Genomic DNA, 226756 nt, shown 5'->3' with positions numbered 1-226756 from the left:
AGTCAGAGTTACACAGAGAGGAGAGGCAGAGAGTGAAGTTTTCCATCCGATGGTTCACTCTCCAGATGGCCCCAACGGCCAGAGCTGCGCCGATCCGACTAGGTTTAGATTTTCATACCATAGGTTGCTTTGAGGCAAATTAACATTTGGACTGGACTTTGTATACGTATCTTAGGTTTCCAACTTTTAAGTTGTTTTTGTTTTCTTGTGTTCTCTTTCTGGCGACAAGATCATAAACCTCTCTCCTCCAGCCTACCGCTTTGCAGCCAGGACTCGATATATAATGACTGGCAGCAAAAAGTAATAAAACACAAAACACTAAAACCAACAGCAAATTAGAACATATTCACAAACAAGGTAGGCAAACTACGAATGATCTTTTAAAAACTCGATTTTCCTAATAAAAAAAAATAGTACCAGTAGGTATTGTTGTAATATAGAAAAAAAGAAAAACGTTTTCAGTAACTGACTTTTCTCTGTAGAAGCCAATTCCTGAACCCTTACTCTACACTTGTTAGTCCAGCTTCTTAATCGCAGAAATACGTGAGAGAATAGGCTACCTAAACACTGCACTAAGGAATGGGAGACCCTTTTTTTAAAGACTTCACGCTCGTTTGTATCCGCCAATAATTGGTCGGTTTAGTATTTGCATAGTCAAACAGCCCTCAGGTACACACGGGCCTTAAAAGCAAAGTCACTAAGGCCTCCCAGCAGAAGTTTACCGCGTGGGCGCCGCCGCACACGTAGCAGAGACACGCACTCCTCCCCTGGTTCTCGCGCCGCACCCTCGGGGGGCGGGAACATAGACCGGAAGGGGCGGGGCCAGGCCCGGGAGCCAAAAGGCGTTCGGGGAAGCTCTGCTTCCTTTTCTGCCCTGACGCTGAGGGTGACGGAAGTTGTCAGCCATGCTGGCGTGGCGGCGGCAGAGTTTGGGGGCCCATCGCGGATCTGTTCGAGGTGAGAGCCCTGGCAGTGTTAGTTCCTGCCCTTCTTTGTGTTGGGTTTTGCTGCCCTATGGGTGCTAGCGCGGCGCTTTCCTTCCGGCGGGCCGGTCCCGGGAGGCGGCTCTTCCCCGCGCCGCGCCCGCGAGCTTTCCCTCCGCGCCATCTGCGCCCTCCAGGGTTGTTAGTAATTGCTTTCGAGTCTTAACTGACTGTTGTGTAGCAGACGCCAGTTCTGACTGCCTTCACCCCAGGAAATGAGTAAAGAGCCTAGTATGACTCAAGGGAGCCCGAGGCGCCTGGAAGGAAGGGCGGGTGGCTTCTTGCTCCGCCCGCGTCCTCGCCGGATGCCTTTTGTGTGCCCCGCGGAGTTGTGTGTGCAGCTTTGGCGGTTTCGCGTTCCTGAATAGGCCACTTAATTTTCTTTAACAAGGAAGCATGCTTTTTTTAAGGGTTAGTGATAAACTTTTCGCTGTTAAGACGACTCTTAACTAAGCGCGCTTTGGGAGTGGTTTTGAAGTTAAGCAGCGCTGCTGTCGTTGCGTCGGAACTGGCTGGCATTTGTGCTGGGCTCCTGCGTTGTAAGTAGGCTTTAAGGAGGAGGTATTGATGTGGGAGAACAAATTGTCGAGCGTAGAAGACCCTCGGGCTGTAAATACCTGCCTGCGTACGTGTAGAAGCTTGCATTTATTAGATGTCTGTCTGAACATAACCAAAAAACTGGGGCACAGAAAAGAGGCCGTTATTAAGAAATGAATAGCTCGTCAGTGAAAGTTGGTATACTCATGGTTTTTTTTCCCCAAATTTAAAATATATTGCTTCATCTGGAACAATTTAAACTGTAAACAGGATAAATGGGATAGCTTAAGATAGGTTATTTGATACCATCAGTTCTTATTTTTGAGGTGTTGAATCCTTTCATTGCTAAGTGTTGGGATTTTTGAATTTTAAAAAAGTTAACAATTTCAAAAGCTGAGAGGCAGAAATGTGCTATCCACTGGTTCTGTCCACAAATGACTAACAGCCTGGCTGCAGCCAGGAATTCTAGGAGGCCTCAAATGTGGGACGCACATACTTGAGCCATCCGCTGCCTACTTGGGTGGTTGTCCATTAAGAGCTGAAATGCAAAACATAACGTGGACTTGAACCCAGTCACTCCAATATGGGATGCAGGTGTCCCAAGCTACGTGTCAACTGCTGTGCCAAACATCTGCCCCATTAATTTCCACACTAAGCCTAATAAGTACTAACACTTCAGTGAAACATGAAAGCAAAATGATAAATTGTTTTGCAAGGTGCAGTATAGTAGATCTTAATAAATCATTTCTGTTAGCTGTCATGTTCCAAGATTTATCCCTTGAGGTTCTAGAAGACAATGGGCATGTCATTTGCATGAGTTAATGCTACAGGACTGTGCAGACATTCTAGATTTCTCATTGTGATGTTTTAGTTGTATGTTTATGTACTTGTCTGTATACCTAACCTTTAACCAATCTAATAGCTCATCTTTGTCAAGCTCTGAGATGGAAGAACAGTGGTGTTTACTCATAAGGACCATTGTGATTTTAAATCAGTGCTGCCACACAACAGAGATGTGATAAAATATTATTCCTCCAGCTTGGAAAGAAGCTCAGTTTATGAAATTAGTGTCTAATCAAAGGGACCAACACATAATCAAATCATTACAGATATTTAATGTTTGGCTTTGTGCATTTTGACTCACAGAAAGAATTGTTAGAATCTTGTAATACATTTGTTTTCACAGACGATATATTAAAAAGTGGATTGGGAGTTAGGTTGCAGGTGTGGTTGTGTTTGTGGCTTCTTACTGGACCATTGCTACATATAAGATGCCAAACAAATGGCAGTGAAATGAGAATTTACCGTGAAATATTTAATTTCTAGGTGCTGCAAAGCCTGTGTGTTTTGAAGATGTATGAAGGATGTAACAGGCATTTCCCACACCCATCATAGAAGATGGCTGCAAATAAACTAGTAGGACGCACCTGAATGTGCTGAAGTACTAAGAGTTCATGTCAAGGTATGTGACTTTCTCTCTGGTATTGCTACTGAAGGGCAGTACCCAAATTGCTCAATAAAATCTTGACTTAGGTCAGTGTATTTGCTGGCACAATGATGACTTAAATTACTTTTGCCGTTTACCCAGCTGAGGGTTTCTTTGAAGAAATTTCTTCAAGACTGAGATGCCAGTTATCTATATTTTGTCAGTTACTGAAATGTAATGAAAGTTGTTTTTAATGGGTGAAATATTTCTTTTCAGCATATCGAGAGCTGCAGGCGAACATTCGGCTCCTTAGGCTGTGGTGTTTAAAAATATTTCATTGCCTCAAGTAAGTAATTATGACTTGATAAGCAACCACTTGCTATTGATAGTCCATACGTTTCTACTAAACTATTGAAGGATAGGGCCAAAGATTTTATTTATTTTGAAAGACAGAATTACAGAGAAATAGACACAGATATTCCATTCCCTGGTTCACTCCCCAAGTAGCTAAAACTGTTTGCCCAGGTGCATTAACAGGAAGCTAATTTGGAAGTGGCGTGGTCAGGACTTAAACCAGGGCTCATACTAGGATGCTGGCATCACAAATAGTGGTTTAACCTGCTGCGCCACAACCCCATTTCTGGCCAGTTCTTTTTGCAGTTGCCTTTGAGTGTTGAGTTCCATTGCCTTTGTGCAACATTTTTTGAGGGGCACTTAGGGATATTGAAGTTTCCCCCTCAGAGCTCCCATCTGCTGGTTCACTTCCTAAATGATTAGATTGTCTGGGTTGGGTACGCACTTGAGAGTCTGGAACTCAGTGCAAGGTTCCCAGGTTAGTGGGTGGGACCCAAGATTTTGAGTTTGAGTATGAGATGATTTTCACTGCTTGTTTCTGATTGGGTTTTTTGTTTCCTTTTTGGAGGTGTGGCATGCAACAGTTCTGAAGGAAAAGTGAAGAACTGATCAAGAAAACATGAACAGAGACGAATGATGAAAATTCACACTATAGTAAATGATGTAGACAAACACATATTTCTAATTGCTGAGCAATAAAGTGCTTGAATGATGCATTTTGATAGTCACCAAGGAGACTTTTTTTACATTAAGGATATAATGCTGGGCCGGCGCCGCGGCTCACTAAGCTAATCCTCCGCCTTGCGGCGCCGGCACACCGGGTTCTAGTCCCGGTTGGGGCGCCGGATTCTGTCCCGGTTGCCGCTCTTCCAGGCCAGCTCTCTGCTGTGGCCAGGGAGTGCAGTGGAGGATGGCCCAAGTGCTTGGGCCCTGCACCCCATGGGAGACCAGGAAAAAGCACCTGGCTCCTGGCTCCTGCCATCGGATCAGCGCGGTGCGCCCGCCGCAGCGCGCCCGCCGCGGCGGCCATTGGAGGGTGAACCAACGGCAAAGGAAGACCTTTCTCTCTGTCTCTCTCTCTCACTGTCCACTCTGCCTGTCAAAAAAAAAAAAGGATATAATGCTGTTGGCAGCTGTGAGTTCACTTGTGGGTGCTGAGTCTCACTGAGTTAGGCAGCTGGGGAGACAAATGACTGCACTGTATTGCCATTCATGAAAAACAGGTGATTGGAATCTCTTCCTTACATTGGAGCTCCTTCTGTGCTTAGTAATCAAATTCCCCATTATAGTAACAGTCCACCTTTTTGTGACTTACTGATTTTATTTTCAATTTAATTCTTCATTTGACATATCTTTGTGAACAAAATAATATGCCACATTACAGAAAGTGGGGATTAGGCAGACTGGTCTTTCCAGGACTAAAGCTTAGACAGTAGAGTTCTAAAACAACTGAATTCCTTCAGGAGTTACAACTTAAGTTTAGCTAAATCTGTATGGAGTCCTAAGTTGAAAAGTTCTTGTGCCCTCCCTATAAAGCCAGAAATGTTTTGAGATATAATATATCCAAAAGCACAGAATAAAGGTCTTAACAATACAGGATTATAATATACAAAAATATATTTGGTGAATACTGCCTTTTAATAATAGTGAATGACTTCTCAAGATCCTGTGGAGAGAGCTGTCTGGGTAAGAAAGCTATTCTGAAATAAAAAGCTAAAAATAAGGAAGCTCTGTGAATACCAATGTTAAAAGAAACAATACATGGTACTACCCCAGCTAATAAGCTAGCAGATTTTGTAATGTCTTGCTTTTCTGTAAATATTAAGTTTTGAAAAATGAGAACTGAGGTAGATATGTTTTGATGGTATGGGCTTGGAAGTTTTTCCTTTCCCTTTGGAACCTTGTAACCTAACAATTACCGTTGAAGAGCCAATTTACAAATTTACTTACACAGAATATATAGATAATTGATGGGCTCCTTGATTCCATCTAAATTTTTAAACATAACTTGGTTGTTAAATAAGAGATTTCCAAAGTTTTTTTGACTCCATATTTATGGCTTCTAAAACTACATACTTACCAGTAGTAATAAAGGCTTTAAATTTGAAGCTTCAGGTTATAAATTACTTAAAAGGAGGCATTGTGGCATTTAAGTTGCCCTTAGGACACATCCCATATCAGTGCTGGTTGAAGACCTGGGTAGTTTGGGATCTAGCTCCCTGCTAATGTGCCTTGGAAGGCAGCAGGTGATGATGGTCTGAGTACGTGGGTCCCTGCCACCCACATGGGAGTTCTGGGCTCCTGGTTGTGGCCTGGCTATTATGGCCATGTGGGGAGTGAACCAGCAGATAGAAGATGTTTGTCTCCTTTTCTGTCACTGCCTATAAATAAATCTTAAAACATTACTTTTCAGTTTGGCAAGTTCACCAGTATAAGAAAAAATGGTTTAAATTAAGTTTGTAGAAAATGTTATTGCCATCTTGTGACAAATAGAGTGAACTACCTAAGTTATTTTTTATGTTGCAACATTATTTTTTGTCTTAATCACCAGTGTATTGATCTTACCAAAAGCGGTTTTTAAATTTTTGTTTTTTATTGGAGCTAGATAAAGCTTCCACCTGCTGGAATTACGCCCACAATGGTGAGGAGTGGGAACTCAGTCCAGGTCTCCTATGTAGGTAGCAGACATCCAACCACTTGAACCATCACCTGATGGCCACTGCCAGGGTATATCCTCATGGGCCAAAGCTGAATATCAAACCCAGGTACTCTGGGATGCCCCTAGCAACTTTGTCACTGAATTGTCCACATTGTTCCTCTATTTTAAAATTTGATGGGTTTTAGAGATTAGAAATAGCATCTCATTAGCAATTAGTCTTGAGGGAACTATATTTTACTTTGGACAATGAGCGAGAGAGACAGAGAGAAAGGTCTTCCTTCCATTGGTTCACCCTCCAATGGCCGCTGCTGCCAGCGCATCACGCTGATCCAAAGCCAGGAGCCAGGTGCTTTCTCCTGGTCTCCCATGCGGGTGCAGGGCCCAAGGACCTGGGCCATCCTCCACTGCACTCCCGGGCCACAGCAGAGAGCTGAACTGGAAGAGGGGCAACCGGGACTAGAACCCCGTGTGCCGGCGCCCCAGGTGGAGGATTCGCCTATTGAGCCGCGACGCCAGCCTATTTTACATTTTTGAATATGGAATTCTAATACTATCCTGTAATAACTGAAGCATTATTTTAAAAACTGCTTAAATAGGAGTGAAGAAAAAAATATGTCCTCGAATTCCTTATTCATCACTAGAGAAAACAGCTGTCCCAGGTCCGTATGTGGCAATAAACTGTTGGAGCTGCTGTTGGCACTGGGTCAGGTAGCGATCCCTTTGCTCTAAATATTCTTCGTTAAACAGATCAAATGGAAATAGTGCATTTGGAGCAACACAAAATATGGAGGTCCCTAAATGAAGCAGAAAATTAGTGTAACTAAATACTTCTAAGCACGAAATCACATTTTCAACCAAAATGCTTGAGTAAAAAGTTTAAAAATCAAGTTCTGACCTAATAGAGTATCTGAGTAATCATTTATTTAAATCTGACTTGTTTTTTTGGAACTCAAGATGATGACCTTGAATAACCCTTCTGTCAAAGGACAATCAATGCCTTCTCACATGCTCTGGATCCTAGCCCTTCTCACCTTTTTCTAGGACTTCACTCCTTTGAACTTCTCTTGATAGTATCATTAGTCTACTCACAACTTAAGCTAATATCCATATTTTGCCTCATTTCATAGTCCAACATCTCAAAACTTGTTTCTGCTGTCTCCATCTCCTCATCTACGCTACCCCTATTCCCAGTCCACTGAAATAGCTCTGATCATGGCCACCTACAACCTCTGGATTCCCAAATCATTTTATAGAGACTAAGTAGGATATGACCACTCTGTTACCTTGGAACCACTCCTTTCTTGGCTTCTATTAATAACACCTTTGATGTTCCAGTTACTGCTGCTTCTCTGTTAGTTCCTTCTGCTTAACCTATCCCATTTCTAAATATTGGAGTAATTTTTATTTTCAATTCATTTGAAAGGCAAAGAGATCTTACATCCACTGGTTCACTCTACAAATGCCCTCAACAGCCAGGGCTGTGTCAGGCTTTAATCCAGGAGTAGGGAGCTCCATCTGGGTCTCCTATATGGGTGGTAGAGACACAAGTATTTGAGCCATCACTTGCTGTCTTCCTGCATTAACAAGAAGCTGAATCAGGCACTCTGCTATGGGATGCAGGTGTCTAGCTGTGCAAAGGCCTGCCCCTAAATATTGAAATTCTTTGACAGTCTTAGAGCTCTATCTAATCTCACAGTGATTTCATCCACTGCTTTGCATGTTGTCTATGCTGTTGATTCCTAAATTAGATTTTAGGTTAGTACTCTAAGCTTTATAGTTTCTTTTACTTATTGATATGTCTCTAAGATTTCTCAATATTTCTGTAATTTGATTTTTCTCCCAAGCCTTTTCACTCTTCCTGATCTTAGTAAATGGCATCATCACTCACTCAAGGCAGAAAGCTAGGAGATTCCCTCAGTTCCTGCTCTTCCTCCCAATCCCTGCCAACAACTCTTAAATTTAATTCATGACCCCAGTCTATTGGGTTTTTGCGTCCAAAGTTCTAGTCAAAGTTCCCACTAACTTCCTGTACTATAATGAAAATTTTCTAACTGATCTCTCTTTCCACTCTTAAACCCTCCAATCCATTCTCCATACGAACTCCAGAGATATTTCAAAAATACAATTGATCACATCACTGCTGTGCTTAAAACTTAATGCAATCCCAGTTTTCAGCTGTGTTCTGTGAGGCCCTGCAGGATCTTTCCCTACTTTCCAGCCTAACTAGTACCAGTGTCTTTGTTTTTTAAAGGTTTTATTTATTTGAGAGATAGAATTATAGACAGAGAGAGGGAGGAACACAGAAAAAGGTCTAACATCTGCTGGTTCTCTCCTTAAATGGCTGCAACAGCTAGAGTTGGGCTGATCCGGAGCCAGGAGCTTCTTCCAGGTCTTCCACATGGGTTCAGGGTCCCAAGTACTTGGGCCATCTTCCACTGCTTTCCCAGGCCATAAGCAGAGCTGGATAGGAATAGGAGCAGCCAGGACACAAACCGGGGCCCATAGAGGATGCCAGCGCTGCAGGCAGAGGCTTAGCCCACTATGCTACAGTGCCAGCCCCTCTTTCCATTTCTTATAAGCACTTGTATAGGTGGTTTCCTTCTACCTAGACTCCCCTTGGTGGGATAATTTTCTTGCTTTGTTTAATAGTTAAGGAACTCCGGCCGGCGCCGCGGCTCACTAGGCTAATCCTCCGCCTAGCGGCGCCGGCACACCGGGTTCTAGTCCCGGTCGGGGCGCCGGATTCTGTCCCGGTTGCCCCTCTTCCAGGCCAGCCCTCTGCTGTGGCCAGGGAGTGCAGTGGAGGATGGCCCAGGTGCTTGGGCCCTGCACCCCATGGGAGACCAGGAAAAGCACCTGGCTCCTGGCTCCTGGCTCCTGCCATCGGATCAGCGCGGTGCGCCGGCCGCAGCGCGCCGGCCACGGCAGCCATTGGAGGGTGAACCAACGGCAAAAGGAAGACCTTTCTCTCTGTCTCTCTCTCTCACTGTCCACTCTGCCTGTCAAAAAAAAAAAAAAAAAAAAAGTTAAGGAACTCCTAATATTGTTTTGCATAAGACATAAAAACTAACATACCTAAAAATTCATTATGAAAATAAAAGTGGGGCCGGCACGGCAGCTCACTAGGCTAATCCTCCGCCTTGCGGCGGCACACCCAGGTTCTAGTCCTGGTCGGGGCGCCGGATTCTGTCCCGGTTGCCCCTCTTCCAGGCCAGCTCTCTGCTGTGGCCAAGGAGTGCAGTGGAGGATGGCCCAAGTGCTTGGGCCCTGCACCCCATGGGAGAGCAGGATAAGTACCTGGCTCCTGCCATCGGATCAGCGCGGTGCCCCGGCCACAGCGCGCCAGCAGTGGCGGCCATTGGAGGGTGAACCAACGGCAAAGGAAGACCTTTCTCTCTCTCTCTCTCACTGTCCACTGTGCCTGTCAAAAAAAAAAACAAAAAAGTAAGGGGGAAAAAGTCTTCATTGTTTTATTTCCCTCAAATGCTTTCTTAGGTGCTTCAAGAAAGTCTTGAGAAAATAGGGACCAAGTGAAAAATACTCATATTCAACCATAGGAGTATTAGTATTATAATAACCATAGTTTTTCAATTCAAAGGCATTTTTGTCTTAATCCAGTTGTGTCTTAACAGTTGATAGCATGTCCTAATAAAGTTGGCAGCATTTTTCCTTTATGGTGTATAAAATAATGTTTCAGATTTGATAAAATATGGTCTTAGTTAAAGAGTAAGAGAAGAATGTAAAGATAATAAAAAATTTATATACTCTGCCTAATTACTGTTTTGTATTGGTTGGGAACAAGTGTTTTTCTCTTCTGGTATACAAAACTAATTCAGGGTAATTAACCTTTTCAGTATATCATCAGTCTCAAAGACATACTACATAAAACTTAAAATCCATCTCCCTGGGAAAAAGGTATAAGGCATACACATAAAAATTTGTAAACAATTTAGGGATTCACAAGCACCTAGGACTCCATGGATCCCAGGTTAAGAATGGTTGGTTTTATTTTTAAAAAATTATTTGAGAGGCAGAAAGAGACAGTACTTATTTGCTGGCTCACTCCCAAATACCTGCAAAAACCAGGGTTAGGCCTGGCCAAAGCTGGGAGCACGGCACTTAATCTGGGCCTCCCACATGAACGCTAGAGACTCAACTACTTAAGTCATCACTGCATATTCTAGAAGGAAGATAAAATCATTTCATATATTATATTAAATACTTTTCCCCCCAGAACTCTAAGCAATGCAAAAGTTCAAATATAAAAATAATAATACATAATAAGGAAATGTCAGATGATGACACTACCTAGAAACAATTAGTAAATATTCAACTTTAGATAGGCCTTATGAACAGAGATATATTATTTAAAATAATATTTACAGGTTGGCATTTGGCCTGGTGATTAAAGATGCTGATTAAGATTCCTATATCGTGGGGCCGGCGCTGTGGTATAGTAGGTAAAAGCCACTGCCTGCAGTGTCGGCATCCCATATGGGTGCCAGTTTGAGTCCTGGCTGCTCCACTTCCAATCCAGCTCTTTGCTATGGCCTGGGAAGCAGTAGAAGATGGCCCAAGTCCTTAGGCTCCTGACCCAGAGGAAGCTCCTGGCTCCTGGCTTCTGATCGGTGCAGCTCTGGCCATTGCAGCCAATTGAGGAGTGAACCAGCAGATGGAAGACCTCTCACACACACTCTTTCTCTCTCCTTTCTCTGTTTAACTCTTTCAAATAAATAAATAAATCTTTAAAAGAAATTCCTCCATCCCATAATGAAGTGCCTGAGTTCAATGCTCAACTTCACTCCTGACTCCAATACTCAACTTCATTCCTGACTCCAGATTCCTAGTAATGCAGATCCTTGGAGGCAATAGTAATGGCTGAAGTGGTTGGGTTCCTTTCCCAAAATGGGGGACCTAGATTGAGTTCCTGGCTCATAGCTTTCCATTGGGTCACTGTGGACGCTTGGGGAATGAACCAGAGGATGGAGCTCTCTTGTTTCTCTGCATCTCAAAAAATTATTTAAATATATGTAATATTTTAATTTCATGGACTAAGAATATTTAAGTTTTGAGACCATTAATAATTGAATACATTACCGTATTTCAATGTGAGAGATGTTTCAAATAATAAGGCTGCAATTAGCACATCTTCTTTGAGCACTTTATTCCTTAAGTTCAGTCGAGCATGTGCTTCAGATAGGGAAACTCTAAAAAGGAAAATTGGTGCCAATCAAAATGTGTTATATTACAAAAATAATATGTATTTTGGCAGGAACAGTTAATACATATGTGAACCTTAGCCACAGCTTAAAGATTAGCATTTTCTTTTTAAAAAATGTTGGGTTTCAAAGTATTTTTTCCTGCCCACTTAAAACAGACTGTTAGAGAATAAGCAAGGTTCTTGACTTAGTATTAACAGTTGGTTTCTATCCTGGCTTCTAGTAAACATTCCACACCCCATCCGAAGTTCTATTGAATTAAATAGACTGTTGGGAACCTATCTCTTATAGATACATCTTCAATATTTTTTGAAGTCTCCATAGAATCCTACAGTTTCCATGTCAGAAAGGATCTTAGAGTTTAAAAGTTTAAACTCCCATCAGATAACTGAATTTCCTTTAGAATACCCCATGTTATTCATTATCCAGTCTCTTCTGAACCTCTCCTGGTAGTGACTGCTTCATGAGGCATTCTGTTTCTATTTATTTTTAATTTTTTCATAATAATAAGTAGTAGAAACAGTTTCACAAACACCATTTTTATGCATGAAAGAAAGTTTTTTTGTTTTGTTTTTTTGTTTGTTTGTTTTTTTAATTTGAGAGGCAGAGTTACAGAGAAAGAGAAAGACAGAGAAGAAGCTCCTGGCTCCTGGCTTCAGTCTTGCCCAGCCTTGGTCAATGTAGCCATTTGGAGAGTGGACCAGTGGATGGAAGATCTCTCTCTCTCTCTCCTTCTCTCCTCTGTAACTCTGCCTTTCAAATAAACAAATAAATCTTTAAAAAAGAGATAGAGAGATATTATCTCTGAGAGGTGGAATAGGTCAGAATGGCTGAGGTAAGAAAATACTTTACTCATCATTTTAGAGGTTTTATAATGTCCGTACTTTCTTTTATAATAAAAATGAATTATTTTTAAACTTTTTAAGGAGCAATAATAGATGGACTATTAAAATATTTTAAAGTACAAGAAACAATATACTTAAGAATTCTTGTTAGGTTCAACTACAAAATATCTAGAATATAAATCCTTTGTATTTGACATCGGTGTACTTTTCTCAGACACAACTCATAATTAGATCTAATATAATTAATTCAGTGAAAAAAATGTGTAAGTTCAAAAGAAGTAACAATATAGCAATCAGAATTGTTAAACCACCTTAAATTCTTTTGGAACAGGGTAAAATTTTTTAAAAGATTTATTTATTTATTCAAAAGGCAGAATTATAGAGAGGCAGAGGCAGAAAGAGAACCGCTCCATCCACTGGTTCACTTCTCAAATGACCTCAACACCCAGGGCTGGGCCAGACTGAAACCAGGAGCTTCTTCCAGGTCTCCCACTCAGAGGCAGGAGCCCAAGGACTTGGGCCATGTTCTACTGCTTTCCCAGGCCATAGCAGAGAGCTGGATCTGAAGTAGAGCAGTTGGGTCTCCAGCCAGCATCTATGTGGGATGCCAGCACTGCAGGCAGTGGCTTTACCTGCTGTGCCACAGTGCCGGCCCCAGAACTAGGTAAATTATAAACCAACCAACTAGCGATCTAACAAAAAAGCATGTAAAATCAGTAAGTTAATTAAACATATCACTTAAAAGTTAATACAAGCTTTAAAATCTTGAAATTTAATACCTACAAATATCTTAATGCAGATGCTGACAGTTTTGATCCATATACAGAATCTGTTCTGATTCTGCGACTTGCTAGGTAATAGCCATGAATCATTCTTTCTGCTTCCAAGCTGAATTCTACATTCAAATTCTTTGCAAAAGCCAGTAGCTAAATTAAAAGTGAGAAAAATTTAAGAGATTCAAGATGTTTTATAGTGTACATATAACAAAAATCCAATGTATATTGCAATTTTACTTTTTAAAGTTTGAGTATTTTATTTACATAAAAATTAAATTAATATCTAAGGCCATCCCCAAATCACTGAGCACTTTAAATCATGGTCTTATAATTGTAAAGAAAATTAAACTTTATCCAGAATAATCTCCCTCTCAGTGCACAAATGTTCTTGCAGGTTTACCTCCCCCAGAAGTTCATTTCCCTTTGAATGGCTTTAATTTTTTAAATTTCTTTATAACTTCCTTTCATTGCCCCATCCCCTTTTACTTCCCTTCCTTCCTTTTAAAGAACACTTATCATTTGTAATGAATGAGACACTATAAGGGACCCCCTTCTACATCTGTCAACATTACACTGGATCCCAGTCCCCACCTACGGAGTTGGGACTGTTCTACCCATATCCAAGACACAATACAATTTGAAACATAACAGGTGTTCAATATATGGTTACTACTTGTATTCTTCAAAGACTTGCTGCTAGGAAGGGGGGCCTTGGAAATTCACTGAGATTTGGATGGAGCATAATTCTTCAATACAATGATTATCAATTTTCTCTTGAGTTTTATGCTTTTTTTTTTTTTGTGAATCTGTTCCTCAAGCCTTTATTCCATGCCGTTATTTCCAGATTTCTTGCTATCCTAGTTGTTTACTTTTTCAACTCTGAACTAAAAGGAGAAATTAACTATAATGTTGATATTAGCTATAATATTTTTTAAAAAGTATATTGACATATTCTGGAATGAATATGTCCTATCTTCTTTATCTTTCTTGTACTCTGCAATTCTCTCCAGGCCTCCAGAACCAGATATTAACACTATTTACATCAGTTTCCTTCTCTGTTTTTTCCTATAGTGACATGATGATTTGCCACCTATATTCCCTTTAGGAAAGGACTTGCTGCCTGAGCTACTGGGAGTGCTGTCAGTAGTGGATTCTAGTTATCAGCCCCTTTAGGGATTGCCTCCATACAGCTGTGGGCAAACTTCTGTTAGTAGGATTTTAGTTATAAATACTTGAGTACCTTTGACAGCCTTGAAAAACACTACATTGTAATCTGCTCTCAGGTTCTCTGCACATGCGTACATGTTTTCAAAATGTCAGGACACTGAAATGGGTTAGTGAAGCATGCTAGATATTCTCCGAAGTCAGAACTCTGAAGGCATTCTTAAAAGGAACTCTCTTTCAATGTGTAAATAACTAACTGTACAGCCTATCATAATTTTCTATAAAAATATTCTTCTTTTGTTTTCTTTTCATTGATGTTATTTAAGCTATGGTTATTAGAATAGTGGTACAAAGAAAAAGTCAATATTTAATACAAATTTCCTTATACAGTTTATTTAATTATAATTCTAAATTATTTCTATACAATGTCATTAAAAGGGTTAAAAAACTGGAAGCTAGCTGGAATAAAAGAATCCTAAATAAAAAAAAAGTGCACGTTCAAAGGAATTTCTTTTTTTTTTTTTTTCTTTTGACAAGCAGAGTTAGACAGTGAGAGAGAGAGACAGAGAAAAAGGTCTTCCTTAGGCCGGCGCCGTGGCTCAATAGGCTAATCCTCCACCTTGCGGCGCCGGCACACCGGGTTCTAGTCCCGGTCGGGGCGTCGGATTCTGTCCCGGTTGCCCCTCTTCCAGGCCAGCTCTCTGCTATGGCCAGGGAGTGCAGTGGAGGATGGCCCAGGTGCTTGGGCCCTGCACCCCATGGGAGACCAGGAAAAGCACCTGGCTCCTGGCTCCTGCCATCGGATCAGCGCGGTGCGCCGGCCCCGGCGGCCATTGGAGGGTGAACCAACGGCAAAAGGAAGACCTTTCTCTCTCTGTCTCTCTCTCTCACTGTCCACTCTGCCTGTCAAAAAAAAAAAAAAAAAAAAAAAAAAGGTCTTCCTTCCATTGGTTCACCCCCGAAATGGCCACCACGGCCGCTGATCCGAAGCCAGGAGCCAGGTGCTTCTTCCTGGTCTCCCATGCGGGTGCAGGGCCCAAGCACTTAAGCCATCCTCCACTGCCTTCCTGGGCCATAGCAGAGCTGGACTGGAAGAGGAGCAACCGGAACAGAACCCGGCGCCCCAACCAGGACTAGAACCAGGAGTACCGGTACTGCAGGTAGAGGATTAACCTAGTGAGCCACGGTGCTGGCCCAGGAATTTCTTTTTTTTTTTTTTTGACAGGCAGAGTGGACAGTGAGAGAGAGACAGACAGAGAGAAAGGTCTTCCTTTTGCCGTTGGTTCACCCTCCAATGGCCGCCGGGGCCGGCGCACCGCGCTGATCCGATGGCAGGAGCCAGGAGCCAGGTGCTTTTCCTGGTCTCCCATGGGGTGCAGGGCCCAAGCACCTGGGCCATCCTCCACTGCACTCCCTGGCCATAGCAGAGAGCTGGCCTGGAAGAGGGGCAACCGGGACAGAATCCGACGCCCCGACCGGGACTAGAACCCGGTGTGCCGGCGCCGCAAGGTGGAGGATTAGCCTATTGAGCCACGGCGCCAGCCTGGAATTTCTTTTTCAATTGGGAAACATTAGCACAAGCATTCTGGTTAATCATTTTATCTACCTTTTACCTTTTCAAAATCTTCAGTTGTGAACTGTTTAGAAGCTACATAAAGCAACCCTTCAGGATCAATGGCTTTCTTTAAAGTATGTTGCACGGTAGGCAAAAGTGGATGGCAAGAAGATGATTCACTGCAGTTAATTAATAATCCAAATGCCTCTACCAGGTTAGCTGGAATCAAACTGCAATCCTACATCAAACCAAAAAGGTAATAGGCAAGCAGAAAACTCTGACATTTTAATAACTTAGACATAATTAATTATAAATCAATCATATGTATAATTTGTTATGTAAATAATTATTAATCATTATTTAAGACAATTTCTGAGTAAACTGGGAACTTTGTGGTGATTGACTTTTTTAAACAGCCTCTTTACTGAGCATTTTTATTCATTATTCATTAAAGATTCTCTTACTACCTATTTAAGTAGTTTCTACTGAGCAGAAACCTGATTGATGACTAAAAACATAAAATTTTTAAACTACTAGGTCATAACTTATTTGTAGTACCTGGTAAAGTATGTGAATGAGTTAATAATAAAACCATTAAGAAGGTAGATTAAAATCTGTGACAAATTCCCTGAACAACAATTTAACAATAAAATGTATGTATTCCTTACCATCTGACCAATTAGAGTATTGGTTTTCTGTGCATTTCTTCTTAAAGATGAATCCATATCAACAAAAGACCAAAAACTGCACTGTACTGGAAAGGTCATTTGTTGATCAATATCATCCCCAAACTTCTTCCCTGGGATGTATACTCTAATGCTTCTGCTCTCCAGAACTGTCAGAAGACATTATCCATATGTTATTTCAGTTCATTTCGGCCTATAACTCTGTACATCAATAACAAATAGTACTGTATAGAATTTTACTGCCTAAATTTCTATAGTGAAGACACAAGTAAATTTGATTGCTTCGAAAGACACAATTAAACTATAGTATCTTTCAGAAAAGAACAAGACAAGAAAAATATTTGAATGTTTACATGTCCCATGATCTGATGAGAACCAGCAGTCTAAAGCACATAGCTGGAATTGTGATTAGGCATCTGGATGGAACAGGCAGTGGGCTAGGAGATTGGTTGTATAGTACAGGCTTACAAGGGAGACTGAAATTAAGAATGTACTTTCATGTGTTAGCAAAATGAAACAAAGTTGGCCACATATGTAGGAATAAGAGAAGACAAGACAGGAATATGAACTACAATGACTGAGGGAAATGTATCTCACATTCAACATATTCAAAATCAACTCATTATTCAACTCTTCCCCAACCCCCATATCTCTATGTTCATTATTCACAATTGGTGGCATCATGATCCATCCACCTAAAAGCCAAAATGTAGAAACATCCTATTCTTTCTTTCACCTCTTTCTCATGGGTCATAGGATCAATGTATATTTTATATGGGGCCAGTGTTGTGGTGTAAAAGGTTAAGCCACTGTTTGCAACACTAGCATTCCATATTGGAGTATTGTTTCAAGTCCCAGCAACTCTACTTCTGATCCAGTTTCCTGCTAATGCACCTGGAAAGGCAGAAGAAGATGGCTCAAGTACTTGGGCCCCTGTCACCCATATGGGAGACCAGAATGGAGTTACAAGCTCCTGGCTTCAGCATGTTCAGATCTGGCTGTTAAAGCTATTTGGGGAGTGAACCAGTGGATGGAAGATCGATCTCTCTATCCCTCCCTCCCTCTTTTCTTTATCTGTCTTTCAAATAAATAAATACTTTAAAAGAAGATGCATGCATATTTAACTTCATAATAAAGAAACTGCCAGGGAAGTTTGCAAAATGGCTGTATCATTTTATACTTCCACAAACAATATATGAAAATCCTAGATGTTCCACCTCATCAACACTACTTTTTTATTGTAAGTATTCTTAATTTTTGTCATTCTAGTAGGCAGCTCCCATTACCTAATTTATGGAGCCCTGTGTAAAATGAAAATCTGGGCTCTTGTTCAAAAATTCAGAAAAATTCTTCTATGAAAAGTGCTAATATACAAAGCCTTTCCCTTTAAGCATATTACTTATAAAATGTAATTTTACCTATAAAATGTTTTAGAGATGATATGGTGAAATTGGACTCCCTATTCATTACTGATGAGAATGTACAATGGTGTGGCCACTGTGGAAAACGTGATTCTCAATAAGTTAAACAGTTACCATGAGGCCCAGGAATTCCACTTGTAGGTATATACCCAAAAAAGTTGAATACAGGGATTCAAATAGATACTTGTGTATCAGTGCTCATAGGAACACTATTCACAACAACCAAATAGTGGAAACAACACAAGCTTCTACCCACAGATGAAAGAATATTTTAAAAAGTATGACTGGGTATTTGGCCTAGTGGTTGACATGCCCTCATCCAATATTGAAATGCTTGAGTTTGATGCCCACCTGTAGCTCCTGACTCCAGCTTCCAGCTGACTGTAGACCCTGGGAGGCAGTGATGACGACTCAAGTGAACTGGGTTCCTGCCACCCACATGGGAGACCTGGATTCAGTTCCTAGTTCCCAGTTCCCAGTTTAGGCCTCAGACCCATCTGGTCATTACAGACATTTCAGGAGTGAACCAGAGGATGGGAGCTCTTTCTTCCAGTCTTTCTGGTCTCAAATTTAAATTTAAAGGCAGAATGACAGGAGAAAGGAGAGAGGAGAGAGGAGAAAGAAGAGAGAGAGAGAGAGAGAGAGAGAGAGAGAGGCACAGAGAGAGAGAGAGAGAGACACAGAGAGAAAGACATCTTCCATCCATTGGTTCAACTCCCCAAATGGCCGCAATGGCCAGAATGCACTTCAATATGGGAGGTTGCCATTGCAGGCAGCAACCGAACCACAATGCTGGGTCCTCCCCCAAACAAAAGTTTTAAGTGGTATCATATAATAGAATATTATTCAGCCATAAAAATTAGTTGTTCTATTAATAGACAAATTACAGAGATGGAAAGTAGAACAGAGGTTACAAGGGGCTAGAGGGAGGGGAAAGAAGGGACTTATTGTTTCACAGGTACACAGTTTCTGTTTCGGATGATGAAACAGTTCTTGAAATGGACAGTGATGCTTATACAATATTGTTATGCTTTTAATGCCATTGGGTTGTACAATTAAAAATGGTTAAAATGGTAAACTTCATGCACAATTTATCTCCCTCTCAAAAAAAGAAATTAAGTACTGATACATGCTACAACATGGGGGAACTCAAAAACATTATGCTAAGTGAAAGAAGCCAATCAAGAAGATCACATATTGTATTCCATGTATATGACATTTATATGATTCTGTTTAGATGAAGTAGGATTTATTTATTTATTCATTTATTTATTTATATGGAATGTCCAGCTAGGTAAATTTATTTGAAATATCCAGAATAGGTGAATCTATACAGACAGAAAGCAATTAGTGGTTGCCAGGGACTACAGGCGTAGGTGTGTGAGGAAAGGTCAGGATTGGGAGGTGACTGCTAATGGGTAAGGGATTTACTTTTGGTGTGGTAAAAATACTGTAATATTAGCTAGTAGTATATGGTTGCAAAACTCTATGAATATTCTCAAAAGCACTGAACTGTATGCACAATTTAAGTGGGTTAACTGTATGATGTGTGAATACCAATAAAGCTGTTAAAAATGTAATAGAAATAATTGCTATTCTAGGTGCCCAATGGGATGCTCGCACTGCACGTGGTGGCTTTACCCACTATGCCACATTGCCGGCCCCGCAATGGCAAATATGTGAGAATTTACCCTATATGTGGAAGCACTAGTAATTCATAAATGCACACTCTAACCAGAACAGTGAAGATACTGCATAAAACTTATTTCATGGCTTGACATACACACATTTCACCAATAGTTTCTATCCTCAGCTAATGGATAAGTAAGAAAGATCTTGTCCTGTGGGCTGCCCTATCTTTCCCTTTGCTCCTATATCATTTTCAGTATAAGTGGTTGGCAAATAAAGAGATATAACCAGGTAAGAAAGGATGCTAAAGGGGTTTGTTGGTCATCTATGTTTTTTTTGTTTGTTTGTTTTAAGACAGGCAGAATTAGACAGTGAGAGAGAGAGACAGAGAGAAAGGTCTTCCTTCCATTGGTTCACCCCCGAAATGGTCGCTACGGCCAGCACGCTGCGCTGATCCAAAGCCAGGAGCTAATGCTTCCTCCTGGTCTCCCATGCAGGTGCAGGGCCCAAGGACCTGGGCCATCTTCCACTGCCTTCCCGGGCCACAGCAGAGAGCTGGACTGGAAGAGGGGCAACCGGGACAGGACCAACGCCCCAACCAGGACTAGAACCGGGGTGCCGGTGCCGCAGGTGGAGGATTAGCCTAGTGAGCCATGGCACCGGCCGGTCATTTATGTTTCTTAAAACACCATTGCTGCTATAACTAGTACTCAAACAGTATTTTACACTTTGTGTTTCTGTGTGGGTGCAAACTGTTGAAATCTTTAATATATGCTAAATTGATCTTCTGTATATAAAGATAATTGAAAATGAATCTTGGCTGGTGCTGCGGCTCAATAGGCTAATCCTCTGCCTGCGGCGCCAGCACACTGGGTTCTAGTCCCGGTCAGGGCGCAAGATGCTGTCCCAGTTGCTCCTCTTCCAGTCCAGCTCTCTGCTATGGCCCGGGAATGCAGTGGAGGATGGCCCAAGTCCTTGGGCCCTGCACCCCATGGGAGACCAGGAGAAGCACCTGGCTCCTGCCTTCGGATCAGCGTGATGCGCTGGCCACAGCGCGCCGGTCGTGGCGGCCATTGGAGGGTGAACCAACGGCAAAAGGAAGACCTTTCTCTTTGTCTCTCTCTCACTGTCCACTCTGCCTGTCAAAAAAAAAAAAAAAAAAAAAAAAAAAAGAAAGAAAAAAAAAGAAAAAGAAAATGAATCTTGATGTGAATGGAAGGGGAGAGGGAGCGGGAGAGGAGAGGGTTGCGGGTGGGAGGGAAGTTATGGGGGGTGAAAAGCCACTGTAATTCATAAGCTGTACTTTGGAAATTATATTCATTAAATAAAAGTTAAAAAAATTTTAAAAAACACCATTTCTTTCTTTCTGCATTAGAAGTGTTTGGTTCAGGGGCTGGTGCTGTGGCATAGCAGGTAAAGCTTGCCTGCAACACTGGCATCCCATATGGGTACTGGTTGGAGTCCCAGCTGCTCCACATCCAATCTAGCTCCTTACTGGGGTGCCTGGGAAAGCAGCAGAGGATGGCCCAATTCCTTGGGCCCCTGTACTCACATGGGAGACCCAGAGGAGGCCTTGTTGTGGCCATTTGGGAAGTGAACTAGCAGATGGAAGGTTTCTCTCTGTGACTCCTCTCTCTAACTCTGCCTTTAAATAAGTAAATAATTTTTTTAAAGTGTTTGGTTCAAAAGGAAGGCATGGCCTTTTGGGACTATTGGCCTCCCCTCTTACACAGTTGATGACCTTTTGATACAGAATATGAGCACTGAATTGCAATACACACACCATGCATGGCAGTCCAACAAAATTCAAAGTGAATCCAAATTCAGTGTGTTATGGAAGCAACACAGTGGTCATAAATATTTTAGGAATAGAGCAGCAAGACTGGTAAACACATGTATGCATGTGTCTCTTCTGGTCACTTTCAATCTCCATTTTCTCACTGCACTTCCTTAAAAAATAGATAAATTCAAAGATAAAATTATGGGCCAGGTGCTTGGCCTAACACTTAAGACACCAGGTTGGGATGCCCACGTGCCATATCAGAGTCTGACTCTGCTTCCAATTTCAGCTTTCTGTTAATGCACAGCCTGGAAGGAAGCAAATGTTGGCTCAATTACTTGGGTCCCTGACACTCTCATGAGAGACCTGAAATGAATTTCTGGCTCCTACCTTCAGCTTGGCCCAGCCCCATCCATTGCAGTCTTGGACATTTAGAGAGTGAACAGGCAGATGGGAGCTCTAGCTCTCTCAGTCTCTCTGCCTCTCAAATAAAATAGATAGGGAGAAGGGATATACTATGTGCAGTGAGCATTCTTGTACATTCGTGTCAAGAAGGCAAGGAAAGCCTTGATGGCTCTTTTCCTAGTCCACAGCTGTCCATATCCTTATTTGCTACAAATGTGACCAACCATCATTTCCCTAATACTCAGATCACACACACATATTTCAAGAAAAGCAAAAACAAAACCAAAAATTACAGGCCAGTATCTTTCAAGAACATAAAAGCAAAAATCCCCAACAAAATAATAGCAAATCAAATATAACATGTATAAAAAATAACTATACACCATGATCAAATAGAATTTATCCCATGTATGCAAGGCTGGTTCAATGTTAAAAAAAATCAATATAATACATCACGTAACAGGCTGAAGGAGAAAATCATATGATCATATTAGTAGAAACAGAAAAAGCATGTGACAAAACCCAATGCTCATTCATGATGATTAAAAAAACTCATCAGATTAGGAATAGAGGAGAACTTCCTCAACTTGATAAAGCACATCTACAAAAAAAAAAAAATGTATAGCTAATATTCTTAATGGTGGGAATCTCAAAGCTTTCTTAATAAGATTAGGAACAAGGCAAGATGTCACCTCTCACTAATGGTTTTCAGCATTGAACTAGAAGTCCTAGTTAATGTAATCGATAAAGAAAGGAAATAAATCTAACCTAATTAAAAACTCTCATGTTAGCACAACAGAAAACAAGGCTAAAATAAATTCTTGTTTTTATTAACAAAATTGAAATGAGAAATAGCATTCAATGTAATTTTTCAATTCCTAAACACATACAATACAATCTTAACTGTAAACTCCTTGACTCAGATGAAAGTATAGGTTAAACAGATGAAAGTTAATTTGAAAAAAATGTTGTTTACCTGATTGAAGCTGTTCAAGTTTATCTTTTTTGTGCGAAGCCAAGTCTCCTATAAAGCAAATACCACCTTTAGCTAGCAAAGCACTGCCAGCTTGAATGCTAACTGCTCCAGTTCCATATTTATTCCTGGATAGAGTAGGAAAGATTTCAGTAGAGGCTAGATGGCGTATACCACGGGGAACAAGGTTTATGCTAAAATTCAAAAGCCTAGGGAAAAATAATGTTATTCATTATTATTATTTAATGTTTTATTTTCAGAAGCCATAATATGTTAGCAGGTAGAAAACAAATAAATTTTTAAAAGATGCTACAATTCTGTTTATTTATCATTTATATATTTATTTGAGGTAAAGATATTTACACAGATAAAAAGAGCTCCCATTCATTGGTTCATTCCCCAAATGCCCCCTATAGCCAGGTCTGGACCTGATTGAATTTGGGAGCCAGTAACTATCAATCCAGGTTTCCTTGGTGGTAGGAACCTAGCTATATGATTAGTTATTGCTGCTTCCTAGGGTCTGTATTAGTAGAAGGCTGGAATCAGGAGCTGGAACTGACACTCCAACCCCGTACTCCAACATGGGATGTGGGTGCCCTAATTGACATCTTTATTGCTATGCCAAATGCCCACCCCCAATTAAATTTACTTTGATTCAATATTTATTGAGTACCTGTGATATGCCAGCTATGTGTTAAGGATAAAAACATACTTTGTGACTTCAAAAAGTTTGTGGAAAAATGGAATGAAAAGATTATTTTAGTGAAAAAACATTGAAACCTATGCATGTCTTTTCATGTGTTTTCCATGAACTTTTTGAAGACCCCAAATATATGAAACATAGTCCTTAACTTGGAAAGCTCACAATCTAGAGAGATTAAAAAAAAAAAAAAAAAAAAAACAACAAACAAAAAAAACCTAAACCACAATGTGATAAGTACTACAAAAATGTCTTGAGAACGTTCATAAAGGAGTATAGCTTTCCTGGAAAGGAGTCAGAAAACTACAGAGAGATGATATTTGAATAGGGTCTTCCTCTTTCTATAATTGGTTCATTTTGCTTTTTCAGAATTTTGGCACTGGATTTTCCAATATCCCATCCTGACTATCCCTGTTGCCTCTGTATCATGGCAACTCTTGATGCATCCTTTTGGTTTCTAATGTCTGTCTCATTATTTTTTGAATTCAAATTCTAAGAAAGGAATATGAATCTTATTTTAGCTTTCAAATCTTCACCACAGAAATCATAGCTTGCTAGTGCAATCAACTATAATGAGCAGACACAGATACACAATGCAAAGGCTGATGAGGTAGTATCTCTGAGATGTAGATAGTTAAATGCTACAAAATGTGACTAGTATATGTACCATTCCAAAGAACTCAATAGCTTGAAGATACATAAAGTGAGGGTATGATATGTAGAAAGAAACTTTTTACAAGCCTACATAGGAATGATTCTCAACCCTATCCTGCATTACTATCACCTGGGGAGCTTTTAACACATTCCAGCAAAAATCCCCATGGCAAATCATTTAAATTCAAATGTCTAGGAATGGGAAATAATCACAAATATGTTTTAAAACTTCTCCCAGGGCTGGCGCCGTGGCTCACTAGGCTAATCCTCCGCCGGCACACCGAGTTCTAGTCCCGGTCGGGGCGCCGGATTCTGTCCCGGTTGCCCCTCTTCCAGGCCAGCTCTCTGCTGTGGCCCGGGAGTGCAGTGGAGGATGGCCCAAGTGCTTGGGCCCTGCACCCCATGGGAGACCAGGAGAAGTACCTGGCTCCTGCCATCGGATCAGTGCGGTGCGCCGGCTGCAGCACGCCAGCCGCGGCGGCCATTGGAGGGTGAACCAACGGCAAAAGGAAGACCTTTCTCTCTGTCTCTCTCTCTCTCACTGTCCACTCTGCCTGTCCAAAAAAAAAAAAAAAAAAAAAAAAAAAAATCGTATTTCTATGTTTGTAGAGAACAAATGAAAATGAAATTAAGAAAACACAGGGCCTTGGGGCCAGCATTGTGGCACATAGCAGGTGAAGCTGTCACTTGTTATGCCAGCATCCCATATCAGAAACTTTAGAAGAAAATTTTCTATTTTTAATTGTTTTAAAATATGTATTTATTATTTGAATGATAAATAATAGGGAAAAAGGAACACAGAGAGAGAAAGATCTTCCATCTACTGATTCACTCCTCAAATGGCCACAACATCCAGGGCTGGGCCAGATTGAAGTAGAAGCCCAGAATTCCATCCAAATTTCCCATGTGGATGGTAGGGGCCCAAGCACTAGAGACATTTTCCACTGCTTTCCCAGGCACATTGCAGGGAGCTAGATCAGAAACAGAGCAGTATGGATTTGAACCAGCACTTAGATATGGGATGCCAGTGTTGCAGGCAGCAACTTAACCCGAGGATCCACAACACCTGCCCCAAGAAGGAAACTTTAAAAAAAATCTTTATGCCCTTGTGGCAGGCATAGATTTCTAAAACAGAACCCAAGGCAGGGCATTTGGCTCAGGTGTCACAGTGTTTCATGGGATGCCTGTATCACATATGGGAGTCCCTGGATTTGAGTCCTAGCTCTGCTTCTGATTCAGCTTCCTCCTAGTGTGCACACTGGGAAGCAGCCAGTGATGGCTGAAAGTACTTGGGTCCCTGACCCCTTAAGGTAGGCCTGGATTAGGTTCTGTGCTCCAGACTTTACCTTGGTCCAGTCCTAGCTGTTGGGATTATTTGGGGAGTGAAAGTGTGGATGGAAGCTATCTTTACCTTTCAAATAAAATGAAAATAAAGAAATAACAAATAAGTAAAAATAAAATAATAAATAATAATGTAAATAATAAATAAAATTAAATAATAAAAAATAAAATAAAAATAAAAAACCAGAACCCTGAAAACAATGATCATAAAAGAACTTAATAAATTGAACTTCATCAAAACTAAAAGAATCTGTTCATCAAAGATAACTTTAGGGAAAAAAATTTATCACTTTTTTAAAAAGATTTATTTATTTTTATTTGAAAGAGTTACATAGAGAGAGAGAGAGAAAGGTCTTCTATCCGCTGGTTCACTCCCCAATTGGCTGCAACATCAGGAGCTGTGCCAATTCGAAGCCAGGAGCCAGGAGCCAGGAGCTTCTTTCAGGTCTCCCATTTGGGTGCAGGGGCCCAAGGACTTGAGACATCTACTACTTTCCCAGGCCATAGCAGAAAGCTGGATTGGAAGTGGAGCAGCCAGGACTTGAACTGGTATCCATATGGGATTCCAGCACTGCAGGTGGCGGCTTTATCCGCTACGCCACAGTACCAACCTCAGGAAAAAATTTTTTTGAAGATTTATTTATTCGAAAGGCAAAGTCACACAGAGAGAGGGAGAGGGAGAGGGAGAAGGAGAGAGAGGGAGAAGGAAAGAGAGAGAGAGAGAGAGAGAGAGAGAGAGAGAGAGAGAATCTTTCATCTGTTGGTTCATTCCCCAAATGGTCACAATGGCCAGGACTGGGTCAGACAGAAGCCAGGAGCCAGGAGCTTCTTCTTTTTTTTTTTTTTTTTTTTTTTTGACAGGCAGAGTGGACAGTGAAGAGAGACAGAGAGAAAGGTCTTCCTTTGCCGTTGGTTCACCCTCCAATGGCCACCACGGCCAGCGCGCTGCGGCTGGCGCACTGCGCTGATCCGATGGCAGGAGCCAGGTACTTATCCTGGTCTCCCATGGGGTGCAGGGCCCAAGCACTTGGGCCATCCTCCACTGCACTCCCGGGCCACAGCAGAGAGCTGGCCTGGAAGAGGGGCAACTGGGACAGAATCCGGCGCCCTGACCGGGACTAGAACCCGGTGTGCCAGCGCCGCAAGGTGGAGGATTAGCCTATTGAGCTGCGGCGCCAGCCTGGGAGCTTCTTCTTGTGGGTGCAGGGGCCCATGCACTTGGACCATCCTCCACTGCTTTTGCCAGTGCATTAGCAGGGAGCTGGATCAGAAGTGTTGCAGTCAGGATTCAAACTGACACCCATATGGGATGCCTGTGTTGTAGGCAGTGGCTTTACCCACTATGCCACAATGCCGGCCCCAAGAAAAATATTTTTTAAAAATATTTTGACTGGGATAAAAATTTTATAATACACATATGTGACAAAGAACATGTATTCTGAACAATCCAACTAAAAAATGAGTGTCTTCATAAAAGAAGATATACAATAAACACACAAAAAAGGCTTAAACCAGTGCTCATCAGATAAATGCAAAGCAGAATCATGTTATATTGGGGCCGCCGCTGTGGCGTAGTGGGTAAAGCTGCCACCTGCAGGGCCAACATCTCATATGGGCACCATCTTGAGTCCCGACTGCTTCACTTTCAATCCAGCTCTCTACTATGGCCTGGGAAAGCAGTGGAAGATGGCCCAAGTGCTTGGGCCCTTGCACCCATATGGGAGACTGGAAGAAGTTCCTGGCTCCTGGCTTTGGATCGGCTCAGCTCCAGCCATCTGGGGAGTGAACCAGCAGAGCAATGGAAGACCTCTTTCTCTCTGCCTCTCATTCTCTCTCTGTGTAACTCAGACTTTAAAATAAATAAATAAATCCTAAAAAAAAAAAAAAAAAAAAAAAAGAACCACATTATACCATTTCTCATCCACTAGAATGACTAAAATGAAAGACCAAAAACAACAAATATTGGTCAGGACCGGAACTAGTAGAACTCATATCTACCTTACAATCAACTCCTAGGTATTTACCCAAAATAATGAAAATATATGCCTACAAAAAGGCTTATATAAGTATGTTTATGGGGCTGGTGCCCTGGCACAGTGGGTTAAAGCCTGCAGCACTGACATCCCATATGGGTGCCAGTTTAAGTCCTGGCTGCTCCTCTTCCGATCCAGCTCTCTTCTATGGCCTGGGAAAGCAGTGGAAGATGGCTCAACTCCCTGGGCCCCTGCACCCACATGGGAGACCTGGAGGAAGCTTCTGGCTTCTGGTTTCGGATCAGCTCAGCTCTGGCTGTTTCAGTCACTTGGAGAGTGAACCAGCAGAATGGATGATTTCTCTCTCTCTCTCTCTCTCTCTCTCTCTCTCTGGCTGTACTTCTCTCTGTAACTCTGTCTTTCAAATAAATAAAATAAATCTTTAAAAGAAAATAAAAGAATGTTTATGGCCTGTGATTGTGGCATAGCAGGTTAAGCCACTGCCTACAATGCAGGATACCATATGGGTGCTAGTTGGAGTCCCAGCTGCCCTGCTTCCGATGCAGCTCCGGGCTAATGTGCCTGGGAAAGCAGCAGGTGACCCAAGTCTTTGGGCTCCTGAGCCCAGGTGGGAGACTGGGATGAAGCTCCTAGTTCCTGGCTCCTTGCTTTTGCCTGTTCCAGCCCCATGTGTTGCAGCCATCTGGGGAGTAGACCAGCAAATGGAAGATCACTTGCTCCCTCTCTTTCTGTAACATTGCCTTTCAAATAAATAAAATAAATCTTAAAAAAAAAAAAAGAATGTTCATGGAAGTTTTTTAAATAACTGTCAAAACATGCAAAATCCAAATGGCCATCAGTTAAGAGGATGGATAAACAAATATTGACACTCATATCATGAGAAATTCCTCATCAGTCAAAACAATGAACTACTGATGCACACAAATGGAATAATTTCAAAAACATTATGTTGAGCGAAAGATAACTAGACCCCCAAAAATGCACTACATTATTCTATTTATATTAAGTTCAAGATCAGGAAAATTAATCTACTGGGACGCAAATCGCCTGTGGAGATAGTACTGACTAGAAGAGGGAAATTTCTGGAGTGATGGAAATTTTCTGTTTTTTAGTGTGGTGGTGATTACAGGAATGTATGCATTTGTCAAGGCTCATTGACTGGGGCCGGCACTGTGGCATAGTAGGCTAAGCCTCTGTCTGTGGTGCTGGTTTGTGTCCCCAGCAGTTTGTTTTCTGATCCAGCTCTCTGCTAATGTGCTTGGGAAAGCAGTAGAAGATGGCCCAAGTGCTTAGGCCCAGAAGAAGCTCCTGGCTCCTGGCTTCAGATAGGCCCAGTTCCGATTGTTGCGGCCATTTGGGGAATGAACCAGTGGATAGAAGACCTTTCTCTCTGTCTCTTCCTCTCTTTATCTGTAACTCTACCTCTCAAGTAAATAAATAAAATCTTAAAATAAAAAAAAAAAACCTCATTGATTATTTTGAATGAGAAACAAAAACCAAATCTGTCATACAGCCCCAAATACCATAACAAAAGTCAAAAGGTTAATGATGAACAGGAAAAGACAAGCGCCTTGATTTTCAACAAGCATCACAAATCAATAAGAAATATGTGAATATTGCAATAAAAAATGAATAATGATCATGAAGAGGAGGTTCATAGAAAAATAATATAAGGTTTTAATAAGCCCTTAATGATGCCAAAAGTTTTTCCAATTAATGAAATGGAAATTAAAATCAAACAGCATTTTCCACCCATCAGATGGCAAAATGTAAAAGTTTGGGGCTGGTGCTTGGTGTAGTAGGTTAAGTATCCACCTGTGGCACCGACATCTCATATGGACACTGATTTAAGTTCCGGTTGTTCCACTTCTTATCCATTTCCCTGGATGACCTGGGAGGGCAATGGAAGATAGCCCAAGAGCTTTAGCTCCTACATCAGTGTAGGAGACCCTGAAGAAGCTCCTGGCTCCTGGCTTTAGATCAGCCCAGCTTCAGCCATCATGGCCATTTGGGGAGTGAACCAGCAGATGGAAGATCTCTCTCTTTCTGTCTGTAACTCTGTCTCCCAGGTAAATAAATAAATCTTTTTTTAAAAAATGTGAAAGTTTGAAATTACCCAGAGTTGGTGTGGTTGTGAGGAAACAAACACTTCATTCTCCATTAGTAAGAAGAATAAATTGGTGCAATCTCTAGCATTAGCCACCATATTTACCCTGTCAGTGGCAATTTAATTTTGGCAAAACATCTATTCAATTAAATTCATGTCAATTTGACTTTTCTTTAAAAATTTTAAATTTATCTTATAAATTTATTTTTGACATAATTCTATATAATATGAGCACTTAACTTTTTTTTTTATAAAAGGGTACTTATAATTGGGGAGCCCCAAAATGCTGAGAAACTTATTCCACGATTAGGATGATGTCCCCACCAACTGTGGCACTTTTGAAAGCCTTATTTGGGTATACTGAATCAATGTTATTGAATGGAATTTTGTAAAAAAAATGAAAACTGACTTACCTGTCTATAATTAATGTATCACTTGTTATAATTAAAATATCCAGACAATCTTGTTCCTTGTTTCGATCACTTGTCTGTACTAGACTCATCAACAAACAGAGTTTGAGCAAATTATAAGTCCCAGGAGGAACAATTTGTGTTGCAAAGATATTTGCAAGTATTGCTGTAAACTTCCAGCATGAGCTAGAAGTCAAGGAGAGGAGACATCTGAAGTTGTCACTAACTCCTGAGGGAACTGAAAGCAAATATTAAAATCTATATTATAAAGAGTTTTAAAGACAAAACAAAAAAACACGTTTTAAACTTTTTTGTTTTTATTATTTTTAAGATTTATTTATTTAAAAGGCTGAGTGATAGAGAGATAGGAAGAAACAGAGAGAGAGAGCGAGAGAGCGAGAGAGAGAGAGAGAGAGAGTTTCCATCCACTGCTTCACTCCCTAAATGATGGCAACAGTCTGGGCTGGACTAGGCTGATGCCAGGACCCTGGAACTCCATTTGGGTTCCCCACGTGGGTGACAGGAGTCCAAGGACTTGAGCCACCTTCTTCGGCTTTCCAAGGTGCATTAGCAGGGAGCTGGATCAGAAGGAAAGCAGCCGGGACTCCAACAGGAACTCTAATAAGGGATGTCAGCATTGCAAGCAGTAGTTTAACCTGTTGCATCACAATGCCGATCCCAGAATTTTTTGAATCTAAAATATTTTTTGTGGCAAGCGTTTGGGGCAGTGGTCAAGTTGCTGCCTGGGACGCTTGCATCCCATATTAGAGTCCTTGGGTTCGAATTCTGGCTCTGCTTCCCATCCAGCTTTCTGCTATTATGCACCATTGGTAGCAGGTAATGGCTCAAGTAGTTCGGTCCTTATAACTCATGCAGGAGACCTAGATTGGTTCCAGGCTTCTGGCTTTGGCCTGGCCTAGCCGCAGCTCTTGTAGGCATTTGTGGAGTAAGCCAGCAGATGAAAAAAATCACTTTCTCTTTTTGCATTTCAGATAAATAAATAATAAATTTCTTTTATTAAATTTCTTAAATCTTTTATTAAATTTTATAAAAATATTTAATTAAATTTATTAAATAATAAATTTCTTAAATCTCTTTTTGCATTTCAGATAAAAATAATGAATTTGGGGCTGGTGCTGTGGTGTTGCAGGTAAAGCCACTGCCTACAGTGCTGGCATCCCATATAGGCACCGGTTTGGGTCCTGGCTGCTGCTCTTCTGATCCAGCTCCCTGCTAATGTGCCTGGGAAATCAGTAGAAGATGGCCCGAGTCCTTGGGCCCCTACACCCATGTGAGAGACCCAGAAGAAGCTCCAGGCTCCTGGCTTCGGATCAGCCCATCTCTGGCTGTTGTGGCCATCTGGGAAGTGAACCAGCAGATGGAAGATTGCTCTCTCCTCTGCCTCTGCCTCTCTGTAACTCTGCCTTTCAAATAAATCAATAAATCATTAAAAAAAAAGTTAAAAAAAATTAGTAAATTTTAAAATGATCAGTTTGTAGCTCTTTTAATGATACCATATTCAACTTTTTTTTTTTTTTTAAGATTTATTTATTTATTTATTTGAAAGGCAGAGTTACACAGAGGTAGAGGCAGAGGCAGAGAGAAAAAGATCTTCCATCTGTTGGTTCACTCCCCAAATGGCCGCACTGGCCAGAGCTGGGCCAATCTGACTAATCTCTAACTCTTAGCACCTGAAATATTTTGCTCATTGTTAATTATAAAACTGCAAAAACCAAGGTTTAGAGTGGGTGTTTGATGTAGTGGTTAAGACAGTACAAGAAATGCCTGCATCATGGGTCCAAGTCCCAGCTCTGCATTTGATTCCAGCTTCCTGCTAATCTGCATCTTGGAAGGTAGCAGATGATGACTCAAGTGGTTGACTCCCTGCCACCCATGTAGGAGAGCAGTACCAAGTTTCCAGCTCCTGGCTTTGGTCTGGCCCAGCCCTGGGTGTTGTAGGTATTTGGAGAGTGAACTAGTGGATGGAAGATATGCCTTTTGAATAAAATAAATAAATATTTTTTAAAAGCTTATCTCACAGTTGGCAAGTTTCTACAATGTCATCTTATTTAATTTCCTTCTTGGCACTTAATGTCTGCGCTTGTTTTATTGGTTGGCATACATGTTTGCTGACTGTCTACCAGATAATTTAAGAGTAGGAACTTTGTCCTGTTCACAACTATATTCCTAGTGCTTACAAGAGTGCCCAGCACTTAGGCAAACAATATTTATTTGCTGAACAAACATTTAAATCTAAATATTTGTTAATTTACAATACTAACATTCTCCTTACCTTTTGGATTGCAAAAAGTGATGCTATTTGCTTCTATACACACAGCAGTTTGTGAGGTTTTTACACAGGTTGGGATTCCAATAATTTTATACTCATTTCCTATATTCATTTTGTTCACTAATTCATCTAAAATTATTAAACACAGAAGAAAATATATATTCACTAAATGAAACTTACACACAATTGTATTATTCAAAGATACAGAACCACTAACAATTCAGTAGTTCACTTAGTAATGAATTATTCACTTTTGATTAGTATACTGCACATATATAGCAGCACTCTTAATGTAAATTGAGGTAATTTTTATTGCTGATAAATTTTGATACTTATTAGGAATTAATTTCAAAATACTTGTGACATATCAGCTAGATATTCTAGTACAATAGTGACTTTTGACAACAGTAAAAAATCATTCTATATAAGATGAAACATCTTTGCATTAAATGACAATTAATGTTAATAAAAATGACTTATAAACAATATTTTTCAGGAAGAAAATAATTTTGAAAAGTATCATTCATTGTCTACAATATCTGGTACCTACAAACACACACAAGATGTAATTATATAGTATAAAATAGATACCCTTACCTCCACATTATATACAAAGAAATCAAGAGGCTAAGTCACTTTCACAGAGCTAAATAACAGTAAGCAGCAAAACAAAAATTTACATCTATTTCCCCCTGCCTCCAAACTCTCCCCTCTTCTTTACCCTTGCCCTGGGCAGCATGTGAGCCCAGGTGATAAGAAATAATTTGAATCTAGCAATTACTATGTGCCAGACACTTTTATATAGTAACTCATTGAGTCACAGCAACTCAATAGGGTAGGTTCTCCTGTTAGAAAAAGACTGAACCTTATTCACATGTTCACAGTTCTGAATTCTCAATGAAGACTCATTCCCTATGTGACGTGTTGATAATGACTTCCTCTGTCACAGAATTCTCATTGGTACTTACCCAGGCAGTTCTCAACAGTTAATTATATGTAATGCTCATTCATTTAATTAACAAGTATCTATTGAGTTTTTCCTATGTGTGGTAAAGAAACAAAGTCCTTACTGTCAAGAAGCTTATGTTCTAAAACAATAACCCCAATGTTTACGTGAGACACACATAACAGATAATGGGACATTAAGATGACTCTGATCCTGGGACTTAGCATAATGCTTGGGACTTGGCAAATGCTAATATTTTTTAAGTGAATGCTGTATGTCTGAATGAATAATTGACACATTAGCTGAATGACTCTACAAAAATACTCAAGAATAAGAAGAGTTGTGAATACTAAGCTATGGAAGTACCATTTATAATATAAAAGCACAAATAAGACAGGCCCATGTTTTATAGCAGTTTGTTTTGAGTTCAAAGAGAACTTACCTCTTAGGAAAATTGTAAGAGATTGAAACCTAAATGGCTGGTTGTTGGAAAATCCTTGAAAAGCATGAAGTGCCTTTGTGGCAATTATTTCAACTATCTGTTTATCTTTAGACAGGGAATAAAAAAGAATTAGTTATTAGAATATGTATTCAATTTAATTTCCATATTAAAATAGCAGGCACTGGGCAGGTATTTGGTGCAGCAGGTAAGATGTTGCTTAAGATGTCACATCCTTGGCTGGCACCATGGCTCACTAGGCTAATCCTCTGCCTACAGTGCCAGCACACCGGGTTCTAGTCCCAGTTGGAGCGCCGGATTCTGTCCCGGTTGCTCCTCTTCCAGTCCAGCTCTCTGCTGTGGCCTGGGAGTGCAGTGAAGGATGGCCCAGGTCCTTGGGCCCTGTACCTGCATAGGTAGACCAGGAGGAAGCACCTGGCAACGTGCTGCCCCATAGCAGTCACTTGGGGGGTGAACCAATGGAAAACCTTTCTCTCTGTCTCTCTCTCTCTCACTGTTTAACTCTGCCTGTCAAAAAAATAATAATAAATAAAAACAGATGCCACATCCTATATCAGAGTGTGTAGGATTAAGTCCTGGTTCTGCTTCCAATACCAACTTCCTGCTAATGCACAGGGTAGGAGGCAACAGATAAGTACTTAGATCCTTGTTAACCATGTAGGGGACCTAGATTGAGTTCCAGGCTCCTAGCTTCATTCTGGCCCCGTCCTGGCTGTTGTGGGCATTTGGAGAGTGAACCAGCAGATGGAAGATCTCTGTCTCTGTCTGTCTTTCTGTGTCTGTCTCTCTACCTTTCAAATAAATGAAAATAAAATTAAAAAAAAATCAGACACTCTCTTAAAATTTTAATTACAAAATGTAATTGAATTTTTACCACCAAGTACTCTAAATTTTCTGTCTTCTTGAAGTGAAGAGGCACATAGATCACACAAAAAGTCATTTCTTATTGTAGCAGATTCTGTAGCACCAGGCACATGCACTCTTATATACTGGAATCCTGAAAACAAAACAAAACAAAAACAACGGTGGTCAGCTAAATTTGTTTTCAGATTTAACTATTTTCCATCATTTAATATGAATCCAATTCAAAGTATGTATTTTGCTTTTGGGCTCAGAGTAATTCAATTAACATTTATTGCATGACTTGCTAAATACTGTGCTAAGAAGCTGGTGGATACATAATCTCTCTATATGTGGCTATGGGAAACCTAAGTTCAGAACATTCATAGAGAAGAGAGGTGAGCCATCTAACCCAATGAGAGATGAGGATAGATAAATGGAAAAGAACCCGGAAAAGGACTGAAATGAAGTTAAGTCAAAGGGTTTGATCGAGGAAACAGTGTTGAACAGTCATGAAGCAATGTGTGAGAAGACCAAGTATTTGGCAATATAGGAGTACTATTTAAGTTGGAGGTGGGAACAGAGGAAAAGAAAGCATTTCAAGTTTATTCAAAGTAAAGTTGCAAACATTAGATGTCAAATTTTATTCCATTCTTTCTAATCTGTTTCATAAGTAAGTACAAATATAACAGCAATAAATAATAGATTCATGATATTTTTTATTTTATATTTTAATATTTACCTTTTGAAAGAGGGCAAGCTTCATCTGAACAAAGAAATCTTGCACCTTGTGTGTACTTGGTTACTGTCGTCATTGCAATCACAATTCCTTGCATCATATAATATCTCTGAGATGTATAATCAAGTGGAAACTCACAAAGATCAAGACCATAACTTGGCAGAGGAGGTAAATGTGTTAATTTCAGCACTATATTAATCTAATGAGAACATAAAAATGGTATTAACAGAAATCGTAGCTCCAATTGGACTTGTGTTACAAGGTAGTAAGTAGATTGTAGAACAACTCAAGTAATTGATACATTAGTGTTGTTAGGAATCGTAATTTTAAGTATAATTGAAAATGAGTATAAAATTAAAGAAGTAAAAATCTTATATGCTAACATTTTAACTGATAATACCATTATAAACATTTTTCACTAAAGCATGCATTTCCTGGTCATTTCCAGTAAAAACACTTAAAAAACAATGGTCTTATAGTATTTAACACTCTTGGCACCCAGATCATGCTTTCTTTTTTTTTTATTTTTTTTTTTATTTTTGACAGGCAGAGTGGACAGTGAGAGAGAGAGACAGAGAGAGAAAGGTCTTCCTTTTGCCGTTGGTTCACCCTCCAATGGCCGCCGCTGCAGCCGGCGCACCGCGCTGATCCGATGGCAGGAGCCAGGATCCAGGTGCTTTTCCTGGTCTCCCATGGGGTGCAGGGCCCAAGCACCTGGGCCATCCTCCACTGCACTCCCTGGCCATAGCAGAGAGCTGGCCTGGAAGAGGGGCAACCGGGACAGAATCCGGCGCCCCGACCGGGACTAGAACCCGGTGTGCCGGCGCCGCAAGGTGGAGGATTAGCCTATTGAGCCACGGCGCCGGCCAGATCATGCTTTCTAAATATTAATCATGAAAAGGGACCAGGGATCTTTTGGGGGGAAATAGCTCATTCCAGATCAGGTACAGAAAATTGGACCCTGAGGAGCATCTTCTGCCAGATATCAAGGGAGCTATTACAAATGAATGCAAAGGAAAAAAAGAAAAAAGAAAAATTAATGACATCGTTTGTCATAAGGACACAAGAGCAAACTTGAAGGGGCTCCCAATGATCAAAGGCAGAATAATGTAAGAATCAAAAAGAATGACAGAGATTCATTGAAATGTATGAGATATATTAAGAAGTTCATGAGTTTTTTTCATATTTAAAAACAGGAAAAACAAAAAAATGGTCATTGCAACCTGCTAGATTTCAATTTATTATTCTTTGAAAATTAATAAAGGAAAAAAATCAAACATTTATCCTGTCTTTGCTGTACAAATTATATTTCAGAGTTACCGAACTGGTGAAACTTTTCTTTCATAGAATATTTCAGCTAATAAATTCAGAAAGGATGCCAAATTAGGAGTGGAAAATCACAATTTTGCAGCTCTACTGGAATAAAAGATTATAAGCAGTGAATATCAATGGTTGCTAAAACCACTATGTGAAAGTTAATGGGAAACTGTATAATGAAAAGATCAGAAAGACATCATTTTAATCCACTGATCAGTTGTGACATTGCTGAAGTATGACAACAATAATTATATACTTCAGACATAGTGTAATATAGAATACATGACACTAATTATGATGTATTCTTATCAAAATGAGATCAATCTGAATCTAAAAAGTCTTTTAGAAATATATGACATAGGGGAAAATTAAACAGCATCACAAGAAAGCCACCAGACGAATTCAGATTATGTAGTATTTTATAGAGAAATTAACTAGTTTAAAAAGTCACTGGAATAAAAAAGAGGGGAGAGGGAATGGTTCTATGTTGAAAGAAGTAAGTGAGATATAAGAACTAATTAAAATGTTATAGACCTTATTTTGATCCTGACTTGAACCAACCAATTGTAAGTTATAGCCCTATCTAAATACTAATGGAGTTTATGGAATCAAAAGGCTCCCATAGCCTTGGCAGCTCATGATAAGTTTTATGATCCCTGGCATCATAAATAAGAGTGTCAATTGTTAAATCAACAAGAGTCACTGTGCCCATGTAGGACCTCTGTCCTTAATGTGTTGTACTATGAGAATAAACAGTGAAACTTGTCTTCAAACAGTACTTTATACTTTGTGTGTCTGTGTGGGTGCAAACTGTTGAAATATTTACTTAGTATAGAGTTGGTCTTTTGTATATGAAGATAACTGAAAATGAATTTTAATGAAGAATGGAATGGGAGAGGGAGTAGGAGGTGGGACGAGAGTGGGGGTGGGAGGGCAGGTATGGGGGGAAGAACCGCTATATTCCTAAAGCTGTACCTATGAAATTTGTATTTATTAAATAAGAGCTTTTTTTAAAAAAAAAAACAATTGTAAGACATATTTGAGGCATCTGAGAAAATTTAAATATGGATTGGATATTAGTTTCCTTCATTCCAAGGAATTTTGTTAATTTTGTAAAGGGTGATGATGGCACTGTGATTGAGAAATATGTCCATAATTTTTAGAGGTTATTACTGAAGTATGTAGAGTAAAATAATAACATGTTTGGTGTTTGCTTTAAGATATTTCAGAAAAACATTGATAATGCAACTATGGCAAACTATTTTAACACTGACTTTATCTGAGTGATAGATACATGGAGGTTCACTGTATTATTCTCTTTGAGTATGCTCAAAATGTTTTGTTTGGTTTGTTTATTTATTTATTTATTTTGACAGGCAGAGTTAGACAGTGAGAGAGAGAGAGAGAGAGAGACAGAGAGAAAGGTCTTCCTTCGTCGGTTCACCCCCCAAATGGCTGTTACAGCCGGCGCGCTGCGCCGATCCAAAGCTAGGAGCCAGGTGCTTCTCCTGGTCTCCCAAGCGGGTGCAGGGCCCAAGCACTTGGACCATCCTCCACTGCCGTCCCAGGCCACAGCAGGCAGCTGGACTGGAAGAGGAGCAACCGGGACAGAACTGGTGCCCCGACTGGGACTAGAACCCGGGGTGCTGGCGCTGCAGGCAGAGGATTAGCCTAGTGAGCCACGGCACTGGCCCGAAATGTTTTATTTTAAAAATGTTTAATGTTATAAGTGATAATATTGGAAATAAAGATGCATATATAATACATCCCATTGAACTTTTGGAAAAATGTGTTATTATTTTTAATAAGTGGAAAAAATGATTATAAGAATACTGTTTACAAGTCATCTTGAAAATTTGTACCTAAGTTTTCTTTGCTAAACTTACTTGAGTTTCAGTCTGTAATTGTCCAATTAATGAGAGAGTCTTAACAGCAATAAAACAGACCTGTGATTTCAAACAAACAAAACTGTTACCAAACATCGAGACAGAGAGACAGAGATCTTCCATCTGATGGCTCACTCCCCAAATACCTGTAACAGCCCAGGCTGGGCCAGGTTGAAGCCTGGAGCCAGGAATGCCATCTAGGTCTCATGGGTGGCAGGGACCTAAATACTTGGGCTATCATTTGTTGCTTCCGAGTTGTATTAGCAGGAAGCTGGATGGGAAGAGGGGGGTGCCAGGACTCCAACTGGCACTCCAATATGCGATGCTCCAAGTGGTGGATTAACCTGCTATGACAAAATGCTTGCCCCTTTCTTTAACTTACTGATTGAAAAATTTGAGCAGCTTTCAAAGGCTGGTGTAAAATGTTATTTCCAAGCTCAGCATCTAATTCAACAACATCAGAGGGATTTATTAAAATATTAAAACGATAGACAGCATAACTTTGTTTTGAATCTGTAAAAATATAGAAAGGTAAAAGTCAGGATAGTTTTATGTAGGAATTCTATTTGAAAGTTTCTAAAAGAAAGTCACTTTTACTGAACATACCATTGTAATGCTTGCAATCATCTATAAACTTTTGGAGACCTCCACTTCTGTCAAGGTAGATGAGGGCTGCCTCCTTCAATTTTAGATTTGACATTTTCTCCTAGTTAATGATTCTTCTCTATTACTAACTGATAAACAATTGTTGGTAAAAAGTCCAGATGGTAAAACTCATAGAAAGGATGAGAAAATCTAAAAATAAAATAAAATAAATTTTACTTTACAAACTATTAAAACTGAGAGTGAAATAAAGCTAAGCAAAATTTCCAAGTTCAAAAAAAAACTTATACCCAAAGGGAATCAAAATTTTGTTTCCTTTTGCCAAATAACATTTTTATCTACACTTGGTTATAAGATCTTGGACAAAATTATGAATTTAAGAACAAGAGCTTTAAATGTCTCTTTACAGAGAAGATCTTCCAAAGAATGTTTGTTGAAATAAACAATATGGGACAATGAAGTTCCTTTACAGATGTTGTTTAAAATATAAAGTGGTTAAATGTTAGTTCGTAAATCAGTCTAAGTGAGAAAATATAGTAGAGAGAATACTAACCTGGGAAATTTGAGGATTTGATTCTAGAACCATCATTTCCTGGTGGTTAAGGGGAAATCATTAGGCCTCTCTCTTGGATCAGTATCTACCTGAAGGAAATGAAGAGTTGTACTAGATAATTAAAACCCCTTACAGTTTTGAATCTTGTGACAGTGACTCACATAAAACATTAAACTGTAGGAATGAGTAGAGAGTGGACTATATAAAAATCAATTAAAGACAGCAAATACTAATGGACACAATATATACCAGTAACTGAATATGTGCTAGAAATAAAATGATTAAGATTGGACCTTGCTTTTCAAGAAGGTGCCAACTTAGAGAAGTCAGAAATAATGACTGACACATTTATTCAGTCATTACCAAATACTTTTTTCACATCTACTAGTTGTTTTATGCCACGTTGTTCTAGGTATTTGGGATATAAAAATGAATACTATGTGGTTGCTATCCTTCAGAAAGAGGACAGTGGAGTGAGATATGTAAGCAATTATGCAGTGTTAAGTACTGTAACAGAAATAATATATAGGCAAAAGGAAGCTGCAACATATATGAAATAGTTCACCAAATTTCGGTCAGCCTTGCAAATGAGTCAAATTTTCTAGGTTTTATGATATTTTGATAGAAGGATCATAGAGAATAGGTCGATTCTATTTAAAAGATGATATTTGGTAGATAGATAGTTCATCTAATTGGATGAGAGATGAAGATGAGGAGAAGGTTTTCCAGAGATGGGGTTGATTTTCCCACCCATTATCAGTCCTGCATTATTTGGTCCCCATCTCTTCTACCTGGAGTTCAGGCTACTTTTGAAAGAAAAGTGAGACTGGCCTTCTTGCTGTTATATAGGGATGGAATTTCAATTTATTTCTTCAAGGCTACAAATAGAATGCTTGTAAAGTGCATGTTGTCTTCAGGACATCTCATCTCTGAAACTTCATTAGAACATTGGGTTTGGGGGCTTTAAAAGAAGCTATTGATAATGAGATGGTTGGGCGAGGCCAGATTAGTTTTTTTTTTTTTTTTTTAAGAATTTACTTAGAGAGTCAGAGTCTTCCATCCACTGGTTCACTCCTCAAATAAATGCTGGCACCTGCCAAAGCTGCAGCAAGGAACCAGGACCTCCATCCAGGTCTCCTACACCACATGGCAGGGACTCAAGTACTTGAGCCATCACTTTGCTGACTCCCAGGGTGTGGATTAGCAGGAAGCTGGATTGGAAGCAGAGGCAGACTCCATCTCAGGCACTCTTATGTGGGAGGTGGGTGCCTCAACGGGTCGCTGGGCTACAGCACCCACTGCCGTCAATGGAAGGTTTCGAAGTCCCTCGTGATAACTAAGTAATGGGAAACAATCTGTGTTTTTCAAAGTAGGAGGGAAACATGGCCAGGTTTTTTACTTCGGAAATCTCTGTCTTCCCACCAGTGTGGAAAACGGGTTGAAATAGGAGAAGAGTGGATAACCAGTTTCTACCTTTTGCAATTTAAAAGATGGATGGCCCAATCTAGAGCATTAGGAATGAAACAGAATGGGGAAGATGGATTCTAGAATTTCAAAGATTTCACACTGGACCCGTACAATGTGAGAAACAGTCCCAAAGTAAATGGGTTCGTAGCAGGAATGTGAGAGGATGTGACGCTTCCACGGAAATACGAATCCAGAAATAGGCGTAGGGAAATAAGGAAAGTTGGAGATATCCCGAGTTTGACAGGCCCTGGGGATACCCAGAGAGATAGCAGGAGGGCGTCGTGATCAGGGCCTGGGCTTCAGTGGCGTCAGAACAGCTGGGGTTAAAATCGGGGCGTCGTCGTGTAAAGTGAGGTGCTGGGAGCGAGTGCGTTTCAAGGAAGAGCTCGAAAAGAAAAGGCATAGAAGCCCACGGAAAAGCATTTAAAAACGAACGGGGATAAAATTCTAATTCTCTGTCTTCCCGCCGTCTAAAGAACCTCAGCGCTGGTTCACGTGGAACAGAGGCCCGTCCTGTCTCCCCTCTACCTGCCCAAGGGTAAACGGGTGAGGGGACGCCGCCGCGGGAAAAACACCTCACAGCTAGGGGGAGCAAGGCGAATCCGGCCTGGCACGGTGGGATCCAGGGCCCCTCCACCTCCAGGAGACCCAGCCCCGCAGCTATTTGTACCCACCCGGGCACCCCCCGGAGCGCCTCCCCGCCACGCGCCAACGCTCGCGCCGCCAAGCCGGCCCTAGCACGCATGTGCGCTCCTCCGACCGTTGACGGCGCGCGCGGCCTGCCGGGACCCAGCCCGCCCCATCCCCCACCGCTCTGATTTACTGATGCTTGCGCACTTATTGCGGGCCAAAAAAGAGACAGGGCGACCTTTGTTTTCCATATCGCAGACCAAAGGGTTGTTAAAAAACCTTTAAAACGATGCAAAATGGAGGGCCACTTTGGAAAACATTGCAGTACGCCCTCAAGGACTAAACAGTTAATGTAGAACACACACTGTACCATGTACAGATGCCCACCGAAGAGAAGCGAAAATAGGTCCACACCGAAACTAAGAAAGGAACAGTCCCAAAGTGGACACCTGTATCTGATGGAGTAGTGGCTAACTTGGTGTAGCCATACAATGGAATATTGGGCCATAAAAAAGGAATTAAGAAATAATACGTGCAACAAGGATGAACCTCGAAAACTGGATAATCCTAGCTCCACGTGCCATTCAGCTTCCTGCTAATACACACCCTGGAAGGCGGCAGGTGGTGACTCAAGTAGTTGGTTACTTGCATCTCACACGGCAGACCTTGATTGGGTTCCAGGTTCCTGGCTTTGGCCTGGCACAGCCCTGGCTGTTTTAAGGCATTTGGGGAATGAACTAGCCAATGGAAGCTCTCTCTCTCTCCCCTTCTGTCCCTTTGTAACTCTTTCAGATAAATAAAGCTTTAGTACAATGGATGGGAGTTGTGGTACAGCAGGCTAAGCTGCTGCTTGGAATGCCCTGATTCTGTATCAGGAATGTTTGGGATTAACTCCGGCCTCCATTTCCTTTCCAGCTTCTTGCTAATGGACACCCTGGGAGGAAGCAGATGGTGATACAAGCACTTGGATTCACACCACCCACTTGGTGAGACCTGGAATTCCTGACTCCTGGCTTTGGCATGGCCCAGGCCCGGTTGCTCTGCCTTTCAAGTAAATTTTAACAATTAAAGTTAAATATGGTAGAATTGAACTTAAAACCTCAAGTATTTAGTGTATCACTGCACACTGCAAACGCTCCAAAAATGATAGTGGCATTGAGTCAAATTTTAATTGCTTATAGCTACTTACTGCTACTTTGTTGTGAATATTTACAGTACTTTTAAAGAAAATCTGGACATAGAGAGAGATTTCTAGGGGTAGGTTGAGAATCTAAGTATATATGTAATATATAAACAAGGACATGTGATGCAACAAGTATTTTCCTTACCTACACAGACCATTTGTTGGTTGGATTCAGAGATGAACACTTTTTCTTTTTTTTTTTTTTTTTGACAGGCAGAGTGGACAGTGAGAGAGAGAGAGAGAGAGAGAGAAAGGTCTTCCTTTGCCGTTGGTTCACCCTCCAATGGCCGCTGCGGCTGGCGTGCTGCGGCTGGCGCACCGCGCTGATCCGATGGCAGGAGCCAGGTACTTATCCTGGTTTCCCATGGGGTTCAGGGCCCAAGCACTTGGGCCATCCTCCACTGCACTCCCTGGCCACAGCAGAGAGCTGGTCTGGAAGAGGGGCAACCAGGACAGAATCCGGCGCCCCGACTAGGACTAGAACCTGGTGTGCTGGCGCCACAAGGCGGAGGATTAGCCTAGTGAGCCGCGGCACCGGCTTTTGAATTTTATTTATTGATTTGAGAGGTAGAGTTACACACAGAGAGAGGGAGAGACAGAGAGAAAGGTTTTCCATCTGCTGGTTCAGATGAACACTTCCAAAAATTTGAATGGTAAGAGAGGGAAAATCACCCATGTGTCCAGATGTCCACAACCACTGAGACCAAGCCAAGAGCCAGGAACTCAATTTCTATCTGTGAATCCTTTTGATCAAGCTATGTAACATATCCCTCTTCCCCCATTAACCTCATTAACACACAAAGCTTGGCATATCCCATTGAGGTCCTGAAGCGACCTGAAACTCACTTACATACACTTTAGGGTTTGTATTGCTATATTCTGAATGTGCCCCCACAAAATTTTTATGTTGTAACCTAATCTCCAATGTGACACTATTGAGAGGCAGAGCATTTGGGAGGGGATTGCAACTACAGATCTTTGGAAGACACTCTCCACAGGGCTACTTTGCCCCTTCTACCAGGCAACACAAAATAATGACTTGCTCTCTGCTGGTTTGACATGGCAAATTGTTATAGTGATTAATATAGTGATAAAATTTTAGAATATTTAAGCATCCATTCAAATGTACCACTACTGCAATTATATCACAATACTGTTTGTTGGCTCTCATAAATTTTTTAAATTAAAAAATTTGGCATATTAAAATTCGTACATAAGGAGAACCTGCTGCCAGCATCTACACCATCTAACATTTATCCACCAGGTGCATCAAACAAATCTTAGTACCATGATGTCTACATTGTACCCTCTGCAGTATGGGCAAGCCTTCATTTAGATCCTTCTGTTCATTTTGCTAAAAGCCATGAACTGGTTCTACTCTTTAAAGGGTACACATTTTACTAAAAGACTTAGGCTGAGATGAAAATACAAACTTGAAACCTGGAAGAAATTTTGTTTCCTGAATTATATGCATCAGCCTATGAAAATCTGCTAATTTATATGTGTCTAAATGTTTTCTGTTGAAAGTTTATACTTCATCACACATGTAACTTATTTTGTAATGATTATATAACCATCACCAATTTTAACTTCAAAAAATTACAGGCATTAGATGATCATTCACCTTTTCTGCTAATTTTATTAGACTTATGGATTTGTATTTCTTATGATCCAAAAACATCAAAATTCTGTTTTTAGTTGGTTCTTAAAAATATACAATATTGCACTTTAATTTTTGGCAGTTCAATTACAGAGTGGCTAAGTAAAAAAAAAAAAAACATAGAAGAAACTACAGTTTTTATTTTGCTTTATAATAACCATAGAATCTTGTGTAAAAGCAGAACTTACAGTAGTGTCAAATAAACCAAATATTTACAGTGCAGATATTAAAGTCTTACCTCCTAAGGAAGATTCAGTGTATTGAATGTAAATATTATCAATCTAATAAAAGCACATCCCTCCCCCCCAATTCTGCTGAGCCTTTTTAAGCCAAAGGGTATTGGTGGGAAATGCTTTGGCGATTTCTTTCTCAAGAGAATACCTGAAATGGATGATTGTTTTTGACAAATCTAAACTGGGTCACTCAACTCTTTCATAACAATGTTTCCCACAAGACTTCAAAATCCTCTCCGCTAACTAAGAATTTCAAGTCTTGCATTTCTTTTTAGTTTTTCTGTAGTTATTCCTTTATTATTTTAAGTGCACAGATCAGTTGATATGATTTTAAGGTTGGTTTCTATCCTTGGTCTAAGATACATAAGATATTGAAAATGCATCTGAAATATTTTTAACTTTCGTTACATTATAGCAAAACCTTATTTATTTACAATGACCCAGAGTAGGTAAACACTCTCGAAAGCTCAGTATCTTTTTTCCCCTTCTTACTTAATTAGAAAATAGCTTTGAGACAGCTATTTGCAAAAGCAAATACCAAGATTTACTTAACAGTATATTAAACACTCAAGATCAAACAGAACATAAATAGAATATATTTTGCAATATAAATACATGACATAGAGACATTCATTTTTGGCACCACCTAAAAAAAATTCAGCAGTTCTTTATTACCTTTCAGATCTTTGGAAATACTTAAAATTTCTAACCACTAAACTCTTCTCCTCTAGAGGAGAAATAATTCACAAATTTTGAATTGGTATTTCCAAAGCAAATGACTGACTTCATTTTGTTACTTCTTAAAATGATCTGGGGAATGAACAGTGTAACCAGCAGCCGATGTGTTAACTATGCTTTTATACTTTAATCCTGGCAACAATCAGTTATTTCAAATTGATTTATCATGGAAAGATATGGTTTCTTTAAAACAACCATGTACCATTGCATAGTTCTCATAGCAGAGAGTTATAAGGTATTAATATATGTTAACTGAACTGAAACAGACTGCGGAAAAACAGTCTGCCTTGGGTAGATGTTAGTGTAAACTCAGAGGGAAAAAAAACAGTCAATAGCAAAAAAGTTTTCTTTAAAAATAGGTTAATGCTAAGAATAAAAGTTTTTTTAAAATTTCTGTTCAAAAATAAGCTTAATAAACAATACAAATTTTAATTCAAAACGTAGCTCTTTGAAATGCCCTATTTTCTTGCATACAGCAGAAAATACACTTTTCATAGTTTCAACATTACACGTAAAAATGAGGCACTAGTTATACATATTTGAATATATGCACACAACAAGGAGTTTCAGTCCCATCCATAGGCTTATATTTGCTCAATGCTTTTGAATGGCAAACTGTTCACAAAAACAGGTCTTCTGAAGGAGGTGCGTAAGAGAAACCAACGAATGCATCATCTGCCTCCAAGACACTGGCGTTCACTATAGAATAGTCAGAAGACACACACACGGAATACGGAACTGTTTCTTCTGTAAATGCTGTGTCGAAGTTCCTGATATCATCGGGTCCAGCCTAAAACATCAGAAGTATAGTGTTATTCACTGTGCCTTTCCTTTCAGTAGCTTAGTCCTTCATCAAAACTCCCCTATGAACGCTTATACCTTTTTCACATTGAGTTTGTGGGGTCTTCCCACTTTACTTTTTGGAAACATTTTTGTTTTTCCTCTCTGGACTTCTATGATTTCTCCTTCTAACAGTTAAGGTTCTTGCTGGGTCAGGGAGGGGAAGATAAGGGTGAGGACGATTAGCCTAACAGAGTCCTCAGCTATGTTCAATTAAATCTGAGGCATCTGGAACTAGGCCCCTTCCTCTCTACCCATCACTGGATGTTCAGAAAAGTGGGTTCCATTTGGTTTTCAGAGAAGCACTTTCCATTTGAGCTCCCATAAATGCCTACCCACTACATTTCTCCTTAGTGAAGCATTTTAAAGAAGGAATGAAGGGTTATAAATAAAATTGTGAAAGATGATTCTTTCTGTGCTATGGAGAGGGTCGTGAAGCATTTGGCTAGGATACCTTTAAGCTCTGAAGGCCCAAGGGGAACAGGTATATGGGAAATCAAGTACAGAAGTTGCTTAGGCTCGAAGGCTGTGTTTCTTACCAGCCTCTGCCTGGGGTCCAGACCTACTCTCAGATAGGACTTCTGAATGACCCACCTAGAACATGGCCAGGCCACTCCCAACTGCAGCTCCACACCACACCCTACCCTCCCTCTTCAGGGCAAGCCTGCACCTTACACACCAAGCTTGCAAACTTTTCTGACAACCATTTCTAGGGCAAGTTCTACTCACACTGGCTACCTTACATTTGTGTAATAATTTCATAGTGTACACATTGCTTAACACATCAAATAATATTAATTTAACAACTGATAAAGACAGTCTTACCTTAGGGGTTATTTTCTGGGAACCTCTAATTTGGAATGTCAGTAAGCCTGCTCCCATCAATCAATCAACTCTATTTCTATAGTTTTCTAAACCTGAGTTAACAGTAGACTTTTATATGTAATAAACAAAAATTGTTCAACTATGCACTGAGGCCACAGAACTGAGAACTACTAACTGTGCAGAATAGTCACAATTTCAAAGAAGCAGCAAAAATCCTTGAAGAAGTTATATCCTAAAAGCTATCAAAATGCAAACAGCAAAGAAGTAAAAGCTATTCTGAAGAAAAATCCATTCTGAAGCATTTCTGGAAGTAAGGATAGAAACCTGGACACACCCAACATAAAGAAGGCTTCTAGAATAATTCAGAGGATGTCAGGGAATGTTGCAGGGAAGTCGTGTCAATATGGATTCTTTTGGAGAAACGTGTTTTATATCTGTATTTCTGAAGTGACCCACTAAAAAGCAAATCTTGCAGAAACTATCAAAAACTACTCATTTGTGAGTTTTATAGCAAGTGTGAAATAGTCTAATGTCTTCTCTGTCATATTAACAGCTGAGAGAATAAAAGGAAGGCACCAATGCCAGTTAAAATGAACTAAATAGGCCAGTATTGTGGTGTAATGGGTGAGGACACTGATTGCGACCCTGGCATTTCATTTTGGGGTGCTGGTTTGAGTCCTGGCTATTTGGATTCCAATCTAATTTCCTGCTAATGTGTCTGGGAAGGCAATGGATGATGGCACAAGTACTTAAGTCCCTGCCGCCCATGTGTGATACCAGGATGGAGTTCCTGGCTTCTAGCTTTGGCCTTGCCCAGATCTGACTGTTGCAGTCATTTGAAGAATCAATCAGTGGATGAGAGGCCTCTCTGTGTGTTTCCCTCTCGGCATTTCATATAAATAAATCTTTTCCAAAAATGAATTAAATATTTATCAGCATAACTTCAGTTATGTAGATTAAAACTAAGACTTCAAAATGCCTTTTATCCATTATTTATAGGTAAATACACTGATGTGAGTCCTTTATGATGCAGACTACTTGGCACATGTAATTAAAAACTTCATGCAATCTATTGGATTTTGGAAAGACTCCTACTGACTGCTAGAAACATTCACCGTTGAAACACTGAAGCTTAGTACGGTCAGTAACCCAATTCTTCCTTTTTCCAGTAACTAGTCTGACTGAAAATATAAAACACCAGGGAGTGGGCTGTAGCCTAGTGGTTAAATCTACTTCACTCATGGAGTACCAGAGCTCAACCACCTCTAGCTTCCTGACTCCAGCTTCCTGCCAATGCAGAACCTGAGAGACAGCAGTGATGACTCAAGTAATCAGGTTTCTACTCCCACATGGGAGAACTGGCTAGCATTCCTAACTCCTGACTCTGGTCCTGGCCCACTTCTGGCTGTTGTGGACATTTTGGGGATAAATCAGTGGATGGGAGCACTCTATTTATCCCTCAAATACATAATTAAATACCACCACCAAGAAGCAATAAGCAGATTGGAAATCAATTAATTTATTTTCCTCACAGAAAGATAAAGTATCAAAGGCAATTTCTGTCAGTTGCTTTGTTGCCATACTGCAATCATAAATTATTATGAAAGAGTGTTAATTGTTAAAGGAACAACAGAAATCACTGTGCACTTATTCCCCATATAGGACTTCCGTCCCTAATGAGTTTACTATGAGAACTGCCTGCAAATTTTGTTCCCAAACAGTACTCTATATGTTGTGTGTTCATGGGTGCAAACTGTTGAAGTCTATGCTTAGTATGGAGTTGGTCCTCTGTATATAAAGTCAAACTAAAAATGAACCGTAATGAAGAAGGATATCGGAGGGGGAGGTGGGTAGGGTGGGCGTTTGGTGGGGGGAAAGAACCAGTGTATTCCTAAAGTTGTATCTGTGAAAAAATGATTTTATTAAATAAAAAATTATTGAGACATGTCTTTTTTAACCTTATGTTACCGTATTTCAAATCAACCAACACATTTACTATATAACACTAAACGTATTTAATCATTCTCCTCTTTCTGCATTTGTGTCTTTAATTAGTTTTCTTGAAGACACAGCCCATGTACTACTTATTTATATTTCTCAACTAAGTGACCAATAAATAATTAACTCACAAATCTCCGAAGGGAAGAAAAAGGGAACCAGGTTCCCTACTACAGGCTAAGCATCCCTATCTGAAAATCTGAAATGCTCCAAAGTTTGAAACTAAGCCCTGACATGACACCACAAATGGAAAATTCAACATCTGACCTCACGTGACAGGTTGCAGTTAAAACACAGGTACAGTGAAAACACTGTAAGATTACCTTCAGGCTTTGTGTGTAAGCTGTGTATTAAACATAAGTGAATTTCATATTTGATTTTAGTTCCATCCCCAAGATATCTATCTATCTACAAATATTCTAAATCCAAAAAAATCCAAAATCCAAAACATTTCTGATCCCAAGCATTTTGGATAAGGGATATTCAACCTGGAGCAATCTGGGAAAGATATCATCCCTAATGGAGCTAACTTCTAAAACTGTCACTTCTGGATGTGCTACATGAATAAAATAAGTCAATCTACAAATATGTCTGAGATGTAACACTGACTTTGGAATCATGTACAGATTGATTCCTGGTTCTGGTACCTTTCATCCAGCTATGTGACTTCTCTGAGCGTCTATTTCTTCATTTGTAAAACATAGATAATAAGAGCAATAGTACACTGGTAGCTTATATGATGAATAAGTTATATACTGTAAGGCATATAAAACATACATGCCTGTACACAGGAAACTACCAAAGCAACTATTATGATATTTTTCTTTTTTTTAAAAAAAGATTTTATTAATTTATTTGACAGGTAGAGTTACAGACAGTGAGAGGTAGAGACAGCGAGAGAAGTCTTCCTTCCATTGTTTCACTCCCCAAATGGCCGCAACGGGCGGAGCTACGCCAATCCGAAGCCAGCAGCCAGGAGCCAGGAGCCAGGAGCCAGGAGCCAGGAGCTTCTTCCTGGTCTCATACGCGGGTACAGGGGCCCAAGGACTTGGGGCCATCTTCTACTGTTTTCCCAGGCCACAGCAGAGCTGGATCGGAAGAGGAGCAGCCGGGACTAGAACTGGCGCCCATATGGGATGCCGGCACCACAGGTGGGGAGGATTAACCAAGTGAGCCACAGCGCTGGCCCCCATAATTATTATTTTTCAAAGACTTATTTATTTATTTGGAAAGTAGAGTGACAAGAGATCTTTCATCTGCTGGTTCACTCTCCAAACAGCTATCAAAGCCAAGGCTGAGTGAGGCTGAATTCAAGAGTCAGAAACTCCATCGGAGTCTCCCATAGGGGTGTCAGGGGACCAAGTACTTGAGCCATCATCCGCTGCCTTTCCAGGCACAATAGCAGGAAGCTGGATTAGAAGCAGAGCAGGCTGGACTTGAACTGGCACTCTGATACTGGGACGCTGGTACTGCAAGCAGTAGCCTGACTGCTGTGCCACACACCAGCCCCTCTAGGACAATCACTGACCTCCTAATTTCTTTTCTTTTCTTTTTTTTGGACAGGCAGAGTGGACAGTGAGAGAGAGAGAGAGAAAGAGAGGAAGGTCTTCTTTTGCCGTTGGTTCACCCTCCAATGGCCGCTGCGGCTGGCGCAGCACGCTGATCCGAAGCCAGGAGCCAGGTGCTTCTCCTGCTCTCCCATGCGGGTGCAGGGCCCAAGGACTTGGGCCATCCTCCACTGCACTCCTGGGCCATAGCAGAGAGCTGGACTGGAAGAGGGGCAACCGGGACAGAATCCAGTGCCCCGACTGGGACTAGAACCTGGGGTGCCGGGGCTGCAGGTGGAGGATTAGCCTATTGAGCCGCAGCACTGGCCATGACCTTCTAATTTCTTTACTGTTATGTATTTGTTTACAAACTTTTCCAACACTGTTAATACTATAAAGTATGTTCTTTGATGTAACATTTTGCTTTAAAAATTGTATTTAGATGAAACAGTTCCATAAGTAGATTTAATAAATCCATCTAACACGAACATTTTTTACAATACTATCTTAATGTTTTCCAAAAAGGACATAATAGTTTATATTACCATTAAAAATGTTTGCCTATTTCTTGTTTTATATCAATCTAGAAAAAACTATGCAATATTAAAATGTTTATTGACTTAATATAAAAAGGATACCTAGTAGTTATTTCAATGTGTATATTTTTAACTTCCTGAGCTCATTCTGTTTGCATATTCAAAAGAAACACTTCATAATGACTGTGCAAGATGGTATTTCCATCAACTTCATCTAACTTATTGGGCATTTTGTACTTAATAGTTGGAACCTGACAACCCTGAGTGACACATTTCATAAATATTTAGGCAATGGATCCATTTCACTCAAGTTAGATCTTAACATTTCCAAAATTACAGTAAAATAAATTAATTCCCTGTTTCCCTATTTTAGTCTGATGTGGATACATGCTTACCACATTAGGATTGAATGGTGGTGGAATCTTCTTTTGTACCAGGTCAGTCCAGCTGAGTGATTCAAAAAAAGGATGGTTCTGAATTTCAAGCTGGAATACATTTAAAAAAATTTCTTTTACTAATGCTGAAGATATATTAAGTAGTCACTGAGAGATTTTATAAAGCTAAACCATTGCTGCTTTGCTACTTAGTATTCTTTCTAGACTTATATTTGTGTCCTCTATGGGCAGAACACTGGGAACACTGCCAGCAGAGTCTAAGTAACAACTACTTGGGACAACCTACTTCAGTTTAAGTTATATCCTCTCCACAGGGCTTCCTCACAGGTAAAAGGGGGTTAATGTTTCTGCCCTAAATACTTCACAGGCTGCTTTAAGGATCAGCATAAAATATGGAAATAAAGTGCTGTGAAAAGAAGAAAGCAACTCACAGGTACAAAGAATTATTCTTACCTGAGCCCAGGAAGTAAAGTCACATAGTTTTAGACAGTGAGACAGAGACAAAATCAAAGTGTTGAGCTCTTCTACCAAGGGAAAAAACAAAAAACAAAACTATTCCACCCTTGACTGGTACTCTCAAAGTTGGCACAATACTGATTCTAGCTTCATTTTTTTCCCAGCGAGGTGCCATGGGAGTGTATAAAGTGAGGTCCAGCCTAGTTCTGTGGGTTAAAAAAATACTTCATAGAGAAATTGCTCAACAAATTAGCCAGAAAAAAAAATGTCAGGAGAATGTTCCAGGCAAAACAGAGACCTTAAGATGATAAAGAGGTTACTATGGGCAAGAAAGAGAGAGTTGAATATGGCTGCAGCGTAGCAAAGGAAGATAATGTCACCTAAGAGGAAGCTGAGAGCTAATCAGGCCACCTCATAATGAGACTGCATTACAAATTTTAGATTTGGGGCTGGTGCTGTGGTGTAATAGGTAAAGCCACCTCCTGCAGTGCTAGAATCCCATATGGTACTGATTTGAGTCCTGGCTGCTCATCTTTAAATCCAGCTCTCTGCTATGGCCTGGGAAAGTAGCAGAAGATGACCAAAGTCCTTGGGCCCCAGTACCCACATGGGAGAGCCAGAAGAAGCTCCTGGCTTTCAGTCGGCCCAGCTCCAGCTATTGTGGCCATCTGGGAGTGAACTAGTGGATGGAAGACCTCTCTCTCTCTCTGTGCCTCTACCTCTCTGTATCTCTGCCTTTTAAATAAATAAATTTAAAAAAAATTAGATTTTATTCTAGCTTATGGGAAGCCATCAAGAGTTGTTTTTTCTTTAAAGATTTATTTATTTATTTGGAAGGCAGAGAGAGAGAGAGAGAGAGAGAGAGAGAGAGAGGCAGAGACAGATATCTTTCATCCACTGGTTCATTCCCCAAATGGCTGCAGCAGCTGGAGTTGGGCTGATCTAAAGCCAGGACCCAGGAGCTTCTTCCAGGACTCCCATGCAGGTGCAGGGGCTCAAAGACTTGAGCCATTTTCCACTGTTTTCCCAGGCCACAGTAGTTGAATCGGCGCCCATATGGGATGTCGGCTTTACCTGCTACACCATAACACTGGCCCCCATCAAGGAATTTTAAATACAAGAATGTCACAAATGGTATTTTGTTTTGTTAAAGATCACCTGACTATGCAGTCAAGACCTGATAAAGGAAAAATAGCTAACACTATGGCCAAATTAAAGATGATAACTGCCAGGAAAGAGTAGTTGCAACGAGGCTAAGAAAATGTGTCTGGATAGAGGAAAGAGTGAGGTGACAAATATAGCAGGTGGACCTACTTTTGAATACGGGAGAATAAGCAAAAAAGAATAGTAATGAATGCCTCTCAGATATGGACTTGACCTGATTAGCCAGATGAAAGTGATGTTCTTTAATATGAAAGGGAGCACAGGAGGAAGACAGCAGGAATTCATTTTGAACACGCTGTGTTTGAGGTACAAAGGCCAACGGCAGCACAAAGATGTTGTGTATGTCTAGATATCAGAGAGATCTGGAAGTGAAGACATACAGACAAGTAAAGCCATGGGACTAAATGAGATTGTCATGAGAGTACAGTAGAAGAGGGTTTTGAGACAACCCCAGGCATGCCACACTTAATAGGCTGGAGAAGAGGGACTTGTGTAGGGCATTATGCAGGGAGCAGAAATATAGAAAGTTAAGTATGAGATCAATGTGGGCTCTTGTGGAAGCCCAGGAAATGGGAGAATTGCAACTTTAAATCCTGCTCAGAGAGTAAGCTGAAGAATAGAAGTATACAGTCATTCTAGCAGCTCCTTTGTGGCAGAGTCAGAAATGAAAAGAGACTATGAAAAGCAAATTGAGTACAGAAAACTTTCGACAAAGTTTGGTTAGGAAGAGAAGACAGAGGAGTACCTTGCAGGAGAGTAGGGTTGGAGATTTTTTGTTTTAAGAGACTTGATGCTATTTACTTGTTGATTGGAAAGAACCATGGTAAGAGGGAGCAGCTATCGTGCTGAAAAAAAGCATGCAGAGGATTCCTAGCAAGAGGCTGCGATCCAGGGCATAGGTGGATATGAACTTCTTCCACTACTGTAAGAAGGAACAACAGGTGCAGGTGTAAACAGATCTTCAAATAAGATAGAACAAAGCTGGTGACAGTACTGCTCTGATGGCTCCATTTTCCCTATAAAATAGAAAGCAAGACCATCTGCTGATGTAAAGAAGAAGGAGGGGGAGGAGGAGGAGGAAGAATCTGGAAGTTTGGAGAGACGACCTGAAATGGATAACATCAAGATTAAGAGAATAAACTGAACAGAGAAAGACAGCAGCAGTGATGCAGACAGTGATGAAGCCCAGAGAAGGTTCCTGACCACGATGTGACAGTGCTTCCGAAATGCCCAGGGGCTAAGCACTGTTCAGCAGCCCCAGAGATGACAGGTGGGTTGTTCTAGGGTTTCAGCTCCCACCACTGAATTCAATAAGAGGACCAAAAGACAAGTAGGTGTGAAGTGTTAGCAAGACTGATTGAAACAATGAACAGGAACCTGTTGACAGAGTTACCCAGTAAACTGGAGATTAGGAAGGGTGGGGAAGCAGCAGCAGAAGAGTCTATTACTCACAGGTCAAGTTCAAGATTGATAAACAGCCTTCAAACCTTTCTCAGAAAGGAATTTAAAAGGTCATGTTCCTCAGTAATTTGTCAATTTACTATCATTAATACTAGTAACTGCACTAGCAAATTAATTAACCTGATTTGAAACAAACCTGCCAATTTCAACATTATCTCAAGAAAGTGTAACTAAATTCTCAAAAAAAAAAAGCTATTTAATGTTAGTTCAAGAAAAACAGGATTGCTTCATGCAGACAACAGACACTTAAAATTATTTTTTAAGGAAACAATTACAAGTTTAGGTAGCCTCAAACCCTAACAAAAACCTTATCAGGTTGTTAGTCTCTATTATAAGTCCATGAAAATACTAGTATTATTTAGCAATCAAAATTAAAAGTCTGCAAAAAATGTAGGTAGTTAAAAACATGTATTACACATTTTTTATAAAGAAGGGAGGGGAAGAGAAATTAACCAAATCAAATAACTGAATGTGAAAGCTTGACATAGAGAATGAAGGAGATCAAATTACTATGAAAATCAGAAAATCATGCAGGTGTTAAGTGCTTTGAACAATGCATAATTCTGTATACATACAAGTGCCAACACTGGGGACAAGCAAGCTACTTTTCAATGGTACTATTCCCTAACAGCTACATTCATTCCATTAATTACCACATAAAAACAGGGATTTATTTCCAAATTCTAAATAAGCTCAAGTAAAGTAGAACTGAGAAATATGTTACATACGAAGTCTTCTTTGGCACCAAGTCGATTTTGCCTGTTTTTTTCTAGGAGTTCTTCCAGAATGGACCAAGCTGTGAGGCTCACCCCTGGCCTCAAACTTAGGGGCTTGTGAAGAATATTATCATACATTTCAGCAACATCTCGGCAATAAAAAGGAGGCTGGAGGAAAAAAAGCAAGATGAAGAAATTTAGTGGTAATTAAATTGTACTAAAGTGGGGCTAAAATAGTTGAATTTGGCCTTCACTTGCAGAGAACACTGGGTTTGGACAGCACAGAAACACAATAGGCCTCCTCAGGTATGTGGACATCTGCAGTGCAGCCTCCCAGCAGAGATTCTAAAATCCAGCATAATACACAGCTTAAAGTTCACTGAGTGAATTAGGGTGGGTGTGTTCAAGAGCACCTTGTAGACACAGCTGTCACGCTGTGTACAACCTGGGGCCTGGCACTGTGGCACCATGGGTTAAGCCAGCAGCCTATATCAGAGTGTCAGTTGGAGTCCTGGCTGATAGGAGTGGACATCTGGCGAACTGGTCAGGATGCCACTGGGATGCTTGAATCTCATATTGGTATGACTGGGTTCAAAGCCTTGCTCTGCTCCCAATTCCAGCTTTCTGCTAACTTGTATCCTGGGAGACAACAGGTGACAATAGCTGATGTACTTAGCTTCCTGCTGCTCATGTGGGACACCTAGATTGGGCCACACACTTGCAATTGCAAGAATTTGGGGTGTGAACCAGCAGAGATTTTTCTCTCTGCCTCTCAGAAAACTGAAGTGAAAAAAGAAATTTAAAGTACTGTTTAGTATAATAGAGAAATAATGATGTCAACTTAAAACACTAATAATAAAATGAAAAGTCATTATTTTATTGTATATTCCTTATGCAGTGTTGATTTTCCTTAACTGGGCTATTATTGCTCTATGAATGTTATCTAAGTGTCCACAAAATTATTAGAAGAGCAAGAAAACCAAATCAATGATATCACGGGAAGAGTTAAGATAATAATGGAAGAGTAGAAACACGTACCAATCCATACAACATTTCATAAAGGACAGCGCCCAGGCACCACCAATCTACAGTGTTGTCATATGGCTGTTTCCTGATTACTTCGGGTGCGAGATACTAGGGAAAAGAATGAAATATTAGAGCAAGTCAAGAAACAGCTCAGCCTGTTGGAGTAACTGAGAAAATGAATACATTCTAGGTTTTTCTACCACACTAAGAACATATTAGCCGGCACCGTGGCTCACTAGGCTAATCCTCCGCCTTGCGGCGCCGGCACACCGGGTTCTAGTCCCAGTCGGGGCGCCGGATTCTGTCCCGGTTGCCCCTCTTCCAGGCCAGTTCTCTGCTGTGGCCAGGGAGTGCAGTGGAGGATGGCCCAAGTGCTTGGGCCCTGCACCCCATGGGAGACCAGGAGCAAGCACCTGGCTCCTGGCTTCGGATCAGCGCGGTGCACCGGCCACAGCGCGCCGGTGGTGGCGGCCATTGGAGGGTGAACCAACGGCAAAGGAAGACCTTTCTCTCTGTCTCTCTCTCTCACTGTCCACTCTGTCAAAAAAAAAAAAAAAAAAAAAAAAAAAATTACCCAGATTATCACTGGGTAGGGTGTTCTCATTTTATAACACTGGTTCTTAGGCAGTGTCAAGTGGGACATTTTTCAAGAGAGTCATTTTCAAGCACTTTCCCCAGAAACTGTGATGCATTTAAAACAGAAGACAGCAAATGCAGAATCTATCTTGAGTATGTAATGTATGTATCTGGAGAGAGTCTTTCAGAAGATTATTTTAGAAGCTCATCTGGTCTTTATTCATAATGGTTTTCCCTGATGAAAGAATTCTTAAATTTTTTTTTTTTTTATTTCTTTACTTTAAAGGCAGAAAGACAGCAACAGAGAAAGCTTCCATCTGCTGGTTTACTCTCTAAGCACCAACAATAGCTGGGGCTGGCCAGGCTAAAGCCAGGAGCCCAGAACTTAATCTGGGTCTGCCACACAAGTATCAGGAACACAAGTTCTCAGGGCAAGTACCTGGGCCATCATTGCTACCTCCCAGGGTACACACTGGCAGGAAGCTGGAGTTTAAGTGGAGATGCAACTGGAATCCAGGCACTCCGACATAAGATCCAGGAGTCCCACGCAGCAAGCCAACCACCACCCCAGTAGTCTGCTCTGATGAAAGGATTCTTGATGTGGCAACTGTAATTCATTTTTCCCTCTTCTCAATAAAAGGAAAACACTGAATTGCATTCCTATTTAGAATTATAATATCAGTTCTTTAATATATTCTTTTGAAAACTTGTGGAAGTTGTTAGATGACTATTGCAATTTCCCACATGCAAGTTGTGAATTTGAATTTTAGATCCAAAAATATATAACCTCTTCCCACGTGAAACACATGTAAGGAAAGAATTCCCTAAGCTTTAAAAAATGTGATTTAAAGAGAAGGCAATAGAAATAAAAAGCGCTTAATGGTTTTTGATCATATTTAGGTGATTAAAAAAAAAAGCTACAGGATTTAAGACTCAGTTAACTATTAAATCAATATACATTTAAAGTTAATTAAAAATGAATCTTAGTGGAGAATGTGACTGGGAATGGGAAAGGAAGGAGTGTGGATGGGAGGGCGGGTATGGTGGGAAGAATCACTATATCCCTAAAGTTGTATTTATGAAATGCATGAAGTTTGTATTCCTTAAATAAAAGGTTTCTTTGGGGTAAAAAATAAAATATTAAAAAAATCAATATACATTCACAAAAAGAGGTTTCTTACAGAGAAACCTAAGAGCTATGATTAGACTAGATAGAAAAAAGGAAGAAAAAAAAAACCATATTTCAAGGAGCTGGTGTTGTGGTAAGCAGTTGTATCCCATGAGTGCTGGTCTGACTCCCAGCTTTTCCATTTCTGATCTGGCTTCCTGCTGATGCACCTGGGAGGGTGGCAGAAGATGACTCAACTACTTGGGCCCCTACTACCAATGTGGAAGAACAGGAGGGAGTTCCTGGCTCCTGGCTTCAACCTAGCCCAGACCTGGCTGTGGTAGCCATCTGGGAAAGGAACCAGTGACTGGAAGATCTATTTCTCTCTGTCTCTCTGCTGCTCTGCCTTTCAAATAACTAACTCAATAAATCTTTAAAAATATATGTATTCCAAGGTGAATATTTCACCTTGTATTTGTATTTATTATTATATATGTGCTGTGTACCTGTAGTATACAAACTGTGTATGTATTTAAGGGGTTCCATGTGTTCTGTATCTGTGGATTCAATCACAGGTTGGTTGAATAGAAAGAAAATATTTTTTAAAAATTGCGTCTGTATTAAATGTGTACAGACTTTTTTCTTCTTCCTAAACAATTCATTTCAGTAACTATTTACAAAGTACTGACATTGCATTAGGTAGTATAAGTAATCTAGGAATGATTTTTAAAGCAATGAAAGAATGTGCGTAGGCAAACATCATTTTATGTAAGAGACTTTTGGTATTGGGGGTCCTGGAACCAATTCTCATGAATACCAAGGGATGACTGCAATTGTTACTTATAGATACATTTAATGATTTTCTGATATTAATTAGAAGGCTCATAAAAACAATTATCATACTTTTCCAATGTTGTATAAAAGGACTTAAAAAATCTCATGGAAAAATGGAATTAAGATAATGTGAATTTTCCTGAAACTCCCTCATATTTGGAACTACCCTAGGATAATGATGAAACATTCCATGATATTTAAGATCACTATAAATATACTGAAAATGAGGACAGCTTGCAACAAATTAAATGTGTGTGTGAAGTAGAAAAATAAGGCTTTTACATAAATTTTAAGGATTATTGTCACAAAAAGAAAGATACATTTCTGCTAGCTAACATTATACAAATGAGATGTTCCAATTAAATTTTTATTTGTGATTTTCCCCTCACACCCACTGCTTTATTTTCTTCTGTTATTCACTTATTTTTTATTACAAAATATTCCAAATCCATAGGAAAATATAATAAAAATCAATAAGCTACCCTTCAGATATAGACAATGTTAATATTTCCACCATATTTGGGAACAGGAGTTTCACTTTAAAATGCCTGGGTCCCATACTGGAGAGCCTGGGTTTGATTCCCAGCTATGACTCCTCACTCCCGCTTCCTGAAAATGCAGACCCAGAGAGATGGCAGTGATAGCTCAGGTAAGTGGGTCCCTTCCACCTTCATGGAAGACCTGGATTATGTTCCTGGCTCTCGCCCCAAATTAGTTTAGGCCAGTGCAGGCATTTGGGGATTGAACCAACAGATAAGCACTCTCTCCCTCCCTCTCTCAAATTCAAAAAAAAAAAAAAAATACAGTATGCAGTCGTGCAAGTATCATCACAATCAAATTAAAGCATTTTCACTGATTCATGATTTCTTAAAGGATTAGCAATATAAGCAAATGTTGAAAGAATTCTGGCGTAAACTTAACGTAAAAAAACAAATCAATATAATTTATCTTTGTTAAGATACTCAAAAGGGTCTTTGGGATCTTCAGATCAGTTAAAAATACTAATTATCAGTAAACACTGAATGTTTAGAAGGGATGATTATTTGTATTTCCAACTGGTTGGAAGTGAAAGTGACAGTTTCTATGCTACTTTCCTTATTTCAAATATACATATATATATGTATATATATATATATGCAATTTGTGATAAGTGTTTGCATTTTACAAATAATTATGTAATGAAAAAAAAGGCATGTTTCTTACCTCTGGTGTCCCACAGAATGTTGTGGTGGTATCAGAAATAGCAATTCCTTCTTTACAAAGCCCAAAATCTGTTAAGACAACATGTCCCTGACAAATACAGGGGCAGTAAGAGAAAAGAATGCATAAACAAAAGTTGACAATTTTTAAAGCCTCTTTTATTCTTAAATAATTTTAGACCCACAAAAATTTGCAAAAATAGTAGAATTCTGTTTGCTCATTATCCAACTTCCCTCAATGCTGACAATTTTATATAACCATAGTACAGTATCAAATAGGAAACTTACATTAGTATGACACTGTTAACTAGACTACCAAATTCATTCGGTTTTCTCTATTTATATGTGTGTGCATAGCACTATGCAACACAGGTATATGGACTCATGTAACCCAACCAAGACAGCTGTTCCATCTCAAAGGAACTGCCTCATGCTACCCTTACCTTTGTGTTATGTCCTTGCCCCCTCTCCCCTTGCAACCGCTTAGCTGTTCTTCCTCTCTAGTTCTGTCATTTTCAGAATGTTATATTAATGGAATCAAACAGTGTGGAACCTCAGAGACTGATTTTTTGCCACTAAGCAAAAGAGCAACAACAAACTGAGTAACAGTTGATTTTTAAAAGATAATACTTACTACTGAATCCAAAAGAATATTTTCTGGTTTCAAGTCCCTATCAAATTAAAAGGGGGAAAAAAGTACAAATAAATATTAATTGAGATAAAACATCAAAAAACATTTTCTACAAGTGATATTTTAAGATGTTACCTGTACACTATTTTGATGGAGTGCAAATAACCCAATGCACTGGCAATTTCAGCAGCATAAAACCTTGCCCTGTGTTCCGGAAAGGACCGTTCTCTTTGTAAGTGAAAAAACAGCTATAAAATTGGGGGAGAAGAAAAGAATGGTTGGCTCATTCATACAAAGGGTCAAACAATATAATCTATAAATAGAAAAGCAGGAACTGCTTTTGTTACTTTGAGATTGAGGTAAAAATGCACTAACATACAGAACTGTTGATCTCTGTAGTCCATGCCCTCCATCCAATAGTCATCCACTCTAACCAAGTGTCTTAATTCCTTACTTATCTCCCACACTCCACACTCATCACTGTGGCAACATCCTTATTGCAGGCAAATGCTCTAGAAAAGATTATCAGGTTCCAGTGATCTTGATATTGCCAAGTAATTACCTTACTGGGTCTTTCTGGATTGCTTTTTCATTAAAAAAAATACTACTCAGAGATTGAAAACAGTATCTAGCAAAACAAATATAATCCATAGATATAATCCACTTGAGCCAAATACTATTCTTGGAAAAATCTGAATTTTTCTTGAGCCAGTATCGTGGCACAATGGGTTAAGCTATGGCCTGTGACACCAGCATCCTGTAAGGGTGCCAGTTTGAGTCCTGATTGCTCTACTTCTAATTCAGCTCCCCACTAATGGCCTGGGAAAATCAGTGGAAGATGATCCAAGTACTTGGGCTCCTGCCACCCATGTGGGAGACCCAGAAGAAGTTCCTAGCTTCAGCGTGGCCTAGCTCTGGCTGTTGTAGCCTTTTGTGGAGTGAACCAGAGGATAAAAGAGCTCCCTCTCCATCTGTCCCTCTCTCCTTAACTCTACTTTTCAATAAATAAATAAATCTTGTTGATTGCTTTAAAGATTTATTTATTTGATAGGCAGAGAGAGAAGGAAAGATAGGCAAAGAGAACAATCTTCCATCTGCTGATTCAAGCCACAATGGCTGGGGTCAGGCCAGGCCGAAGCCAGGAGCTTGGAGCTTCTTCCGGGTTTCCCACACGGGCGCAGTGGCCCAAGCACTTGGGCCATCTTCCACTGCTTTCCCAGGCCATCAGCAGGGAGCTGGATTGGAAGAGGAGCAGCCAGACTTGAACTGGCCCCCATATGGGATGCCGGCGCCACATGTGGAGGCTTAGTCTACTATGCCATAGTACCAGCCCCTCCAGTTCATTTCTTATACTTTCTTTTCTTTTTTTTAAAGAAAACTTTCCATCTTCCACTGCTTTCCCAGGCAAGCCATAGCAGAGAGCTGGATCGGAAGAGGAGCAGCCGGGACTAGAACTGGCACCCATATGGGATGGGCACTTCAGGCCAGGGCTTTAACCCACTGCCTCACAGTGCCGGCCCCTACACTTTCTAATTCTTTATTTCTTATGGCCTGTTCTTAGCCAATGGGTTGCTTCCATTGTCTGGGGGAAGTCTGCACTAACTAGGTCCTTTGGCTCTTCTGTCTTGGAGACTTCCACCTCTGATCCTTTCTTGGCTCTACATGCTGCAGAGATGACACATTTTGCCTTTGGTTCACTGTTATTCTTTCTCTTGATACTCTTCAAACCTTATTTATTCCAATGATTTTAGCCACCATCTCTGTTTGTAGAGGAAATATGGTCACAACCAGAGACAAAGCAAGAAAAGCCGACCCCTGACACTAACCTTGAAAAGTGGCTGCTCCCAATTATCTGGTGAAGCAGCTGTGTGAGGTTACCTTGTCTAGGGAAGGAAGATGTCCTAAGTTCTGCTTCTGTTACTCCAGTCATAAGTCTGTCCTATAAATCTGACCCAGATACCGCTTTTATAAACATACTGGACCCACCGTCAGTTCAAAGTGTGGTCCTGAATCACACAGGCAACAATTTAAACTCACCAATGCTGTAACGGCTAAGGTATGATGCTGATGAACCTATAAATATTGTTAAGAAATGGGATTGTTGCTCAGTTCTCAGGAAATGATTCCAGCTGAGCCCGATCGCGTTAATAAACTGCTCTGCATCCCCCACTGTCTCTGATGTCTGTTTGAATGAAGGGAGTTTTCCCACCCCAGGTTTCTGTAACATGTTGATGTCTCCCACATGGAGATTCCCAGCCCAGATTTCTGCTTGGAGCTTCTACTGCAAAGAACGCCTATCGCCTGCGGCTCTTTTTGAAATATTTCACAAGGCAACAAATTCAACTCCTCTAAAAGAGAGCCCTGGTCTTCTCTTATAGACTTACTGCTGCTACTGCTACTGTATTCTCTCCAGCCCTCAGAGCCATGGGAAGCAAAAGTATCAAAGACGCAGGTTGTAAAGTTCATCAGACTTTGGTTCAAATTTACAATTCATTTAACCTCTCTTATTCTCAAAGATCATAAAAAGAAATCTCTTAGCCTTTTCTGAAAAGGTGGTAAAGTTATAACAGATCTTAACAGAGATAACTGAGGCTGACCCAGGCTTCATCTAAACTGCTCCTTACCCTCAGCCCCTGCAGCCAGTGAATGAATATATAAATTGTGGAAAACTTCCTCCTTTTTAGTCCTGCCACTGTTTCTATTAGCTATGGCCTAAACTACTAAAATACCCCATTTATTCGTCTCCTGATCACACCAGTCCAACATACTACTAACAGAAACAACCTAAAACAAACATTTGACCACATCACTAACAGGTAACACTGATTGCTCACTAAATTAAAAAGCATTAGACTAATGACTTTATACGCTTATTTAATCCACCCCAACAACTGGAGGTAGAGGATTAATGCAGAAGCTGTAGTTCACCAGCTCTTACCTGCCTGGTATCATAATCTTACTCGTTTAGTACTCTATTTTGTTCCAAAATAGATATGAAGAAATATACAAAATAAGTAACATGTGTCAAAGTGAGATTCTAAGTATAAACATTTGAGGAAATAATAACAACAGGGAACACATGATGAAACCATCGGCCTCTTTCTATCCTTCTCATCTTTATTGCTTGTCGACCTATCCCCCACTCAACTCCTCCCCACCCATCTCTGCTGCTTATTTTATTTCCTTCTTTCTTCCTTACCTAGTGTATCTTCTAGATAACAAGCCAACCTCTTTCCACCTGTGCTGCTCAGTCTATGTCTATGAGCAGCCACCACGCAAAAAGGCTCAAAAGCAAAGTTCTAAAAAAATAGCATGAAAAACCACAGGTAAAGCAGGAAACTTACAAGAGGATCTCATCTGCAGTTAGAAGCCTCACATGGAAATTTCAAAGACACAGGGTGGAACTGAAGGATGGGCTTTGCTGTAGAGATATCTGGGGTAAATCCAGGGCTTGACACAAGAGGTCAAGAAAGTAACTTAACCTCTCTAATCCTCAATTTCCTCATCTTTAAAAGGGGTATTAGAGTGTTTATCTTAAAGTTATGATGAGTAATTGAAATAATGCATGTAAAATAGCTGTGAAGAGCCAGGCTCTTGAATAATTTCTCATCAGTGTTAGCACTAAGGCACACACAACATAAAACAACTTCAAGGCAGGAACAATGTGAAGTAACTACATCCCTGAATCAGGGTGCCCAAGGGACTTATTATCTTGACTCCATACTGAAGAGGCTGAAGGGACTTTTGTCACAGATCTCTGGAGCTGAACAATGATTCTTTCACAACCTTCCTTCAAAATGATCTAGGTCTGATCATCTTTCAGGTTTTCAGAATAGAAGCTGATCTTCCTTCTAGTTCCCTGGTTCCCTGGTTAAATGTACTGCAGTAAAGCTGAAACCCTCATTTCTTCCTTCTCCTTTGCTCTGAGACTGGCTGGGGGGTGGGGGAGTGAGGGCAGGGATCACTTATGTCTATGAGTCATATTAATGTGACTAATTTTGAGAGGTATTCATTTGTCAAAGATAAAACGAACTGGAAAGGTGTGAGGGTTGGGAAGCAGAGGAACACAGGTGATTAGCTAGCTGCCTAGCTCCTGCAGACTACCTGAGTTCAATTCCTGCCTCCAGTACTTACTAATCATATGACTTTGAAAGCTCCTCTGAGCCTCTACTTCTTTGTCTTATAAAATAATGTTGTTATGAAGATAAAATAAAAACATGTACAAACAACCATGAGTAATACTTGATACAGATTAGCTATTACTGTAATTATCATAATAATGGCATTTTCCAAAGTACATTTCAATATTCCTCTGCATCAAGAGTTTTGGAAATTATCAATGGATTTAGTTCAAACAAAAAAAGAGGACTGTGTGGTTAGAAAAAAACCCTTTTAAGAAATTTTGGCTTTGGTCCAGTGTTGTGGCATAATGGGTTAAGCTGCCACCTAAGATGATAGTATCCCATATGGACACCGGTTCAAATCCTAGCTGCTCTACTTCTGATCCAGCTCTCTGCTAACAGCCTGGGAAAAGCAGCAGAAGGTGACTCAAGTGCTTGGGCCACTGCCACCTACATGGGAGATCTGGATGAGGCTCTAGGTTCCTGGTGTTGGCCTGAGCCAGCCCTGGCCATTGCAGCCATCTGGGGAGGAAACCAGCAGATGCAATCAATCTCTCTCTCTGTACCTCTTTCAAATAAATAATTAAATCTTTAAAAAAAATAAAAAGGAAAGAAAAGAAAAGAGAAACACTAGCTTTGACTAAGGCAGAACCTCTCCAGTTTTTAACCTACTCCAAGGGGGGTATAACATGAAACATTTCCTAAACTGACTTCAACACAGAGCGCTTTATGAAGAGGATCATCTCAGCTGACTGTAAGTTTGCGTATTTTAGAAAATGATGGATGGAGCAATATTTATATGCAACTGTTGAAACAATAATTATCTACATTACAAATCACATTTTATTGTTTCAGTACATAGCTCGGTTGACAAACCTATCAGTGAATTCTGTAGCATCATCCCAAGGTTCTTTTATGAAACGTTGAAAGTACACTATTAGCTTAAGTGTACACACCTTGCATGGTACTCAGTATCTTGAATAACGTTCTTACTGATCAAATACAGCTGTTGATAATGCACTGTCCTACAGCTTATAAGAAAAAGAAAACCTTAACTTCACGCTATTTTTTCTCTTATCAAGATTTGAAAACCAATTAAAAAACTCACCTCCCCTCCATTAATAAAATCCAGAACAAAATAAAGCTTTTCAGTTGTCTGGAAGGAATAATGTAATCCAACCAAAAATGGATGCTTCACATTTTTCAAGAGCACATTACGTTCAGCCATAATATGCTTTTGCTGGAAAAAAAGATAAAGGATCATCTGTATTATACACCAGAAAACAATTCTGTTAATTGAGAAAACAGGCTTAGAAGAAACAACAAGCACTTTGTTTTACCTCTTTTCTGTTGAGAACTATTTTTTTCTGTAATACCTTGACAGCATAAAATTTTCCATCCAGTTTTCGTTTTGCAAGAAGAACCTGTAACAGTTAAAGATTATGCATATTATTAGAAATTTCAATATTTTAGTAATTCACTTGTCAATAAACAAAATATTCTTAAATTTTATAAAAAGTTAAGTCTACCAGGAACCTACATATATTGTTTTGGAAACTGAGAACTAGGGAAGTTATTTCTACAATTCTACTTTTCCTTAAATATTTTAATTTAATAAAGGACATTATTTCAATAACATGATAATTTTTGAGATTTTTGCTAAAGTGACAAAGTCTACTATGTGTGAGTCTGTGTGTGTGTGTGTGTGTGTGTGTGTATACACACATGTGCTGCAGCCTTGCATATCAAGGGGCGCCCTTAAATATTGAGGCTATAAACTTACTGGCTATACAAAAAAGGAGACAGAGAAAGGGTGTTTATGTGTTCAAACACACTATTGTTTTATATTTAGTTTTCTCTCACAGGTCGTAAAATCAGTAATGTTCAGAGAAAGCTGCACTATGTATATATCGGCTGGGTTGCATGAAAACACTTTTTAAGAATTGGAAGAAACCTAGAGGGTCTTGCCCCAGAAAAAAGCAGACATATTCAAGATGTTGCAAAATACTGTAGCAGATACAAGACTGCTCACGATGCAAGGTGTGGAACCACTAGATGATTTTTACCAACTCCTCACAGATTCTGGATTTAAATGTGAAGTTTCTAAAAGATAATGCTCTTGTTTTGATGATAGACTTTCTCCAGCATCCCCAAAGACTGAGCATCTCGATAGAAGGGTCCATTTCCACCTTTGTTCAATATATATTTGCTAAGTGAGTAAACACACTTGGATATAACTGTATGGTTACAGTTTCTGGTCCCAAGGACTCAAAATAAACAATGGATACCAAGTTATGAATATAACAAAACATAATTAAACTCATGTTCATTTTTAGTACAGATTAAAGTATAATGGGAGAAAAGCACTTAAATATATTTCATGATTATCGTAATAATCAATGGTGCTTTCCCTGGTAACCCTGGCCCTGAGTGATTCTCCTTCCTTGGCATGACTCATTGTCAAGTTATGTGACTCCTCTGACACAGGATCACACTCAGCACGGTCTTCACACATTCCTTTCCTTCTCCAACTGTTATTCACACAGATGCTCATTTTAATCTTTCCAGCCTCAGCTTAAATAGCACATCTTCACAGAAGTGACCCCTGACCAACTCATATCGAGATTTCTCCCACTTCTCACTACCAGTTGTATTGTCATGTCACCCTATTCTTCCTTTCCTTCAAGTCCAATTATTATTTGTAAGTATTTACCTGATTGCATTTCTAAAAAAATTTTTACTAAATTATTTTCATTTTACTTGAGAGAGAAACAGAAATGGAAAGACAGATGGAGAAAAACCTCCCATCTACTAGTTCACTCCCCCCAAATGCCCTTAACTGTCAGGACTGGGCCAGGCCAAAGCCAGGAGACTGGAATTCAATCTGGAGCTTTCCTGTGGGTTGCAGGGACCCAAGCACTTGCGCCATCATCTGATGCTTCCCAGGGTGTGCATTTGCAGGAAGATGGATAAGACATAGAGGAGCGGGGACTGAAATCAGGCATTCTGTGATCCAAGATGCAGGTGTTCTAAGGAGTGATCTAACTGCTTAACCAATCGCCCACCCCAACTGCATTATTTTAAAGGACTGTTTCCCCCATTAGGCTGTAAATATCACAAAGGTAATAACCACAGGCCACAGGGCTACTTGGCACACTTGTTAAACAATGAATTCTATTTCAGAATTTGAGTAGATGTCTTATTTCCCTAACTATCCTGTTAGTATTTTGACAATAGGGAAAGTACTCCACACCCTGCATATGAAAAAGGCCAGTGGTTCACACATATAAAACATGTATTTCCTTAAGTACTTCCTTATTGAGAAACAAAAACATTCTTACCTTGCCAAAGCTGCCTTTCCCAATAACTTTTAAAAAATCAAAGTCAGTCGGCTTAGCACTAAAATAAATTAACAAGGACAATAATCAGTCTCCTAAAATGAGAAAAATGGTAACTTCTCAACATTTCTTAACACTTTATTCTTTAACAAGTGAAAGTTGGGTATAAAATATTTAAGGATGATGAATCCTAGCTTTCACACTGGTAGAATCTCACCTTTACTATGTAATAGTAGTAATACCAACAGTCTAAATAAAGCATTTTATAAGTTTAAGCCTTCTTAAGTTTTTAAGAAAGACTTCAATAACTTCTTTGGGAGATAAGAATGGAGACATAACTCCATAGAGATATACCTATATACTAGTATATAGTTTTGTATTTAAACAGTATCTATCTAAATCAACTTTATTAACTATGAATCTCATCAGCATTATTCATCAGGAAACTAAGAAATCAGCAATACATCCCTAGAGTTCTCTAGCATCTGGTGATTCTTCTAAAAAATCACCAGTTAGAACATTGGTAACTATGCTAAGAAAATTTTCTGAACAAAAATGTCATCCTCCGTTTTAAATCCAAATCATTTATTGTACATTAAAGGTGAAAGTCCTCTTGGCTTGCTCTCATGGATGGTGACACAATGTGTGGGAAACGGAACAGCCAGGAGAAGCCTATTTTATTTACATTAACCTATCAGGTGAAAACAGCTCAGACCCCACAAGCACAAGCAGGAGGAAGTGGAGCCGAAGCACCCAGCATTGCCTACAACAAGTCCTGATCACACAAGGGAAAAGGGAAATGATTTCACCTAGGATTTGAGAATTCCTTCATTTCATTATGAAAAGAAAGTCAATTCAAACGTGACAGTGCCATTACAGATTAAATAACCAGCAAAGATTAGTGAGATAAACATAACTAAATATGGACGTTTTTCTTCTTCAGAAACCTGCTATTTGGACTATTTTTTCTTTAATGATATGATGAGGCAATGGATTAACTTTTTCATAAGATACACCAGTGAAAAACATGCAAATCCCTCAAATACGGCGAATAGGCTAACTGCAGCCTCAGTGTCAACTGCTGCAGATGAACCTAATGAAAACAGTTGCGTTTGTGCTGCCATTTCATTCAATGCTATAAATGACAGAAAAAAAATGCTCCAAACCAAACTGCCTCTTCCAGTTACCATCACATTTCCTTCCAGCTGTCTAACTCACTGTCTATACTGTTTACTAGGTCCTCTTGTGAATCCTTTCCTATCATACCACCAGAATTACTCAGGTGACCAATCAATCACATCAAATCCAGCGGTCAATTTGCAATTTTCACCTCCGAGCCGCGTCAGCCAACACTAACAGAGTTAGTCACCCCCATCGCATTCCGACAGTTTCTCTTCCTGACATCACATCACGGTGTTCTTGGTTTTTCTCCCTATCTTCCTGACCATTCTCTCAGCTTCATAACCAGGTCTTCCTTGACCTCCTGATGCTGAAGCGTTCCTGGACCACTGTGTCTATTATTCATTTTCCAAGAACAACAGGGTAGAGAGAGCACGGTGTCCCAGGATAAAATAATAATTTAGAATGAACCCAACAGGCCTGTAAGTACAAGTAGGATGGCAACACCACACTCCTCCAACCTCAGCTCACGGCAGACACTGGTAACATTTGAGCACTCCTCAAACCGAGCCAAGGAGCAGCCTTAGAACCACTGGCACTCCAGGCATCCACTTCCAGGGAACTGCTGGGGTTGAAACGTGTGATGAAGTCCCCTTGCCTCACCTCATCCCTTTATTGCTCAGACCTTGCTCCTCAAAATGCTTCCCTTGTGCTCAAATAAACATGGGAATGTGGGAAATACTGGATAAACAGTCTTACAGCCTTTTACACAGTACTATGTGGCATGACCCCTCTGCAGCAAGCTGGATAGCAATGAGGGTACACCAAAAATTCTGATCAGCAGGAGGCTGTCCAGTACCCTGTGAGGATGCTCCTGCCCAGAGTCCCTCTCCGACTTATGGCCCCTTGGGAAACGTGGTTACTAACATTTCTATACACACAAACATACCACCAGAAATGTGACAATGGCAACACAGAACAATCCAATTAACAATCTGTGAATTAAGAACTCCTGAGGATTCTACCAAACCAACGAAAAGCGAGCACAGTGAATGAGTCAACACACAACAGTACTATATTCACTCTAACTATAGTTCTGGCCTCCAGTACAGCTGGTATAATTATGTGGATATACACATTCTCTTCTGAAAATGTAGTTAGAGGATTGTTTTAAACAAATTAAACCTACTGAGGATTTCCAGACGGTCCCAGGTTGATGTTCGGTGAGGTAGAGTGTAGCTATACAGATGGGGTAAAAAAAAAAAAGTGTCAAAGAATGTTTTGAAATAAAATCACAAAACTGTACCACAGACACTGACATTTGGTGCACTGTTACATTAAAGAAACCTAAGGTCTTAATTATTTGTAAATGTATTTTATTTGAAAATATATATAATCAATACAAGCTTAATTATTTATCATGTTAACTTTCTTTACTTTTTTTTAAATTATTTTGAGAGGCAGAGTTACAGACAGTGAGAGGGAGAGACAGAGAAAGGTCTTCCCTCCGCTGGTTTACTCTCCAAATGGCCGCCATGGCCAGAACTGCGCTGATCTGAAGCCAGGAGCCAGGGGCCAGTCTCCCACGTGGATGCAGGGGCCCAAGGACTTGGGCCATCCTCCACTGCTTTCCCAGGCCACAGCAGAGAGCTGGATTGGAAGAGGAGCAGCCGGGACTAGAACCGGCGCCCATATGGGATGCCAGCACCGCAGGCAGAGGATTAACCTACTGCGCCACAGCGCTGGCCCTATCATGTTAACTTTCAAGAGCAATTTTAAGGACAAAGGCAAGCCAGGAATCAAGCTCTACATTGGCAAGTAAATGAAACAAATTGGAGAAAGCTCCTTTGAAGAGGTGGGTATCAAAACCACAATTTATAAGGGATCATTTTTACCTTTCAAAAACTGGTGAAAACAGCTTTTTGTTTTAAATAGCTTAATAAAGACAGAAACTGATATGCTGATGATTATAATGATTGCAGATGCTGGATTTTCAGTTTTGATTTGATGGTAAATTTATTTCTTTGTTTTTTTTTGTTTATAGGAGAAATTTATTTGAGGGTAAATTTATCTCTAAAGTAAATACATTCAATAGTGCTTTTCTTTCTAATTCCAGCCTTGCGACAGGATCAAAATTTTAGAGAGGTTTTTCACTTTGCAACAGTTAACACAGTACATTTAATTCCTGGTGTTAACTTAGAAGTGAATCTTTATCCACCAAGTAAACCATAAAAGCAATTTAACAAAAAAAAAAAAAAAAAAAACTAGCTTACTAATAATTAGCTAGAAATTAAAATCCCAAAAGATTCATCTAGTGTTCTTATCAGAGGGAGGAAAATTTTTTCTAAAAGCCAAGTATAAGAGAACTAAGCTTCACATAAATTCAACTTGAAATTCTTCATATATTCTGAAAATTTCAGTTCTAAGTGTCTCAAATATGTATACTTTTTTAACACAGCCCTAAAAGATTATATTCATATAAGCTATAAATAGGAAAAAGTTCTTACACATTTAATTTTTTAATCAAATTTGAATTGAAGACCTATATAATATATATATGCACACATAAGTTTATTTCACTTAGAATCTTCAGGAGACAAAATATTTTAAAAAATAAACAGCAGGGGCCAGCGCTGTGGCACAGCGGGTTAAAGCCCTGGCCTGAGGCGCTGGCATCCTATAGGGGCGCCTGTTCTAGTCCCAGCTGCTCTTCTTCCAAACCAGCTCTCTGCTGTGTCCTGGGAGAGCAGTGGAGGACTGCCCAGGTCCTCGGGTCCCTGCACCCACATGGGAGACCTGGAGGAGGCTCCTGGCTCCTGGCTCCAGGTTGGCGAAGTTCGACTGTTGCAGCCATCTGGGGAATGAACCAGTGGATGGAAGCCCTTTCTCTCTGTCTCTACCTCTCTCTGCAGCTCTCTCTCTCAAATAAATAAAATAAATCTTTAACAAAAAAATAAACAGCAAACACTCACATTTTTCAGAAGTTCTGAAGTATACGTTTCTTATAAAGACAACATTGATACAAGCTTTTTAAGTTACAATTTAAATGTATTTCCTACTGATACCTTTATATGAAAAATCTTCATGTAATAAATTTTCTGTCCAGAAAACAGAAATATGTGAAACCATTAACAGTCTAGTACAAGACTAAAAGAATAATAATCTGGTTCATTAAATGATATTTTCCTTGTTGCAGTATAACAAAAGAGTAAGCTTTCTTAATTGAATATTACAGTGTTCCATAGAATCCTATAATATAATTCAAACTAAGTCACAGTTTCAATACATTTATTCTTTTAGTGAATGTGCAGATAGCTGGATAAATTTTCTACCGAATGAACTTTTCTTACTTAGATAAAGACAGACAACTAAATAAGTATGGATTAAAAAGCATTCACAATTTGTTCTCCATTTAATGTTAACATGTAGTTACATTTTTATTATTTGGCAATGATTTTCTTAATGGAACACATTACTGAAATGATAAGAATTATTAGGAGACATATAATTAGACAATTTTTCACTGGATTTACTATTTTAAAAGGTGACATCTGCTCCCTAAATTGTGGGTGAGGTATAATCTATAAACAGAATGAACACTAATGGAGATCACAGGTTTCTTAACGTTTGGCTTCTACTTTTCTATTTACAAGTAACTGGGTAGATCAGATGCCCTCTAAGATACTTTCCGGCTATGTCCTTTATTTAGTTATCCATTTTAAAGTTCTTAAAAAATTGTTTAAACTGTAAAACAAAGTATGTCTCCTTTTTCTAAAAGGATTCATTTCGTCAGTATTTTAAATGGCAAGAGGTCCTAGTTCAAGTTTCAGACATTGTGGGTGAAAACACACGCAAAACTCCAATGTAAAGCCAACAGTGGCAGAACAGAAGGCAAACTCAAGAATCTCTCACACTGGCTTGTTCTGCAAAGCCAGATGTCTTCTGTAACAAACACAGGGCATTCTTCAAATGGCCAAAACCTACCACACTCTCCCAAGAGTAGCAAGCAAAACATGGAAAATCAGGGTCACACAGATATCACTGTTTTTGTTTGTTTGTTTGTTTGTTTTGACAGGCAGAGTGGACAGTGAGAGAGACAGAAAGATCTTCCTTTTTCCGTTGGTTCACCCTGCAAGGGCCGCTGCGGCCAGAGCACTGCGCTGATCTGAAGCCAGGAGCCAGGTGCTTCTCCTGGTCTCCCATGCGGGTGCAGGGCCCAAAGACCTGGGCCATCCTCCACTGCACTCCTGGCCCACAGCAGAGAGCTGGACTGGAAGAGGGGCAACCGGGACAGAATCCGGCGCCCCGACCGGGACTAGAACTTGGGGTGCTGGCGCAGCAGGCGGAGGATTAGCCTATTGAGCTGTGGCGCCGGCCAGATATCACTGTTTAAAATCCTTGAATAGCTGAATCTTTTCAATTAAAATACATACTCACAGTTGGAAAATATAGAAAGTTTTATGAAACATTTTTTAATCCATAACCTTAATTACACATAATTTTGAGAATACTAAATTTCTTTCTTTTTTTTTTTTTTTTTTTGACAGGCAGAGTGGACAGTGAGAGAGAGAGAGAGAGAGAGAGAGAGAAAGGTCTTCCTTTTGCCGTTGGTTCACCCTCCAATGGCCGCTGCGGCCGGCGTGCTATAGCCGGCGCATTGCGCTGATCCGAAGCCAGGTGCCAGGTGCTTCTCCTGGTCTCTCATGGGGTTCAGGGCCCAAGCACCTGGGCCATCCTCCACTGCACTCCCGGGCCACAGCAGAGAGCTGGCCTGGAAGAGGGGCAACCGGGACAGAATCCGGCGCCCCGACCGGGACTAGAACCCGGTGTGCCGGCACTGCAAGGCGGAGGATTAGCCTATTGAGCCACGGCGCCAGCCGAGAATACTAAATTTCATTTAGCATTTGCCTATCCTTTTAAAACTGACAGTAATGGGGCCAGTGCTAATGACATAGTAGGTTAAGCATCTGCCTGCAGTACCGGTGGGCACAGGTTCGAGTCCCGGCTGCCCATTTCTGATCCAGCTCCCTGCTGATGGCCAGGGAAAACAGTAGAAGACAGCCTGGAAGAAGCTCCTGGCTCCTGGATTTGGATTGGCCCAGCTCTGGCCATTGCAGCCATAAAGAGAGTGAACTGGAGGATGGAAGACCTCTCTGTCTCTCCTTCTCCCTGTCTGTAACCCTGCTTCTCAAGTAAATAAATCTTCAAAAAGTAAATAAATAAAACTGACAGTAATTCGTACACATAAATTGTTACATACTGGTTTCACTTTACAGTATGTCAAAGCTTAAAAATTTTTTTTATTTTTTATTTTTTTTTTTGAAAGGCAGAGTTAGAGAGAGAGAGAGATCTCCAATCTGCTAGCTCACTTCCAAATGGCTGCAGCAGCCAGGGCTGGGCCAGGCGGAAGCCGGAAGCTGGAAGCCAGGAGCCAGGAGCTTCATCCAGTCTATCGTGTGGGTGCAGGGGCCCAATGCCCAATCACTTAGGCATCTTCTGCTGCTTTCCCAGGCACATCAGCAGGGAGCTGGTTCAGAAGTGGAACAGCTAAGACCTGAATTGGCGCTACATGTGGCGGCTTACTCCACTGAGCCACAGCACCATCCCCAAAGCTTAAACCATTATCTTCAGGGACAGTCATTTAGCCCAGCAGTTAAGAAGTTGGCTGGGATGCTGGCATCCCTTATCAGCATACCTGGGGTTGAGTTTTGGCTCTGCTCCTGACTCCAGCGTCTTGTTAATATACACTCTGGGAGGCAGCAGGTGCTGGTTGATTTCTATCACCCACATGGGAGACCTGAACTGGGATAATGACTCCTGGTTTTGGCCTGGCCCTAGCTGTTATAGGCATTTGAAGAGTGAATTACGAGATGGGAGTTGTGTGTATACATGTGTGTGTCAAAGAAAAAAAATATTATCTTCAAAAACACTTTAACATGCATTATGTATAAAGACAAGCATTATTTGACTAATATTTAGGTGGATTATATTTTTTAAATTATAGACACACCAAAATAAACATGGTTTTTTTAATGTGTGAGGATTATTTCATTTGCCCCATTCTTAACTGATACCTTTTTATTTTTTATGTAATTGCTAAATTGCTTTCCAAGAGTTGCATACAATTGACACCAATAATGCCTAAGGGTACTCACTGTTCCTGTATTACCAGTCCTGTAGCATTTTACTTACTTTAAATTTTTGTTAACTTGATAGAGAAATAAAAATATCTCCCTTAAAATTTATATTTGCTATTAGTATCAAGGTTAAATAATTTCCAATAAGCTTTTTTTAAACTAAGATTTTTTCATGTCCCTTTTTCTTCTATCTCCTTAAATATTTTTTAAAAGGTTATTTATTTGAAAGTCAGAGTTACCCAGATAGAGAAGGAGAGGCAGAGAGAGAGAGCGAGCGAGCGAGCGTAAGAGAGAGAGAGAGTCTTCCATCTGCTGGTTCATTCTCCAATTGGCCGCAACAGCTGGAGCTGTGCCGTTCTGAAGCCATGAATCAACAGCTTCTTCTGGGTCTCCCATGTGGGTGCAGGGGCCCAAGCACTTGGGTCATCTTGTACTGCTTTCCCAGGCCATATCTGAGAGCCGGATTGGAAGTGGAGCAGCTAGGACTTGAACCAGCACCTGTATGGAATGCCAGCAATACAGGCGGCAGCCTTACCTGCTACACTAGAGTGCCAGCCCCATCCTTAAATATTTTTTTAAAATGCATCTGTATGAGATTTTTATAGAGACACTATTTCTTCTCATGCCCTATTTATTACCAGTGTTGTTTTGCTTCTGACCTGCTACAAAGACATAAAATAAAAATATTCCCTTATGCCGTCCTAGGAACCACTATGTCATAGATGTCGAAGTGAAATCTGTTCTCTTAACTGAGAACCCTCTCGGGGCATCAGAGAAGGAAAATTACTTTCCAGTCATAACAAAAAATAAATAGGCCTATTTGCCAAATGAAGATTTCATTTCTGGGACAGTAAAGTTCCAACTTACTTTCAATTCACAAAAATAAAACATGTATCAAAATTAAAAGACATATAAAGAAAAAATGTTCCTCAGATCAATATCTTGGTTTTTTTGTATGTATTTAATAATAGGTAAAATTAATTCTGAATGATAAAGGTATTACCATGTTTATATAATACTTATAATTAATATATAATACTTTGAGTTAAATTATAATTTGTTTCCCACACAACTTTCTAAGGTAAAGGCTAGAAATACTTTCATAATAAGGAACGAGATTGTTTTATTTTCTATAATAATGTAGTTTTTTTAAAAAAGACATTTATTTATTTGAAGGGAGAGTTATAGAGAAGCAGAGAGAGAGACTCATTCTTACATCTGCTGGTTCACTCCCTAGATGGCCACAATGGCCAGAGCTAGGCCCATACAAAGCCAGGAGCTAGGAGCTTCTTCTGGGTCTCCCACATGGGTGTACAGGCCCAAGCACTTGGGCCTTCTTCTACTGCTTTCCTAGTCCAGCCATAGCAGAGAGCTGGATTGGAAGTAGAACAGCTAGGACTTGAACAGGCACCCGTAAGGGATGCCAGCATTGCAGAAGGAGGCTTGGCCTCCTTTGCCACAACATGGACTCCAACAATGTAGTTTTAAAATTAAGACTCTCTTATTTTTTATTAGGTACACATATGATTGCAGACACACATGGGATCTTCAAAAAGTTCACAGAGGTATGGGTGTTTGGTGGAGAAGTTAAGACACCACTTGGGGACCGGCACTTCAAATCATAGTGCCTGGATTCAAGTCCTAGCTCTGTTCCTGATTCCAGCTTCCTGCTAATGTGCACCCTGGGAGAGAGTGAAGATGACTCAAGTGGTTGAGCCCCTGCTACCCACGTGGGAGACCTAGACTGAATTCTAGCACCTGGCTTCTGTTTAGCCCAACCCTCACTGCCACAAAGTATAAGGGAGTGAACCTGTGGACAGAAGCTCTCTACCACTCTCTGTATCTCTAATAAATAGAAGAAACAAAATAAGTAAAAAGTTCATAGAAAATGTGTATCACAGAAAACTATGTATGGATTTCAAAACTCTCTGAACCAGATAACTTATTTTTTAATTCAATTTTTCCATGAACTTTTTGAAGTACCCACATATACGCAAAAATAAAAGCACATCATGGCCGGCGCTGCGGCTCACTAGGCTAATCCTCCGCCTAGCGGTGCCGGCACACCGGGTTCTAGTCCCGGTCGGGGCGCCGGATTCTGTCCCGGTTGCCCCTCTTCCAGGCCAGCCCTCTGCTGTGGCCAGGGAGTGCAGTGGAGGATGGCCCAGGTGCTTGGGCCCTGCACCCCATGGGAGACCAGGAAAAGCACCTGGCTCCTGGCTCCTGCCATCGGATCAGCGCGGTGCGCCGGCCGCAGCGCGCCAGCCGCGGCGGCCATTGGAGGGTGAACCAACGGCAAAGGAAGACCTTTCTCTCTGTCTCTCTCTCTCACTGTCCACTCTGCCTGTCAAAAAAAAAAAAATAAAAAAAAAAAAAATAAAAAAAAAAAAAATAAAAGCACATCTTAGAAGCATGTCACATAGGCTGACTGCTCTAACAGCGTCGAAGAAGAGGATTGTATCCGGGTTGAAAAGGCCTGTCCTGCTAGCTGAAATTCAAAACAATAGCTTCAAGACTGCAATGATGAGAAAGATATATAATGATCAAAAAACAAGAAAGTGATATATTACTGTATATACTATATGTTTATAATTTGATCACAATTTTTAAAAGTATTCATTTATTTTCATTTTATTTGTAAGGCAGAGAGGGAAATCTTCAATATGATGGTTCATTCCCCAAATGCCCATAAAAGCCAAAGCTGGGCCATGCCAAAGCCAGGAGCCTGGAGCTCACTGGGGTCTCCCAAATGGGTTGGTATGGTCCCAAGTAATTCGGTTACCACCTGCTGCCTCCCAGGATACACACTAGCAGGAGGCTGGATTGGAAGCAGAGGCAGGACTCAAACCCAGGAACTCCAATATAAATTGCAGGCATTCCAGATGGCATCTTAACAATTGCGCCAAATGCCTACCCCACAATTTGGCAATTTTCAAAACTTTAAATATTAAGAGAAGATTAGAAAGAAAATCATTAAAATCTTCAAAATTGCTAGATCTGAATGGTAATAATATAAATAATACTTTTTTTATTACCTGCTATTCTCAAAATTCCACCTGATTAATCTGTATCAATTTTTTATTATAAAAAATACTCATTCTATGAATTTTGTAAGAAATGATGATCAGTAAAAGATGTACACATTGGGACGGTGCCGCGGCTCACTAGGCTAATCCTCTGCCTTGCGGCGCCGGCACACCGGGTTCTAGTCCCGGTTGGGGCGTCGGATTCTGTCCTGGTTGCCCCTCTTCCAGGCCAGCTCTCTGCTGTGTCCCGGAGTGCAGTGGAGGATGGCCCAAGTGCTTAGGCCCTGCACCCCATGGGAGACCAGGAGAAGTACCTGGCTCCTGCCATCAGATCAGCGCGGTGCGCTGGCTGCAGTGCGCCAGCCGCGGCGGCCATTGGAGGGTGAACCAACGGCAAGGCAAAGGAAGACCTTTCTCTCTGTCTCTCTCACTGTCCACTCTTCCTGTCAAAAAAAAAAAAAAAAAAAAAAAAAAAAAAAAAAAAAAAAGATGTACACATTTTTTTCCATTGTTTTCATGTATTCTAAAAGGAAGAAAATCTACTTTTGGTGAAATCATCCTATTTAAATAGTAAATGCTGTTCTAAAGTTACCACTAATTTCATCTCTGGGGAGTGGTATTTATTCTGCCAAAAAAAAAAAATTCCTCTTACTACCTTCTGAGTATTTCTTTCATCCTCATCTTCAGATGGATCTGACTGATGCTTCGGACTGTCCATTAGAAGGAATGCTCTGACATCTGGACTGAAAACAAAAATCAACTTTATTATGACTTTGAATGCGTCTCTATAGCCTTCTCCCTTTTAAAATGAAAATCAATATAGAAATATATGAGCACTTGTATTGATAAAACTAAACAAAATAAGGAAATTAATTAATTTTTTAAACATAGGAAACTACTCAGAATATAGGCAACTATATATAAACAGGCAATTCATATAAGAGTAAACTCAAAGAGTAATAAGCAAATTAGTAAACTTCACTAATACCTAGAAAAATACAAATAAAATGATGAGATACCATTTTATGTCTATTAACTGGCAAAAGTTAGAAAATATATGTTGATGTGACTGTAGGGGAAGAGACATCCTCATGTATGACTGGTGAGAATGTAGAATGTGGCAACTTTTCTGAAAAGCAATCTGGCAATACTTGGCGAAATTATGTATGTATTATATGTATGTGTAAGCAAGCTTTCCCTGCACCCAGAAATTCTGCTTCAAGGGAAAACCATGCACTGTACAGGTCCACTGAAAGGCAAGTAACCAGATGCCCAGTGCAGCATTCTTTACACTGTAAACAAGAAACAAAATATGTATCGCAAGGGATTTACCATCAGGGAAATGAGTAAGTCAACCACGGGAACTGCCTATTGAGAGTATTAGTCAGCAGCTGGCTGAAAACCAGAAACTATAGCACAGCACCATTTTATGTCTACATACCTAATTTTACATCTAAATATGTAAATTATATTATAAATTATTAAATACTCAGATGCAAAGTACAGTCTAAAATCTCCAAAGTTAGATATCCAAGGAGATAAATACATACACACATACATGTATATAAATGTATTAAAGTAGGTTTCAACAGTGGAGCTGAACAAATGAGTGCAGAAAACAAAGAGAAAAAATGATCAAAAATTAAAGAGGAGCTGGGGCTGGCGCTGTGGTGCAGTGGCCTTGCCTGAACCGCAGGCATCCCATATGGGCACCAGTTCTAGTTCTAGCTGCTCCTCTTCTGATACAGCTCTCTGCTATGGCCTGGGAAAGCAGCAGAAGATGGCCCAAGTCCTTGGGCCCCTGCACCAGCATGGAAGACCTGGAAGAAGCTCCTGGCTCCTGGCTTTGGATTGGCACAGCTCCAGCTGTTGCAGCCATCTGAGGAGCAAACCAGCAGATGAAAGACCTCTTTCTCTGTCTCTGCCTCTCTCTGTAACTCTGTCTTTCAAATAAATAAAATAAATCTTTAAAAAAATTAAAGAGGAGCTGTATATGAACTAATGACAATCCTGAAGAAAGATTAAACTGCTATTCCTGGCACCTCCTCCACCACTGATCTTAATAAATCAATATGAATAATATGCCTTCTTTCTAGCAAATTCAAAAGGTAACTAGTTATTTTTAAAAAGATGAGATTGACAGAAATGTAAAATGGGACAGCTGCTCTGGAAAAGTTTGATTGTTCCTCGAAAAAGACAAAAAAAAAAAAAAAAAAAAAGAAAATTATCCTATGACCCAACAATTTGGACTCCTAAGAATATACCCAAGATAAATAAAGTGTATGTTCACTCAGGTACACATGCATGAATACTTATAGCACCATGATTAATCAGAGTCCCAAAGTGGAAACACTCCAAATATCTGTCAACTGATGAATGGATAAATAAACTGCAATGTATTCTATTCTTATCATGATTATTATTCAGCCATAAAAATGAATGAAGTACTGACACATGCTACAACAAGATGAACCTCAAAAAAAACAGTACACTAAATGAACAAAGGCAGAAAAAAAGGTTACCTATTGCATTTCATTTAAAATGAAATGTCCAGAATAGACAAATCAAAAAAGAAAGTTGATTAGTGGTTACCTTGGATTGAAGAAATGAGAATTTAGAGGTACAGTTTCTTTTTCAGGTGGTGATGGAAATGTTAGATGAAATAGGGTGATACAATTAGTGGGTGATAATGACTGCACAGCATTTTGAATATTCTATAAACCACTTAATAGTACAATTAAACAATAAAATGATTAATTTTATCTCAATAAAAAATTTAAAAGTAGGGGTAGGGATCTTCAATCTTACCAAACAATTTTAGCTTTTTTTTTTTTTTTGCTGTTTTTTTATTTGCTGTGGCATAGTGGGTAAAGCTGCTGCCTACAGTGCTGGTATCCCATACAGGTGCCGGTTTGAGTCCCAGTTACTATTCCACTTCCAGTCCAGCTCCCTGCTAATATGCCTGGGAAAGCAGTGGAAGATGGACCAAGTGCTTGGGCCCCTGCACTCACATGGGAGACTGGAAGAAGCTCCTGGCTCCTGGCTTTGTATTGGCCCAGTTGTGGCCACTGCAGCCATTTGGGGAGTGAACCATTGCATGGAAGATCACTCTTTCTCTCCGTTAACTCTGCCTTTCAAATAAATAATCACACACAAAAAAAGATTGATGATTTAAATGAAGAGTATAAAAATTTAGAGTTTTTTTAAAAAAGATTTTATTTATTTATTTGAAAGGCAAAGTTAGAGAGGCAGACAGACAGATAGACAGAGAAGTCTTCCATTCGCTGGTTCTCCAAATGGCCTCATAGGCTAGAGGTGAGGCGATCCAAAGCCAGAGCCAGGAGCTTCTTCCGGGTCTCCCACACAGGTGCGGGGCCCAAGAACTTGGGCCATTTTCTGCTATTTTCCTATGCCATCAGCAGAGAGCTGGATCAGAAACAGAGCAGCCGGGACACAAACCCATGCCTATATGGGATGCCAGTGCCAAAGGCAGAGGCTTAGCCTGCTACATCACAGCACAGACCCCCAAATTATGAGTTTTTAAAAAATTAAACAACAGATGAAATCCAGAAAATATGAAATGTCACATATTATTTAAGAAAAAGGGTCAGTTAAAATTTAAGTGTAACAGCAGATGTTAGGTCTGGTGGTTAAGGTGTCAGAGTACCCACATTCCATATTGAACTACTTGGATTCAATTCCCACCTCTGGCTCTGACTCCAGCTTCCTGCTAATGCAGACCCTGGGAGGTAGCAATTATCTGGGTTCCTGCCACCATGTGGGAGACCTGGATTGAGTTTCCTGGTCCTGATTTCAGCTTTGGCTGCTACAAACATTTGGAGAGAAGCCAGCAAATGGGAGTGCTTTCTGTGTCTTTCTTTCCCTACCTCTCAAATAAATAAAACTTAAAATATTTCTTTTTTTAAATAAGTTAAAAAATATTTTGGCTATTTATTTTTTCAATGTTGGGAAATGTCCTGTACCTTTAATGGAATGGTGGTACATGTGTACGTAACAAAATCAATGAAGCTATATACTTAAAATTGTGTATACTACAGTACAGTCTCTCTCTCTTTTTTTTTTTTTTTTTTTTGACAGGCAGAGTGGACAGTGAGAGAGAGACAGAGAAGAGGTCTTCCTTTGCCGTTGGTTCACCCTCCAATAGCCGCTGCGGCCGGCGCACCGCACTCATCCGATGGCAGGAGCCAGGTACTTATCGTGGTCTCCCATGGGGTACAGGGCCCAAGGACTTGGGCCATCCTCCACTGCACTCCCTGGCCACAGCAGAGAGCTGGCCTGGAAGAGGGGCAACCAGGACAGAATCCGGGGCCCCAACCGGGACTAGAACCCGGTGTGCCGGCGCTGCAAGGCGGAGGATTAGCCTAGTGAGCCACGGCGCCAGCCCAGTACAGTCTCTTAAAATGATGGTTTAAAATAATGGAATTGCTTTTAGTTGAATTTTAATGTTAAATATAACATCTTTACATACTAGATCAAGGTCCAGAATTATATTTATTAGGTAGCATTAGAATATCTAACACTTAAAATACCAGCAGAAACAATAACCAAACCAATTTTTTTTTTTTTTTTTTGACAGGCAGAGTGGACAGTGAGAGAGAGAGACAGAGAGAAAGGTCTTCCTTTGCCGTTGGTTCACCCTCCAATGGCCGCCGTGGCCGGCGCGCTGCAACTGGCGCACCGCACTGATCCGATGGCAGGAGCCAGGAGCCAGGTGCTTTTCCTGGTCTCCCATGGGGTGCAGGGCCCAAGTACTTGGGCCATCCTCCACTGCACTCCCTAGCCACAGCAGAGAGCTGGCCTAGAAGAGGGGCAACCGGGACAGAATCCGGCACCCCGACCGGGACTAGAACCCGGTGTGCCGGCGCCACAAGGCGGAGGATTAACCTAGTGAGCCGCGACGCCGGCCAAACCAATTATTATAAACATGTTCCATGCCAGACTCTGTCAAAAGAAGGCACAGATTCAAGCTCTGAATGTATGAATTCTACTTCACACAAGCCAGTTATGTGTCAGTTCAAAAAAATTTCCAGTATACACAATAAAATCAGAAATCTGAAGGGCAGAGAATTTTTTTCTTTTTGACAGACAGAGTGGATAGTGAGAGAGAAAGACAGAGAGAAAGGTCTTCCTTTTTGCGGTGTAGGGCAGAGAATATTTAGAAAATAATAACACAAAGAGTCAGGTAATAAAAGCCTCTGTGCTGAGGTCCAGGATCCTCCTCAGTTTCTTGCCCCTTCACCACCTGCTGGGTGCTCTGAATGGAAACATTCCATTCTTACTGGGCTGGCTAATCTTGGTGTTGCCACAGGTGCAGGACTTCCCTGAGCCCTGTCCTATCTGTGAGCATTAGGAGAAATCCTTGGCTCTGGGCAGAAACTCTGTCTTAAGAGGCCAAGTGACAGATTTTACTTAGTTTAGTAAACCGAATTAAGTAAACAAACAAAAAGCAGGTCAGAAGAGCTGCTCATAACAGTTGAAGCCCTCTCTGAACTCTGAAGAACTAGAAAGATAGTAATCATCACTTTTAAAAAATTACTCAAAAACACAGTACTTCAGCATTGTGACTGTGAAGACTGTTAAGGTGCGTCATGTTCCTACACTGCCCAGAAGGCAATCCTGACGTTGTACAGGTAGGCAAGTGTCGCTCCCCCTCTTCATGGAGGAACGACACTAAACCCTGCCTAGGCTTCCTATCCGAGTCACGGCACCATTATGTCGCTCCCCCTCTTCGTGGAGGAACGACACTAAACCCTGCCTAGGCTTCATATCCGAGTCACGGCACCATTATGTCGCTCCCCCTCTTCGTGGAGGAACGACACAGGACCCTGCGCTGTTCTTTTGTCTGCTCGGCCCTCCCCGGGTTTGCTGCTGGTTCTTCCCGGGTTGGCTACCGACCCTTCCACCTCCGTGGAAGGGCGGTTCCCCCTGCCACTTTCCCCACTTCCGCGGGGGAGCGGCACACCGCCGGCCGGCTCTCGGGGGCTGCGCAGGTGTTCCTTCAGATAGATGTTCCTGGTGCATGGTGTCTCTCTCCTCCTTTATAGTCCTCTTCCACCAATCCCAACTCTGCTACCCACACGCAGAGTACACTGCTCTCCTCCAATCAGGAGCAGGATCAGCTCCTGCAGGTCATCACTCAAGTTGGCGAGAGGCAGCTGTGTACAAGCTGTTTACTCTTCTCCCAGCGCCATATTGTGGGAGAGCAGATGCATAGAATAAGTCTTAATTCCAGTAACAGTCTAGTCTGAGTTGCTCCCCACAGGCAAGCTGTGGAAAAGTTCCCCAGCTTATGTTATCCTCTTTATTTCTTATAACATTTTATACAACCAAAACAAGGTTAAGTAACAAATATGTAAACTGCCAATCACAATAAATATCATGAATATCCAGGAACCAGCTACCAGAGTCAAAAATGAAAACACAAACCAAGCTGTGGACCCACCTACATATTCCTAGGTAGATCTGATATGTTCTCCCTCACCAGGTGCAGCTGGTCCACAGAAGGAAGTTTGAACTCATCTGTGTTCCTTTTGCTTCAAATGCTCTTATCTTTTTTCTTGAATGACACATATGACTTAGTTCCCAGGAAGCCTTGCCTGACCACCCTGAGACGAGTTGGCCGTACTTTCTTCTGTTCTCTTTTAGTATCTCTGCCATAAAAACTATTTAGTGTTAATGATTTATGTACGTAAGAGTGTCTTCCCACTGGACTGGAGTCCATGCCTCCATAAGACAGTAAAGACATTCACCCAGCTTTACACTCCTACTGCACACAGCAAATACTTTTAAATATGAATAAATAGAATATCCAATACTCAGAAAAATGCTAACTATATAATGCACATTTCCTCCCAGTTTAACCTTAAAGGTAGTAAGAACACAGAAAGAGAAAAGTCGATAATTTAGACTGAGTTGATAAAGGGAAAAGGGGATAAAGATTACCAGGGGAAATGGTCCAGGGAAATTTTTACATTCAAAGCACGATAACATAGCACAAAATGGAAAAAGTCTGTATGAGGTGTATTCCATCATCTTAGGTCTGGCTTCACTGGCCCTGTGGAACACAATGAAAATGACTTACTGGTTGTAAAGCTCTGGATGCCTGACTAAGTTCTGAATGAATTCATTCAGTCCTGCTCTTCTTTGTTTAATAAAATCTGTAAGAGAGATACAGGCTATTAGGATTAATTATGTCAGAATTTTTAATTAGCATCAATAGAGTCATCTAAGAATAGACTACACAAGATAGTAAATTGTGATTAAGAAGCTATTTTTTAGTACATGCTACTTGGTATATAAGTCCTTCAGACTATAAAGAATACATAATCCAGTATGAGGGTATTTCAAAAAGTTGGTGGAAATTAAAAGATAAGTTTATTTTGGTTCAAAAATTTTCTTAATTCATGCATATTCCCAAAAACACACAGACACACATATATGCACACACACCCAGGGAGCTTCAAAATAGTCACAGAAAAGGCACAGCATGAAAAACTGCATGGAGGCCGGCGCCGCGGCTCACTAGGCTAATCCTCCGCCTAGCGGCGCCGGCACACCGGGTTCTAGTCCCGGTCGGGGCGCCGGATTCTGTCCCGGTTGCCCCTCTTCCAGGCCAGCCCTCTGCTGTGGCCAGGGAGTGCAGTGGAGGATGGCCCAGGTGCTTGGGCCCTGCACCCCATGGGAGACCAGGAAAAGCACCTGGCTCCTGGCTCCTGCCATCGGATCAGCGCGGTGCGCCGGCCGCAGCGCGCCGGCCGCGGCGGCCATTGGAGGGTGAACCAACGGCAAAGGAAGACCTTTCTCTCTGTCTCTCTCTCTCACTGTCCACTCTGCCTGTCAAAAAAAAAAAAAAAAAAAACAAAACAAAACAAAAAAAAACTGCATGGATTTCTAAATTTTTTGCACTAAAATAAACTTATACTACTTGTTATCACAGGTCAAATGAGGATAAGATAGTTTGAAAATCCTCCTAATTGAGCCACACAAATCCTAGGAAAACTGAAACAATGATAAACATCATGGGAACACTAGAACTTTAGAATGCTGCTTTACAAAACCTCTATGGGGTCAATACCTCCTAAAAATTAACAGTTCACAAAAGGATAACTTGTTTTTTAAATTCTTGTGAAAGGCAGAGAGAGTCCAGAAGAAAGCACATTAGTGTGCTTCTATCTGCTCGTTCACTCCCTCAAAAGCTGGAGGACCAAAGGCAAGAACCAGAAACATGAGCCTCCCATTTGGGTGGCAGGAATCCAACCAACTGGGCTAGCCCTGTTGCCTCCTAGGGTCAGAAGCTAGAGCTGAAGGTGGAACCCAGGCATCCTAACTGCTGTCTCAGCTGCTAAAACAAACGCCCACCCCAGCTGACTCATTTAAAGAAGGGACAAGCTGATGTTGAAAATGAAGCCTGCAGTGGCTTCATCAACTTGCAAGGAGAAAAAAAAGGAATCTCATTTGCTCCCTAATTAAAGAGCACCAACTATTAGCAGCAGGAATAATAGGCAACAGCACAGCCATCTCAATGACTTTAGTTTACATAATTCTGACTAAAAGATTAAAGTGGACTAAACTTTCTGCTCAGTGGGTGCCAAAACTGTTGTGCCCAGATCAGCTGCAGCCAAGAGCAGAGTTTTCAGCAGAATTTTAAACAAATGAGGATCAAGATCTTGAAGAGCTATTAACAGGAGATGAAACATGGCTTTACTAGAGATAGAGCACATGTATTGGCTACCAAGAAATTGAAGTAGTCTGGTCAAAGCAACTGCACACAGGGCAAGAACAAAAGCCATGGCAATAGACATTTGGAATGCTCAAGACATTTTCTTTGTTGACTTTCTGGAAGGCTGAAGAACAATAACACCTATTTACTATAAAAGTGTTTGAGAAAGCTTTAGTAGGGGCTGGTGTTGTGCCATTATCAGGTTATGCTACCACTTGCAAAACCAACATCCCATATCAGAATGCCCACTCAAGTCCTGGCTGCTCTGCTTCCAATTCAGCTCCCTGCTAATGCACCTGGGAAAGCAGTGGAAGATGGCCCAAGTACCTGGGCCCATGCCAATCACGTGGGAGATACAGATGGAGTTTAGGCCCCAGGGTCCAGCCTGGCACAACCCTAGCCATTTTGGCCATTTGGGGGACTGAACCCACAGATGGAGGATCTCTCTGTCTTTCTCTCTCTCACATACACACACACGCACTCTGCCTTTTAAATAAATAAATCTTAAAAAAACTAAAAATTATAGATGGGTGGATGGAGTGTTTAGCCTAGTGGTTAGGACACCTGTATCCCATATTACAGTGCCTGGGTATTCCTGGCTCTAGCTCCTGACTCCAGTTTCCTGTCAATGCAGGTAGCTCAAGTAATAGGGTTCTTGTCACCCAGCTGGGAGGTGTGGATGGCATTCCTGCCTCGGGTCCTGGCTCAGGCCTGGCTTTCACAGGCATTCTGGGAATAAACCAGCAGATGGGAGCTCGCTCGCTCTCTGCCTCCCAATTTTTTTCAAAATATTTATTTTAAAGGCAGAGTTGCAGAGACAGAGGGAAAGAACAGAGAGAGAGATCCTCCATCCACTGCTTCACTCCCCAAATGGCCACAATGGTGAGGGCCCGACCAACCTGAAGCCAGTGGCCAGAAACTCCATTTGGGTCTCATATGTGAGTGGTAGGAGCCCAGGCATTTGGGCCAGATTCTACTGCCTTTCCAGGTACACTAGCAGGGAGCTGGACTGGATGCAGATCAGCTAGGACTTGAACCAGCACTCATGTAAGATGCTGGTGTCACAGGTGGTGCTTAACCTGCTGTGCCACAATGTCAGCCCCTCAAACAGACTTTTTATATAATAAAAAATTAAAAAGAATTCTACATTGAATTTGAAATTTAAAAATAAGTTTATCCAATGAACAACTACAGTGAGCTAGAGTCCAAGATCTCTTCTCACTTCTGCCATTCATTGACATCCAAACTTCAAACTCTTACCTTCTCTCATATCTCAAATAGTGGACAGGATTAGCTAATCTGAGAGATTTCTTTCCAGTGATAACATTTTGTGATGATCACCCAACAAGCAGGAAAAAAAAAGACTAGCTAACAAAATTAATACTGTATACACTGTTCAGAATCCTTAACTATTAAAAGTTTAAGTCAGATATTAAGTGATATTTAAAATCTTTAGCCAGGGGTTAGAGCTATGGAGTAGTGGGTTCAGCTGTCACTTGTGATGCTGTCATCCCATGTGAGCACCTGGCTGCTCCGCTTCCAATCCAGCTCCCTGCTAATGTGCCTGGGAAAGCAGAGGAAGCTGCCCTGGGTACTTTGGCCCCTGCCACACATGCTGGAGACCCCGATGTAGTTCCAGGCTCCTGGCTCAGCCCGGCTCAGCCCCAGCTACTGCAGCCATTTGGGGAATGAACCAGGGGATGAAGATCTCTCTCTGCTTCTTCCTTTCCCTGTAACTCTGCATTTCAAATAAATAAATCTTAAAAAGAAAAAAACTTTAACCTAAGACAAGTATTTAGTCTAGAGGTTAAAGCACCAATTGAGATGCACAAGTCCCATATCAGAGTGGCTGGGTTCACACATGGTTCAGTCCCTGATTCCCGCTAAGGTAGACAACAGGTGATAGCTCAAGTAGCTGAGTTGTCCCACTCATGTGAGAGATCTGGACTGAATTCTGGGTTCCTGGCTTTAGTTGTTTTTTTGTTCTGAGTTTCAAAAACTGTAAAGAATAAAGAGCCTCCAGTTGAGAGAACTAGGGTAGATGACCCAGAGGCCTGGGGGTTAGAAGGAGAATAAACTTTTTTTTTTTTTTTAAAGATTTTATTGGCCGGCGCTGTGGCTCACTAGGCTAATCCTCCACCTTGCGGCGCCGGCACACCGGGTTCTAGTCCTGGTCGGGGCACCGGATTCTGTCCCGGTTGCCCCTCTTCCAGGCCAGCTCTCTGCTGTGGCCCAGGGAAAGCAGTGGAGGATGGCCCAAGTCCTTGGGCCCTGTACCCCATGGGAGACCAGGATAAGTACCTGGCTCCTGCCATCGGATGAGTGCAGTGCGCTGGAGGGTGAACCAACGGGAAAAGGAAGACCTTTCTCTCTCTCTCTCTCTCTCTCTCTCTCTCTCTCTCACTGTCCACTCTGCCTGTCAAAAAAAAAAAAAAAAAAAAAAGATTTTATTGGCTGGCGCCACGGCTCACTAGGCTAATCCTCTGCCTGCAGGGCTGGCACCCGGGGTTCTAGTCCCGGTTGGGGCGTACGATTCTGTCCCAGTTGCTCCTCTTCCAGTCCAGCTCTCTGCTGTGGCCCGGGAAGACAGTGGAGGATGGCCCAGGTGCTTGGGCCCTGCACCCGCATCAGAGACCAGGAGGAAGCACCTGGCTCCTGGCTTTGGATCAGGTGCAGCACGCCGGCCGCAACACACCAGCCGTAGCAGCCATTTGGGGGGTGAACCAACGGAAAAGGAAGACCTTTCTCTCTGTCTCTCTCTCACTGTCTAATTCTGCCTGTCAAAAAAATAAATAAAATAAAATAAAATATTTATTTATTTGAGAGGTAGAGAGAGTTACAGACAGTGAGAAGAAGAGACAGATAGAAAGGTCTTCCGTCCGTTGGTTCACTCCCCAAATGTCTGCAACACCCGGAGCTTTGCTGATCGAAAGCCAGGAGCCAGGAGTTTCTTCCAGGTCTCCCACGCGGGTACAGGGGCCCAAGACCTTGGGCCATCTTCTACTGTTTTCCCAGGCCATAGCAGAGAGCTGGATCGGAAGAGGAGCAGCCGGGGCTAGAACCAGCGCCCATATGGGATGCTGGCGCTTCAGGCCAGGGCTTTAACCTGCTGTGCCACAGCGCGACCCCAAGAATAAACTTTCAAAGAAAAATGTGACTGCAAACCCTTTGGGATTCATCACAGAGATCGGTGAGTCCTCTGACAGAACTGCTGGTGCATAAGGAGACTTGTGTCTCCCCATAGCAGCCATCATGATCGGGGTTGACTGATCTCTTAGGGTTCTAGGCAAAGTTCCAGGGTTGATTACTTCAGACACTGACTCCAGGGGCCGGCGTAGCGGTTAAAGCCACCGCCTGCAGTGCCAGCATCCCATATGGCACCAGTTCTAGTCCCGGCTGCTCCACTTCCAATCCAGCTCTCTGGGAAAGCAACAGAATAGGGTCCAAGTCCTTGGGCCCCTGTGCCTGCGTGGGAGATCCGGAAGAAGCTCCAGGCTCCTGGCTTCAGATCAGCGCAGCTCCGGCTGTTGCAGCCATTTGGGGAATGAACCAGTGGATGAAAGACTTCTTTCTCTCTCTCTCTCTCTCTACCTCTCCTTGTTTCTCTGTGTAACTCTTTCAAATAAATAAATAAATCTTTAAAAAACAAAAATAAAAACAACAACAAAAAAAAAACCACTTAGACTCCAGATTGCTGAGATCCTGTGTGTGAGCAGAATCCTGAAGGTGAACAGGAAATTTTTTTTAACCCATTCAGATCCCCACAAGTTTCTACATACAGAGTAGATGTTCAATAAATGTTTCTGAATACAAGAAAGAATATTCTCCTTGGGAGTAGTAGAAAACACCCTAAGTTATCCTTAATGAGCCATAAACTTATCTGAAATCACAGTACCCGAACTAAACTTCCAAACATGCAATTTACTACCAAGTACGTAACTGTGTAAATTCATAGCTAACTGTGCCTCAGTTTTTTTATTTATAAAATTGCATTGAAAACAGTAATTCACTGTTGTGAGGACTGAAGGAATTATAATACACGAAGTGTTTAAAATATGCCTCAGACAGCACCTTGCTGAAGCATTATTTTCATGGAGCATGAGATCAATTAGTTTTTGAAGGTCATGTACCACTACGCAGTGCAATAAATACGTTATCTACTTCAAACTCCAACCATCACTTAGCGGCTGGTCTACGAAGTTACTGCTTACCTGGATCAAAATTATCCCCAAATATTCTCTTGGCAGGAATTTTCAGGGCCATAGCAGGAAACTGTTTCTTTAACTAGAATTCAAAAAAATAACATCATGTGAACTAATGTTGTAAGTCTTCTAGTTATACGTACAATCTGTTTTTTCTGAAATCCAGCAAAAGATATACTTTCAAATCAAAAGATATACCTCTAAATAGTTTTAAATCAAATTTACAATATTTAATTATACCAATTAAACACCACAGACTGATTAATCATCCTATATTGTCCCAATAAAATACTTAGTATCTGTGACTCTACTTAACATCTCTATGCTTTGATTTCTTTGCTGTAAGATTTGTTGTAGGGCTTAACATAAATCATATTAAGTGCTTAGATTACAATCTCCTGTGTAAGCTGAATACAAGTTACCAACCACTGATTACCCCAGGACACCATGTGATCTTCCTGTTCTCTCTACATGAATATACTGACTAGTTTTTTAAGAAAGCTGACCCATATCGCTTTCAATGCCTGGTGTTCTAGCTTTCCTGTTATTACTTGGTAAAAGTATACATTTTTATTATTAATTTTAAATTTACAAAACAAAAATTGTGAAGCAGTAAACACAGAGTTCCTAACATCCTCCATTTTCCCTATTAACATCCCATGTTAGCATATTTGTCACAATTAATGAATCACACCCAGCTTCCTGTTTGTCTTTATACAAACTCCTTTTATCTCTTCCAACCTTCCCAGCCTCTAGCAATCAACATTCTGTGTGTGCGGCCGGCGCTGTGGCGTAGCGGATAAAGCCACCGCCTGCAGTGCCGGCATCCCATATGGGCACCAGTTCGAGTCCCGACTGCTCCACTTCCAATCCAGCTCTCTGCTATAGTCTGGGAAAGCAGCAGAAGATAGCCCAAGTCCTTGGGCCCCTGCAGCAACGTGGGAAGACCCAGAAGAAGCTCCTGGCTCTTGGCTTCGGATCGGCTCAGCTCCAGCTGTTGCAGCCAATTGGGGAGTGAACCATCAGATAGAGGACATCTGTCTCTCTCTGCCTCTCCTTCTCTCTCTGTGTAACTCTGCCTTTCAAATAAATAAATCTTTTTAAAAAATAAAAAAAACATTCTGTGTTCATATTGTATATTTTTCTTTTAATTTCCAATATACTGATGAGATTTGCTTTTGCTCAGAGAAGGCAAATTTGGTCTTGAAGAAATTAAAGTCACTAAATCAGGACATATCTACATAAGATTTATTTATTTATTTGAAAGGCAGACTTACAGAGAGGTGAGAGTTACACTTTTTTTTATAAGTATGATGACAAAACTATATACACATATAAAAACTATAGCTCTAACTACCAACTGACAGGAAATTCAAAGAAAGGAAGAATGTATTCTTCACTCTACACCACAGTCATGTTGCCTATAAAATCCAGAAAAGTGCTTACATGCTGGAAATTTTACCTTTTGTCTTTTCTTTTATTCTAAAAGGGCCATAGGGAAAGAATTCACGTTTTTGAACTCAGGGAAATCCAGGTCAGGTTGAACCTGATTTCTGTAGTTTTAAAAACATAACTGCTACCATTCTCCTGATTATTCCTTTGCCTTTCCCCACAGGAAGCAGAATTAGAAGGAATCATATACAAAGAGAGCAATAGACACAGAAAGTGAGGAAATAAGAAGAACTTAGAAAAGAAAGTGATATACAAAGAGAAATGATGGAGATGGATGATAAAAACTGAACTACATAAAAAGGAAATTTTTCTGCAAAAAGTTTGAAGATGGGGTGTTTCACTGAAGAGACAATGAAAATAATCACGAGGGGAGGGACCTAAGACAAGTTCCCTCAAATATTAGCATCCCACCTAATGATTCACTAGCCATTTAAATCATGAAATCATTAAGAAAACACATCACCGGTTGGTAAGGGATCTCTATGTTTTTGAGTGTTATTATGACATTCCTTCTTATGAACAGTTCTATAAAAGACAGTGTATTTAGAAACTAAATCTAGCCTGTAAAATCTTTTAAGCAAAATCAGAAGTCTCAAATCTTAGTTAAAATTCTTTGTGTAATTTCTGATCCTCTAAGAAGTTCATATAAAGTGTGTGTGTGTGACAGAGAGAGAGAAACACTATTGTCATTTTATCTTTTCAAAAGTATAACCCAGGTTTCCTAATGGGTATAGTCAGATTTGTAGGACCACAACCTTCCTAGTGCACATATGTGCATGTGTGTGTGCACACACATACATGTACACACACACACAGCTGATCATGTAGATAACAGGTATCTAATACTTAAATACAGCTAACAGTTCAACACTCATCTAGCTTCCAATATAAACCAGCTTTTTTTTTTTTTTCTTGACAGGCAGAGTTAGTGAGAGAGTGAGAGAGAGAGAGAGAGAGAGAGAGAGTCTTCCTTCCATTGGTTCACCCCCCAAATGGCTGCTATGGCCTGCGCGCTGCGCCAATCCGAAGCCAGGAGCTTCCTCCTAGTCTCCCATGCGGGTGCAGGGCCCAAGCACTTGGCCATCCTCCAGTGCTTTCCCGGGCCACAGCAGAGAGCTGGACTGGAAGAGGAGCAACTGGGACAGAACCAGCGCCCCAACCGGGACTAGAACCTGGAGTGCCGGCGCCGCAGGCGGAGGACTAGCCTAGTGAGCCACCGTGCTGGCCTAAACCAGCTTTTAAAAATCAATAAAAATTACAAAAGAGAGGAGCCAGCAACATGGGCACAGTGAGTTAAGCTACTTTCCTTGGTATTAGCGTCTCATATGGGTGCTGGTTCCACTTCTGATACAGCTCCTTGCTAAAGCACTTGGGAGAGTAGTAGATAGCTCAAGTGCCTGGGCCCCTGCCACCCATGTGGGAGAATTCACTGGAATTCCAGGCTCCTGGTTCTGGCCTGGCCTGACTCTGGCTGTTGCGGCCATTTCGGGAATGAACCAGTGGATGGAAGAACTTTCCGCCTTTCCCTCTCTCTCCATAACTCTGCTTTTCAAACAAATAAAAATATGTATCTTAAAGACACTCTACCCTTTTTGTGCTACTGAGTCTTATAAACATTTCTCCTTTAAAGAAAATAATTACGGAACTGATGCTGTGGCTAGCAGTTAAAGCCACCACCTGCAGTGCCGGCATCCCATATGGACGCTAGTTCAAGTCCTGGCTGCTCTACTTCCGATCCAGCTCTCTGCTAAGGCCTGGGAAAAAACAGCAGAAGATGGCTCAAGTGTTGTGCCCCTGCACCCATGTAGGAGACCCAGAAGAAGCTCCAGGCTCCTGGCTCCGGATAGGCTCAGCTCAGATTGTCACAGCCATTTGGGGAGTTAACCAGCAGACAGAAGACCTCTCTCTCTGCCTTTGCTTCTCTGTAACTCTGCCTTTCAAATAAATAAATAAATCTTTAAAAAAAAAAAAAAAAGAATTACAGTAGACATTCCCATACAAACTCATATTGACTACTATTTCGTTTCAAAAGTATGATTTCATTATAGTCACAAAGGACTATCTCATTGTCCTTTTTTGTTTTTTAAAGATTTATTTTGTTATTTATTTGAAAGGCAGAGTTACAGAGAAAGGCAGAGACAGAGAGAGGTCTTCCATCCGCTGGTTCACTCCCCAGATGGCTGCAACAGCCAGAGCCGCACCAATCCGAAGCCAGGAGCCACATGGTTGCAGGGGCCCAAGGACTTGGGCCATCTTCCACTGCTATCCCAGGCCATGGCAGAGAGCTGGATTGGAAGAGGAGCAGCCAGGACTAGAACCGGCGCTTCAGGCCGGGGCGTTAACCCGCTGAGCCACAGTGCCGGCCCCTCATTGTCCTTTAAGTATTATTTAAAACCATATTTGGGGCCGGCGCCGCAGCTCACTAGGCTAATCCTCTGTCTTGTGGCGCTGGCACACTGGGTTCTAGTCCCGGTTGGGGCGCCGGATTCTGTACTGGTTGCCCCTCTTCCAGGCCAGCTCTCTGCTATGACCCGGGAGTGCAGTGGAGGATGGCCCAAGTACTTGGGCCCTGCACCCCATGGGAGACCAGGATAAGTACCTGGCTCCTACCATCGGATCAGCGCGGTGCGCTGGCCGCAGCATGCCGGCCGTGGCGGCCATTGGAGGGTGAACCAACGACAAAGGAAGACCTTTCTCTCTGTCTCTCTCTCACTGTCCACTCTGCCTGTCAAAAAAAATAAATAAAATAAAAATAAAAAATAAAAAAAACCATATTTGGTAAGTCCAATTGTAAAAAGAGAAGAAAACAGAGAAAATGCTAACAGTTATCTTTGAATAGTGACATCTTTCATTCATTCATTCAAGAAGCAAAACAAGAAACAAACAAGAGAGCACTCTTATCCAGTCCCCAAATGCCCACAACAACCAGAGTGGGTCCAGGGCCAAAGCCAGGAGCCAGGAACTCAACCTACGTCTCCTGTGTGGATGGCAAGGATCCCAACTACTGACGCTATCACCTGCTGCCTCCCAGAGACTGTAGTGGCAGGAAGCTGGATTCAAACCCAGGTACTGTGATATAGGACATGGGTATCATAACTACTAGGCTAAATGGCCATATCTAGGCAATTTTAAATTTAATCTACTTTTGCTATACAGATGTTTCAGAATAATGAATTCTCTAAGTATTAAATCATGGAAAGAGGGTGGGCCCATGAAAGACTTTCAGATCTAAAGCTTATAATTGGACAACTTATACAGCAGTACATGATTAATGACTATTAGGGAGATAGGTAAAAAATATTTCTAATATTCCATAACATTAAAACTTATGTAAAGCTATTCAAGGCTGGAATTGTGGTGCAGCAGGTTGAGCCACTGCTGGCAACACTGGCACCCTATGTGAGCCCTGGTTCAAGTCTCGGCTGTTCCACTTCTGATCTCCCTGTTAATGTTCCTGGGAAAGCAGTGGAAGATAGCCTGCTTACCTGGGACCCTGCCACTCACATGGAAGACCCAGATGGAGTTCCAGGTTCCTGGCTCAGGCCTGGCCCAGCCCTGGTTTTTGCAGCCACTTGGGGAGTGAAGCAGCAGATGGAATCTCCCTCTCTGTTCTGTCTTTTCCTCTCTCTCTTTCAAGTATTTAAATATATCTTTTTTAAAAAACAAAGCTGTTCATTAATTCTCACAGCTTCAGTGGTTTGTTTAGAAGTGCTCAACACTTCTCTTTCCATCTTTTCTGTAAGAATTCCAAAGTTAGGATGTTTTTAAAGAATCTCTTACTCCTACCTGCTTGTCTGATCTATATGTGAATTAGTTTGATCATTCAAATACATCTCTTTAGTTGAGAGTTTTCTCAGGTGTTTTACTTTAAATAGAAATCCTGCACACTATTACTCACAGTGTTGTAAAGTTTATCAAACTCTGCGTATCTCCTGAAGACAAACCACTCACTCCTGCCCACTGAGACCAGCACTTTATAAACCTGTGGAAATAAAAATAACATAATCTAGTTACAAAAAAACCATGAGCTATTTAAATACATGAAACCTGTTTTCATACTTGTGAAACAGGTATTGTTTGTAAATGATTCTCAAAGACACGTAAGTGTACCAACTGACACACTTTTTTTATCTTAACAAAAGGTGGTACTTCATCTTTAAAATGTTATGAAATATGTGTGTATTTTTCAGAGAATAACATAGTGAACAACTGTGTACTCACTATTTAGACATATTGAAATCTTAACTTTGCTATTCTTACTTCAGATTTTTTCCCCTAAAACAGATTTTTTCCCCTAAGAATACATTCAATTGATGCTATTTTCCTCTTTTCTTCCCTAGCAGTTAACTATTACTTTAAACTGTATTTTCTAAAGTGATGCCTGGCTCACAGTTAACACTGATTGGTTCTTTTCCTTCCAGGTCATCTTTTACACAGTATTTTTCAAACAGAGAATTTATTCTCGGAAGTCTTAATACTATCTGATATGTGTTTAACATTTCCATACATATAACTATAATGAACCACTCTATAAACAGAATATTATAACCCCCACTATACATAAAGGAAATGATATCCCAAAAAGTTAACTATGCTCAAGTCCAAAGACTTAATAAAAATCCTTATACTGAGATTAAAATTAAATCTTCTAGCCCTCTATGTACCAGAACCAGTATCAAATCCTCGATAATTATAATTCAGGATTAACTTCCATAATTAACTCCACAGGTATTGTTAGAATATAATTCAACATACCAATGACAGCAAAGAGGTTAGGACCCCAAAGATCTTGTATCACTTCTAACAGGAAAGTAAGAATCCAGGGATACTAGGATGAGCAAAGGCTGACTGATGTCTGCCTTGGGTTATAGGGGAAGAGATGTGAACTGCTTTGGGGCTTACAACATACTTGCCCAGAATCTGTTCGACAACACAGAAGAGGAAACCAGTTTTATTTCAGAAAGCAGGCAAACAAATGTGTATAAACTATCTCTTCCCATACAAGAGAGTTAACCTACACAACAAGCTCATACTTGTGTGACAGCTCTCTGATACTATACATGATTACGCTGTACGAATTCTGCAGTGCTCTTTAAGAAATGGTCACATTCACAGATGCAGAGCACTTGGATATGTGAGAGACCCACACTGAATTCAGGCTCCTGGTTTCAGCCTGCCCCAGCTTCAGCTGTTTCAAGCATTTTGGGAGTAACCCAGGAAACGGACGCTATCTCTGTCCTTCTCTCTGCCTTCCAAACCCATGCAAATAAAGTTAAAAAGTAAAGAACAACAAAGACCATGCGAAGGTGCTGTTGAAGCTGACCCAGACTAGACTACACATTATCTCAAAAGCTTCTCAACTCTTTGTGCTGACTTGCTGGTGAGGACAATGAGCCTTTGAAAGGTCAGATGGCATCTCCTGGCTACCCACGCCTAAAATGAAGCCTGGGTTACGGACTGGAGCAGCTCTGTGGCAAACAGACTAACAGGAAACAAGATAAAGCAAGGTTTGTGAAGTTATTGATTAACATTATAATTTATTAGCAAGTGCTTTTTAACCAAGTTTTCATAAAACATTAATAGACAAAAACTATTCATTTTTTTGAAAGATTTCACATAATGTAGTACAATACTAACTATGACATGAAGTTATCTTTTTACTTTTTCTTTTTCCTTAGTGTTTGTCCTGCTCCACCAGAATGTAGAGCTAGAGCTGTTATCACTCTTACCACCCACTGAATTCTCAGCGCCTAGAACAGTTCCTAGCACAACACAGAAACTCAGTGACAAGTTGTCAAATGAATAACTGAAAGTATGACTTACAGCGGAAGTCAAAACTCCTGCAATGCAATGTGTCTGTCAGCAGCTTCACAGCACAAGGCAACATGAAAGACATATGAGAACCAGAGCATAACAATATCATCAAATGCTCAGCAATTTAATGTCTGTCTTTAAATTTTTTTTTTATTTTAAGATTTATTTATTTGACAGGCACAGCAACAGAAAAGGAAGGAAATAGACAGACAGACAGAAACAGAGAGAATCTTCTATCCACTGGTTCAGTCCCCAAAAGGCAACAACCAAGTCTGGATCAGGCCAAAGCCAGGAGTCAGGAATTCAATCCTAGTCTTCCACACAGGTGGAAGGGGCCCAAGTACTTGGTCACTGCCCACTGCCTTCCTAGCTTTTTTACCAGGAAGCTAGATCAGAAGCCAAGCTGCCAGGACTTGAATCGGCATGATGATATGGGATGTGGGTGTTGCAAGCAGTGGCTTATGTGGCTACACCACAATCCACTGCACCATACCACCAGTCCTCATAATGTATGTTTTTGTTCCTAAGAATAAAGCAGGAGCCGGCGCTATGGTGTAGAGGGCAAAGCCGCTGCCTGCAGTACTAGCATCCCATATGGGCGCTGGATCGGGCCCCGGCTGTTCCACTTCCAATCCAGCTCTCTGCTGTGGCCTGGGAAAGTAGTGGAAGATGGCCTGGGTCCTTGGGCCCCTGCCCGCGTGTAGGAAACCCAGAAGAAGCTCCAAGTTCCTGGCTTCGGATTGGCCCAGCTCTGGCCGTGGCAGCCACCTTGGGAATGAACCAGCAGCGAAAGACGCCCTCCCATCCTCCATGTCTGTACCTCTGCCTCTCTGTAACTCTGCCTATCACATAAATAAATAAATCTTTTTCAAAAAAAATCTCTGTTAAAAAAAAAAAAAGAATAAAGCAAGCACGTAGGCCTAATGAAGCTGGACACGGGTTCTGTTTTTAGGGGTGGGGTCCATCTGTGCTGAACAGTACCAAGTTTCCTGAGGCCCACAGACTGACCAGCAACTAACTTGTGAACTTACTATCACTTTTCACTCAACAATTCAAGAAATATTTGTTCAACATCTAACATCTCCTTACCAAGAGTTGGTGAAACAATAGTTTGGGAAATCCTCATTTCAAAGACCCTGCATTCCAGTTAAAGCAGGCAGACATAACCCCAAATATGGCAAGTGGTAGTAACTGCTATTAAAAAAAATTAAGGTAAGCAGGATAGAGACTCAAAGGATAGGTGTGACACAGAAGTATGAAGCAGGACCCCTACCTTACACATTACACAAAAATCCATTAAAAATGGATTAAAGACCTAAATCTACGACCCAATACCATCAAATTACTACAGAGCACTGGGGAATCCCTGCAAGACACTGGCATAGGTAAAGAGTTCCTAGAAAAGACCCCAGAGGCACAGGCAAAAAACAAAATTAACAAATGGGTTACAACAAACTGAGAAGTTTCTTTCCAGCAAAAGAAACAGGAAAGTTACAAGGCAACCAACAGAATGGGAGAAATTATTTGCAAACCATGCAACTGATAAAGGGTTAATAACCACAATATATAAATGACCAAAAAACTTGAAAACAGCAAAACAAAAAACCCAGTCAAGAAATGGGCAAAGGACTTAAACAGATGTGGTGGAATTTTTCAAAAGAGGAAATCCAAATGGCCAACAGACACATGAAAAAATGCTTAGGAACACTAGCTGTCAGGGAAATGCAAATCAAAACCACAATGAGGTTTCACCTCACCCCAGTTAGAATGGCTTTCATACAGAAATCAAAAAAACAACAAATGCTGGTGAGGATGTGGGGAAAAAGGTACCCCAATTCACTGTTGGTGGGAATGCAAACTGGTAAAACCACTATGGAAGACAGTTTGGAGATACTGCAGAAATTTGTATATAGTCCTACCGTACAAACCAGCCATCCCACTCATTGGAATTTACCCAAAAGAAATGAAATCAGCAAATAAAAGAGTCATATGCACCTCCATGTTTATTGCAGCTCAATTCACAATAGCTAAGACATGGAATCAATCTAAATGCCTGTCAGCGGAAGACTGGATAAAGAAACTATGGGATATGTACACTATGGAATACTACACAGTGGTTAAAAAAAAATCCGGTCATTTGCAACAAAATAGATGAATTTGGAAAACATCATACTTAGTGAAATAAGCCAAAGGGACAAATACCATATGTACTCCCTGATCTGTGATAAATAACAGACCACCTAAAAGGTAACCTGTAGAAGTGAAACTGAAACTACTAGAAGCAATTTCTTGAACAGCCCTTGTCTTGACTGTCAAGGAACAGTTCACCATTTCATTTTATTTTTTTATTTATTCTTTCTTTTTCTAAATACCATTGGTTGAACTCTTTACTGAACACAAAATTGATCATAGATGTACTAAGGCAACTGAAAATAGATCCCAGTTAAAAGTAAGAGTGGGAATGAGAGAGGGAGGAGCTGTACAGTTCAGCATACATTCCCACGGACTTACCCCTAAGGGTAAAGCTAAAAACTTGCCATGGGACTTCAAATCCCATTATGTTGGGCAGTACTAACCCCATCTTACGTGATAAAGTGATCACATTCAATGTGGAATTGATCATACAGATAGGGTTAAGTGTCAAAGGGATCACATAAATAAGACCAAGTATCTGGTAATAACAACAGATAGAATTAAAAAGGAGAGAGGGGCTGGTGCTGTGGCACAGCGGGTTAAAGCCCTGGCCTGCAGTGCCAGCATCCCAAATGGGTGCCAATTCTAGTTCCGGCTACTCCATTTCCGATCCAGCTCTCTGCTGTGGCCTGGGATAGCAGGAGGATGGCCCAAGTCCTTGGGCCCTTGCACCGACATGGGAGACCCAGAAGAAGCTCCTGGCTCCTGGCTTCAGATTGGCACAGCTCCTGCCATTGCAGCCATCTGGGGAGTGAACAGCGGATAGAAGACCTTTCTCTCTGTCTCTACCTCTCTAACTCTGTTTTTCAAATAAATAAAATAAATCTTTAAAAAATATATTAATATAAAAAAAAGGAAAGTTCCAACATGGGAAGCAGTCCACACAGCAGACTCATAGAATGACAAATGCCCTAAATAGCACTCTGACCTCAAAATCAGTCCCTAAGGCATTTGGATCTGGCTGAAAAGCCCATGAGAACATTTCAGGCATGGAAAACCAAGACATAGTGGCAAAAAAGTGTTCTGCGTGAAGGATCTCTGTGTGTGAGACCCCAGTGGAAAGAAGGGGCCATCAAACAAGGATGTACTTTTCTCTGAAGGGAGGAGAGAACTTCCACTTTGCATATGGCCCTGTCTAAATACCAACGGAGTTTGTGGACTCAAAAAGCTTCCATAGCTTTGGCAGCTCACGTCAAGAGCCTCGGTGGTCATTGATGTCAAAAATAAGAGTGTTAACTGCTAAATCAACAATAGGAGTCACTGTGTACTTACTCCCCATGCAGGACCTCTGCCCTTAATGAGTTGTACTATATGAAATAACTGTAAAACTTGCTCTCAATCTGTACTTTATACCTGGTATGTGTGTGTGTGGGGGTGCAAACTGATGAAATCTTTACTTAGTATGGAGTTGATCTTCTGTATATAAAGTTAATTAAAAATGAACCTTAATGAAGAATGGGATGGGAGAGGGAGTAGGAGGTGGGATAGGAGAGGGGGTGGGAGGGTGGGAATTGGGGGAAGAACCACTATTCCTAAAAGCTGTACATAAGAAATTTGTATTCATTAAATAGAAGCCTTCTAAAAAAAAAAAAAGAAAAAAAAAAGGATGGGTGTGAAGGTGCTATTTTACCTAAGATGGTCAGAAAAAGCCTAATAGGCAACAGTGGAGAATCTGAAGAAGTAAATTAACAAGGTGATTTAGAAAAGGCCGTTGAGAAATCAGGGCACAGCCTGGTGGAGACAGCTGGCTAAGAGTTCCTTCTAGATTTCCTTGACCCCTTCACACAAGATATGGCAATGGTTCTACTCTGAAAAATCTAAGGACACCTAACTCGTTATCTATATTTGCCGCATATAAATTTCTGTCAAACTTGGAAGAAGATAATGCCCCTGAAGGACAGAGCAGCCCAAAAGTAGAAATCAGGTAAGGGAGAAGGAAGGCAAGCTTTCACAAATGCCAGTATTGCATCCAGGGGGTATTAGCCCTTGTTTAACATCAATGGCATTTTGCTAAAAACTTGCTTATACAAATGTTCACCAAATGCACATTGGTTAATGCTGCACAGGAGGAACCTGCAACATATAGAGGCTGAGCAGAGATAAATGGTCAGAAACACCTTGCAATGTCTGCTCTGGGCTTCATGAATGACATGGAGGAGGGGGACAATGGTGTTTGTTTAGAAAGGGAGATCAGGAGGCATAGGGGCTGTTTTCCTGTTCCCTGTCTGGGACCTTGGGAGAAAGCCATTATTTGGGGGCAACCAGCTCCACAGAGTTAAGAAGGAAGAGCGGAGTATCAAAGGGTCTAGTTTAAATCCTTAGCTTTCACCCACTCCCACGTGGTATGGACTCTGAGTTGAAAGTCACTTGTTATGGGAATCAAATGGCCAGGGACAAGCACTCCCTTATTAGAGGCTGGACCAATGAGCCAGGAACAATTGACAGATGTGTCAAGAGCCTCAGGGGCTCTCTAGCTATTCAGAGACAAGGCATGGAGTCAGCAGTGAGCCACAAGACCTGGCTCAGCCAGTAGAGATCACAAGTTAGGTCATCAACTGCAGATGCCAACAATGAATGGATGCCAGCAAAACACCCAGGGTTCTATCAGGTCAATCACAGCCAGGTATCTGCCAGACCAGCTGGAATGGTGAATATCTAGAAGGATGACAAGGTTGCAAGAGCCTTCACCAGGCTACTGTGAGGTCAGTCATCAACTCTCTGAACAGGGACATCCCTCCTCTCATATACCATGAGGCCAACTTGCAGGAGGAAGCATTAAGACAGCCTGGGCATTTTACCTAAAAGAAAAGTTCAAATTAGTAGATCAAACTAACTGCTAAACAGAATTAGGTTAAATGAGTTTCTCATACTACTCAATAGGGAGAAAATGCAGGGCAGACATGATCAATTATAGACAAATGACACTTTCAGGGGGAAAGAGGGCAGCAGAGCTCTGTGAACACTAACTGGACTATTGGAACTAAATACAGTATTGTATATCTCATTACACTAACTAGAAAAATGACTACTTGCCAATAATAATCACTGATACACCAATTCAGCAAATATTTATTGTGTTTACTCTTCATAAAACCCTATAATGGATACTGTGGTGATAAAAATTAAAATTAGAAATAGACATTGTCTTTAAGGTGGAAAAAGATAAATTACTGAATATTGTTAAAATTGAGGTAGAAACTAATAAATGTCGTAAGAAAGACACTTCAGAAATTCCAAGAAAGTGTCTCTTAACACAGGAACAATGACTTCACAAGTCCATTAAAGCCCTCAAATTATACGTAAAATTATGAGTGTGTACATGGGTCCATACTTAGGCACACTGTGTGGCAAGTCTATCAGATGGCTTTACATTATTCTCTAAGGGGAAGGTAAACAGGCAAAAATCTACATAAAACAAGAAAAACTTCCTCCATTATGGCAACAGGGAAGGCTCTGCACAGAATAGATCATTCAGAAGAAATAAAACCTGGGTATGTGGTGACTGACGGTGTGGAGGATGTTCTATATTAGGGACAGACAAAAGCAGAAGTGCAAACAGCCTACATTCAATGTTTTCCCATATGCCTTATACTACATACTTACAGTAAACCTCTTCTTTTTCTCTCTGTGTTCATCAGAGCTGGGAATGCTTACACTCGGGCAGCTTTCCTTGTAGTCCATGGTATACACTCTTTGCATTTAACACCAAAAGTGAGTCCAAAGAAATAGTCAGCAGAGGACAAACAACTAATCCAAAACATAAAACCTCTTGAGGGAATGTTCAACTTCCATCCTGTGACCTTAACCAACAGAAAAAAAGGGGGAAAGGAGAGAGAACTGATTAGCAAAAGCCATTTGAAATACTATGACTTACCATTACTTGTTCACTAGGTGCATTTTATGACTATTCTGGCAGGAATTTCCTTTTGCTCCTAAGCCCAAGCCAGATTAAAATTTAGTTTTTGTTATTCTTCTATCACTAAGCCACAAACATTAGCATCCAGTTTCATACCTTACCAGGTAGGAAATTGTGGGAGCTGACATCCACAGTTCATTTGAATGAAGGCTAATTCTCACCAAAAAGAGCTCTAGTTGGATGGACTCAAAGCGCGGCTTTGACTTCTTGCATTATGATTAACTAGTGGAGTTGTTGAACAACTTCAATTACAATCCTATACAGTAGGTAACTATTTAACCTTGTTTTACAAATGAAGCAACTGGGTTTTGAACCCAAGTTGTCTGACTACAGAGTCCTGACTCTGAGCCACTGTGCTGTGTTGCATTTTAACAACTGGATGATTCTTATGCACAGGACCCCTGGTCAGACACATTACAGATGTTCATACAGAATAAATGCAGTATGTTAGTACCGTTTCACCCATGAAAGAGCTTCCCATGTCACTTCTGCTACACTCAGCAGCCCATACTCTCTTCTGCCACCAAACAGTATCTGTTAAAATATCGGTTTGCCTGGATAATTTCCCAGGATGATTAATTTCAGGAAATCCCGCTATCAAATCTGGTCACTGTGAATAAATTATATTCAGGTAATGATTTCAAATATCTATCAGCAGGCATCCAACACTCAGGTGGAATGAGTTTTGATGACGGGCACTTCCTATGACATGATTCAAAATTAGCCTTGTTGAATTTGCCCCTGGAAATGCAGTCAGGAAGGATGTTTATGCGTCTGAATCAGCTGTGATAATGTATGGAAATATAACTGGTTTCCTCCTAAATACAGATCATAACAACTGTTAATTTATAGCAATATTGGGGGCCAGGGCTGTGGTGCAAATTAAACTGCCACTTGCATCGCATCTGAGCATCGGTTCAAGTCCTGGCTGTTTCACTTCTGATCTAGCTCCCTGCTACTGTACCTGGGAAAGCCTGAGTACCTGAGTCCTTACCACACACATGGGAGACCCTGATGGAGTTCCATGCTCCTGGTTTTGGTCTAGTCCAGCCCCAGGTATTGTGGCCATTTAGAGAGTGCACTAGCAGATGGACGATCTCTCTTTTTCTGTCTCTGTAACTCTTTCAAATAATCTTTAAAAATAAATAAATAAATCACAGCACTCCAAATGTCCATAAAAGTCTCCAATGAGTCCAGGGTAGCACCTGAGTCAAGCCTGCCCTCCTATCTCACTGGGCCATTGTTTGAGGACTAGAGTTGGAGGACCACATGGCTCTTCTAAGGTAGATTAATTAGCCCCAGGACCCACCTTAGCCTACCCTTCCCCACCTGCAGCTGAGACAAATCAGACAGGGGAGAATATGAGCTACACTTTCCATACCTCTCACTTGAGAATGTGGGACTCAGGGCCTGCCAGGCAATGCTGGCTCTTTATTCTGTACCACCAGGAATGTCTGACTGTGCCGGGGCCCTGAGAGCAGAATTACAGGAAAGCAACAGACCGAAGATCTTCCCTTTGGAAGGGACAGTAGAGATATCTCATTACATGGTATCAAACATAAAGGAAGAAATAAAGAGCTGGTGGGCATGAGAAGCTGTTTTGCACAAGGAGCCCAGCGCACATCTGAGAGTTTGGCTACAGCAGGCAGTTACATGTAGAGGCTTTCATACAAGGTGCACACTTGATCCTGGGATGGAGGTTCCGGTTCGGCAACATGTGCCTTTGCAGACCCAATCACTCCTCTTTCTGACCCTGCCACCTGCCCAGAAAGCTGCCCTTTGTGGACTGTACATGGAAGCCGCCTGTGCTTGATCTTTCATTGGGTTCAGTCAGTGAGAGGCAGTAGCAGGTCAGAGGGCAGGAGGAACAAGATGCTCCCAATCCCCACTCTCTCTCTGACAGCAGCAGTTTCTCTACCTAAGGCTACAGTTCCTACCAGGAAGCCCCTCTCCCGCAGCTACAGTTGAAGGTCTGGGAGTAGCAATGGTTTTTTGATCTTGTTTGTAAAAACAGGGCTTCACCATGCCTTGTTGGTTCCCTTAACCCTGCTCACAGCATCTTTTAGTAAGCACTGCTTTTGGTAGACTCCCTTCAATTACTTGTGTGTCATATGACCGATGCAATTAACTGGTACCCAGAATGACCCCACAAAACAGAGCCTCAAACATGGGATGGACATGTGATAAGCTACCTGATTACTTTCCTGTGGAGGGAGAGGATGGCACCCAGTGACATCATGATCACTCAAATTACCTCCAGGGACAGTGTCACAAGACTGGGGACAGGTGGAGGGCAGGCTATGCTGACTTCATAAATTGTATCCAAGGGCTGGGGCTACTCCTGTTTCTGCTGTCCCTGAGAATTTACACACAGCAAATAAGAGTTGAAAGCTGTGAATTCCCCAAGAGAGGTGGGAAATCTAGGGCTCTTCGAAACAATCCTTCGTCTCTTAGAGCTGCGAAGCTGACAGGACTAAGATCAAGCCCGGGGTTTGAGGGGAAGGACTGTAGAGTCAGTGAAACATGCAACCCTGCAAATTTACATACACTAACATAAAGGCACAGGCTGGAAATGAGGATGATCCTGAATCACAGGCGCACACACTTGGCTGCCCACAGACGAGGCTAAGAATGTGGGACTACTCCTGAACTGGCTCACTGCAAGCAGCTACTTGCACCCTTCCCAGGACACCAGTCTCCCAATGTCCCCATCCCAAGCCCTTTCAAGTTGTTTCACAGGAAGGGGATGTGGATCCTCAATACCCACTCCCATCACCCTTCATGGCCTTATAACCCCAAAGAGCCCAGAAAGAAGTTCAAAGTCTACTCTGCAATTCTGTCTTTATTAAAAAAAAAAAAATCAAAAACCAACCAAACAAACAAACAAAAAACACAAAATCTCAACAAGTGTTAACAGCAGGAGTCTAGAGAGCACAGAAGAAAGTATAATCAAGGGATGTTAGATCACAGAGAACCAAATTCAAGATTACTGTGACCCTTTATATGGCCACAAGCATACACTATTAGTCTTTCTCCAGGTGCAGCAATTCCCAGGCTGACTTTCCACTGTGGGAAGGGAAATACATAATTCTTCCAAGGGTCACTGGATATCAGCTCTGAACTATACTAATCCTCACAGATTCAAAACCTGGTCTACCAGTCAGAGTGGGACTTCCACAGGCCAGGCAAGAGATACAAAGTCAGCCTTAGTTTCACGGTGGGTCCAATGGGACCACAGGCCTGTCCTGTGTTTATTTCCCTAGTCCCAGAATTTTAGTGGAAATGAATTCACTCAGCACGTGGCCAACACCTTCACTGGCTCCCTGTCTCACGTCATTAGAGATATTATGGAGAAAGGGCCCATGTGAAGGCATTAGAACTATAACCCTCTCTCCACTAAGAAAGTAACTAGAAACTATATCACATTCCTGGCAAAAGTTCCAAAATCAATACCACTATTAAAAAGTTGGAGGGTGCAGGAGCATTGAACCCTCCCCTGGGTAACAACCCTTTCATTTTAACTTGCCCATTTACCTGGACCAATGTCACAAAACCCTTGGACTATGACTGGATTAGCCCAATTTTAATGACAGAGATGCCAATTACAGCTGTGATTCTAGATGTGACACTTTTGGCTGAAGAAAATTAGCCTAACCCCTGATCAGGTATCTAATGTTCATTTTCCATCACCATCAGGAAGGACACTGAGATGCAATTTGTCCTCAATTCATCCTGGAAACAGCAGCACCCCTTCACTGTTTCATCTGAGGCTCGTGCCTGCATGGTTATATCACAGACTGGATGGACTGTGATCGTGTTGACAGCTCATAGGTCACCACACGGACAGCATTTTCTTACCTGAACTTAGCAAGTAGCAAGCACTATAGATACCTATTAAGATACACAGTCAAGGCCGGCGCTGCGGCTCACTAGGCTAATCCTCCGCCTGCAGCGCCAGCACCCCGGGTTCTTGTCCCAGTCAGGACCCGGTTGCTCCTCTTCCAGGCCAGCTCTCAGCTGTGGCCCAGGAGTGCAGTGGAGGATGGCCCAAGTCCTTGGGCCCTGCACCCGCATGGGAGACCAGGAACAAGCACCTGGCTCCTGGCTTCGGATCAGCACAGCGCGCCGGCCATAGCGGCCATTTGGGGGGTGAACCAATGGAAAAAGGAAGACCTTTCTCTCGGTCTCTCTCTCTGTCTAACTCTGCCTGTCCAAAATAAATAAATTAATAAAATAATAAACGTAAAAAAAAAGATACACAGACAAGTCAGAAGAGGTGGGAAAAACACCACACACGTTCAGGGATCTGCCACATGGATGGGTTCCACTGGTCTGAAGCTGGGTATCTTGTATCAAGTGAAAGGAATTGCTCCACCTTTCACCACTTTCACCGAGGAAGAGGCAGAAAGAATACCTGGTGAACACTGTATTTGGAAGTGCTGTTCTGACCCATTTACTGGCAAGCTCATGAGGCAGCCAGGTTTTACTGAAGCCTTTTGCAAGAGAAGGAGCAGCAATCAAAGCTTTCTTATGCCTCAGCACACTCACCTGTCCTAGAAGTGAGATGGCAAACAGGGATGGGTCGAGGCACCTCTGACAAGCATCAAGAAAATAAAAGTTGGGGCTGGTGCTGCGACATAGTGGGTTAAGCTACAGCCTTCAGTGCTGACATCCCACAAGGGCGCCAGTGGCTGCTCCACTTCCAATCCAGCTCCCTGTTAATGTGCCTGGGAAAGCAGTGGAAGGTGGCCCAAGTACCCAGGCCCCTGCCGCTCACATGGGGGACCCAGAAGAAGCATCTCGCTCCTAGCTTCGATCCAGGCCAGCTCTAGCTGTTGCAGTCATTTGGCAAGTGAAACAGAGGATGGAAGATCTCTCTCTCCCTGTCTCTTTCTCTTTCTCTGTAACTCTGCCTTTCAAATAAAAAAATCTTTAAAAAATAAAGTAAAATAAAAGTTGTAGACCCCTTAGGGCAGGGGTGGGGAATGCCCAGCCTGCAGGTTGTTTAAGGACTGCAAAGTCCTTTAGTGTGGCCCTGCCAAGGCAACCATAGATGGCACTTAAAATTCACTAAATCTATAGCTGGCTAATTTTCAGGCTGATAATTTTGTATGGCCTGCCAACGATGTTATAAATATCAAATGGCCCTTGCCAGAAAAATGGCTCCTCAACCCTACCTTAGTATTTGCCAACAACTACTGTCCATTTGACATCTGGCTTGCTACTAGGCCTAGATAGATTAGATATCCGCCTATGAAAATCCAAGGGACTCTATAACAATAGCCCCTCATGAACAGAGTATTATTTGATTCAGTGAATCACACCACTTGGAATGGTAAAATCAAGAGTGGGCCTGAGCAGGTCTGGAAGGCACAAGCAGGCTGTAGTGTGAGGCAGTGCAGGCTCCGCTGGTACTTGTTCCGCCTTCCCTGTTAGCGCTATCTCAACCCACACTTGGGACCTCACAGGGAGAATCCAGTAGCCAGTTAGCAGGGGGAAGAAAAGGGCCCATCTGCCGATGTAAGGTCACGCCTAGTGTGCTGGCACTAGCTGGAAATGAGAAAAGGCAGCTCCATTCAGGATGGATCTGAAAGAAAGCAGTGAAAGGAAATCTTCCCAGTGGGCAAAATTCTGAGCACTATACATGTGAGTAGGATGCTGAAAAGACCTATGATGACTCACAGGCAGTGGCTAATGGAGAGCTTACTCATCAGGGGCTTGCAGAAAAACCACATGGCAAGATTAGTTTTAAAACAGAGAAGTGGGGCCAGCACCGTGGCATAGAGGGAAAAGCCGCCACCTGCAGTGCTGGCATCCCATATGGGCACCAGTTTGAGTCCCAGCTGCTCCACTTCCGATCCAGCTCTCTGCTATGGCCTGGGAAAGCAGTAGAAGATGGCCTAAGTTATTGCGCCCCTGCACCCTTGTGGGAGACCCAGAAGAACCTCCTGGCTCCTAGTTTCAGATCAGTGTAACTCCAGCCATTGTGGAATCTGGTGATTGAACCAGCGGATAGAAGACCTCTCTCTCTCTCTGCCTCTCTGTAACTCTACCTTTCAAATAAATAAATAAATCTTTAAAAAACAAAAACCAGGGAGGTTTGCAGGAGAAGAATGTGCATGAACCTTTCACTGTCACATGGAATGTGAACACATCCAAGGCCACAAGGATACCCATTACAGGTCAACCATGGGAGAGGCTCTCAACAATCAGGTGATCCAGATGATCTGTCTAATGGGGTCAATAAGCTTCTGTTCCAGTTGTCCCATTGCTGGCCTGACCCACGACAAAGTGACCAGAGTTGTAGGGTTAGGGCTATCTAGCAGCTAAACAACACAAAGATCACCTTGCACTCACTGAAACTGATAATAGCTACTGCCCATGCTCAGTGCCGAATCTCAACAGCAAAGACCAACACCGAGTCCCACCATGTCACTATCCTACAAGGGGACCAGACAGCCACAGGGAAGATCTGTCTTCACAGAAGCCAAATATTCCGTCCTCGCCTGAAAGGCTTCTGTTAGAATCACCACTCTTCGTTACAGCAGGCATTTTTCAATGTCACAGAATCCCACATGAGATCTTAACAGGAGCTCCAGTGGCACAACTGGTTAGAGTGCAGTAATTTCACAGCAGTACAAGATCACATCAAACCAGGGGACACACCGAGGGCAAAGAAGTGTGGCAACAGGCTCATTACTGCAGACTTCACTGTCTTACCTTTCACCTAGGAGCAGCTGCCTGGCTGAGCAGATCACCACAGGAAACAACAGCCAGTAACTGAGAGCTGTGTTCTAGAGTTGGTATGTGCCTTACTGCAGCAGATACTGGGGGTGTCTCTATTTGTGTTGCTGCTATCTATGTGTGCTGGGAATAGAAAACAGCTCTTCTCAGTATTATACTGCAGGATTCCTTATGGAATTTTTGCTTCCCATTGCAATCTTGGGTTTGGTGGAATGCTTCCACATTGGAATAGTCTTGTTCTATTAGATTGCAAAATAAAACTAACTACTCAATTTTGCTCATTAAGCTATCGTTCCAATAGGAAGATACCAGTGATAGTCTCAGTGAGGACAGTGTCCTAATAACTGATCCTGACTTTCAGAAGGAAAGTGGGCTGCCTCTCTACAATGGAGGAGGGAAGTAAATCTTACATCTGGAACCAAAATTCACTGGCACATATCCAATGTGGCAACCCAGTGAAGATGCAACTATAAGAACCTGGATCCTACAGGAATAAATGTTTGGGTCATTCCATCAGTGAACAACTTTGACTAGCAAGGTGCTGACAGATGGTAAAGGCCACACACACACACACACACAACAAAAAAAAAAACCAAAAAACTAGAAGAAAAAATATGTGATTATATCAACTCAGTCCATAAGACTAAATACAAAAGCAGGGGGCTGGCATTGAACAGTGGGTTAAGCCACAGCCTGTAACACCAGCATCCCATGTAAGCGTAGTTTCAAGCCCTAGCTACTCCACTTCTGATCCAGCTCCCTGTTAACGTGCCGGACAAGAGAGCAGAAGATGACCCAAGTGCCTGGGCCCCCACCACCCACATGGGACACCCAGATGGAGCTCCAGGGTCCTGGCTCTGGTCTAGCTGAGTCCCAGTTGTTGGGGCCATTTGGAGGGAGGGTAAACCAGTAGATGGAAGATCTCCTTCTCTCTGTGTCTCAAACTTCACCTTTCAAATAAACAAATAAATCTTTAACTAAATAAATAAATACCAGATTTTTTTTTCTTTTCTGTTAGCTTATTTGAAGAACACTGGTTGCTATAGTCTAAATGTTTGTGTCCCTCCCCACTTCACGTTAAAACATGATCACCAGCATGCTGCTGCAGGAAGGTGAGAGGTCACAGGAGGAGCCCTCATGAACAGAATTGGTGCCTTTATAGTCAAGAGGCCCCAGGGGACTGTTCCACTTCTACCAGATGAATGACGACTTAGCTGGAAGGGACCACCTATGAACCAGTTAGCAGGCCTTCACCAGACACTGAACCTGCAGCACCTTGATGAGCCCAGCCTCCAGAACTGTGAGAAATTTCCCGTTTATAAAGAAACTGAGGGGCTGGCACTGTGGCGTAGTGGGCTAAGCCTCCACCTGCAGTGCCAGCATCCCATATGGACACAGGTTTGAGTCCCAGCTGCTCCTCCTCCCATCCAATACTCTGCTATGGCCTGGGAAGGGAGTGGAAGATGGCCCAAGTGCTGGGTCCCTGAACCCACATGGGAGACCAGGAGGAAGCTCCTGGCTTGGGAATGGCCCAGGGCACTCAGGCCATTGTGGCCATTCGGGGAGTGAACCAGTGGATGGAAGACCTGTCTGTCTGTAACTCTACTTCTCAAATAAGCAAATAAAATTTAAAGAGATAGAGAGACTGAGCTTTCAGTATTTTGCTGTAGCAGTCCAATCAGACTAAGACACTAGTAGTGGTTCTAGCTAGGTAGGAATATAAATGAGTTGGATGCATAGACAGAGCTTTGAGCACCAGATTCCTGCTCCTAACTTATAGAAAACAAAACATAGGAACAAAAAGGGGAGCACTGTGCTGGATTTTCTCTATTTGCCTTTATAAATCCATCTACAAGCCATTCTGTACCCCAGAACACTGACCTGCGTGCACCCTACAGCTCCCTTGTCCTTCAACTACTGGTTGATTTTAGAACAAGAAAGGAACAGGCAGGCTGTGGGGCAGGAAGAGAGGGATCAGCCTATGTATTTTCTCATTCAGTAGTGACTTGGCAGTTGCTGTGTTCCTCTCTGTATAAAGTCATAGCTCTTAGCAGGCAGTCACCTCTCTTGTAACTACAACTCTGCTGTAATTCTCAACCATGAGCCCTCAGACAAGTTTAAACTATCTGAGCCCTGGTTTCCAATCTAGAAAATGGAGCTAATGACATTGACTTCATATGGCTGTTTTAAGAAGTTGAAATACAATGAAAGATCTATCACTGTACAGGTGGCAGGAAAATCAGATCTAATGCATAACAATTTGTTTTAACTTCATTTTTCTTCCTTCACTAAGCCTGTCATGCACTAGGCAATAAAAGAAAATAGAAAATTCCACCTTCAAGAAATATTCCAAAGAGGGAAAACTGACAAGCACTGTGGCACTGTGGTGTACTGGGTAAAGTAAAGGGGCCACCTGTGATGCCAGCATCCCACATGGGCAACAGTTCAAGTCCTGGTTGCTCACTTCTGATCCAGCTCCTTACTAATTGTTGGGAACAAGCAGCAGAAGATGGCCCAAGTGTTTGGGCCCCTGTGGGGAGCAACTGGGAGCAACTCGGACTAGACTAAGTTACTGGAATTAAGACTTATTCTATGCATCTGCTCTCCCACAATATGGTGCTGGGAGAGGAGGAAACAGCTTCTACACAGCTGCCTCCAGTTCAACCAATAAACTGTAGGACCTGCTCCTGATTGGAGGAGAGCAGCGTACTCGGCGTGTGGGTAGCAGAGTTGGGATTGGTGGAAGAGGACTATAAAGGAGGAGAGAGACAACATGCACAGGGAACATCTATCTGAAGGAACACCTGAGCAGCCCCCAAGAGAGCCAGCCGGCGGTGTGCCACTCCCCCGCGGAAGTGGGGAAAGTGGCAGGGGGAACCGCCTTTCCACGGAGGTGGAAGGGACGGTAGCCAACCCGGGAAGAACCAGCAGCAAACCCAGGGAAGGCCGAGCAGACAAAAGAACAGCGCAGGGTCCTGTGTCGTTCCTCCGCGAAGAGGGGGAGCGACAGGCCCCTGCCACCCATGTGGGAGACTCAGATGAAGGGCCGGACTCCTGGCTTCAGCGTGGACTACCACTGGCTGTTGTGACCAATTGGGGAGTGAACCAGCAGATGAAAGATCTCTCTCTCTCTCTTTCTCTGTAACTCTGACTTTCAAATAAATAAGTAAATCTTTAAAAAGAAAAATGTGTTGGGGCAGGCATTGTGGTGCAGGGGGTTGGTTAACCTACCACTTGGGACACCTGCATCACATATTGGAATACCTGGTTTGAGCCTCAGCTATTACACATTTCTTTTTTTTTTTTTTTAAAGATTTTATTTACTTATTTGAGAGGTAGAGTTACAGACAGTGAGAGAAAGAGACAGAGAGAAAGGTCTTCCTTCTGTTGGTTCACTCCCCAATTGGCTGCAATGGCTGGAGCTGCACTGATCCAAAGCCAGGAGCCAGGAGCCAGGAGCCAGGAGCTTCTTCCTGGTCTCCCAGGCAGGTGCAGGGGCCCAAGGACTTGGGCCATCTTCCACTGCCTTCCCAGGCCACAGCAGAGAGCTGGATTGGAAGAGGAGCAGCTGGGACTAGAACTGTTGCCCACGTGGGATGCTGGTGCCACAGGCGGAGGATTAACCCACTGTGTCATGGCACTGGCCCTTATTTTTTTTTTTTTTTTTGTTTCAGCTCTTTTTTTATTTTTATTTTTATTTATTTATTTTTTTTGACAGAGTGGACAATGAGAGAGAGAGAGAGAGAGAGAGAGAGAGAGAGAGAAAGGTCTTCCTTTTGCTGTTGGTTCACCCTCCAATGGCCACCGTGGCCGGCGCGCCGCGCTGATCCGATGGCAGGAGCCAGGTACTTCTCCTGGTCTCCCATGGGGTGCAGGGCCCAAGCACTTGGGCCATCCTCCACTGCACTCCCGGGCCACAGCAGAGAGCTGGCCTGGAAGAGGGGCAACCGGGACAGAATCCGGCGCCCCAACCGGGACTAGAACCCGGTGTGCCGGCGCCACAAGGCGGAGGATTAGCCTAGTGAGCTGCAGCGCCGGCAGCACTGGCCCTTATTAAACATTTCTGATCTAGCTTCCTGCCAATGTGTACTTGAGAGGCAGTAGATGATGGTCCATATACTTGGGTTCCTGTCACCCACATGGGAGACCCAGACAGAATTCCTGGCTCCTCTGATTTCAGCCTAACCAAGTCCCAGCTATCTGAGGCATCTGGGGAGTGAGGCGGCAGATGGAATCTGTCTCACTTTTTCACTCTACCTTTATTTGAAGAGCAGAGTCAGAGGGAGAGAATCTTCCATCCGCTGGTTCACTCCCCAGGTGGCTGCAACGGCTGGAACTGGGCCAGTCCCAAGCCAGGAACCAGGAGCTTCTTCCAGGTCTCCCACGCAGGTGCAGGGGCCCAAGGACTTGGGCCATCTTCTACTGCTTTCCAGGCCACAGCAGAGAGCTGGATCAGAAGTGGCTCAGCTGGGACTTGAATGGGTGCCCATATGGGATGGCAGCACTGCAGGCCAGGGCTTTAACACACTGTGCCAAAGGGCCAGTCCCAATAAATACATCTTTTAATAACTATGTTGAGGGGCCAGCACTGTGGCTCACTTGGCTAATCCTCCGCCTGCAGCGCCGGCAATCCATATGGGCACTCGATTCTAGTCCCGGTTGCTCCTCTTCCAGTCCAGCTCTCTGCTGTGGCCCGGGAGGGCAGTGGAGGATGGCCCAAGTGCTTGCACCCCTGTACCCGCATGGGAGACCAGGAGGAAGCACCTGGATCCTGGCTTCAGATTGGCGCAGCACCAGCATTTGGGGAGTGAACCAACAGAAGGAAGACCTTTCTCTCTGTCTGTCTCTCTCACTGTCTAACTCTACCTGTCCAAAAAAAAAAAAACAAAAAAAAACAAAAAAAACTGTATTGAGTATGATGTTAGCATATGTATAGTATACTAACAAAGCAGAGAAAGAAAACAGTACAGCCAGTCATATACAAGGTACTTCAAAATTTCGTGGGAAACATAATTTAAAGTTAAGTCCAGAGGCTGGTGCTGTGGCACAGTAGGCTAAGCCTCCATCTGTGGTGCCTGCATCCCATATGGGCAACAGTTAGTGTCCCAGCTGCTCCTCTTCGGATCCAGCTCTCTGTTTATGGCCTAGGAAAGCAGTAGAAGATGGCCCAAGTGCTTGGGTCCCTGCCCCGCATGGGAGACCCTGCAGAAGCTCCTGGCCCCTGGCTTGGGATTGGCCCAGCTCTGATGGGATCCCAGCGGTTGTAGCCATTTGGGGAACAAACCAGCAGATGGAAGACTCTCTCTCTTCCTCTCTCTGTAACTCTACCTCTCTCTGTAACTCTACCTCTAATAAATTTTAAAAATTTAAAAACAGTCCAGTCTATGGTACCAAAAAATTGAAATCTATGCAAAATATTTCATACTATGCATTTTCCATGCACTTTATGAATGTCCCTCATTTACAATGATTTCAAAAATTGTTTTGCAGGGCTGGCGCTGTGGCGCAGTAGGTTAATCCTCCACCTGCAGGGCTGGCATCTCATTTGCCCACCGGTTCTAGTCCAGGCTGCTCCTCTTCCAATCCAGCTCTCTGTTATGGACTGGGAAAGCAGTAAAAGATGGCTCAAGTCCTTGGGCCCCTGCACCCATGTGGGAGACTGGGAGGAAGCAGCTGGCTCCTGGCTTCAGATCACCATAGCTCCTGCGGTTGCGGCCGTTTGCAGAGTGAACCAGTGGATGGAAGACCTTTCTCTCTGTCTCTCCCTCTGTCAATAACTCTTACCTCTCAAATAAATAAATAAATCTTTAAAAAATTGTTTTGCAACAGAATAAACTTACTTTAAAATTGCATCTCCACAACTTTTTAAGTACACTCATCTATTCAGCCTAGATAAAAACAAACCCAGGCAAGTATGATGTGGAAATCTGAAAGCGATCACACCAACTTCCTCGAACTGTGTCTGGAAAAAGAAGCCCAATCACAGGCTGGCAATGAGTACGGCCGTGAATAAAAACAGAGATTAAATCATGTGCTCATGTAGTATCCCAACTAATAGACAACAGAGCTAGGATTCAAATCCACATCTCTCCAACTCCAAAATCTCTGTGTTTATTTGCTTTGCTACATTGTGTCTCCCTAGTTAGTAATATTTAGTGGCTAAGCTTTGTATAAATCAGACTAGGCTTTACACAGGCTAATCTGGTTGGTCCTTGTAATAGCCACTACTGAGAAGAAACTGAGGAGAATCTAAGGGTCAGAAGATAAAATGGGGGTGGAGGTGGCAGGTGTGTGGCACAATAGAATAAGCTGCAGCTTGGGATATCTGGATCCCATACAGAAGCATCTGGGCTCCAGTTCCACCTGTGCTTCTGACCCAGGTTCTTGCTAATGAGGCAGCAAGGGATGGCTCAAGTGTTTGGGTCCCTGCCATTCAGCGGGATCCATGGATGGTGTTCCCAGCTCTCAGTGTAGGTCCTAGCCCTGCCCTGGCCATTGTTTATATTTGGAGAGTGGCCCAGTGGATGGGATCTTTGCCTGGCTGTCTCAAACAAATACATTTTTTTTTTTTAAAAGGATATATCCTTTGCCTTGTTGTTTGGTGGTTGCTAACTTCAAACAATAAAGGGAGAGAGCTGGAATTTAGGAGGATCACAACTTACTGTATTTAAAGTTGCAGAAACCTACCCAAGGGCTGTAGAGTCAGGATTTGAACCCAGGTGGTCTGCCTTCAGGTCTCCCACCCATTACACCATATGGTCTCCACAGCAGGTATATGCTCTAGAGTCCTCTGGGAACCAACGAAGGAGGTCCGTAAATTTATTATTAAGGGGTTAAAAGTTAAATTATAAAGAGCAACCCTGCTATTATAATAAATTTCATGCATATCTATCCTATAAAACTGAAACAATTAAAATTCTGCAAAAATCATCCTCTAGCTAGGCAGTCAAGTGAAACAGATGAAAACAGGATTGACATAAAAGCCCCACAACTAAGAAAGAAAGAACAGAAAGTGATGTTGCTCATATGGGAATAAAAGTTGAAACTTCCGGGGTGGTACATAAGTATTCAGGGCTCTTCCAAAACCAATCAGGGAAAGGGTCTGTCTGCAGTCTATGGAGAGGCAGAAGATGCTCCTGCAGGTGTATTCCCAAGGGCAGCAGGCTTGCCCAGGGCAGGGGTGGGGGAGGGTGGAGATTTCACAGGGCTCCAATGGGACTAAGTTCATGAGATGCTAAACCAGAATGCAAGAAGTAACTGAACTATCCAGCTCATGAATCAATTCAGACTAATCCAATGAGAGAAAGAAAAGGGTCAGGTGAGAGCAGAACTTTCAGAGGCCAGCTACATCATGGGTCAGGGAATTTGTAAGTGTACTGTAACAGCAAATACGATACAATGGTTCTCATGCTGGGGGTAATCTGGACCCCTAGCAGTATCTGGAGATATTTTTTAGCTGTCACACTTGGAGGGGAAGGGTCAGGGATGATGCTAAACATTTACAATGCCCAGGACGGTCTCAGCAACAAAAAATTATCTAAGCCCAAGATTGCAACAGTGCTGGCACTGTGAAGCTAACATCTATTGAGTACTAATGCCACGACTGTGTGAAGCACTCATTATCTAACACATCACTGAATCCCCACAGCAACTTCTGAGCTAAGTATCATTATCCCCATGTTACACATGAAGCAACCCAGGCGTTAAGGAGTACTTCCTCACCATTATTCGGCTATGGGTGCCAGCACTGACAGGACACAGCTCTGACCACAGAGCCCAGCTCATACACTCTGTACTGCGAAGTCTTATGCTATTGCTGCACGCAGGCTCTTCTAAATCGTCCATGGAGAGACAGAGCTAAGACAGCAGCAGGCGTGCACGGAGCAGTCAGGATACATAAAGCAAGCTGTGAGCAGACAAAGCCGTTTCTGACTGCCAAGGGAGGGGTCAGGATTTGGGCAGCAATGTGTCAGGGTGGCCCCTGCTGTCCCCTTGACACATGACACATAAACATCTAACCAAGAGTCTGGGACAGAGCAGGTCTGAGTGCTGGCTGCATCTCAAAGACAACAAGAGGGCTGAATTATGAAATACAGAGGACACAAGAAAGAATGCTGGGTAAGGTTTTTTGAAGAGGAGGAGGAAGTACGTTTTTTTAAAGATTTATTCATTTGAAAGAATCACAGAGGGAGACAGCGAGATCCTCCACCCACTGGTTCACAAAAAGCATTCACTGACTTAAAATTTTGAGATGTAAAAAAGTAGCAATACTTTTTTTTTAAGATTTATTTTATTTATTTGAAAGGCAGAGTTGCAGAGAAAGGCAGAGACAGAGAGAGAGGTCTTCCATCTGCTGGTTCACTCCCCAGATGGCTGCAACGGCCAGAGCTGCACCGATCCGAAGCCAGGAGCCAGGAGCCTCTTCCAGGTCTCCCAGGCATCTTCTACTTCTTTCCTAGGCCATAGAGAGGAGCAGCCAGGACTAGAACCAGCACTGATATGGGATGCCAGTGCTTCAGGCCAGGGCATTAACCTGCTGTGCCACAGCACTGGGCCCCAGCAATACGGTTTAAACTGTCCAAATTCTTAAGTTAAAATGATGTTGATGGCGCTGCCTGAAAAGCCAGAATCCCCTATGAACTACAGTTCAAGTCCTGGCTGCTCTACTTCTGATCCAGCTCCCTGCCAATGTGCCTAGGAAAAAGAACAGAAGCTAGCCCAAGTACTTGGGCTCCTGGCACCTACGCGGCAGAGACCCAGATGTAGTTCCAGGCTCCTGGCTTCGGCCTGGTACAGTCCTGGATGTTGTGGCCATTTGGGGAGTGAACCAGAAGCTGGAAGATCTCTGTCTCTCTCCTGCCCTCTGTAATGCTTTCAAATAAATAAATAAATAAATAAATCTTAAAGAAGAAAACTTTGTTGATGTAAATATTTCTTATAATATATGGATGCTTATTAAGGCTTTTAAAAATCTTTTAAAAATAATTTTTATTAATAACAAGATTAAGGCTTTTTTAACAAAAAGATTTATTTACTTATTTGAAAGGCAGAGTTACAGAGAGAGAGGGAGACAGAGAGAGATCTTTCATCTGCTGGTTCACTACCCAAATGGCCACAATATCCAGGGCTGGGCCAGGCAGATGGTAGGATCCAAGAGCTTCTTCCAGGTCTCTCACGTGCATGCAAGGGCCCAAACTTGGGCCACCTTCCACTGCTCCCCCAGGTGCATTACCAGGGAGTTCGATTGGAAGTGGAGCAGCTAAGACTTGAATTGGCCCCATATAAAATGCCAACATGGCAGGCAGCAGCTTAACGCATTTTGCCACAATGCTGACCTCAAGATTAAGGCTTTTTTTTTTTTTTTTGGACAGGCAGAGTGGATAGTGAGAGAGAGAGACAGAGAGAAAGGTCTTCCTTTGCCGTTGGTTCACCCTCTAATGGCTGCCACGCTGCGGCCGGCACACCGCACTGATCCGAAGGCAGGAGCCAGGTGCTTCTCCTGGTCTCCCATGGGGTGCAGGGCCCCAAGCACTTGGGCCATCCTCCACTGCCTTCCCGGGCCACCGCAGAGAGCTGGCCTGGAAGAGGGGCAACCGGGAAAGAATCCGGCGCCCCGACCGGGACTAGAACCCGGTGTGCCGGCACCACTAGGTGGAGGATTAGCCTGTTGAGCCGCGGCGCCGGCCAAGATTAAGGCTTTTTAAAAGCATAGTTTCCCTTCGTTGTGCCCAACCTTTTGTCCACTGTATGCTATTTACTGTCTGAAGCTTGCCCATCTTTGTTTCATAGCAGTCAAAAATTTTTTTATAAAAAGGACAAAATATTCTTCTGCTTTTACCTCTAAAAATGGAGGGTTCCTGAACCCCATTTCCTTTTCACATCATACAGCCTGTTTGATAAGGACTAGTTAAACCCACCCAGATTAGTAGATAGATACACTTGTAAGTATCATTAATCACTCTTTACTAACAGCGGACAGAACTCACACACCAAGGAAAAAGAACTGGCCTGTCGCAAAGGAAGGAAAGAGGTCTACAAGTTTTCTTCAACAGGGGCACAGGACTGGGTACTCACCTAGGAACACTAGTACCAACAGGAGGAGCTGACAGGGCTGGTCAAGGGAGATCCAAAGGAGAATCCATGTAGGTAAGATGCAAAACTATAGAACTCCTAAAAAAATAACTAGAAGAAAATCTAGATGACCTCGGGTATGACAATGACCTTGCAGATGCAACCAAAGGATCTTACCAAAGGCAAGATCCATGAAAGAATACCAAAAATGACAAGAGAAGTCACAGACTAGGAGAAAATATTTGCAGAACACATGTCCCATAAGTGACTGTTCGCGAATATATACAAATAACCTTAAAACTTAACGGAAAGAGGCCGGCGCCGCGGCTCACTAGGCTAATTCTCCGCCTAGCGGCGCCGGCACACCGGGTTCTAGTCCTGGTTGCCCCTCTTCAGGCCAGCCCTCTGCTGTGGCCAGGGAGTGCAGTGGAGGATGGCCCAGGTGTTTGGGCCCTGCACCCCATGGGAGACCAGGAGAAGTACCTGGCTCCTGGCTCCTGCCATCGGATCAGCGCGGTGCGCCGGCCGCAGCGCGCCGGCCGCGGCGGCCATTGGAGGGTGAACCAATGGCAAAGGAAGACCTTTCTCTCTGTCTCTCTCTCTCAATGTCTACTCTGCCTGTCAAAAAAAAAAAAAAAAAAAAAAAAAAAAAAACACCTTAACAGAAAGAAAACAACCAGCTTTTTAAAATGAGCCAAAGACTATAACAGACATCCTGCCAAAGAAATGTTCAGGTGGCAAATATGCATATGAAAAGATGCTCCACTGTGGAAATGCAAATTAAAACAAAGAGATGGGCCACACATCTACTAGATTAGCCCAAATCTAGAATGCTGACAACACCAAAGCAGGTGAGGACAGGGAGTAACAGGAACTCTCATTCTTTGTTGGTGGGAATGAAAAATGGTACAGTCACTTTGGAGGACAGTTTGGCAGTTTATTACAATACCAGATATATTCTTACCATATGATTCAGCAATTATGATCCTTGGTATTTACTCAAGGACTTAAGAAGATATCCATAACAAAAACCTCCACCTGGATGTTAACAGCAGCTTTATTCATAATTACCAAAGCTGGGACACAACCAAGATGTCCTCCTGTAGGTGAATGGACAAATAAACTGTGCTACATTCAGATAATGGAGTATTTCAGTGCTAAAAAGAAATGAGCTAGCAAGTCAAGAAAAGACAAGACTTGGGGAACCTTACATGCATTTTACTAAGTGAAAGAAGCCAAACTACAACATACAAGGCAAAAGTACAGAGGCAGTAAAAAGCTCAGTGGCTATTTTATACCTAATTTTTAATTCTTAAACCAGGACTGCTTTGTGATTACAAAATGAGGGAAAAACCAGAGAGGGTGGAGTGCAAACAGGATGAAGGGGTGATCAAGCAGAACACAGGATTTTTCAGGCAGTGAAAACACACTGTACAATATGGTAAGGGTGGATACGTGTCATCATACACTTGTCAAGACACACAGAACCTACACCACTAAGACAAAGTCCTAGAATAAACTAGACTTTGGGTGATTAACAACTGCAACAAAGGTACCAAGGTGGGGGATGATGCTGATCACCAGAGTGGCTGTGAGGACAGGATATAAATAAGGGAAATTCTGTGCCTTCCTCTTAATTTGGCTGTAAACCTAAAATTACTCTTTAAAAAAAGCTTTGCCAGCGCTACAGCTCACTAGGCTAATCCTCTGCCTGCAACGCTGGCACCCTGGGTTCTAGTCCTGGTTGGGGCGCTGGATTCTGTCCTGGTTGCTCCTCTTCCAGGCCAGCTCTCTGCTGTGGCCTGGGAAGGCAGTGGAGGATGGCCCAGGTCCTTGGGCCCTGCACCTGCATGGGAGACCAGGAAGAATCACCTGGCTCCTGGCTTTGGATCGGCGCAGCGTGCCGGCCACAACGCACTGGCCATAGTGGCCACTTGGGGGGTGAACCAACTGGAAAAAGGAAGACCTTTCTCTCTGTCTCTCTCTCACTAACTCTGCCTGTAAAAAAAAAAAAAAAAAAAAAAAAAAAAGCTTTAAAGACAAAGCAAAACATGCACATACCCTAGGCATAGTATGGAGATTGGATGGAAACTGGTTAGGAAACGAGGGCCTGACCCAGGAAATAGGAATTGGGTGTGGGGAACGATCCCTGAGAAGAGAATAGGCTGAGAAATTATATTAAAAGCATCTTCCTGGAAAATTCTAACTCCAAATGTGGTTACTTTACTGGAAGTCCACTGCCATCATATATAATCTGTATCTGTTTATTCCTCCTCTCAGGGTAGTAGCTCCAAACACATCTGAAATGTTTCAGCAGGAACAAAGCACATCTTTGTCCAATCTGTGAATCAGGTGCACCACTGATGAGATTAAAGGTCTAGCAGGATCTGCCAATGAAAGACACAAAGTAACCGTCCCCTCCCTCACACACACCACAGGCTGAATCAGTTACAACCTTTCCTGTTTTCCTTCTTTACTAATATATCCTTCCTGATTCCCACTCCACCCTCTCACTGGTTTTTTCCCTCATTTTGTAATCCCAAAGCAGTCCTGGTTTTTCCTAGGTTTCTCACATCTCTTATTTGAGGCATCTTGTTTTTTTAAAAAAGTGATCCAGAAATTAAACATCTGTATAATAGCCAATGCTGGTCCTAACACAATAGAGGACAGTATGCATCCAAACATTTGAGATGAGTGACCAAGAATCTCAACAAAAGTCACAGGAGCCTGTTAATTCCATTTTATTAGACAGGGGACTGAATGAAGCAGAAATAACCACTGACAGCTTCCTGTTTTCCATGCTAGAATCAAAACCACCAGGGTAAGCAGGAAGGCCCTAAATTGACCTCAGTGCTAACATGTCCTCCACTTGGTTCAGACTTGCTGGGGTGGGGATGGCCATGATGGCTGCCAAGGCCCTGTCCTACCCTTCTGGGCCTTCCAAGGTCACTCAAGACCTTAGATTCCATTTACCACATACCTGCCCTATTTCCAGCTTCCCAAGTTTCTCCATTCAGTGCATGCACTGAATCTGCAGCACATGGGTAGCACATGTTGCAGACAGATGTGAACATGGTACCACCCCAGGGATGACTCTGAGAGAACCGTGATCATTGGCAGAGGGAGGGAACTGTGGTAAAAGCTGGATTTGAGGAGGCTGGAAGAATTTGGAGGAGGTGCACACACACAACAAAATCACAACAACAATTACCATCACGTCTCTCAGGGCTTCTTGGGAGAACCTGCTATTTCTGCTTCCATTCTATCCACTCTCCAATTCTTTCTTTCTCCAGTAGCCAGAGTGTTGGCTTTTACCATCGTAAATCTGATAATTTCACTCCCTGCTTCAACTCTTTCCATGACTTCCTACAGCCTTTGGGATAAAACCCAAACTCTGAATTATTGCTGACCACTTACAATCCCCCACAAGACCTAACCTCTGCCTCCCTCCCCTCGGTTCACCAGCCTCCCAACAGAGCTACCTTCTTCTTGGCTAGTTTCTCAGCCTCTTGTACCTGTGTCCCCCAGTCCGGAATGTTCAACTATTCACATGCAGGCCTTTGTCCAAATGTCACTTCTTGGGACAAACCTTCACAGCCATCCTCACTAAAGTGCCCCTTCTCCCCAAGTTAATCTCCCATCACTATCCTATTTGTTTCCAGTTTAGCATTTATGGATTGCATCTAGGACTGCATTTTGCTTGTTAATTGAGAGCTTCTTCAACTAGGGAATAGGAACTATGACAAACAGAATCACTGCCATGCACTTAGTAACCTAATGAAATTGTATGTTTCAACTATTTTTTCAACAGGTAGACAGACACACTTCGAAACTCCCAAGTTGTCAAAGGGTGCTAGTAAGAAGCTGGCGCTGCGGCTCACTAGGCTAATCCTCCGCCTTGAGGCGCCAGCACCACCGGGTTCTAGTCCCGGTCGGGGCACCAGATTCTGTCCCGGTTGCCCCTCTTCCAGGTCAGCTCTCTGCTGTGGCCCGGGAGTGCAGTGGAGGATGGCCCAAGTGCTTGGGCCCTGCAGCCCATGGGAGACCAGGAGAAGTACCTGGCTCCTGCCATCGGATCAGTGCGGTGCGCCAGCCACAGCACGCCGGCCACGGCGGCCATTGGAGGGTGAACCAACGGCAAGGGAATACCTTTCTCTCTGTCTCTCTCTCTCACTGTCCACTCCGCCTGTCAAAAAAACAAACAAACAAAAAAGGGTGCTAGCAAGGTCCTCAAAGTAACCAGCCCCCTCCGGGTCTCCTGACTCATGAATTTCTCCCACATCACTGGATCACTCTCATCATCACATGTATTAATGTGCTATGATATCTTAATAAAGCCCTCTGTATAAATACAGATTGACTTACTTAACAGATACTTACACAGTGCTTATCACTGTGCTGAGAATATATCATCAGTCTGTGCCCAGCTCTTATTATCTCTGTGCATGATTCTATCTGATCACACCCTTGACAGAAGGTATTTTAAAAACAAAGAGAACTCAAGACAAATGTTGATGCTTATTCAGTGTGATACAGAAAATTCTACTCCAAAGCAAATATTTCCTTTCAAATTCTTTAGACAGTAAAACTTTATTGGGTAGCATATTAAAAGAAAATTCCCAAAGCACATGTATTATAACTAATTGCATATTTAAATTATAATACCTAAACTCTTGTACATTCATTTCAAATCCTGACCTGATATGGGCTACAACACATAGAAACAAAATCTGCACCAATTTATCTTCAAGTTTTTAATATTTCAAAAACTTAGGACCTTTCTGTATATTTTTCCTGTCAACTCTTTCCCATCCATAGAAACTGTAGCTTCATCCCAGGAATGGGAAAACAAATTTAGATCTATATTTGTTAAGTACTTAAAATCAAGACCAAAGAAAATGAACTAGATTAATGCATACCCTAGAATTGGAAAACCCCAGTTGCTGTCTGGGAGGCAAAAGGAGAAAAGATAAACTCAGATGGCAGAAACATCTATACAAGTACTTGAGTCAAGTTTTAATCTAAAAGAGTCACAAAATAAAACACTGACTCAATCAGAATATATGCAAAGAAATGTTGGTAAAATAAATCAAAATGCGTTCAATCAAATGCTGGCAGCAAACTTAATAAAACTATAAGCTTCAAGAACAGACAAACCCAACTACCCTATTTCCACTACTTTTCTCTGAAAAACTAGAAGCTTCTGGCACATATGTTCTCCATAGTCCCAGGAAAACAAATTTAGAAAGAGCTATGAACAGCTTTTAGGCTAAAGAATTAAAAGAAAGATGGTAAATTACTTTCTGCACACTAGAGAGAGGAAATGAATGTTCAGGTCTGTCCAGCACAGAAACAGTATGTGCACCCAGAGATACAAAAACAAAACAGTGTATGAGTAATATTCCACAAGAAAAACCAAAGCTGTAGACGTTGCTCCGTAAAATCTGTCTTGTCCTAATGGTTTCCTGAGTTTGTATATTTGTTTGAACATCTGCCTATCAACATGGGTGTTGGTTATGTTGCTTTCTCCATTCCTATTCCCTTCTGTGAATCCAGATCTCAATGTCTTCTTTGGATCTTTTTATTTAGTACTGAATTTCCCCAACTTATCTGTCCTTACTGCAGATGGAACTCTGAGATCACTTTTATATAAAAAGTAGGTAAGGGTTAGATGGTTGGTCTAGTAGCTAAAATGTGTTGAAGCCGGCTCTGTGACATGGCAGGTAAAGCCGCCACCTGCAGTGCCGACATCCCTCATGGACACCGGTTCAAGTCCCGGTTGCTCCTCTTCCGATCCAGCTCTCTGCTATGGCCTTGCAAAACGGTAGAAGACGGTCCAAGTCCTTGGGCCCCTGCACCCACGACCTGGAAGAAGCTCCTGGCTCCTGCCTTCGGATCAGCACAGCTTCAGACATTGCAGCCAACTGGGGAGTGAACCAGCAGAAGGAAGACCTCTCTCTCTCTCTCTCTCTTTCTCTGCCTCTCCTTTTCTCTCTGACTTTCAAATAAATAAATAAATCTTAAAAAAAAAAAAAAAAAAAAAAAAGGATCAAAGTGTCCGGGCTGTATACTTGGCTCTGGCTCCTGACTCCAGCTTCCTGCTAGTGCTTCCCTGGGAGGCAGTGGGGTGGCTCAAGCAGCTGCATCCCTGCACACTGATGAGGGAGATGTGGACTGAGTTTCCAGCTTTCACTTCAAGCCCTGTTGGCATTTGGGGAGTGATGGGAGTTCTCTATCTCTTTCTTTGCTTCTCAAATAAAATCTTTAAAAAATTAATTAGAAAGCAGGTAAGTGGGTGTGGATCTTATTTTTCCTTTAAATAGAACATGTGTGCATGCTTCTTGTCTTCCAGTAGCTTACACGCATCAATAAAGAAAAGAAAAATGCCCAAAGAACTACAATTCAAAGTAGACTATGAGAAATTCTCTAAGATAAAGTCACCAGGACTCTGAGGAAACAAAAACCACCTTCCTGGCCACTGCTGTAGCTCAGCAGGTTAAGGGGCCACTTGTAATGCTGACAGCCAACATACCTAATATCAGAGAGCCGCTGTGCTTCAGATCCAGCTCCTGGATAACACACCTGGCAAGGCAGTGGAGGATGGTCCAAATGCTTGGGCCCTTGTGAACCACATATCCTAGCTATAGACTGGCCCAGCCCCAGCTATTGCAGCCAGTTGGGGGAGTGAACCAGCATATGGAAGATCTGTCTCTATCACTCTGCCTTTCAAGATAAATAAATCTTTAAACAAGCAAACAATCACTTCCCATCACACATATCTAGATATTTAGGATGGTGGTATGTGAGGAAGGTTGGAAGAATGAGTATTCAAGACAGAAAAGGTAGCAGAAGTCCTCAGTACAAATGAGGAATAGCCAATAGCCATTATTCTGTTTGTCTGCTCATGTGCAGAGAAAGAACAGTTCATTAAACAGAAAGAGAAACTGTCATGAAGCAACACTCATCTTAGGATCAGAGGTCATTACCAATAAAGCTAGATCTCACTTACATATTTACACGCCTAAACTGGAAATCACTGTTTTGTATCTATAGGAGATACAGGTACAGAAGTGGGTTTGAGACCATATTGTAGGCAACTCTGAATGCCAGGATTCTCAATCTGGATCTCATTCTGCAGATGAGAATGTGAGGGCCTTTGAAAACAGAACTGTAGGGCTGTAGGTATGTCAGCAGAATGAGGGGCTGGCATTGTGGCACAATGGGTAAGGCTGCCGCCTGAATTGCTGGCATCCCATACTGGCCCTGGTTCTTGTCCCTGTTGCTCCACTTCCAATCCAGCTCTCTGCTGATGGCCCCGGAAAAGCAGTGGAAGATGGCCCAAGTGCTTGGGTCCCTGCCACCCAGGTGGGAGACCAGAATGGAGTTCTTGGCTTCAGCCTGGCCCAGCCCCAGCCATTATGGCCACCTGGGGTGTGAACCAGTGGAAAGAAGAGGATTCTCTCTCTAACTTTTTTGAATAAATAAATAAAACATTTAAAAAAAAATGAATGACATGAAGGGTCATAAGTAAACAAGGACCCCTGGCAACAATATGAATGGCAGGTTTACCCAAAAAAAAAAAAAAATGACAGTGAAATAAACTGATAGCTATTCACACACAAGTTGCAAGCCAGAAAGAAGAATTAACAACTGCCTCAGGTCTTATTCCTGGGTAACCAGGAGAAACAGAAAAAATAGGGGGAGGAGACAACAGAACAAAACATTATAGGAAGTGTGGGGTTGTATGCAATTTTAAGTAGGAAAGTAACATCTGAACAAATACCCAGAGGGGAGGGAGTGAGCTCTGCAAAGAGCTAGGGAGGAGTCAGCAACCAACACCCCACTATCTCAAAATAATTTCACTCCATGATGTGTTTGAAGTTAGCAGCAACATTGCAACATACTTCTTCAGGCCTGTTTCCCTGGGTTAGCATTCAGGGTTCCACTTCCTGACTCTAGCCTACTTAATCTAGAAAATTTCCCCCACTAACACATTGATGACAAACTGCCAAGTGGGTCAATTTGTTTAATACTGACTATTTACGCTCCCTAGTAGGAGAAAAGGGCTGCATTTTAAAAACAACAAAACCAAAGCCCTGTTAGAACATGTTTGTACAATGCTTAAGAAGACAATCATCTTGTTCTCAAAGCAATAATTGGTGTAGCAACTCTGAGACTTATGATTTAAATCAAAGGTGCTGGAGAATGATTATGAATCATGCAATTAAGCTACCAAGCAAGATGCTGCTGAGAGAAAAAAAAAACATTCACAGTACCACAAAACTCAAAAATAAAAACAGCATCCATCATCAAAACCAGAAGCAATATCAGCTTTTGATTTTCTAACCTGTTGATCAGCAAAGCTGAATTCTAGTCTCAGCTCTGCCATTTATTGGTTTTGGGTCTTTGGCCTCCTCCTTATCTGTTACGACTAACAGTCTGATTTCACAGCTCCCTTTCAGTTCTGAGATTCTACTGGCGAGTGGTTGTTCTGAGGTTCGTGTTTACATAGGAGAGCACTTTTGACATGACTGCTTTCAAACAAACCTACCTGAACCTAGTTCTTGAAATGAGGCTACACTGCCTCCGAAGATGTTGCCTTTTTCCTAGCCTTCTTTTAGGACGGCCTTCAAGCCTCAGGTTTCTTTACCATTTGAGTGGACTTGATTTGGAACAGGGTGGATGTAGCAGGTAACATCTCTAGCGGGAGAGAAAACTACCGACCCCTTTTCTTGCAGGGCTAGTCTACAAAAACCGTTCCAGAGGAATCCCCACGTATTTCTAGCACCAGGCCTGAGTAAATACGTTCAGGTCTTCTGACTATGACAACTTTGAAGATTAACACCCACGTGAACGCATAATAAAGCAAGCAGCCAGGCACTAGGCATTAACTCAATTTTCACAACAACCCTATAAAGCTGCAACTGTCATTATCCCCATTTTACATATGCAAAAACTGAGGACACAGAAAAGTTCAGCAAACTGGCCCGTTTCCCCGTCGATAGGTACCTTCAAACCCAAGCATTCTGGCCTCGAAAGCCTGGGCGCTTCAAGTCCACGACACTCTACACAGACCCCAGCGTCCTTGTTTAAGTAACAGTCCCCATTCCTGCCTGCGCCCTTCTAGCAAACTGAGTAACACCAAGTCAAAACAAAACCGCATCGCAAGCTCACCATCGACTTTCCCACCCAGTCCTTAACTCTGAGCTAGAAATAGATTTAAAGAACACAAGAACTTCACGCTACCTGAGGCTTCTCGAGATTCAGGGAGGGAGCGTGTGGAACAACTCAAAGGTTTTCGGTCCCGGACCAAGTGAAGTGAACGGAACACGTGCTGCCGAGAGCCAGCGCGGTTCCCGCGAGGGGTCCCCCACCCGCCCCTTCACGCACTCGCCGCGGAAGTGGCACCGCCCCCCCCCGCCCCCGCCAACCACACCTGCCTCGGCTGTGTCCCGCCACCTGGCCCGTGCGGCGCCCACGTCTCCCCAGCCGAGTTCCCCGCGTGAGCTTCGCTGACCACGCGCTTACCTTCGGGGACCCACCCCCGGCGCGTGGCGAAGGAGAAGCGCAGCCACAGCTACGCCACACTTCGCGGAACTCGGCGCCGCGCCGCCCGCAGCCAGCGGCGCCCGTCGAGCTCCCCGCCGGGGCTCAACCGCCGAGCCCCGCCCCCTGAAAGCCCCGCCCCTACCAAGCACCACCGCCCACATGGAGAGGCGGGGCCTCAGGTTGCTCAGCCCCGCCCCGCCCCGCCCCCTCGCTCTTAGGACTGCGAAGCCCAGAGGAGCTGCGGACGGGGTGCCTGCGGTTTGACACTGCCTAAATCAATAAGGGGCAAGTAGGGGAAGACTTTGGAGGCGGTAACCCGGAAGGGAAAGCGCGGGACGTTAAGGAGGCAGAGGAGGGAAAATGAAAGGGAGCCCCACGCGTTAAGGTGAAAGTAAAGGCCAAGGAGAGGAGAGAGAAACCAGTCTCCCCAGTTTCCAGCTAAGACCCAGTGAGATACTAAAACAACAATTCAGTTCGCTGAATCAGATCATTGGCATGATCTCATTCTCCTCTCTCATTCTCAGGCAGGGTAGCAGCACACACAAATCCCATTCGCAGGGGCAAAAGAGGGAAGTGGTTCCTCTCCTGAACACCACACATCTTTGTTCTTCATGTTACAGAATCTGCACAATAGAATATTACTCGGCCATAAAAAGGTGAAATCTGGTCTGCAATATGGGTGGAAGTGGAGGTCATTATACAAGCACAAAGAGATGAATATCACATGATCTCACTCATATATGGTGTCTTTAAAATAGGTGATCCCGTAAGTTAAAGTATAATGGTGGTTACCAGAGGCTGGGGAGGGAAGTGGGGGAGGAGGGATAGGGAAAGGTTGATTGACAGGTATGAGATTATAGCTACATAGGAGTAAGGCGTTCTGGGGTTCTGCAGAGCAGAGTGACTGTAGATAATGTTGGTGTACTGTATAGTTCTCTATTTCAAAGAAGAAGAAAAAAAAACTAGAAAAAAAATTGTGGACAAGACTTCCAGTAAGCTTCCTCACCCTGGGCTTAAATTACTGTTGATCCTTCCCTTTCCCCTCAGACAGCCCAGCTCTGGCATTGTTAAATAAAAATTAGAGGCCATTGTTCTGAACCAAGCTCCTGCACTCCAACAGTCCAAGGTAAAAAACAAAAAGTGGTCACCCATGCTAGAGTTTCACTTCACCAAACTGAAACTAGGTTATTATCTGACCTTCCCAGAAATCAGGAGAATGACAGACAGCCAAACTTCCCGAACGGGCCAGTCAGCATGACCTAGTAGTTCCTTCCACATTAAATCCTTATAAAAGGCAACCTGAAGCAATCTGATGTGAACTAATCAACTGTTTTTATGTTGTGCTCTCTGCTCCCACCTCACAAAGAAAATAACTCTGAAATGACCAATCCACATTTCGTTCTGTTGCTGCTTCCTTTGGCCTTTATAAAATCCAACTTCCTGTGCTATGCTCAGTGGAACACTAGCTCTACTTTCAGGGATGAATTGTGGCCAACTCAAGAATCGCAAAATAAAGCCAATTAAGAGCTTTAAATGAAATTGTAATTTTGCTTTTAGTGTAATACCACAAAGTTTCTGAATGGATGGGCAGATAGAGGAAAACGAGATGACTCAGAAGGAATTATTTTATCTACTAAGGTATGCCAAGTTTGAAAGGTGAAAAATAATTTCAGGAATCAAGTCTAAAACTGACCTGATTGATGATAATTGAATTAAGGCAGGGAAAGGAGGGCTCACTTTGCCAACGAGCAGGGTTGACACACAGTAACCTTCACTGCAAGAATTTCAGAAAATAATATCAAAAGGCCAGCCCAGCTACGTGGCCTTAAGGGAAGTCACAATATCTGAAGCTCTTGATTTGCTTATCAGTACAATGAAGGGATTCAGCTGGTGACCTTAAAACCTTCAGATACTCTTCCACACTTCAGAGCTGGTCCTGCCAGGTCAACTCCTAGTGGAGGAAGAATGCAGGGAAGTATTGCCTGGTCAGGAGCCACAGAGAGAAACTGGGAATTTTTAGAAAAAGCCCCAGGGATCTCTGGTGTCAATCACGTCATTCAATCTCCTTTCTTCCCCCCCCTCCCATTGCAATTCTGACTTTCAAATAAATACACAGATCCTTAAAAAAAACTCTCCTTTCTGACTTTCCTGTTGGTAGTGATAGTACCACTTGTGCCCTAGATAAAACCTCGGATTCTTCTTCCTTCTCAGTCCACACATCTGGCCACCAGGGCTTTGGCTTTCTCCTTGTTACAGGGCCTCTTCAGGAGCTCTTTCCATTTTCACTGCCATCTCTGTATGAAGCACAAATTCAAAGAACTCCGGATCTTTGATCTGACCCTAACCTACTTTACGCCTAACTTCCAACTACTCTCTTGTGTGCACATCCGTCTGCCAGTGTCTTCACTGTACAGCAGTCGCCACACAGCTGACTTTCCCGTCACTGTGCTGTACCCCGATGCTTCCCAGCTCAGAGGACCCTCTTCTCAGCCCAAGCTACCTATCCCAACTGCAACTGTTCAGCCCAGTGACCCCCTATCAATGAAATGCTATAATACTTACCATCAGCCCCTCTCAGCATTTAGCAGTGTGGGGAGCAATTCGGACTAGACTAAGTTACTGGAATTAAGACTTATTCTATGCATCTGCTCTCCCACAATATGGCGCTGGGAGAGGAGGAAACAGCTTCTACACAGCTGCCTCCAGTTCAACCAATAAACTGTAGGACCTGCTCCTGATTGGAGGAGAGCAGCGTACTCGGCGTGTGGGCAGCCGAGTTAGGATTGGCAGAGGAGGACTATAAAGGAGGAGAGAGACGGCATGCACCAGGAACATCTAAGGGGAACATCTAGCTGAAGGAACACCTGTGCAGCCCCCGAGAGAGCCGGCCGGCAGTGTGCCGCTCCCCTGCGGAAGTGGGGAATGTGGCCAGGGGGAACTGCCCTTCCACGGAGGTGGAAGGGATAGTAGCCAACCCGGGAAGAACCAGCAGCAAACCCGGGGAGGGCCGAGCAGACGAAAGAACAGCGCAGGGTCCTGTGTCGTTCCTCCACGAAGAGGGGGAGCGACAAGCAGAACTACCTGGTTTTGTTTAATTATTTAGAATATTTCTCTCCAAAACAAAACCACAAACTACTTCCTAGCTGTTTCCATGCCTCAGACAACCCAATAAGAAAAATCTATCTTCAATAACTAAAGAAGATTATAAACTCTTCTACAATTAGGTTGTTCAGGTTATTTATAAAAAAGATTCTGTTTTTGTCTGAAATATTGTGATTCTGAAATAATAATAAATACATTTTGCTAACCAAAAGCATTGGTTGGCCATTATATGTGACTGATTTCTAAACATGGGAAAACAAGTTGTTATTAAACAAGACTTGTTTTAAAGATAAAATCATTGATATTCATAAAAATTAGCCTACCCACCTTTGGTCACCCCATAGTAAGTGCTTAAAATCCATTAATCAGGCTATGATTATTTTCAGTTTCCTTAAGCCAGCTCTCTCCCTTGCTGTAACTAAAATGCTGGTCTTTTCTTTTGCATGCAAATAACATAGTGAGAGGGTTTCCCCTTCTAATTTCAAAGAAATTCTAAAGAATAAAATAAATAAGAATCACACCACACTTTTTGAGGTTAGACTAGAAAGGTTTTTAGTGTTCCAGAAATAAACCCTCACATCACACAAATCACAGTAAATTCCCTATGTTGGGGGGCTCCAGTACTGTTAAGATCTTTAGAGAGTGAATTTTCCTTAACTGCAACCTTACCCAGATGGCAAAGGAGAAGCTGAACTAAGTTTGCAGAATGACTACCAAGTGCAAATGAAAACTGATTTGCAATCTATCAATGGCCCCTTGTGCTTTGAAAATGTTACTGGCACATTTCAAGGAGGCCCCAGAGCTCTGAAGTCTGGCCCAAACAATCTATAAACCACTATTCACGTTTATAATGTTTGTGAAAAATATTAAATAGGCAGACTCAACCACAGTCTTGCTTCATTTTACAGAGTGGTTGCTCCAGACACTTTTGGAACTTTTCCTCTCAAAATGTGAGGTGACTATTAGGAGTAGAGCCCTGAGGGACTTCCAAGTCCAGCCAAGGAGCAGTAACAAGGGCCAGATGGACTCTCCCACCTGAATCAGCCAAAACAAAAAGGGCGAAAGAGCCAGACAAAACATGAAGAAGCCATGTTCAAGATACTGGGTATTGAGCAGTGAAGGCGAGCGTGCCCTCAGAGAGGGAAAACACAAAGCTTACCTGAGCTGACTGCCTTGAGAGGACACAAAGGCCCTGGACCCAGAGGGGAATGCTAGGGGCCCAACTGATTCCCTGAGTTGAGGAGATCATGGGAGCTATGACTCATGGGAGAACGCAATGACCAGCATTCACCAGACGAGTATGAGAAGTAGTGAACTGCACAGAGTACCTCAGAGATCAGTCGAAGTCCTCCTGAATAATTTGATAGTGCTAATCAGCGCATGCCTATGGGGAAACTGTAAGAGGTCCCAGAGCATCAGACAGAGCAATACTGAACACTCCCAGGGGACCAGGAATAGTGGCCATCTCCTCTAGGCTGTCTAGAAAACCTCCCAATTCAATGCAATGGAGCACTCAGAAGGATCGTCTTAATTCTATAGAGGAATTAGCGCTATATTAAAATGCTGCTTGAGTCTTGCCAACAAATCAAAATAAAATCTGAAAAAAAAATTCATCTATGTCCAAATAATTTCATTCCATCTCAAATTAAAATTCAGGCATATTTATAGAAATACAAAAATGTCCAGCATCTGGGGCAGGCCTTTGGTGTAGCAGTTAAGTCGCTGCTTGGGATGCTCAACTTCCTACTGGAGTGCCTGGTTTGAGTCCTGCTCCTCTGCTTTCAGTCCAGCTTCCTATTAATGTATATTCTGAGGCAGCAGACGATGGCTCATGTGTGAGACCAGGATGGAGTCCTAGGCTCCTGGCTTCAGCATGGCCCAGCTCTAGTTGTTACCAGAGTGAAGAACAGAAGATCGGACAATGCAGAAGAAAAGATAAGTGAATTTGTAATAGCCAGTGTATGGCACAGCAGGTTAAGCCACCACTTGAAATGCCGGAATCTCATGTTACCATCCTGGTTCAAGTCCCAGGTGCTCTGCTTTCAATCCAGTTTCCTGCTAATGTGCCTGGGAAGGAAGCAGAAGATGGCCCAAGTACATGAGCCCCTGCCACTCATGTGGAAGACCAGGATGGTAACCAACTGGAAAGTAAACCAGTAGCTGGAAGATCTCTGTCTGTCTCTGTCATTGCCTTTCAAATAAATCTATCAATCTTAAAAATAAAAAAAACAGAACCAATGAACCATAGACAACTTCCAACAATCTAAATACTTGTAAATGGAATGTCTGAAAGAGCATAAAGGTGGTGTTGGTAAAGATGACAGCAGATTTCTCACCAGACAGTACAAGCAAGAAGAGCAACATCTTTAACGGACTGAATATAAAACCTGTCAACCTAGAATTCTATACCCACCAAATTATCTTTCAAAACTGAGGGCAATTCGTGATTATTTTCAGACACAAATAAAAGCTAAAAGAATTAATGACCAAATATTCAAGGAAGCCCTTTAAACATGGGAAAATTTTTCCATATTTCTAGGTTTATAGATCTACACAGGAATGACAAACACTGAAAATAGTAACAACAGGGGCAAACATATGCTGACTTTTAAATAATTTAAGTCTGTTTAAAATATAACTGTTTATGTAAAATCAGTAATACTTCATTGTGGATTTTATAGCCAATGTATAAATACATTGTCTGCAGAAGTATCATAAAGGCTGGTAGAAAATACATGGAAGTAAATGATTGTATGATGTATCCTGTAAGTAACAGAAAATATGGGGTGTAATTCAGTTTATAAAAGACTCTAATAAATATGTAAACCTAACCTTTAAAACAACAATTAAAATAAGGGGGGAGGAGTTATGATTAATAAGCCAACAAAGAAGACCAAATGGAAGCCTAATGTTTAATTCAAAACAAAGCAGAAAATAAGGAAAAAGGGAAGAAAAGTACATAGGACAAACAGAAAACAGTTATATGACAGGCTGAAATTAACTCATATCAATAATGACATTAAATTTAATAGTCAAAACACTCCCAAATAATTTGTCATGTTTGGTTGAAAAAATTTAATTATATACTGTCTCCAAAAACACTGAATATCATATATGAAAACACAAATAGATTAAAATTAAAAGGATAAGAAGACACACCAAGGCTGATGCTAGTCAAAAAGAAAACTGTAATAGTTATTTAATACAGTAAAAATATCTCAGAACAGATACTGCCAGGGAAAGAGAAGGTTATTCCGTAATGACGAAGAGGCCATTTATCAAGAGCACATAACAATTCTAAACATCCATGTATCTAATAACACAGCTTCGAAATATATGAACAGAAACTGAAACAATGACAAAGAGAAATAAAAACAACCTCATTATAGTCAGAGATTTCAAAACTACTCTTATAATAATAGCACAAGTAGGGACAGGTGTTGGGTCACATGGAGTTAAACCACTACTTGGGACACCTGCATCCCATATTGACACATGATTCAATGGGAATAAACTAGAGAGCAGTATGCTAAGTAGGAGAAGCCAGACAAGAGATGTCACAACTGTAGGATTCGATTTACAGGAAACTCAACTCCTTAGAAACAGAAAGCAGATTGGAAGGGGCCAGTGTTGTGTCATAGTGGGTTAAGCCTCTGCCACAGTGCCAGCATCCCATATGGAAGCCAGTTAGTGCCCCAGCTGCTCCTCTTCTGATCCAGCTCTCTGCTATGGCCTGGGAAAGCAGAAGATGGCCCAAGTGCTTGGGCCCCTGCACTCATGTGAGAGACCTGGAAGAAGCTCCTAGCTGCTACCTTTGGATCAGCCCAGCTCCAGCTGTTGCGGCCATATGGGGCGTGAACCAGTGGATGTAAGACTGCTTTCTGTTTCTCCACTCTCTGTAACTCTGCTTCTCAAATAAATGAATTTTTTTTATTTTTTTAAAGATTTATTTATTTTCTTTGAAAGGCAGAGTTACAGAGAGGCAGAAGAAGAGAAAGAGAAAGGTCTTCCATCTGCTGGTTCACTCCTTAGATGGCCACAACAGCCAGAGCTGCACTGATCTGAAGCCAGGAGCCAGGAGCTTCTTCCAGGTCTCCTATGAGGGTGCAGGGGTCCAAGCACTTGAGCCATCTTCGATTATGTTCCCAGGCCATAGCAGAGAGCTGAATCGGAAGTGGAGCAGTGGCTTTACCCACTATGCCACAGCGCCAGCCCCAATAAATGAGTCTTTAAAAAAAAAGAAAGAAAGCAGACTGGTTGTTACCAGGGGCTAGGAGAATGGACAGTAACTGGATATGGGATTTTTATTTTGAGGTGACAGAAATATTTTGAAAATACAGGTGGCAGTTGCACGATATTGTGAATGTTCTGTTACTGAATTGTTCACTTTAAAATGACCAGTTTATGTTATGTGAATTTCACCACAATGAAAAACACTATCCTATTGAAGACTGAAAAAAAAATCTGCATAGTCTCCTAGGTCCTCGATATTTTACCATCATAAAATCCTACTTCCCGGCATACACCCCATGCTCCAAAGCAAGCCCTTTCCTTTACACACAACACAGTGCCTCATTTCTCAACATATATATGTCCTGCTCATCCTTTGAGTATGTATTTGTATTCAAATATATTAAAAATTATGGTGTATATACACCGTGGAGTACTACTTAGCTGTAAAAAAAATGAAATCCTATCTTTTGCAAGAAAATGGATGCAACTGGAAACTATTATACTTAGTGAAATAAGCCAGTCCCAAAAAGACAGATACCATACGTTTTCCCTGATCCAAGGTAACTAATAGAGTACCTAAAATGTAATGTGTTAGAGTGAAATGGACATTTTGAGATTTAATGATTGTTTATAGCCCTTGTCTCTTCTGTTAAGGAACAGTTTTTTTTTTTCTTCATACTATTTGTTGAACTCTTACTTAGTTTAGGGTTAATATACAATCATTAAGTAAACTAAAAGTAGATCTCTATAAAAATTAAGAGTGGGAATGGGAAGGGGAGGAGGAAGAAGGGTTGGAGTGTAAGCGGGAGGGCGTGTAGGGTGGAAAACATCACTATGTTCCTAAATCTGTATATATGAAATACATGAAACCTGTATAACTTAAATAAAACTATATATAGTATATATATAAAAGCTCCTTCTAGAATTTTTCTTCATTCCTTGAGTGAGACGTACACTGCTTCCTGTGAGCTTCTTATGAGCATTTTATCTGCACTTCTTGCTCTCTAGCTCATCCATTCACGTGTCCTCTGCTAGTCTGCAAGGTCCATATGTGATTTGTTCTATGATTCCCAGCGTCCTTAGCATACTGTTTTACACATAGCAGGTACCTAAATATTTATTGATACAAAAGCTTTAATACAGGCTGGCACCACTGTGGCTCACTTGGCTAATCCTCCGCCTGTGTGCCAGCACCCCGCGTTCTAGTCCCAGTTGGGATGCCAGGTACTAGTCCTGGCTGCTCCTCTTCCAGTCCAGTTCTCTGCTGTGGCCCAGGAGGGCAGCGGAGGATGGCCCAAGTGCTTGGGTCCCTGCACCCGCCTGGGAGACAGGGAGGAAGCACCCGGCTCCTGGCTTCAGATCGGCACAGCGCCAGCTGTAGCGGCCATTTGGGGAGTGAACCACGGAAGGAAGACCTTTCTCTCTGTCTCTCTCTCACTGTCTATAACTCTACCTGTCAAAATAAAATAAAAAAAGCTTTAATACAAAGTGAATTTTTGTATATGAATCCTCTTGGCTGGAGATGTTTTTTTGGGGAAACACTTGGGATTATCGTATGTTTAGATCCATATAAAAACTGCATATGGAGAATATTACAATTTCCTGATGAGGTAGTTATAAAAATATTTCTAAACACTAATATAAAATAACTATATGTTTCCTTAACAAAAATGCTAATCATCTTAACAGTATGGGTCATAACACTAATAGCAAATGTTTATATAGCACTTGTGCCTCAGGTTCTCCAAGCACTTTATATGTATTTAAATTCATTTAATTCTCAAAATAACCCTATACACAACATACAATTGTCATCCCCATTTTACTGGTAAGTGAAGGAAAACCTGAAAAATCAAATAACTTGCACAGGTCACACTAGTTATTGAGGCTCGGATTAGAACCCAGACACCCCTCTCCAAACTTCACACTCTTAAACATCATGCCAAGTCACCTCACTCTAACAATAGCCTAATAAAATGAGTTTGAACAGTCAATGGATTTCCAAGAAAACATTTCCTAATTTTCTAGAGCAGGTTAATGTGAAACTTCTATTGTTTTCTCAGATTTCATGTCCTGGAATTATGAAATTTTTGACAACTTTTAGAAATAAACTTGATTTGAGGGCCGGCATTGTGGCACAGAGTTGGTTAAGTCTCCGCTTGCAACACCAGCATCCCATATATGGGTGCCGGTTCGAGTCCTGGCTGCTCCACTCCCCATCCAGCTCCCTATTAATGTGCCTAGGAAAGCAGCAGCAGATGACCCAAGTCCTTGGGGCACTGCACCCATGTGGGAAAGCCAGAAGAAGCTCCTGGCTCCCGGCTTCAGCCTGGCCCAAGCCCTGGCTGTTCTAGCCATCTGGGGAGTGAACCAGCAGATAAAAGACTACTCTCCGACTTCGCCTCTCACTCTGTAATTCTGCCTTTCAAATAAATCTTTAAAAAAAATTAACTTGAGTTTCATTGTATTGGAGAAATTACATTGACTAAGAAACAAGGCTGAAGCCAAAACACAATTAAAAATATAATTAGGAATGAACTAAAAATAGAACACATTAAAACTTAATAAATCAATGTTAATGTACTCCCATTGAAATATAGACAAAAGAACTTGAACATTTTCTGAAGATTTTGAAAATATAATTCTGCTTTTTTTTTAAGATTTATTTTATTTATTTGAAAGGCAGAGTGACAGTGAGGGAAAAAACAAACAGAAAGAGATCTTCCATTCATTGGTTCACTTCCCAAATGGCTATAATGGTCAGGGTTGGGTTAGGCTGAAGCCAGGAGCCAGGAGCCAGCAACTCTATCCAAGTCTCCTACATAGGTGGCAGGGATCCAAGTACCTGGGCCATCTTATGCTGCCTTCCTGGATGCATTAGCAGGGAGCTGGATCAAAGTGGAGCAGCCAGGACTTGAATCAGTACTCTGATATGGGACGTTGACATCCCAGGCTGTGTCAATGCCAGTTCCCATAATACAAGTATTTTAATAGTGATTTTGCATATCTCAAATTCCAATTCAATTCCTATATAAAACAGTACTAATAAGCTCCAGCAAAAATGCATACTGATTTTCACAAATGTTAATATTTTTGTGAAGGCACTGTGTTCCATAAAGAACTACTGACCTATTATATAATTACATTCAAGCCTCATATAGCAGCGGTCCAGAGAAAATAAAATTTGACAAGCAACAATTGGAGGTTGTTTATCTTAGAGAAAAAACAAAATCTTTAAAAATGACATCCAATTGAATCTTGGCCTCAACTCTCAAAAGTCAGTTCTTTTCTGTTAATCTTGTTTGCAGAAAATCATCTTATTAATGATGTGCTGAGTAATTTCATTTGACACTGGAATTTGGGATAGGCCTTTGGGTTTAAATTTGTCCAAAATGATTTATATGATACGGTCAGTAATTTTTAATCTGTGATTAATTACTCATATTTCTTTAAAAATGCTGCCTAATCCAGATTCCACTAATGGAGACAGAGTTCACAAGGACAATCAGGTAGTGTTTATTGTTAGACACTCTTTTACATACGAAGGAAGAAAACTGTTTCCCACTGTATTTTCATGATTCATTAGACCGTATCACAAGCAGGTGAAAGGTTTTTTTCCAGTTTGAGTCCCACTAACATTCATTCATGCAACTTTACTTCTAAGATTTTATCCCAGGTTCGCCTCTTCCTGATAACTCAGGAAGAGCTTTTCTTTGTGACTCTTCTTTCTCTTCTGTCTTTTCTCTTGCATCTTTTTCAGTTATGTGTTCACTAGGCAACACGAATTTTTCAGCTTCATTGTAATTTTATGGGACCACTAATGCATACAAGGTCCATCACTGACTGAAATGTCACTAAGCAGCACGTCTCTGTACAAGATGAGTGTACTTTCTAGTATGATATCAATGAAACCACATTTATGTCCAAGGTTGGGATTTTTTTTTTTTTTTTTTGACAGGCAGAGTGGACAGTGAGAGAGAGAGAGAGACAGAGAGAAAGGTCTTCCTTTTGCCGTTGGTTCACCCTCCAATGGCCGCTGCGGCCAGCACATTGCGCTGATCCGAAGCCAGGAGCCAGGTGCTTTTCCTGGTCTCCCACGCGGGTGCAGGGCCCAAGCACTTGGGCCATCCTCCACTGCACTCCCTGGCCATAGCAGAGAGCTGGCCTGGAAGAGGGGCAACTGGGACAGAATCGGGCGCCCCGACCAGGATTAGAACCCGGTATGCCGGCGCCGCAAGGCAGAGGATTAGCCTATTGAGCCACGGCACTGGCCACAAGGTTGGGAAATTGAGTATAAAATAAGAATCACTATGGTACACTGAAATATATTAAATATTTAAATTTTTGTGCTTACAAAATATACTAAAACATAGAAAACAAACTTCATTGGTTATCTTTAAATTTGAAAGGTATTTGAAAGGTAGAGAGAGAGACAAGAGACCCCCATCCACTAGTTCATTCCCCCAAATAGGAGACATCCACTAGTTCATTCCTCCAAATGAGACAACCAGGGCTAGGCCAGGCTGAAGCCATGAGCCCAGAACTCCATCCAAGTCCCCCATGTGGGTGGCAGGAATACAACTACTTGAGCTATCATCTGCTGCCTCCCAGAGTGTGCATTAGCAGAAAGCTGGATCAGCAGCAGAGCAGTGAGGCCTGGAAGCAGGCACTATGCAACGGGATGAAGGTGCCCAGAGCGGCATCTTAACTGCTATGCCAAACACCCACCCCTACGAGCTACCTTTAGATGATGCTAAGAAACTAAGTAACTATTTTGAAAACTGGTAAATAAAGGATAAGCATCTATCCTGCGTTTCTAATACAAATTATATCCCAGAGTAACCAAATAGTCAATGAGAAGTTTCACTTCACAAAAGAGCTACAACTAATGAATAAAGAAAAGAGAATCAGAATACCACTGTTTGGCAGTGAGTAAATTAGTGCATGTAAACAATGATCATCGAAGGCTGCTTACTTCATAAGACAGCGGACCAAAAATTTTATGCTTCCTGATAGAAAAACTTGTTAAGTCTCTACTTACAACTTATAAGACATACAAGGGTCAGAGAGGTTTGTGTTAAATGGCATCATGGGATGTGATCAGTAAAATTTGGGGGGATTCTATAGGCCAAGTGACTTAGTTTCTTCATTACATAAATTGTGAGGGGCTGGGGAGGAAGATAAGAGACTTTAAAATACTTTTAAAAAGGATACACCAGGGACCGGCACTGTGGCATGGTGGGTAAAGCCACCGCCTGCAGTGCTGGCATCCCATATGGGTGCCGATTCGAGTCCCGGCTGCTCCACTTCCTATCTGGCTTCCTGCTATGGACTAGGAAAGCCGTGGAAGATGGCTCAAGGACTTCTGCACCCACGTGGGAGACCTGGAAGAAACTCCAGGCTCCTGGCTTCAAATTGGCACAGCTCCGGCCAATGCAACCATTTGGGGAGTGAACCAGTGGATGGAAGATCTCTCTCTCTCTCTCTCTCTCTCTCTCTCTCTCTGCCTCTGCATCTGTAACTCTGCCTTTAAAATAAATAAAATATTTTTTTAAAAAAAAGATATACCAATTACCAACTGTAATGTATGGATTGCACTTGGACAAACAAACTAAAAAAAATTATAAAGCAATTAATGATTGAACATGACCAAATATCTGGTGACATTAAGAAATCCTTTTTTAAAGGTGTGCTGATATTACTGTGTTATCTTTTCAAAAACAGCCTACTAATATAGAGATTATACTGAAACATTTATGAAATGACCTAATGTCTGGGATTCGCTTCAATGTTATGTTCAGATTAACTGAAGTAACATTTAGCCATAAGAAGATGACTGCTGAAACTGGACCACAGTTTAATGGGGGCTAATAATTATATTATTCAAACTAATTTTGTTTATGCTTGAAACATGCTGTAATAAAAAAGTTTTCTTCTTAAACTGGTGTTTACTTCAGAGGAATGCTGACGCTGGAGATTGTGTTTTCATTATAAACTCTATTGTACTATTTGTTTTTTCATTTTTTAAAATATATAAATATATATTTCATTTATAAGAATATATATAAATATATATTTCATTTCATTCATTCCATATATATATTTCATTTCTAAGAAAACACTCCTATAGAGATAAGAATAGATATATGAATAAAACACTTAATTAGTCTACGAATTAGTTCTGAACTGAATGGTATATACGAACAGCTCTCAAATTGCAGTTGTGGATACCTGAAAGGTACTAAGATCCTTTCAAGGGGTCTGGGAAGACAAGTAATCTTCATAGCAACACTGTGATGTTTGACTTTTTCACTGGGTTGACATTTTTCTGACAGTGCAAAATCACAGTAGCTAGAACTGCTAGTGCCATGGCATGAGTCAAGGCAGTGGACCCCATGGACTAAAATAATAGATACTGTTAAGAGTCCTTTAAAAAGCTCACCAAAGAATGAAATAAAAAGATAAATATATATTGGCGCAATCCATGTATAGTTGTTTCATCAAATGAGTTTTTGATGAACATTTTGAAAGCCCTTATCATGAATTTCATATGACATATCAAAATGAATTCATTTTGTAAAAGATTTATTTATTTATTCAAAAGTCAAAGTTACATCCTCTAGTTCACTTCCCAGATGGCCACAATGGCCAGGTCTGGGCCAGGCTGAAGCCAGGAGCTAGGACCTTTTTCTAGGTCTCCCATGTGGGTAGCAGGGGCCCAAGCACTCAGACCATCTTCTGCTGCTTTGCCCAGGCCAATAGCAGGGAGTTGGATCGGAAGTGGAGGAGCTCAGTTTCAATCCGGCACCCAGATAGGATGCTGGCATTGCAGATGACAGCTTAACCCACTACACCACAACGCCAGGCTGTAAACTCATCTTTTAATTTCATTTTCCATGAACTTTCTGAACTTCCCTCATGGTCTTCACTATCATTTATCTGCAGTTAATAAATAAATAGCCAGGTTCACTTTAAAATTGCCCTTAATAAAGAAATAAAAATTATTAGTTTTATTAAATTTTGACTTTCAGCACATTTTAAAAATATTCTGTATGACAAAATAGGAAGTATAGAAAGCATTTGTTACAGCAGTTAAATTGCTGCTTGGGATGCCTGCATTCCACTATTAGTGTCTGATTCTAGCCCCAGCTCCTCTGCTTCCCATCCAGCTTCCTGTTAGTGTGCTCCTTGAGAGGCAGCAGGTGATGGCTTAAGTAACTGGGTCCCTGTCACCTATACGGAAGACACAGGTGGAGTTCCAGATTCCCAGCTTCAGTGTGGCCCTGCCCTGGCTTTAGGGGACGTTTGTGGAGTGAACCAGTGAGTGGAAGATCTCTCTCATTCTTGCTCTCTCTGGCTTTCAAGTAAAATTAAATTCATATATATATTTAAAATTTTATTTGTCTATTTGAGGGGTAGAGTTACAAACAGGGAGAGGGAAAGACAGAAGGAAAGGTCTTCCATCCACTGGTTCACTCCCCAAATGTCCACAACAGCTGGAGCTAGGCCCATCCAAAGCCAGGAGCCAGGAGCTTCTTCCAGGTCTTCCATGCTGGTGCAGGAGCCCAAGCACTTGGGCCATCTTCTAATGCTTTCCCAGGCCTTAACAGAGAGTTGGATTGGAAGAGAGGCAGGTGGGACTAGAACTGGTGCCCCTATGGGATGCCAGCACTGCAGGTGGAGGATTAACTTACTGCACCACAGTGCCAGCCCCAATAAATATATTTTTAAAGGAAGTATAAAGCACTTCTGCTTTTACCAAAGTCTAATGATCAGAAGAAGCCTTTGTATGACTGAGTTGTAAGCTGAACTAACTACTTGTACATTGAACCCCATTTTTCATGAAAGGCTGACTGAAAAGTGATGGTATTTGACTAACTTGGATATCTGGCAGACATTTTCTTAAAATGAATAAGTTTGCCACATCAAGGAAAACAACTCACTGTATTTCTTGGCAATGATAAAATGCAAAGTTTCAAGAGAAACTGAGCATTTTGGAAAAGTTGTTTCTGCCACCATGAGCTTGTCTGCTCTAGTCCACTGAAAGAATTTTCTGAGGTGTTTGTTGATTTGAGCAAATGTGATTTCTAAAATATTAAATATTAATAAGTGAAATGTGGCAACATTTGGAATAACTATATAAACCAATGAACCAATATTTTCCAACTGACTGCTGCATGAGACCACAAAGCCACTCATGCATCAAAAATGCATTCAACAGGCAGGCATTTGGACTGGCAGTTAAGATATCAGTTAGGGCATCAGTATCCCACACTGGAGTGCCTGGGTTTGATTCCTGGCTCCAGCTCCTGATTCCAGCTTCCTGCTAATGCAGACTCTGGGAGGCAACAGTGATGGCTCAAGGAGATGGGTTCCTGCAACCCAGTGGGAGGCGTGGACTTGGCCCCCTCCTCCCCCAAGCATTATGAGCATTTGAGAAGTAACCCAGCAAATGGCTTCTCTCTCTCTCTCTCCCTCTCTCTCTCCCTCTTCCCTCTCCAATAAATTAAAAATTTTTTTCAACCATAAGAGACTACAGTGGGTTGCAGGGTGGCCCCCCAAAAAGAGCTCAAGATGAGATCATCCCAGATTATGCAGCTTCCTGCATAATCTTACATAATAATGTGTACCCTGGGAGGCAGCAGATATGCAGGCAAACCCTAAATCCAACAACTGCAAAAGAGAAGATGACACAGAGACACATGGAAGAGAAGGCCTGGTGAAAACAGAGCCAGACAACCACCAGAAGCTGGGAAAAGAAAAGGAATCAACTGTTTCCTGGAGTCTTTGGGGAGAATGCAAACCTGAAAATACCTCAATTTCAGACTTCTGGTATCCAGAATTCTAAGACCATTAAATTTCTGTTGTTTGAAACACCCAGTTTATGTTGATCTGTTATAGCTGCTGTAGAAATTAATACAAGGACCAATGGATTTTAAAGTAACTGAATACAAAATGTATTGATATGGGGGCCATTGCTGTGGCGTAGTAGGTTAAACTGCCTCCTGCAGCACTGACATCCCATATGGGTGCTGGTTCAAGTCCCAGCTGCTCCACTTCCAATCCAGCTCCCTGCTAATGTGTCTGGGAAAGCAGTGCAAGACGGCCCAAGTGCTTGAGCCCCGGCACCCATGTGGGAGACCCAGATGAAGATTCTGGCTCCTGGCTTATATCTGGCCCAGCCCCAGCCATTGCAACCATTTGGGATGTGAACCAGCTAATGGAAGACTTCTCTGTCTCTTTACCTCTGTCTCTCTGTAACTCAGCCTTTCAAATTGATATGGATTCAGAATCCACATTGCATCTCAAAGACAAAACTATCACATAATTTTTTAAAATTTATTTGAGAAGGAAAGAGAGAGACAAAGTGTGAGAGAGAAAGAGACAGAAGGAGAGAGAATTCTCACCTGCTGGTTTACTCCCCAAATGCCTACAACAGCTGGGACTGGGCCAGAGCCAAAATCAAAAGCCAGAAACTCAATCCACATGGGTGTCAGGGACCTAAGTACTTGAGCCTCCCAGAGTCTGCATTAGTAGGAAGCTGGACTCATGAGCTAGAGCCATGGACTTGAACCTAGGTACATGAATGTGGGATGCAAGTGTCTTAACTGCCCAGGCTAAATGCCTGCTCCCCACCTCTTATTTTTTAAATAATCTGTTTAATTTTTTTATTTTCATCTTTTTAGACATATAGGGACAGAGAGAGAGATTCCATTTGTTGGTTTATTCCCCAAATGCCCAGAACAGCCAGGTCTGGGCCAGGCCAAAGGCAGAAGCCCAGAACTCCATCTGGTCTCCCTTATGGGTAACAGGAACTCAGGTACTTGAGCCATCATCTTGCTGCCTCCCAGGGTAGACACTGGCAGGAAGCTGGAATCAGAAGTAGAAGGGCCAGCACTCAAATCGGGCACTCCCATATGAGATGCAGTCATCCCAAACCAAGAGTTAATTACTGTGCCAAACACTCAACCTGAAACTATTTTTGAAAAAGCTTTCAAAATATTTCTGCTTTTTCTAACAACATATCCCCGTGAGATCTGATTTTTAACGTATACTTCAAACAAAACAACATACAATAACAGTTCAAAGGCAGCAGGCAAGTATAAGGTTGGAGTCACCTATTAAACAAACATAAAATAATGTTAATCACTAATTATTTTAACTTTAGAGAAAAGTTATTTTTCACTGAAATGTTTTTATGTTAATAAGTAATGGGGGTATATTTTCAAATTTTAATTTTTAAAAATTTATCAGTTTTAGCTTTCAATATAATTAACAATGGTCCACATTGCTAATAAAATAGAAGTTCTTTAGGAACTTCAATCATTTTTAGAAATGCAAGGGGTTCTTGAGACCACAATGGTTTTTTGTTTTGTTTTTGACAGGCAGAGTTAGAGAGAGAGAGAGAGAGAAAGGTCTTCCTTTTTCCGTTGGTTCACCCCTCAAATGACTGCTACGGCCAACCGGCGTGCCATGCTGTGCCGATCTGAAGCCAGGAGCTTCCTCCTGGTCTCCCATGCGGGTGCAGGGCCCAAGCACTTGGGCCATCCTCCACTGCCTTCCCGGGCCACAGCAGAGAGCTGGACTGGAAGAGGAGCAACTGGGATAGAATCTGGTGCCCCAACCGGTACTAGAACCCGGGGTGCCGGCGCTGCAGGCAGAGGATTAGCCAAGTGAGCCACAGTGCCAACCGAGACCACAATGTTTGAGAATTACTGGTAAAAATAATCAGAGAAGGGGCTGGCACTGTGGCATAGCAGGTAAAGCTGGCACCTGCAGTGCCAGCATCTCATATAGGCACCAGTTCAAATCCCAGCTGCTCCACTTCTGATCCAGCTTTCTGCTATGGCCTGGGAAAGCAATGGAAGATGGCCAAAGTCCTTGGGCCCCTGCACCCCCATGGGGACCCGGGGGAAGCTCCTGGCTCCTAGCTTTGAGTCAGCACAGCTCCAGCCATTGCAGTCATTTGGGGAGTGAACCAGCAGATGGAAGACCTTTCACTTGCTCTCTGCCTCTCCTTCTCTGTGTAACTCTTTCAAATAAATCTTAAAAAAAAAAATCAGAGAAAGAGGACAAATGGGGCTTGAGGAGCCAGAAAAGGCATCATGCAGGTCAGAATTCTGTTCTCTGAAGGTAAGCCTCAAATTTCCAGGGCAAAAAGCAAGACTAAGATCTTTCCAGGCAAAAGAACCTGAGCACACCATCTATATATGATACAGTTAAGGCAGGCTAGTCCATCAACAAATACATATACAGATAAATCATCTTATTTACTGTCTTTTTTAAAAAATTTTTGGACAGGCAGAGTGGACAGTGAAATGCAGAGAGACAGAGAGAATATCTTTTTTAAAAACAACAGATACACGAATTAATTTCAGACTCTTTTTGGTCACTTCAAAATCAACAACTTACAGGGATTTTTGGTTTGTAAATGTGGATATCATGCTATTCTTCCCCTTACTCCTCATGCTTTAGTAGTGAGTCCTTATAAACCAACCGCAACTACCTGAGTCTTCAAACATTCTTTCTGTACATCTGCAACATACACATCTCCACTTTTTGTCCAATATATTACCTTGCTAGGGCTGCCATAAACACATGTCAGTGGGGTTGGAGGGTGCATTTGGCAGAGGTTCAGATGCTGCTTGGGACACACACAGAGTGCCTGATTCAAGTCCCAGCTCCACTTCTGATTCCAGCTTCCTGCTATTTTGCACACTCTGGTAGGCAGCAGTGATGGTTCAAGTCTTTGGTTCCCTGCCGCCCAAGTGGGAGACTTAGATTAAGTTCCTAGCTCCTGGCTTCCACTGGACCATTCCCAGCAAGGAAGAGTGAAACAGCAGACAGGAGATCTCTCTGTATATCTCTCTCTGCTTCTTAAATAATAATAACAAAAGATCTATAAGCCTGGAAGAAAGCAATCTGAGTAATGAAGAAGCAGCCAGCCACAAGAGACATACCAACAAATTGATTATCTTGGTGACTTTACTCGCAATGGCTTTTAACCCTGCTGGACTACTGGGTTAAGAGAGCAGGACTTAACTCTAGCCCTTGTTCAATCATAAGCTAGCAATATGAAAATGGGGTGTTATTCCTTAACTATTACATTACCTCTCATCCCTCACCTGTAAATGCAGACATTATCTAAAGCCAACATTGATCACAATCTAAACAGAATATCCCTGACCTGTGAATATCCCAAACATACAAACCAACTTTACCTATGCTGCTGGGACTCTTGTCTGCCTTTGATGGAAGGGTCACTCCAACTTTTTTTTTTATTTATTAATTTATTTGAAATGCAGAGTTACAGAGAGGCAGAGAGAGAGAGAGAGAGAGAAAGAAAGAGATCGATCTTCCATCCACCGGTTCACTCCCCAGATGGCTGCAACAGATAGAGCTGGGCCAATCTGAAGCCAGGAGCATGGAGCTTCTTCTGGGTCTCCCGCGTGGGCACAGGGGCCCAAGCACTTGGGCCATCTTCTACTGCCTTCCCAGGCCATAGCAGAGAGCTGGATTGGAAATGGAGCAGCCAGGACTCAAACCGGTTCCCATATGGGATGCAGCACTATGGGCGGTAGCCTAAGCTGCTATGCCAGAGCAGCAGCCCCATCCTTTTTTTTTTTTGTTTTTTTTTTTTAGAAACCTTTTATTTAATGAGTATAAATTTCATGAGTACATCTTTAGGAATACAGTGATTCTTCCCGCCATACCCTCCCTCCCACCCCCCACTTCCTCCCCTCTTCCTCCTCCTCCCATTCCCAGCCCCATTCTCCATTAAGATTCATTTTTAATTAACTTTATACAAAGAAGACCAACTCTATATAAGTAAATATTTCAACTATTTGCACACATGCACACTAAATATAAAAAACTATTTGAGAACAAGTTTTACAGTTGAATCTCATAGTACAATTCATTTAGGATACACCACCCCAACTTTTAACAGCCAATTCTGCTAAAGCTTTGAGAGCCACAATTCAGGCCTTGGAAGTTTTCTCCTATGCTGCAAAAAGTGGCTGCAAGTTAAAAAAAAAAAAAAAAAAAAAAAGAGTCTCCACCACTTCCTAAAGACCCAGGGCTCAGAGGGAAATTGCAGTTCAGAGGTCACAAGGGCATCTGAAGTCTACAGCCACTATTAATAATCTTCTGAGTTGGTTGGCAGTCAAGAAGTGATATCCATGACATCCAGGAGATAGTGCATTTGAATTCAAAAACAAAAATGCACATGAATGGCCAAAATATTTTGGAGGTATAGAGGTGTGTTTTTTTTTAATTTTGTAAGATGGCAAAGGATATGTGTAGAAAAGATTAGTATCAATAATTTATTTATTTATTCCTATCTGTTTTCTCCTATGCATTTGTCTATTTGTTTCTTCACTACCTATGTGACTTGGAGAAGATTCTATCCTGGTTACTGTCTTTTCACCTTTGGCTATTAATATTACAAGAGGTGACTGTATCACATAAAGTCACACATAGAAATGAGCTACAGAGGTTAAGAGTGTGGGCTTTCGGACCCGCACTGTGGCATAGCAGGTAAAGCCGCTGCCTGTGGTGCCAGCATCCTATCTGGGTGCTCGCTCAAATCCCTGCTGCTCCACTTCTGAAGCACCTAGAAAAGCAGCAGAAAATAACCCAGGTTCTTAGGCCCCCGCACCTACGTGGGAGACCCAGATGAAGACCCTGGCTCCTGGCTTTGGCCTAGCCCAGCCAGGTTGGAGCCATTTGGGGAGTGAACCGGTGGATGGAAGATCTCTCTCCTCTCTCTTTCTTCCTCTGTGTGTGTGTGTGCGTGTGTGTGTCTCCCTCTCTCACTGTAACTCTGACTTTCAAATACATAAATAAATATTAAAAAAAAAAGAGTATGGGTTTCAAGTTCTTAGGAACTGCATAACTGGGAAAATTTTAATTTCTTTGGGCTTGGGTTTTCTCACCCATAAAATGGAAATAATAATACCTGTGGTGGTGGTTGTGATAATCAAGTGTGATAATGTTGGCAGCATACTTAGCACCTAAAACAAAGGAAGTGTCAGAAAATGTTAGCTATTTATTTTCATGTTTGATAATTTTCAGATCTTTTTCACCTAATACAATCATGTTTGATCACCTCAGAAACCTGATTTCTCCACTCAAACTCCCACCTCCTTCTCCCTCTCTCCCAGCAACACCCTAGCCTGCTTGAAAACACGGAGGCCATAAGATTTCATCTCCCTCACAGGCCCCACTTCCTGAAACCACTGTAATATAAGCACCTGGGCTCCCTTCCCCAGGATTTGTTAGCCACTTCCCCTTCTCTTTCTGGAAAAAGAAAAAAAAAAAACTCACATTTCTCTAAAAACCACAGGCAGCATGCTTCTCTGCCTGCAGAGTTCTGTCTCCCCTAATTCTTCCCTCCTCTCTCTAGATTTATTTCAACTAAGTAACCTTTTCCCAGGGCCCTCTCTCTGACCATCTTCTGAAAAATGGGGGTGTTCCCATGGCTCCCTAAATTTCCTTCTATCCTAAATTATCAGCTCATATAGTAATTCTCTCTTTGCATTCTATTTCCTTTACAGTCTCAGAGGCTTAACCAGTTTTTGGCATGTATGTAACAAATTTCCCAGTTTGCCCAGGACTATATGGCTTAAACAGGGAAAAGTCCTGTGTTCTAGGAAAAAACCCTTACAGTCCCAGAGCATTGGTCACCATACTTCCACCCAGTTCTACTAAATGAACATAGAGTCCCTCCCTGCTGTCTTGTCTTCTTCCTCTACTATTCACTCTTCAACACAAAATCATCAGCTTCCACCCTTTATCTCTCCAACCTGTTGGCACTTAGCAACAGGTGCTTCTAACAGCCAAATCTATTGAACACTTTATAGCCCTTTATCACTGACCTCTCAGTCAATGATATTTCATAATCAGATTATTCATATGGCATATCTATTCTTTGTTTAAAAGAAGATTGATTATTTGAAACGCAGAATGAGAGAGAGAGAGAGAGAGAGAGAGAGAGAGAGAGAGAGAGAATCTTTCATCTACTAATGCATTCCTCAAATGGCTGCAATAGGCAGGAATGGACCAAGCTGAAGTCAGGATCCAGGTCTCCCACATGGGCGGCAGGGGACCATGTACCTGGGCCATCTTCCACTGCCTCCCCAGATGCATCAGCAGGAAGCTGGATCAGAAGTGGAGCAGCCTGGCCGGCGCCGCGGCTCAGTAGGCTAATCCTCCGCCTTGCGGCACCAGCACACCGGGTTCTAGTCCCAGTCGGGGCGTCAGATTCTGTCCCGGTTGCCCCTCTTCCAGGCCAGCTCTCTGCTGTGGCCAGGGAGTGCAGTGGAGGATGGCCCAAGTCCTTGGGCCCTGCACCCCATGGGAGACCAGGAGAAGCACCTGGCTCCTGGCTTCGGATCAGGTGGCCGCGGCGGCCATTGGAGGGTGAACCAACGGCAAAGGAAGACCTTTCTCTCTGTCTCTCTCTCTCACTGTCCACTCTGCCTGTCAAAAAATAAAATTAAAAAAAAAAAAAGAAGTGGAGCAGCCAAGACTTGACTTGACACTCTGATATGGGACAGGATGTCAGTATCACAAGCAGTGGCTTAACCCCCTGCACCACAATGCCAACCCCCCTATTTTAATTACAGTGAAGCAAGCCAGTATTAAAATTCACACTTTTAAAGTGTACAAGTATATGTAAATTCAAATCACCATCCATGTGTTGTTTTACATAATCCTAAATGTCATGTAATACTTATGATTTCATTAAAATAATCACAAGATGCGATCAATGATCACTAAATGTTTTCAGAATAAGAAATTTCCAAATGTGATGACTCATGAGTATTAAAAATGTATTTAAGGCAATGATAAAGCAGTTCTCCTTTCTTAGGAAATACAAATAAAAAACAGAATGGAATTTTAGGAAGATCATAATAAAGGAATTTTCTTTTAAGCTCTGAAAATATACATAGAAAAATGACCTCTAAAAATGAACATATAAACAAGTACTTACATTTGTTGACTATATTAAAAATAGATCTTTTAATATTCTAAAATCAGAGGCTTTCTCTCACCTCTCTCAATAACACTAAATATGAAATAATCTTAATCAAAGAATAATGCTTTGAAATTGCCTGCTCACATATTCCTTTCTCTCATTGAACTCCAAGTTCTTTGGGGGGCAGGATTGGACTTTGTTTCTTAATAAGCTTAACTTTTTTTTTTTTTTAATTTTTTGACAAGCAGAGTGGACAGTGAGAGAGAGAGACAGAGAGAAAGGTCTTCCTTTTTGCTGTTGGTTCATCCTCCAATGGCTGCCGCGGCCGGCGCACCGCGCTGATCCGAAGCCAGGAGCCAGGTGCTTCTCCTGGTCTCCCATGGGGTGCAGGGCCCAAGCACTTGGGCCATCCTCCACTGCACTCCCGGGCCACAGCAGAGAGCTGGCCTGGAAGAGGGGCAACCGGGACAGAATCTGACGCCCCGACCGGGACTAGAACCCGGTGTGCCAGCGCCGCAGGCAGAGGATTAGCCTAGTGAGCCACGGCGCCGGCCATAAGCTTACCTTTTAATTTCATTTTCCATGAAAGTTTTTAAAAGTTTATTTATTGTTATATATTTGAAAAGCAGAGCAAGAGTGAGATAACAGAAATCTTCCATCTGCTGGTTCACTCTCCAAATGCCTGCAATAGCTAGGGCTGGGCCAGGCTGAAATGAGGAGGCTGGAACTTAATCTGTGTCTCCCAGGTGAGTGACAGGTATCCAAGTATTTGAATCAGCAACTGCTGCCTCCTAGGGTGCACATTAGCACAAATGCTGGATCAAAAATGGAAGAGTCAGGGCCAGCATCCCACATGAGCACTGGTTCAGGTCCCAGTGCGCCACTTCCAATCCAGCTTCCTGCTAATGTGCCTCAGAAACCAGTGGAATATGGCCCAAGTGCTTAGGCCCCTGCTACCCACATGGGAGGCCCAGATAGAGCTCCAGACTCCTGGTTTTGGCCTGGACCAGTCCTGGATATTACAGCCATTTGGGGAGTGAACCAGCAAACGGAGGATCTTGATTCTCTCTCTCTCTCTCTCTCTCTCTCTCTCTCTCTCTCAGACTCTGTCTCTTTCTCCCTCTCTCTCACTCTGCCTTTCAAACAAATTAAATAAATCTTAAGAAAGAAGGAAGGAAGGAAGGAAGGGAGGAAGGGAGGGAGAGATGGAGGGAAGAAGGGAAAAAGGAAGGAGAGAGAGAGAGAGAGAAAGAGAAAGGACTTGACCAGGCATTCCAATATGGGATGTAGGTGTCCCAAGTGGCAGCTTACCTACTGTGCCACAACAGCTGCACCTGGATGTTGCTTTTTATTGCATCTCTAGCACCTAAATATATAGGTACATGGTCCAGCCAAAGGCAAAAATAAATATCTTAAACAGAAAGTTAGGAGGGAAATCAAAACAGCAAATGAATTTTAGAATGTTACAAAATAGAATTTTTCAGGTGGAAAGGCATTATATCAGAAATATACATAAAACATATTATTGTAAAAGATATATTTAATTAATTATTTGAAAGGCAGAGCAACAGAGAGAAAACGAGATCTAGACAGACAGAGAGAACAATTTTCCATCTGCTGGTTCACGCCCCAAATGGCACAACAGCCAGGGTTAGGCCAGGCTGAAATCAGGAGCCTAGAATACCTGGGTCTACAACATGGATGGCAGGGCCCCAAGCACATAGGCCATTACCCACTCCCTTTCTAGGTGCATTAGCAGGAAGCTGGATTGGAAGCAGAGCAGCTGAACTCAAACTAGCACTCTGATAAGTGATGTGGGCATCACAAGTGGTAGTTTAACCCACTGTGCCACAACACCAGTGCTCATGAAATATATTTTGTAAACATTTCCAGATATTTACAAAGGCAAACATTTACAATAAACACTAATTGTAAAGTTGACAATTATGACAGCCATTACAGACTCATTTTTCTTTTAGAATTTCAAATACCACAGTACAAAGAAAAGATTCCAGATAGTAAAAGACACACTAGGAATCCAGGTGAGCTGAATGTGTAGAACATAATTCTGTATTTTGGTCCCCAAACTAAGAAATCTGAAGACAATTTTTTTATCTCCCACATTCAAAGATTTACACACACACACACACACACACACACCAAAAACTATTTCTAAGCAGGGGCAAGTATCAGGACAGTCATCTCAATTTAAAGGTAGTTGATATAAGTTAGACATTATAAATAATATTATATTCTTTTTAATTAATTATATATATTTATTTATTAAATCTCAAAGCATGAGACAGGCAGCCAGTCAGAAAAAGATCTCCCATCTACTGGTTCATTCCCCAAATGCCCACAACAGTTGGGGCTGGGCCAGGCCAAACCCAGGAGCCAGGGACTCGATCTGAAACTTGCATATGGGTGTCAGGAACCCAAGTACTTGAGCCATCATTACCTACTGCCTCCAAGGAGGTATATTAGCAGGAAACTGGAATTGGAGTGGAGCCAGGACTTGAACCCACGCACTCACATACAGGAAACAGGTGTCTTAACTGCACCAAACTCTTATATTCTAAATTTAAATTTTAAATTAAAAAAATTCTTATATTGCTCCCTACTCTTATATTCTAAAGCTTGGAGTTGACTGTCTATATGTCTCATATCTTTATACCTATACATCTATATAAAATAACTAAATTATCTGGAATTCCTAATCTTTGAGTGAATCAATTATCTTTTAATTTCAAAAGCAAACAAATTTTCCTAGAAAAATTGCTAAAATTGATACAAAATTATCAAACCACTAAAACAGAAGCAAATTTCATTTCACATGAAATTCAGAAGTTGGGCAACTTGTCTAGCAATTCCACTCTCACATTCCCCAAGGAATAAGTATTAAAAGTCAATGTTCGTATTAGCAAAAAAAAAAAAAAAAAAAAAAAACCTAGTAACAATCCAAATGTCTCTCAGGGGAGGAATGAATAGATCACTAAGTTGTATGATAGGGATATAATGAATTACTATAAAGTGGAAATGAAAGAGCCACACCAAACACATCAACATGGATAAATGATTACCAAACTATGTTAAAAGTATCAGGCAAAATCACTCCTTTTTTATAAGTGTCAGAAACAAAAATTACATTCAATATACCACTTAGAGATAAATACAAATGTCCCAAAAAAGTTAAGGAGGGGCCAGTGCTGTGGTGTAGTAGGCTAAGCCTCTGCCTGCAGTGCCAGCATCCCATATGGGTGCCGGTTTGAGTCCCAGCTGCTCCACTTTTGATCCAGCTCCCTGCTAATTGCCTGGGAAAGCAGTGGAAGATGGCCCCAGTGTTTGGACCGCTGCACCCACATGGGAGGCCCCAGGAGAAGTTTCTGGCTTGGGATGGACCCAGCTCTGGCCATTGCAGCCATCTGGGGAGTGAACCAGTGGATGGAAGACCTCTCTCTCCTTTTCTCCCCCCCACCCTGCTTCATTCTATAACTCTGCCTGTCAAATAAATATCTTCTTAAAAGACAAGGAAATAACAAAGTTTTATTGTAGTTACTTGGAGGATGGAAGCAAGTGAACTAAATTGGAACAGTACATGAGAACTCAAATAAATTGGTTATATTTTATTTTTTAAACTTGTGGCAGATATGTGTTTTATCTTTATTTATACTATACATATAAGCTATGAGTATTCTTTATATGTGTTTGTTTGATAATGTGTTTAAAAAGAGTGAATGAGTGGCACAGCCTTGTGGCACAATGGCTTAAACCACTACTTGGGATGCCTGCATCCCATATCAGAGTGTTGTTTTGAGTCCTGGCTTTGTTTCTGATTCCAGCTCCCTGCTAATGCACACCCTCGGAGGCAGCATGCGTTAGCTCAAGTCGCTGGATGTCTGCTACTCATGTGGGAAACATAGACTGGGTTCCCAGTTCCCAACCTAGCTCTGGGCCAGCCCCGGTTCAGCCATGCCATTGTGGTCATTTGGGAAGTGAACCAGTGAATGGGAGACTTGTCTCTCTCAGCTTCCATCTCAAATAAATAACTAAAGATTTTAAAAATAAAGAGTACATAGGTTTCAAAAAATTTATCAATCTGAGAGGCAGAGCGACAGGGAGAGATCTTCCATCTTCTGGTTCACTCCCCAAAGCCAGGAGTTCCAGAAACTCCTTCCAAGTCTCTCATGTTGGTGGCAGGAACTCAAGTCCTTGGGCCATCATTTGCTGCCTCCCAGACCCATTAGCAGGAAGCTGCATTGGAAGTGTACAGTACAAACTGTTGAAATGTTTACTTAGTATAGAGTTGATCTTCTGTATATAAAGATAGTTAAAAATTAATCTTAATGAAGAATGGGATGGAAGAAGAAGTAGGAGGTAGGATTATTTGGGGGTGGGAGGGCGGATATGGGGAGAAGAACTGCTATAATCTAAAAGTTGTACTTATGAAATTTATATTTATTAAATAAAAGCTTTCTATTAAAAAAAAGGAAGTGTGCAGTAGCTGGGACTCAAACTAGGCACTTGGATATGGGATGCAGGCATTTCAAATGGCAGCTTAATTCACTGTGGCACAAGGCCCCCTCCCCTTTTACTTTGTTAAATAAAAAAAAAAAGTAAAGGGGATTCTGAGTTGAAAAAAGATTGTTATCAACAGAGCTACAAAATATTTACCATTAAAACTTATAATAAGATTCTTCTAAATATAAAAAACTCAGTTAACAAAATTAAATTTCTATCAGATGAAACAAGTCAAATTTGGTCCACTTTATCATATGCTAACCAAGGGTGTCTAATTATTTCAAAAGCATACTAAAGAGTACTTTTCTGAATAATCCAAAACGGGCTCAACTCCTTACACCCTCATGTTTTCTTCACCATTCTTTTGTATAAGCACGTATGCCATTAGAGTATCTACTGAGAGTTTCCTAGGAAGTAATTTAACAACAATGTCAGAAGTCCCTAATGGCCACCCCTGACATGATAAGTTTCAAATTGATGAGTCTACCATCTTTGTAAAAGTATACCAGACAAATTGATGACAAAAGTATGTAGCCAGCTTTCAAAATTAAAATTGATGAGCCTGCTCCTTCTACTTGTCAGAGTGTATTGATCTCAACATCAGTGGTGTTAGAGGGAAACGCAGGGCCTGGGGGTACCTTGCCCATGAGTGAGCACTAAGTCAGGTCTGGGAGGATGCCAGTAATAGCAGGGGTGACACACGGCCCACAGGCAGGATGAACCCAGCTCACTGACAGTGCATTAACATAAGAAGGAGGAATCCATCAAGGCGTGAGACATTTATAAATTCCCCTGGGTAATACTCAAAGCCTGAGCAGCTTAGCAAACAAATTATTTCAAAAATCTGGAGTCCCCTCCAGCAACTCACTGTTGTTTTTACAAACAGGGATCAATTCTTTACAACTCTCTGGGCATAAATAAACAAAATTTTTTTTTGGTGGCAGTAATTTCTTTAGCTTTACTAAATGATTTTCAAATTAATTCTAAGGATTAGAAGAGGATTTATCTTATATAACATCCTCTGGGTAGTTTTAACTCAGCAGAACATCCTAGGTCGGTGGGAGGAAAAGTGCTATGCGAGACGCTCTGCATAGCTCGAGATGAAGGGAGAGGGGGTGCCGAGGACTCTCCACGCGTTACCTCCGGTCACCCCCACAAGGAAAGCCTCACATGCTCCGCGGGACAGACGTGGAAGGAGAAACATGACACAGCCTCTTCCAGTTCACTTAGTTGGAAAGTGGTGGTGCTGGAATCCACGCTGAGGCCTGGCCAACACTAACGCTTGTGTTCTGTCTGCTGGGCTGTGTGCAACACACATCACATTCACTTTCAGTAGACTCAAATCAACAGATTTTTTAAAAAATAACTAAATTGCCGCAAGTGCCTAAAAGTTTTTTTTTTTTAAATCAGTTTTTAGCATTATACTAAAATGGCACACCAGTCAAGGAAACTTTAAGTGCTCTTACATAATACCATTCTTCCAGAATGTGGCACCATGCCAGATCTGGTCTCCTCCAGCTTGCCTGAGTCTAGCCCTGGACTTTCCTGACAGAGTCTGTCCGATCGGCTCAGGAAAACGGTGTGGCTGTTTAAACTACTTGAAGATGCATTTTATTTCTAAATAATTACTCCATAAGAAATTTTACAGTAGTTACTAAGATGGAAAAACATCAAATGCTCAAAAAGAATTAAAAAAAAATTAAAATGAGGTTAGGAAATAAATCATTTATTTTGAAAATCAACCTCACACCTGAATACCAGGAGAACTTGCAAGTTTCACAAAGCCACATTCAGCAAGCTCCAAATTATGAATCATCTCTCAAGGCCATACTCTCGATATTGCCACTGGCCATGAGAGCCCAATAAATACTGGCCCAGCAAAATCTAACATTAGAAAGGCAAAAACATGGGGCTGGCGCTGTGGTGTAACGAGTGAAGTCGCTGCCCGCAGTGCTGGCACCTCATATGGGCACCCGTTTGAGACCCAGCTGCTGTACTTCTGATCCAGCTCTCCGCTGTGGCCTGGGAATGCAGTTGTAGATGGCCCAAGTGCTTGGGCCCCTGCACCCACGTGGGAGACCCAGAGGAAGCTCCTGGCTCCTGGCTTCAGATCAGCACAGCTCTGGCTGTTGCATCCAATTGGGGAGTGAACCAGTGGATAGAATACCTTTCTCTCTCTCTCTCTCTCTCTCTCTCTCTCTCTCTCTCTGCCTCTCCTCTCTCTGTAACTCAAAATAAATAAATAAATCTTTCTAAAAAAAAGGCAAAAAAAAAACTTTGTCATTTTGAAAAAGGAAACCCTAAAAGGTAATCTAAACTGTGTGTGGCATTCTTTCTCTGCGTTCTGGAAAACAGAATGCTGGCAGACACTTCCACAAGGATTTCACCTTCCTGAGGGCATTAACATTGATTGATTTGGTCCCAACAACCCTGTGTAGAAGAAACATTAGTGTAGCCCTTCTTTTTTTTTTTTTTTTTTTTTTTTTTTTTTGACAGGCAGAGTAGACAGTGAGAGAGAGAGACAGAGAGAAAGGTCTTCCTTTGCCGTTGGTTCACCCTCCAATGGCTGCAGCCGGCGCACCACGCTGATCCGATGGCAGGAGCCAGGTACTTATCCTGGTCTCCCATGGGGTGCAGGGCCCAAGGACTTGGGCCATCCTCCACTGCACTCCCTGGCCACAGCAGAGAGCTGGCCTAGAAGAGGGGCAATCGGGAAACCGGGACAGAATCCGGCGCCCCGACTGGGACTAGAACCCAGTGTGCCGGTGCTGCAAGGCGGAGGATTAGCCTAGTGAGCCACGGCGCCGCCCAGCCCTACATTTTAAATTATGGACATAGATGGTGACATCTGTCAATTGACAAGTTTAGGGAAGGACTTTAAAATATTATAAGTGTTTTTGGCCGGCGCCGCGGCTCACTAGGCTAATCCTCCGCCTAGCGGCGCCGGCACACCGGGTTCTAGTCCCGGTCGGGGCGCTGGATTCTGTCCCGGTTGCCCCTCTTCCAGGCCAGCCCTCTGCTGTGGCCAGGGAGTGCAGTGGAGGATGGCCCAGGTGCTTGGGCCCTGCACCCCATGGGAGACCAGGAAAAGCACCTGGCTCCTGGCTCCTGCCATCGGATCAGCGCGGTGCACCAGCCGCAGCGCGCCGGCCGCGGCGGCCATTGGAGGGTGAACCAACGGCAAAGGAAGACCTTTCTCTCTGTCTCTCTCTCACACTGTCCACTCTGCCTGTCAAAAAAATATATATATATTATAAGTGTTTTAGAGTGTTTCCACAAAGATGTTTTACCCTCTCTTTTTCTGAGAATTCCCCTCAAAAGAAGAGGGAAAACACAAAAGACAAAATCTACATCATTAGAAGGTAGCCAGTGGAGGAGTGGGAAACAGGCAGAGGAGAGGAGTGGAAACCTAAGGGCCCGCAGAGGGGACTGCAGACAGGAAGTTAGCTGACCTAACTTAGCGAATCAGGGAAATGGCCCAAGGTTTGGTGAAACAGGCAAGAGGCGAGAAAAACGGAGTAGTTCTAGAGAAAAGAGCTGATGCTGCTATCATCTGCGATGGCCCCCTCAAAAAGCTAGCTCACCTTTTGTAAGTCCCCTATGGTTTGAAACTTAAGAAGCTTCTCTAACTTTCTTGAGTGTCTGGGGCTCTCTTCCCACTAGGCTTTTGCACTTGTTTGACATCAGGCCAGATGTCACTGAGCTGGAGAATCCCTCCCTGACTCCAAAGCTGGGTTGGATGCCTTTGCTATCAGCTCCTGGGGCACTTCCTATAGTTTAGCATATTTTCCCCTGGATTATTACTGTCTGCTTCACATTTAGACCACAACCTCCAAAAGAGAAGAAGCTACAGTGATTTCCTTCCTTCCTTCCTTCCTTCCTTCCTTCCTTCCTTCCTTCCTTCCTTCCTTCCTTCCTTTCCTCCCTCCCTCCCTCCCTCCCTCCCTTTCTTCCTCCTCCCTTCCAGAGGCAAAGAGACAGAGAGACAGCAAAGACAGAACAATCTCCCATCTGCTGTTCACTCCCATCTGCCCACAACCACAGAGGCTGAGCCAGGGCGGCAACTGGGAACTGGGAACTCAATCAAAGTCTCCCATATGGGTGGCAGGAACCCAAGCATTTGAGCCATTACCAACTGCCTCCCAGGTGCACATTAACTGGAATTAGGAGTGTACTCAAACCTGGGTACACCAATATAGGATATGGGTGTCTTAACTGCTAGGCTAAACACCCTCCCCTGATTTCTATCCCATACTTGGCACTCAATAAATACTTGGTGAATACAGAACTACTGTTTATTGCTACAATATATGATTTTAAAGTCCATAATCTGATACTGAAGCCCAGATTTGAAAAAGACAAAAATGCTTCAAGCACATGACCAGCCTTTCTGCCTAGGAAGTACACTGACCTAACTGTGCAGTCTGATTTTAAAGAAGGACTGCCCAAAATTAGGTTGAATAGATAAAGGGACTGGGAGTGAGGAATTTGAATTTGAACTAATAAAGAGCTATTGTGGGTTAAGAAAGGTAGGCATGCAATTAAAATAGGCCTCTAAGAAGATTAGTCTCCTCTGGTATGCAGAATAAAATGGGGGAAATATTTTCCTTCATTTTTTTGGCCTGGTTCTTAAAGATGGGGTAGATGACCATATCAACAGGAGTAATCAACCACAAAGGCTGGATTTACATGAACAGAGTTTAGTATTCATTAATTCAATCATTGTTGGAGGTATACTATGTTCTATGAGCTGTGCTATATTATTAAAACATTCATAAATTATAATCTGAAACATGAGGACAAATTGTGGATAGATAGGCCACATCAATGTGTCTGTTTTCCAATACAGTAAGGGGAGTATTTAAATGCAAATGGGAAAGAATTTGCATGAAATGATATGATTTTCATGGAGCTAAATCACACTTGTCTTACTTTATTAATGTTTCTGTATCAATAGATAATTTTAATTTTTTATTAATTTTAATTTTATTAATTTTATTTAATTTTAATTTTTTTATATATTTGAGACAGGGCAGAGAGAGGATGAGAGAGGGAGAGAGAGAGAGAGAGAGAAAGAAAGAGATCCCGACTTCTGGTTCACTCCCCAAATAATCATGCCTGCTAGGTTCAGGCCAAACCCAAAGCTGAGAATTCAATCCAAGATTCCCCTGTGAGTGGCCGGAACCCAATAACTTGTCTACCACCACTACCTCCCAGGATCTGCATTAGAAGGAAGCTGGACTCAGTAGCTAGATTTGGGGGTCAAACCCAGGCACTCCAATATGAGACACAGGCATCTTAACCTATGGGACAAATGCCTGCTCCAGAGAACAATTTTAATGACAACTATGGCTCCTACCTCTGATGATGAGCAGAACACTGAATGTGTCTCAGGGAATCCAAGAGTTCCTCATGCGACACAGGAAAATAAAGAAAGACATTTAGAAGAAATAATTCCAATACAAGGTCGTGTTAGGATTGAAGCACCCAGAGGAAGCCCTGGGGAGGGGCAAGTGTTTCAGTTTTGGAAGACTCATTCCCTCTTATTCCTGTACTATGCAGTTAGGCCCACAATGGTTTTATCTATGCAAAATATGTACAAATCTGTTTTCTTATCATTATTGCCTAAACAATATAGTATACCAACCATTTATATAACATTTACATTGCATTTGGTATAAGCAATCTAGAGATGATTTTCAGCACATAGGAGAATGTACACAGGCCATATACAAATACTATACCACTGGAGATTCGAGTATCTGCAGATTTTGGTATCCAAGGAGGGTCCTAGAACCAATCTTTCCTGTGGGTACTTAGGGACAACTGTACACCCATCATTTTCATTAAGGACATGGGAAATCTTTTTTATTTATTTATTTACTTTTTTGACAGGCAGAGTGGATAGTGAGAGACAGAGAGAAAGGTCTTCCTTTTTCCATTGGTTCACCCACCAGTGGCTGCTGTGGCTGGCGCACCGCGCTGATCCGAAGCCAGGAGCCAGGTGCTTCCTCCTGGTCTCCCATGCAGGGCCCAAGGACCTGGGCCATCCTCCACTGCACTCCCGGGCCACAGCAGAGAGCTGGACTGGAAGAGGAGCAACAGGGACAGAATCCGGCGCCCTGACCAGTACTAGAAGCCAGTGTGCCGGCGCCGCAGGCAGAGGATTAGCCTATTGTGCCACGGCGCTGGCCAGGAAATCTATTAAAGAGAGCCATACGCTTGATGGATTCTTCTACTTCTGTACATGTTTACGCAACAAACCCTAATGATTCATCACCACTGCTCATTACCTAAGTTCAAGTTTCACAACTTGCTTTCTACTTCTCCCTCCTTTTAAAACTAAACCATGAGGGCAGATGTTGTGGCACAGTGGGTTATGCCAATGCTTATGACTCCCACATCCTCAGTCAAGTACTCGTTCAAGTCCCAGGTGCTCTCCAGTTTCCATCCTCCTAGTGTGCAAGTGCACACTCAGGGAGGTATCAGGTGATGGCTCAAGTATTGGGTCTCTGCCACCCACGTGGGAGACCTTGATGGAGCTCTGGGCTCCTGGTTTCTGCCTGGCCCAGGCCTGGGTGTTGGGGATGTTTAGAGGAGTGTACCAACAGATGGAAGCTCTCTCTCTCTCTCTCTCTCTCTTTCTTCTTTCTTCTTCTTCTTCTTTCAAGATTTATTTATTTGAAAGAGTTATAGGAGAGGGATAGAGGAAGGGAGGGAGGGAGAAAGAGGGAAAGTAAGAGAGAATCTTCCATTTGCTGGTTTATTCCCTAGATGGCTGCAATGGCCAGGGTGAGGCTAGCCTGAAGTCAACAGTCTGGAACTCCATCCAGGTCTCCCATGTGAGTGACAAGGACCCAAGCACTTGAGCCATCTTCTGTTGCTTTCCCAGGCACATTAGCAGGAAGCAGCTGGGATTTGAACCAGCACTCAGACAGGATGCAAGCACAGCTTAACCTGTTGCATCACAATGCTGGCCCCATCTGCCTTTCAAGTAGATGGGAATAAATATACATTTAAGAAAATAAACAGTCTGTTTGAAGATGATAATTTTATTGAAAAAAACCTGAACTATTCACATAAACACTATACATAAAATAATTATAAAAGAACTATAATAACAAAAGTTTATTATTTTTAGCAACTTACAGCACATTTGAATAGCTTGCCTCCTGGTTTTTCTAGGAGATGCCAAACATATATATAAAGTATAGCTTTTTAATAGAAGTGAAAATTTTTTTATTTTGATTCCCACAATTTTAACAATTTTAAAATAATAGCATTATTTGAAGTCAAGCATTGCCTTCCTTTCAAAACAAAGGTGATGAACCATGCTGACCCATTCTGTAACATTCATATCAGACGTCATTTCAAAATGGTAAAAATGATCCTAAAATTTACATTAGATTAATTTTCTTACAAGATTCTGCAAATAAATATAATAAAAATCAGTGGTCATTTTTCCAACAGCTTGGCATAATTTTTGTCATATTCCCAAATTGCTTTTCACTGTAATTCCTGCAGCAAATTCCTCCAGTACATTTTAGAACTTTTGCAAATTAAGTTAGAAGTAGTTGTTCACCTCAATTCATCTCTGGTGAATGGCTGTGTGGAACTCTAAACTTAAGTACAACTGCATTACTGTTCTCTGATTCGTGTAGAATAATTCTTGGATTCATGGCAATGCCAAGCTAAATGACACTGCAAAGAAACCCTTTGTTTCCGAATAAATCACTGCTTGGCTTTAGATAATGCTATAAAGAATCTTATTCATGCAGTGTACCCTAGTTAAAATTGTAAAAGTTGAGAACAACAACAAAAACTTCCACCTCCATTGAAATAATAATCTTTATTTAAACTTATTTTTCTATATAAATTTGCTAGAATTTTAGAGGTGAAAGGAATTTGAGTAATGTACAATCAAAGAAAGTCTGACTTGCTAAGGGTTAGTTAAGTTAGAATTAGATCTAATACTAGAATGCAGGCCTTCTAAATGCCCTCACGGAAGCCATTAAATTGTATAGACCATTGTGGACAGATTGATACCAGCCAACATTTATCAAGTGTCTACTTTGTGTCCTCCATTATGCCAGGAATTTTCACATCCATCATCTCTTTCCCAAGTCAGTGTATAAGATTAGAAAACACTTATTAAAACAACCACATTCACTCCTTTGAATGTTCAGTGTCACTAATAGACAGTACACCGCATGATCTAGTTGAAGATATTTCAATCACTGCAGTAAATACGCTAGAGAAGAGGATGTGTTCTACCAACATACTTCACTCCCAGAGACTTCCCTCTCAGAAGTAGAAATAGATTTAGGGGCCAGTGTTGTGGCACAGCAGGTGAAGCCACATGGGTGCCAGTTCAAGTCACAGCTGTTCCACTTCCAATCCAGCTCCCTGCTAACATACCTGGGAAAGCAGTAGAAGATAAACCAAGTACTTGGGCACCTGCCACCTACGTGGGAGACCCAGATGGAATTCAAGGCTCCTGACTTCAGCCTGGCCCAGCCCTGGCCATTGCAACCATTTAGGGAGTGAATCAGCAGATGGAAGAGATCTACTTTTCTCTCTCTCTCTCTCCCTCCTTCCCTCCCTCTCTCTCTCTCTCTCTCTCTCTCTCTCTCTCACACACACACACACACACACACACACACTCTAACTCTGCTTTCTGAATAAAATAATTTTTTTTAAAGTTACCATCCATGCTGGGTCGCCTGCCTCGAAGTCTTGGTGCTTGTTCCCTCTGCCTGGTTGCTCTACTTGAGATGTCTCTGTGGCCTTCATGTCCTTGGCTCAGATTCCTCACTTCCTAAGATACCCTGACATCCTATTTACACCCACAACCTCTCCTGGCTCCATCTCCTAGCATGTCCAAATTGGATTTCTCTCTTTCTCTTTCTCTCTTTCTCTCTCACCATCTTCTATGGTCGGTGGTTTACTTTTGCTATTTCTCTGTGAGGTCAAGGATCCCTTCCTATTGCATACACTGCATACTAGCACCTATGCCTGGCAGACAGCAGGCTCTGAAAATATTCCGTCAGCAAATGTATTGCCTTTGTGACAGACTGTTAAGAGGAAAAGTTCAAAAAAGTTTTAAAATGCTGTTTGTGATGTATACTCACATCCTCTGCTACATGTTAATACTGTGAATGCTTATGACAAACACGTCTAAAAAGGACAGAGCTTGTAAAATAGACACCAGGCTTAAAAATCGTTGCTGATCCTGTTCTCTTTTTGGGTTTTTCTTACACCTGCCTAATCCTCTCCACTGCCAGCACCACCCCCTTCCCTGCCCAATCCCTCCACTACAACACATACACATCCTATTGGTGTTTCCCTCATTTAGGCATCTAGGTCCTTGTAAATTAGGAAATGTTGCTATAGAAGGAGGAAAAGAGAAGCTTCTTTTTAGTTTCAACAGCCTAGGTCCTGAGAAAATTCAGAGCACACATATGTTTCGATGAGTATGGACCACATTATTATACCCTCAGACAAGTAAAAGATTTCCCAGGCTTTGGGGGTAGGAACTAGGGAAGATGGGGAGAGGTCAGGGGAGTCCAAGATAAGAGGACCTTTTACCTCAGGCAGCCTTTGGTTCAGGACCTAAGCATCCCGAGCCAGGGAGCACCACACAGGGCCAGAGCTAAGCAGTCCTCCAGACTTCCTGCCCGCTGACTTCTTGCTGAAACATTGTCAGCTGCAACTGATACGTCTGTCTAAAGACAGCCTAGCAAGGAGACACTCACTATCTCAGGTGAACCCTTGAGGTCAATGTGGCAACTTATTGTCCTCCATAACCCAGGTTCTCTCTTCTGTGATCTCAGGGAATTGAGGCTTTTCCTGGCCTTGTCAGCTCTTGGGTGCACAGCTCTAACAGATGGCTGCCATAGCTCTAACCTTACATCCTCACAAAACTGCATCCAAAGGCAAGGCAGGAGGAACTAAAAGGGTTAACAGGCAGTTAAGAGGCCCCTGCGGGAATGAGGAACCAAGTGTTTGTATGAAACTGCCATCTGCTAAGGAAATTGAAGATAGTTAGGGAACACAATGGATCCTACACCCACAGGTAAGTAAGTATAAGAAGCTCGGCTCTGGCACCAAATCAGAGCACATTACGAAGCAATGTGTCCTCAGTGGTCACGTTCCTCAAGTGCGTAGCAGGGTAAGCACTTGGCTACTCAAGAAACACAGACGATGCAAAGAAGACCCGTGGCACATGGAAGGAAGAATTGATCAGTTGATATGCACTCCCTAGAAGCTCCCAATCCCCAGGGATTGACAGAACCCTCCCTTGGGGACCCCTCCTGGCAAGCAGGAGTCTCAGTTTCTCAATCAAATCTACTTTCCCTTTGCCCACCCGCTCCCCATTGTCTGCGTCATAATTGTTCATCTCCGGGAGACAGAGAACCAGCCCCAAATTCCTGGCACAATAGGATGCAGAGAAGACGCTACCTAGACACATCTTCCTTTGTGGCAAGGAGGAACATCTTTTCCAGAATTCTCCACAGACTTCCCCTTACCTCTCTTGAGTTAGGAGAGTGTCACATGCCCTCCCCTAGCTGCAAGGAGTTGGGAATGTCTGGTGTATTCAGTCTGTGTGGTAGGACGTGGGCTCTACCTATAAGGATGAAGAAGAGAGGCATACAGGTAACTTGATTGAGCAGAAAGCCACCAGTATATGCCACAACCTTCCAGACCCTGTCATCCATCAGTCATCCTCCAAGAGTGGCACCTGTTTGTGCTCAAGACCTGGTCACTTTCAGACTCACCTTTCTGGGGAGATGTCTTTTCTGGGAAGATGTCCTTCCACACCAATGGAGTGATAGCCTGGACAAGGAAAATGTCCCACACTTATACCTGGGCAGGATTCATTGGAGGATTGGTTCTGGATTCAGTTTGTTGATACCTCTAAAAGGCCAAGTCCATGGGCATTCTCCAGCTGTCATTATACAAACCAACAATCCTATTAGACTTCCGAAAGCACTCAGCCACTTCAGGCCCTGCCATCAGAGTGATCAACAAGAAAAGCATGAGCTCAGAATTGAAAGTCTTCCCTATCACCAGTCTCAGTGGAATATCCCAAAGAATATGTGAATTGCAAGTTGAACTTAGTTTTGAGAAACCAGCTGGTAGTAATAAAAAAACAAGACTGGCTGTTGCTTTTCAACTGAAGATTCACTGTTTCTTAGCTGTAAGCAGCAAGAGCACCACTTCTTCAAGTAAAAATAGATTTGAATGACATGGTCACCTATATATTGTTCCATTTCCTTTTCTGTTAAAATGAAATAGTGCAGCAGCCACTGTTGTGGTACAGTGGGTTGAGCTGCCACCTGCAACACCACATCCCTGTTCAAGTCCTGGCTGCTCAACTTCCAGATTGAGCTCCCTGACAATGCACCTGGGAAAAACAGTGGAAGATGGTCCAAGTCCTTGTGTTCCTCCCATCCATATGAGAGACCCGTACGGAGTTCCAGATTCCTGGTTTCAGTGTGGCCCAGCCCTGGTCATTATAGCCAGTTGAGGAGTGAACCAGTGGATGGAAGATCTCCCCCTATTGTCTCTCTCTCTGTGTAATTCTGCCTTTCCAATAGATAAATAATTCTTTAATTTTCAAAAAAGGAAATAGCCCAAACATTTACAGTAAAATTAATAATGGATAATTGAGTACACTAAATAAAAATATACTATGTAAAACAGTATTAAATAGGAAATTTAAAAATTCACAACTACAATATATACATACACACATGCATATACATACATAATGTAATATAAAAATAACAGTTATATGGGATCAAGGATTATTTAAACTGCTTTCTTTGTGTGGGAAACAGAAATGACAGATAACTAAACCAATATGGCTTTTGACATATTGAAGCAAGACTTCCCTAATGTCTCATTCGCTCCCTCACACCAAGACTTCTGCAAGCCCTAACGAAGTGTGCTGCCCTGCAGCTGATGCTTCAACAGCTAACTCAGCTCCATCTCCAAGCGGGGACAGAGAAGGTAAGCTGATGGAATCAGGAAAAGAGGAAAAGAAAGGACAGCTAAGTTTCCATGTTTACTGTTTGTCACATATATTTGGCTCAGAAATGTCTCTTATTCAACATATTCTACATCATTAATACAAATTGCTAGGTTTTCATGGGTAAAAATAACTATATCAATACAAAACAAAGACAGATTGTATGTGCACCCTAGACAATGTGACTCTGAAAATTCTCCTTCCAAATTGCTCCATCTAAATAGCATGACTTCTGGATCTTTTATGGACAAATCTGAAAACCTCATGATCCTAAGTGTAGCTCTTTGACCTTTTGCAATAGGAAATCTAGACTAAAAGACACTCTCACCAGCCAAGTCATTTAGACACTGGCTCCTTTCCTCGCCCAGTTACAAAGGGATGGTGCACTCTGGAAGCCAGGCCAAGCCGTTAGAATTCCGCCCAGTCCTCCCTCGGAGAGATTCTCTGGACACTAATGAGCAGACAAGTTCCTACATCCACAAGGATGACTTCTCTTGGTTCTGCTTTTCCAAGCTGAACTTAATGATAAAACAGCAAGAATGAGCAAGAATAAACCTGCAATACTTGTTTTTTTTTTTTTAACCCTTTCAAAATACCCACACTACAAATGCCCAAGAGAAAAAAGTCAGTCTTCTTTAGCTATCCCACAAAGTCAAGAAGAAAAGAGGTTAATTCCATATTTTCAAACTTTTGAGGCTATAATTTCCCACTGGCAAGAAACAAATTTCATATCACAAAGTTTCACAAAATATATTTGCCTTTCTGGTTTGTATAGCACACAAATACTTTTTTTTTTTTTTTTTTTTTGACAGGCAGAGTGGACAGTGAGAGAGAGAGACAGAGAGAAAGGTCTTCCTTTGCCATTGGTTCACCCTCCAGTGGCCACCGCAGCCGGAGCGCTGCGGCCGGCACACCGCGCTGATCCGATGGCAGGAAACAGGTGCTTCTCCTGGTCTCCCATGGGCTGCAGGGCCCAAGCACTTGGGCCATCCTCCACTGCACTCCCGGGCCACAGCAGAGAGCTGGCCTGGAAGAGGGGCAACCGGGACAGAATCCGGCGCCCCGACCAGGACTAGAACCCGGTGTGCCGGCGCTGCAAGGCGGAGGATTAGCCTAGTGAGCCGCGGCGCCGGCTCAAATACTTTATATTTCATCTTATTCTGTTCTGCTCTCTTCTTTCCTCTCTCTCCTTCTCTTCCTCCCTTCCCTTTCTTTCTCATGTACCGACTGAATTCCCATACACTGGTTTCATAACCCCATAATGGATTTTAGTTTGCAGTTTGAAAAACATTGTATTAAATGGCGATTATAAATTAACAAGGACTAACACAAAGGATATTTTTAAAGTCAGTAATAATTGTGGTAAAGGGATGAAACCAATTCCCATGGTAGAGACTACATTATAGCAGTAGGCTTTTGTGGAATTTTATTTATTCGTTAAGGAAAAAAAACCTGTTTTAATTAAGAGGCCATCCCTAGACTCGAATAGCCTCACTGTAAAATATGAACACTGACACATTAAAGTAGAAGTCCTGTGGGCCACTCCCACTCCCCACCACCACCACCACCACCAAGTCTCTTCCCAGCAATGGCTGCTGTCCCAGGCACTTACATACACATAGGCCTATGTGGATAGAAGCGTTTTTCTTCTGTTTTAATAAAAGAAGTATATGATGGGGTTCAGGAGATCCTACCCCAAAATATGTCACCTTGGCACCTGAGAGGACAGAAGAAATAGGCAGGTCAATCTGACTTCCTCCATCTTTCTCTGAAGCAGGAAATAAATATCCAGGCAGGAGGTGCAGGAACACAGTGCAGTGGTTAAAAACTCTAGTTGGGATGCCTGCATCTCATATCTGGAGTACTTGGATTTGCAACCTGGATCTGCTTCCAACTTTCTGCTTGTACCTTCCCTGGGAGGCAGCACTTGATGGTTCAAGTACTTGTGGACCATGCCACACACATGGAGACCTGGGTTGAGCTCCTAGCCCATGGCTTCACCCTGGCCCAGGCCTGACTGTGGCAGTCATTAGGGGGTGAACCAGTGGATGGAAGATTTCTCTCTCGCTCTCTCTCTCTCTCCCTAACTCCTTCAAATAAATAATAAATAAATCTTTTAAAAAATTAAAACAAACATAAAACCTAGAGAGTATTTTTTGGCCTTCCCCAGTCCCCAGTAGCAGGTCACCTGATGTGAGAAGTATCTTTGTATACCCTGAAGAAAGGAGCAACCCTATCCTTCCGTCTTTGGGACTCAGAAGAATCTGAACAGGTCTTGTACATGTTTTCTAGATTTAACACCATTAGTTCACACTCCCTTTTCCAATCGTGTTTCTCCATGACTGCTCATTCTTTAGGAAGTGGCATAAAAATATACAAGTTTAATCATTTCTTTGGATCTTCATTTCCTTATAAAAGTTCCCATGACACAGACAATTTACATTAAATAATTGCATATGCTTTGCTCTCACTAATCTGTCACAGCCATAAATCCGGTACTTATCATGAAGCAAAGACTCAGGATGGATACCACTTCCTGTACATCATCGGCCAGGTCAGCCTCAGCCTGGTGATGCTCGCCCACTAGGTGGCGACTGGGAAGCATGTGGCTATGAAACTGCACCTGCAAAACCACTGCAAGCCCTCCTCTAGCTCACGACAGGTGGAGAGAAGTGGCCATCCTGAAGAGCCAGGGCAGGCAGGTGGCCTACGGGAGGAGCTCAGGTTCCTCCTTGGGGGTGGGGGGGGTGCTGCATCCTGTCAGCCCCAGTGATGGACCCTGGCATCCACTGCCAAAATGTAGCTCCCCTGTAGCCTAACTTGGCAAGCCAAGAGGGAGGTCTGCAAACTGAGCCACCTGAGGTTTTTCTTTTTCTTGAGCATTTTGTGACTGCTCACAAAGAGAGATCACAGCTGGATGCACTGACTGGGTCCCATGTGATGTTTGGGTTCCTGTGTGTACCTTGGCAAGGTCCAACTGAGTTGACCTGCATATGGATCACCAAAGAAAGACAGATGCTGTCCAGTCTCACTGCTGTGAGGATTCCAGAAACGTTGATCTGATAATAGAGAGTAGAGTGATGGTTCCCAAAGGATGGGGATAGGGAGAGGAAAGGGAGAGGAGAAGGAGGGAGGGGCTCAAAGCCAACACAGTTGCACACGTACAGGAGGGACAGGTTCTGAGATCTCTGGCACAGCAGGGAGATCGTGGTCCATAGGGTGTGTAAGCAGCAGAGCTCAGAGTGTCCACATCCAGTGTCTCCCTGCATTGTCAATGGAGGACAAAACCCAGCTGCGAGGGACACAGGCCCTGACAACATGGTATGCAGGATCAACCGGCTGTGGATTCAAACAGCTGCAGGTGGGAGCCGGGCAGGAAGTCCATGCTGCTATGTGCCTGAGGTCTTGGTTCAGCAGAAGACAGCATGGGCAAAGTACTTGGGGTTTCTCTGCAAAGGTGTTCAGGTCAATAGGATACCTGGCAGCACCCTGGCCTTTCAAAGCCACCTGTACAAAGCACAAGTGAGCTGAAAGGAGGGCTGGAGAAGGCCCCTTTGGAGCCACCCAGGGAAGCCATGGAAATGGGACTCTCCCCCCACTGCCCAAACACACACACTCCTGTTCCTCTTCTCTTCCATGTTTCTGGGGGGAGGGGAGATAGTTATTGATGAATGACCCTTTTTCAAATATGATGTTAAAATGGATGCTCCTTCAACACGGATCTTTTGTTGTTTGGCATCCTGCAGCACAGAATTGGGGCTGTGCATGCTCCAGCTTAAGCAGTCATGCCAAACTTGGAAAGTCTCTAGAAAGTTACATGGAAAACTGATTTCAGAGAATTATCAAAGTAACCCCAAGTGACAAATGATTCACAGTGGTCTTCAAGAAGTAAGACTCAGAGCCGTGTACCAGGCAGGAACGCAGACACTGTGTGACTTCCTGACACACACGTTACCAGGGTGTCTCTGTCAGAAGATCCCATGGGAACACTAGGTCCTTCTAACATGTGTGCATCCTGCCCCAGCATCCACAACAAAATGACAAAGTCCCAAGAACCAGATCCTGTTGGGAGTCACAAAGGTGGCCTGGTTGGGGTCTCTAGGAGGTTCAGGTCACTTGACTGTGCTGCCGTTTCCCGACTGAATCGCGCCGAATGTCTTAGGCCTTTACATGATGACATTTTCTCCTTCTGGGAGCTGTGGCATGGAGCAGTCCACCTGAGAGGCTTGGCCCAGGTCTGGGCCTTCAGCTTGTTTAAATCCCGGGAGTCAGAAGGGGGACTGATGTCAAAAGACAGTAGCCCAGAGGGCTGGAGAGCTGGTGAGCAGGGGGCCTTTGCTAAGGCAGTTCCAGGGTCCCAGGGACCCAGTATTTCCACATGAGGCAGAAAATGCGTAGTTTGGAAAGAGCCCAGGGGCTCCCTCTAGGGAAGCCTTTCATGTGCAATGACCCTGGGGTCTCCCCAGTCAGGTAGGATTTGTCCTTCACCCTGACAGCAGGGCTGGGGAAGCAAGAAGCAGGCTGCGGATAGGGTGGCAGCCTGGTGGTTCCCACCTGACCCCCAGTGTGGATTTTCTTTATGCCAAGCAGACCAATGTGTGGACTCCCAGTGTTGATTTTTCACTGATTAAATTGAACAATACCTAACTTTCATTGAGTATGTGTGCAAAATGCCACATTAGGTACATTACTTTAAATGTTTTTGGAAGATTTATCAAAATGCTAAGTTAGATTGGAAAGCAACTAACACTGAAAAAAAAAAATATATATATATAGGAGAGACAGAGAGCAAGAAAGTACCTGCTTATTAATTCCTCAAATGGTCAACAATGGCTGTGGCTGAGCAAAGGTCAAAACCAAGAGCGAGGAATTCAATCCAGGTCTCTCACATAGATTGCAGGAACCCAATTACTGGAGCCATCACTTCTGCCTCCCAGGTCTCATTACCAAAAAGTTGCAGTCAGAAGCCAAGGCCATGTATCAAATCCAGGGTCTCTGATACAGGACATGGCTGTATTAACAGCTAGGCTAAATGCTCACCCCAACCAATACTTTTTAATGTTTAACAATTCCTAGATTCCTAACTTTAGTCTTTATACTTGAATGTAATATCCTCATATTTATTCAAAAGTCTCTATTTTTCCAATTCATGTTTTCTTCCACATTAGCTTTTCTGCTGGATGCCTCCTGTTCACCATGTGGGTTTTCCTCAAACATTAGTGGATTCCTGGATGCAAGTTATGTTTGTCCTCAAGAGTCCCTCTGGGTCGTCTGTGAGTAGACTGCCTCCTGCAATGGGCAGAGGGGGAATGGGCAGGGCTCCTGAGCCTTCTTGCCCTCTTGGGTTTTGGAGCTTCTTTGAATCCTGCCCTGCCCATGTCCTGCCTACACCTCTCCAGAAGCAGATACATCTTCTTGTGGTGTGGCACAGAATGACTCATTAAAATGTTTAAAAAGGAATAGCCAACCACGGGAACAAAATGTGTCACTAGCAAGAGGTCCTTTCACCAAGTTGTAGCAGTTTTCTGATCCTCACATAAACTCCAAAGACATAAAAACAAGCCCCGCCAAAAAGTCATTCAACAAAATCTCAGTGAAGACATGGACCATGTGGCTGTATTATCTGAACATACAAGTCCTGTAATTCCCCTTCACTCACACTGTAAATCAAGACTAACTCCAACTCAACACTACTAAAGGAAATTTATTGCTTCGTATAATGTCAGAGTCCAGGTGCACATCAGGCTGCAGGCAATTCTGGATCCAAGAGCTTCAACTAGGTCATCAAGAATCTCCTGCTGTCCTTTATTTAGGTCTGCTTTGGTCAGTGTTGGCCTCATTCTCTGGTGGGTTCCCACCTACCCTGGTGATAGAAAGATAACCCCCTCCATCTTTAGGGCTGGCATCAGTAGGAACATTATTCCAGTGACTTATCCCAGTGGAAGGAGAAATGTCTCCTTCTCAGTGGCTCCAGCGAAATCCCAGTGTCTTTTAAAGAAGTTATCCATTTATTTATTTGAAAGGCAGAGAGTCAGGAGAGGCACAGAGGGAAGGTGGGAGGGAGAGAGCTCCCATTCACTGGTTCACTCCCCAGTGTCCACAACAGCCAAGGCTGAGCCAAACCATACTGAAGCCAGGAACTAGGAACCCAATTTAGGGCTCCCTTCCCTTACCCCCCTCTCTGCCTCTGCCTCTCTGTAACTCTGCCTTTCAAATAAATAAATAAATAAATCTTTAAAAGAAATCTAGGTCTCCCATGTGAGTGGTAGGGACCCAACTACTTAGGCCATCACCTACTGATTCCAGGACTGTGTCTTTTTGGCCTAGTGTGAGTCAAGTCCCTATTGCTGACCTTCGCATTGTCTAAGCCTGGATCAGGAGCCATCCCTGAAATGAGAACACGGAATGGACACTCCTTCCTAGGAAAATCAAGGTACCATCACCCAAAGAAAGAGGCTGCCCATGACAACCAAGACCCACCCTCACACCACTCGATGCTTTGGGGAAAATGATTACAAGATAGTCAAGAAAAGGAATAATGGCCGGCGCCGTGGCTCAATAGGCTAATCCTCCACCTTGCGGCGCCGGCACACCGGGTTCTAGTCCCGGTCGGGGCGCCGGATTCTGTCCCGGTCGCCCCTCTTCCAGGCCAGCTCTCTGCTGTGGCCAGGGAGTGCAGTGGAGGATGGCCCAGGTGCTTGGGCCCTGCACCCCATGGGAGACCAGGAAAAGCACCTGGATCCTGGCTCCTGCCATCGGATCAGCGCGGTGCGCCGGCTGCAGCGGCGGCCATTGGAGGGTGAACCAACGGCAAAGGAAGACCTTTCTCTCTCTGTCTCTCTCTCTCACTGTCTACTCTGCCTGTCAAAAAAAAAAAAAAAAAAAAAAAAAAAAAAAAAAAAAAAGAAAAGGAATAATGTTCCTACTGATAGTTCAGAAAGTTTAGAGAAATGAAGAGTCTGACAGACAGAGTAACTGCCCTTCAAAGATGTCCACACCACCGTGCCCAGAATTTGTCACTGCCACCTTATTTGTCAAAGGGTTTTTACAAATTAAGGTTATGGATTTTAAAAAACATTTTTAATTTACTTTACTTATTTGAAAGGCAGAAAGAAATTGAGTTTGGAAGAGAGAGGGCAAGAGAGAGATTGCCCATCCACTAGTTCACTCCCCAGATGCCTGCAACAGCTGGTGCTGCGCCAGGCCAAAGCCAGGAGCCAGGAGCCAGGAGCCAGGAGCCAGGAGCCAGGAGCCAGGAACTTGATCCAGATCTCCCACATGAGTGGTGAGGATCTAAGTACTTAAGCCATCACTTGCTGCCTCCCAGAGGCAGTTTGCATTTTTAACAGGAAGTGGAATCAGCAGTGGAGCTGGGACTCAAATCCAGGCATTCCAATATGGGATGCAGGCATCCCAAGTGGTTTCTTTCTTATAAAAGTATTTTTAAAAAAGAAATTTGGTGGAAATTTTGTGGAAAAAAACCAACACATTTTTAAGTAACCAATAGGTTAAAGGAGAAATTATAAAATATGTTGAGGTGAACAAAAAAGACAATATATCCAGCACACTCTTGGAGGCAGCATGTGCTAACTCAAGTAGTTGTGTCCTTCCACCCATGTAGGAGATCAGGACTGAGTTTCTGGTTCCTGTCTTTGACCTGGCTCAGCTCTGGCTTTTGCAGACATTTAAGGCGTCTGTCTGTCTCCCTCCCTCCCTCCCTCCCTCTCTCTCTCTCTCTGTCTCTCCTTCCCTTTTGCTCTGTGCATTTCAAATAAATCAAATGTATATAAAAAGAAAGAAACTAAAAAAGGGGTAGGCATTTAGCTTAGAGGTTAAGATGCAGGTTGAGGGGCCAGCGCTTTGGCGCCCATGTGGGTGCTGGTTCAAGTCCCAGCTGCTCCATTTCTGATCCAGCTCTCTGCTATGGCCTGGGATAGCAGTGGAAGGATGGCTCAAGTCCTTGGGCCCCTGCACCCACTTGGGAGACCCGGAAGAAGCTCTTGGCTCCTGGCTTCGGATCAGCACAGCTCCTGCCATTGCGGCCATCTGGGGAGTGAACCAGTGGATGGACGACCTCTCTTTCTATCTCTACCTCTCTCTGTAACTCTGTCTTTCAAATAAATAAAAATAAATCTTTAAAAAAAATAAAAAGATGCAGGTTGAGATGCCCACATCTGTGGGGCTGGTGTTTGGCGCAGCAGTTGGGTCACTGTTTAAGACCTCTGCAGTCTGTAGCAGAGTACCTGAGTTTGAATCCCAGCTTCACTTTAAATTCCAGCTTCGTGCAAACACATATCCTGGAATGTAGCAGTGATGGCTCAGGAAATTGTGGGTGGCCTGGATTGAATCCTGGCTCCTGTCTTCAGCCCCAGTCCAGCCTTGGCTATTGAGGGTATTTAGGAGAGAACCAGTGGATAGGCTCCATATCTCTCTCTCCCCCCTCTCTCTCCCCCTTTTCCTCCTTACCTTTCAAATACACTAATTTAATTTAGTAAAAAAAAAAAAAAAAGCTAAATTCAAAGAAAACAGAAGGAAGAAATAATGATTAAAGCGTAAACCAATAAAGGAGAAAAGCAACAAAGAAAATAAACTAAAAGTTTTTCTTAAAAAAAATTCATTAGCTAGATTGATCAAGATAAAAGAAGGAAGATATATTACTACAATTAGGAATGAAAAAGGGAATATCACTACCAACTTCACAGAGGTAAGAAGGATTTTAAGAGAATATTATGGGGCCAGCACTGCGGCACAGCAGGTTAAAGCCCTGGCCTGAAGTGCCAGCATCCCATATGGGAGCTGGTTCTTGTCCTGGCTGCTCCTCTTCCAATCTATCTCTCATTCCTGGTCTGGGCAAGCAGTGGAAGATGGCCCAAGTCCTTGGGTCCCTGCACCCATTTGGGTGACCCGGAAGAAACTCCTAGGTCCTGGCTTTGGATCGGCCCAGCTCTGGCCATTGTGGCCATCTGGAGAGTGAACCAGTGGATGAAAGACCTCTCTCTCTATCTCTACCTCTCTCTGTAACTCTGTCTTTCAAATAAATAAAATAAATATTTTTTAAAAAAGAGAATATTATGAATAATTGTACACCAACAATTTAGAATGACCTAGAGGAAATGGACAAACTCATAGAAATAAACTACAAAAAGTAACTCAAGAAGAAATAGAAATTCTGAATAGAAATATAACAAGTAAAGAGATTGAATCAGTTATCAGAAAAAACTCCCCACAAAGAAAAGCCCAGGTAGCAATGCTTTAACTGGTGAATTTTACCAAATGTTTTAAGAATAATTAGGGGCCAACACTGTGGCACAGTGGGTAAAGCTGCCCTTGCATATGGGCACCGGTTCAAGACCCAGCTGTTCCACTTCTGATCTGGTTCTCTGCTATGACCTGAGAAAGCAAAAGAAGATGGTCCAAGTCCTTGGGCCCCTGCACCCACTTGGTAGACCCAGAAGAAGCTCCTGGCTCCTGGCTTCAGATTGGTACAGCTCTGGGCATTGCGGCCATTTGGGGAGTGAACCAGTGGATGGAAGACCTTTCTCTCTCTCTCTCTGTGCCTCTGCCTCTCTGTAACTCTGCCTTTCAAATAAATAAATAAATAAACCTTAAAAAAATTAATACCAATCCTTCACAAAATCCTCCCCCAACACATACACATACACAGGAAGATACAACTTTTCAACTATTCAATGAAACCAGTATTAAACTGATACCAAAAACAGATGACGATATCATGAGAAAAAAAAATTACAGACTAATTCAGATGCAAAAACTTCAACAAAATACCAACAATCCAAATCTAGCAACATATAAAAAGGTTTACAGATTATTACCAAATGTTACTTATTCCAGGATTGTAGGGTTGGCTAAACATCTGAAAATCATCAGTATATCAGATTTTTATTGTTAATTATTAATTTGAGAGATAGATGAGAGAGCTCCCATGTACTACTTCAATCCCCAAATGCCCACAATGGCCAGACCTGGGTCAGGTCAAAGCTGGGAGCTGAGAATGCTTTCCAAGTCTCCCATGTAGATGGCAGGAACCCAATTCCTTGAGTTATCACCACTGTTTCCCAAGATCTGTTTTATCAGGAAGCAAAAACTGAACCCAGGAACTCCAATATGGAACACAGATATCCTAACCTTATCTTAACTGCTAAGCTCAATACCCACCTCAATACATAGTATTTAAAGAACAAAAACCATAGAATCACCTCAATAAACATAGAAATGCTATCCGACAAACTCTAACACCTTTTTTTAAAGGATTTATTTATTTATTTGAAAGGCAGAATTTCAGAGAGGCAGAGGTAGAGAGAAAGGTATTCCATCTGCAGGTTCACTCCCCAAATGGCCGTGACAGCCAGAGCTGAGCCAATCCAAAGCTAGGAGACAAGAGCTTCTTCTGTGTCTCCCATGTGGGTGCAGGGGTTCAAGGACCTGAGCCATCTTCCACTGCTTTCCCAAGCTATAGCAGGGAGCTGGGTAGGAAGTGGAGCAGCCAAGACTCGAACTGGAGTCCATATGGATGCTACACCGCAGGCAGCAGCTTTACCCACTATGCCACAGGCCTGGTCCCCTTTAACACATTTTAATGACAAAAACACTGAACAAAGTAGGAATAGAAGGGAATTCATCAAGCAATAAAGGACATTTATGAAAAACCCACAGCTAACATTGCATAGTAATGAAAAACTGAATGCTTTTCCCCCTGAGATTGGAACAAGACAGCATATTAGTTGTCTTCACTTCTATTTGATACAGTAGTAGAAGTTCTAGTAGAACAATCAGGCAGGAGAAAAATAAGTAAATAAAAAAAAGTAAAACTATTTCTATGTACAGATAACAAGATCTTGTATATAGAAAATCCTAAGGAATCCACCAAAAATCATTCAAATTAATAAATGATTGAAGTAAGAATGAAGAATACAAAATCAATATTCAAAAATCAATTGTATTTCCATACAGTAGCAATGAGAAAACTAAAAATGTATTAAGAAAACAATTCCATTTATAATAGCACCAAAAAGAAAATACCTAGGAATAAATTTTAGCAACAGTGACTTTCTATAATGAAAACTATAAAACAGTGTTGAACATTAAAAAAGACCTCAGTAAATGAAATGACAACATATGTTCATAGATCAAAAGACTTAATAAAATTGTTAATATTGTAACAAACTGATCCACAGATTCAAAGCAATCCCTAACAAAATCCAAGTTATGGGATGGACACTTGGTGCAGCAGTTAAGATGCCCACATCCCATATCAGAGTGCCTGGATTTGAGTCCTGGCTCTGCTTATGATTCCAGCTTCCTACTTGTGCACACCCTTTGACTTCATCAAAAATTAAAATTTTTACTTTAAGAAAATCATCAAGAAAGGAAAAAGAAACTCCAAAGAAGGGAAAATACATGTAAATAATTTATCTGATAAGGGACATTTATTCAGAATATATGAGTTACTGTATGACCCAGCAAATCTGCTCCTAGGGATACACCTAAGAGAGATGAAAACATGTGTCCACACAAAAACTTACATATAAATAAATATTTATAACAACATTATCCATAATAGACAAATAGTAGAAATAACCCAAATGTCTATGAACAGATGAACAAACAAAAATGGAAGACTTTTCACCACCAAAAAGAAATGATGAGGTGCTGGTGTTGTGGTATAGCACACACCGTCTGCAGTGCCAGCATCCTATATGGGTGCTGGTTTGAGTCCCAGGTGCTCCACTTCCAATCTAACTCTCTGCTACAGCCTGGGAAAGCAGTAGATGAGTCCTTGGGCCCCTGCACCCACTTGGGAGACCTAGAGGAAGCTCCTGGCTCCTGGCTTCAGACTGGCACAGCTCCGGCCGTTGCAGCCAATTGGGAACTGAACCAGCGGATGAAGACCTCTCGCTCTCTCTGCCTCTCCTTCTCTGTGTAACTCTGATTTTCAAATAAATAAATAAATAAATATTTTTTAAAAAAAGAAATGATGAAGTTTTACATGCTGTAACATGGATGGATCCTGAAAACATTGTGCTAAGTGAAAAGAACCAGTCACAAAAGACCACTTCCTGGGGCCAGTGCTGTGGCATAGTAGGTTGGGTTGGCAACCCATGTATGGTTGCTGGTTCAAGTTCTGGCTGCTCTACTTCTGAGCCAGCTCTCTGCTATGGCCTGGGAGAGCAGTGGAAGATGGCTCAAATATTTGGGCCCCTGCACCCACATGGGTGACCCAGAAGAAGCTCTTGGCTCCTGGCTTCAGATCGGCCTGGCTCCAGCCATTGTGGCCATTTAGGGAGTGAAGCAGAGGATGAAGACTTCTCTTTCAGTCTCTCCCTCTCTCTGTCTCTAACAAATACTCTCTCTCAAATAAATATAAATCTTTTTTTTTAAAAAAAGACCCCATTTTTTTAAAATGAAATGTGCAGAATAAGCAAATCCATATATAGACAACACTTACTTGTCATTGTACAGGCTGGAATTTGGGAGGGATGGCAATGACTGATAATGGTTCCCGAGCTTCTTTTTGGGGTGATGAAAGGTTTGAAATTAGGCAGTGGTGGTGGCTTCACAATTCTGTGAATAAACCACTGGATTATGGCTTAATAGGGTGAATTTGATGGTATATATTATATTCCAATAGAGATGTTACTTCATTTAGAAGCACTGAGTCTAAGAGACTCAGCATCTGCCATAGTTTTTTTCTGTCTTCTCCAAGTACTCTTTCATTTCCTTTGAAACTTTCCCAATCATTTGGAATTTTTTATTATCTGTCTCAGTCTGTCTGTATTGTTGTCAACTGAATTCTTGAGACTGGGTGATTTATAGATGACAGCATCACAGTTCTAGAGATCAAGAGCAAGATCAAAGTAGCACTTTGATCTGATAAGGGCTTCCTTGCTTTATCTTCACATGGCAGAAGCTGGCAAGGGGAACCAAAAATGGACCAAATCTGTGCCCTCACACAGCAAAAGAGCAGAGGAGAACTCATTCCTATAAGACTTTTTTATTTTTATTTACTTCTAAAATTTATTTGAGAGCATAGAGATAAAGAGGGAGAGGTAGATATTTAGAGAGAACTCCCATCTGCTGACTCACTTCCTCAAATACCCACAATGGTCGGAGCAGGGCCAGGCTGACCAGGGAGCTGAGAACTCAATCCAGGTCTCCAATGTGGGTGGCAGGAGCCCAATTACTTGAGTCATTACCACCACCTCCCACAGTTTGTATTAGCAGGAAGCTGGCATCAGGAGCCAAAGCTGGGAATCAAACCAGGTACTCCAAAATGGGATGCAAGTGACCTAATGTCTAGGCTAGATGCCATCCTCCATAGGACCTTTTCACAAAGGTATTTATCCATTTATCAGTAGGTCTCTCCTAACAATCTCCCAGAAGGCCCTACCTCCCAACACAATTGCAGTGAAGTTTGAAACACATTAACTTGAGGGCCCCTTCAGATTATAGCACCATCTTGCTCAGGAAATAAAATACATTTTATTAGATAATAGAAGCAAAGGACATTGTAGTATATAAGAATTCAGACCTAAAGGTATCTATCTTTACTCAGCTAATAGGAGCTTATCCCAGTATCTGCCAAGACACACAAAAGACCTGCAACAGCTAAATTAAACAAAAAATCAGCAAAGCAATTGCCCTATTTCCAAGGATTAATATAAGTGGTGCTGGTTACCATCATTAAGGGTTCTATAACATGACAACAATATGTGTTATTGTTGGCAAAGTTCACTGGACTTTGTTTGCTAACAGCAGGAGTTTGACAGTTCTGAAAGATAACAACATAAGACATTCAAATCCTGCAGGTTTGGAATTTAACACAACAAGATTTTAAATTTGGACTTTTGAGTCCTTTTTCTTTTAGGCATGAAATACATAATATTTAAAGCACTTTCAGTCAGCTTTCCTCTTGACATCCGGAAACCCTTTTCTGTATTAAAACATTAATATTATTTCAGAATAATAAAGTAAAAGCCAATTTTATAACTCATTTAGCCACTGCCTCATTAGTTGATGGCAATCTAGATTTTTGTAAATCAAGTCTGCCTATTCTTTCTGATGAATTTCTTTCAGAAGAGTCAGCTTTTACCTCCTTATCAATAGCAAAAGGAGACCTTGTGGAGACACAGCCAGATCAGTTCTGCCCTGTGTTGGCCATTCACACCAACCTTTGAAGCCTTACTAAGTCAAATTTTGTCATCTGTAAAATGAAACTCCCTACCTACCCCACAGAAGTATTATGAGTATTTAATGAAATAAAGTCTTTAAAGCATCCACCAAGTGGCAGGCAGTCTCTAAATGTTAACTCCTTCCTCTTTGCTCTTGGCAAGATAAGATAAAGGTCACAAATGATGTAAACTCCAAAAATTATGATGAAAAATAGTTGGCTTAGTGTGTACAACTGTAAGGGGGAGCATTATCAAAATACTAAAAGTAAACTAACCTCTGTTTTCTAAAAGCACCAAATTCATAAAATCTTAAGTAGGTAAGCTATAACCATGATTATAAGATAGAAGACACCATGGGGAAAAATAAACTGACTTTGCACTAATTATGGGGCATTATCTAATAGTTTTATTAGGAAACAACCGAGGATCCAGTTGGCCAAATACTGCATGTAATTTCAATTAAATGGTTCTCTCCATAAGCCAACAATAACTTAAGGTTTGGCTGTATTTGCAGTATCAGAATTTTCTAACGGAAGGCTCCATAATGAATCTTAGTCACAGCATTTGAGAGCTGAAGGGGAAAAATCCATGGCAAGGTGCCTGCAAAATACTCCTAGTCCTTCGAGACTAGACTACACATGCATTCTTGCACACAGATTTCAAACAACGGCCTCACTAAAGACTGATGCAGAAAAGGGACACCAGATACACATGTAGATCTATTTGTAAAGTGTCAAACAACCCAAGGGCATGATTTTTTGAATTATTTTAACAATGGGTTACATAATCACATGGTTCCAAAAACCAAAAATAATATAAGGGACTCCGTAAAAGTCTGCTTCCCACCTATCTCTATCCTCCCAGTTCTCATCCCTCAACCTCAAATATATAAATACTGTTAATTTCCTATGTGTTTTTCCAGAGTCTATTTATGCATAGATAAGAGAAGCAAAAATATATTCTTATTTTTTACCTTGTCTTTCTACACAATGGTATTATTTTATATACAACGCTTTGCATCGCACAGGCAAATTTTTAACCCTAAAATGTCCAGTGAACGCAATAAATAATTTCAACATAACAGGAAATTTTGTCCACACCTGAGTGGATTTTTAAAAGGAAGAACAGAAATAAATGATGTTATGCTACCTGGGAGGCAGAAATAACAGATACCTAAAGGGAAGATAAGGACCAAATGTTGTGGCGAAGTGAGTTAAGCTGCCACCTGCCACGCCAGCATCCTTTATGGGTGCTGGTTTGAGTCCCAGCTGCTCCACTTCCAATCCAGCTCACTGCTGATGCACTTGGGAAAGCAGTGGAGGACAGCCCAAGTGCTTGGGCCCCTGCACCCTAGTGGGAGAATTGGATGAAGCTCCTGGCTTTGGCAAGGCCAAGCTCTGACTATTGCAGCCATAAGTTGAGTGAACCAGCAGATAGGGGAGATAAAATCCAAGGGGAAAGTGAGCACGGTCTTATAAATCTTAAAAACTCCTCTTTTGGGGCTGGTGCTGTGACATAGCAGGTAGAGCTGCTGCCTGCAGCACTGGCATCTCATATGGGTGCCAATTCAAATCCTGGCTGCTCTACTCCTGGTCTAGCTCTCTGCACCCGTGTGGCAGACCCTGAGGAAGCTCCTGGCTCCTGGCTTCAGCCTGACCCAGTCCCAGCTGTTGAGGCCATTTGAGGAGTGAACCAGCAGATGGAAGACCTTCTTTCTTTCTCTGCCTCTCTGTAACTCTGCCTTTCAAATAAATAAATACATAATTTAAAAAAAAATCCTCTCTTTTAAAACATTGGAGTGTCTTATCTTTCATTAATTTAAAAAAGAAAAAAAGTGGAGCAGGCATTTAGCCTAATGGCTAACATGCCAGTTAATGCGTGGGCATTTAGCATAGCAGGTTATGTGGCTGCTTGGGATGCCCGCATCCCATAAAAGAGTGCCTGTTTCAAATCCCAGCTGCTTGGCTTCCGATCCAGCTTCCTGATAATGTGCATTCCAGTAGGCAGCAGATTGTGGTTCAAGAAATTTGATTCCCTGCCACCCAAGTAAGAGACCTGATGTTGCAGGCCTTTGAGAAGTAATCCATCAGAAGAAAGATCTCTCTCTTTCTGTGTATATGTAGGGTGTGTGTGTATCTGTGTGTGTGTGTGTTTCTGTTTTTCAAATAAAATGACAGAAAAGTTAAATTTAAAAAAAAAACAGGATGCCAGTTAACCTGTGCCCCAATATTTGAGTACCTGGGTTCGAATGTCTTAGTTCCAGCTCCTGACTCAAGCTTCTAACAAACACTAACCCAGGGAATTAGCAGTGGTGGTTCCTGTCACTCACATGGAAGACCTAGATTGCATTCCTAACTCCCAGCTTCAGCCTTGGCCCACCCCCTGGTTATTGTGGACAGCTAGGGGAACGAATCAGCAGATGGGAGCTCTCTCTGTCTGTCTCTCATTCACCTGCTCTCTGCCTTTCTTCCTCTCAAATAAATTAAACAAAATATTGATGAGAAAAATCAGAAGGGAGGTAATTGTACTTGAGCCAGAATAGACCAAACTGTCAGCTATGCACAATTATATATACTTAGAATTCAAAAAAATAAAAATAACTTTTTGTGGGGCCTAGCACTCTGTGTTTTCTTTCTTTAATTTTTAAAAAATAACAGTAAAGTGTTAATTCTGAATGTTTATAAACAATTCCAGATCAAATGAATAATATAATACTTTTGCGTTAAACTATCATTAATTTTGCAACATGCTGTTAGAAGTCTGAACGAAAACATCTTTTTGAAACCTTTTCCATGAATATTTATGAAAATATAGACCTTTTTCTCAGTGCAACTTAACCAGTTATTTGGTGCAAGGCTCCCCCTGTCTTCTAGCCCACACACGTTTACCTTTACAGGTGAGCTACCTGGCCCTGACCCTCAACCTCTGCAGCAGAGACCTGCTTCCTCTGTAATCCCCAAGGATCCATGCCAATCCTAGCTCCCTTTACTGACGAAAATCTGGAAGGAAAAAGTTTGGAATCAACACATCGCTTCTCAAAGACTGCTATTATTTTGACTTAACTGAAAACAACAATGCTGTTTTTAAGTCAGATATTTAGAACGTTGGATGTATTTTCCAAAGGAAACAGTGGTCATAACTAGGAGTTATCTTTCAAAACCAAAACACTCAATTCAACTCACAACATGGCTGACATCTTCAATAGTGGGGGTGGGGGTGGAAGCACAGGGGTGGACATTTGGAGTAGTAATTAAGGTTACCCATGTCCTATATCAGAGTGTCTGGGTTCAATACCCAGCTCTGGCTCCTGACTCCAGCTTCCTGCTGTTACAGATCCTGGGAGGTAGCAATGAGGGCTCAAGTGATTCGGTTCTTGCTACCCACTTGGGAGGCCTGGATTGAGTTCCCTGCTCCTGGTGTGAACCCTGGCACAGCCATCATAGCCCTTTGGGAAGTAAACCAGCAGATGTGAGTGCTCTCTTTCTCTTTCTTTCTCTCCCTTTCTCTCTCTCTATCTTTCTCCCTTTCTTTTTCCCTCTCAAATAGATTTAAAAGAAAAAAAGCATAAAACAATGCTGTTGCAATGACCCGAACAAAAAACATTACAAATCATAATAAATTTCATAGTTTATGCCAATGCTTCAGGCAAAATATTGCTTATTTAGAGAAAAGGAGGTGGGTGGGGACTTCTGTGACTATTTTGAAAGGAATTACTGGGTATTCTCAAGGGCTTTGAAGGTTGAAACCAGTAGTTCTTTATAATGTCTACCTTTCCTCTCAAACTAAAAGCTTTCTTTTCCCTTATTAAAGGCCTGGTCTTAAGTGTATCTCTATGATTAGGATCTTTTTTGCTAAAGACCAAAATGAAGAGAAAAGGCAAAAAGACAGAAAAATTTTATTGATATAAAACCTGGAAAAGGAGAAAGGAACAATGTTAAAAAAAAAAAAAACCACTTTATTTTGCTGGGGTCTGGTGTTGTGGCATGATGGATTAAGCCACTGCCTGCAAAGCCAATATCCCATATGGGTATGGGTTTGAGTCCTGGCTGCTCCACTTTTTACTTGATTAGCCCTGCTAATATGCCCGGGAAAGCAGCAAAGGATGGCCATGGCCCAAGTCTTTGGGCCCTTGCACACACATGGGAAACTTAGAAGAAACTCCTGGCTACTGGCTTTGGCCTGGCCCAGCCCTGGCCGTTGCAGCCATTTGGGGAGTGAACCAGTGGATGGAAGATTTCTCTTTCTCTTTCTTTCTTTCTCTCTCTCTCTCTCCCTCTCTCTCTCTCTGTAACTCTGTCTTTCAAATAAATAAAATAAATCTCTTTTTAAAAATGACAGAGCCCTCAGAAAGGATGGGAGGTCAGAGAAGGACATAGGAGGCAAGTATGGGCTATGGTTTGTGTACATGCACCATGGGAGAAGAAAAGGAGGTAGTGAGGTATCAGAAGGGGCAGATGTTGTCTGGGAAAACTAGTGGTATTAACATGTAAAGAGGGGGCTCTGTGCAGCAAATTAAAAGTCTGACTAACCCTAAAGCAGCCAAAATAAAAAATTTTAAGGTCACCCAGTACCACCACTGGTAGCAGGGTTATTAAACCAATTATTTATCCTTAGAACATTTTTTAAAATATGTACTTATCCTTAGATATTTCAAAACCTCTCAAATTCAGATTTTATTTCTTTTTTTTTTCTCAAATTGTTCATTTTTCAGACTTATTTATTTATTTGTTTGAAAGAGAGAGAGAGAGAGAGAGAGAGAGAGAGAGCGCACGCGCACTTGTATCCGCTGCTTCATTCCCCAGATGGCTACAACAGCCCGGGTTGGGCCAGGCCCAAGACAGATTCCAGGAGCTTCTTCCAGTCTCCTAAGTGTGTGCAGGGGCCCAAGGACTTGGGCCATCTTCCACTGCTTTTCCCAGGCCATAGCAGAGAGCTGGCTTGGAAATAGTACATCTGGGACTCCAACTGGCTCCCATACGATGGGATACTGGCAGCACAGGTGGTGGCTTCACCTGTTAGGCCACAACATCGACTCCTGCTGTTCAAACTTCTAACTGAACTTCAGAGTGGCTCCTTTTTACTTGATTAAAGTAAACTGTTTGTATTTATCATTTAGTGAACACAATGAATTATATGTGAATATTCTATCATTTCTTTTTAAAAATGTCTTGCATTGCCAGAGCCATGGCTCACTAGGCTAATCCTCCGCCCGCGGCACCGGTACCCCGGGTTCTAGTCCCGGTTGGGACGCCGATTCTGTCCCAGTTGTTCCTCTTATAGTCCAGCTCTCTGCTGTGGCCCGGGAAGGCAGTGGAGGATGGCCCAAGTGCTTGGGTCCTGCACCCACACAGGAGACCAGGAGGAAGCACCTGGCTCCTGGCTTAAGATCGGCGCAGCGCACCGGCCATAGTGGCCATTTGGAGGAGTGAACCAATGGAAGGAAGACCTTTCTCTCTGTCTCTCTCTCTAACTCTGCCTGTCCAAAAAAAAAAAAAAAAAAAAAAAAGTCTTGCATTTTAGACGTATGTAAAACACAAATATCGACTGGTCCCCATTAGAAGGATATGTAATATGTACTTCGTGTTGATTCAATGGTTTGTCAGTCTGTCCTACACACCCTCACCTAGCCCCCTTTATAAGCAGTAGTACAAATTTCCAAGAGTGTTAGCCAGGCTTAGGGTATGGCTTGTGGCCAGGAAACACAGTAAAACAACTTGTTCATGGGTGAATGGAATTATGATGTTGGTTGGCTCCATAAGCATTAATTCTTTAACAAAGTAAGCCTGTATGAGAAATGTTTTTAATGACATTAAAAATATGAATATGCACACAAATAAAGTCTAGACAGATATTCTCTAAAATCCTAATAACAGTTAGTAAGGAGCTGGTGCTGTGGCATAGCGGGTAAAGCCACTGCCTGTAGTACTGGCATCCTATATGGTTGCTGGTTTGAATCCCAGTTGCTCCACTTCTGATCCAGCTCTCTGCTATGTCCTGGGAAAGCAATAGAAGATGGCCCAAGTCCTTGGGCCCCTGCACCGGCATGGGAGACCCAGAAGAAGCTCCTGGCTCCTGGCTACAGATCAGCTCAGCGTCAGCCATTGCAGCCACCTGAGTAGTGAACCAGCGGATAGAAGACTTCTTTCTCTCTACCTCTGCCTCTCTAACTCTGCTTTTCAAATAAATAAATAAATCTTTTAAAAAAGAAAACAGTTAATGAGTGATAGGTTTACTTATTTTGTCCTTTTATTTTTCTAACAAATGACCAGGAAATGGAATTCCTGGCTCCTGGCTTTGGCCTGGTCCACCCCTGGCCATTGCAGCCATTTGGGAAGTGAACCAATGGATGGAAGCTCACTCTCACTCTCTCTCATCACTCTGCCTTTCAAATAAATAAATCTTTTTTTTAAAAAGTCATAAACCAGTTACCTACATTTTCAATTACCACCTGTAAACAAACTCCCTTCATTGCCTGAAGAAAGACCAACCTATAAGAACGCTTCTGCAGTTGATGGAAGAAAGTAACTCTGCCCACCAATATCACATCATGCAGAGATGTTTCTAGTCCCTTCCAGACTCTGATTCCAGAGAAGTCTTCCCTACATTGCATAGTTCCCTAAGAAGAATCAGAGCTGTACTATCCATGACTACTCCTATGAGATCTCACATAAACATCTCTTGGTTCACCCACATATCTCCTATTTTCCATCTTACACATTATCCATCCCTTTCCCTACAAGTCTCCTTGTCTAGCATCACTTATCTTTCATTTGCAGATTTTGGTTTTGAATAATAAAAGAATAGGGTCGATGGCAGCGCCATGGCTCGCTTGGCTAATCCTCAGCTTGTGGTCCGGCACCCTGGGTTCTAATCCCAGTTGCTACTCTTTCAGTTTAGCTCTCTGCTATGGCCCGGGATGGTAGCGCAGGATGGCCCAAGTGCTTGGGTCCCTACACCCGCATGGGAGACCAGGAGGAAGCACCTGGCTCCTGGCTTCGGATCGGCGCAGCGCTGGCCATGGTGGCCATTAGGGGGGTGAACCAACGGAAGGAAGACCTTTCTCTTTGTCTCTCTCTCACTGTCTATAACTCTCTCTCTGTCTCTAACTCTGCCTGTCCAAAAAAAAAAAAAAAAAAAAAAAAAAAAAGAATACGGTTGCAAGAAGATGAACTTAGGCAGGCTTTCAGGACTTGTATAAAACAGGAAATGACCTGAGAAGTTGGACAAGGGCACAGATACTGTACACTGCTCTAATTTCCTTTAAATGCCCTTTGGCACAGCTTTATATAGAAGATACAATTTTACTGGTTGATGCTCTATTTTGGCCTTGAACAACTGATTTCCACATTGTCTTCCTCTACAAGGACAATGAAATCTAAGCTAGCATTGGGTTAAAATCACTTCGATGTGAACTACAAAACGTGATTTATCTCTTTCCAGATTTACCACGTTCCTCCATGAAAGAGGGGGAAACAGGGAATGGGAATGGTAAAGGAAAACAGAGACACAGAATCACTTCAAATACCGTAGGAGCTGCTTCTGTCAGGAATAACATGTTATATAATTTGAGTTTCATGAATCAGCAGTTTAGTCAGTAATTTACATGAATTTTAAAAAGAGAAAAAAATAAGAGGATTGAAAAGGTAACGTGGTTTCTGAAACAAGGCAGGTTTGAAAAGTGTTTTATTCAACCCCCCACAGAAGAACCGTTGACAGGCAGATGACTCAGTCTGGCTTCATTAAGGGCTTCTTACCACCTAATAGCCCTCCTGGGAAAGGCTAGCGCATCTTTCATTCTCCCCATAGCCCTTCTCAAGTCCTCCCAGCAGGGAATGGCCATATTTTCCTCTCTAATTAAAGGTTATCCATGTGGAGATCACATAGCTGAGGGTACAGAGAATTATGTTTGAAGGCTATAAATATTTGAGGATTATTTTGTTTTTCAAAAGACCCTTTCTAACAAAGTAATTGCAACATTTCAAAAGAGAGCTCATAGCAATGCCAGATGCTCCAAAAACTTACAATACCTATGATCACTGTATTTGAACTTGATCATAAATCTAAGTAGCTTAGGTAGATACGAAAGCTGTCATCACAAAACTAACACCACTATGTGTCCAATCCAAACTCTCTTAAAATCAGAAGGAGGCCAGTGCCGTGGCTCACTTGGCTAATCTTCCACCTGCAGTGCCGGCACCCCAGGTTCTAGTCCCGGTTGGGGCGCCGGATTCTGTCCCGGTTGCTCCTCTTCCAGTCCAGCTCTCTGCTGTGGCCCGGGAGTGCAGTGGAGGATGGCCCAAGTGCTTGGGCCCTGCACCTGCATGGGAGACCAGGAGGAAGCACCTGGCTCCTGGCTTCGGGTGGGTGCAGGGCACCAGCCATAGCAGCCACCTGGGGGTGAACCAACAGAAGGAAGACCTTTCTCTCTGTCTCTCTCTCTCTCTCACTGTCTAACTCTGCCTGTCAATAAATAAATAAATAAATAAATAAATAAATAAATCAGAGGGAAAAAGGTAAGATCTTTAAGAGGGAAAAAAAAGAAAACATTTATTTTCAAGACCCAGGAATGACAAATCCTAAGAAAAGTATCCAAAGGACATTGCTGTCCCTTTTGTAAAAAAACGTTTTGTATCAGATGCTGTTTGAAATAAGAGGGACATTGGATTAGGCCTGCAGATCTCTTATGCATACATCAATTACGGGACTATGTTGAGAAATGTTTTGGAAAAGCAAGAGCCAGTCATTGCACAAATGTCCATGGCAAGCCTACATGTTCCAGGCACAGGACACACACCTACTGTTGTCCAGCGTTGCCAAAGCAGCTGTGCCACCATGGCTGAAGTGCTGTAATATTCCTGTGCCTCAGATTTTCATCTGTAAATCGGGAGAGAAACTGGCTCTAGGTCTCCGGAAGACTCTCTGCAGAGCAGATGAATCTGTCTGGAAGCACTTTGTTACCATGAAAGTGTTAGGTGTCACTTGTCTGAGTTGAATTCATAAATGCCACTAATGGCTGTTGTGCCATAATTACACCACAGGAAAGCAAGCCTTCCTGCTTCAAGACACTTCACACCTATTAAATAAGGTGTATCATCTCATTTGATCACCTCTCTGGTGATTAGATTTAAATATATACATAGGAGAAATAAAGGAACAAGAAAGAGACGGGGAGAAAACTAGCGTGATGTACAGATCTGGACATGAAATTTACAATTATAATGACAAACATCGTTTCTATATTATTTATTCACCATTTCACATCTCCACCAATCTGTGCATCGGGCTAAACTGCTCTTTTGAAAGTACTTTAGGGGCAGGCACTGTGGTGTAGTGGGTAAAGACGCTGCCTTCAATTTCAGTATCCCATATAGGTGCCAGTTCAAGTCCCAGCTGCTCCATTTGCAATCCAGCTCCCTGCTTATGTGCCTGGGAAAGTAGCTGAGGATGGGAAAAGTGCTTGGGTCTCTGCACCCACATGGGTGACCTGAAAGAATCTGCTGGCTCCTGCCTTCAGACTGGCCCAGCTCTGGCCATTGCGGCCATTTGAGGAGTGAACCAGAGATGGAAAATCTCTCTCATCTCTCCCCTTTTCTCTCTGTAAAAATAAACAAATCTTAAAAACCAAGTGAAGAAAAGGACACCTTGTTCTGGAAAAGTATTCTTATATGTTTGCAAATCACAAAGTGGACATCTACCAGCCTGATCCAACAGCAAACAGCAGTAAAATTACAATATGTTGTTATTTTGATGCATACAAAATATTCCATTTTGTAATACATTTCAGGTCCAAACTGACCCTTAAAACCGAAGCAATGTCATATGAATTGTCAAAGAGCTTAGGAACAAAGCTCCTTTTTACAAATGACACTAGGCTCCACACAGTGGCAGTGGGAGAAAAGGGGAAGTTCAGAGGTAACTGACGTGTACAATGGCAGATGAGAGAGACCATCTTACAGAAGCTGCTAGAGCTCTGGCCCCAGACCTGCTTGGAACATGTCTCATTTCCCGAGCTCCAGACTCCCTTCCCCCAGGGATTGCGGTGGTGGCAGCTTATGGGAGTGGTGGCCAAGAAGGCCAGAAGGCACACCCAGTCCTGAAATACGTTTCAGACTTCCTCTACTGTCTCTAGCTCTGGAAATGCAGGGAACTGAAGTATGGGCAATTGCTGGATGGCCAGAACTGCTATAATCTATTATTTTCAATTAAGAATTGATTTATAAGCCACTTAGAAAGAGCCCAGTATACAGTAAGAGCTAAGTATTTGGTAAATAACGAAGGCACTTGCCAGATTGGGTGAATTCTCAACCGAGAAGGGAGAAAATAAAAATACTCAACCGTCTATTTTTTACCTTGACAACGGTTTTGAAATTGCAAGGCTCTGTATTTATTCTTGCATGTCAAGTGCACCCTATATAGTCTCTCGTGCAGAACTGAAATTCTACTCATGGTTCAGAAATCACTGTGCAAAATTGAGTGAAAGCATCCAAGTTTCAATAGACGAAATCTCTCTCTTCTCTTTCCATCACTAACAATGATAAAATCTCAAAGCGCTTCTAGATGGTACACACACCAATACTAAAACTGAGGCCGAACAGGGGCTGATTCACGTGAAAAGGCTCAGATCACAGAGAATTTCAGAGTAGCAAGGCAATAAAGTCTCACCGTACTGGTCGGCTGACAACAGGTTAAGCATTCCTATGCACCCCACTCCCGCAGCCGCCCCTTCCCCGATCCTCACAGGTGACCCCAACCAATTTCGACCTCAGACGGGGACTCCCACCCTCCACGTCCCTCGCTCCTCTAGGTTCTGCAGCCGTGCGCGCGTTAACAGGGTCCATCCACCGACGCCACTCGGGCGTTGAGGACTCGCCGCGCAGAATCTGAATTCACCTCGAGGAAACAAAGACCACAAACTCCCCGGGAGTCGGGGGCTCCGAGGCTTCCGGGGAACGCGGGAAAATCACGTTTGCTCCGAGGAGAGGCAGCAGTCGAGGCCCCGGCAGCCCTTGCCCCGCCCCGTTCCCCCCCGCCCGGGGGCTCCGACCGCGGCCTTGACGCGCGCGGACCCTCCAGCCTGCCCCGCACCTACCCGGCCCCACAGGGCAGCCTCCCGGCGCGGCGGGCGCGGAGCCGAGCGCACTCTCGCTTCCTCTTTCCCCACAGGGCCGCCGGCGTTTCCTTCCCTGACGCGTCACGGCCGCCGGCAGCTCCTCCCGCGGAGCGCGCGGGGCAACCGAGGAGAATCGAGCGGCCGGCGGCTCTCCGAGGAAGGCGGCGGCGGCTCTGAGCCGGGGCGGGGCACGAGTGCCCGGGACCCGCCGGCTGGCAGCGGCCCGCACCGCGCAGGGGGCTGCAGGTTGCGCTCCCCTGCTCAGGCCCGCCGCCCGGGCCCGGAAACCAGCCCTCGTCTCTCTTCCCTGAGGATCCCGCCAAAGGCCTGGCCGCCGTGCGCGGTCTGCCCGGGTCACGCGATGTGCAAAGTTCGAGAGGACACCGGTGGATACTGTCTTGGAGGCTCAGACGCTTCGGTTTTCCCCACTGCTTAGTCGGGTAGTGACCGCTGCCCCAAGAGCTACAAGGACCAAAGCTGATCTGCCCGCCAAGCTGCCCTTGGCGTGTGCAGGTAGCCTGGGAATGGCCCGGGGACATGGCTTGGTGTAACGTGTTAACTCAGAGGAGTGAAATAGGTATCCAAATAATTTAGGCGAACACCTACACTTCATTTGGCATTGTTTGAAGTTTTCTGCTCTTTTCTGCAGCCAACTTTTGGCCTTTGTGTTCACACATAGGCGAGAGTTTTCACAAACTGGCATAGTATAGGGAGAAATTTCCTTTCCACAAATCTAGGTAGATTTAGTTTGTTTTGTTTGTTTGTTTGTTTTTTCCCCATTCCCTATAATCTTGTCAGCTGAGGGCACACTTTATAGCTTCTTCCTAATGTTATTCTTTGACAGAAGCTGTATTTTAGGACTATGTCTCTCTCTCTCTCTCTCTCTCTTTCTCTCTTTTCCCAGATAACAGAAAGAAAAGTACAGAAAATGAGTGGAGAGCTAAGAATTACTTGATTCAGTGGGTGTGCCACAAAGTGGATAAACTTTCAAAGCCGAGTGGGATTCATTTTGTTTGTTTGCTTTTGGTCTCACCACAGCACTGTAATTTAGGTTTCAGCTGGTATCACTTGAAGACAGAACCAAACAACTGAGGAACCCCATGTGTATTTAATGCTTCAGATTCTAAGGCAATGGTCTCTACTTCAGATCTTGTGATTCCTGAAAATTTGCAACAAGTCTATGAATAAATAAACTGTCAAAGGCAGTTAGAGGAACTGGGATCTATGTGTGACTTCCCTAAATTCAGAGGACATTCCCTTATGTTTTAAAATGATAGTCAAAGATTTGGCCCTCAAGTAAAGGTAAGAATATTAATTTTTAATGTCAATAATCATAACATGGCCTTCTTACAGAAAACGGGTTGTGAATCCAAACAGTTTTTATGGTCTGACAAGACTTTGTAAACAATGGTTTCATTAGTATTCGGAAATGGGTATAGCACAGTAGATAGAAATCAGCATAATGCCAATGGTCCTTACACACATTCACAAAGTGAACCACACAATAAGGCACAGAGAAGCTAGAAAAGTTCCTCCCTTGTAATACAATCAAGTGATCAGTGTATCTCTTAATTAAAGCCATATTCACAGTGCTGAAAAATTTCTTAGACAAAGCAAGTTCTGTGTCAATAAACTCCAAGTAGAATGACATCATTCTTGCTTTAGAGACAAATACCTGTCTATCACCACATTTTAATCTTTTTAAAAAACATCTGGGAACCGTTACAACATTTCCAGGATAAATTTGTCTTCCTGCAGTGAGAAACACACACACAGATCACCACTCACAAATATTTGATGATAAGGGGACAAACTGCATTCAACTGACAAGAGACTGGGTATTTTACATTTGGAGAGCAACAACTTAAAAGCCTAATTTCCCAAAAAACTAGCAGTAATAAAAATATTCACAAACTATTTAAGGTTTCCACTTAAAATAATTTTATCTTGTTTTATTTATTTAGAAGGCAGAGAAATAAAGATCTCTCATTTGCTGCATTAATCCCCAGTGCCCCCAACAGCAAGGGTCAGACAAGCTGAAGCTAGGAATTTGGAACTCAATCCAGGTTCCCAACATGGGTAGCAGGGACCCAACTATTTGAACCATCACCTGCTGCCTCCTCTGGTGTACATTTTCATAAACGGGGATCCAGAGTGGAGCCAAGAATCAAATCCAGGTACTCCAATAAGGGCATCCCAAGTGGTATTTCAAATGTTATGCCAAATGTACACCCTCCCTAAAATTAATCTTATGGGCACATTTTAAGGCTGATCACTTTGATTGATTATATCTAGTTATTCGAGTTGATAAAGATTCTATCCCCTTTTTCCGTTATATTTCTGACTTCTTTTTGGTTTATACTACAAAACAAAAGTTGAATATTCAACTAAATGTCTAGCTGATGTTTATGCCTTTATAAAAAATTTCATGCAAGTAATTTTTTTCAAAAATTTCATTTTGTTTGAAAGGTAAAGAGGCTGAGAAAGACAGATCTGGGACCGGCGGGTAAGGCCACTGCCTGAAGCACTGGTATCCCATATGGGTACTGGTTTGAGTCCTGGATGCTCCTCTTTCAATCCAGCTCTCTGCTATGGCCTGGGAAGCAGTAGAAGATGGCCCAAGTCCTCGGGCCCCTGCACCCACGTGGGAGGCCTAGAAGAGGCTCCTGGCTCCTGGCTTTGGATCGACACAGCTCCAACCGTTGCAGCCAATTGGGGAGTGAACCAGCGGATGGAAGACCTCTCTGCCTCTCCTTCTCTCTCGATGTAACTCTTTCAAATAAATAAATAAAATTTTTTTTGACAGTAAGAGTTAAGACAGTGAAAGAGAGAGAGAGACAGAGAGAAAGGTCTTCCTTCCATTGGTTCACTCCCCAAATGGCCGCTATGGCCGGATCTGTGCCAATCCGAAGCCAGGAGCCAGGTACTTCCTCCTGGTTTCCCATGCGAGTGCAGGGCCCAAGCACTTGGGCCATCCTCCACTGCCTTCCCGGGCCACAGCAGAGAGCTGAACTAGAAGAGGAGCAACCAGGACAGAATCCGGCACCCCAACCGAGACTAGAATCCAGGGTGCCGGTGCCACAAGCGGAGGATTAGCCTACTGAGCCACAGCACCAGCCATAAATAAATCTGAGAGAGAGAGAGAGAGAGAGAGAGAGAGAAGAGAGAGAAGAGAGAGACCTCCCATCTGCTGGTTTACTTCCCCAAGAGCCAGCAATAGTCAGGGCTGGGCCAGGGTGAAGCCACGAGCCCAGAACGCCAAGTCTCCCACATGAGTGGGATCTCAAAGTTTTGCATTAGCAGGAAGCTGGGTTGGAAGTACTTTGGACTTAACGAATCACTGTGATATGGTATGCAGGCATTCCAAGCAGCAACTCAAAGCTGCTGCACCAAACTTCTGCTCCTAATTACCTTTTAAAAATAGTTTCGTGTCAGATTCTAAGCCTCAATATTTTGTTTGGAAATATGATTCATATTCATATTGAAAATGTCATTCATAAGGGCCAGCGCTGTAGCACAGTGGGTTAATGCCCTGGCCTGAAGTGCTGGCATCCCATATGGGTGCTGGTTCAAGTTCCAGCTGCTCCACTTCCGATCCAGCTCTCTGCTATGGCCTGGGAAATCAGTAGAAGATGGCCCAAGTCCTTGGGCCCCTGCATCCGCGTGGGAGACCCAGAAGAAGCTCCTGGCTCCTGGCTTCGGATTGGCCCAGCTCTAGCCATTGCAGTCATTTGAGGAGTGAACCATCAGATGGAAGACCTCTCTCTCTCTCTCTCTCTCTCTCTTTCTCTCTCTGTGTAACTCTTTCAAATAAATAAATAAATCTGTTTAAAAATATCATTCATAAAAGGCAAATATTTTGCTTATCTGTTGGGTCTATAGTGTAGAGACTATGACCACAAGCTCTGGAACTGGACAGAACCAGGTTTAACTGCTGGCTTTCCCACTTTCTATTTTGGACAAATTATTTCACTTTTCTGAGCACTAGTTTCATCAAGAATGTAAGTGTGATAATAGCGTCTTCTTTCTCAGTAAAAGAGGTAATAATAGTGCATGTCTCTTGAAATTACTTTGAGAGGGGCAGGCCTTATGGCACAAAAAGTTAAGTCACCATTTAGGACTCCTGTACCCCAAATTGGAGTACCTGGGATATATTAACACCTTAACTTCTAACCCAGCTTCCAGATACCTGCATCTGGGAGACAGCAGATAATGGCTCAAATGCTTGGGTTCCTGCCACATACATGGGAGACCTGGGTAGAGCTTCTGGCTTTGGTCTGGCCCAGTCCCAGCTGTTGCGGGTTTTGGGGGAATGAACTAGTGGATGAAAATCAATCAATCACTCTGTGCCTCTCAAATAAAATAAAATAAAATTTAAAAAATTTAAATACCTAACAAGGTAATACAGTAAGTTTTTTTTTTCAGGTAAAATATTCCAAAGAAATAAATGTTTGGTTTTCTTCCTCTGCTACTCAAAGTGGAAAACCTTTTCTTTCCTTTTTTTTTTATTTTAAGAGTTACTTATTTATTTGAAAGGCACAATTACAGAAAGTGTGGTTTACTCCCCAAATGGCCACAACGCCTGGAGCTGGGCTGATTCGAAGCCAGGAGCCTGGAGCTTCTTTCTGGTCTCCCATGCAGGTGCAGGGGCTCAAGTACTTAAGTCATCTACTGTTTTCCCAGACCATAGAAGAAAGCTGGACCCGAAGAGGAGCAGCCCAAACTAAAACCGGAGCCCATATGGGATGCCGGTCCTGCAGATGGCGGCTTTATCTGCTACACCACAGCGCCTGCCTGAAAACCTTTTTTTTTTTTTAGTAGGGCCTGATAAGGAAGCATCGTTATTTTTAATGTCATGATAAAGCCCTCTATTATTCGTGTGTGTTTTTTTAGTGTAATCTTGGAAGAGTTGAAGGACAATACCAGAAAAATCATTTAATTTTTTGAGAAAATTTGATAAAATGGCAGTCCAGGACCTGAGTGACCTCATGTTGGCTGGTTAAGGAAGTGAGAATCAGAATTCATTAGGATTTTTTTTTTTTTTACAGGCAGAGTGGACAGTGAGAGAGAGAGACAGAGAGAAAGGTCTTCCTTTGCCGTTGGTTCACCCTCCAATGGCCGCCGCGGCCGGCGCGCTGTGGCCAGTGCACTGCGCTGATCCGATGGCAGGAGCCAGGTGCTTTTCCTGGTCTCCCATGGGGTGCAGGGCCCAAGCACTTGGGCCATCCTCCACTGCACTCCCTGGCCACAGCAGAGAGCTGGCCTGGAAGAGGGGCAACCGGGACAGAATCCGGCACCCTGACCTGGACTACAACCCGGTGTGCCGGCACCGCTAGGCGGAGGATTAGCCTAGTGAGCCGCGGCGCCGGCCAGGATCTTTGTTTTATAACAGATAAGTTGTCAAGTCTAGAGAGGAAAAAGTAAAGCTACCATCAAATTGGTTACAAAAGCACAAATATGTCTGAGTCTTTTTTTTATATTATAAGTTTTATTTTTTAGGAAGCTTTTATTTAATGAATAGAAATTTCATAGGTACAGCTTTAGGAATATAGTGGTTCTTTCCCAATACCTACCCTCCCACCCCAACTCCAGTCGCACCTCCTACTCCCTCTCCCATCCCATTCTTCATTAATATTCATTTTAATTATCCTTATATACAGAAGACCAACTCTATATTAAGTAAAGATTTCAACAGTTTGCACCCACACAAGCACACAAAGTATAAACTACTGTTTGAAGACTAGTTTCACTGTTAATTCTCGAAGTACAACTCATTAGAGATAGGTCCTACACGGGAAGTAACTACACAGTGACGTCTGTTGTTGATTTATCAATTGACACTCTTATTTATGACGTTGAGTCATTTTTTTTTTAAGATTTATTTATTTATTTGAAAGTCAGAGTTACACAGAGAGAGGAGAGGCAGAGAGAGAGAGAGAGAGAGAGAGAGAGAGAGAGGTCTTCCATCTGATGGTTCACTCCTCAAATGGCTGCAATGGCTAGAGCTGGGCCAATCCGAAGCCAGGAGCCAGGAGCTTCTTCCGGGTCTCCCACGCGGATGCAGGGGCCCAAGGACTTGGGTCCTCTTCCGCTGCTTTCCCAGGCCATAGCAGAGAGCTGGATCGGAAGTGGAGCAGCTGGGACTTGAACCAGCACCCATATAGGACCCGGCACTTCAGGCCAGGACGTTAACCCGCTGCGCCACAGCGCCGGCCCCTGAGTCATGTTTAGAGCATTGTGTTTACAGTACTTTTCCCTCTTTCTGCTACAGACTTACCTTCTAGAATGGATCAGACATCATGAATTGTCAGTATAGTTTCCAGCTATTTTTATCCATTGATACACCAATCATAGCATTCCACAAGCTTAAATAAGATAGTTTAAGACATACTAAACATGAATTGACTCAGAATATAAATTTTTTTAAAAGTCTGCAGCCTTTTTTTGCCCTTTTTCTCTTTCTTTGGCCTTTTGCCATTTCAGGTGCTTGCTGCCCCTGCACCTCCAGGGCGCGTGGCCTTTGGGCCACCTACCTCATGCTTCCTGGCCTACATGCTCCTCCGCGTGGCTGGCTCCTGATACTTGGTATGAATCTTAATTTATCTCTTCTTTATCCAGGGCCCTCACTCTCCTATGCATTTCTCCCACTGGATAAAAGCTTTAAAATGTAAAAAAAAAAAAAAAAAAGTCTGCAGTAAAAATGGGCAGACAAAAGTGACTGATTTATTCAATTTTTTTAAAAAATAATTTACTTATGGATTTATGTATTGTACAGGCCGAATGGCAGAGAGAGAGAAGGAGATAGAGATCTTCTATCCACTGGTTTACTCCCCACGTGGCCGCAATGGCTGAGGCTGGGCCAGGCCAAAACCAGCAGACAGGAGCTTCATGTGGGTCGCCTACATGAGAAGCACTCGGGCCATCTTCTGCTTTCTTCCCTTGTACATTAGCAGGGAGCTGGATTGGAAGCACAAAAGCCAGGGATGGAACTGACACTCTGATGTGGGATGCAGGCATTGCAGGCTTTCAGAGCAAAACGTTAATAAAATACAAAGTAACCCAAGATCTAGTTAGGAAAATTCATATATTTGTGGGAATTGAAATTGAGACCGGGGTCCAGTGCTGTGTTATAGTGGGTAAAGCTGCAGCCTCCAGTGCTGGCATACCATTTGGCTGCCAGTTCGAGTCCTGGCTGCTCCACCTCTGATCCCGCTCCCTGTTAGTGCACCTGGGAAAGCAGCAGAAGATGGCTCAAGTATTTGGAAGAAGCTCCTGGCTCCTGACTTTGGATCGGCTCAGCTCTGGCCATTGTGCCATTTGGGGAGTGAACCAACAGATGGAAGATCTCTCACTCTCTCTGTCTCTCCCTCTCTGTAACCCTGCCTTTCAAATAAAATAAATAAATATTAAGAAGAAGAAGAAGAAGAGGAAATTGAGACCAATTGATACCTCCTTAACACAGAGCAGAATGAACTTGTTTGATCTGGAAAATTGTTCAGTATATACTCATTTTGAGCGGGCAGGAGTACAAACAAGTAGGAGACCCAAAACTCAGCATCATTTCTTGGGCCAAATTAGCTAAGTTCATACTCAGAATTGAAATGCCTGAAGTTTGAGTGTATGTGTGTGTGTTTTAATTTGAGAGAGAAAAGGAGAACCCTCCAAATGCCCAGAGCTGGACAAGGCCAAATCCAGGAACTCAGAACTTAATCCACATCTCCCATGTAGGTGGCAGAAACCCAAGAACTTCAGCCATCATCTGCTGCCTCTCAGGGTATAAATTAACAGGAAGCTGCAACCGATAGAAGAGACTCAAACCCAGGTACTCAGATATGGGTTGTAGGTGTCCCAAGTGCAAATTAACCATTAGCCCAAACATCACACCCACCCCTAGTATCTTTGATAATAAAACTATTTTAAAGCAAAACTACATCATGATCAAATGAAGCTTTTCAGATCATAGGACATTCTCACTTTCTATATTAGACTCATGAGAAAAACCATAGGGAAGTGTTAAAAGATCAGAACTCTTAAACTGTTAGTATCAGTATTTTGATGTACAGGTAGCTGGAAATTACTTAAATTTTGTTAATACCTTTAGTTATCCAAAGTGAAACTATTATAAATCTCATTGTTTTCCAATCTAGTTATTCTGAGTTTAAAGAATAAAATATAAATCACTGCTTTTTCTTTCTCTTATTTCCTTTTTTATTTTTTTCTGCATCTTGTTTGGATAGTCAATTACGTTCTTAATCATGTTGCTAATAATCATATCATATTTACATACATCATGTCAGCAGTTTTTACGTTCAGATAATCCTGTTAAGCCTTTGAGCTCAAACCTGCTAGGTGCACTTTGAAGATAACTATTATTTTAATTGCTTATCAGTGGAGAATAATAGCTTTTCTTAAATGCTGTTCATTTGGTGACTCAGTCAATTTACTGTCGATTATGCACAATTAATGACTGAACCCATTTCAAAAGCAACGGCTTACTAGCCTCTGGCTTAAAGAGGTGTTGTTATTTCCTTAACCAATTCCCTAAGAAATCTGTGTCTGGCTTAACCAGATGTGTCAGAGACTTAAGTGGACCATAGGAGACTATAATTCTTTGTAGAATAAAAGATTTTTCAATTCCCTTAGGTTTTCTGGAATAAACCCCAGTTCCTTTAAGTTTTTTCTCACATCTCTTTGTTTCATGACTCATGTGATCTGTTTTTCAAATCCTTCACATTTCTTTGTTAGCTTTTGAATGAGGTGCCCAGTGTGAGACATGGAAGTCTTTTATAAAGGATCAACTAAGTCTGTAATAGAGTGAGAGCATTTTCTTGCAGCTCTCCAATTCATACTCTTATAATGCAACCTACTATAATTCTTACATTTAAAATTGCTTTTCAGGGGCAGGCATTGGGTCTGGCAATTAGGGCACTAGTTAAGACAGCTGCATCCTATATTGGATTGCCTGGGTTTGAGACCTGGCTCCAATCTTGATTCCAGCTTCCCGCTAAAGCACATCCTGAGAGGCAGCAGGTAATCTTGTTGGTGCTCAAAATGTATGGATTTGCTAGCACATGGAATTTTGGATTTTCATATTACTTCACTGGGTGGGTTCTTCTGAGGATAAAGTGAGTTCATATGTACAGGGTACTTCAAAAAATTCCTGGGGGAGCAGACAATTAGCATGTATTTTGTTTTGTTTTGTTTTGTTTTTGTGTTGTTTTTTGTTTTGTTTTGTTTTGACAGGCAGAGTGGACAGTGAGAGAGGGAGACAGAGAGAAAGGTCCTCCTTTGCCGTTGGTTCACCCTCCAATGGCCGCCGCGGCTGGCGCGCTGCGGCCAGTGCACCGCGCTGATCCGATGGCAGGAAACAGGTACTTATCCTGGTCTCCCATGGGGTACAGGGCCCAAGCACTTGGGCCATCCTCCACTGCACTCCCAGGCCACAGCAGAGAGCTGGCCTGGAAGAGGGGCAACCGGGACAGAATCTGGCGCCCTGACAGGGACTAGAACCCGGTGTGCCGGCGCCGCTGGGTGGAGGATTAGCCTAGTGAGCTGTGGCGCCGGCCAGCATGGGTTTTAAGATGTCTGTGTTCCAAACTGGAATATGTAAGTTTGATTTCCAGCTCCAATTCCCAACTCCAGCATTCCGCCAATGCAGAACCTGGGAGCCAGCAGTAGTCTCAAGTAATTGGGTTCCTGCCACCCACATGAGAGACTTGAATTGCATTCCTGTGTCCCATCTTCTGCCATGGTCATTGTGGGCTTTGAAGTTGGGAGTGAACCAGTGGATGGGAGCTTGCTCCCTCTCGGTCTTTCTTGCCTTTTTTTAAGTTCTTGGAAAATGGAACTAAAAGATAAGTTTATTTTGGTGCAAAAGTAAAACTTACCTGTTAAAAAGGTAAATGCAATATTTTTAGATTAGCTTATAAAAATTATTGATTGATAGCAGAGAAAAAGGAAATTTACTGGTCAAACTTCAGTAGAAACTGTTACAAAACTTGTGGATGATACTGAAAAAGAAAATGAGTATTTTAATGGATACAGCCAATGACAATGCATTCCTTCTGTTGCATAATTTTCCATAGTACACATTTTCCATAGACTTTTCATAGAAGCATTGTATAGTTAATCCTCCGTATCTGTGGTTCCACATCCATGGATCCAATGAATTGCAGATCAAAAATATATTTTTAAAATTTTATTTACTTATTTGAGAGAGGGCATACAAAAGATAGAGAGTTCTCATCTGCTGGTTCACTCCCCACATGCCTACAATGGCCAGCATTGGGCTGGGCCAAAGCCAGGAACCGGCAACTCAATCCTGATCTCCCCTGTGGGTGGAAGGGATACAGTCACCTGAGTCACCACTGCTGCCTCCCGAGTTCTGCATTAACACAAAGTGGGAATCTGGAGCCAGAGGCAGCTGTTGAACCCAGGAACGCCAATGTGGGACACAGGCATCTTAACCAGATAGATCTGTACCAGTAGACTAAACACCTGCCCCACATCAAAAATACTTTGAAAAGTAATTCTCTACAATGAACATTTTTTAGTCATTAATCTCTAAATAATTCAGTAAAACAACTATTTATATAGCATTTACAATGTATTACAGGTATTATAAATAATCTAGAAATGATTGAAAGTACAAGGGAGGATATGCATAGGTTATAGACAAATACTTAACCATTTTAATAATAGACTTGAACATCTGTGGATTTTGGTATGTAAAAGGGGTCCTGGAACCAATCCCCCGTAGAAACCAAGGGAGAACCACATATATAAATCTCTGAATATCATATGTACCCCCAAAATAAGCATTGCATGAGCACTAGTTAATACTTAAGAGAGTAGTTGACTATGAAGGTGAATTGTGCATTTTTCTCAGACAAAAAGCCAAATGATAATATTAGCCTTTGGGTAATATGTTACATAGTGGATATTAAACACAGACACTATTTTTAAGGTAGTTTTAACAATTGGCAGGAGAGAAACTCTCCCCACCCCCACCCCACTGCTCACTTTAAGTGCATGTGCCTTTTGAAATAAATACTTTAGAGAGAGCATTTTGAAATGTTTGGAAATATTTCCAACATATGATTTTGGTGAATAAAAACATGTGTGTAAGTGTAGTATTAAAACTGCATTTTTGGAAACACAATTTTTCTATTTGTTTAAAGATTTTCAGAATAATTAATTTTACTGGATCTTAAGCTTACTTGTTAAAAAGGTAAATGCAGTACTTTTAAACTGGTATGCAAAAATTATTGACAGCAGATAAAAAGGAAATTTACTGGTCAAACTTCAGTGGAAACTGTTACAGAACTGGTAGATAGGATTGAAAAAGAAAATGAAATTTTTTTTTTTTTTTTTGACAGGCAGAGTGGATAGTGAGAGAGAGAGACAGAGAGAAAGGTCTTCCTTTTGCCGTTGGTTCACCCTCCAATGGCCGCCACGGCTGGCGCGCTGCGGCCGGCGCACTGCACTGATCCGAAGGCAGGAGCCAGGTACTTATCCTAGTCTCACATGGGGTGCAGGACCCAAGTATTTGGGCCATCCTCCACTGCCTTCCCGGGCCATAGCAGAGAGCTGGCCTGGAAGAGGGGCAACCGGGACAGAATCCGGCGCCCTGACCGGGACTAGAACCCAGTGTGCCAGCGCCGCTGGGTGGAGGATTAGCCTATTGAGCCACAGCGCCGGCCAGAAAATGAATATTTTAATAGATACAGCCAATTACAATACATTCCTCCCATTTAAATCTAAATGTCATTTTGAAATATCTTCTTCCACTGTGACATCTATTAAAATGATTTTTTTTAAAATTTACTTGACAGGTAGAGTTACAGACGGTGAGAGAGAGAGAGAGACAGAGAGAAAGGTCTTCCTTCCGTTGGTTCACCCCCCAAATGGCTGCTACACCAGTGCTGCACTGATCCAAAGCCAGGAGCCAGGTGCTTCCTCCTGGTCTCCCACGTGTGCGCAGGGACCCAAGCCCTTGGGCCATCCTCCACTGCTATCCCAGATCACAGCAGAGAGCTGGACTGGAAGAGGAGCAACCGGGACTAGAACCCAGCACCTATATGGGATGCCGGCACTGCAGGCAGATGATTAACCAGTAAGCCATGGCACCAGCCCCTAAAATGAATTTTTAGAAAACAAAACTTAAGGCTGATGTTGTGGCACAGTAGGTTGAACTGCCACCTGCCAACACCAGTGTCATGTGTGGGTGCTGATTTGAATCCTGGCTGTTCCACTTCCAATTCAGCTCCCTGTTAATGCACCTGGGGAAGCAGCAGCAGATGGCCCAAGTGCTTGGGCCCCTGTCACCCATACGGGAGACCTGGAAGGAGTTCGTGGCTCCTGGCTTCCACCTGGCCCAGCCCCAGCCATTGCAGCCATTTGGGAGTGAACCAGGAGATGGAAGATCTCTCTCACTGTCTCTCCCTCTCTCTCTCTCTCTCTGTAACTATCTTTCAAATAAATAAATAAATCTTTAAAGAAACTAAATTTAAAAGAGACCGTCAAATCACTGTATCAAAAGTGTTAAACCAAGATTTTAATAAAATACCAATAAAACATCAAGTGAAAGCAAAAAAGCTTTTATGATATTAAGAAATTAGGATTAAAATATTGAAGTTTTTTAATATTTAAAATTTGGAGGTTTATGTTTTACAATATATGTAGCATATCAGTATAGGAGATTACAAATACATAATTTATATATGAATGTGTATCCTGAAACATTTTAAAAATTTTGTTATTTATTTATCTGAGAGACAGACAGAGAAGGCTCCCATCTACGTGTGCACTCCCCAAAGGAAACAAGACCTGGGGCCATGCTGGGGCAAAGCCAGGAGCTGGGAACTCAATCCCGATCTCCCATGTGGGTGGCAGAGACCCAAGTACCTGGGCCATCACCACTGCCTCTCAGAGTCTGCACTAGCAGATAGCTGGAATCAGATGCAGAGCAGGGAATTGAACCCAGGTAGTGCAATGTGGGGTGCAGGCATCTGAACCAGTGTCTTAACCACTAGGCTAACTGCCCTCCCCTGAAATATTTTTAAGGATGGAATGCATTTTCAAAAAACCTGACGTTAGTTACCTTCCACATCCCCATTTCTTGAGTTGGTGTCATCTGACAATGTAATACCTTTTGTTCTCTTCCTTCTTCATTCAATAACTATGCTTGAATACCTAATGTGGGCTAGGTACTGTGCTGGGATCAAAAAGGTAGAAATTAGAAATATAACCACCATCTTCAAGCTGTAGTTTGTGTCATTTATGAAACACGTAATGAGGAACTATTCTTAGAACCAAGTTCCACAGAATCACCTGCTTCTCAGCTACTTTCCCATGCTTCACTTCCAGGCCTTTAATTAGTTGAGGATCAACTGTGGATTGGAATGCTTAATTTGAAACTGGTCATTTGATCACTCACTTAGTTTCTATGTGGTTTGACTTTTTATTTATTTTCTTCATTTGAAAGACAGAGACAGAGGGAGAGATACAGATAGAGATCTCCTATCTGCTGATTCACTCCCCAAATGTTGGTAACAGCAGGGGTAGGCCAGGCTGAAGTGAGGAACTAGAAACTCAGTCAAGGTCTCCCACATGAGTGGTAGGGACCCAGCTACTTGAGCCGTCACCTGTTGCCTCCTAGGTTGTATGTTAGTGGGCTGAAATTGGAATCAGGAGTGGAGCTGGGGCTGAAACCAGGTACCCTGAAATGGAATGCAGCATCTGTTTTTGTTTGTTTGTTTGACAGAGTTAGAGAGAGACAGAGAGAAAGGTCTTCCTTCCATTGGTTCACCCCCCAAATGGCCGCTACGGCCGGAGCTCCACCGATCCAAAGCCAGGAGCCAGGTGCTTCCTCCTGGTCTCCCATGTGTGTACAGGGGCCCAAGCACTTAGGCCATTCTCCACTGCCCTCCAGGGTCACAGCAGAGAGCTGGACTGGAAGAGGAGCAACCGGGACCAGAATCCGGCGCCCATATGGTATGCTGGTGCTGCAGGCGGAGGATTAACCAAGTGAGCCACGGCACCAGCCCTGGAATGCAGCATCTTAATGACTATACCAAATGCCTGCCCTCTGTATAGTTTAAATGGACCATTTATGACTTATTTTTTTCTGCTAAATATCTGCAAGCTGCTTTTATGACAATCCTGTGAATATAAATGTTACTGATGCAACAAACATCTCTGTAAAGACAGGGAAGTTCCAAGATACAAAGACGCACTGTACTTCCAAGAGATTTTATGTACTTGCTACGACATGAGAAAATGAAAAAATGAGGAGTATTTTTTTCCTTCACGCAATGAGGATTTCTTCCATTCTTGAGTGTAACCCTCAATCCATTGCCTTTCCATCTATCACCCCGCTTCTGCTCTATGCTGGGTTTTTTCAAGCCTGGTACCATATGGTTTGAAAGTTTTATGGACATTGTATTTGGCAGCAACTGTCTCCTCCGGATTTCATCTCATTACTTGTCATTTCAATCAAAATACTGGCATAATTTTATTTCATCGCTACTTATTTTCTTTCTTTCTTTCTTTTTTTTCTTTTTTTGGACAGGCAGAGTGGACAGTGAGAGAGAGAGAAAGGTCTTCCTTTGCCGTTGGTTCACCCTCCAATGGCTGCCGCGGCAGGAGCGCTGCCGCCGGCGCACCGCGGCCGGTGCACCGCGCTGATCCGATGGCAGGAAACGGGTCTTATCCTGGTCTCCTATGGGGTGCAGGGCCCAAGGACTTGGGCCATCCTCCACTGCACTCCCTGGCCACAGCAGAGAGCTGGCCTGGAAGAGGGGCAACCAGGACAGAATCCGGCGCCCCGACCGGGACTAGAACCTGGTGTGCTGGTACCGCAAGGTGGAGGATTAGCCTAGTGAGCCGCGGCGCTGGCCGCTACTTATTTTCACTGAAGAACAATCATTTGCAAAACAGTCAGAAGAAAATAACTGCTGGAAACTAACATCGTAGAAATGAAAAACACTAAAATAGAATCCTATGCCTCTCCCTAAATAGCAATGAGAATGTGATGAGATGTTGAAGGCAAAAGACTGGACTGCATGACTTCCTGGGGTCTTGTTTACTTTAAACTCTACAAATAAATGAAGTCAAAGCTCACAGACTTAGGAAGAACTTAGACCAGTTTGATCTTTAAAAGTAAGCAGTACTGGGGCTGTTATTGTGGTGCCGTAGGCTAAGCTTCTGCCTGCAATGCCAGCACCCCATATGAGCACTGGTTTCAGTAGTGGCTGCTCCAATTCTGATCCAGCTCCCTGCCAATGTACCCGGGAAAGCAGCAAACAAATGGCACAAGTAATTGGGCCCCTCCCTGACACCCATGTGGGAGACCTGCACGGAATTCCAGTTTCCCTTCAGCCTGGTCCAACCTGGCCGTTGTGGTCATTTCGGGGAGTGAACCAGTGAACCAGTGGGTTAAGGATTCTCTTTCTCTTTCTTGCTCTCTCTCTCTCTCTCTCTCTCTCTCTCTCTGTAGTTCTGCCTTTCAAATAAATAAATAAATCTTAGAAGAAAGAAAATCAGTACTATCAGTTCAGAAACTTTGGGCATGGTATAAAAAGTAAACATTAAAGGCCAAGTTCTGGTGTTCCATGGTGCAGTAAGTGAATATAATTAACAATAAAGCATTTCTGGCTTTGGAGGTAGAGAATGAAGCCACAAGTCAAGGAATGTGAGTGACCTCTAGAAGCTGGAAAAGGAAATGGATTTACTTCTAGAGCTTCCAAAAAAGGAATGCAACCCTGCCAACAGTTTTACTTTATCCTAGTGGTACCCACCAGATTTCTAATTTACAGAGCTAGAAGATAATTACCTTTATGTTGTTTTAAGCTTCTAAGTTCATAATCGAGCAGACAGGAAAAAAAAAGACATAAACATACACAGATGGATACATCAGGGGCTATTCAAAAGGTGTAAGCGATTGCAGGCATAAGGAAAAAAATTTTTTTAATTTTTTCTGGTTTTGGAAACCATGCTCACAAACCTTTTCATTATAAATTTACTTAAGTAATATCTAGTTCTTTTTTAATTTTTTTATTGTGTCTAGCTTCCTGAAAGTATCATACAAATTAGGAGCTGATAATGCCCGAGACCAGCAGGGGTGGCCCTGTAATCTCCCTGAAAAGGGAGCAGAGGGCTAATCAGAGGGCCACACGCACCAGTGATTCCCAACTCCTCTGCTTATGCACATCATTGCCTTTCATCTTCATAACCATCCCCATCATTATCCTCATTTTTCAGATAAAAAACTACAAGTTCAAAGCGGTGAAGTAACCTTACCCAGCCCACTCACACACAAGGGAAGTGGCAGAGATGAGTCCATGTGATTTGAAGCCCAGCCTCCACATCAATGGGTGGTGCTAGATGAAAGGCATCAGCACCAGGTGTAGAAGAAATTGCAAACTCAAGTGCCTAAAGGACCAAGGAGGCACCACGGAGGCTGAATGTCACAAGGGGTGAAAGCTAGATGACAAATGGCAACTGACAATCAGTCTCAGTGGATGGCAGTAGGGTAACAGCTGACAGCAGCTACCTGCTGATTGTTGGTATCTGGGTGCAGAGGCAGTGTTCCCAGATTTACTGTTTCCAGTAATAGCTAGAAATATACATTTCATAGGAAATGGCATAATTTCAAAATGCTAGGAACTAATTCAGATTTTCTCAAAACACTATGTAGGTCAGCTATCAAGCAAATCTGCTCCTCAGGCTGCCAATTTGAGAGCACTAATATAGACAGTGAGATCAGTACTCACCCAGGGAATGGTCCAGAGCCACTCTAAAAGAGAAGACATGGAAAGGTGGTAGTAGATATTGATCAAGCTAGGAAAAGAGGAGTGAGAGGCAGACAGACAAAGCTAAGGGCATGGGAGACTTGAAGAGGTATAGAGTGAGATTAATAAAAGTATATTACACAAAATCATACAACTAGTAATATTTTACATTTTAAAATACACTGCATTTTTCAAAGTAGACTTTTTTTTTTTTTTTTGCGTTTTGGTTTTAGGTTCACAGCAAAAATCAGAAGAAGGTTTAGAGACTTAAAATATACTCCTTGCCCCTACACAAGCACAACTTCTGCCATTATCACCATCTGCATTAGAGTAGTACATCTGCTTCAGCTGATGGTCGTATATTATCGCCCAAAGGCCAGAGTGTACTTTAGGGTCCCCTCTTGGTGTCGTGCCTTCTATGGTATACAGAAGTGTTACTGCCCTAAAAATCCACAGTGCTCCACCTGCTCATCTCTTCCTCCCCACAATCCATGATCTTCTCACTGTCTGCATAGATTTGCCTTTTCCAGAATGTCATGTAGTTGGGAGTATACAGTTTGTAGCCTTTTTGGATGGCTTCTTTCACTTAGTAATATGCATTTGACCCCTTCCCCCATCTTTCATGGCTTCATAGTCCATTCCTTTGTAGGGCTGAAAAAATTCTATTGTATGGATGCACTACAGTTTATTTATCCATTCACCTGCTGTAGAATACCTTGGTTTCTTCTAAATTTTGGCCATTATGAATAAAGCTGCTATAAGCACTCATGTACAGGTTTTTGTGTGGATGAAGCATTTTTTGCATAGTTTGTCTACAGACACAGATTATCTTAGTGAAATCCAAACATGCCAAATATATCACAGCAAACAAAAGAGCTGATCAGCATGACTAGAAGAGTTTATCCTTCAAAAACACATGAACAACAAAATCTGTAACATAATGATATAAAGAATAAAAGAATCCAAATTGATGATCTCAACAAATGTTTTGAGGAATTAACTGTTTCATCATCTCTCCCATCTTCTGTCTGCCCTGTCTCCTCCAAACCTTAATCAGTTAGCATGACATAGTGGGTCGAAGAAATCTGTAGCTGTGTTGTTGGTATTTGTTTCTGTTTGAATGATGGGGCTCTGATACTTGTGGACGGCATGACTTAGGGCAATTTACTTAACATCTTTCTGCCTCTCCTTCCCCATTCATAAAATCAGTATTTTTAATAGTACTTACCTCAGGACAAAATGAGTTTCTCCTCATAAACTTTGAGCATGGTTTCTGTCATATAACATTTTTGTAAAAAAAATTAACAATATGTACATGAAGCTATTGTGTACATGGTTGCTGCACAGAGATCTATACTTCTGATGAGGTTGCCATGTTAAATCAAACTGTTGGGTCTACAATTTGATTTTATCTTATAAGCCAACAAGTTAACCTGTCACTGTTTCATGCATGCTTGAAGAAGACATGAGACATCTGAGTCAAAGAACTTTATTATTCACTGCACAGCAAGAAAACAAAACAAAAAGCATGAACATTGACATGTTTGCATCAATTCTTCTTGCCCCCAAGTTCTACAGGAGTGAAATGAATTGGCCCAGAAAGTGGGTTTGCATTGCAACCGGGAATAATGAGGGTAGGGAATCCACTGCTTTCATAGCAAGCACCAAGCTTGATCTGCTCTTTGTCCCAGAGAGACATTATCTCATCCTTCGAGACTGCTCACAGCAAACCTAACCCCGACAAACAGCTTGAACAAAGAGTGGTATGGTAGAGAGCCTCAAAGATGGCCCTTAGTCGTCCTTGCAATCCCAGTACTCGCTGCTTTATGTAATCCCTCCTGGGGCTAAACCTGTTGACTCACTTCAAAGTATTTGAATGCAGCAGAAGTGATGGGATTTGCTTCAGAGAGGAGGTCATGAAAAGACTGTGGCTCTGTCTTAGGCATCCTCTCCTGTGTTCTTACTCGTTCTGAGGGAAGACAGCTGCCGCGTGTGAGCTGTGTGAAAGAGATACCTGCATGGCAAACAACAGATGCTGATAGCCACCAGCCAGCAAGGACTTGTGGCTCACCAACTGCCATGTGAGCTCGGAAGCAGATCATTTTGAGCCTCAAGATCACAACAGTCCAGCCCACACCTTGACTACAGCTCTGTGAGAGATTCTGAGCTAGAAACCATCAACTGAACTGCATCCAGATTCTGACCCATAGGAATGAGCAGAAAATAATTTTTTTTAAAAAAGGTATATTTGTTTTTACTTGAGAGGAAGAATTATAGACAGAGAGAGGGAGAGACAGAAATATTTTCCATCTGCTGGTTCACTCCCCAAATAGCTGCAATGGCCGGAGTTGGGCCAATCCAAAGCCAGGAGCCAGGAGCTTACTCCAGGTCTCCCACGCAGGTGCAGGGGCCCATGCACTTGGGCCATTTTCCACTGCTTCCCCAGGCCAACAGCAGGGAGTTGGATTGAAAGTGGAACAGCGGGGCTTGAATCAGCACCCTTATGGGATGCCGGTGCTGCAGGCAGAGGCTTAACCTTCTATGCCACAGGGCCTGCCCCTGCATTCTTTAAAAAAAGTTTTATATATATATTTGAAAGGCAGAGTCACACACACACGCACACACACACACACACACATACACAGGGAAATGGAGAGACAGAGATCTTCTATTGTTGGTTCATTCCCAAAATAGCTGCCACAGCCAGGTCTGGGCCAGGCTGAAGCCAAGAGACTGGAACTCCATTCTAGTATCCCACAGAGGTGACAGGAGCCCAAATAATTGGACCATCTTCCAATTCCTTTCTAGGAGAATTGGCAGGAAGCTGGATCAGAAGCAGAGTAGCTAGGACTCAAATTGCCACTCTGAAGTGGGATGTTGGTGTCATAAGCAGGGGCTTAACCCACTGTGCCACAAACACTGGCCTCAGGGGCTTTGCATTCTTGACCAGCAGGGACACCAGAGATCCAAAGATAACCATCTCCCAATGATAAGGTAAATGTACAACCGTAGGGTAGGCAATGTCATCTTCCTAAAAGAGGCGGGTGAGCTCAGTGCCCATCATCTAGGGAAGAGGTAGATATTGAGACTATAAACTGGCCGGCGCCGCGGCTCACTAGGCTAATCCTCTGCCTAGCGGCGCCAGCACACCAGGTTCTAGTCCCGGTCGGGGCGCCAGATTCTGTCCCGGTTGCCCCTCTTCCAGGCCAGCCCTCTGCTGTGGCCAGGGAGTGCAGTGGAGGATGGCCCAGGTGCTTGGGCCCTGCACCCCATGGGAGACCAGGAAAAGCACCTGGCTCCTGGCTCCTGCCATCGGATCAGCGCAGTGCACTGGCCGCAGCGCGCCGGCCGCGGCGGCCATTGGAGGGTGAACCAACGGCAAAAGGAAGACCTTTCTCTCTGTCTCTCTCTCTCACTGTCCACTCTGCCTGTCAAAAAAAAAAAAAAAAAAAAAAAAAAAGAGAGAGAGAGAGAGACTATAAACTAGAATTTAGGAGGAAGCCCTTCTCTGGGCTAGCCTTTCCAAATTTGTGGCTACTTTCTGAAGACTTTAGCTTGCTTGAGGACATTGTGCAGAGTAGGAAAAAGTGACTTCTGCTTTGTATATGTAGCAGGAAGCAAGATGGGGAGGAATCCTTTTACTGTGTCAAATGCTGAAATGCCTCCATTGTGTTCAGTGGGCCAAACTGTTGTTTATTACTCCCTATACTCATTTGCCTTCTACATTTTCATCTGCAGCCCTCTGTAAAGTTGTTAAATATTTCCTTGGTCTCATTGGTATGCCAGGGAATGAGTTGAACACAGGAACCACAATATTAAAGGAGAAACAGTGCCCCCTGGAGGCCAGAGTGGCAGTTCCCAGAGAGCTCAAAAGACAGAAGATGACAAGGAAAGTGGCAGGGTTCCTTATACATGCTAAGAAAATAATCAGGAAAACTGAAAATTGGAGCATTCTGAATCATTTCTGGTCCAGATTGTTGCTGTCCTATTCCAGAATTGCAAATAAAGACAATTAATATCTGAAAAAATTAGAGAAGTCTCTTTTCTATTTTCTCTTTATTTATTTATTTATTTTTGACAGGCAGAGTGGACAGTGAGAGAGAGAGAGAGAGAGAGAGACAGAGAGAGAGAAATGTCTTCCTTTGCCGTTGGTTCACCCTCCAATGGCCGCCGCGGCTGGCGTGTTGCAGCCGGCGCACCGCGCTGATCTGATGGCAGGAGCCAGATACTTATCCTGGTCTCCCATAGGGTGCAGGGCCCAAGCACTTGGGCCATCCTCCACTGCACTCCCTGGCCACAGCAGAGAGCTGGCCTGGAAGAGGGGCAACCGGGACAGAATCTGGCACCCCAACTGGGACTACAACTTGGGGTGCCGGCACTGCAAGGCGGAGGATTAGCCTAGTGAGCCGCGGCGCCGGCCCTATTTTCTCTTTAACAAATTGGTATTAAAAGTTTTATTTTTTAATACAATGAGTTGGTTTTGTCTCCCCAAAGAAAGAGTCCTTGGACAAGTTGACAAATTTTTTCTGAGCCTATTTATCTTTTAAATGAGGATTTCTCACTAGATTATAGTGAGGACTAAATGAGATTATGTATATAATATCCTTAGCACTTTACAAGTGCTCAGCATTTGAGAATTGCTATTATTATTACCACTACATTAATGAGATAAGGATGCTCCCTGAAGCCAATAATACTTAATATACTATTATGCATGCTGGTAGTAGAATTTTCAGATAGAAAGTAGATACAGATGATAGAAATTAGATGGTGCTGGCACTATGGTACAGTGGGTTAGACTCCCTCTTGGAACACGAGCATGTCATACATAGTTCAAGATCAGGCTGGTTCAAATCCAGGCTACTCCACTTTCCATCCAGCTTCCTGCTGATGCATGTGGCAAGGCAACAGAAGATGACCCAAATACTCGGGCCCCTGCTACCCACGTGGGAGACCCAGATGGAGATCCAGCCTCCTGGCTTTGGCCTCAGCTGTTGCAGCCATTTGGGGTAGTGAAGTAGCAGATGAAAGATCTCTTTCTTTCTCTCTCTTTCTCTTTCAAATAAATAAAGCTTAAAAAATTGATGTTACTGATAGGCTCAGCTTGTTTCAGGTAGCATTGGAAGGAGGCTTGTCCTTCAAGAAACAGCAGAACAATTTGCAGTAAAAGCTATTAAAGGACACATACCCTTGCATCTGTCTTTTCTAGAAGTGGGAAGAAATTTAGAAGAAATAATATTATCTAATTAAAGATGTGTAGGGTGGGCATTTTGTATAGTGGTTAAGTCAACACCTGGGACACTCACATCCAACATGAAATTGCCTTGACTTGAGTCCTAGCTCTGCTCCAATTCTAGCTTCCTGCTAAGGGCCACCCGAGAGGCAGCAGATACTGGTTCAAGTAGTTGGGTCTCTGCCATCCATAGGGGAGATCCAGATTGAGTGCCTGGCTCATAACTTTGGCCAGGCCTAGCCCTGTTCCTGTTGTGGATGTCTGGGGAGTGAGCCACTAGATGGGAGACCTCTATTTCTCTCTTTCAAATAATAAATAAAATAAATAATTTAAAAAGATGTTTACAGCAATACTAGTTATGATTATCAAAATTTGGGAACAATTTTGCCCTGAAATGGAGGATAGATTAAACTGTATTTTAAAATGTTTTAAAAATAATACATTTTAGGGGCCGGTGCTGTGGCATAGTGGGTGAGACCACTGCAGTGTCGGCATCCCATATGGGTGTCGGTTCAAGTCCCATATACTCCTCCTCCCATCCAGCTCTCTACTATGGCCCGGGAAAGCAGATGGCCCAGGTCCTTGGGCTCCCGCACTTGTGTAGGAGACCTGGAAGAAGCTCCTGGCTCCTGCCTTCGTATCAGCACAGCTCCGACAGTTTTGGCCAACTGGGGAGTGAACCAGCAGATGGAAGACCTCTCTCCTCTCTCTTTCCTTCTGCCTCTGCCTCTCTGTAACTCTGCCTTTCAAATAAATAAATAAATCTTTAAAAAAAAAAGTTACCTAAAACACTCATCGGCAAATAAAATTACAGATTAGGTCTTTAAAAATTTTTTTAATAATATATTTTAAATGCTTATTTAGAGATTGAGAGAGAGACAGAGAACAAGAGAGTTTCCACCTGCTGGTTCACTCTCCAAATGCCTGCAACCACTAGAGCTGGGCCATGTAGAAGCCAGGAGCCAGGAAATCAGGGTTTCCCACGTGGGTGGTAGAAATCCAAGTACTTAAGCCATCATCTGCTGCCTCCCAGAGTGCACAGAGTGATAACAGGGAATTGGATCAGAAGCGGTGGCAGAACTTGATTCAGGCATCACATGCAGTGGCTTAACCCACTTTACCACAACACCTGCTCCAACAATGCATATTTTAAAAAAGTGTTAAAACCAAAAGAATATACAAAAATCATAGGATTACTATGTATTAGCAAAACCTAATTTGAAATTACAATGGGACATTATCCCATTCATAATGATTTTGACTATAAAATAGGTATATAGGTAGAAATAAAACAAGTAAGAAATGTTCAAAACCTATTTTAAAAAGTCAATTATACTCAAATTGATCTATAAATTAAATACTATTTTTATCAAAATTCCAATGGAATATTTAAATCTAAAAGTAGAGTCTCAGGTGCCGGTGCCGTGGCACAGCTGGTTACAACCCCAGCCTGCAGCGCTGGCATCCTACATGGGTGCTGGTTCAAGTCCTGGTTGCTCCACTTCTGATCCCACTCCCTGCTAATGTGCCTAGGAAACCAGTGGAGGATGGCCTAAGTCCCTGGGCCCTGCACCTATGTGGAAGACTCAGAAGAAGCCCCTGGCTCCTGGTTTCAGATGGGCTCAGCTCTGGCTATTGTGGCCATTTGGGGAGTGAAGTAGCATATGGAAGACCTCTTTCTCTCTCTCTGTATCTTCCTCTCTCTGTAACTCTTTAAAAAAAATAAAATCTTTTTTTTTTAAAGTAAAGTCTCTAGTTTATCTGGAAGATAATATTTGAAGATAGCAAGAAAGTTCTGAAAAACTGTAACAGAATAAGACTCAGCCTACAAGACATTAAAAAGAACTATAAAATTATACAGGAAATGGGGCAGAATGGTACTAATCTGGATAATACAAGCAGATCAACACAGCAGAAGAGTTCAGAAAATACCCTAGGTTCATGCATGGTAGCATTTCGAATTGAGGGTCCACAGGACTGGATTATTCAATAAATGGAATAAGGTTAACTGCTTACACATGCATCACCAGCAGTTTAAAGATATAAATAGGGCCAGTGCTGTGGCGCAGTAGGTTAATCCTCCACCTGCGGTTCCAGCATCCCATATGGGTACCAGTTCGAGTCCCGGATGCTCCACTTCCAATCCAGCTCTCTGCTATGGCCTGGGAATGAAGTAGAAGATGGCCCAAGTGCTTGGGCCCCTGCACCCACGTGGGAGATCCTGAAGAGGCTCCTGGCTCTGACCATTGCAGCCAATTGGGGAGTGAACCAGCAGAAGAAAGATCTCTCTCTGTCTCTCACTGTCTGTAACTTTACCTCTCAAATAAAATAAATAAAATCTTTAAAAATATATAAATAATAATTTTTTAAAATACCTTAGAATCATAGAAACCATTTGTAAACAATATAGGAAAGTATCTTTATAAACTCTGGCTAGGAAAGACCTTTCTTAACCTAAACTCAGAAGGCATGAAGGAAATGATGGGTTGATTCGATTACAGAAAGTGTAACACTTTGCACAGAGCCTTGCCTTACCTTATCTTCTCCCTTCATGCCCAGGAATCCCTGAGGTTAGCAGCAGGCAGCAGTGGCAGTGCTGGGTGCTGGGAGGTGGGAGGCCCGGAAGGGGAGTCCCACTGGGTGCGCAGGGAGTCTTCTGCTATGTTTCACTTTGATCCTGGGCCCTGCTCCTTGCTCAGATAAGCAAAGAGGATTTACTGCTTGCATGCTGGATAGATAGATGTCTGAAACATGGCTCTAGTTCCCAGTATTTTAATTTTTAAAATAAATTTAAAGGAAATAAACACTCATTTTTATCTTCTCCTCGAAACACCAACATAACCTCCATAGAGCAAAAGAGACCATAAAGTTTAAAGATTAGTGACACACAAAGGGTAAGTATTTGTAACATGCAGCAAAGATTTATTACTCATAACATATAAAGACTTATTTTAAAACAAGGAAAAGACTAAAAAGAAAAAATAAGTCAAGGATATGAATATGCAATTTGCTAAGAAATTCAAACTTCAAATTAACAAATAAGCAATCTCACTACTAATTAGAGACATGCAAATTAAAGCAAGATCACTTCTTTTACCTATCAGCAGTAGCATATCAAAGGGGGATGGGCAGAGTGATGGAAGAAAGAGTAGGCAAACGGACATACACTGTCTGTAGAAACATTTTTAACAATAATAAAATGTCATCATGCTCCAGCAATTCTAAACAATGCCCATGCTAAAATACTCTTACAGAGGCAGGCTACTCCCACTCAGTAGGTCCTTGCTGATCAGAATGGCAAAAATATAAGACTGATAGCAATTCAGCTTAGTGTGTCTATGCATTGTTGGTGGAAGTACACAGCTTTTGTGTATGGCAAACTGGAAGAACTAAGTCAACATTTTAATTATGCATTTCCTTTAATGTGGTAATTCTACTTTTTGAGATCTAAAGTACTAAAATATTCAAATGTGCTCGAAGCTACATACAAAAATTTACACACCTTGTAAAGAAGACACATGGAGACAGGACATAAACCAGTGGGGGAGTGAGTACTCACTGTCTCATTCATTATCCTTAAATTCCTACAAGTAAGTAGGAATACCCATTTTATGTGAGAAAACTTTGGCTCAGAAAAGTTAAATGTCATACAGCTGGTATAAGTGGGAGAGCCACAGTGAAGTCCAGAATGTGTGAGCACAAAGTTCAATGGAAGATAAATACAGTTTTCTATAGATAGGATTTTTACTTGATTTCGATTATTGCTTTGAATGATCAAGTCAGTAAATAATTCACAATGATTAACATCAGATGGCTATTTTAAAATCCTTTCAGCTTTACCTTTGCAGTAACACTCAGGCACTACAACCTTTTTGAGCCAACAAAGCCAAAAAATCACCTAGTGATCTAATTCTGGGTACTGCAGGTAATGAGATTGCTCTACTAGCAACAGAAGCTAATTATAGCAAAGCAATCAGGTTGTTCTGGGGGAAGACAGACACGGAGGTGAAGAGCACATGCATTGTTTGGGCACTGCTTTTCCTGTACATCCTTAAAGTGGAAACAAATTTGTTTTTTTACAGATGCTACCTCCAGTTCAACTATTTTTAATTTTCTAATTTCTTAAGTGAAGAAGGCTGAGGTTAGGAAGCATCATCTTAATTGTTTTTAACAATATTTCTGAAACTCAGTGCTATTTTCAGATTCTGTGAATCTGATAACAGTTGATATGTCACATTGAGTAAGCAGGTCACAAACCTGAGAAGACTTGGACGATAAAATTAAGACATTAAAGCACAAGCATTCTTATTAAAAAGCTTGCTTATGTGTGCCAAGTGTGGGGTGTTTTTCTGGTTCACTGAGCTGCCCTGTAGGCCAGGCACTTCAAACAACATTCCAAAGAGATGGTCTGACTTACTGGAAGTTTAAAGTCAAGCTCCAAACCCCATACTTTGTCCTTTTTTTCCCCTAAAATTTAAAAGTTTTTATTATGAAGTGTTATGAAATTTTACAGGACAATTCGGTTTCTATGAGTCAGTGACATAATTTTTTTAAGAGAGAAAAAAGATGGAAAAAAAGAGGAAAAAGAAGGCAAAAGCAGCGTGTTGAGTCAAAAGAGAATTAAAAGATCTAACAACTAAAGGACCAATTTAGATCCCAATTTGAACAAAACAACTGTAAAAAGACATTTCTGAGGCAATCAAGGATATTTGATTATGGACTTAGTATTAGATTTTACCAATGAATTGTCAGCTTTGTGAATATGGTTTTGTGAGATGTCAGAAAGTGTTCATGTTTTAGAGACAAATCCTTAATACATGAAGGGAAACAATTAAATGTTTGGAAGTTGGTTTTAAATATCTCAGCACAGGAAGAAGAAAAGAGACAATACTGGCAAACTTAATCATTACTGAATTAAGGTCATGGGAGTTTATTATACTCTTCTCCTATGTAAGTCTGAGTTTTTTCAAAGTAAAAAGTTTTAAGCAAAATATTCACAACATTTAAATGTGTGTGTGTGTGTGTGTGTGTGAGTGGGAGTTATGATTGTAACTCTAGACATTCCAGACCCACAGAGTCCATGACGGTCATCATGAACTGAAGTTTGTTTAAGTCTTTGTTTGCTGGAGTGGTTTTAGTAGCCTCCCTGGAAAGAAGGAAACATTCTGAGGTCACCAAAGTCTTTTTTTTTTTTTTTTTAATTTTTTTTTTTTTTGACAGGCAGAGTGGACAGTGAGAGAGAAACAGAGAGAAAGGTCTTCCTTTGCCATTGGTTCACCCTCCAATGGGTGCCGCGGCCGGCGCAATGCGGCCGGCGCATCACGCTGATCCAAAGCCAGGAGCCAGGTGCTTCTCCTGGTCTCCCATGCGGGTGCAGGGCCCAAGCACTTGGGCCATTCTCCACTGCACTCCTGGGCCACAGCAGAGAGCTGGCCTGGAAGAGGGGCAACCGGGAAAGAATCCGGCACCCCGACCAGGACTAGAATCCGGTGTGCCGGAGCCGCAGGAGGAGGATTAGCCTATTGAGCCATGGCACTGGCACCAAAGTCTTCTAAAGTTGCCCTGCATTGTCTCCCTTCCTCCACTCTTGACCTTTTCAAGTCATTCTAATTAAAAACATTTACTCAGCTCTCTCACTGCCTGCTTAAAACCCTGCGTGGACTCCAATCCTTGGAACACAATTGAAAGCTCTCACAAGGCTCCCTCACTCACACACACACACCCTTGCCCACGTCACTCACCACCACCCACATTCATATGCTCCAGCCTCGCTGGTTTCTTTCAGAACTTCAGTGACCAAGGTCTTTCCTGGAGCAAGGCCTTCCTAAAGCTGGACAGGATGTTCCTGGAATGTCCTCCTCCACCTATTTTTTCCTCCCTTATGGGATCCAGCTCATTTCCCCGTTAGCAAGTTTTATAGTTTGGGTTTGTCTTCTGTGTTCCCACTCTTCTAAAGTCTCCATGTATGTTTTATTTACCACTGTACAGCCAGCAATATTCAATATTTGTTGACTCAGTTAACAAGCTTCCCATCCCTTAAGTATCATGTAAGTTTATAAGTTTTAGCTTTCAAGTATTAGAAAGAAAAAATTCAGTAAGTGTCATCCCCCCAAACTGGCTTCAATGCCAGAAGAATTAGGATTGAGGAAACAGAAGAGGCATTTGAAAGAAGTATCATAGGGCAGCAAATGATGATCAGGCTGCAGAGCAAAACCTTACAAAGGGGAGATGGTGACACACTGAATCTTGCTGTGTCTGAATTCACTGTTTTCCATGTCCCCTGATACTCGTTCTGCTCAGGCAGCACCCGAGTTCAACTTCCTTCTCTGCTCTGCAGTGAGGCACAGCTCTAATGGGATGGATCAGACAGCAGGATCCAGACAACAAGATCTCTCATTGTATCACAGAGCTGGCCCCTCCCCCCATTATTTTTCCAAGATTCATTTATCATTTATTTGCAAGGCACAGTTAGTGACAGAGAGAGAGAGAGAGAGAGAGAGAGAGAGAGAGATCTTTCATCTGCTGGTTCACTCCCCAAACGGCTGCAATGTCTGAAGCTGGGCCAATCCGAAGCCAGGAGCCAGGAGCTTCATTCAGGTCTCCCAGGTGGGTGCAGGGGCCCAAGCACTTGGGCCATCCTCTGCTGCTTTTCCAGGAACACTAGGAGGGAGCTGGATCAGAAATGGAGCAGCTGAGTCTTGAAGCAGTGCCCATGCGGGATGCCAGCAGGTGATGGCTTTATCCACTAGGCCACAGCACTGGTCCCTCTCCATGAGCTTTTGAAGACTCCCTGGATGCACCAATTTCAAAACTTTTTGCATCAAAATAAATTAGCCTTTTAACAACATTTTCCATTAATTTTTTAAAGTACCATTATATTTTATAATTTTTAAAAAGAATTCCCTACTTAAAAAATTTTTTTTTATTTTTTTAAAGGCAGGGACAGGGACAGAAACAGACAGACCTTCTACCTGTTGCTTAACTTCTCAAATGCTTGCAATAGCTGGGGCTGAGCCAGGTCAAAGTCAGGAGCCTGGAACTCAATCTGGGTCTTCTACACAGGTGGTAGGGACCAAAGTACTTAGGTCATCATCTGCTGTCTCCCAGGATGTACATTAGCAGGAAGCTGGCATTGGAAGTGGAGGTAGGACTCAAACCTGGACATACATGGTGGGATGAAGGTGGTTCCACTAGGTGTCTTTTGGCATTGCCAAATACTCACTGCATGTTTCATAATTTTAAAAGAAAAAAGGAGAGCAGGCAGTCTAGCTTTTAAGATTCTTGCACTCCACATCACACTGACCTTGGTTCAATTCCTGGCTTTGACTTCTGACTCCAGAGTCCTACCAATGCAGACCTGGAGAGGCAGTGGAGATGGTGGGCTCATGTCACTCATATGGGAAGACCTGGATTTTGTTCTCAGCTCCCCAGCTCTGGCCCTGGCCCAGCACCAGCCAATGAGGCAGTTTGGTGAGTAAATCAGTAATGAGAACTCTTCCTCTCTGTCATCTGTCTCTCTGAGTTGCAAATATAAATTTTTGAAGGAAAAAATTAAATCAAGTGAGCACACTGTTTTGAAGGAGGAGGATACCCTCCTGTGAGACTTTATCCCACACGGCTGCCTCTGAGTACACTGAAACAAAGTACCCTGAGGTGTTGGCACAGCTCAAAAGCAGCAGGAACACAGGTTGCAAGTGTTTAGCCCCCACTCTCTCCTAGAGCCTGGTGGCCCTGTGCAGTAAACAACCTGCCCCACTCTTCAGATTTGATAGCTTATCTTATTCATCTGCAACTGACAATTTTTCTCTACAACAGAATAAATGGGTTAATATTAAAATATAGTGGGGCTGGCACCATGGCCTAGCAGGTTAAAGTCCCAGCCTGCAGTGCTGTCATCCCATATGGATGCCTGTTCGAGTCCTGGCTGCTCCACTTCCAATCCAGCTCTCTGCTATGGCCTGGAAAAGCAGTAGAAGATGGTCCAAGTCCTTGGGCCCCTGCAGCTGCATGGGAGACCCAGAAGCTGCTCCTGGCTCCTGGCTTCGGATCTGCACAGCTCTGGCCGTTGCAGCCATCTGGGGAGTGAACAAGCAGATAGAAGACCTCTCTCTCTGCCTCTCTGTAACTCTGCCTTTTCAAATAAATAAATAAAATCTTTAAAAAAATTAAAATGTATCTGAAAATTGTCCATGTGTTGGTCAGTTCCTAGACATATGTGCCAGTGTTGCCCAGTCTGTATGAATTAAGATGCTTGCTATAAGCAAAGCCTTGCACTGGATAGAGAAAAGCATAAAATACTTGCCCCAAACCCACAATCTCTCAGGGCCAGAAGGGCCCTGCCTACCTATGTGCGTCAGGGATTATGCTGCTTTCATTTTTGTTGCCTCAGTTCATCTTCATATCAGTTCTGGAAAGAAGGCTTCCTTTCTTCTCATTTTACAGATGAGGAAGCACAGAGAAGCTAACTTGTCCCAAACACAGCTAGGACGTGACAAAGCTCGGAATTTACCTTAGGTCTGACTCCAAAGTCCAGGCTCCCTCCACATCACCATATTTCATAAGTCACAAAAATATGAACACAGCAGATTTCACTTACTCAACACTCCTGGGGATGAGTCATGCTGGCCGGATGAGTAAGTGAAAGGCCATCCTCCAGGAAACACTG

At 42.3% G+C, this 226756-nt stretch overlaps 2 protein-coding genes, 2 long non-coding RNA genes and 1 other non-coding gene across 18 annotated transcripts; 3 read left to right on the top strand and 2 right to left on the bottom strand.

Moving 5' to 3' along the window:
* The first annotated feature begins 804 nt into the window (after positions 1 to 804).
* Positions 805 to 4016, top strand: LOC103348041 (uncharacterized). Its single transcript, XR_516496.4, has 4 exons — positions 805 to 957; positions 2847 to 2982; positions 3223 to 3292; positions 3869 to 4016. It is a non-coding gene; the product is annotated as an uncharacterized lncRNA (long non-coding RNA).
* Positions 3066 to 3153, top strand: LOC127490870 (small nucleolar RNA SNORD87). The gene has a single exon (XR_007919260.2). It is a non-coding gene; the product is annotated as a small nucleolar RNA SNORD87 (small nucleolar RNA).
* A 585-nt stretch (positions 4017 to 4601) lies between the features above and the next one.
* On the bottom strand, positions 4602 to 41452 carry MCMDC2 (minichromosome maintenance domain containing 2). 2 transcript variants are annotated; one of them, XM_051844532.2, is made up of 16 exons: positions 41394 to 41452; positions 39253 to 39341; positions 38703 to 38891; positions 38479 to 38609; positions 38097 to 38156; positions 34897 to 35092; positions 34189 to 34311; positions 33297 to 33401; positions 31912 to 32037; positions 29622 to 29856; positions 22416 to 22621; positions 16187 to 16353; positions 15577 to 15756; positions 12807 to 12949; positions 11057 to 11166; positions 4602 to 6753 (listed from the first exon to the last, which is right to left on the bottom strand). In XM_051844532.2, exons 3-16 carry the CDS (start codon positions 38794 to 38796, stop codon positions 6587 to 6589), a joined length of 2043 nt encoding a protein of 680 aa, XP_051700492.1. In that variant the 5' UTR covers positions 38797 to 38891; positions 39253 to 39341; positions 41394 to 41452; the 3' UTR covers positions 4602 to 6586. The 2 variants fall into 2 exon arrangements, with proteins under 2 accessions (XP_051700492.1, XP_017196852.2); XM_017341363.3 differs by lacking the exon at positions 41394 to 41452 and having other exon boundaries at positions 39253 to 39376.
* A 380-nt stretch (positions 41453 to 41832) lies between these two features.
* Positions 41833 to 51005, top strand: LOC103348040 (uncharacterized). Of its 2 annotated transcripts, none has more exons than XR_011389127.1 (4): positions 41833 to 41970; positions 42265 to 42335; positions 47828 to 47968; positions 50394 to 51005. It is a non-coding gene; the product is annotated as an uncharacterized lncRNA (long non-coding RNA). The 2 variants fall into 2 exon arrangements; XR_011389126.1 differs by having other exon boundaries at positions 50390 to 51005.
* SGK3 (serum/glucocorticoid regulated kinase family member 3) lies at positions 44152 to 196183 on the bottom strand. 12 transcript variants are annotated; one of them, XM_051844535.2, is made up of 20 exons: positions 196045 to 196147; positions 169511 to 169680; positions 169262 to 169359; positions 104221 to 104417; positions 96509 to 96592; positions 91168 to 91240; positions 85319 to 85394; positions 78872 to 78959; positions 70243 to 70292; positions 67938 to 67995; positions 65937 to 66020; positions 65705 to 65836; positions 62513 to 62548; positions 60611 to 60723; positions 60479 to 60515; positions 59849 to 59935; positions 56140 to 56235; positions 55114 to 55269; positions 51305 to 51394; positions 44152 to 45953 (listed from the first exon to the last, which is right to left on the bottom strand). In XM_051844535.2, the coding sequence occupies exons 4-20, from the start codon at positions 104314 to 104316 to the stop codon at positions 45783 to 45785; spliced, it is 1527 nt and encodes a 508-aa protein (XP_051700495.1). In that variant the 5' UTR covers positions 104317 to 104417; positions 169262 to 169359; positions 169511 to 169680; positions 196045 to 196147; the 3' UTR covers positions 44152 to 45782. The 12 variants fall into 12 exon arrangements, with proteins under 12 accessions (XP_051700495.1, XP_069931242.1, XP_069931239.1 ...); XM_070075141.1 differs by lacking the exon at positions 62513 to 62548 and having other exon boundaries at positions 196045 to 196158; XM_070075138.1 differs by lacking the exon at positions 169511 to 169680 and having other exon boundaries at positions 196045 to 196145.
* Between the last annotated feature and the right edge of the window lie 30573 nt (positions 196184 to 226756).

The sequence above is a fragment of the Oryctolagus cuniculus genome, chromosome 6 (genome assembly GCF_964237555.1).
Source record: "Oryctolagus cuniculus chromosome 6, mOryCun1.1, whole genome shotgun sequence".
Classification (NCBI taxonomy): Eukaryota; Metazoa; Chordata; class Mammalia; order Lagomorpha; family Leporidae; genus Oryctolagus; species Oryctolagus cuniculus.
Note: the sequence above shows the minus strand (reverse complement) of the source record. Positions and strands in the feature narration are given on the sequence as shown.

Bases quoted from the DNA above. Each gene is read 5' to 3' on its own strand.
- MCMDC2 (XM_051844532.2), bottom strand. From the start codon at position 38,796: ATGTCAAATCTAAAATTGAAGGAGGCAGCCCTCATCTACCTTGACAGA. The intron at 38,610-38,702 runs GTATGTTCAGTA...ATATTTTTACAG, and splicing joins TGATTGCAAGCATTACAATG to ATTCAAAACAAAGTTATGCT. The intron at 33,402-34,188 runs GTAAAAATTCAA...CCCTGTCTAAAG, and splicing joins AAAATTTAGAGTACTTGGTG to ATAAACAGATAGTTGAAATA.
- SGK3 (XM_008255596.4), bottom strand. From the start codon at position 104,316: ATGCAAAGAGTGTATACCATGGACTACAAGGAAAGCTGCCCGAGTGTA. The intron at 85,395-91,167 runs GTAAGCAGTAAC...TCTCTCTTACAG, and splicing joins TGGGGATAATTTTGATCCAG to ATTTTATTAAACAAAGAAGA. The intron at 60,724-62,512 runs GTGAGTTTAAAT...CCAATTTTATAG, and splicing joins CCTTAGCCGTTACAGCATTG to CTGTTTTTTCACTTACAAAG.